The sequence below is a fragment of the Sceloporus occidentalis genome, unplaced genomic scaffold (assembly GCF_023333645.1).
Source record: "Sceloporus occidentalis isolate IW3139 unplaced genomic scaffold, rSceOcc1.0.p SCAF_49, whole genome shotgun sequence".
NCBI classification, from domain to species: domain Eukaryota; kingdom Metazoa; phylum Chordata; class Lepidosauria; order Squamata; family Phrynosomatidae; genus Sceloporus; species Sceloporus occidentalis.
Window position 1 is genome coordinate 1,424,202 of NW_028317029.1, and position 288,358 is coordinate 1,712,559.

Consider the following 288,358-nt stretch of genomic DNA (forward strand, 5'->3'; position numbering starts at 1 on the left):
CAGGCAGTACTGAAAGGGTACTTGTCTAGTAGAGAACACATAAACCTGGCTACTATGCCTGAAAGCATTACAGTATATTAGGCAAAAACTACAATCATTTTTCACCCTTTTGGTACAGTACATCCAACAAAAGCTGCGGCAAGATGCCCCTTGTGATATTTGCAGTGAAATCGCACTGCACGGGAGATCAATTGACAGTCTGGGCTCTCCCCAAGTCCAAATGTTCCCCAACATTACCCTAGCACTACATATATATATATATATATATATTTAAACTTCACTACCTCTTGATCCCCAAGCCAGTTGTATTAAAAATAGTACACTATAGAGTAATACCGGTATGTAAAGGGTTGACGTGGCCCTCTAGAGCATAACAAATAAAATGTGTTTTTTTTCATGTTAGTATAATTTTTGTTGTTATTGTTTCTAAATAAAGCACTACTTGTACTGTGAAAAAAGGATATCCAGATAACAGATGGTAAAAATGGCAAAAAAGTAGGATTTCACCTTAATTATTATTAAATACAGTACATGTCATCAACGGACAAGCTGACTATAAAAGTAAGGAAGACATGGGGACCATATGAACAAGATCTACTTTTTAATAGACAATTTATAACTTCGCTAATAATGATAATAATGCACACCTCATAGATGGATGGTCCAGTTGCAGTTGTATGCCACAGATAATTTCAAATTTTATCATAATTTTGGAGGGGTAGAATCTGTCCTGAATGTGTTAATATAATGAACAGCATTTTTATACACCTGTCTCGCCCTTTTAAATGAGTTTTCTCTTAACTTCTGGAGTTTTTTCAGCATTTGCACTCCATATTGACTTATTTGTATGCTGATGCTTTGAGTAGCTGCAAGCGCAGTGGCTAATATATAAATCAAACAATAATAATTGGTGCAGTAAATCTTAAACTACATATGGAGCAATTTATCATACATTTTGTTTCTTAATTGGATCTTGAACAGGGTAGAAAACACATGCATAATTCTTGAGAAATAAATAGCTCTCTTCATGCTCAACAAATCTGAGATGAATAACATCAAAATGGAAATAAATGTCTAATTCCAATATATGGCACAGTGAGATTGGAATAAAGAAGAATATCTTGTAGGGCTAAATAGCGAGCAGCGGTGAAAGAATTTTGGCTCAATTTAAAAATGTTAAATATGCGTTATGGAGGGCCGGTAGGGCTGGCATACAGGGATGCTGGAAAATTATCTGGTAGGCTGCCTGATCTGCCGTTGGTCTCAAAGCCAACTACTTCATGCTCCGCTACTTGAGAAGATGTGATGCCACAACACCTCCGTCAGCACAGATCCCTTCTCCAGCATCCAAAGAATCCAGTTTCCATTGCAGTCCCACAATTCCTGCATAAAAGCATCATATCTAGTCATTGGCTTAAAGAGTCTTTGTTTAAGTGTAAGATATATTTTTGTTACTTTATTTAGTTTTGTTATTTATTGTGGGGTCCTAAAAATAAGTAAAAGATTTTGATGGGGAAGCAATATTGGGAAAATTACTGGTGGTCATTAAGATGTTGGGAAGGAATACTGGTGGGGGAGCAGTGGTGGTGAGGTTTACAAGTTGATGGGAAATACTGGTGGTTGATGGGCAAAGAAGATGATGATGGTGCATGCAGGAGGGTATGAAGATGATGGGGAAATAATGCTGGGGATATTGGGGTATTAAGAGAAAGGGGAAATTATTATGGAGGTATGAGGGTGGGCATTGATGGAGACTGAGTTATGTGATGATCATAGTGAGGATGAGAATGATAATCATGGTAGGGACGGACAGTATATTGGTGATTGTCTACCACAAATATTTGCCGCTTGCACAATATAGCATTGTGAAATTTGTATCAGGTACTCAAGAAAAATTTCTGGCTTGACACAAAGTAATAGCCAGCACCAAACCATAAGAACCATCAATAAGTGAACACATGGTAGGTTTTAAAGAGCAGTCCCTCTGTCAGTCTCTGCTATCTGCACATACCCAGGGATGTCTCTTCCAGTTGCCTGCAGTGGAATGATTTTCACATGAACCGAATACTCATCACCAATCTAATTTATGACCTAGAACACAATAAAATTCTTGATAGTTTCTTTTTTTTTTTTTAATGTATATATACCTATTTAGGAAATTAGCAGTGCACACGTCTGAACGTTTGTATTCTCCTGTGAACCTGGTATACTTGCGTTCAAAAAAAGGACATCCGACGTCACTGAAGAAGGCCATATTTTCTACCATACCTTTCATGTTCTTTCTTCTGCACATTTGGAAGTAATGGGGCATGGAAAGTGGCAAACATACATCAACATTCTCTCGACGTAGCCTATTCTTGACAGGAGCAGCATGTCGAAAGGTTTCCGCTCAGACACAAAGGGTTATGGCTATTCTTAGCAAAGAAAATATAATGACTTTTCCAATAGAATGTAGCTGTTTTGTTGAAGTACAATCACGCAGATATACAAAATTGGAAGCAAATGATCAGAAATCGTGTTTCTAAAAAAAAAAACTAGTAACTAAACTAATAATCCAAAATTAAATGAATATATCTTGGGTTTATTTGCTTTGTTTATTTTATATTACGTTCTTTTTTTAGACATGCTTTTCATTTGAACAAATTTGTGCTGCGCAGAGGTTTTAGAGCCTTTTCATATACTGGTAGGTTTAATGAGTGTTTTCCGTGCATACGCTCTGGGGGTCTTTTAAGACCCTATAGAACTATCGCGCAAGCCAGTCCTGGCTTGATGTGGTGGCTAGCAGAGGGCTTGTGGTGACTAGGATTGTAACTAGACTTGGGCACCAGGGGGCTCTTCGTGTTCGTCTTCGGGGGGAAAAAAATCTTCGTATTCCTCGAATATTCGTCTGTTCCTGTCTTCTCTTCGGGCGAATATTCGTGGACATTCTTCGTGTTCGGTTTTTCTTCGTTTTTACGGTTAAGAGGTTAATACGGGGTTAACGCGTACCGCAGCAACTCTGGCGCCAGGAGTTTAAATGTCCGTATGAGCAACTCTATTGGTCGTCAGCAGGGGGCTCTTCTGCCAATGGTTGATGGCAGACGAGCCACCTGCTGGCGACCAATAGGGTCGCTCGTACAGACTGTTAAACTCCTGGTGCCGTAACTTGTCCGGCAGATCCCACTGGCCTCCCTGTTCTATAATTTATTAACTGATAGAACAGGGAGACCAGTGGGACCTGCAGGGTAAGTTGCAGCATAGAGGTTTTAAAAGTCTGTACGAGCGACTCTGTTGGTCGCTCGTACAGACTTTTAAAACCCCAATGCTGCAACTTACCCTGCAGATGCCCAGGAGTTTAACAGTCTGTACGAGCGACCCTATTGGTCGCCAGCAGGTGACCAATAAAGTCCGTACAAGCGACTTTATTGGTCGTTCGTACGGACATTAAACTGATAGAACAGGAAGACCAGTGGCATCTGCCGGGTAAGTTGCAGCATTGGGGTTAACTTTTTAACTTTCATTAGGGGTTAACTTTTAACTTTAGGCTCCTTAACCTTAAAGGGTTAAGGGGCCGTGAGAGTGAGCCTATTGGTCGCTTGCACGGCCCTTTAACCTACGGATTTCCGCTCCCGTTATCTAATGCAGCATCGAAGGGAAATACATAGGTTCGCTGTCGGGGGTTACAAAGGCCGTGCGAGTGAGCCTATTGGTCACCTGCAGGGTCTTCCTCTGGCATCAACCAATTCGCACTGCCCTGTAACCCGTGACGGCGAACCTGCGGATTTCCGCTTCCGTGAACTGCTGCAATGCCGCAAAGACAAGGTAAGTTAGAAGGGGAAGGGACCAGGGAGAGTGGTAGACGAAGACGATCACGAAGATCTTCGTGGTGTGAGTCTTCGTCTTCGCCTACGTTTTACCGCCGCTGTCTTCTCTTCCGCGTGTCTTCGGAACGAACGCGAAAACGCACTCTTTGTGTTCGTTTTCATGTCCGCCCGAAGACGAATGCACAAGTCTAATTGTAACTATGTAACACAGAGGGCTTTATTCAATAAAGGGAGAGCTTCAGGAGAGTTTTACTCCTTCACTTCACTATATATTATGAAGGTCCATCACCAAAGAGCTTCTGCTCCTGGAATAGATTACGTGGCCCTGCATAATGAATAGTTAAAGCAGTGAGATTGGTTCAGTCTACCTACACTTTGAATTATACATTATGCAGGGCCACCTCAGCTCTTCTTGCTGAAGAAACCTGCCAGCGTTGGCCCTTCTTAACTCTCCTTCCAGCTCTCCCTGCGGTGAATATATCTCATTGAATCAAAGATTTTAATTGGTTGTGTAACTTATTAACACAGCATTCTAGGTTGATCTCGAATAGATGATCTGTCTCTTCAGAATGATGTGACACGAGGAAATTAGATGTATGCTATAGAATGAAAATAAATAAAAATGTATATACAAATTCATAAAAAGTATATGGTTATTATTGAAAACACAGGTTTTTTTAGTAAAGTATTCATTTTGAGTGAAAAGGTATAGTGTAGCCAGAGGGACATCTCACTGAAGTGTTTCTTCACCTTAGGTGGTATCTTCTTTCTTGAGTGTCTCTCATTTTATCGCCGTTTTGGAGTTTTGTTTTGGTATTTTGTGTCTGTCTTGAGTTGTGTTTAGGCTGGACATGGAAGCTGAATGTGGTGGTTTAATTCTGAAATTTCTATGTACTGCAGAGCTTAAAATCACAAAGGTTTGTTGGGTATTTGGATATTAGATTACAAAGTGTAAGGAGTAGAAATTAGAACAAAGGACAGGCAAGGATCATTAGATTGAGTGGAGGAACTAGGTAAGTGTGTGTGTGTGTGTGTAGATAAACAGATGCTTTGTGGATAGGCTACATCAAGTCAAACGTTCAATGCATTTCCATTACAATATTACCGGTCCTCGTGTAAAGTATTTCGATACGCTTGCACTGTTGGCAGCCTTGTAGAAGAGAATCTGAATGCACTTAACGCATCTACTGCCTGCCCTGTAACTGATTAGACATTAATTTCATCAAAGTGTTAATGAAAGAGAGGGTAGAACATGTTTCTGAGATGGTATCTAACGAAGCTCCTTCAAATCTTGATTTATGATGATGGTCTCGGTTCCCTCATGACCAGGCCAGTGGGACATGGTTTAGATATAGCTTTGTGATTTAAAACCACGCCAGGCCATGTAGAGAATTGTAAGTCAATTCGGCTTTACAAAAGGTCCATTGATTTCTTTATGTTTTACTGTGAGCATAGTCCTGAGGGCAAAGTTCAGAATTTATATGGTTGAATTCTATTGAATCTTCATTCTGGAAGTTAATAATATATAGTTTGTTATCGATAGACAGGGTAACGTTTGTTGTACCATTTAAAGTCTTCTTTTAGCCAGCTTAAGAACCAAAAAAATAATATCTAATGACCTTTTATTAGTACAGCATCAAAATGAATAATACATTGATGAGAGATGTTGCTTCATAATATTTTCTACTTAAGTTGTAAATGTTTTAAATTGTCTACAAAGGTGAGACGAGTTTGAAAACTGGGGGGAAATCTGCAACACTGTGATCGTGACAATGTTTAAACTGTTTTTGGTCAAAATTTGTGACAGTGACTGCAAATAGAAAAGTGCTTAGTGTTTTATTTAGCATTGATGGTGCACAAGCACTTCTGGTAGCTTTGTGTTTTCTTTTTTTTATTAATATAATATAATATGTTGTGGTGGGGACAAGAAAGGTGATGAAAATCCCCTCCACTTAAAATTAAGAAATAATGAAGCATTGCCAAACAGTAACTTACACCAACTCTAATTTATATAGAGAGAGATTGTGAGCCGGGCCTTCTCGTCCAACATCAGTGCCGGACCTCACAGACGCTCTACTGGATGAATGGGCGAAAATTCCCACAGAAACTCCCCAAAATCTTGTGGAAAACCTTCCCAGAAAAGTGGAAGCTGTTACAGCTGCAAAGGGCAAACCAACTACATATTAATGTCTATGGATTTAGAATGTGATGTCATAAAAGTACCTGTTTGTGTAATGGTCAGGTGTCTCAATACCTTTGTCCACATAGTGTATATGTACACTATTTTATATTTGTTATATATACTTGTGTCATGTGTGGTAGTATAGCATGTCAATGCAATATGATTCTAGTGGCCCATAGAAGCTACTAATAGTGGTGGTAAAGTCTACCAAAGAACTAGAGAGATTTCCAGTGTGCCGATATCTTCCGTTATAGCAGGATTAACACTTTTAGCCAAACTCAGCTTGGCTCTTTGTCATGTTCCTTCTCATTTGGCTGCATCCACCTAATGGAGGATTATCCATTAGGTACTCTAAATCCATCCCTAGAGCTCTGGAGGGCCCAGTAGACTAATGGATAATCTCAGCTCCATCATCTGAATGGAAGCCAGGAGGCAGGCGCAGTGCAAAAAAGAAGCCATTGCTAACGCACCTAGGAGCACTGGAGGGTCTTAATCTGGCACGTCTAGTCCTGGTAAGCATTGCATACTTGCCCAAAGATAGACACAGCTACTTATAGAGCTGGGTTTACCCAACTCCCTTGGTATGATCCATTGCACCCATTGCATTACAAGAAAGGACATATGAACCCTATACCATGAAAATTGCTTAAACTGCTGTAACTAGTGTTCAGATGTAGAGAAGTGAAAGCAGTGCAGTCTTGATGAGTTGTTTCTATTAAAGATTCTCAGTGCGATATACAAGAATTGCAAAAATAATATACAGACATTTAACAGCACACTACTGTTCCAGTATATTTCAGCTCAAATATTTTCTATAGATCTACTTTTTTCTCTATGGCTGTTTTTATTTGTGAAGACAAAATTCAAATGACAGAATTATTTAATTTGTTGTCCATTAAACATACTGGGTTTTTTTTTTTTAAATAAAAAAAATCTTATTTTGAATAATGTTTACAAACATTGATTTTGTCTTCTGAAAGCGATGTTTGCTTTCCTTGAAATTGTTTACATTTTTTTTGCATTTGCTGTTTTTAATCTTCTGTCCTCTTTTACCTGTTTCAGTCGCAGACAGTTTTTGTCACTTATTATTCTCCCCTGAGATGTATTTTTTGGGGAAACATTGCTCTTTGAAGATTATGCTGTATTTCTGCTATTTCAGTCCGCTTGCTGATTGCGTCTGTTTGAATTTATGTTCTGTTTGTGTAGTGCAGCCGAAAAGAAACTTACTTGCGAAACGCTCTGATGCATTTTACCTGATTAATATAAAGGGGGTTTATTGGGATTCCAATCACAAGACTTACTACAAAAACAATGATTTGTTGTATGACATTGCTTTGGCTACGGTTGCTTTGCGTTTTTTTATTCGATGTATAAAAGGAAGAAAAGAAAGTAAAACAGCCTATGCTAAGTGTCAACAACAAGAACAGCCAGCATCTCCATGACTGAGGTAGACCCAATGTCAGCACCCTTTATCCCGCCAAACCTTTAAATAAGGAGACCACACAACAACTCAATAGGTCACTTCACATAAGCATCACTTGACAAATATTCAACATCATCAGCATGAATTGTCAACCGAGCCAACGCATTGCACTTTAAACCACAATCACCAATATGAAACTACCAATTTTAACAAAAAAAATATATACGCAAAGTGCTGTCTAGAATTCCGAGCCCACCATCAAAAACTGGGTTTATGAGATCATTTATTAAAAGGTAGCACAATATTGTAATCAGATGATAGTACTCAGCAATACATTATTTAACACTGAGACAAATCAATGTTGTATCTCTTTGTTAGATCTTTACGTGAAATTGCTGTTTTGACATTATATATCTCATTCATGTGGGTGAGAGATATCTGATCTGCCTCCGCTCTGCTCCGATCCCTTCTTACGGACAAAGATAAGCTGTTTCATGCCTACCCCGAATGGAACTTCTGAATGTAAGTCTTAATAACAGAAGTCTTGCGTGCAGCGCGGGCCCAAGACATTGTCCTGCCTGGGTCCAAGGATGAGATGTTGCCCTCTCTGCAACCGCACTCACCAAAACCACGTCCATCGTGTCATGATTAATAAATTCACTCTCTCATGCTTTCGCAGTCTCATTCACACTCTTTCAGTGTCTTCCTAGAAGGTCAACATTGTCAACGATGTGTCACATTGGCATTTTAATATGTGAATACTACCACCAGTGGCGCCAACGTCCATAAATACAGCCCCTTGCCCATTATTACAATTCTGGGGATGACTACGTCAAAAAAAAGCTGTTATCTCATTCTGGCTTTGAAATTTCTACCTGTTCATTCTGAGTGTCACTGCAAGCCAAGCTCGATACAATTGTAAATATATATTACAAAACTGGCATAATTTTAAATGTATCTCATGTAAGTATAAAAAATAAAGGCACTAAGGAACAACCCTTGAATCACCAAGCCCCACAGCGATACTTACCCTTTGTAGATTGACACTTAGGATCAGAACTTTGAAATTACTTTTCAAAGTGTAAACTTTTTCCAGTGCTCAATCTAATTCCAGATTAAGTCTCAGTTCAGGTACTTTCTCCTGCAGTAAAAGTAAGGGTTTATTAGCTATAATTTATAATAATAATAATAATAATAATAATTATTATTATTATTATTATTATCATTTTTATTAATTTTATTTAGAGCTCTGTCTCCTAAAGTCCCAGACTAAGGTCACAAATACAATACATATTGTTATATTCAGACTTTGTCCATAAAGCAAGAAAACAATAATTATCCAAGTATGTATTATAAGGTTAAAAAAAAAAGTAATCGCTAATTATATAGTTCATTGGCTTGATTGCAGTAGCTACTCATTTCGAGAAATAGGTTAATTTTCCCCTCTGTCTGGTTAAAAAACAAATTAACATGCATTCTGTTTTTTTATTCCATGTATAAAATTAAAAGCAATTTTAATTAGAACATATGAATACGCCAAGGGATCCTCATAAGGATAATTAGATTTGATAAAAAAAAATAATAATAATAACAGTTTTCAGCTTTTGAGACATTATATGCAAATAAAAAATAATTATAGTCCGGGCCTTTCCAAACAAATTTTATTAATTAGCAAATTGATGGGTTTTTTTCATCACAGATTTCATTTTGAAAAAGAAATGGATGTGTATATACATTTAAATATGTTCAATTAAAGATTTCACCTTGTCCAGGAAAACATTTAGATGATATAAAACAAATTACAAAGAGAAAAATGGATTATTTGGGGAAAAAATGGTTCAAAAGCAAAAATACTTTCTGCCTGGCCTCCAAAACACTATAAAATTGACTCAAAGATAAATCTAGAAATAAATTTCAAAGCCACTTGGAAAAAAAACTGATAATACAATATTTTTATTGCAACATAAAACTTGTGTGAACTTTATGGCGTTCAGTGAAAGTTACATAGATCATAAGTTTTAACTTTGGTTTTTGAGTATTGAGAGAATGGGATTCGGTTATTATGTTGCTCGACAGGATTTATCTAGTCGCTTGTATAATTATTTACATGTTTAGTGGACAGAATTATGTTTTAAACCAAGCTTAGTTTATTCCCAGAACCAGGGAGGAAATAAAAGAATAAGGGGATAAAAATGATGTTGACTCGTTCATAAGGACTGGCCTTTGTTGAGCACGATCAGCGCATATTGTGTGAACCCCGCCAAGGATCCAGCCCTGGGGCGCACCCCCAATAAGCTACGGTATGAGTGAGAACGCCGTGTGAGTTTCAGCACAGACTTCCTTCCATGTTTTCCTTTGTAGTCTTGGTACGTTGGGTGATTTCTGGGATAAATCGCCAGCTCCCTGGTGCTCGTTTGTTTTTTGGGGGGGTCTTCGTATTCAACGTACTTTGTCCGCCGCCGTCTTCGTATTCGGCAAAATTCGTCCAACATTTTCGTTTCCGCAAATCGCATTTTTCCGTCTGGGTTGCCATGGAAACAAGAAATACAAATAAAATGATGGCGACGAACGAAAGGGTGAAGATTGCCGGATTGCGCACTTTCGTCCAGTGTTGCAGTCATTCGCCGAAATGGCAAAATTCGGCATGAAAAGGCATTCGTAGAAAAACAAATGCGCAAGTCTAACAACAAGCAGACTAGATGGGCTGAATCCTTCTTATCTACCATCATATTCGATGTTTCTAAGAACGGAAAATTCATTTTCTTTGCTTTAATAAAAGTAAATTAAAGCACGCCTGGACCGGCGAGCTTAAAGTCGGATCCTGTCAGCAGAAATGAAAGCCTTTGCGGTCTGTAGACACCAGATTGGAGTTTTAAATACCTGTTTTATAATTGAAAGATGACGAATAACTGCGCCGTTATGATAAACAAGATCACAGTCCTCTTGTTAAAAATCTTTGGTTACATTACAATTAACTTCGATACCGGATAGAAATAAGTGTTTTGGAAACACTTTTTGCTGTAAATTGCTGTAAATTATTCGTTGTTGCTATGTACATTGGTAATTTCTGTTATTACGGCGAGATGGCGTTAAGAAAAGATTGCTTTTTGTCTACTAAAAGAGTTTTCATCCCATTATGTATCATTTATATTTAAAGTACTACTGTCCTCTCCGTTGATCCAAAGGGTTAGGAAAAAGCTCAAAGGTCACCAGAGGAAAAAGTCTTGTGGTTGATGAAGCTTATGATACATAAATTATCTTTTGTAAGAATTAGTCAGGAAAAAGTCAGATGTGCAGGTTTATGTATGTAATTATTATTAACTACATTGCACTTATTAATGCATTTACACTGCATAGCTGCCAACAGTCCTCAACTGCTGTCTTATTAGATGTACTGGGGATTGGGACCGCCAGAAGCTCTGCATGGACAATGCCCAAGCCCGACACTGCACACACATAAACTCCCTATTACAATACTGCCCACATATCAAGGTGGATCCAACAATAGCCCTGTTATTTAAAGCGCGTGGTTATGTGAGTACATACTATCTACTATCGCAAGGTAGGCTAAAGTCCAGTGGCACACATGGCCTTTGTCTTCTATATCCCATGGTCAGTCATGACTGAGATGTTGGAGAGTGTGCATTCAAGGGAGCGCAATACAAAGGGGTTAGTGGGGTTCCAATGTATGAGGTTGAAGGCATTACAGTTTGATTTCTCATGAAATGACATTATATGACCAAGCGTTAACATTACCCTTCACTGAAACTAAGGGGATTAAACCCTAAAAAACAGCCCCAGACCATTATTCCGTCCTCCACCACACATTACAGTAGGCACTATGCATTCCGCTATGTAGCGTTCTCCTGATTTGTTCATCAGACTTCTGGATAGTGAAGCGTCCTTCCGCTGCTCCAGAGTCTAGTGATTGTGGGCTTTACACCACTCCAGCTGACGCTTGGCATTGTGTACAGTGATCTTCGGCTTGTGTTTTGCCGCAGTAACGCTGTAGTGAGTGATGCTACAGAGGACAGGCGATTTTATGTGCTACCCACTTCAGCACTCTGTAAGTATACGTTGTCTACCGCTTTGTGGCTTAGCTGTTGTTCCTCCTAAATGCTTCCAACTTTATAATAATCGCACTTACACTGGACCCGGGCAGATCTAGCAGGGTGCATTGAAGAAGAGTTACTTACAGAGTGATTCCAAGGAAGACCCCATAAACACAAAAGGGTCAGTATGCATTCTGATTCTAATCATAGAAGTTTTTAGTAAAGTATTAGAAAAATAATACCTTGAAATTCCAAGCCTACTTTCTGCCAATGCTGTTTAATTCCATAGTTTACAATAAAAAAAAAACTCTACTCACGAATAGCACTAAAGTTTAATTTATAAATCCGGCATTGGTTCATACTGGCAAGTCTATGAAATGAATCCTGTCTTTGGAAGTCATCAGAATTTCTGTTTTGTAAAAATACAAGCGGGCATATTAAAAACAACATCAAAGTCACACTGTTCCCTGAGTATGCTTTGTCCAATTGTGACATTGTCATGTATTGTTCATTTATAATACCGAATTCAACAATGCAAGGAATTTTACTTATTTTTTTTAGCATGAAAATTATGGTTGTTTTTTTTAAGTATTAGGGAAGCAGCTAAGTGACCACGATCTTGTTTATCCCTGCTGTTAAAACTGTGATTTAAAAAAAAAAAAGAATGAATGTTTTGAGGTTTGAAAGAGTTCTGGGCATTTTACTGTCATGAATTTGATGTTGGCTGTGAAAATGGTTGCACGCTGTGCTGTCATTAATATTTCTTTTATATGAATGTCAATAAATAAAAAGCACAACTTACTAAGGATCATTATTGTGCATTGCATGTATTCAGTACAGGGACCCAGCCAAGCATAAAGATTGGTGTATTCTGGCATATGCTGACTAGTGCAGCAGTTACAGGCTCAATGGGGAGATGTCCCTTGTAACCGGCCCATATACACTATGGAGCTCTAACCAGCACAGCCTCCATGATGGCCTTGCTCCATGCACTGCGATGGCATATGATGTCATATAACATAGTATTTTATGTTAGAGGCATTTACCACCTGAGCTATCTCACCAGCACTGATTCCAGAGGTAAGCATTACGGGGGAAAATGGATCATTATTTAAAATCAGGCGCAATAACAAACTGGTACAAAAGATGAAGAGGGCACTTCTCTTCTGAGCTTACAATCTAGTCAAATACGTGTAAAGTATCCCATACTGATTACAAAGTAGCTACCAGGAATGTCTAAGCACAAGACTCTTTAGGTATGGAAAAAATATTGTAGCGCAGGGGTAGGTAACCTTTGGCACTCCAGCTGTTGTGGACTACATCTCCCATAATGCTCTTACAGTCATAATGCTGGCAAAGCATCAAGGGAAATGTAGTTCACAACATCTGGAGTGCCGAAGGTTCCCTACCCCTGCTGTAGAGGAAGGTTGTGCTAGTCCAGTGGCATGAATGCCCCACATTAACATTGCAGTTACCTTTTTTTAATTGGACTAATATTACAAGGCAGATGTTTTTGGCAGTGTATAGATCAAGAAAACAGACTGATTTAAGTACTGTTTTTGGGAGCACAGTTTTTTAGTATACCTGGCAAGGGGTGAGAGACTTCAACCTGTGTATAGGGTTCCAGGGACAATTTAGTTTTTTAGATTGGGCTGGGGTCAACCAGCAACTCATTCAATTTACCCCCCACCCCCTGAAACCCCAGGACATGTAATGGCAGGGACACGGAGAACTTGAACTGCCCAGTATATCTACATATCACTATAAAAAATGTGAGCTATGTCACAAAATAGTCCTTTTCTGTTCCTTTTAACCCCTTAATGACAAAGCCCGTACATGTACGGGCTCAAAATGCATTGTTTTCAATAGGTTTAGGGACCACCCATTGTCCTTAAGGGGTTAATGTATCTGTAGATAAGCTGGCTCTGTTGACAAGCTTCATAAAATAAATATCTTTTTGTTTCCGACTACCAGTTTGAAATTCATACAATATGCAGTCACAAAGAGTACCTAGTCGCAAGAACATTGTCATCTAATCATAATTGTGATGTGACTGTCTTTATATCCATTACAGAAAATTGAAACTTGGATACTTTAGGCTGTTTCAAGAGGCTTGGGATTTTATGAATGAAAGCACATGGCAACTTCATTTTATTTGCTTCAAAATCTTCTGCCAATTTGTAATTTGGAAAACGCAACCATCAAGATATCTCGAGGAAAAGACATGCAGTGTATTCCACGGAAACATATAAAGAAACACGTTAACATAAATTACAATATGCTTTTTGGTGAAATTGTAAAAACATTGCAAAAATAAATTAAAACATAAAAAATTATTTTTTTTAATATGTCAGCTTTAAAATAGAAGATTTAAAAAACATTTTTAAAACAGAAGAAAAACCCTTTTTTTGATATTATAACGAAATTATGAATCACAACAGAAATCTTACATTTGTGTTTAAGAAACCTCTATTAACAGTATCTGCATTTATAGCACATAATAGAAAAACTGCGACGATAGAAAAACCATTAAAATGCATGAAATAATGCAAAAGTAATCAAAAAAGGACCACATTCTTCAGACATAACATTCCAATTGTCTATACAGCCCGAAATGTATGTATTTTGACGAGAAAAGGAAAAAATACTTGATTTCTCGTGTAAGATTTACTTCCCACTGAGGCTTTTAATGTTCCAGGAAAAGTGGAAATAATAGCTGGGACATAGGAGTTTAAATCTAAATGGAGTGGAATATTAAAGGGGAGCTGTCACATCTTAAATAAAATAAATATTTTGTTTTTGTTTTGCAATCGATGAAATTTGTTCATGGAGCGGCTATTTTACGGCATGGAAAAGGTGGCAAACCTGGTGTATTAATAATCTTTCTGTTCTGATGTCATCTTCTATTCTTCTTGCTCAGACCCTACAAAGTCAGTAAGTACAATTTACCAGTCACCAAAACAAAGTAGGAAAATCAAAACGACAGAGAAATAACGCCGTGGGGAGGAATAATCACATAAATCCTCTAAACAGGAATTATAGATGGCTTCTTTCTTGGCAAACACAACATAAGTCTATGGAATGGTGAACCTGGCTCTCGATGGGGAGGAAAAGGTGAATTTCAACATTCTATTATTTTATATAATAGAATTATTTTTATTTGGGGGAAAAAACGTGCGGAATGGCAAAAAAAATTATTTGCTATTTTTCACTAGGCGCTCTTCTGTTACTAAGACAGAAAATCCGTGTTTACATGATCTTTGCCCATAGCAAGGTTTGTTTTCCTCTGCGTCACACATCATGTAAATTTGAGAATACATGCAAATGGCAAAACGCGTTGGCATGATGTCAAGACCTTGTCAGTTGATTGAGACAGTAGAGGGCTGGAAGTCACATCAGCCTGGATCGTACATATAATTACAAGTCATTTTCAAAGCCGTGCGACAGTATGTCCTCCTCTCACCTGTCTTTGTGTATAACATTGTATTCATATAGTATTGGAGGGCACATATAGAAAATGAGCATTCAATAATCATCAATATAATAAGGTGCAGAAGCAAAAATCTGATTACATCGGGTCCGTGAATGTCAATACATAGAAAAAGAATGCATATGTACTCTGTATAAAGGCGAAGATGAAGTGTATTCGGTAAAACATTGTGCAATGCAAAGTTATGAAGTTTACCTAAACACAATGCAAGTGCAAGAAAAGGGTATACTTTGTAGGACTGCATCATGTATATATATGTATATATATATGTAAATTTCATTACTTTGCATTATATTGCGATTTACTTATACACTAACGTCGCTTAGCTGTTTTCATGAAAAACAAGGAAACACAATATATTCTAGGAATATTCGTCTGTTCCCGTGTTCGTTTCGGGTGAATATTCGTATTCGTACTTCGTATTTGTTTTTTTCGTTTTCTGCCTGTTGCCATGGAAATGCCGTGAAACGGTGATGAAATCAATAAATGGCAGAAGAAGTTGAATTGGGAATTTGAGACCAGTTTATATATTTGCAATTTACCTACAATGACTCTTGGAAGGTAAGTGGGTCAAACATAAGTCAAAATAAGCTAAGACTTAGAGTTATAGGGTTAATGCAAGGTTAAAGATAGTAGTAGTGCACCGGTTTGGTTAACGATCTATTATTATTATCTACATTCAAGAAAAATCTCAAAACCCACTTCAAAGAAGCCGCACCATCTTAGTTGCTGGAACTTCCTTGTCATTGATACAACCCCACACGACCTCTCACCCTTTCTCTGTGCCTTATGTTTGTCACCCCATTCCCTTAAGATCGTAGGCCTGCAAGCCGGGCTCTCTCCACCTAATGTATTGGTTTGTCAGTTCTAGTCTTTGTCATACCCCTTGAATATATGTATTGTAAGAAGCGCTACGTAAACTGTTGCCGGTATATAAATAAAGTATATTAATAATAATAATACATGTGTGTGTTAGTGAGTATGAGTAAGTGTGTGTGATGACAGGCTGCATGTTTTTCTGCTCACTCATCAGATCCAGTGAGTATAGGACGCTCTCTGCAATTGGTCCGTCGGGCATTTGTCTGTTATGGCATATGGCCAATCCGGGCTTGGGCTAGCCACAGGTCCAAGGTAGGGGTAGCCATGGGACCCCCAAATAACTAATTGGGAGCTTATTGGGAGGATGGGGCAGAGAGTTGGTGAAGTCTAGTACTGCACAAAAATGGCCTTGGTAGCATAATAGCAATTTTCTTCAGATAATGGCTTTTATTGAATTTTTTTGTAGCAAAACCAGAAAAAAAAAATGTGTTCTCAGTAAATAACACTTGAAACGTGTAGTTTAAGAGCAAACAGGATAGACTATAAGCTAGATACTAATGGCTGTGCCCTATCCATCTCTTCAAATTTTGTAGTCTACAAAACTAGAACTAGAGACGTCAACACATCGGATAATATAACCTGATATTACAGCACAGTATTTCGAGATGACAGTGAAATAATAAAATATTACTTTCCCGGTTAATCAAAGCCAGTCCTTTTACCTGAGGATTTACACCGTCGGATACGGATACAATGTATTTTACCAAGTTATTTTGTGACAGAAAGCTTCTAAGGGAAGAGAAAAGTATAGGTTTGGTCTTTAAGGAGCACTCATCATAAAAGCGCAGCGTGTTTGGATAGATTGGGATCCTTCGGCCATTTCTTTCTCCCCCCATTTTATTTAGTCTGTAAACAACCTGTTCCTATATTTCTGTGCTACTAATGGGTTTTTAGAAATTTTGAGCAGAAAGATGAGAATAACAAAACTATACCCTATCTTTTCATGTCTTGTTTTATTCCAACTTGCGGAGAATTTGTATAGAAGTACTTGATATCATACTTGTGTAATCATAGCAATTAAAAGAAAAAAAAAAAGGGAACAAAAAAAGTCTACGATGAAAGAGCTACGCTGTCAAAACAAACAAGAAAAATAGTCATTATTGAAACATTCAGTATATAAAAAAAAATAAATCCATGTTTTGTATAGATTTCCCTTATGTCAAACACTTTGTTAAAATATCACATATTTTAGTATTAATATATTGTTTTTTTGGCTACTCTTTAAAATAAACGTTAAGGAAATATGTTTATATTTTAAAGGTTTGTTCATTTTCCTTTTTAAAAATCCTTAAAGCAGAACTCTCATTTAACCCCTTAAGGACAACGCATTGTGACAATGCATTTTGAGCCCGTACATGTACGGGCTTTGTCGTGAAGGGGTTAAAAAATTCTAGTGTTTGTATAGGGTTAATAGTTCGCAAAAGCTGCATATTAGCCGTTACTTTGTGCTGTAGTTCTATTATTTTAGCCTAAAATACTAGACAAACACCTTGATTCGTTATCATACTGCCTCAATCACGGATGATTTATCGCCCAGACACTGACAATCTAACTAATGAAGGTCTGTTGAGGAATGGACTTTATCAGACAAACTTGACTCATTAGCTTTGCCATAAAGAGCCCACTAGGTGTGGCAGGGGCGGGCTGGGCTGGGGGCAGGGGGGCAATTGCCCCCCCAGGCCGCCCTGAATCCGGGCCAGTGGGCCGGCCGGATGGGCGGCAGACGGTTATTCAACGCAGCCGCTTAGTTTGCGGCTGGATTGAATGCGACCGTCGTGCCGGTAGCGTACCTGGCGGGGGGTGGCCCGCCCCGGCTGCCGTTCATCTGAAGGGGTGCCGGCGCGACAACTGTGGCTGTGCGTCAGGACTTGTGCGCCGGGATTTGAGAAAAACACTGAAGCCACGCCCACCATCTTCCACACCGGAAGGACAGGACACAGAAGAAGAGGAAGAACGAAGAGGAGGAGGAAAAGTGACAGTGACAGAAGAAAGGTAGGACAAGATTCAGGGAGAGTGGATAGTGTGTGAGAGTGATGGGTGTTATGCTGAATGTTTGTGAATAAGGGTTTCAGATAGCATGGATGTGTAAGTGTTGGGTGATAGCATGGCATAGGGAGGCTGTAATCACATTTCTTTCGTGCCCAGATTCCAGCATATACTGGCTGCCTAGGCATGATAGGAGTGTGACTGCTGTTATCAATTTTTTTTTTGGTCCAACTTTGCTGTGTTAACAACACTTTTATTGGACAGAATAATTATATATATATATATATTGCAAACAGCAATCACACTCCTATCATGCTAAGTCAGCCAGCACATGCTAGAACCTGGGCATGATAGGATTGTGATTGCTGTTAATTATATATATAATATTGTTGTTGATTTTTTTTTAGTTTAATTTTGGTGAGTTACTTTTAATAAAGTATTTTTTTTTATTTTTTTTTTATTTTTTTTTTGGTTTTGGCCAAGTGAATGCTGAATTTTCAGTTTAGGTCCAGAATTTTCATTTCGGTGCATCCCTACTATATACTAAGCCAGTCACTGACGTGGTAGGCCTACACCACATCAATGTTTGGCTTAGTATATAGTAATAGGGGTTGTAGTGCAGTATTGTCAGTGTCTGGCTCAATGTATAGTGATAGGCACGCATTGACGTCAATGTGTGCCTCAGTATATAATAGTTATGCTGTACTCCTTTCAATGTTTGCCTAACCATAGAAACTATGCAGTTTTAAAGTGTGTGTGGGGGGGTGCTACATACAGTATATGCCACAGGTGCCAAATACTCTCGGTACGCCCCTGCATCATGCGGCAGTCAGACCCAATGGCTGTGCCTCAGCTCTTTGTCCCACGTCTTAAAAGACGCCGGCCGCTTTGATTTCATTAAGCGCCGGTGGAGTGACTGCCGCACGACAGCCGCTTTCAATGTCGCTCGCAGCTGCTTTGGTGGCGCAATAGGCTAGTTGACTAGACTTGCCCCCCAGGCCTTGGGCTGCCAGCCCTCCCCTGAGGTGTGGTGTTTGGGCAGGAAAAGTCACTCACCATATCACATGACTAACAACAATGGCCGCCTCCAGGTGTGCAAATAATGAAAGTTTATTGAGGCAATATAAGATGAAAAAGCCAAATTTTTGTCAACGGCGACCAACATTACTGTATACAGCGCTAGACTTTATAGTCAAGGAGAATTTTTTTTTTTTCTAAGAGAGAAAACCCAATATTTTAATATTATAGAAGTGTCATTGGTTGTGATATAGTCGCACCTTTAATTTTATGACTTCATTTTTTTATGTGAAATGTATTTAGCTTAAAAATCAATGGAATCTTCTTTTCTGCCCTTAGATAGTATGATATTTAATTTGAACATTCTATCATCTCAGTTTAAAGGCATTTACCATTCAGTCCTATACTTAACTTACTTCAATGCCCATTATTAGGCTGCTACAAACATCAAAAGCAAAACATGATTTAATTAGAAGTAATAAATATTAAAGTCTTGCATATTTACACGTATTAATAACAACCTACATGCACACATTTTTTGTTTGTGGAAAATTCTAGAACAGATCAAAGACATGATTTATCGTATAAAGATAAAAAAGATAAAAGTCCTATGTGATGCACTACTTGTTATGTTCTATTTACCCATTATATAATACCACTATATAAAGCAATAAATAATGAAATTATTAGAGGAAGGCTGGTAACTTTCAGGCCAGGGACAAGACCAATCAACTAACCGATTTTTTAAGCTCTGCAAAATGTTTTCATTGAGCTCTAGTTCTTCATAGTCACTTGTTTGGGTCCATTTTTCACTCTCTCTCTTTAAACAAACCAGGAAAAAAGTGAAGAAACCAGGATAAATCATTATTGTGCTTTACATTTACATTTACAATCATTACTATGCTCTTGACTGAAGAACCCTCAAGAACCACCCAATTTCCATTAATCCAGCCAATTTATTTATTAACCAAATCATTGCCACGCAACCTTAGGCCCAACTCCCTGTTGCGTTAACAGGGCAAAGACTACCAAACTAAACGCATAAATATAATAAATAACATCAATAAACATAAAGAATTAATGAAACCCATGAAGCCTGTCAAGTAAACTAAGAACCACCACACAGGGACAGACATACCAAGATGCCCAAACCTGATGCTCCCCGTACCACCTCCCGGGAACCTCAGACCAAATGCTCTCCACCAGAGCATTCACACACCCAAGATGCCTCATAAACAACCCACCCGGCTGTTATAGCATAAATACCCCAACATAACACAATAAAAAGAGAGGGAGGGGGGACAAACAACACGGGGTAAGGTAACAACAAAATGGCCTTCAGCCTTGTGACACAACCCCTTAAATAACTACCCAGCTAAACCCTACCTACCAATATTGTTGCCGAGGCCTAGCCCTATGCGGGATCCCAGTCAGGGCCCACTCTGGCCCCCGTGGACATCAGTATTTCTACCTTTATCTCAGTGTGAAGATGACTGATGTCACCTCTTGAACATCTGTATATGTTCCATGGAGATTACGTTCCATGAAGATCTATTAGATCGCAAATGTTTCTGCTTAATATTCTTTCATGAGGACAATGAATTTCTCCAACAGTAGTTACCTAGTACTGGTCTTCGTGGAGTCATTAAACTTAAGAAAGCCTCACTAAATTCATCGGAATTCTATCATTGACCTCAGTATTCATCAAACTCCAAAAGGAAATGGACAAAGTGGCTGATTCAATATCAACAGGGATATGCAAAGTGTTCGTACAAGGACACCAGTGTCCGAGGCAAGGTTTGTGAAGGTCCTTAGAACATCATTAAATTGCCCACCACAGACCCCAGTTAATGTCCATGAGAAATGTCCACAACAGAAAAATATTACCATGCTACTTTACTTTTTTTTTTTTCATAAATAGGTGATTTAAAATATTTTGGATCTTTTTTTATAAAAATATATAGTTTAGAATTATGTCTTGATACTGCAAAATCGAGTATTTTGGGGGAGGGGAGGGAAAGGTCTCTCTAATTGGAGTCATGACGAACTTTCAGATAGTAATGAACACACCGCAGAAGAAATTCTCAACATCAATATATGTTTTCTAAAAAATCAACAGTTCTATCCACAGCGCTTTGAAGAGTCGAGTGAAAGAAAGCAGTCCATCTGTAACCGTGAATCTTTGAAATTGTATCTCCTGTTGCAAATCTCTTCCGAATGCGATCAGGGAACCGTTTCATCTCTGTGCACCGTAGTAGGAGTGCGGAGTTTCAAAAAAAAAAAATACAATCCATTTGGCTGAGCAAAAATATAATCATTCGGCTCACTATTAAGACTTTGACCAAAAAATAAATAACATTTTGATACTATGCCAAAAAAATAATAATATTAAGAATTTTTTAAAATCTCATTCAAGCGCCATATTCCGATACTTGGTCATAAGCCATGTAAGCTTGCGATCTGGGCCCTCTTACCTAATGTATAGGTTTGTCTTAGTGTTTCAACTCTAGTTTTGTCATTCTCTTTGAATGTAGCGCTGTGTAAATTGTTAATTGGCGCTATATACATTAAAAATAATAATAATAACAAAAATAATAATAATAATAATAATAATATGCGTTACTCAATTAACCAATGTGTTACAACTGGCCAGAGCCATGCCTACGGAGGTCCACAGCAGAGCCTACATTACATTACATGATATTGAATAGGGTCGCAGGGCCATTGCTACTGGGTGGTCCAAGCAGACCCACCATTTTGCAGAACCACCGTGCTTTCCCACATCACACTCCTGCATCTTAAATCACGCCCTTATCTAACTTATTTTCTAAAATATTTTTTTTTGTGTGTGTTCTTTCTGAATTGCATACATGAGAAACGTGAAAGCTCTGATGGATTGGGGAGGAATATATTAGGGTGCGAGACATTGGAGAGTTTTCACTCAAGATAATTCTCTCTAGCTCTTGTCTCTTTGCAGAACCTAGTTGATTGAGCTTTGTAATTTCTTTACTAAACATTAGTCAGCACTGAGATTATATATATATATATATATATCTATATATATATAACCTCACTAGGATATCTATGAATAACGAAGATCCAACCTCAGAGATTCTCCTGCAAGAAGGACTGAGCTGGATCGGCATAATGTGCCGTTAATTAGGAGAATTGCCCATAACCTCATGCACACATAATTGATAAATAGTGAAACATATAGCCATAATTTAACATAATTTAATTGACTACTAGTATAATTTATTGGTATCTATGACACATTAGTATACATTATAGTTTTGTATGATTATAAAATCACAGGCAGGGTCGGGCAGTATTTTTGTTTATTTTCTGTAATTGTTACCCCCATATTTAAATTGTACTCTGCTATGGAATACGTGGTGCTTAATAGATAATAGTTATTAATACTAATAATAACATAAAACGCCGTCACTCACTTTTTGCAGTATGTTAAAGCTCAGTCTGAGAAAGTAATACGGAGGATTAACAACTAATGGGATCTGTTTTGAAAATCACCCTGTGGTTGGTTCAAAGATCACATTAAGAGAAGTGCGAATATATATTTAATTGTAATTCAGCGTGGGTGATTCAAGTTTTATTGTTCTTTTTACAGCAGATTGGCGGCTGCCATTAAATGATGTCCTCCTATGCATTTTCAGGTCAGCGACCACGATATGAATTCTGGTTGGGGGGAAAAAAACGATTCACATTGGGTTTGATACCTGGGAACTCTCTGGGTTTGACGTTTGACACGGAGATTGCCAGGTGAAGCACCGCTTGTCCAGTTCTCTGGGTCAAAACCCTGAATCCTCCAGGTCGCGGGAGCGGGGTCTGCTCCCTGTCCATTTTTCCTTGAATTAGGGGTGTTTCCAGCAGATGTCATTGGGAACGCCCTTGATGTCAGCGGGACCACCCACCGACATCAGCAGGACCGCCCACTGACATCAGCGGGACTGCCCACCGACATCAGTGGGCAGTCCTGGCCATGTCCCGCAAGGGGAGGCCAAAAGTTCCCAGGTGTATATATATATATATTTATAGATATATATTTATATATATATATATTTAAGCAAATATGACACAAGGCTGAAATGCAGAAGCAGCACAATCACACATTTCCCAAGAGGGGAAGACAAAATACAATGAGAGACAGGGGATTGACAGGTTGAATCAAAAAGGAATTTAGAATTATAAGGAAAATGAGAGCTAAAAAAAGCTAAACTTGACCAGAAGAAGATTGCAAAGCATACAGATTGAGAATGGCCATTTACACATAGTCCCTTTAATTTAGACCATATCACAAGGGGATGCACATCAATGGATCAACTCTCTGTACTTCTACTGAGCCAAAAATTACTTTTGAAATTTGGAAAGAATTCCACAAAGTCACTGATTTGATAAGTCATTTCTACAAACCTGATGCACGACTTAACTATTATATAAAAGAAAAAGGGTCATCATAAAGATGACCCCCCCCAGTAGTGCTCAAAACTGCACTTGTTATAAAAACAGTAGGTGATGCGCTGTAAAGAGCAAACAGATTACATCTATACATTACTCTGGGTAACTTCTTAGAACCTCGTCTTGTTTACATGTGTTTGCTGTAAATCGGTTTGCATATATATTTGTTTGCACCCATATGCATTATTCGGAGAACAAGCAACCTATTGCATGCTATATTGCTTTCTGGGAAAAAAAAATAATTAACAAGTAATAAAAATGTCTTCCGTTTAATGCATGTACCAGCAGTTTTCAAAAATGACCAAAGCATGAATAATAGACTTTAGATGTTAAAGTAAAAATCCTTTTTTTTGCATTGTTTTTTTATTGCAATTAGCCAGACAGTTTGTTATAAACAGCCGCCATCTAGTGGCAAAAAAGTGAACTGTACCAGAATAAGTAAACCTGTAGGTAATGAAATATAATACAAAATGCAAGTAAATCTAATGTGAATATGATAGGAATGTATACTGTAAAACCTAAGTACTCATATAATTCTGTATTTCCAGTTGTCAACATTGAATGAAATAAAGTTAAAACTTTATGTTTGATTTTAAATAGAACTTATTTCATAAAGCATAGAGAGTGGAAACCATAGAAAAACAAAGTCCTGGATAAACCTCTTTGTGATGCTCCAGGAAATGCTGGGCATCATGTTAGGGAGCGGGGGAAATGCACAGTTTTTGGAGAAGATACACAGGTTACTTGTGCGTCTGTGGATGCTCGGCTGACATGCAGGGGGGTGGTTGGGTTATTGAGTATTGAGGTATGTGAGGTATTAAGGTATGTGTCCACAGATTCCGTGGGAAAAAAGGGTGACTGACACTGGAGCACCAAAACTTTGAGCAGATTTTGTGCCTCATTTAAGATGTAATAGGTATCTTTTTCTAAGCCAGCTGCTGAAAGGTCGAATGTCATCACTCTCCTGGTTCTCCACTTCTGTCCCTTTTGGTCTTATCTCCTCCCCATTTGCTCTTCTATTCCCTCTTTTGTCTCATTTATTTTTTCTCATTTCTCTCCATTCTCTTCTTTCCCCTTTCCTCTGTCTCTTCTTTCAATTTTCTATTCTCTTCTACCTCCTCTCTTTTTTCGGTGTTGTCTCCCCTCTTCCCTTCTCCCCTATGATTTCTCCTATATCCTTTCTCTCATGTCCCCTCTCCTTTCTCTCTTGTTTATTCTCTTATCTCCTCTCTGTTATTATTCTCTCATCTCTCTTAAACCAACTATTCTTTCTTATCTGTTTTTGTACTGCTTTTTCCTTCTCTCCTTCCTATACTTTTTATTCTTGCTGTTCTCTTTCTCCTCTTTCTGACTCTTTTCCATTTTCTCTCATTCTTTCTATATCTACTCCCCTCCCTTTTTTATTTTTCTCCTCATTTCTTTCTATCTTTCTCTCCTCTATTTATTATATATTCTCACCTTTATCTATTGTCTCCCATTTTCTTTTTATTATTATCTCTGCTCTACATTCTTTCTACTAAACCAAATGTTTTTGCTGTCACCTATAAAACCAAAAGTCTACACACCCAACCATACCCTACCCACACCCTAAGGCACAACATCTCATATAATGTTCAGTAAATGGCTTGCGTGAAAGGTTGCAACCCTAGTCATGCGTTATGTGACCATTGGCCTTGTCAGGAGCCAGATTTCTCCGACTACTACATAAAATGAACCAGAATAAAGCATTATTCTAGGAATCATCAGCACTATTCTATCTAGATACATTGTCATCTACTCTACCATGAATTTTGACCATTTTATCACTTACAGTTTATACTGTTGTATACATTGCCTTATTTTCGAAAAGCATTATGTTTTGATGAAATAAGTTCTTATCTCAATCGTTTTTAGCTCCTTAAATAAAAAAAATATATGTTTAACTCCAAATCATCAGAACACGGATTTCAATTCCATTCTATTTTGGGGTAAGTCACACTTAGTTTTAGAGTAAGTGGTTTAGTAGATTTGCGAGGAACTGCTAGAAGAGTTTTGATTAAAATGTCATAGACATTCCACATTTCACCGATTCCCTTGATCCCTCAGTATAGGAGTCATAAATACACATAATCTTATGTTATTAAGATGCAGACCAGGAGTCTGCCTGGGTTTTAACAGTATTTCAGAATAGTAATCAATAGTAATTTATACAGTGCTCAATCCTTTTAAATATTTGATATGGTGTGACTTTGCTGAATGTATTTTCTTTTATAAAATAAAGTCAGCAAGCATAGATCGCAAGAAAGTTAAATAATTTGTTGTCCACCTAAGTCATTTAAGTCCTGGGTTTGTTTTTTTAAATTGCCAATTGCGATCTGTACCATTGTATTTTAATTTTATGTACTTCTAATGGATGTTTCAAATTGATTCTTCCTGTATCGTGCCAGGAATAAACCACACAACAGTTGTATATATTACATGCTGTGAAAGTAAAAGCCACTATACATAGGAACAATTCCATATGACTATTTAAAGTGATATACAAGTTTGATGTTTATGATTACGAATTTTATTTAATGGTCGTTGTAGATCACCTTGGAAAAGAAAAAAAAATTGTAATTGAAAAAATGAATATGAATAACCATATAAAAAAGAACTGTATACAGGAGATCAATGGGTAATAATTAGACTTGGGCACCAGGGGGCTCTTCGTGCTCGTCTTCGGCAAAAAAATAATCTTCGTATTCCGCGAATATTCGCCCGTTCCTGTCTTCTCTTCGGGCGAATATTCGTGGACATTCTTCGTGTTCGTTTCTTCTTAGTTTTTTCCGGTTTTGTATAAGGGGTTAATACGGGGTTAACATGTACCGCAGCAGCTCTGGCGCCAGGAGTTTAAATGTCCGTATGAGCAACCAATGGTTGATGGCAGACGAGCCCCCTGCTGGCAACCAATAACGTCGCTTGTACGGACTTTTAAAATCCTGGTGCCGTAACTTGGCCGGGAGAGACCACTGGTCTCCCTGCTGCAACAGTTAAAAGTCCGTACGGACTACCAATAAAGTCGTTTGTACGGACATTTAACTGATAGAGCAGGGAGACCAGTGGTCTCTCCAGGCCAAGTTACGGCACCAGGATTTTAAAAGTCTGTCACTCGTACAGACTTTTAAAACCCTAATGCAGCAACTTGGGATATGGGATATGATATATGGGAAAATGGGATATGATTAGGTCTGCACTTGGTTCCTACACGCAAGTTTTCAAGTAATTTTTCTTATCTGATTAAGACCCATAATGAAAACTATCCCTTCATTCACACACACACTCAGCATGTGTATGTATGAGAGTCACTCATAAGCAGCTGTTCTTTTTAGTGTACATGTTATTGTCATTCTACCATATCAATAAAATATTCCTCTCTTCAGTTGGCAGAATGCATTTAATTTGAAAGTAAAGGCGTCTACGCTTTCCGCAGAATATCATTGACAGCTTTGATTGTACTGAAGACAGCACAGCGAATGCCAAGTTCTATCCCCTGATTATTTCACTGGCTCTCTCTATGTTTACCTCTCCATCTCTGGGTAATTGTGCATATTAGCTCACAACAAATAATTCCTGGCGTCCTATGGAATACACAAATGTGCTGAACAATTAATGTTACTTCCAAGTAAAAACTGTTAAAATAGAATTACACAGAAAATGAAAACGCGTCTCACGCATCATTGGAAGTCTAAAAAAACGCGGAGCCGTTGCTACAGAAAGAATATCTCAGAACCAAGGCTGTCTGCAGGTGGTCTCCAAAAGTATTGTACAAAACCATAATAATTGATTCATAATTTAATCTATCCCTATAAAATGCTAAAGGCTATATATTTATTTGAAGAAATTGGAAAGAACACTGAATAAGTAACTGAAAACATTAACCCTTTAGATTTAGGGAACGAGAAATTAATATTTCCATATCATGAAAAATATGACAGAATGCAACGAGAGTAAAAGATCATTTTCCGATCTTTCTTGGATCAATGTGGCTTTTGACACATTTTTTTTTGAAAATAAAAACCAAATACATTTTACAAATAATTGAACTACTGATTTGATGATATTTTTTAAAATCTTTTTTTCTAGGGTCAGCATGCTTAAAATTATCTTTTAAGCTGTGGTCAAAAAAATAAAATAAAATTCAAAGAGTATTTTTTTCTTTTTTTTAATGGTTTATTTACCATTATTATATTTTTTATCCCTAAGTGAAGAGTACAAAACCAAACGTTATAAATCCTTGTTTCTTCCACATCTCCGTCATTTCTAATGCACACTGTTGCTGTTAAGTTCTTTAGCGATTTTAATTTTTCTCTAGAGAGGAGTATATCCTCAAGTCAAGGTCATTATCTTGTTTGTGGCCAACACTTACTTCTATGTTTGCAAGGGGACATTAAAACAATGAAAGTGCCTTGATACAGTAATGCAGGCAATTGAATACAATAAATGCTTTTTTTAAACCCATAGTTATAGGTCAGCAAGTGTATCTATGACTCTTCCAAAAAAATAGAAGGTCCCACTAATAGGTATTAGAGAAAACACCTGCTTGGATAATGATAGCCTCCGATATCCCTGAAAGGTTCAACTACTCGTGTAATAAGTCACAAAAAGACTATCTGAGCCTGTTCTACCCCGCAGGAAGAAAACTTTAACTTAATCCATTTTACCTGAAACATCTGAAAACCTCCCTTTCCTTTTTTTACACTTTGACGCACAGTTTCTCTGCTTCTTGCACTTATGAACCACTAATGGCTGAAAACATATGCCGGCGTTAGATTTTCTCATATTAGCTTAGACCGCTAGGCCTTTAACATATAGAATTAATATACTTTTTTTATTGTTGCACATTACAATGTATCTTGCAGAATATGCTCACCCCACACCTAGATGCCCACGAAAAAGTATTCGCAGAGCTTAATTGTTGTATGTTGTCACAACAGGAGTCTGAGAAATGATCCAGGGCGGACATCGTAATGCTCATTAACCTTTTCACTGAGTACTCAGATAACACTGTATCTAAGTAAGTAATTCCACCCATCCGGGGTGCAGTCCCCAAGAACATGAGCTCAACATTCCGGGTCTCCCCTTTAATGGCTGATACTTGTACACATGTTCTGCAGGGCTGCTTCATAATCAGTTCTTCCCAACAGGAAGATGTCACGAGCACATGTAACGTGTTGTATGCAGTACATTGGCTACATAAATTAGTCATGAATTAATTTCTCAAAGATATCCGCAGATCTGTCATTTTTTCCCCAAATCGGATACTTTACACCCTAAGTAATAGACTGTATGGATTAAAACAAGCAGTGTACAGGGTGTACTGTGCTTGCCATCGGGGAAAGGTATCTTAACGTCACCATTAAGTTATCTCTCTCGTATTGTTACGTTTGTTAATTGGCAATAACATCAGAGCTAGGAATTGATCAGATACAGCTGGCTCTGCCACCATGAGATAGAGCTTCCATGACTTGTAACTTTAAACTAAATATCCCAAAAGCAGTTAAACTGAATGAAAACCAAAAACCACAATCTATGGGTCATTTCAATAAATTAATTTACTTATGTGGGAAAAAAAGCTGTACCAGTTTCCTATGTATGCATTACACCGGGTGAGACGCTTATTACTTCTTTGCATTGAAGTTTACTGGTGTGAGCCCTTCATAATGTAAAGCGAAGTCAGGAGGTTCATGTTCATCCCCCACCTCCGCTCTTAAATTGTTGTATGGAGCACATTCAATGTTCAGATTTTCAGCTCATTACATACTCATCAGTGATCACATCAACTTCTTGATATTCCTTCTCATGTTACTTTTTCACCCGTCTGGTCATTTTATGTTTAAATAGATTTGATCTTCTCGTCTAATGGAAGAAGAAGCAGAGTAAATGATATAGGCAGCACCCAACAACACTCATCGAGTGGCTTAGAAATACATTGGCCATCAGAGGTAACCAATCTTGGTTGTGAAGCAGGGCCGCTGTAAGCCTCTTTATCACTGTTACAATGTTTCTCCTTGCAGGTCGCACACAGTATGGGCTGAAATATCCATTTCCACACAAAATATCTCCATTATACGCAAAGTCAGAATAAGCTCTGGGTTTCGCTGCATACCCTCCGGCAATAAAGAATTTCATTTTCTTAACCTAACAAATCCTATTCAGCTGGAACATCAGCCTCTCTGAATTGAGAGACACAGTTCGTCGGGCCATATGTTTAGCTAGATTACTGTTTATTATTTTGTTGCTTTGTCGGATTTTGAGTTACTCTATTAATATATCGTCCTAATTGCTCCTATTTTCCCACCAGAATCATTCTCTTAACCTTTTCAAAAATGATTTGCTTTCCTTTCATGACATCAATGAATAAAACATACAGCTGCATTAATATATCCAGATTTGAGGGGATTAAATTGGAGCGTTTGTTGCCAGGACAAGAAAGTCATTTATGTTTCCAAGTCACAATTACAAATATATTCATTTGGCGCTACGCATAGATATCCAGATCGTGTATCTTTTATTGCATGCCCCCTGCTTTCGGCGTGAACTTCGTTGGGTATATTAATGTGTTTCTCATAGCAAATTAAAGACTCCCCCAGTATTCATGCCAATAATGCTCTGAAAAAAAGTTCAAGCTCATACCTACCAGCTGTCCTGATTTTGTCAGGGCTGTTTGCGCAGAAGCATCTTAGATTTGCAAACCAACCATTCCTCCGCGCTTTAATTGCCTGCATTGCTGTTGCTTGCTTATTGATGATTGTCGGTGCGCAGTAACTGTCTAGTTACCAGAATAGATAGAAGAGGAAAGAGGTTTATTCGTTAGACAATAAGTTTAGACGGGAGATAAAACATTGCTTTCCATAAACTGTACTATGGAATATGACGGGCTGCCTAAAGTGGATTTCTCCTTTAAGAAGGCAGAGTTGACCCTGGATAGTCTATAGTTAAATTGTTGATGATTCCTAAATGGAAACTTCCATAGAAAAACTATATATATTTTTTTCTTTGAGCACAGTGCAGTGTAGTATTAAGAAATGGAGTTTAGCAATGAAGAAAATGTGGTTTTATTTCATTTTATTCCATTAAACATCCTTTATCTGTAGACCTAGAAGTGGCCATTGTTGTCAGTCATGCGATATTTTGGGTGAAATACCACTGAGCTAATGTTTTATTGCAAACCAAGTCTTGTGTTTAAATCCTTTCCTCCATAGACTTTTCTGTAGTCAGAGTGTTCAGCTGGGTGATTAGGACCAAGTCGTTCTATTGTTTACTACAGCAGTATGATAAAGAGTCAGGGTGTTGGCCTTGTAAATTGAGCTAAGGTCACAAAGCTAGAACGTATAATATGACTAAGACGCAGTGTCTGAAAACAATTACAGTCGTGTGAAGAAGAAAGTACACTCTCTTTGAATTCTATGAATTTCAGGACATAAGAATAATCCGTTCCTTAGCCGGTCCAATAATTAGGTAAATACAACACATAACATATTACACTGTGTCATGATTTATTCAATAGAGATAAAGCCAGGTACATCCTCAAAATGTGTGCCAAGATTACCTTTAGGACGTACCTGTAAGTCATGGGTTTTTTTATGCAGCAGGGACCTCCAGATTAGGCTGTCTATTGTGCAATCGGGCATTCCCTTCCGGAAGGTGTCACTGCTGTCGCCAACTTGAAAGTCACTGGAGGACAGTAGAGGCCCAGCTCGGATCTCAGATTGCTCCCCTTGCTGGCTGATCACACACATTGTGATCAGCAATGCAAATCTATGGAGCCTTGCTTGTTAATCACAGACTGATCAGTGTAGGGGAGATCAGATGGAAGAGAGCGAGAAACGTTTCTCCCTCTTCCCATAAAGGAAAAAGTAAAAAAGAAATTGTTTCAAACGAAAGCCCTTTTTTTCCTGAAAAAAGGGAGGTATAATTTGTACATCAAACCCGGAAAAGGGGAATCTTGATATGGTAAAATGGCAAAAAGGTACGGTACTTATGGCACTAAAAAGCCTTGGTAATGAAGTGGTTAAAGCACTTGTCATTAAAAAAAAACACAACTGCACGAACTTTCACAATTGTAAGTAGAAAATAGGCTATCAAAAAGTAATCTCTGTCTTATCAAAATCTTCTCTGCATGTCAGCTCACTCATAGTATTCTGTAATAAAACAGAGAGGGTTATGCACAAGCCTGCCCCCTGGGGGCCATATTTCAGCCCCTGAAGCTTCAAGGTTCTCGGCAGTGTCATTTTGATATAAAACATCTTCAACTAATTTTACTTGCACTATATATTTATATATATATATTGTATATATATATATATATTTATATTTATATATTTATATATATATATATATATATATATATATATACTGTATCTATATATAGTGCATGACTTTTTATAAATTTTAATATGAAAGATAACTTTTGGCTAAATGATTTACTTACAAGGGCAGAAAAGTTTTCTTTCTAGATATGTGCAGATAATGACATTTTTTGTTTAATTCTAAACCAATGATCATCACTCAATCTTCATTCCGGTTTTGTAGCTCAGACAATCTCGCTTCACACTCGGAGATACACAGCAGAAAAAATTATCCTTGTATAAAAAATATTTTGTTTTTTCAAATTATTTGCTTAATACCATTGTTTAGCCAAAAATGGTGTCTTGGATACCTATGTAAAGAAATGTATATATATATGCAAAGTGCAGATTTCACAGAAACATCGAATCTGTCGGCAGATAAGAACCAGTTGGCCCATCTAGCTCGCCATTTTTCCTGATGTACTGTCCATTTAAATGTTTAAGTATGTTTTGCACAAAAGATGGTTTTTTTAACACGTGTTTACATGTACCTATTGAAATAATATGAGAAATGTCACTTTAAGATCCACGGATGAATGTATTCAGTGGGATCTTTCATAAACTTAACACAAATTGCTTCTAATGGTACGGTAATAACTTGTCCTAATCCTCAAGCCTTGTCAAAATCCCATTACAGTACAGCGGACATGAAAATGTCCATATTTAAAGTCCGTTTGGACATGTTTATTTGCTCTAAATGACAGCTTAATGATGCCTTTTTCCCAAACACGAGGTCTGAGGTCTTATTTGTTCCTTTGAGAAGTAATTTTTTTAAGAAAAATAAAAGAATGCTTTTTTTTCCCTCTTTTAATTGTATTTTTTTATTTGACCTTCATCAATGTTAACATGTCTTGGAAGGATCTGGTATTTTTTGACCACTATGTGCGTTATAATTGCAATGTAATAAATAATTGAATAATGTATAGATCAAGATTTTTAAATGTTTGGCTTTACTTATTTCTGACATAACCAGGAAAATTAATTTATAAAAGGAGAAAGAACAAGACACTAACTCCCGATATGACTACTTATCATCCCAAAGAATTAACAACATCATGATTTCATTATGCAACGCATCAAAAGGTTTCAAACTATTAAAACTTTGCTATAATCCTCTTAAATAAATTATTAAATAAAAGCGAGAGGATGTGTTTAACTGGATCAAATTTAGCTTTTTTAATTGATAATTATATATCCTAAGGCAAAATAATATATATATTTAATAACGCTAGAAAATGTTTTATTAAGGGAATCCCATGTGTCTTTGTGTCAGTTTAACACAGACAAAGGAAGGTCTTGATTATGAAGTTATTTATAAGGGAGTTTGATTTTTAAATAGATTTTAACCAGAAGCTTGGGTTCTCATGCAACATGTTTATGTTAAAGGGTTAACAAGGCATATGCCATAAATGTTATTATAACATCAGTGGGGCAGGAACAGCACCTTAGAAGGGCATCTTCAAAGGATACCAGGTGTCCTGTCCTGGGTGCCACACGCTCAGGGCCGGCCGAAGACTTAACGCCGCCTGGGGCGAAGTTTAAAATGCCGCCCCCCGCCGACGCCGGGGGGGGGGGGCGGCATTATCTACCCCCCCCCGGTACTTACCCTTAAACAGTCCTTCCGGCGCTCTGCATTACAAGCCGGCACAGAGACCGAACAGGGAAACTCGCCGCAGAGGAGAGAGAGAGGGGCGCCGAGCGGGTAAGCGAAAACCACTCGGTGCCCCTCTCTCCTCCGCTTCAAAAAAAACAAAAAAAAAACCGCAAAGTGCCGCCCCTTCTGAAGTGCCGCCTGCCCTGCACACGCTCTTACAGGGAACAAGCATACCTGGGAACTTCTGGTCTCCGGCTACCCGGAGACTTCCCTTGCGGGACGTGGCCAGGACTGCATACTGACATCAGCGGGCAGTCCCGTGCCGTCGGTAGGATGTCACTGATGTCGGGGGCAGTCCCACTGAGGTTGGGGAGAAACATCCCCTTTTAAAGGGAAAATGCAGGGCCGGGAGCGGGGTCTTGACCCAGAGAACCGGAGAAGCGATGCTTCACCCGGCAATCAAACCCGGAGAGCTCCTAGATTTGGGAAAGAGGCACTGGGGTCACACAGGGGACACAGCACCGAGCACCTTCACAGTTATGATTTGAGAAATATGGTTACGTTTCCATAGTAGAATCGTGACATGAAGATGTTCCCTGTGTTGGCCGTGTGCCCTTCGATTTGACATCAAACATGGCATTGATATATACGTTCCACAAATGTCCAGTACACAAGGTACCAGCAATGTTTACAAACTTTGTCTGTTCCATTTCTTTCTAGGTTAGTATCAAGAAGATCAAGTTGCAAGGCAGAGAGAAGCTGCAAAGATGAAGGACATGTGGAGATAAGGCAAAAATATTTTCCAATTTTTCTATATAAAAAAACAGCAGATAATAAACAAAAAGCATAATAAAATGAACAAATAAAATGTTGAAAACCCTCGCAATTTCCCACACTCCCAAAAACAATGAAACAGACCAGCTCCCTCAGCAGCACATTTGAGCCTTGGGTTTGTCATAATTTACTAAAGGTCCCAACTTTTGGTTTGTCAATTTGTATACCTTTGTAGAGATCGTGTTTAAAAAGTTCCATTTATGGAAGCTGTGATCAGATTATCGGGGTGGAAGCATCAACTAATTCACTTCCTGACCTGAAGATCTCTACCTTGGAGAGGAACCATGTAGATCCAGAGAACAAGGTGCCAACATCTGTAGATATAAGGTGACTTTGTAATGTGTATTTGTTGCTTATTGTACCTAAACATTACATTATGTAATGCATAACTTGGTGGGTCATGGTATCTGCTTTCTCCTCAAAATACTAATTTTATTTCTCATGTGTTTTAATAAGCCTCCTTCATATTGAAAACAGATCTTAATTCTTTTGTGGTTTTTTTAGTAGTTTTAGTATGTTGTATCAGGTATTTTGTTTCTTCTATATTGGACACAATTTCTTCACAGTTCTATACTAGTAAGCCTCAACCATGTTTTATTTCAACATTGTTATCAACAATTCATCGTGTATTTTCTAGTTTGGGAACCTACTCAGACCTTTATTAGAAGTGAATTGCCCAGAATTGATCTCTTGGATGAGAAAATTACACAGCAGTTCATCTTAATAACCATGCTGGCAAGAAATATTGTAAGATGTTTACTAGCCAGAGAGCACCTTGCCCTTACCACATTTTATTGCTGATCACTTGTAATTTACGTGGAAAGACACAAAACTTGATAGGGACACAGCTGTACGTTTTTCAATAGAAGAAAAAATACATTTATTATGTTTTATATTATTATTGTTATTATTATTTATATAAATATTAATAAATACTCCATATAGATCCTATTCCAATTTCCCCTACATAATCCCACCATTCCACCTTTATTTTTAAGTTACTCATTTCAGCATAAAGATGTTGCTTAAAAGAAACCAACAATCTAAATGTTATTTTTTCTTAGGTCCCGATTCTTCTTCACTATCGGTAAACCTAAATCTGCAATGAATAAGTAAGTAAAGAAAGTTCTGTTGAAGCAAAAAGAGTTTGTTTTAATTCTATTAAAATTAGGCACGCTAAACCAAGCTATAAGGTATAATCTTCCTTTGGTTTCGAGTACCACCTATTTACAGATGACACCCTAATCTATAGCTCCTCTCGTGACCTTTCACCCTCTCTAACTCGCCTTGCTGACTGTCTCTCTGGAATTGCATCATGGATGGTGTTGTATTACTTGAAGCTCAACATCTCCAAGGCTGAGTTTATGGTAATCCCGCCATCCGCTCTGTCCGCAATTCCTGACATCTCTATCACTGTTGACAACTCCACTATTCAACTGAAAGGCCAAGTTCGCTGCCTTGGTGTCACACATGGCTCCGCTCTCTCCTTCATCCGTCACATCCAGTACTTACCAAATCTAGCCGCCTTCACCTCAAAAAACATCTCCCGAATCCTCACACAAGAAAAGACCAAAATACTAATCCATTCCCTGCCTGGATTATTGCAACTCCCTAGTAACTGTCACTCCTCTTTGCCATTCACTCCATTGGCTCCCCATACCCTTCACAGTCAAATTTAAACTTCTCACCCTGACCTATAGAGACCTTGACAACTCTATACCCCCTTTATATCTCTACCCTCCTATCCAAATACACTCCTAACCACCCTGAGAAACCTTTGTGTGGAAAGGGTTAATCTTCCAGGGGAAACATAATTGTCATGTGACACAAAAGCAGTCCTTACAAAAAAAAATACTGCAGTTTTTCTGAAGTAATACTGCCGTTTTTTGGACATGAAAAAACTGCAATACTGCACTTTTACTGCAGTATTACTGCACATTTACTGCAGTTTTACCGCATTTGTACTTCACTGTACTGCAGTTTTACTGCAGTTATTTTTGTACGGAAGTACAAATGCAATAAAGCTGCAGTACTTTGAAGTACAACTGTAGGTTTGCAATATAAAAAAAATGCAGTAAATGTGCAGTAATACTGCAGTAAAAGTGCAGTATTGCAGTTTTTTCATGTCCAAAAAACTGCAGTATTACTTCAGAAAAACTGCAGTAATTTTTGGTAAGGGCAGGTACTGATAGGATGTTGCCATAAAAAAATTAGTAAAGCAAAAAGTGTGAAAGGGGGGGTTGAAGCAACATGCACACTGGAGTCACTTTTGCATGAACCTCCGTTCATGAAATTTAGTGCAAATTGATTTGTGTGTTCATTTTTCAATATGAATTGGAAAATTAGTCTTCTGAAGTCAACTGGAGCATCTTTCTTACTTGTATGGTAATTGAACTTCCATGAACTTCAGAAGAAGCAGGAAGGGAGGGAGAAAAGTCTAATTTTACAACTGAAAAAAGGAAGATATGCATCAGAGTGCATGTATTAAAAATTACACAAATGTAAATTCAAATATAAATTTTGTGGCTGGAGTGTCAGTTTAACATCTAATCTCAGAGGCCAAAATGTTTTATCAGTTAACCATGGAAAACACAACTTAAAAATGGAGAAACAAAATGTGGTTCTGCCCACTAATCATATAGTAAATAATTAATAATATATATATTTTTTTTTAATCAATTACTTTATATAAGTTTGGAAAGTAAAATGCAGAATTTTTTATTAAAATCGACAAACCTAAAAAAGAAAAAAATTGGGAATTCTTTTTTTTGTAAAACAATAATGAGGTGAAAATAAATATATAACATTTTAAATGTATAGTTAGAGCTGTCAAAATCTTGACAATGTAGATTTTCTCGAATGCCCCTTATGCTAATGACTTGGACGGAATAGAACGGTCGACAGAAGGGAGAGCTGACGGGCACACATTGTTTTAATAATGTAGAATGAAGTGTGTTTTCTTAAAACTTTAAGGATCATGTCAACCCAGCTCTGAAAAGGGAAATGAAAACTGGCAAACTTTAGGGTGGGCTTGCCAAGGAATCCGTAGGGCAAGTTTCTCCGCCAATCTGCATTCTGCTAGGAGGTCCAGCCAACGATGACCACACTGGTCTGGCTCACCAGTGGCAGGAACTTCTTGTGACCGAGTGTAACATGATGTCACTTGGCCATGCACTAGTATCGAGGTAGGGGACATCTTATGCAAGCAAGAGTGGATGGGTCTTGTTGAGGATGGGTGGACAGGGGCCCCACTCACTCAGGCTTGCAAGGGACCCATTTTCAAAAAGATTACGATATCCACCCCGGGTTCTGATGGCCATTGTTTTTATAGGCTTATTAAGCTATTTTCCTGGTGGGGTATGAATTTATTTTTAATAAGTAAAAATGAAACCATTATATTTAAAACAAATAAACATTAAAAAGAAAAAAGTTAAAGACAAGAATTAGAATTATATTGTAATGTAAGTTATGGTTGAATCTCAGGCATAACCTTTAGCTACTCAATCGCTCTTTTTTTAATGTAATAAATATTATTTGATTATTTTACAGATGCGTGTGTTGGGAGAATATCACATTACATAATGTAAATAAATGAAAGATTCCTACGTATTACCCTTTTCGTTCTAATTTTGGAGATGCATTGAATGGCTCCTCCAAAGATTGATTACGCTTGTAACAAAGGTTATATAACAAATTCTGTTTTTATTACAAAACATTTCTAGCATTTCAGGTTTTTTTTTCAAAAGTGAAGCTTAGATTTCAACCCTACTATTTAGTCTCATTGGTCACTGACCCTAAAATTAATTAACCTTAATCAATTCCCTGTAATCTGCTGAGCACCGTTATTGATTCACCTTCTGATGGCTGTAGCATTTTGAAAAGGTTGGCTATTGACAGATGATAAATGCTTTGACTTTTTAAAGTGGTTTAATGTGCAAAGAGGTTTATTTATTCTCGCTAGGAAGGAGGAACTCACAAACACTAAACTTTTTTTAACTATTTATTCAATTTTGTAAAAAAATTTGTATATATATATATATATATATATATAATGTGTGTCACCAATGTCTATTTTACAAATAATGTGAAGAAGGTGTGATCATAAAAATCACTTTTTTGAATTCTTTACTTTTAACCATACCTGAGAAATGACTTGTCTATGGCACAACCAGGGCAAGGAAGTCAGAGCAGGGGATACCAAGGACTCTGTCTGTACCCCGTAATGCATGATCAATAACCAGAAGGCATAAACAGAACCATGGCGAGCATAGGCTGGATAGCCCTTGGACAGGGCATTGGGGTCAAGTAGCCTTCAAACAGGGCGCTGTCGCTGGGTAGCCCTCAGGCAGTTCGCTGTGTAGCCCTCGGACAGGGCGATGTGGCTGGGTAGCCCTCGGACAGGGCGATGTGGCTGGGTAGCCCTCAGACAGGGTGCTGGGTAGCCCTCAGACAGGGCGATGTGGCTGGGTAGCCCTCGGACAGGGCGATGTGGCTGGGTAGCCCTCAGACAGGGCGCTGGGTAGCTTAGATATTTCTGTCAGATGTTACTATAGTTTACTGAAGTATAATTACAAGCATTTCATACGTGTCAAAGGCTTTTATTGACAATTACATTAAGTTTACGCAAAGAGTCAATATTTGCCGTGTTGACCCTTCTTTTTGAAGACCTGTACCTGCACCTGTACAGATATGTTGCCTATATAATGTATTAAAAAGGTATAACTACTTTCCATACCATCAGCTTTCTCTCTCTACTAAAGTCTGTATCGCAAAATCATTCTTCTTGATCATTCATGAAATTTTGGTATACTAAGCAATTCTGTGCATGTGCTTTTCATAGCGACATGTCAGCTTATTTAAGTGGAAGTGGGATTGCTCTCGTGAAATTAAAATATTCTAAACGGTTATAGATAAACCAGAGAACATTCAGAGTTCAAATTAAAATTGCTCTAACGGCAACTTGTCTACAAATGAGGTCCCAGCTGACTTTCTCCATTTCTCCTGCCGGTTATAAAAGATACATATCAAAATATACCCGAAATCTCAATAAATCAGATTAAAAAAAAAAAAAAAATCCTATATTTTTGCCCCGCAGTTATATTTAGAGAAACGTACTGAATTGAGTGCTTCCCCTAAAGGTTATGGGTAGCGTTCTTGGCTTAATTTTGCTAAACAGCAAAAATACGCTTACTGCTCACACGGCAGAGGTGATCTAGAAGTTTTGACAATTTGCTTTCAAAGGTCATCCACCTATTATGTCAAACAACAATTTGAGTTTTTTGCCCAGCAGACAGGTATGATTTATCTGCAAGAGGGTAATTATGGAGGCTGGATGACAAAGGACTGTTGTGCAAAAGTACTGTGTACCTTTCTGACATTTAAGGTGTCCACAACTAGACATCGTTGTTGGGGGGGCAGAAGTGAGGAGAAGAAGGGCTGGAGGTGATGAAGGGTAGGACTGGGTCAGAACTGAGCATGAACCTTACCCAAAGAGTCACCTCCAAGTACTCAACATTAGAGCTTTACCAGGTAGCCATGTGAATGTCTGCTGTTGCTGTCTTACAGATACCCCGGAAAGAAGGTATCCCCAACTGGTCCATAATCTCCAGGTTGACAAAACAGAAACATAGCGCATGAGAATCGGGACAGCCCACAGAAAATGGGACTATTGGGAAGGATGGTACTGCTTGTCAGAGGATATGAGGAAAAGCCTTTCGATGGTAGTAGGGGAGGTTATAGGGGCAATAATAAGTCTTCATAAATTACATGAAAATAAAACAAACACATAATCATAGTGTAATACTGTGAGAAAAATGTACAGTGAAGGTAGTATTTCTCTATGCACTCACAAATTGTCAAGATCACAGAAGCTCATCAAAACCAATCCTTTTATTCCTCGGTTCTAAAAACAAATTCAAAAAATCCAGAATTGCAGAATCCCACGTGCCAACAGCGCACTGTTACACTGTGTTAGTATGTCACGGACCGGGTGAACAGGTCTGAAAGGAGCCCAGGTGCAGGGGATACAAGGGGCTCCGTCTGTACCCCACGATGGTTTGTGGTTGTTTCAGACAGGCACAGGAAATAAACCACAGACAGAATATGCAGTTAATAGCTGTATTGCAGATGATGGTACAATAACATAAATATATGGAAAGTCTCTTGGCTGGAAGCCTGCTGGTGGGGCGCACGGATAGTAGCACAAAGATGGGGCACACACGACAGGAAGCCCTCTGGATGGGGCACACATGGCAGGAAGCCCTCTGGATGGGGCACATACGACAGGAAGCCCTCTGGATGGGGCACACACGGCAGGAAGCCCTCTGGATGGGGCACACACGGCAGGTTGCCCACTTGCAGGGTACTCAGCTTGGGAGTCTGCTTGCAGGGCACTCGGCTTGGGAGTCCGCTTGTGGGGCGCTGGCCGCAACTCAGGAACAGGAACAGGAACAGTAACAGGTAGCCCAGAAACATTAATGTCAAGGCCCAGATTGAAGGTTTTATGAAGGCTGTGTAATCCAGGAAATAATGTGCACCTGCACATGGCAATCAGGTCTGAGTGCAGCTGGACATGGCAATCAGGTCTGAGTGCTTCAGAGTGGCAAGGGCAGGCACTAGTGGTTGGTAACGGAAAATGAGCAGCACAGAGTAAAAACTATTCCAGACAGCAAAGGGTGGAACGTTACATAGTATGTGTGTGTGTAAGCATGCTACCGGCTGTATGTGTGTGTAGGAGCATGAGGGCCCCCACCATACACCTTGCTGTGGGGTTGCTATTTTTTTTGTTACTCTTCTCTGACAGCAGAGAGGTCATGTAGCACATTTGGCTTAAATGTTCTGTATAACATTGCTAATTAAACTGTATATTTTTTCAGTAATTCAAAGACGCTTAAAAATAAGATTTCACATTGGGCAAAAAAACATGAAAAGGAGCCGGCGTAATCAGGAGATTAATCTTAGTACATTTAGATTGTCCCATGTGCACGCTTTTGTATTAATAGAAAATTGGCTAGGAAGATTAACAAAATAGATCAGTCTTATTTAAAAATAAATAAATAAATCAAAGGTTTGAGATTATGTGAAGTCAACAATAAGAATGTATTTCTTTTATAATTAGTAAGTAAAGGATCAATGGAAAGCAGCAGCCAAGCTGGATTAATGAAGACGTCCAGCAAAGCAAGAATGTTTCGGCTGTGGGGTAAACCCCCACAATGAAATAGGACCTAATTCGCAACAAAATTCCTACCATGGAAACATTAAGACGTTGGAATGGAAACAAAGCTGTGTTAAATATGTAGAGGATAATTATTAATTTCTTCGTTATAGGAAAGAAAAAAATGGACCCATCTAATCTTCCCTTATAGAAACCCTTATATAAAAGTTTTAAATTTTATAGGATCATCCCCCACTTCCTTATGTGTGCTTCTAGGGGAGATCCCATTGAGGTTCTTCTATTCATTACAAAGGAGGAGAAATGTTAGGACAAGAAGCTTCTAAAACTGGAGGATCAGGCTTATACTTAATGTCTGGAAGTTCTACGTTACTGAGATGGTCATAGATGGAAGGAATTTAAACCTGAATGAGATTGACATAATGCTATTTAGAATATAAGACAAGCCCAAGGGCCAAATACATTTTGGGCAGACCAGAAGGGTTGAAGATGGTTCTTATGTGCCAATAAAGGCAAAGATCTCTTACATAGTCCTTTCTATCGCCCAGAGGTCCTACTTTGAACCTGGACGTCCACTGTCTACAAACCACATTTGGCCATGAATAAGATTAATAATTCAGGTTGAGGTTTCACAAAAAAGTCCCGTGTTTCCATCTCCCATCAAAATGTAAATGTAATAAATTATTCAAATGACACTCAAACAATGTTTTATGTAAACCCGTGGGATCATTTCTATTTTAACCAAAGTGTATTTCAGCCCCAGAAATGTATCCTTGAATGAAGAGATGCTATCATGTTGAAAAATATTATTGTTGTAGGCATGAATATTGTCTTAATTTTCATAGTTATAACAAATTTTAAAATCCTTTAAAATATTACAAGCAATACAGATTATTTAATTTAAAGTAAATAACCGTTTCTAGAGAGGAAGACAAAATATCCAAGGCAAATAGAATTATAATTCATTTAATCAAGTGCATGTGTATAAATTATGTATAATGCGCTACCCAAAAATAAGCCAACAAAACGATTTGATGTCCCTCTGGCAATAAATCATTACAGGTGGTTTCCTGTGCTATTTAAGTAAACACACATTACATTTCTGCTACATTTTCACCAAAAACTGAAGATTTTTTCTTCTTCTTCTACCTACAGTAGGTGCAGATTGGAAGAGTTCTACGTACCTTGGTGCTCTTCTTCAGAAGGTTTCACAATCCACAAGGACTACGGAGGTCCGTGTCGGCCGAAGAACAGACCTCTATATAAATGACTTTGTCTTGTGTACTTATTGTTCATTATTATTCTAGCAGCAACTCGGAAATCTGCATTTTTATGCATTTTATGCTTTTTAGGTTGTGCGCTCTTGTATTTTTGTAGGTTCTGTCCAAACCTTAGGGTTGAGCATCCTCTCCTACCACACAGATTCCTTATTAACGGTGTCCTGAGAAGACTATAAATTGCTGGACAGTCTCATTTGGGTTATAAGGCAGTGCAGATCCGCTGATTCAGCTGCCTGGTAAGCAATAGAGCCATGAAAAATGAGATATGACTCCCCAAACTTGGGTACTTTGATGTAGAGAGGGGGCTAAGCAACACATGGCCATATGGTGTGATGAAATCCCCAATATTTACACCTTAAATAGGTGGGGTTTTTTCGCTGAATTCTTGCTTTTTTGTGTCTTTATATAAATAGGCTCACACAATCTCCTCAACTACCCCATTATTACACACTTACCAAAGAGATTTGGTAACAGTTGCCACCAGTTGTGTGAATTGGCAGAAGCAACATTAACAAGGATTAAGTTTCTGAAAAAGTGCATAACGGCCCCTTTTATTCCTGAGAACTATTTTAGTGCTCATTCTTATTTCTCAGGAGCCATGCATTTTTTGACCTTCTATTTCAACTCTTCCTTAGGCTTTTTGGCATGTTAGACACAGACACTTTTTTGTGTATTTTCCTAGATTAAGAGGAAAGCAGAGCCCTTGAGCAGTTGGCACACGCTAAAGAAACCATTTATAAGTGTATTGATTAGCTTGAGCCTGACAAGTTAGATTTTTAATGTACACTGATGTGGATACCGGTTATTTTTTTCAAATTTGGAAAAAAAAATTGAATTTTATTTCAGGATATATACTATCATGTGATAAAATTAGGAGTATCAATGAGAGGAGTAACGTATTTACTGGAAAATGTAGTGAGAAAGGGGGGCGAGAGGTAGATAGTGAGAAGGGGGAGAGATGGTGAGAAGGGGAGAGGTAGATAGTGGTGGTGAGAAGGGGGTAGTAAGAAAACTGAAATAAATAAAGTGAAAATATGAAGAGAGATAATGAGGAGAAGAAAGAAAAATGGCAGTTCTAAATGCGATCTGGGTGCTGGGCAAGTGGTTTGGATGTAACTTGTCTGCTGAGCAAGTCCTGTACATGCAACTGGGTGCCAGGACTGGACTTTGGGGTGTGCAACCTGTTATTTATGCCTGCTATGTGGGTCAATGAATACTAATGTGCATTTTTCACTTGATCAAACTTTGGTAGTTTTCTGGGGTTTTTTTTACTTTTTCTCTAACTTTGTTAACACCATAAATTGTAATTTGTTGATCTGTGATATATCAATGTTCATATTCTTAATTGTGCATTTTGATGGGCAAGCCTTTCATAGTTTCTTCTAGCTGGTCCTTTGATATAATCTGGCCATAATAACGTTTCATTATTGAACATGCTTACCTACAGCTACTTGGTGTAAAAACTAGGACAGCCTCCACCAATGGCGCAACACACATAATTAAAAAGTGATATTAATATACTGATGTGATATTGGAAGTTATGCTGTACCACCGTCAGTGTCTGGCTCAGTATATAGTGAAGGGGGTTAGGGTGTATAACCCTCAATGTATATAGTGATGGGAGATATGCCGTTCCAATGTCTGTGTCTATCTTGCTATAATGATAAGAGATACACTGTACCACCCTTAGTGTCTGGATCACTGTATAAAGATAGGAGTTATATTGCTGTGGTAGTGGTGATGGAAGTTGTGGTATACCACCATCAGGCTCAGTATGTGTATTGATGGGAGTTATACTGTACCACAGTCAGGCTCAGTATATAATGATGGGACTTGGCTTGGTTACATTTGTTGTGCTATTATAATTTTTTTTAACTTTGGAGTTCTAATAGCATGAATTTTATTTGTTGTTTATGTACTTTTCACACCTCTCTATAGATATAGTGGGGGGGCACTATTTTCTGTTCTTTCCTGGGGCACAAAAATAGCTAGCTACTGACAAGCTGTTTCGGGTGGGGGGGGAGATGGCACAGTGGGAAGTGAGTAACATGTTACATAGTGAAGTCAGGGGGCCCAAAGAGGTGGAGTAGAAAATGAATGTGGTTAGAGGGGGTTATGTTTGTTAACCCCTTGATGCCCAGACCTAGTTTTCTTAAATTGTTCCTCAAAGACCAGAGACATTTTTGCTCTGTTGTAATTGGAAATTGTCTTTTGTTAAATATTTTTATCATCCCCCGATGGAATCTGCTAGCACTACATAAATAAATGTAATGTATTGACTGAAGTTTCATCTAATGGCTGAAGTCATCTTCATTAGTAATGATTAAATCTCTAACCTCCCCAACTGACCCATCCTCCACAGTTTCCTTCCGCGCTGCACCTCCAAGAGTGGAGTGCCAGGATATGATGTCATATTTCGATGCTCACTAGAAAGGACAGTGGCAACAGGTGAGTTAAACCTAGGGCAGCACCAAAGGTAAATAAGCCACCGGCAGTTTAACCGCGTTCATTACACAAATCATGTAGACATGTTAGTTTATATGCAATGGTTGATGATTCGTTTGTATGTGGAGTAAGTCCAGGGTATGGCTAAAAACCAACAGAACATTAACCCCTTAAGGACAATGGGCGGTCCCTAAACTATTGAAAACAATGTATTTTGAGCCTGTCAAAATATTCTCAAATATCAGAATCACAAGACCAGAGCAACTCACCTGGACAAATCTAACAGGCAGCAGCAATTAAACAAACTTGAATTAGAAATCTAACAATATAGCCTAACTAAATCTTTATTGCTTTAATCAGAAGCTGATTGGAGAAATCACTAATTTAGATGGGCTAATCAATGCATTTAATGTGGAATGTGACATGTGAAAGGTAGGAAAGTGAAGAGGATGGTTTTTTTCTTCTTAATTTAATTAACAGTTGTGCCGAATGCGCTGAAAATAACTTAATTACATTTTTTGGCAGAGTAAATACGTTGATTGTGTTCCTTTGTATCGTAGTGTTCCAAACTTTTTAAGTGCGTTTGTGTGTGTTTAGTTTTATAAATGCAAGTAGAACAACATAACCACACAGTATTATTTTGATAATAGGGGCAGGCAAGGGCAGGGATTAGAAAATAGAAGAATCACGGTGTTTTAACACAGTCTTATGTGTGCAATCTGGGTGCCAGGGCTTGTGCTTGGGGTGTGTGTGACCTGTGATCTATGTCTGCCATTCATGCATTATTTATTTGATCTATACCTTCAGTGCTGAGTTTGCTTGTGATGTTTCAGTTCATCTTTACCTGCAAGGCTGAGTTATTTATCTATAACTGCAATGCTGTGTTTTCATGTGTTGTTTATTTGATCTATACCTGAACTATTGGAAAAGAGAGGTGTGGCGCAGTGAAGGAGGGGACAAAGGGACTCTGGGGGTGATGACGGGAGAGGGAGCATGACGCACCCGGGTGCCTGAACGCCTAAAGCCGGCTCTGATCACGACTCGTACTCTGTTTCAGGTCACTCGCTGGACCAGCACCATTCATTCATGACATGATGTCATGGGCCATAGTGATATTAGGAACTATTTGTTTTCATGTGTATCTTAGACTAATGTGTTTTTCAAATATACTTTAAAAATGCAGGTATTGTACTTACTCTGAACTAAAAATACTGGTACCATGAAACACGGGGCTGGTATTCAATTATTTCCAGAGTTTGTTTTAATTCCTAGGTGGGCCTTTGTTTTTTTTTAAAAAATTAGATGTTTGGAGTGCTGCTAAAATAAACCAGACAGGCTTAAGTGGAAGGAGACAGGACAGGGATCTGCGGAAAGTAAGTACATGAAGAACACGGGCAGCTGCACTAATAAAATCATTTGTCTTTGCTTCTTTTATAAATGAATCCCCAGTTGTTGGGACTGCGTGGCAAATTACCATACCTGGGAAGTGTCCATGGTTGATCCGGAGTCTCCATGTGGGCCAACCCCACTCCCTCTCCACATTCCACCCTTTTCCCAGAGTTTGATGCCCAAGTGTGGGTAGACGTATCGTGTACCCTTGGAACAGGGCACTTAACTGTTGGAAATAATGTATCTCTGCCTTTAGCCCTTAATGGCTGAGGGTACTGGGTACGGCAACAATAGAACAGGCAAAGAACACAATGATGCAAGAGAGCAGGTATTTGCTCCCTTGCAATTTAAAAACAAGAGTGTGTGTGCGTATATGTAGATATTTCTGAATGGCTTGTGTATGTATGTGGATGTGTACGTGTATGGGATAGATAGTATACACATAGAATGCTATAGAATGCTATAATGCCTTTATTATTTATATAAATACCAATAAAGATGATGAATAATTTAATTGATTTTGGAATTTATAAAAATTCTTTCAATAAACAGATGGAATTGGACAATGCCTCATACATCTATGACTCGGCTTGCTGTGAGCAGGTTTAAATTCTGTTTTAAATATTAAATTGCCATTCTGGCAATACTGTCCCGTGCTGAACAATAATCACGCACTTGGCTATTAATATAATGATAGATGTCTATGTTCATGTGCTTTTAGCTCGATGCCTCCATCCAACTAAAACGCAGGTTTCTGTTGTTTCTCACCATAGCGGTGCTGATAAAAATGAAATAAAGCAGCTAATTAAAGCCAAGAAGCTGATACTTTCCACCCCTGTTAAAGGACTTATTTGGCTCCCGTAAATTATGTTTCATAAAGTCATTGGATTCGTGTGACGCACCAGCAAGTTTCCTTCATCCAACCCTTAAAAAAAAAAAAAAACCCTTCCAGAACTTTATGGTTTTACTTGGCTCGCAATGCCAGGAAGTTTTTGAAATAAGAACGTCATTCATAACTGCAAACATGTGTGGATAATATGAAACGTAAACAAGCAGAAGCTTTTGAGATCTTTTTTTTTTTTTGTAAACACAGGATCCCACAAAATGAACAGTAAACATAGTTTGGGAAAAATGATAATCTCCTTCAATTTAGATGTCATGTAAAGAAGATTTACTTTACTGATAGGGTGGTAGATAAATGGGATAGCCTCCCAGCAGAAGTTGTAGAGGCTAATACGATGAGGGAATGGAAACGTCTATGGGATAGGCATAAAGCAATGATAATCGAAGGTCGAGGACTGATTAAGGTCTGAGTCTCATCAGGAAAAGAGGGCAGACTAGACGGGCCGAATGAATCTTATCTGCCGTCAAAACGGAGCTTTTTTGCAAAAAATGCACAGATGCTGTTAAAAATTACAAGAAAAGACTAAAGGATATTAACACGTATAACTAAGAAGATGGGATAGAAACATTTAAATACATAAAGGGGTTCAGCAAAGTACAAGAGCAAAAGTATAATTTCAAAGGAGTCACAACGAGAAGTCTAGAAATAGAGGGTCAATGGCTTCGATGGAGTGCGGGAATTACCACTGGCACATGGAGAGAATTATTGAAGGCCCTGGTGGGGCGAGGGGCCCTCAAAGGCTTCAGAGGCAGAGAAAAACAGTGTCCCTCACTCAGGAGGCCCGCAGACTTCATGGTTAACACCTCCGTGGCTATTAGTGCCACTGCATCGGTAATACCTAAAAAGGCCACTAGGGGGAGCCGGAGCAGCAGTGCAGTGGTCACATATTAATGTGAAGGAAATGCAATCACCCTAAAAGGAACTTCTTCCATGTGAGGTGGCAAGCACCTCTAAATATGTGTTTTAAATAGGGTTGTATATGTGAAAACACTGCATATTGCAGTAAAAATGACATTCCATTCCATTCAGCCATATTTAAGTATATAGTGGTGTTGTCTATAGTTGGTGTAATGGGTGCACAGTGCTTGTTAGGGAAGGGAAGTTCCCGCCAGGTTATGTTTGTGGAGATGCAGATGAAGAAAGGAGATAGAGGATTAAGTATTGAAGATTGAAGAGAACGAAGAATATAGAGGATGAAAAAGATGTTGAAGCGGAAGTGGTCGGCAGAGAAGGTAGGGAAACATTTAGAGAGTGTGAACGAGAGTGTGAGAGAGAGTGTGAGTGAGTGTGGGCAGTGGGCAACGAATAAAAAATGCTGAGTTTTTGGTTGAACCGAATGGACAGGGAACGATATTCTTTGCCGAAAATTAATGAACCAAAAAAGGAGTCTGATTTTTTTTGGCCAATTTGCACATAATTTTGCGCAATTATTTTTTTTCACTCCCCTCTAAATTAGTAACACAAGGTTAGGGGGTTTGTCCCCTATAAGGTGAAGTTTGGGTCTTACATATTGTTTTTAGATATATATAAAAACTTTTCTTAATTCATGTACTCCTTTTTTAACTTTCCTACTCTGTGTTTTTTGTAGAGCAATAATCTTATTAATTTTTAACTTCATTATATTTTAACTGTGTTGTGGAAAACATCAGGGCATGAAGCGAGGGAAGCCCTTTTTATATGACTGAAGCTCATTAATTTGCCTTTGCTTAGATGAAATGTAAGATGTACTGGGAGGGTGGTAGATAGGTGGAACAGCCTTCCAGTAGAAGTGGCAAAGCTAAGTAAATTGAGGGAATTTAATAAACCCAAGAGATAAGTATAAGGCTATACCGAATATAAGACAAGACCGGGACCTAATAATGTTTCATATTTTTACAGGAGGAAATACATGGCCAGACTAGATGGGCCAATTAGTCCTTATCTGCGGCAAATTCTATTTGTCTACATACATATAAAAAGCTTCATTATTCTGCTGTATAAAATTATATAGATGATAATGCTCACATCTGCTAGCACTTGGTTATTTGAACAGTCCAATTACCGGACTGGCCAGGGATGCCATAGTGTTGTGCAAATGAAATGAAATTATTCCATGCACAAAAATTGAAACATTTCTAGAATAATCGCTCAAACTAACCCATATGTGAAATTGGCAAGCATGAAACCCCGCATAAGGCTGTGTTTAAAAAGTGGGGGAAAAAAACTATATATACCGTTATTTTTTTATATATATGTATATATTTTTTATTTTTTATTTTTTTTATTTTAATGGTTAATCATTTTTGTTTAGTTTTGAAAATAATATTTTCTTTCGACCTTACTATAATTTTTATTCTCGATCTTATTTTTGTTCCTTTTTTTCGACAATCCAAAGTTTTCTTCTTTTGCATAACGTCTTTCTCAAGTAAGCCAGATGTGCCCGTCACATCCGTGTTAACTCTTAACTCCTTATATAGTGTCTAAGCTTTGCCTCGTCCTCTGTAAGTTTTCGATTTCCAGAACGCTCTCCCTAATAGATAAAATGAACCGGAGTTAATCATCTTCATCTATATCCTCAGTCTGTATAATATCCTGAAGCAACAATAAATCACTTTGTTATAGCAGGGAACTCGAAATAAACCTTCCAGTAGATCATATGGGAAAGTATAGCTCCAGCCATCTGGTCAAGCTACTATATAGGACCGAAAATACTTTAGTATTTCCTGTCTCTCCAATTCTATTCCCCGAGGACTAAATTCCCTCTGCATTCTTGGGAACAACTCATGGGGGGGGGTTGTACTTAAAAAACATTAGCTTAATTCACATCTGTGCGGTATGCAGCATGGACAGACTCAGGAAGAGTATATGTATATGCTATACCATATGTATAATGATATAGAACTAGCCGTGAGGCTAACTCAGTTCTGGGGAGTTATTTTTGAAAAGAAAATTTATTAAGTCATATCTTTTTTAAATTAATTATCATTATTATTTTTGTCAAAATGTCAAAATAAAAAAAAAAAAAAAGAGATGGCGATGAGATTAAAGGCGAGGATGGAAATTTCTGCTAATGTGGCTACTAAGACAATTGAGGAAAGGATTTAAAAATGTGGCTTTTATATACGTGTGACAGTATAACAGACACATTTGGCTTGTCAAGTCTGCCTGTTTTTTTGTTGTAAGGATTCCATTTTTCATTGGTCCATCATTCCATCATTGGTCTCGTCTTAGATTCCAGTTAGCTTTATGCCATGCATGTTTGAGATCCCTCACTGTTAAAGCTTCAACCATATCCGCTGAGAGGCTGTTCCACTTATTCACCGCTCTCAGTAAAGTAAAAAAAAAAATTGGATTGTAACATGCCCCCTTCTGATGGATAAAGCTTGTAACTTTGGTAATATTATTATTATTATTATTATTAATAGTAGTAGTATTTATGTCCCCCTAATAGTTCACAAAAACAGGGCCCTTGACGCTATACCGGTATTTCTTATGAAAATTTACGTTATTGCTAATTTTGAATATTGCTAAATTGTTAATTGTTGGCTAAAGAAGGAAAATAAAAGTAATATTATAATTCATATAATTATTATTCATATTATTATATGGAAGTGTAATAAATAACCAAGAATGCTTGAAAACTGTTGTAAAATGCGTCTCCTGTGCAGACTGATTTCCTCCTGGCCAGGTCTTTGAGTACATCCCCTAACAGAAAAGATTCCTTCTTTGACATTTGAATTGGGAGATTTGTTGGGAGATATGTTGGGAGACATGTTGGGAGATATGTTGGGAGATATGTTGGGAGACATGTTGGGAGACATGTTGGGAGACATGTTGGGAGATATGTTGGAAGATATGTTGGGAGATATATTGGGAGATATATTGGGAGATATATTGAGAGATGTGCTGGGAGATATGTTGGGAGATGTGCTGGGAGATATGTTGGGAGATGTGCTGGGAGATATGTTGGGAGATGTGCTGGGAGATATGTTGGGAGATGTGCTGGGAAATATGCTGGGAGATATGCTGGGAGATGTGCTGGGAGATGTGCTGGGAGAAATGTTGGGAGATATGTTGGGAGATATGTTGGGAGATATGTTGTGATATTTGCTGGGAGATGTGCTGGGAGATATGTTGTGATATATGCTGGGAGATCTGCTGGGAGAAATGTTGGGAGATATGTTGGGAGATATGTTGGGAGACATGTTGGGAGACATGTTGGGAGATATGTTGTGATATTTGCTGGGAGATGTGCTGGGAGATATGTTGTGATATATACTGGGAGATCTGCTGGGAGAAATGTTGGGAGATATGTTGGGAGATATGTTGGGAGACATGTTGGGAGATATGTTGGGAGATATGTTGTGATATTTGCTGGGAGATGTGCTGGGATATATGTTGTGATATATGCTGGGAGATCTGCTGGGAGAAATGTTGGGAGATATGTTGGGAGATGTGCTGGGAGATATGCTGGGAGATGTGCTGGGAAATATGTTGGGATATATACTGGGAGATGTGCTTGGAGATATGTTGGGAGATGTGCTGGGAGAAATGTTGGGAGATATGCTGGGAGATGTGCTGGGAAATATGCTGGGAGATATGTTGGGATATATACTGGGAGATGTGCTTGGAATATGTTGGGAGATGTGCTGGGAGAAATGTTGGGAGATATGCTGGGAGATATGGAGATATGTTGGGAGATGTGCTGGGAGAAATGTTGGGAGATATGCTGGGAGATGTGCTGGGAAATATGCTGGGAGAAATGTTGGGATATATACTGGGAGATGTGCTTGGAGATATGTTGGGAGATGTGCTGGGAGAAATGTTGGGAGATATGCTGGGAGATGTGCTGGGAGAAATGTTGGGAGATATGCTGGGAGATATGGAGATATGTTGGGAGATGTGCTGGGAGAAATGTTGGGATATGTGCTGGGAGATATGTTGGGAGATATGCTGGGAGATGTGCTGGGAAATATGCTGGGAGATATGTTGGGATATATACTGGGAGATGTGCTGGGAGATGTGCTGGGAGATATGTTGGGAGATATGCTGGGAGATGTGCTGGGAAATATGCTGGGAGATATGTTGGGATATATACTGGGAGATGTGCTTGGAGATATGTTGGGAGATGTGCTGGGAGATATGTTGGGAGATGTGCTGGGAGAAATGTTGGGAGATATGTTGGGAGATATGTTGGGAGATATGTTGTGATATGTGCTGGGAGAAGTGCTGGGAGAAATGTTGGAAGATATGCTGGGAGATATGTTGGGAGATGTGCTGGGAGATATGTTGGGAGATATGCTGTGAGATTTGCTGGGAAATATGCTGGAGATATGTTGGGAGATGTGCTGGGAGAAATGTTGGGAGATATGTTGGGAGATATGTTGGGAGATATGTTGTGATATGTGCTGGGAGAAATGTTGGGAGATGTGCTGGGAGAAATGTTGGGAGATATGCTGGGAGATATGTTGGGAGATGTGCTGGGAGAAATGTTGGGAGATGTGCTGGGAGATATGTTGGGAGATATGCTGGGAGATGTGCTGAGAAATATGCTGGGAGATATGTTGGGATATATACTGGGAGATGTGCTGGGAGAAATGTTGGGAGATGTGCTTGGAGATGTGCTGGGAGATATGTTGGGAGATATGCTGGGAGATGTGCTTGGAGATATGTTGGGAGATGTGCTGGGAGATATGCTGGGAGATGTGCTTGGAAATATGCTGGGAGATATGTTGGGATATATACTGGGAGATGTGCTTGGAGATATGTTGGGAGATGTGCTGGGAGATATGCTGGGAGATGTGCTTGGAAATATGCTGGGAGATATGTTGGGATATATACTGGGAGATGTGCTTGGAGATATGTTGGGAGATATGTTGGGAGATATGTTGGGAGATATGTTGTGATATGTGCTGGGAGAAATGTTGGTAGATATGTTGGGAGATATGCTGGGAGATATGTTGGGAGATGTGCTGGGAGATATTTTGGGAGATATGCTGGGAGATGTGCTGGGAAATATGCTGGGAGATATGTTGGGATATATACTGGGAGATGTGCTTGGAGATATGTTGGGAGATGTGCTGGGAGAAATGTTGGGAGATATGATGGGAGATATGTTGGGAGATGTGCTGGGAGAAATGTTGGGAGATATGTTGGGAGATGTGCTGGGAGAAATGTTGGGAGATGTGCTGGGAGAAATGTTGGGAGATGTGCTGGGAGAAATGTTGGGAGATATGTTGGGAGATGTGCTGGGAGAAATGTTGGGAGATGTGCTGGGAGAAATGTTGGGAGATGTGCTGGGAGAAATGTTGGGAGATATGTTGGGAGATATGCTGGGAGATATGTTGGGAGATGTGCTGGGAGAAATGTTGGGAGATATGTTGGGAGATATGTTGTGATATATGCTGGGAGATGTGCTGGGAGAAATGTTGGTAGATATGTTGGTAGATATGTTGGGAGATATGCTGGGATATATGTTGTGATATATGCTGGGAGATGTGCTGGGAGAAATGTTGGGAGATATGTTGGGAGAAATGCTGGGAGATATGTTGTGATATATGCTGGGAGATGTGCTGGAAGAAATGTTGGGAGATATGTTGGGAGAAATGCTGGGAGATATGTTGTGATATATGCTGGGAGATGTGCTGGGAGAAATGTTGGGAGATATGTTGGGAGAAATGCTGGGAGATATGTTGGGAGATATGCTGGGAGATGTGCTGGGAGATGTGCTGGGAGAAATATTGGGAGATATGTTGGGAGATATGCTGGGAGATATGCTGGGATATATGCTGGGAGATGTGCTGGGAGATATGTTGTTTTGCCAGACCAAACCATCTGACCTATGAATAGAAACATATGATGTGAGGGCAGATAAGGACCATTCAGTGTAGCTAAGGCTGCTGTAAAAACCGCAAGGATGGATTGAGGTTTGTCTTAAATTCCAGTTTTAACCCCTACCACTTTTGCTGGGAGGTTGTTTCACTTTTCTACCACCCTTTCGGTAAAGTAAAACGTATTTACATTGCATCTATGCTTCGGACAATCTAGTTTTAGGCTATAGTCTCTTTTCCTAACATTTCTCCTCCTTTGAAGTGTGTGAAAGTCAGAAGAACACAGACAGTTGATTAAAAAAATGATAGTTTCGAGAACAAACATTGTCAAAATATTTGTTTTAAATTTGTATATGAGAGAGGAAAGAAAAACACATGGACAGATTGATAGATGTACTGCCACAACCAACTCAACCGGAGCACATCTAAATAGCTCACTTAACTGGACTACATTCACTTAAATATTTTTATTCTAAGGTTTACAAATTTCAGTCTGATTATATTTTTATATATATATATTGTAACAATAATATTAATTAGTGTAAACAAATAAATATAACATTATTATTATTATTATTATTATTATACGGTTAATATAATATTAATATTCCTTTAGACACGCTCAATTATTATATTTATCACGCTGTGATATTCCTTGAGTTCCTTACCATGTAAACATTGCCTCCCTAAGAAATACCTGTTCCTTCCTGTAAGAAATAATTCAGATTGTGGTCGTTGACCAGAAAATGCACAAATGAGAAAAAATTAATACCTATCTATTATAAAAGGGCAATAAATATATATGTATTTACATTTTTGCAGTTTTTTTGTCTAATTGTAATATTATGCCAAACAATACTATGTTTTAACACAAATAAAATTTCATAAGTGTGCTCAAAATGTAATAAGGGTTGGCATACCATTAAATAAGGGGTTACTTATATATGTTTTGTCTAGGCATCCCAGTTTGCAAATCAAACAGGCAAAATTGGTGGATCGGTCTTCATTAGAGACGATGAAAGAGACCTCTAGAATTAGAAAAGGTTATTTATTCACATAGATGTTTGGCTCTCATTGGATTAAAAGGAAAGTATGAGTAAAACCATGCAAATGTTTTCTGGCGAACATCTCAGGACATAGGGACCTAACTCAATATGTTGCAATATGTACTGTATATAAAGATGTTTGAGGTCATCACTGCAAAATATATGTTAAAACCCACTTAAATATAGATAGACATACTCCTCTGGCCATGCAAATTGGGAAAAGTAATACATTGTTATTTTAATGACCGGTAAAAAAAGTTCTATCTCAATGACTACCTCTAAGCATAGGTTACGATATATATATTTGAACCAGGAGCAGACTGGTCGATGGGCACACTGACATAAAATGTGGAAATGTTATATTTTATATCAGGAAAGGTGGGCAGACGTGGGTGGACATATTGGTTCTTCTCTACCAATTCTAGAGGAGTGAAGGCATTGCTCTCTGTATGATCACTGATTAATATTGTATTTAACAACCAAGCACATGAATTATTTATTGTTAAACATTTTAATATTCTACTTTTGTGTAGAATGATTAAACACATTGATGCAAACACTGAATGATCCACAGGTTGTTGTTAATCCATCTCGAGATAGAGCAATCAGAAGTCCCATTGGTTTCCTGAGAAATATGAAGATGAGCTGTCTTTGTTGGACAGAATGCAAGAATCAGGGTGGTCTCGTTTCAGCGTTCAGAAGATGAATGCGTTCTACGATCTGTTGTTCTACGTTCTACGATCTGTCCCCAACTTGGCGTTGTCACAAGGCTGTTAAATGAGGATCAATCACAAAAATAAATCACAATAATAAAAGAAAACTATCAAGTGTAAATAAAAGCAAATGCCAATGAATGTTGGCAAAAGTATTGAAAGGATCTAAATTGCGTAAGAGTGCTTCAATAGATCTGTAGAATGCAGTGTTGACCAGCAGTGACCACCAACATGTATCGAAATAGGAGAAAATTCTCAAAGCTGGTACGATCCCTTCCAATACTAATGCCTCTGAATACAGCCACACTTGGTAGGACTTTGCCTCTGCTGAGCTTATGGCAAGTTCACAAAACGTTCATCCCCGTTGAAGTTAATTTGGCGGAATCAGGTAGTGATTTGATGGATCGGTATGGGATCTGCTTCCCGGCTGTTCAAAAGTTATCCATCTACTTCGGAAGCTAAAACTCTAGGTTTTATACATTGACGGTAAAATAGAATGACAATAAGTGTGACATTTTCATTAGTGTAAAATAAGGTACCAGAACCTATTTACTTGGTGTTCTAGCCTTACAGCATAACATTTCAAGTTTGTGGGGGCATCACTGGTGACCATACCGGAGAGCTCCCCAGGATTGATGTTGAGTCTTGGGGTGCAGCTCTGCTTCCCCATGTCCAGTCCATGCCAACTTCCCTTCCTACTCCCTGTCCACTTACCCATAACCCATGCACATCTATCCCCACCTCCACAGATGGAGCAGTATATCACAGAAAACATGGTGTCATCTTCTGAAATTCCATGTGTTCGCTTAGCTGGTAGGTTTCACATTTATACTTATGTAGCAGCTTTTACATGCTTGTGAATAAAATGTATCTGCCCCAAAGTTACCAGGGTATGTCTATTGCGCTATTTCATAGCTTAATCAAGTCAGACCTTGACAAATATTCAATGTGTTTCCTAAACACCAATTATTATCCCTTTTTTTTTTACTTCTTGAGGATTTTGAATCCTTGTTCATGATGGAGTGGGCTCTGAGTATCTGGCACACCAGGCAAACCTATGAAGCCGTCGGCTAGTTATGCCCAGCCACACTCTACGTGAGCAACAAAACATAAAGTGCAACCTGTCACATCCAGTCCATGGCCGTCCTCACAACATTAGTCGGCCACCAGCCTTAAGGTGCTAGGGCTGCATCGTTATCCCCAGTCCAGCCCTGGCTGTTAGATTAGATGGCGTTTTGTTGTGGTTGCGTTTCCAGTTGTTTATGCGCTTATCATTTCACTGTTAATCATGAAAGGGGAAATGTTAGTAGAAAGAAATGCATTTCTGAACACTACATATGGCATGGCCATACCTGGGAACTTGCTGGCCCCGGCTTACGGGTAGGAGATCCCGCTGATGTCAGTAGGCAATTCCACTGACATTGAGGGGCAATCCTGCTGATGTCGTGGGGCATGATCCTGTGATCATGTTTGCCCATAGTGACCCAGAGAAGTGATGCTTCACCCAGCGTCTCTGGGCATGACTTACAAAATACTTTGAGGCAGCTGAGCGTTTCAGCCAAACTTGCATTTTTAATCCATTCCTGAAGTTCTCTCCTATCTTCTCACCCAGCATTAGATACTAGCCAAACCAATCAACAAAAGTCAGCAACCTGACAATGGGAGGGAGATAATGAGGGGACTGGGGAGGATCATGGGGGAATAATCATGCAGGTCCTGAGAACAGCAAGTCAAGATGGCTGCCCCATAGCATACACATTAAGCGGGTTTCTAATGTATATATTGCTTATTTGAATTTGTAAACCTAATCATGCAGACTGATTTTGTGTATTGAACTGTGAAATACAAAATTTGAAAAAAGTAGCAGATCTGCTTAAAAATCCCTCCGTCAATTTCCCTTTTTCCTGTTTTCCAAAATCCCATTGATGTATAATATCTACTGAACTGTAAAATGTAATTGTTGGGAAAGTGACAGATCTGTTTTAATGGCAGCTAGAGTATTACCGGAAAGGGACTTACAGCAGATCTGTCACTTTTCCCAAATACTACATTTTGCAGTTCAGGACACCTCATAAACCTATAAAAACATACCTCGGAACTCCCTGGATCCGGCTACCAAGAGGCCCCCATTTGGGATGCGGGTTGGAGGTCCCACTGATGTCACCGGACACTCGCCATTTTTGAAGGGGCAGTGGGCTGGGAGTGAAGCATGACTAGAGTTTCCCCGGAGTGACCCAGAGAAGGAGCGTTTCACCCAGAGCCTCTGGGCCATATTTTAATGGCTTGCTATAATTAGAAAAAAAGGTCCGGGACAAGTGACCCATTGTGCGTTTGCCCAGTTTGCTCAAATATCAGTCCAGGCCTTGTAAGCAGGCCTGGGAGCAGCCTGTTTAACATTCTGTTATCGCGATTATTATGGTACTTCCTACTAAATAACTTATTAAAATATTATGTCTACTTTATACTCAGTCCTTGGCAGCAGCTCAGTGGTCCAAATTGCCTTTGTAGGGATGGCAGAGAAGGGACAGCATAGTTACATAGGTTGAAAAAAAGACCTAAAGTCTTAAGCTTTTCAAGTACCCTTATCCATACCCGAGACACCTCTAAATTAGCTTTTTAAATATTAACCCTTCAGAAGCCCATCGTGAAGAGTCTATGTAGTTGGTTACCAAATGGTTTTAATAGCCGTCTCCAAGGAAACCTTTACGTGTTATTATTTAAAGATACAGTTAATTGGGCCACCTGCATTCAAGCAGGGATGTCAACCACAACATAATGGTAGCAAAAAGCACCTATTAAACCAAGGCTGTCCCACGGCGTAAAAAAATCCTTCTTGACTCTAATGGCAATCATTTTTCCCCCCGGATGAACATTACCAATGCTAATATTAATTGCTATAAATCGGAATGCCTGTGTTTGGCAGAAAGCTAAGAAACTTTTATTATTTTCAATATTAATTTAATTGACCGTGAAATTATTATACTAACTCTGCCACGGTTTACCACTTTCATGGGGCCACATAGTCCCTTATTATTAAAACCAAATATTTCCAAAAGGATTACACTGAATAACAAATAACATAAGCTTTAACAACATCATAACCGGGAAGGAACTCTCTGGCTGACTTCCATCCCACTCCTCACACCCTAGAAAGTGGGGATTTAAGTGAAAGTGAATTTAGATCCCACGAGATATAAAAGCGGTGGGTGGCAAAATGATTTGGAAGACAACATGGCAGAATGTAATATCCATGGAGTGGTGTACAGTGCTGCGGAATATGACAGCGCTATATGAAACAATAAATAATAATAATAATAATTGTATCTATTCATGTTTACTCTTCATTCAATTACAAAATGTAACCTGAAAATGTCTGTCATCAGGTAGTGTGTATAAATTGCTGTTTTGGTGCAAATTAGTAAAAATCAGTAATTCCCATGGCTTCTAAGTTATAGATTTGGGTCGATTCATACTTGTAGAATTTGAGTGAGGGTGAAATGTCGCTTAGACGAAATATTGAATGCTGTAGCGTTAATAAACTTAAAGGGGGAGTCCTAATATTTTTTTTATTACTAGTATCAGATTAAAAATTATTTCAGAAATATTGTGCTGATTTCTTTTTTAAATCAGTTCTAGCTTTTGCATAATATAATATTCCAGACATTATTATTATTATTTTTATTGTTATTTATAGCGCCATCATACTCTGGAGCGCAAACTTACAATTTGACTGGGTACAGTTAGTGCTACTTACTTGTTTTCTACAATCTCTAAGCTGAAAATATAATTTGGATTCTCGGAGTATCCTTGCTTTAGTATTTTCTATATCTGAAAACTTAAATTTTGTTCATAACGAACGATGGAAAAATCAAATACTCTGTTTTTTTAAACTTATCAAGAAACATGTACATGGTAGTTAACTCCAAAAAATATATATCTCAGAAAAAAAGTATTTTTACCATATAACACGCAGTAATTGTACACAAAGTAACTGAAAATTAAAATCACACCTAAAAATGGCAATACTGTTATTTCCCTTAATTCCATATATTTTCTTGTCTGGCAATAAAAATTACAGAGGGAAAATATCCAAACTATGTTCCCTATAAAATAATAAAACACCCCACAGAGCAGCATTAACTTTTTTTTTAAAATTGAATTTAACAGAAGTGAAATTTGGATGAAATTTATTTTTTTGTTCTGTTCCTACTGAAACCTATAGATGGCAGCCTACATGCAATATTGTCTCAAATTTCTATCTCTTTAACTTTTCGAATTTATATTTTCTCCCCTCCCCCTAATTCTTTCTAACTTTCCCAGGCAGACAGTGGAAACTTTACAGATGAGGTAGATCCACGGTGTGATGTCATCATTCTAATACAAAGTCCACCAGTGGCTCTCTTTTTTTTTTCTGTAATTCTAGGAACATCAAGGGTTTTCTGGACTGGTTTATGGAGGATCTTTGCACAAAGGAAGGGATATAGTTTATTTCTCAATGGAGGGTTTATCTAGGAATGTAAGGTGACCTGTAGGTGACCTTGCTTGGGGATCTTGTAAGCAGGAGATCTTTTTGGCTCAGCTCACAGCTTGTGGTGGGACTTCTTGGTGGTGATCTAATCCAAAAGGCTGCAGCACAGATCAGAGGCTTTCAGGACAGCCAGAGCCCAGCTCAGTGTTGGAGGGAGGGGAAGGACAAGGAAAAAAAGCAGACAGCACTGCCGGAAATGTCTGCACCCAAGTGAGTTTCCTCTGTGCCTTCAGGAGTGGAGATCCTGGGGACAATGCTGCTGGGTGGCAGTGGCTGCAGCCAGACTCACTCGTTTGTTTGGATGGGAGAAGAACCCTGAGGATCTTTGGTGGTTCTGCTGGAGCTTCGGATTGTTTTGAGATCTTTGTTTTGGAAACTTTGGAAAGTCTTGTTACAAAGTATCACTTGGTCTTTCCTCCAAGTCATCTGCGATGGGTCTACCACCTCTGGAGTTCAGTGATTCCTACCTGGACAGTCCTGACTTCAGGGAAAGGCTGAAATGCCACGAAATCGAGTTGGATCGGACCAATAAGTTTATTAAGGAGCTGATCAAGGATGGGAACATGCTGATCGGAGCTCTGAGGAGTGAGTATACTGGCAGACATGTTTCAGCAGGTCAATGGGAATTGGTGTACTTCCAGCTATGCAGAAATAGGCTGCTTCCAAACACTGTGCAGGGTGAATTCTTTAAGTGTCCTCAACATTCTAATTTAAATGCTTAGGTATAAAGTAGTATTGAGTATCCATGGCAGTGATTTGGCTGTGGGGGGTGGGTATTCATCAAGTCCCTGGAATTCATAAGATCTGGCTTGGGATAACCCTCCCACATGGGTGCAAGCTGCTGCAGAACCCACTGGGAAGCTAACATACAAAGGACAAGATGGGTTCAGGAAGGGTCACATTTTTTTTCTGAGCTGAATCGCTAAATCAGTGCAAATTGTCCCAAATATTAGTATATATTAAAACATCACCAGCATGGCAGATTACGTCATCCCAAACCAGTAGGCATCATTTGTAATTAGTTCAATTTGGATATTTGCCCAATTTGATATGAATTGCAATGCAATTGTTAACATGAGGATGTATATGAATTTTTATTTTGGCAAGAGGTCAGTAACCCATTTTATCTGTATCTGATTTTTGGTTGTAAACTGATAATACTTATTATTGCACACTTAGGGCTATCTGAGCTTCCCATTCAAGTACTGGATAGTGATTTACTTTTTCTAATAATTGAGTTTCTTTCTGGCTTTTTCCTTGTGTATAATTATTTCAAACTTTGCAACGGTTAACCCATTGTGTGTTGTGTGCTCTCACAAACAAATCGTCTGCTCTCTGGATCATAGGAAATGTAGTCCTGCCACGAACCAGTGGGCCCCAGGATACCGAGCCCATTATTAGAAAAAAAAAATCAGTTTTTTTTTTTTCTTGTTTTAAAATTAAGGATAGGCATTTATTTTATTTTTATTTCAAATTGTTACCCGATTCTTGTTCTATGGATCGGGCCATACCCATTAAGCCTGAACATTAGGGGTTAAGTGTATCACAGGTACCCTGGCATGTTTTTCATTAAAATTTTTGGAGTTGGTCAAAGTCTTTTACATTCTCTTTAATCACATTCCTAGACCTGGTGCCCTTCTGCTAGTAATAAGGAAAGCCTATTCATTTTCCTTGATGCGATGTCGGTTTATGCTTATGTTATATACTCAAGGAAAAACATCTAACCTAACATGCTAAAACATACAAGGGTAACCATTCCCAGCTGGACACATCCCAGGATCTCACTGATAAGGAGTCATTTATTGGAGCAAGACATGGGATGAGATGTCTCAAACATTGTGCCTCTGCGTCTATTTAATCTATTTGATCTATTGATGTTTCTTATATACTTATATGCTGATTGATAAAGAGATCGATGTATTGATAGTGGGACACAAGTCAAAAGTAAAACATTTACAAATATACTGCACAGCAGAGATAACATGGTCTTTAGGTATTGTTTCTCTCCAGTAGGTCATTCCATAAAATCGTAATATTGGATTATTGAAGAATAATTATTTTTGTCTTGATTGTCTGTTTTTGAGAAAATGTTCAGTAACACATGCCTTTCACTTGATAGCAGATTGGACATGGTTCACTTTTCGTCTGGAATGTTTGTATTGCTTTAATTCTTTTTTCCCAACATGCACTCCTGCCATGTGTGATGGAATGCCGAATCGCTCACCGAGGGTTTAGGTCATATTAAAAGGACTCTTGAGCCATCATATGCACTTTAATGCTAAGAGGTCCCTTTAAATTTCTATGAAGCCCTCCTTGCAAATGCAAGAATCCCTCCACATGCTTTTGCTCCTCTCCCAACCCCCCAGCTATTTTCACACCGCCAGTCAGCTCCAGCTCTGCGGAACCCTGCAGGCGCGGGGCTATTAAAAGTCAAAGTTTGCCACAAAAATATTTTTTTTTCTTTGTGGACACTAGAGATGGTATTTTTTTTAATTGTCTGCAATTGGCCGATGGACCAGGCTAGAAATAATTTATAATATAATGCCCCAAATATAAGGCCACAATTATTGCGACACAAAGTTTGAAAAAAATCTTGATTGTGTCTGTTTTTTTGTTTTTAGTTCAATAGTTTGTGTAAAATAAAAATATTTAAAAGAAATTTCATTTTGAAACAAACAAACCAAAAAAAAAAGAAAAACAAACGTAATTGTTTGTCCTCCTGGCTGTCAGTCGCTGTACAAATGAATGTGGGAAAGTTCCCTCACATTCCAGGACCCCTGCTCCATGTCGTTGTGTTGTTTAGAAGGCCATTGGCCTTTGTAGAGTTTGCCATAATCTGAGTAAAAACATTGTAGCAATTAGTACAAGCTGAACTGTGTATTAGCGTACGTTGGCGTCCTCATTTTTTTTAATGATATACCATACATTATGCCAACAAAGATCCATAAATAGCACTTTAATGGGGAGAAAATTATAGTTGGAGAAGGAAACAATTGTATGTTTGTCTATTGTAGTTGTAATAAGTGTTATCCTTCTCGTAATAATGGTGGGTTCTTATAATCACTATGGTCTCGGTGTAGGTTTAGGAGCTGTGATTGCCCCTCAAGTAGCGGTGGCTGCTAAAGTTCTGCACCGACCTTGGTGAAGGACTCTTACTTAAGATGTATATCTTGATGCTTTGACCCAGAAGCACACATGGTGAAGAAATACTAGAGGCTATGCCAGCTAGGCACAGAACCATGTAAATGGGCCAAGTCCAAGGGAGATCAGGCCTTCCTAACCAGGCCAGTGAGCAGCTGAGCACCTGGGGCATGATATAGGACAATCTGCCCCAGATCTGCTGCCAGCTTATGGTGTCTCCTGGACCTGCTGCCCTAGACCTAATAAGGCTTGGTCATAGTTCCTTATAAAGTATGTATCTGGGTGTGCGTCAGTAAAAGAACATAAGGTTTATTACATTTATTGAAGATAGAAGGCCATCAAAATGCCAATGTTTTCACCTTAAGTGGAGAAGACACATAAAAGGAACGCAAGAAAGGCTACTAAGTGCTGTATAAAGTCCTTGAAAGTCTAGACGTTCTGTTGGTGCTGAATGTGGAACAGCATGTAAAACATACAGAAAACCTTCTGGCAGTGGTCGTAAAACTTTCAATCACAACAATTCCACCCTCCCCTTGCTAACTTTCCCCTGGACTGCAACCCTTGCCAGGTTGTCCTTAAAAGGAGGGGGCTGTAACCCTTCTTACAATCAGCAGTGGGTTCTGCACTACTTTTCATCCAGCTTTACAGCATATCTGGCTTATTTTAAAAGCAAGTGGGTCAGTTACATCAAATAACCAAGACCCATGAACAGGAATTAAAGATGGCTGCTCCTACAGTATACATACAGTATACATCAGGGGTGTCCAAGTTTTTTCTTCAGTGGGCCACTTCATCAGAATTGTATACGTGCGCGGGCCGCACTCATTTTTCACTGTGAGAAAATATGGCCTTTAATAAAATATGCAGATTAAAATAAAGTAAATGACACAAAACCTTTACTTTTCCTCTCACTGATTTCTGGGCCTACAAAAGTTTTGCGACTACAAATTCAGGATTCTGGATAAATAAAAATGAAATAGTTCTATTTATCCGAGGGATGCACTAAAATGAAAATTCTGGACCAAAAACGAAAATTCAGGCTTTACATAGCCGAAACTGAACCCCCCCCACCTTTAAAAATAATAAAAAAAATCCCACACTTTTAATAAAAGTAAGTTACACACCAAAATTGTTAAAAAAAATGTAATAACAATGTTAATATATATATATATCTATATATATATATTATGATGGCTAACAGCAATCACACTCCTTTTATACCCAGGCAACCAGTAAATGCTGGAACCTAGGCATGATGGGACTGTGATTGCTGTTAGTGGCAATATTGCTGCGGAATTCTTTGTTGAAAAAAGTGTCACGGTTTGTTTAAAAAAAAGAAGAAGAAGACTTTTTTTTGTATAATCTACATAACCGGCCATTTGTTTTGTATGTGTTCCCTTGCGTGAACGTTTTAGTTATGACTCAACTTGTCTTTGATTATCAGTCACCTGAAGCTCTTAGATGTTGGATGTAATTGTGCGAAATGTGAGTAATTAGATTAGTAACGGATTTTTAGCTCAAATATTTTTTTTTTCTTTTCTGTTCTGCAGCATAACAGATCCAGAAATATTTGGTTAATGTTACCGAATCCATTATTGGTTTACATTAGGATTTAGAATAACTACTTGGTTCATTACTCATCAATCCAGTAAGCTTTTGATCAGCTGTTAAAGGGGAAGAAATATTTTTCTCCTTGTGCGTAAAATCCAGCGCTGTATACAGTAATGCAGGTCGACATTAAGTCAATAAGCTGGTTTTGTCTAATTTTGTTCCAATAAACTTCCTTGATTTGCAGACCTGGAGGCGGCCATTGTTGTCGGTCATGTGATCTTTTGGATGACTTTCCCTGCACATTCACCACACTGAGCTGATTCTTTATGGCAGTGCAGATGAAGTCCGTTCCTCCATAGACTTTCATTGTAGTGTCTACATGTATGATTAACACTGAGCCATTCTATTATTTCTCACAGGTATGATAAAAAAACCAAGACTGTATTAAGAAATAAGTCAGGACAATATTTAATCTGATATTGGCTATAAAAAAAATATTTGTTGCTATTTACAGGCTCAATCAATCTTTTCTGTGGAATATCCATAGGCTGATGGTACGCCAGCGGCAGATTAGTTGTTTAGGATCATAAGCATCGCAGACAACTGAAAGGCCACTTACATGTTGGCATCTGAACAGAGAGTTTCCGGCCAACAGTAAAGGCATATCTGTGGTTTGGGTGATGGGACTTGTAGTCTAAAAGCGGCTGAGCTTCTACCTGCTCACACATGTTCCTTCTCATGGGGTTTTTTAAGGGGACTGTCATGAGCTATGCGCATATCTGAGTCCCGCATTGTAAATCACGTAACACTTGTTATTTTTACTAATGTTCCATTTTAAAGTGGCTCAGATTTTATATTTCCTAGCATTGACATCCACCAAAGGTCTAGCCAAGGCACTTCATGCTTTCCTTATCTCAACAACGAAGATTGCATTGGAATTCCGTCAAGTAGGAAGTTGTAGCACGCTTCCTGGAATTGGCCCGCATCGTGTAAGCAGACTCCCCATGGATAGACTTAACTGAGGTTTTAATTGGGATTTGCAGACATGGGCGGCCATCATAATATCCTTGCAGATGTGAAAGGATGCAACGTTTCAGACTTCTTGTGTTGCCTTAAAAGTGTTATTTTTTAAGCTGCGTTGTGGACATATCAGGGACATTCACAATCATAAATCCGAATAGTTATTCCAATGTTATGTACGTCTAGCACAATGAGGAAAAGTTATGCTCTGTGGTAGTTCTTGATGTAAAAAAAATATCTTTACCTTCTTTTGAAAGAAGCTTGGAATTTTGAGAAAGCAGCTTGTACAGCAGAAGTTGCAAGCTGCTTTCTTTGAGCCGCTAGCTTTGGCTGCGGGTTTAGTTGGCGGTCCAACAAAATGGACAAAACGTGTCAGAAACCACCACTATCATATTGAGATTTTTAATGTAATTTTACTTTATTATATTTAGGATTAAAAGTTAAGGATGGTCCTACTCGCTGCAGCCAAAATTTCCCAAGAGTCATATTAGCAGCATATTTTACAGTATAAGACACCACATTTTTGTGAAATGTTGGCGGCGTATTAAAAAATGGTGGCCTCTACCATCTAAATATTTTTTTAAACTATCAAACACTCCAAATTCTCGAGCTTTATATTTTTGAAATGCGACAATTAGCATATTGTTTCAGAAAAAAAATATAAAAAAATATTTAATAAAATAATTTAGAAAAAAATAGAAGTATTTAGAAGTACTAAAGTTACTTTATAATATATGTATATTTATATTTAAAATAAAAGACGTGCCAAATTACATCCAGATGGTTATGAAACGAAAATAATTATTTCTGTAGTTTATAAACCTCACATATCACAAGGACCATTGATTTTTTCACCTATCGTTCAAAATAAAACATTTCCAAGTAATGCCAAATTCTTCACGTAGAAATCAAGCAAAAAAAAAATGAAGCCCACGTGCTCAGAATGGGCCTTAGTGGGCCGTTGACTGTGTGCCGAGCAGGGATAGGTCCTGACGGCATTTTTTGAATGTGGGGGGAGGGGTTAACGGTGGGCTATTTAGGGGTTTGGCGCCAATGGAGCAGTCTCCATTTTGGCTCACCTGACACTCACTCTTTGTCCCACCCTCCCTCCCTATTCCTTTTGTGTGTGTGTTCTTCTGGTGTGTGTTTGTTGTCACGGTCGTGCGTTAGCTTACCAGGTATCTAGGGGGTTAATGCTGATGGGAGAGCATTGGTTTTGGGAGGTTTCCTGGTAGGTGGAACTGGGAACCTCAGGTTTGGGTTTGGGCATCTCGGTATGTCCTTCCCTGTGTGGTTCCTGGATAACCTGGTAAGCTTGGGATGGTTTACATTAAATGGTTAATGTTGAATTATGTTAATTTATGTTATTTATTGTTCTGTGTGTTGGTCATTGTCCTGTTAACGCACCTATTTTTGGTTTTAGGTCTGCGTGGCTATGGCCTGCATTTAAATAAATTTCGGCTGTGGCCTTTTTTACACCCAAAATCTATGGTTGTCGTGTCTTTATTGGGGGGATGGTTGGTTGGTTCTTGCAGGGGGCCTAGCCCGGGAGTCGAGGCTACTACAGTCATGTGTTTGATAAATTTGTCCCCGAACATTGCGTGAGTTATTTAGGTATGGAATTTAAATGTGTTGCATATGTTACACAAAGAGAATGTATACTTTAGGCAAAATCTAAAGCATAAAAGACCGCGGTTTAAGGTAATTGTTCAGGCTTTTGCCGTCTTTTCAAATAGCAGGATCGTGTTTCTGCAACTTGCTTGTGGCTTTCGTGAGTGGTAGGAAGCAGGCGCTGTTTAACAGTTGTTGAATTTAAATAAAAGAGTTTTGATTATTTTTGGAGTGTATGTTTTTATTCAGTGAATCAAAACCAGCCATGTTCCGTATAACCCTGATTTTATTCCAAAGAATCTACTTAGTACTTCTTACTTAGCAAAACTTAACAGAAGGTGGGAAAAGGGACCATGCTTAAAAAGAAATGCCTGTATCATGGACGCTTGGGTGATGACATATCGAGGGACCCTTGTTTTAAGGGGTGGTGTTGGTGGCTTGGCCAGGATGGGTCATGTATATGAAATTGATTAACCCAGAAGAAGAAGCATAAGCCATTTCACTTAGCACCCTAGAAGACACTTATTAGTACAACTAACTGCATGCACATGGCTGGAACATTTGAAGAACGTGACCGCGCATGAACAATCAAACCCAACCATGTGCATGTATGGTCAGATACTCATCAATCATCAGGAGGCAGCCGTCAGGTGACTAACCAAGCATTATTACATTTTTTTAGGCACGAATGAACCATGGTGTTTCACTGATCTGTAAAAAATGATATGCGTTACTGCTCTTAAAGTGGACATGACCCACTAAATATTTGGCCAACTATGTGGAAGACTTACTACCGGTGTATCATTATGTTTTATTGCAACCGGATTACAAAAACATTCATTATATTATTATATTTTATTTATATATATATATATTATATTATTATATTTTATTTATATATATTATATTATTATATTTTATTTATATATATTATATTATTATATTTTATTTATATATATTATATTATTATATTTTATTTATATATATTATATTATTATATTTTATTTATATATATATATATATATATATATATATGTGTGTGTGTGTGTGTGTGTACATTATCAAATATCCCTTTTTATGAAACCTACAGATACATAGCTACAACCCAGGGGTATAAAAACATAACTGAATCAGCCATCTCCGCGCATGTTGTGCTTTCCCACACTTGAATATATATTTAACTGTCTTCAGTGCTCCTTAGTTCTGTATACAATTAATTTAAAAGTGCGGGTCTTGTTATGATGTCCAGATATCAATAGTTTATCAGGGACATTACAGTTTGTATCTGTTTTTTATTAACTGTCTATTTTTTTTTCTTCTCCGATCACTTAAGGAAGTGCGAAACTCTTTTGTATCATATAGGAGTCTGTGAAGGAACTCATCAGTTGTGAAAGTACGAGGGAAAGTGCGAACGTCTAAAAGCACACAGTATATTTATAATAAAATGACAAACTATGCCACAAAGAAATTACCAGCAATAATGGTATGAAAGTGAACATTTGCAATATCTTTATGTCTTGTAAACAAAGGTTTAAAGAGTGTCTCGTTAACCAGTAATGAGTAATAGAGAATTTTATATTGCGGGAAAAATGGGTATATAAGATTGGCTACAAGGACACTAAAAGAAGACCACAGTGCCACTTAATAATAACGCCTACTGACGTCATTGGGCAATCATGGCCGCAGTCCGCAAGGGTAGGCCCCGGGTCGTCGGAGCCCAAATGTTCCCACAGGGCCGGCCCTACAATGGAGCCGACTGGGGCAATTGCCCCAGGCGGCACTTCAGAAGGGGCGGCACTTTGCCGCCCCAAGCGTTTTTTTTAAGCGGAGGAGAGAGAGAGGGGCACCGAGTGGTTTTCGCTTACCCGCCCGGCACCCCTCTCTCTCTCCTCTGCGGCGAGTTTCCCTGTTCGGTCTCGGTGCCGGCTTGGAATGCAGAGCGCCGGAAGTGACGTGAATTTCCGGCGCTCAGCATTACAAGCCGGCACCGTGGCAGCACAGGGAGACTCGCCGCAGGACTGTTTAAGGGTAAGTACCGGTGGGGGGGGTAGATAATGCCGCCCCCCCCGGCGTCGGCGGGGGGCGGCATTTTAAACTTCGCCCCAGGCAGCGTTAAGTCTTCGGCCGGCCCTGTGTTCCCAGGTATGCTCCTCACTGCTGTGGCGGCCAAATGGAGGCCATATTGTTTCTCTCATAGATGCCTTCTTAGTACCTTTTTGCTTAATACCTCCATTTCCATTTATTAAAATTAACCCCAATGGGCGGTCCCTAAACCCATTAAAACAATGCATTTTGAGCCCGTACGTGTACGGGCTTTGTCTTTAAGGGGTTAAGATTCAATGTTACAGGGAGGGTATTTTTCCATAATTGATGTTGCACACTGAGAACATTTGTTGGAAAATTACAACAATTATGATCGTATAATTGGCTTTGCTAATCAGAATCTCTATTATTTAGAATATCACTTTGTAATCTGTCATTCTTTGTCCAAATGCAAATAAGCTTTTAAAAAAGCATTTTGCGGCGTTTTGTTTACTAAACTATGGGTTGCAGGTTAATTGAGAAAAATGGAATACTTCTTCTCACGACTTTATAAAAGGTAAATCGGCGTTAGCTTTTCTTTTGCAAAAAAACGTCTGGTTGGCCATGCATAATACATAGTTCAATCAACGAGTGTTCTTCAGAAATGTAGCTATTTGTTCTGAAGGACCATCTCAGCTGCTGAAGCTTGCTGGGACCAGGGCCGGCCTTAGGGGTGTGCGACCTGTGTGGCCACACAGGGCGCCATGGCAGCAGGGGGCCTGCCTGGGACTTAAATTAAAACACTGTGGGTTTTTTTAACTTTATTTAACATCCTTCATGTTAAAATAAAGTAAAAAACAAACAAACAAAAAAACAATGCTTTAATTTAAGTCCTGGGAGGAGCGCCGAGTGGTCGCTCGTGAAGTTTTCAGCAACCGTTCGGCGCCCCTCACTCTCCGTGACTCCGTCGCGGTGCCGGCATTTCATGTTGAGCGCCGGAATATGACATCATATTCCAGGGGTTAATATGAAATGCAGGCACCGCAGCAGAGCGGGAAGACGGATGCCTCCCGCTCCCACCGCAACAAGGTAAGTGAGGATAATGAGAAGTAGGGAGAGGGATTAGATAGAAGGGGCAGAGATTTGAGAAGGGGCAGAGGGGGGATAGTGAGAAGGGGCAGAGGGGGGTAGTGAGAAGGTGCAGAGGGGGGTGTAGTGAGAAGGGGCAGAGGGGGGTGTAGTGAGAAGGGGGCGCCAGAGGAGTAGTCAGCACAGGGCGCCAGAACACTTAAGGCCGGCTCTGGCTGGGACCAACCCTTCTTAATGACCATTGTACAGAGGTGGGCAAAAATGTCTTCTCCTTGTCCACCATTGTACAGGCTGCCTAAACAAATCAACAACAATCAGCAACTTTGTAGGCAAGAGATAACTTCATTTGGAGAAATAATCCCGCATGTCATTAGAAAAGGAATTTAATATACATTTTCTCCAAAGTACACGTGTAGAAAAGGTGTTTATATAGTGACTTATTGCATCGGCGTATTTACTGGCCAAGTGGTCCCTTAGAGGAATGGTTGAAATATTTTCCTTTTACAAAAAAAACCTGGCCGTGCTGAAATCAAGAAGAGATGATAACCGATAAGCGCCGTTAGACATACATACATTTGCGTTTGAGAGTTCTATTCCCGGAGTTGCTCAGAATAATATGATACATTGTTTATTTAAGCAGTTCCTGGAGAGCTGAACCAACATCTTTGTATTCATGAGTTATATTTATGTGGTATTATCAGGGATTTACATTCAGAGCTGTGTGCCGAGGTGTCTATGCCTTATGATGGTCATGCACTTTTCATGGTTGCTTTTGCCTTTGTTTTTTGTTTTTAAGAGAGTTTCTTGGCACATTTGCACCGGTTCATTATATATTAGCTGACACTGAGAAATCTGAAGATACAGCAGAATAACCCATTGATCAGTCCTAATGTATTCACCAGACGTAGGATACACCTTGCTGGATAATGACTGGATGTGTGATATTACAAATGTGAGAAGGGCCTGCTTCAGAAAACGGAGTGCATTTTTTGCTAAATGTACTCATTAGGGCTGCAACTAACGATTATTTGCATAATCGATTAGTTGGCCGATTATTTTTTCGATTAATCGATTAATCGGATAAAAAAATGAATGTAAATTTTTCATTTATTTAAAATAATGTAATAAACAAATTATATTAAATACAAACAGCATAATAAAAAACTTTGATAAAATGCATTTCTTGCCTCTATTTTGCAACCAGCCCCCCCCCCCCAATTTATGCATGTTTGAGCCCAGGCTTGCCACGCTGCCTCCCAGACATGCCACGCTGCCTCCCACATATGCCACTCCACGCTGCCTCCCACATATGCCACTCCACGCTGCCTCCCACATATACCACTCCACTCTGCTCCCACATATGCCACTCCACGCTGCCCCCCACATATATCACTCCACTCTGCCTCCCACATATGCCACTCCACGCTGCCCCCAACATATACCACTCCACTCTGCCTCCCACATATGCCACTCCACGCTGCCTCCCACTATACCACTCCACGCTTGCCTCCCACATATGCCACTCCACTCTGCCTCCCACATATGCCACTCGACGCTGCCTCCCACATATGCCACTCCACTCTGCCTCCCACATATGCCACTCCACGCTGCCCCCCACATATACCACTCCACTCTGCCTCACACATATGCCCTCCACGCTGCCCCCCACATATACCACTCCACTCTGCCTCCCACATATGCCACTCCACGCTGCCTCCCCACATATACCACTCCACGCTGCCTCCACATATGCCACTCCACTCTGCCTCCCACATATGCCACTCGACGCTGCCTCCCACATATACCACTCCACTCTGCCTCCCACATATGCCACTCAACGCTGCCTCCCGCATATGCCACTCCACTCTGCCCCCCACATATACCACTCCACTCTGCCTCCCACATATGCCACTCCACTCTGCCTCCCACATATGCCACTCCACGCTGCCTCCCACATATGCCACTCCACGCTGCCTCCCGCATATGCCACTCCACTCTGCCTCCCACATATGCCACTCGACGCTGCTCCCACATATCCCAGATCTGCCTTATACACCCTGATACACCACTCTGTCCTCCCCAGACATGCCACACTGCCCTCCCCACATATGCCTTATATACCCTATATGCCTTATACCCCCAGATATGTCACTCCATCCTCCCCAGATATGCCTTATACCCCCCAGATATCTCATAGTCCCCTCATAGAGTCACAGACCATACTTTTATAAATAAGTACTGGGTTAATCTTCACTGCCCCCAGGATTTAGATTCCCTTAGTTTGCCCCCCTTTATCTCTAACTGCACCTTAAGTTAACTTTAATAAATTAATAAAATTAACCCTCAGTCCTCATCATTAAATTAACCCTAAACACCCAATTAACCATAACTGCCCCTAAATTAACCCTAAAGACCCCATGACCACAGCATCCCCTAAATTAACCCTAAAGACCCCATGAACCACAACAGCCCCTAAATTAACCCTAAACATACCATTAACCAAAACTGCCTCAAATTAACCAACCACAGCTGCTCCTAAATTAACCCTAAACACACCATTAACCATAGCTGCCCCTAAATTAACCCTAAACACCCCATTAACCATAACTGCCCCTAAATTAACCCTAAACACCCCATTAACCATAACTGCCCCTAAATTAACTCCCACCTCCCCTAACTTTCAGTAGCCCAAATATTAATTTTATACTTACAGTTAGATGAGTGTCACAGCCATGTGGTTCTGGCCTTCTGGGAGAAGGAAGGGGGCGGGGCCAGTTGTCACAGTGATTACAGGGAGGGGCTGGTAAGCAGGAGCTGCTGCTGTGAGTCAGACTAAACGGATTATATAATGAGGGGTATTTTTCAGAGCGTTTGCTCTGAAAAAACCCTCATTTAATAATCGATAAAAATCGATTCAACTAATCGATAATGAAATTCGTTGGCAACGATTTTCATTATCGATTATTATCGATTTTATCGATTAGTTGTTGCAGCCCTAGTACTCATTTTCTACCAATGTAAAATACTTTCTTTCTTTGGGGATAGATGGGCTCGCTGACATTCACACACTCTATGTATACTCCATGAGTGAGCGGGTTCTAAACAAAAAGTGTATGACCACTCGCCAAGCACACCCCAACTCCAGCGTCCTCACTTCTATCTGCCTCAATTTCTTTGCCTTCCACTCAACAACTGTCATGGGCCCTGTGGAGTGTTTGGCCCCTGGGCAGCTGGCTCGTTTGTCCTGCTTTAAAGATGGCTTGCTTGGCCTCAAATTCTTGGATTAACCATCTCTTGAGGACAGGAATCTCAGTTCTACCAATGTTCTATTTTTTTTTTTAAAATATTACTCCTTTTTTACACAAATTGTCATAACCTTTGAAAGAGTATAGTTCTCCTGCAGCCCCCCCCCCCCCAGTGGAGTACCCAGGGTGTAACTTTCAAATATCCCTGTTGAGGAAAGACAGTCCCTCTGATGGGCTCAGTAAGTTTTCTGAGTATGAGTGATGCTTACATAAATGAGTCAGTCACAGAGCCACTTAAGTCTCTGTAAAGCCTTCCCCCCTACCCATGTCCTTAAGACAAGTGTCTTCCTTTGGCTCCTTTAAATGCTGAAGGTATCCCCTGGGCATTTGCACTAAAGGGTTAAACAGAAAGTGTATAAGTTAATTTGAAGATTTCTTAAGGAAATGCCTTTGTTGCTTTATTAGACACAGGTGATAAGTGTGATGTAAGCACTGATTATAGGTCGATGAGCAAATACAGGAACTTTTCCTTGTGGGATGCGGGTAGGGGGTCCTGTGGACGTCACATGACAAACGCCATTGTTAGAGGGGAATTGGGCCAGGAGTGGGGCGCTCCCTGTACACTCCCTGTAGTGGCTAAAAGACCCAGAGAAGCAGCGCGTCACCCTGTTTCTCCGGGCGATGCCAAGTTATGCCATTGAGTTATCTATTGTTCCTCTGCCATCTTCTTATTCTTCCTGATGTAGAGACGCAGAACTTAATCAGTCGTTGGTCTCGTCTTAGATTCAGGAGCTGTATGTCTATCCCATGTTTATATTGCCTCACTGTCTTAGCCTCAACCATATCCACTGAGAAGCTGTTCCACTTATTTACCACTCTCTGGATGGTAATTGGATGGTAGCGTTTCCTTGGTAATGTAACGGTTAATTCTTATCTACTTCTACTAGCTTGTAACCTTGGTGATATCATTCCAGTCCCTAGCAAAATATTGTTATTAGTAGTAGTATTTATATCCGCCTAATAGACTGTAACAGGACCCTCGCCTTCTGATGCACCGGTACACATGTTTAATTAATTGTTAATTTTGTATATTGCTAAATCACGTTATACTTCATTTTATTAATTGTAATAGTGCCACAGAACAATAATAAAAGAATAATAATAATAATAATTATTATATGGAAGGGTTACTCAGACTGAATACATCAAAGGAGTTAGAATGCTTGAAAACATGTAAAATGTGTCCCCTGTCACAGGGTGTATTAGCCTCTACCACTTGTGCTTAGAGACTGTTCCACTTATCTACCACCCTCGCAATAAAGTGAAACTTTCTTTTCTTTTAATTTTGTCATCCGCAATTATACCAAAAAAAAGTTCCAATTGTGCTAATAATTCTTTATTCCAGAAAAACAATGTTTTCACACTTTTATTTTTATGCATTCTAATATACATTTAAATAAAAAAATAAATCAAGATTTTTTTTTTTTTAAAGGGTTTATTGCAGCATTAGAACCCAGCTTCTAGTCACAGCATCTTGGTCTGAATCCGATATCTTGAGTTTATTTTCTGAACCCAAGATGCTTAGCTTTAGGGCAATCCCTGCTTTGAAAGGATTTAAAAGAATGCATACCCGAGGCAAGTAACAGTATGTTTTCTAGTCCGGGGGAACTGGGAGAAAACATCCTATTGTCGGCTGTCGGTGAAACTCTTTTCTTTGGTAACTGGGTGTTAATGACGGATTCTGCAGATGCCTTGGGCTAACACAAATAGCGTGGATTCCGGACGAATTCCCCGCTTTACAATCGCAATCCACGCGGCTGCAGCTTTGCTATAGTATTTTGACACGCTCCATTATTTTTTGGGGGGTAGAAAATCATTAAAAAAAAAATTCAATTTTCCTGACAATTTTTACATCCAACATTTAAAATATATTATATATATATTTATTTTTTTTATGGATTTTTAACATCAATAAAAATGATAGATAATTAGCTCTTAACTATGAGATGTAAAGAATCTTATTAAGGTCTTTCAAATGTTTATGGAAAAATATAAAATTCTTATCAGATCCATTATGCACAAAATGTTTAACATTACAAGTTATTTGTAAAAAGGCACCAATTTGATCGTAATTCTTGTTGTAGAGTAGTTTCTCATTAGAAAGGGGGATTTAACCCATTTTATAATGCATAAAAAATCTTGCATTTATGAGATGTGCTGCGTTTTTATACCTAAATAAAATATGGTGTTTAATTAACTTTTATAACAAAAAAATAATATTCAGTGACCAACCATTATGTATTTATTATGTTTATTTATTTCCTTGGTATACCATAGATATATGGTTGTATCAGATCACCAGATCCAGCACAAATCCTGCCTACTCTATACGGTATAGATTACCGCCCCCCCCCCCCCTCGCAATGATCACTAGGGTTCTTTATTATACATATATTAACATGATCAAACGTTTATAAAAAATCATCATTACAACAAGAACCTTCTGACTGTCCAGCGAGGTCCTAACGATACATTACAACAAGAACCTTCTGACTGTCCAGCAAGGTCCTTACTATATATTACAACAAGAACCTTCTGGCTGTCTAGCAAGGTCCTTACTATACATTACAACAAGAACCATCTGACTGTCCAGAGAGGTCCTAACGATACATTACAACAAGAACCTTCTGACTCTCCATCGAGGACCTTACTATACATTACAACAAGAACCATCTGGCTGTCCAGAGAGGTCCTAACGATACATTACAACAAGAACCTTCTGACTGTCCAGCAAGGTCCTTACTATACATTACAACAAGAACCTTCTGACTGTCCAGCAAGGTCCTTACTATATATTACAACAAGAACCTTCTGGCTGTCCAGCGAGGTCCTTACTATACATTACAACAAGAACCTTCTGACTGTCCAGCGAGGTCCTTACTATACATTACAACAAGAACCTTCTGACTGTCCAGCGAGGTCCTTACTATACATTACAACAAGAACCTTCTGACTGTCCAGCGAGGACCTTACTATAGATTACAACAAGAACCTTCTGACTCTCCATCGAGGACCTTACTATACATTACAACAAGAACCATCTGGCTGTCCAGAGAGGTCCTAACGATACATTACAACAAGAACCTTCTGGCTGTCCAGCAAGGTCCTTACTATACATTACAACAAGAACCTTCTGACTGTCCAGCGAGGTCCTTACTATACATTACAACAAGAACCTTCTGACTGTCCAGTGAGGTCCTTACTATACATTACAACAAGAACCTTCTGACTGTCCAGCGAGGACCTTACTATAGATTACAACAAGAACCTTCTGACTCTCCATCGAGGACCTTACTATACATTACAACAAGAACCATCTGGCTGTCCAGCAAGGTCCTTACTATACATTACAAGAAGAACCTTCTGACTCTCCATCGAGGACCTTAGACTCCTTACTATACATTACAACAAGAACAAGATACCCCAAGCAGGAACAGCTTCTAAGAGGCTCCAGCGTTCAAATATCACATTCATGGCAACCCTGTTATTTGATCCAAAACTACCACATGGTAAAGTAACACCATTGTTAAGTGAATGGAGACCACACACATTACTTCATCCAGATGATTTGTTTGGGTATTTTTAAAACAAACAAAAGCCTTTTAATTTCCAGAAGCACACCCATTCCATATCTCCCTAGCCAACAAATACACATTATATGTACAGAGAGTACAGCAATGATTGCGGTGAACATTTTTTCCAAAATAACTAACAAAGTATTAGATGTTTATCTCGTAATATTCTAAATCTACTTGTTGGGTTATCATCTTGGAAATGATAATCCACAATTTGGCAAAGCCGAATCAAACACAGACCTATATATAATAAGTCAGAGAAGACTGGTCTAATTGTAATTAAATGGACACTCCAGCAATCAGATGCTCTTCGGCAAAATCCCCCATTTGCCCCCCTCCACCCCCGCGATTTTCCATGAAGGAGATCTTTTTGGCTGAACACATCTTCCTGTATGTGATAGACTCACCTCCTGTGAGCTACAGCGCTGGCTCAGAGAACACTGTGGGCAGGGGCCTGTTTAGAGCTCAATGTGACCGTATACCTGGCACTGATTGGCTGCTTATTGGACCGCAGGGGAGGAAGGCAGCTACAGGGCTGCAGCTTCAACTTCTAAAGGCTTTTTTTTTTAGATTTTTGAAGCATGAAAGGTACTCACAGAGGGTTGGAGGTACTCACGGAGTATTTAATATGCATTCTTTTTTTAGTGGGGCTGTCAGGGACATTAAACTGTCCCTTTAACAAATTTAATTGGGGATCGCCACATATAAACAGTGGGTTGTGTCACATATAGTATAAAGAGTATTTCTGATGCAAAGCAGTAATTCTGCTCTAGAATCACTGTTAATTATAGTTAATTATAGTTAACCCATATAATGTATCGTTAGAACCTCTCTGGACAGTCAGAAGGTTCTTGTTGTAATGTATCGTTAGGACCTCGCGTGACAGTCATAAGTTATTGTAAAACGAAGCTAGGTATCCGAGGGAAGAGGGACATTTGCATATGGAAGGTGTCTGTAGAATCCCCAAATTCATTTGCAAGGAGACACCATATAAATGTTTTTTAGAAGTTTGTAACAAAAATGAGATCGCAGCAATTCAGCGGTAGAGATTTCAGTGCTATCCGAGATCCGTATCATGAATGCTGTTGGACTGAGACTCTTTCGAGATATGTGCTAAGGATGGGGAGCAGCACTTAAAAAACTATTGGTGCTTTAGGAATACAGGATACTTATTGATATAACAATCATCACCTACTCATCGCCTACTTCATCTGAGCCGTTCTTCATTGGCACATATGCTCAAAAGGGTTTGAATGTGTTTTCCCAAATGCGTAACCTACTTCTGAGACTACGTTGACCCTGCAATCCATGCCATGGAAATGTCCAGATATGTTATTAATTCCCCACCACCGGGAATGTTATAAACCCTCCGGCACTCAGATTTTTGACTTGTCTGGACCTACACATCCACCTCTGACATAATCAATGCATTAACCCATTGAGGGCAGTGGTGTCATACTTTTCCATCCCTCTGGCTACTAGATTGCTGGTACATAGCTCCATTGATGTTGAACTAATCGTTATACTCATTTTCTTTCTGGATATTATGGCAGCTATAGTTCCCCCAAAGGGTTAATATTGCTAGCTGGTGCACTGAGAAGGAATGAGCTGTATTTTCAGCTCCCTGATGGTTTAGTTTAAGCCAATATTTATTTTATCTGCAGTCTTGTACATGCGCAAACACTATATTACCTGCTTAAAAGCTTTTTTAAAAGTGTAAAGCGCATTAATGGTACTGCAACAGTGCATCTCTCCCCCCCAAAAACAATATTTATGTTTAAAGCGTCCACCTAAATGAGCTAAAAACAGTTTTAATGTTGTTCAGTAAGTGGCTGAATGTAAATCCGAGGTGTGGGAATTAAAAAAGGTGTCCTGCAAAAAAATACTGCTGCAGAATATCATTCATTAGATGTGTAAGCAAACGGTTTCTAAATGAATGGAATTGGGAATGAAAAAAATCAGGCTTTAAATAACAATTAAAAAAATTGTGTGTATTAATGTTTGCGCCAGTAATCCTAATGCTAGACGTTCTCTATGGCGGCCTTCTTAAGAGAGCTCGTGGACAACTTGGTAGTAAATATTTCATATATTTTATTCACGGTAAGTGTTCTACATGAATAAATTTTTTTTTTATTTTCAAATAATTTAAGAAAGATGCCCCAAAGGCCATTTCATGTATTCTAATCTTCCCCATCCCACCAGCAGCAGGCTTGGTTTGAGGAGGAGGCTTGGGGTCTATTCCTCCCATAGGGTCTTTTTTTAAATACATTTTAACCTTTTCATCCCCTTAGAAAGGTACGGGGTGAAGAGAGTATACTCGAGGACTATAGTCTCCATGCTGATTTAATTAACTCCTGAGGCACCACGCATGGAGTGGGGGAGGGGCAATTGTTGCCCCCACTTGAATAATATGGGTTAATATATCTGCAAAATACTTGACTTTTTTCAACTTGCATCAATTCCTGCCGCCAAGTGTACCCGGCTTGTGAGTGATTTTTTTTTTGTAAATGTGTAACTACGTGCTGGTGAATTTGTGAGCTGCTTTTTTGGTGGCAATTGAAGCCAACTTGCATGCGCTTGCGGTTTCCTGCATAGACCCCTGTGTGTCCTGATCCACAGTAACCAATATAGTCTGCTCTGTATCTGTGTTTCTGGGACTTAGTTCTAGGTTTAAGCTCTGAATACAGTACTATGGAAGTTGATGGTGCTATATAAAACAATAAATAATAATAATATAAAAAAATAATGGTAATTATTGGATATTTGCTATAATAAAAGGCTCTACCGGGCGTCGGATTCAGTTTGCTACATTGTATCGCAGCCAATTTATTGACAGGTTGGAACAGGTAGGTTTAAGTACCGTATATTCCGGCGTATAAGATGACTGGGCGTATAAGACGACCCCCAACTTTTCCAGTTAAAATATAGAGTTTGGGCTATACTCGCCGTATAAGACTAGCCCTCTACCCAGCATACAACAACCAGCCAATCACGGCAAGCGATGTACCTTACTGGTGATTGGCTGGTTGTTATACAGACATATACATACATACACTGCCCTTACACACACACACACATATATATATTATATATATATCTACACATACTCACATACGCCTGTCCATACATACACATTTATACACTGTATATATATATACGGTATATATACATGTATATATATATATATATATATATACACACATGTATATATATGTATATATATATATATACACACCAGCTTACAAACACACAAATACCTACACTGCTCTTACACACACCTGACCATACACTGACCTTACACACACATATATATACATACACTGACCATCTCACGCCAACATATATACACTGCACTCACACCCCTTTCTCCCCATCTCTTACCTTTCTCATCTTCTTTCTTCCCTCCAGTCGTGGGAGCGCGAGGTCTGTCATTTCAGACCTCTGTTTACTGCTCGCTCATCACTACGCGCTGGCAGTTGATGCCGAGCGCCCAGACATGACGTCATCACCGCGCTCGGCATCAATAGCCGGCGCGTAGTGATTAGGGAGCAGGGAAGCCGAGGTCTGAAGTGCCAGACCTCGAGCTCCCTAATGTCAGGATAGTTAGAGGGAGGTCGTGATCTCCCCAACCAGCCCTGCTGATCAGGGCTAGTTGGGGAGATCACGATCTTGCACCTACCTCGGCGCGGCCCTGAAGACCGGCCCAGGGGAGGCGGCTTCTCCACTCGCCCCTCCCCTAGAGATTTGTGGCTTCGTGGGAATCTCCGGCTCAGTAAGTACCCGGTACTCGGTTAGTACCCGGCGTATAAGACGACCCCCGACTTTTGAGAAGATTTTCTGGGGTTAAAAAGTCATCTTATACGCCGGAATATACGGTAATCGAAAATCACTTGTTTGCACTTATTAGCCTCTTTTTAACAATGTACATCTATAACTGAATTCTTGAGACAGACAATTCACAAAATTGCTCATTTCCTTTAAACAGTGGACTCTTTCCTCTCAAGTCATTGTGTAAAGAATGGTACATGTGACTTAACTTCTGAACCAGTTTGAAAGGGTCAACACCAATACATGCATTCATAATCCTACTTCTACTACTTCCTACCGTATTTGCTCGATTATAAGACGACCCTGATTATCAGACGACCCCCCAAATCTGAATATTAATTTAGGAAAAAAAGAAAAACTTTACCAGTAAATGTTAATTCATGTAAATTATTTTTTTTTAATAAAAGCTATGATTGAGAAAAATATTTTGGTTTTATTTCCTTCTATTTTCCAACCTGCCCCCCCCAGTTATGCACATCTGCCCCAGAAACGCCTTATACCTCCTATATGCCACTGTGCCCCATGATATGCCTTTTAACCCTATATACCACTGTGCCCCATGATATACCTTTTAACCCTATATGCCACTGTGCCCCATGATATGCCTTTTAACCCCCTATGTGCCACTCTGCCTCCAGAAATGCCTTATACCCCTATATGCCACTCTGGCATTAAGGGGGTTAAAAGGCATATTATGGGGCAGAGTGGCATATAGGGAGGTTTAAGGCATTTCAGGAGGCAGAGTGGCATTAAGGGGGTTAAAAGGCATTTCATAGAACACTCTGCCTCCAGAAATGCCTTATGCCCCCTATTTAACACTCCCCCTCCCCAAACTTACCGGTGCTTCTGACTCCCCTGTCATGCAGCCGTGGCAGTGTGTAGATGTAGACATCTACACGCGGCCCCGGCTGCACACTGGGGACTCAGAAGTACCGGTAAGTGGGGCGGGGGGGGGGGAGAGTCTCATAATCAGACCTCTTTGAGGTCTGATTATAAGACGACCCCTATTATAAGACGAGGGGTATTTTTCAGAGCATTTGCTCTGAAAAAAACCTCGTCTTATAATCAAGCAAATACGGTATATTCTTCCTGATTCTTGAATACTCATTATTTTGCATGTTATACACAGGTACAAAATAATTTGAGCTGTCTGTAAACTTTTTATTGCAAAACGTTAACATTTAGTGGCAGCCTCAAATATTGTAAACATAGTTTACTGATTAATCTATACATCATAAATTATTATTTTTTATTTACTATGAATAATATTATTAAGTAATATGTTGCTATCTCTAACGTCAACTGGGGTTTTTTCTGTGTGAATAGCAACACACAGCAAATTCTGTAAACAAAATTGCATTATACTCGTTTGCACTTCATTCATGACCTGCTGCTGCTTAATTTGAGATCTGACTAATTGACAGTCTTATTTGAGCCTCAGGGCTTGGTTTAAATTATCTACGTAGACGAGTCGTACAGGTCTCACTGGGCATATCATCGCGCTTGAGGTTCGTTAGAGGTTGGATGTTCACCCGGAGAAAATGCTGCATCAGCAATTATTTTAACAAATGAACGGCATGAAAATGAAACCAAATATCACAAAAATCTACAAAAAATCATAATACACAGAATTACGATGAAGGCAAATCAATAGAACGTTTCAGAACAATGAACCGATTACGCAGACAGACCATATTGAATGCGGAATTTGGGTATTTATTAGACTTGGGCACCAGGGGGCTCTTCGTGTTCGTCTTCGTGCTCGTCTTCGGCAAAAAAAAAAACTTCGTATTCCGCGAATATTCGCCTGGTCCTGTCTTCTCTTCGGGCGAATATTCGCGGACATTCTTCGTGTTCGGGTTTTCTTCGTTTTCCCCGGTTAAGGGGTTAAAACGGGGTTAAAGCCGCTCTGGCGCCAGGAGTTTAAATGTCCGTATGAGCAACTCTATTGGTCGTCAGCAGGGGGCTCGTCTGCCATTGGTTGATGGCAGACGAGCCCCCTGCTGGCGACCAATAGGGTCGCTCGTTCAGACTGTTAAACTCCTGGTGCCGTAATTGTCCGGCAGATCCCGCTGGTCTCCCTGTTCTATCATTTATTAACTGATAGAACAGGGAGGCCAGTGGGATCTGCCGGGTAAGTTGCAGCATTGGGATTTTAAAAGTCTGCACGAGCCACTCTGTTGGTCGCTCGTGCAGACTTTTAAAACCCAAATGCTGCAACTTACCCGGCACATCCCACTGGTCTCCCTCCTTGTTCAATTAATTAAATGTCCGTACGAGCGAATAAAGTCGCTCGTTCGGACATTTAACTAATTGAACAGGGAGGGAGATCAGTGGCATCGGCAGGGTAAGTTGCAGTATTGGGGTTTTAAAACCTCAATGCTGCAACTTACCCGGCAGATCCCACTGGTCTCCCTCCCTGTTCAATTAGTTAGGGGTTAACTTTATTTTTTAAAGGGTTAAGGGGCCGTGCAAGTGAGCCTATTGGTCGCTTGCACGGCCCTTTAACCTATGGATTTCCGCTCCCGTTAACCCCTTCGATGCTGTGTTAGATAACGCAGCATCGAAGGGGTTAACGGGAGCGAAAATCCATAGGTTCACTGTCAGGGGTTACAAAGACCGTGCGAGTGAGCCTATTGGTCACCTGCAGGGTCTTCCTCTGGCATCAACCAATTGGTTGATGCCAGAGGAGGTCCCTGTAGGCGACCAATAAGCTCATTCGCACTGCCCTGTAACCCGTGACGGCGAACCTGCGGATTTCCACTTCTGGGAACTGCCGCGAAGCCGCGAAGACAAGGTAAGTTAGAAGAGGGGGGGAGAATGGTAGACGAAGACGATCACGAAGATCTTCGTGGTGTGTGTCTTCGTCTTCGCCTACGTTTTACCGCCGCCGTCTTCTCTTCGGCGTGTCTTCGGAACGAACACGAAAACGCACTCTTCGTGTTCGTTTCCATGTTCGCCCGAAGACGAATGCACAAGTCTAGTATTTATTTAGTTTCTGAGTAGTCAGTGGTTTGACTATTTCCCGGTGGGATAGGAGGTCAAAATAAAGAAATACCTTTTCTTTTCTTCTACCATAGCGAAGAAGGCAGATAAATAATACGGGCGGTAGTATCAAAGCAGAAATAGATAAAACCGGGTAATCCAGAATAAGGCTTGTTGTGCAAGGCAATAAGACAGGGAGCGGCCTTCTCTGAGCACCCGCTCAATGAGAACACTCTTATTTTCTTCCTGAGAATTCCAGATCTGGCCCAGCCGAAAGCACAGGGAACTCTAAACATCAATTACGGTTTGTTATGGCTGTTACTGGATGTGAGTCACCAGGAGCTAAGATCAACCTCACAAAAGCGGGGACAGCGTCTCACAAACAAAGTACATGCGTTCAAAGAGGAGAGAGTGGCCTGTAACCGGTCAACCGGCTGCACAATATAGTTTATGAAATGCGCGATAACTCTTCTTTTTAAGTTATAGAGAGCCTTTTCTCCTCTGCCCAATATCTATATACATAATATATATCTACATCTTTTTGACACCTTAAAACATATTATGTGTATGGGCTGATGCTCCATCTTTTGATGGACATTTTAAACCCCTGAATCCTCACAGCTAGGAAGATCGTGAAGGGCAGAGGTTGAGGTTGAGGAGTTCCATTCCGTTCTGTTCTGCTCTCAGGGCAAGAAGAAGACCTGAAGATCCCTGAGCCAAGTGTGCCATTACCTGGCTGGACCTGACTGTTTTGTCGGGCCGAGTTGGGGTTCCAAGGCCTGGCTTAGTTGGGTCTGGCAGAGTGGTTTAAGGTAGTGGGTGTTTGGCCTGGGCCAGCAAAGTATAACCGCAGAGAGGTCTCGTTTTGGGAGCCAGGCTTTACTTTTATGATTCTATTTTTTTTTTGTGTGTGCACCTGCAAAAAAAACTGTTTGCTTCTAAATCTGTGTTCCTGGGCCTTATTTCCCTAGAGGACCATGCCTAGGATCTCAAAAAGTGGCATTTATGACCCTCAGCTGAAAGGGTTTTGTGACTATATGTATATTATTATTTTATATGTATATATATATATATATATATATATATATAAAATTATACACTGCTAAGGTTGACATTTATAAAGAGAAATTCTGATGCAAAGTGGTAAAAGTGGAGACTATTCCAGCTGATTACTGCGCTCATATATATTTTCAGAACCACAATCATTCTGACGTGTTCTCCACAGCCGCCTTTTGCACATGAAACATATTTTGATAATAATGTGTTTTGGTGCATTTTCTATCAATTGGGCTATTTCGAGGGCTGGAGTTCTAGAAGTGTCATAGTTACATTTTAAGTATGTTTTATGGTTTATATTTAATCTAATATATAACTTTTTTTTGTTTTGCAAGGACTGAGTGGTTAACCCGGCAGTGGTTTTTAAGAGGCTCTTTCGCTTATACAGACAGAACAATGATTTGCTCTCTCCACCAAAGTAAATAAACCACAGCAGATCTGTCACCTTATTCATTGGATATTTAATCACGTAAAAACTGCATACTTTTGAAGGTTCTTTGGTTTCTATGGCAACAAGTTATCCGGGCCTATTTTGTGTCACATGACGGTTAAAGATTCCCTGAAAATAACGGTCTATTCTTTACATTGATCTTGGAGTGAGGAGGTAAGCCGTATTATATGAGCTGTGGGCTCTTATTTCTCCGAGCCCTGTTATAATATAATAAGAGCGTGGCAAATTCCAGGAAACGGGAGATTACGCTAATCCAAACCCTTCCACTCGCGCCTAAAGGTTTGAGTATATTGCCTCATGTGACGTTCCATGCGTAACGATGACACGTCTGTGACATAATGAAGCATTGTATGGGTGATTTATCAGAGCTTATCATATGATAGCTGTGCGCTCCCTTTACATTTTCATGGGGGGGGGGGATTCCATGTGTATTTGCCCCTTTTCCCCACCCCCGCCAGCTAAATGCCCTGCATGTGTTGAGTAAGCTGTCCCTTTAACATCGAACATGAAGCTTTTATGACAGAGTTGCTAGCTTTGACCACAAATATCAGCTCAAATGTTGCAAATATCTTTTAACAAAATGTTTCTAGAACGGTCACTCTGATTGACAAGAAAGGGGGGAAATCTGTGATGGAATCTAATGGGTTAATGTAGTAACCCGTCATTTTGATTGATTGATTTATTTATTTTTTTATCCTTTATTTTTAAATATCCAAATACGTGATTGTTCGAGACTTAATTTAATGATGACAGCCTTTGCGGGTCACAAAAAAAAAATATATATATTTTTGAAATAAAAAAAATAATCTATTAAATACACTAATTATTGAGATTTTGTGTTCTGATAGGAACCCCGCGCTCTATGCTTTCTTTCAGAAAGCAGGTTATTGGCAGGCGTCCCAGTTTCTGTATTGTCGGAACGTGGACGCTGGAAAAGACGCCGTGTTTACACAAGACTTTTGCAGAGTTGTAGAACCGGGGATTTAATTAGAACCAATCCCATGGTGAAGACACTGAGTATATTTCGGGGTAAATTAAGCATGACTTGTTCTCGCAGGAAAGTCTGAAATACTAGACTTTGTTAGAACGGGTAACTACTTGTCTCCCCGAGTCTCCAAAGACTGATAAAGCCAAAAAGAAAAATAGCACATTTCAGATTATAGCCAGTCCTGATTTTTAACGCCGTATACAACATATCAATCTTGTTTATTTTATTTAAAAAGAAATATGTTTTTTTTTCCTATTCTGCCCGATGTGGAACTGGTTATTGCATCACCTTTTAAAAGGCTGCCTCTATCTAAAATGTTTGACATCATAAAAGTTTCATGGAGAGGGTGGTGGATAAGTGGAGCAGCCTTTCAGCAGAAGCGGTAGAGGCTAGTGCAGCGAGAGAATGTAAACATGCCCAGGTGATTAAGGTCTTTAGAACGGGGAAAATGCTCACGCTATATCTGCCGTCAAATTCCACATTTCTATGAATGGTAGGCATATCTCCAGTGCTGGTTTGTGTAAGATTTGCAGGGGGTAATGAAGCCCCCCAAGCGCATGTTCAGAAAGCGTGATGCAATAACCAGTTCCACATCGGGCAGAATAGGAAAAAACCCAAAACATATTTATTTTTAAATAAAATAAACAAGATTGATATATTGATATATGGCTATAATCTGAAATTTGCTATTTTTCATTATTTAACCCCTTAAGGACAATGGGTTATCCTTAAACCCTTTAAGGACAGTGCATTGTGAGCCTGTACATATATGGGCTTTGTCGTGAAGGGGGTTAAATTATTATCCAGGTAAAATAATTGTTTTTTAACATTTGCGGGCATCTCTGAATTATTAATTATTATTTTTTATTGTGTTTATCTAGTGCCATCATATCCCGCGGCGCTGTACAATCTATGCAATGATGACTATATCATTTGTTTTAGTTAATGTAACGATAACCCAAACATACGGTTTTGGCCACTTATCCGTTTGGCAGATTCTTTTTAGAAGACGTCCGCTCGTTGCTGTCGTGGTCTGTTTATTTTTCTAGTTTATTAGGAAATATCTGTTTGTTTTTTACGTTTGAAGATTAATTTAGCAGCTGCAAGGCATGTGTTACTTCCGAGGAAAGACGGCCGTTAAACTGCTTAAAAACCTCTTAAAAATGATTAATATTAAGTATTATACAGAATGCGCTCTATGTACTATAAGAAGCACTGTGCATATTGTTGGTGCTGTATAAATAAGATAATAATAATAATAATAATTAGCAATATATTGAACCCCTCCATTTATTTACCACGGGAGCGCACATCCTAGACTCCTGTTTTTGGGGTTCTGTTTTATTTTTTCTCCCCATTAAGCTCTCTCTCTCTATTAGTGTGGTATTCTTTGTTTATTGGTCGGTTTGGATAATTAAGACAGAAATTGATCAGTTATTCCATCTTCACAGCGGATTTGTAAAAGTCTGACTTTCTTGAATGGGATAAGTTTGAAGTCCATGCGGAATGTAGACCTCGGCCCACCGCTAGAGCCCTGGGTTTAAGGAATGAAGTTGGTTAAGGCAGAAGGCAGATGTTGATGATTGCGGGGGGGGGGGCTTGGGTACGGCCATATCTTTTTAAAAGAAGGAAGGTGTTTATTTACGCTACCCCTGTCTCCGTAATACACAGACATAGTTTCACTAATAAAAACATATCGTTTATGTCGGCTGCCTCTAGATGGCTCGTAACTTGATAGCACCGTGTGTCTGCGCATGCATAGCAATGAACCCATTGGCCCTACTAGCTATGGGGCAGGTTAACATGTGCCGGCCGGCAGCGTGTTAATCGGTTTATCGGAGTCAGTTAGTTGAAAATGTGTCCAGTTTCTTCGCTGTAAAAGATTTATGCACAGAACGTTGTTAGCATAGTCACTGATGTAGGGTGGCAGGTCCAGGTGGGAGGCAGATCCAAATTTTTCTACCAACATCTAAACAAAAATGGCTCATCAATTTCACTGATAGCTTTAAAAAAAAAAAAAAAAAAGAAAGCCGAAGAATAATATTTCAGTGATAATTTCCCTTTTTTTATGTTTAACGTCTTCCTGCATTAGCAACGTTTCGCGTGAATTTTCATTACACAGGGGAAACAATATAATAATGAGCAATTCTGTTTAGAATAGAAGTTCTCCCTTCATCAAACAATTTGATGTTCTTGCCGATTGGACCATTCCATTGGTTGCTATGGTAATAAGACCACTTTTAGCACTTTGCACCAAAACCACTCTTTATAAATAACCCCCATGTCCTGGTTTGTCTTGGTAGATTATAAGCTTGCCATGTCCCACATACAGTGTACAGCACCATGAAAATTATTGGTGTAAAATAAATAAAAAAAACAACTAATAATATACAGTAAAAATAATTAATATAAAGCAAAAACAGAGGTCCCTCCCTATTTTGGGTAGACACACATGCTAGAGTCCTATGAAATTCATACTTGTTTTTGGTTAAAGATGCAGAATTGATGAATACAACAGGAGGCAGAGCCTTTCATATCATAGAATGACTCCACCAATAAATGCCATGCTGATATACAGGGCCAGCCACTTCGGACGAGTCCCACCTTTGCTTGTTTTACGGGTGTTTTGTTTGTATGTTAATTCAATAACACGTTATGTATCAATACTGTCCCCGGCAGAAATTTTATTCAGAACAAATGTACCGTATTGGCTGGATTCTAGGCGGCACCCTTATGGTTTGGTGCTATTTTAAAGAAAAAATGATTTTTAAAGAAAAAATACACGAGTGGAATGGTAAAACAGTATTTTAATAAACAGGAATACATTTTAACATTTTTGCTATCTATTATACAGCATAGTTAGCATATGTTATATACAAACAGACATTTGGAAAACCAATAAGCATTTTAAGTCCCCCCCCTAATTCATAATGCACCTTACTTATAGATATGCTACTCTGCCCCCCAGATATGCTTTTTCCCCCTAGATATGCTTTTTCCCCCTAGATATGCTTTATGCCCCCTAGATATGCTTTATGCTCCCCCTAGATATGCCACTGTGCCCCCAGATATTCCACTCAGCTCCCCTGATATGCCCCCAGGTATGCCACTCTTTCCTCCCCGACTTACCAATACATCCCCAGACTCCCTGATGTCTGGTGGGGCCAGCCAGTGCACATCTGCCGCTGCTCGCCACTTCCACCGGGCCACCTGTGCAGGTGCTCCGTCATAGAAGCCCCGGCGGAAGTGCCGGCAGCAGCAGAGGTTCTCTGAGCGCATCGTACAGACGTTTACCGGCTGCCAGAGAGGAGGATACCTGTCCCCAGCAGCGCTGCAGGGGATCTGGATCCTAACCCTGCTTGCCCGCAACAGGGCTAAATGAAAAACAAAAAACTTTCAGAACTGCATACGAACTGCGCATCCCCGTACTAAACCCCGAATATAGGCCGCGCCCCCACTTTAAAGACTTCAAATTTTGGGGGGAGTGCAGCCTATAATCGGCCCAATACGGTAAATAATGTTTCTAATTGAAGATTGTCTTTTGTTTCATTTAAAAAGCTAGAGTTCACTGTCAACAAAAACATGAATCTTTTTCATATTAAAAAATTGGACAGTGCTGTGATTGTAAAGAAATACAAAAATTGGGATCAATATAAAAATATTGTATTATTATTTAATAATATTATATATATATATATATATATATTATAATATTGTTATTATGGTTGTTTTTATTTGATTTTTTCTGGTATTTTTTTTATATTAATCCCTGATTATAAGAGTAGTATATAAATAAGCGTTATGTTACCCTGCATCAATACTGGGCTCAAAAGGAGAATACAGTCCTTTTACAAGCTCCACACTTTTCCGGGTGTTGCGACAAAGCATTTCTTTTATACTTTGACATTAGTTGATCTCCACTCCTTGTTGAATGCAGTCAGCATATCTGTCAATAACAAAATCTATACACCGTAGGATCTTAAGATTTCGCAAAGAAGTTACGGGAACCTATAAAATAAGGTTGGGGCACTAATTAAGTTACAGTTATATTTATTACATTTAATAAACAAACTGGCCTTTTGTGGTAATAGTTATTTTTCTGGCGTAGATAAGAACAAACCCGTGTATAGGCGTTTGCTTATAAACTATAGATAACTGAACGTATCTCACAGTAGCTGTATACATAGAATTACACAGTTATGCTGACCTATTTAATGTTTTTAAGGGCAATGTCTTTGCTTTTACTTAAGTCATACGTTTGAGGAGAGGTCATGCAGACAGCAGAGAAGAACCATTTGGCCCACTCAGTCTGCCCATTTTTCCTGCTGTAAAGACTCGGACCTTAACCAGTTCTTGGTGTAACCTTAGATTCAGGATAGCCATACGCCTATCCCATGCATGTTCAAGTTCCCACGTTGGTTAGCCTTTAACAATGTCTGCTGGGAGGCTGTTCTATTTATCCACCATACTCCCAGTAAAGCAACCGTGAAGGTGCTTATCTCGGAAAGCCATGGGGGTCGTAGACAGCAAATCTTAACAATACACATTCCATACCTGAGCGCCTGATCTGCCCAACACCTCCCGTAAACCCTTTAAGCTGGTAATTGTCTCTGTTGACAATGTTTATTGCTGATTTATATACTTCTGTTTTATATGATCCTCTTGCTCCTGTAAAAAAATGCACGTAATGGAGAAAGCATTTGTTTTGTTTCATTCTGTAGACTCATCCACCCTTGTTGTAATTTAATAGGGCAGCGGTTTGATATGTTTCACGCTAGACAGATGTCTTTTGCATTCATTCACGTGACAAACAGCATAATAGTTTATGCAGACTTTTGACTTGAGTTCTAAAAGATCTCGTTTGCAGCGAGAAAATGTTTGATTCACAGGGACTGGGTTTTAACAGGCTAAAAAAAGTTTTATACCATTTCATCTGCAGTAGATTACACATTGGTTACACTATAGAGAATAGGAACTTAAACTTGTTTCTTTAAATAATAATGATGATTGCCACCATCGTCCATACCTTAACTGGTTTCTATAGAGTCTTTAGTTGAAGGCGAAGATGGATTCCACCCGAAGAATCAACTTTGACTGAAGACTCCATGTGTTTTTGAATCAATCTAGATATATATATATATAAATATAAATCTAATATATATATATCAAACTTCTTCTCAGAATATTCATGATCATTACCTCTCATAAGCTATCTCTCCCTGTTGGTAAGTTGCTGATTGCTGTTGATTGTTTCAAACAGCCATTATAGTGGTTGGGTCAAGGAGGCAGGAGAGAACTTCTAGACAGGAATTGACTGCACATTTGGCTAAATTATACTAAAGATCTCATCTGCCTTGTGCCATACAAAATGCCTATGTTAAAGGGTTAACTAGGCCATATACTGCCATAAATGTGTCTGGAGTCATGACCAGACCCTATCATAAAAGCAATGGACCAGGAAGAGCATCTTCAAAGGATACCAGATGTCCTGTCCTGGGCGCCATACGCTCTTACAGGGGGCTTAGCACCTAGCATCTTCAGAGTTGTGATTTGAGAAATATGGTTCTATTAGAATGATGACATGAAGATGTTCTGTGTGCTGACAGTCTGCCCTTCAGAATTACATCAAACATGGCAGGAGGGAGTTAAACGGGGCCTGAGAAATAAGAATAGGTCCCCTAGCTGTCAGGTAGGTAGGGAGTGTTCGGTACCTGTACGCTTCTAATAATATGGTGCATGTGGTCACCACATAGTTATTAGCTTACACAGTACCATAACAGCAAAATATGATGTTTTCAGATATCAGGTAGGACCCGGCAGCAAAGTGCCTGCAGAGCGGGCAGCTGCTGAACAAGAAGTTGACCGAAAGTATCAGCTGGAACCTCTACTGTTGAAACAGTCTAGCCCATCTCTCCAAAACGGGGATGGATGTGCTAACAGACCCCACCTGGAACATTTTCCACTGCTGGAAAAAGACATTGACTTGGATGTATTTTTTTAGGTGTTTTCAGAAAGTGTGGAGGCAGTCCCAGCTGCCTAAGGAAGTATTTAACCCCGCGTCTGAAGGGCAAAGCCCTGGATGAGTTTGCTTCCCTAACGATGGAAATTGATCAGGGCTCTGAGTTAATTAAAAAGTTTTAACCTCATCCTTGAATTGTACAGGAAAAAAGGAGATGCAGCAAGCCACATCAGACAGTTGCACCGAATATGCTGGACAACTTCGGACTGCTTTCCGGCAATGGACTGGGGGCCTACCAGTTACTACATATGAGGCACTAGAGGATGATCCTGGAACAGAGAGTGGGTTCTAGATCGCAAGCTCAAGATGACATTCGATCGAGGCAGCAGAGCTTGCAGATGAGTACATCAACAATAGGGCACCTAGAGCCAAGCGTGGGTAAGTGCAAGCGAGTAACGGGACATGGAAGGAACCAGCGTACCAGTCATTCCACAATGGTGAAATTGGAAGATCTTATCCCTGGAAAGCCATCCAAGAAATTGGCGGGGTGCGCCGTGCAGTGCCAGTGGCACACGTGTATCTCGATTAGGGTGTGGGTAAGGGTTTGCAGGAGGCAGAGATATCCGAGGATACTCCTGTTAAGGTTTTGCTGTGCAAGGATCAGGGTGGACTTGTTTGCCAATATGCACCAGAGGAGGACACCTGCAAACCTGGAGTCCTGACCGTGACACCTTGACGCCAGATACCTCTAAAATGATTGCACGGAAACAGAAACAATGTTGCTGTGAAAGTGATAATTCTCCTTTAGCACTTTAAAAGCCATAGTTTTAGTGCATCTGCTATTATTGTGTTATTTCATAAGATCCTATTACTAATTTAAAATAGGTAGCACTCCAGGGCTCCCCAGCGACAAACATAATAAACTCTGTTTCAGCAGGAGCTCAGGCGTCCAGTGTTGCAGTGCGGTAGCGTCTGCTCTCCATAGACTAAACATTATATATAGTTGGCTAATTCAATCCCTGAGCTCTTCCGAGTTGTAGCAGTGCTCACCTTTGTTTATAAGAAACATAACTACTGAAATGTGGAGCTTAATAAATAGTCATTTCAGACACAAATGACCAAAGAATACCATTGTAACAACTCCTGTACATTCATTTAAAGATCGGACAACTTAATGGATTCTGTCATGTCAAAAATGAGTTTGCAGGGTTTCCTCATCTGCAAATGTCAAAATAATAATATCTCAGTATGTTTTATAGCGATGAATTCAATGGAACAAAGTACACAGGACACATTTTCATTTTAGTAACCGACTAGGACTTTGACATTGTCTTTTTTTCATATTTTTTTTTTTTTTTCGTTTTTACATTAGCTTTAAAGACTTTTTTCAATACAAGGAAAAATAATCAATATTTTTGTATTCAGCAGGAGCTCATCTGTTTCATTCTAGACATTTTCTTATAAATCTCTTTATTTTTTTCCAATCTTATTTAAAAATGGGAGCCTGTGGTTATCTCTGAGTTTATCTTATTCATTTTTCCTCTGGTTCCGTCAGGTAACAACATCAAAAATCAGATTTTTAACACAGGCTATTGTGACAAATAAATAACTGCATTACATTTTCATTTATTTCCTACTGGTCTTTCTGCCTGTAAATTATATATACGGAGAAGTAATAAAGGGAGATTTTAGAAGACTAAATTTAAATGAATCCAGGAGTCTTAATGATTCTCACTGTGGATTCCGGTGTGATACTCCTGAGATAAAGAGCTCAGCCTTTCAATCTGCCCATGATTGGTTCTTTATTCTATTGTGTGCTAGAAAGTTAAGAAGATCAGAATTTTCAAACTGTCTGCTTAACCTCTTCATTATATTGTTTTGGATGCTTTCCAATAAAGCCTTTCTTCAATTGTTGAACTGCTCCTAATTATATGAATATAAATGTACGTGCACGGAGAGAGAAATAAGACACACGACACACTCTGGGTCAGGTCCAAAATCACTCTGTTTTATTACGATACGGATATAGGTTATATAGTGTCCAAAAAGAAGGACGTCTCAACACGTAAATCACATCAATTGGTTATATTCTTAAAACTATGCGGATATAGGCAGAAAACCGTTATAAACAAACATCAGGCGATACTTAAGTAATTTCCTGGTATCTTAGAACAAATTGCGGTTAGTAAAGTATAGAGTACATGTTTACGTAACTTGTGCTAACCATCCTAAACTATTGCTCCTTGCGTCTCTCACATATTTGCGTGAGGTTTGACCCTTTACACTGGTCAGAGCCAGCTTATATTCATTACAACTTATAAGCGTTTCTTGCAGAGACATAGATATAACTTGGTTCCATAACAGTCCCCCCTTGAATATATGATGGCTGACTGTCCCTAAACCTGTCAGATCCTACCGGACATAATCCCGCATCCTCTTCACCTGCAGTGGCGACAAATTATCCCTATTGGATAAAATCCCGGTTTCAGGTCTTTTATGTCCCTCGGATCTATGTGTCCCTAAATGGTACGGGAATTACTGTTAGAGGTGACTGCTGGATTCATGGTTTCATAGAATGACGTGGAACTGCTTGGTTCAAGATCATCGTACATTAACATCAATGGGGTTGTCTTGTCTACAGCGAACATCTTATCACACAGACGTCGAAAACATGGAAGCACACACAAAAGAATAAAAGCAACAATTATCACAATAATCAACAATACAATTCCCAGCTGGACCAGGCCTTGTTTCCATCCTTTGAGCCATCCGAACCATTCAGCCCACGGATGGTCGATTCCGGAATTACGCTTCAATTCTTCCCCTAGATCAGTTAACTTTTTAATAGCCATGGTCACTTTCCCATCAGGGCCGGTGTTATCCGGGATAAAGGTGCAGCAAGTTTCTTTGATTATTTTACAGACCCCGCCCTTTTCCGCCAGGATCATGTCTAATGCCATACGATTCTGGAAAGTCATCTGGGTTGCAGCTTCCAATTGTTCCGATAGTCCTTGGAGCGCATCTCGGGTGTAATTGACAAATCTATTCTAGGCATTGCTGGCTGGTGGATCGTATCCTTTGACTCTCTTGCAATGCGAGGCGTGTATCCAGGTGGGCTTCCCTTCGACCTTTATTGAGGTAGGAGTTGTTAGCAGCACTTGGAATGGGCCCTCGAACCTTGGTTCCAGAGTAGATCGGACGTGTTTCTTCACGACCACCCACTCTCCAGGCAATAGAGAATGAGTACCTTCGAGGGTGTTGGGATCTGGAATAGAAGAGAAAACTTGGGCATGTATGTTAGACAACTGAGTAGTTAAAGCAATAACATATTTTGCCATTGTCTCATAATTCATTTGCAACTGTTGTGGGAAGTACTGTCCTAGCCTAGGGCTACTCCCAAAAAGTATCTCATGTGGGGTAAGTTTATGGGACGCCTTTGGCGTATGTCTGATAGCAAAAAGTACGATGGGTAGGCATTGTACCCAGTTAAGACCAGTCTCTTGTGTCATTTTCAACATCTTTGATTTAATTATGCCATTTAATCTTTCCACTTTCCCACTACTCTGGGGTCTGTAGGGAGTATGGAAAGCAAGATGTGAACCTATGATTTTCCATACTTCTTGGGTGATATTGGCAGTGAAAGCAGGTCCCTGGTCACTTTCTATAACCTCAGGGACCCCAAATCGACAAATGAGTTCTTGAATCAGTTTCTTTGCAGTAGTGGGTGCGGTTTGGTTCCGAACTGGATAGGCCTCTGGCCAGCCGGAAAATACATCTACCACTACCAGTACATACTGAAATGTCTGGCACATTGGCATTTGAATGTGATCAATTTGAACCCGTTGGAAAGGGTATTGAGCATTCGGTAAACATTTAGATGGGGTAGGTTCTGTCCTTCCGGTGTTGCACCGGGCACAGATTAGACACGATTCGGTGGTTCGCGCTAATATCGGGGTGATTCCTGGTGCGATCCAAATTTTGTCGATAATCTCTTTCATGATGGTTTTGGACTGATGTGTTGGTCCATGAGCTAAAGATGCGACTAAGGGATATAGAGTCCGGGGTAAACAAAGGTGTTGGCCTTTGGCCCAGGCTTCCCGTTCGTCCTTAGACGCTCCTTCTTGTATCCATTGACTCTGTTCCTTGATTGAAGCTTGTTGTTGCAATTGGATTAGAATATCCCAGTCTAATTCCATTGGTGCTTCCTTGGTCACCGTCATTAGAGAGACGGATGAGTCTTCTTGACGGGCTGCTTCTTTGGCTGCGCTGTCTGCTAAGGCGTTTCCTTTTGCCTCCATAGTCTCAGCCCGTGAATGTGCCTTGATTTTGATCACTGCAACCTGTTTGGGGAGTAGGGCCGCAGTCATTAAGGCTTCAACTGCTTTCCCATTCTTGATTGGAGTTCCTGCTGCGGTGATATAATCTCTTGCCTTCCAGATGACTCCAAAATCATGCACAACTCCGAAGGCATACCTGGAGTCCGTATAGATATTTGCGGTGGAGTCTTTAGCCATAATGCAGGCCTCAGTAAGGGCAGCTAGTTCAGCCTCCTGAGCCGACTGGTCCGGTCGTAGAGCTTTTGCACAAAGTACAGTGGTGTCAGTCGTAACCGCCATTCCCGTATGGAAGCGACCCTTGTCATCGGCGTATCGGCTAGGTCAATGAAATCCGTAGATGGGATATCAGTATACTCCCCCCTTGGAAGCGGAAGGAGGGCAGCCGGATTGAGAACATTGCATCGTTGAATAGAGACATTGTCGGGTAACAACAGACTCCCTTGGAGACGAAGATGGCGCTGAGCAGTGAGATGTCTGGGTTGAGTCTGTTGTAAAATGGCTGAGATATCATGTGGAGCTAGAATCGTCAGTGGGTGTCCAAGAACAATGTCTGAAGTAATGTCAAGAAGACAGCTGGCAGCATGAATGGCCCGTACACAGGAGGGTGCTGCGCGAGCAACAGGATCCAAACGTTTGGAGTAGAATCCGAGAGGACGATGTCGGCCACCGTGCATCTGAGTGAGAACACCTGTGGCATGGCCTTGCCGTTCCATGACATAGAGACGGAACGGGAGAGAATAGTTCGGAATTCCCAGAGCAGGAGATGAAGCAATCATCTGCTGCAGAGCATCGAATGAGTCCAACGCCTCTGGTGTTAGGTAGAAAATGGCTGGTAATTCTCGAGGAATACAGTCATATAGTGGCTGCATCAAAACAGAAGCATCAGGAATCCATGGGCGACAGTATGAGATGAGACCAAGAAAGGTCTGTAATTGATGTGGAGTCTCTGGCGGAGTCAACTCCAAAATGGCCTTTTTCCGTGTCATAGTAAAATGTTTACGGCCTTTGGTGATACAATGCCCTAGAAAAATCACTTTTTGAAAACATAACTGAAGTTTTGATTTGGAGACTTTGCATCCAGCTGTGGCTAGAAAATAGAGAAGATCCAGGGTAGCCTCTTGGCACGTAGATGGATCTGGAGCACAGAGAAGTAGGTCATCCACGTATTGCAGGAGTTCAACTTCCGGATGATCATCCTGCCATGAAGAGAGCACGGAAGACATAGCCTTGCTGAAACTGGATGGGCTGTTCTGAGCTCCTTGTGGCATCACCGTCCAGGTGTATTGCCGACCAGCATGGGTGAACGCAAAAAGATATTGACACGAAGGGTGTAAAGGAATGGAGAAAAAGGCATTTGCAAGATCAATTACAGTAAACCAGGCTGCTGCAGGCGGGATACTGGACAGAAGAGTATGTGGGTTTGGCACGATAGGGGCGTCCAGAACCGTGGCTTCGTTGACAGCACGTAGATCTTGTACCATCCTGTACACTGGAGGTTGGCCTTTGATCTGTTTCTTCTTAACTGGATACAGCGGTGTATTGCAAGGAGAGGAGGTAGGTATTATGGCACCGGATTCCAAGAGTGCAGCTACCTGAAGAGAGATTGCATCTAGCTGAGCCACTGACAAAGGATATTGGGCCTTGTACGGAAGAACATTAGGATTCTTGAGCACAACTTGTACTGGTGGGACTTTGAGACGTCCGATATCCATGGGTCCAGAAGCCCATAAAGTAGCTGGAAGATGGTCAAGCAGACCATCTAGAGAGTTGGATAGATCATCCCAGGTACCAGTATCATGATCATGGACTACGGCCATAAGCATACAGGCTTCTTCGGGGGCAAGAGCAGTGCTGAGGGTGACAGTTCCATGTTTGGTGAAGGAGATATTAGCTTGGATCTTGCTGAGAAAATCTGCTCCCAAAAGATTGAAAGGACAGGTGGCACTGACTACAAATTGTGCTAGAGTAGATGATGGCAGATGTAGCGAAGAGCTAGAGACAAGTAAAGGGCGAGTGAGTGGATTGTTTTGAACCACGCCCTCTAACCCTTTACAGGGAAGCTGTATATTGGACAGCCAAGACGGTAGTGCATCTGACTCACAGAGCACACTGCGAGCAGCGCCAGTGTCTACAAGAAATGAGCAGGGTTTTCCGGCTACATCGAGAGTGATCATAGGGGAGGGGCCGGAAGGAGGGGCAGAGACGGCCATGCAAATAGAGTCCCCCTCCTCCATTTGCTCGCCAATTTCCTATGGTCGAGAAGGAGGAGGTGGAGGAGGAAGCGCAGACTGGTTCTGGTTTCCTTGGTTCTGAGCCCACAAATGGCGACTGCGGCACGCCCTTTTAACGTGTCCCACCTTTCCGCATCCGTAGCATTTACGAGGAGGCCTCTGTCCATTATTTGCGGCATCAGCTTCTGCTATTACTGCAACGGTGGTGGGCTTTTTCTTGCCGCTCCCTGCATCCAAGCCTCTAGCGACTTGTATCAGGGCATCGAACTCCATTGTTCTCCATTCTGGGCGACTGGCGATGAAGGCTCTATTGATATCAGCGCGAAGTCCGTCCACAAAAGCACGACCTAACATACGAATGTGTGCCTTTTCTTTGATAGAAAATCCTAAATCACGAAAATATTGTTTGATTCGGAAAGCGTATTTCTCCACTGACTCTCCTTTTTCTTGAGTTATATCTTGCAGGGATACTGTTTGCTCGGACAACCGATTCTTTGCCCAGATTTCCAGTAATTTGATAAACTGTTGACCTGAGTCGGTGCATCTGGGATCGTCAGGCCTGTTGGATGAATCTGGAATAATCTGGTTAAGAATATGATCAGCATAATCACCCGTTTTAGCTTGGACAATACTGACGAGATCAGACCAGGTACAACCATAGGTGGTCCATGCTTGGGAAATTTGTCGATAAAATGGCATTGGGTGAGTATCAGGGTCAGGGAGACCTTTAATAATAGTAAACAATTGTTGCGGATTTAATGCTACATATTTAGAACGCGGTTCTGTAGAAGCAAGACCATCTCGCGCAATATTGTTTTCGGCAGCATCTCTAGTGGTTTGAACTATGGCCGCCATATTAGACATCAACTCAGAAAATTGTGTAATAACAGGATTACTGGGGTTGGTATCTTCCACTAGCGGGGGTGACACTGGTGTACGTATAGACTGCGCCATGCTAAAGTGTCGAGCGTGGCGCTGGTCAATAGGCTGACCGTACGGTGTAAACTGGTAGTCTAGGGATTTCTCGCCTATTTCGTCTTTGGTAAACATAGGCTGGCACGGTGAGCTGACACGGGCTTCCCACTGCTGCGCCTGTGTGATTTTGGGCCTAGTATCAGGCAACACTTTCCCAGTTTTAAGCACCATACCGGTCTTTACATCAGATTGGGTTGAGATAGCTGTCGCCCCTCCAGTACTGTCGTCTGGGCTCATCATCATAATTGGGGCAGTGGCACTGGGTGTAGGCTCCGGATTGGATGGGAGTGCTGGGAGTGCAGGCCTCTCTACCATATTAACCTGATCACGGAACGGGGTTATCTGGACATTACCTCGGACATTAAAAATTGTGTTCCCCTTCCCAGGTTTGGCGCTATCTCCCACCATCATAAGTGGAGTCACAGAGCTGGGGATCACTGCCGCATCAGGTAACACATATGTACCATCGGGGTTAATTACTGGGTACAATGATGTCGTAGGAGTAGTCGCAGGGGATGATGGGCCTGGAGATAGGCCCGGATCCTGAACAGAGGCCGGAGGTAGGCCTGAGCCTTGGGCGTTGTCTGGTTCTAAAGATGGCGCCGATGCCTGCACCGGAAGTTGTGTGATAGGCGGAGCAGGCAGTGGGCGGGGACTTTCTACCGGAAGAGACTGATAACTTTCTACCACCACCGGCTGACTAGGTGGGTCACAAGATGGCGCGGGCGCCTGTGGCTGACATGAAATGGAGGACAGATCAGGAAGGGGGCGGGGCGCCTGACAATACTGACAAAGAAGACCTAATGTCACTGAATCGCAGACTCGACAACTCCACCCCACTTCCGGCTCGACGCCATCATAGGGCGGTGGCGCATGCGACACTGGAATTTTACACAAGTATTTTGACTGTTTCTCATCATAGATTTCCCCACCACCCAGCGATCTAAATTCCTTGCTACAATCCAACCATATTCTGATAGTATCTTTCAGTCCCTCATCGCTCAATCTCCCAGCCTTATCATTCAAAAGCGTTTGCCAAACATCAACCGATAAAGTACCTCCTTTAGGTATTTGATATCGTTTTACCAACTTAGACAATTGCTTAATGTACTTTTTCCCTCGTCTGTCTGCAACTATTTGGGAGGGTGTACAATATCCAATCGGGACCCTACTATTAACGTTCCCCATTTTGCAATGGTATCGTTACCTTGTCCGCAACCATTCGAAACCTTCAGATATGAGGCTCACACACACTATAGTACTATTATGCACTGGGGGCAGGCGACTGGGCTACCCAAAATAACTGGGGACAGGCAAACGGGGCTGTCCAAAGTAAAGTTAGTCTTATGGCACCACCTGGGATCAAAATATCTAGATTGATCGGGTGCAGAAGTGTAACACTTTACCGATTTCTTCCCACTACAGTGTGTTGGCCAAAAAGAGGGAGGCACCACAGTTCAACAAGTGCTACAACAGTATATTTACATGGGGTTCTTTTATTGCCACTCGAGGGTGCGTTAACCACCTGAGTTCCCTCCTCCGAATACACACGTGAGTAACGAGTGACACACAAGGTAGATAAGAAACGATCTTACCTTGTAACTGGGCTGCAGTCCCAGGGTCCAATCGTCAGGTCACAGTGCGAACTCTCCCCGGGAGGGACCCCTGAAGGGTACGACTTCCTCGGGCGCCAACTGTTTTGGATGCTTTCCAATAAAGCCTTTCTTCAATTGTTGAACTGCTCCTAATTATATGAATATAAATGTACGTGCACGGAGAGAGAAATAAGACACACGACACACTCTGGGTCAGGTCCAAAATCCCTCTGTTTTATTACGATACGGATATAGGTTATATAGTGTCCAAAAAGAAGGACGTCTCAACACGTAAATCACATCAATTGGTTATATTCTTAAAACTATGCGGATATAGGCAGAAAACCGTTATAAACAAACATCAGGCGATACTTAAGTAATTTCCTGGTATCTTAGAACAAATTGCGGTTAGTAAAGTATAGAGTACATGTTTACGTAACTTGTGCTAACCATCCTAAACTATTGCTCCTTGCGTCTCTCACATATTTGCGTGAGGTTTGACCCTTTACACTGGTCAGAGCCAGCTTATATTCATTACAACTTATAAGCGTTTCTTGCAGAGACATAGATATAACTTGGTTCCATAACAATATAACAATCAGACGTGGTAAATACAATAGATTTACAAAATGTGTTCCATTCAAATGTCTTCATTTCCTACGATCTGTTCTTTGGAATCTTAAGTTCAGCCCAAGTAGAAAGTTGAAACAACGTTCCTGGACCTTATTACCTATTCCTTGTTTGGACACACTGTGCATGATCATTTATCAGTAGAATTTGGTAGTGGTGTAATTGACAAGACCAGCGCTTTAAATAGAATAACATTAATATTTTAGAGCTTCTTGATCCAAGGAGAAATCCAATTGCCTCTTGGAGTCAAGAAGGACATTTTTCCGCCTGATGGCAGAATCGAAGTAGCTTAATTAGGGGTTTTTTGCCTTATTTTGGATCAAGAATAGGAAAGTTAGGTAGAAGGGTTGAACTTGATGGACTTAGGTCTTTTTTCAACCTCATGAACTATGTAACTATCTAAATAAGAGAAGGAAAGATAGCCCCTATGGCCGTAAGGTCAAATAGGCTCATGAAGCACGGGATGTGATTTGAAAGCCCCTTGGTATGATGGCACCAGGGTAGCTCCTCATGTTTATGTGGTGTGTTGGGGCACATTTCACTTACTTGGGAGTCTAGGAGCTCTTGAATCAACCAGATTTTAAGCTTCAGCCTTGTTATTTTTCCCACTTAAATATGCCCTGGCCTATAGCTGGTGGTGTGAAAGAAGAAAACATTTTGTCCTGAAATGGCACAGTATCGCCTCACGTTTGGGGCACGCGTGGTTTTTGATTTTCATTGTAATGTTGAAAATGCCACAACGAAGCTGGGTCCCCGGAGACTCGTTTTTTTGGTGGTGGAGTTTATCCTTTTGGCCGCTAACCCCTTAATACTTAAGTGGACATCCTCTTCGTAGGCAACTCCAGAAGATCTGACCCTCCCTTGACATCAGTCAAGAATTGGGGACCTGGTATCCCTGAGGCTTTAACACACTGGAGCAAATAGTAACTTTTTTCAATAGGGCTTCATTAAAAAACTTGGTGTAATATATGTAATACCAGCCATGGGTTAGGGCCTTACAAGACTTAGTGATCCCTCCATGTAAGAATGGACCAAGAAAATCCAGTCCCTCTTTTGTTCTACCTTAGGGATATGTAAACCCCCAAAAAACCAAGATTTGGACTTCAAGCTTTGCAAAGTGGAAAATCATAGTCATTATATAGTCACGTTGTATAAAGCGAATTAAATTACTATGAATGTAAATCGTAGCCAAGCAAATATGCGACAGATCTTTATTCTTACATAATCTGTTAACTAGGTTGTGTCTGTTGCTTATTTTTCTTGGGAACACAGTTCAAAGTTCAAACACTAAGTTCAAGGCATTCAACTGCGAGGTTATTTGAAAGAATGTGGTCTCATTTGTGTTTACCTTAAATGTATTTGTTGATCTAGAACAAGGTAATAATAGTAATAATAATCATTATATCAAATAATTGTGAATTAAGTCTTTTCCGGCTAAAGCAACAAATATAGTTATTTTGACTAAGTCTAATGCCTAGCTTGGCCTGGCACAATATGGATGGATGGAGGAGTGTGAGCTGGAGATAAACCGGCTAGGTCTTCTCTCACTTGGTATACCGGACCTTGCAATTGTATGGATGCTTGGGAGGTCCTTCCTAATGTTGCAGTAGAGTCCAGCTCGGCTTGAGAAATCCTTGACAAGCCAAGCCCAATGTCGCCGCTGGCTTAGCTTATACCTTCCTACTTCACGATACCAACATTGTGCTCATATCCCAAAACTACGTTTGCCGTTTTGTAGTATGACAAAATCATCCCGATCTTCTCAGCTACTTTCTGATGTTGGCCACTATCGCCCACCCTAGCAAACCACGGAATCATTACGAAATATGCATGTGTGTTGTTATTCCTCAAATGCATAACTTTATTTTTCTATTTTCCCCCTAATTTTCTGGACCCACATATTGCATTACTAACTTACTGTGTTACCCCCTACTAGCGATAGCTCAAATTATATATAGTATAAACTCACTTATTATATTAAAGGGACACTCCTGCCATCATATGCACTTTAATACAGAGTATTACCTTCTATTTTACCTTTTTATATTTTGTGCCATGTTTCCATCAGAATCAAGTTTGTACATCTGCCCTGTTTCCTTGCCCCTCAGCTAATACCACCACCCCCCGCCCCGAAGATATATTTGATTATAAGCCTATGCGTCAATAGTCATATCCAGTCGGCTCCGGAGCTAACACATTAAAATGCATGTTAAAGTACTAAGCATTCATTGTTGGTGAGACTGTTTGATGTGTTAGACTGTCCCTTTATGGTCTTACTCTATTGGTCTGGCACTAATTCACGTATTATTTACAATTCTACACCTTTTTATATTTTTACAAGTGGTTCAATATATGTGCATTAGGAGGAGTACAGGTTGTGAATCAACATAACCAGAGGAAATAGTGTTTCTTTTATTCTTTCCAATTAAAGGACCATTTATATATATCATGTTAAATATCAACGAGTACAACAGTAGAAATGAATGAGTCTGATGGGTTTTTCTTGTCGGCTTCAAAAACCTACAGCTCCAAATAATAACCCAGGGAGCCACAGCAGAAATGGGATATACATTGTCCTGTGTCCTGTGGTATTGTGCATTTTTTTGTATCCGTAGTCGTTGGGCTACCTTAAAAGTAGATGGCTATTGAGGCTCCAAATTGAATTTCGATGGTACAAGCCCCTCTTACACTGCACAAAGAAATCATGTTGTCCTATGCGTTCTAAAGACAAGGAGACCGCTGATTGTGTACTCGGTAAGACTGATCTAAAAAAGATCAATTGGAAAAGTTGCCAACAATTACTTTAAAGAATAATCCAAGCACATTCGACTTGCTAAGTCTTGTTCTATCTTTTTGCAGTTGCAAGGTTAAAAAAAACAAACAAGAAAATTGTTGGCTGCTTTTTTGCAACCGTTGTCTTTGTTTATTACCCAGCCGCTCAGAAATAATTGTGTTCTGCAAACATTGGGGAAGGAAAGCAGTTTCATTTTCTTAGTACAAAACCAAGACAAAATAAAGTGTGTGCTATTGACCCCCACCGCTTTGGGGGGAAAAAATTGGAATTTAACTCAAATGTGGCATAAGTAGTTAAAATTGTATATTAACCCTATGGGGGCAGAGCAATCAATTGCAGTATCCAAGGGTCATACCCAATCTTTATTGTAGTTTTATATATATATATATATATATATATATAAATGTGTTACTGACACTTAAAAAAGAACTACTGATATATAATATTCAATAAATATATAAATTAATATTTTAATTTCATCTCAAGAACAGCTTTATTTTCTTCTCAGGATGTGTCGGTAGGAGCTCCTGGTAACGTTCCTATCTCCATAGAGCGCTTGTAAACAACTAAACTTTTTAGAAAATATCTCGATAATCTTACATCTGTCTGAATGTAGCTCAGTTCATCAAGGGGTTAAATTATACAAATGCGCTTATGCATATAATTACGATTACAATAAATGTCGGCTTTGAAATTTTTTACGGCCATTCCCGATTTTTCTTTTTAACCAGAAAACTGAAAAAAATAAAACCTTCCTATTTCCTAACTCTTAGGGAACTTTGCCAGAAGAAGAGTAAGTAAAGATTTTCCCATGACCCTTTACTCTAATGTTGTTCCAAGGAGTTCAGGGTTTGAAAAAAGATCATGATAACAAGTTCTCATTCCATGCATTCCCTCCCTGAGATGCTGCAACGCCAGTAATTTGATCCGCGCCCTGGAGGCTTCCTGGCAAACATACTGTCACCAGGGCACAATGTCACAAACATAACCGGGTCTTCACACACCATAACACCGCTACTGTCTGCATTTATCTCTAGTTTTATGTTAGCCGTATAAATTTAGATGTTGTGGGAATTACTTTCAAATGGCCCTCCAAGTGAATATTCAAAATTGTGTTACTTTATATGAACGGGGGCTATGTTCACGGCATTTGCTGTGCGCAGCTTGATACTAAAACAAGAGAGATTACTTATTATTAAGGAAGGATCTGTAATTATCTTCCTTCTTTTAAGATGAATGATGCATTGAAAACAATGATAGAAAGTTGCATAGAGCTTTAAGTGGTCTAACACAAAACAGAGAGAAAAGGACTGAATATATATATATTTATTTATTTATTTATTTATTTATTTATATATATATATATATATATATATATATATATATATATATATATATATATATATATACCGTATTTGCTTGATTGTAAGACAAGGTTTTTCCCAGAGCAAATTCTCTGAAAAATACCCCTCATCTTATAATCGGTGTCGTTTTATAATCAGACCTCAAATAGGTCTGACTATGAGACTAAGATCCAGATCCCCTGCAGCGATGCAGGGGACCTGGATCCTTCCACTGCAGCGGAAGCTGTGTACGCGAATCGCGTAGAGCTCTACACGCTGCCCGGACTAAGCACCGGGGACTTAGAAGCTCCAGTAAATTTGGAGGAGGGAGGGGGAGGGAGTGTTAAACGGGAGGGGGGGGGCATAAGGCACTTCTGGAGGCAGAGTGGCACATAGGGGATCAAAAGGCATATCATGGGGCACAGTGGCATATACAGGGTTAAAAGGCGTATCATGGGGCACAGTGGCATTTAGAGGGTTAAAAGGCATATCATGGGGCACAGTGGCATTTAGAGGGTTAAAAGGCATATCATGGGGCAAGCCTGGGGGCAAATGTACATAACGGGGGGGGCAGGTTGTAAAAAAGGGAAATAAAAACAATATATTTTTCACAATCATAGCTTTTATTAACAAGCAATTGTTCACATAGTTTACATGAATTAACATTTACTGGTAAAACTTTTTTCCTATAGGGTCATCTTATATTCAGGCTTTTTCTTTTTTTCCTAAATTAATATTCAGATTTTGAGGGGTCGTCTTATAATCAGGGTCGTCTTATAATCGAGCAAATACGGTGTATATATATATATATATACATATTTTCAGTATATTATATATTCAGTATATGAGATATAGATGTATATATATATTCAGTTTAAGATATATACATATATATATATATTCAGTATATTATATATATATATTTATTATAAAGAGAGAGATCCTGCACCGCTGTACAATGATTTTATTAATATTGCTTGATATTAATAATAATATTTTATAAATATTGTTTTAACCACACTGTTGCCAACCCGTAGGGAAATGCGTATTTAGAGTGTTCACTGTATTTATAGATTAGTTAAATAGTTACTATAGTCATGTGTGATACACTTACTAAAGTTTATCAGATGGGAAATGGAATAAATAAATAAAGTTAAAGAGATACAATTTCAAAAAAAAGATAATTTGAATAACCACAAAGTGTTATGGCATAGGACAGTGGTGTCCAAGTTTTTTCTGCAGTGGGCCACTTCCTCAGAATTGTATACGTGCGCGGGCCGCACTCATTTTTCACTGTGTGAAAATATGGCCTTTAATAAAATATGCAGATTAAAATAAACTAAATGACACAAAACCTTTACTTTTCCTCTCACTGATTTCTGGGCCTACAAAAGTTTTGTGACTACGAATTCAGGATTCTGGATAAATAAAAATGAAATAGTTCTATTTATCCGAGGGATACACCGAAATGAAAATTCTGGACCAAAACCGAAAATTCAGGGTTAAAAGTAAGTTACACACCAAAATTGTACAAAAAAATTATATATTATGATTGTTAACAGCAATCTCAGGCATACCCAGATTCCAGTATGTACTGGTTGGCTGGGCATTGTACCAGTAATTTTTGTCCAATTTTAGTGTGTAACCACACTTTTATTAAAAGTAACACACCACAATTGGACAAAAAAATCCACAATATGACTTGGCATGATAGGAGTGTGATTGCTAACAGCAAACACGCTCTTTACATACCCAGGCAACCAGTAAATGCTGGAAACTAGGCATGATGGGACTGTGATTGCTGTTAGCAGATTGCTGTTAGCTGTTAGCAATCACACTCCTATCATGCCAAGTCAGCCAGTACATGCTGGTACAGGGTGGCTGTAAGTGCAGACCCCATACTGATGGCAGCATCAATACACAAGGGGGGCCAGGTTTCAGCATGTACTGACTGACTTAGCATGATAGGAGTGTGATTGCTAGCAGCAATCACAGTCCCATCATGCCTAGGTTCCAGCAGTTACACATCCATGCTATCACACACACACTCATTCATTCATATACTCATTCATTCACACATTCATTCCCTCACAGGCATACTCATTCAAACAACCTCCCCCACCCCCTTACCTGCTCTACAGGTCTCGATGCCGCTCACAGACTTAAGCAGGGGGGCGCGGACCTCCCTCGTTCTCCACACAGAGGAGACAGGACTGGAGCAGAGAATAGACCCTCCCACAAGTAAGCGGCAGGGCTTGTGATCCTGTCTTCCAATCTCACGCGGGCCGCACCTCGAGGTCACGTGGGCCGCATGTTGGACGCCCCTAGCGTAGGAGGACTACTGGTCAATCAGAGTGTCAATCCAAAACACACTTCTAGACAGTCCGCTACGAATTAGATATGTATGTATATTTTGAATTAGAAAATCTAATAATCATGATCACAAAAAATCTGTAAAAAAAGTGACAATGTGCGCAAATACTTCTTGTCTGACTAGACTCAACTGATCTTGCATGCCCTCACATGCTAACATTAAAAAAACGGCCACCAGGTTTACGATCAGCAAAGCCATCAATCCTCTTTTTCAGCCCAGTGAAAGTGGCCATTCTTTAGATAATTAAAAAAAATATTACGTAAATTAAAAAAAACTATCTTTGCAAAAATAGATCTATTCTTGGCACTTGGTTAAACGAGTGTGAATATATTTACTCCAGTGGCGTCGCTACAGGGGGGCAAGGGGGGGGCAATTGCCCCCCCTAGGTTATTCCTTGCCCCCCCTGTTGCCCCCCCCCGCCGAATTTGTAACCACCCAGGACAGTCCTTGACTGCTAACGACGGCATGGTGCCGTCGCTAGCAGTCCCAGTCAGGTGCTAACGACGGCACCATGCCGTCACTAGCACTATCTTACCTTGATGGAGGTCTGTAGACCTCCATCACCACCTACCCCGGCGATCTGCCCCTCACACTGAAAGGCATCACCGGGGCCACCCGATCTGCCCGGTGACGTCTCGCGCAATGACGCGATGACGTCACCGCGCAACTTTATTAACAACTGACAATTGTCAGTTAAAGAGGTATGGGGGCATGCTGCTTAGATGCCTGTATCTCAGGCATCTAAGCAGCTACATACCCCCAACATATACCATTGGAAAGGTAATCGCCTCACCTTTCCAACGGTATATAGATTGTAAAAAAAGAATAAAAAATATTAAGTTAAAAAAAATAAAAATGTAAAAAAAATGATTTGGGGGTCTCTAAAGGCAGATAAAAAAAGATCAAAATTGCCTAGAGACCCCCAAATTAAATTATTTAAACATAAAGTAGTTTAACTTTAAAAAAAAAAAAAAAAGTTTAAGTATTCTAGCTAAATGATCACTGTGGTAGCCAATGTTACCACAGCGATCATATAGCTATAAAAAGTCACATTCCCTTTTTAAAAATGGCCAATACTAATTTTTAATCCTATGATCCCTTTGATCATGGGGTTAAATTTAGCCAACGGTAGAGGGAGGCAATTTTTGAAATCCTGATGAACTGCAAATATTATTAAAATCAGCCATTTAGCCTGTGCGGTACGTGAGTAACCATATCATCCCTGGAGCGCCTTGCATTTTTACTGCAAAACTTATTTTTGCTGTAAAAGTTATTTTTTCTTCTCCCTTTACCATAATTTCTTTGGGATTGTAAGGGGAAAGAATGGTGTGTGCTACTGTGAGTAAATGTATGGAAAGAATGGCGTGTGCTTCTGTGAGTGAATGGAGATATGAAAGGCGTGTGAACGATCAGTAATTAGGGTTGAAGCCTTGACGTGGCATTACTGCTCACGTAGGAAGTTAAATTATGGTACAAAAAGTACACATTTGCAAAAACGACATCCCTTGGCGCATCAAATGAGGGGCTGCATGTGTTTCTAGTACAAACCTGGAGTGCGCAAGACACAAATGAACATGTCGTTATGGTTAGAAAAAACATATTTTCTGGGGGGGCGTGGCTGATCGGCTACCAGCATGGCCGCTTGATTCTGGAGCTCCGGCGCACCTGGCCCATCTTTAGCTATTTTTAACGCTCCTTGGCCGCCATGGGCAAGCACGGCAGGGTTACTGGCACCCCAAAACCCTCGGGGTCTAAAGACAAGGGGTCGCTTACCTCGTTGCGCCCCTTCTTTCGTCCTCCGCCTGATCAGGACTCCCGCGACTCCTGTGCTAGGCCGCCATCTTCTACGGCCAGCGTGGAGAGTGATGTCGCAGATGAGGCTGCCTCGGTCGCTCGACGACCTTCTCCTGACCCCACTCCTCCCGCTTGGCAGGACAAGTTTGATCTGCTGCCTACTAAGCAAGATATTGCCGACATCGTGGATCGCGCTACCCAAGGCATTCGCTCCAGTTTAACCGCCATACAAGCGGACATCCGTCATGTAGGTGACAGGGTTGCGGCCCTGGAGGGGGATCAACCTCGTGTTTTCGCGACGGTGGACTCGTTATCTGCTCAACTTCGCGAGCAATCGATTGTCATACAACAGCTCACGAGGCGGATTGATGACCTCGACAACAGAAGCAGGCGCAATAATCTTAGGGTTCGCGGCCTGCCGGAATCGATCCTCCACGATGACCTACCTGCCACGCTTACGGCAATCTTCAATAAAGTTCTCAACAGAGAGGCTGACACTCCTGTTCGGTTCGACAGGGTCCATAGGGCCCTGCGTCAAAAGCCTTCCGGCTCTCTCCCTCCGAGGGATGTAATTTGCCGCATTCAAGATTACCCTCTCAAGGAAGACATTGTGCGGGCCTTTCGATCTCGACCTACCTTCACCTGGGATTCCTGTCCTGTTGCGGTATTTCAGGATTTGTCTCCAGCGACCCTTCAAAACCGTCGTTTGCTCCAGCCGATTACCCGGGCTCTCCGTGAGGCGAATATCCCATACCAATGGGGCTTTCCCTTTGCCCTCATTGTTCGGCGAGGTGGCAGTGCCCATATCATACGGCAACCGGAAGATGTACCCCATTTTACGGAATCGCTTGGCCTGCCATCGTGCGACATTCCTGCGTGGGATTACTCCTTCCACCAGCCGGCGAGTCTGTCGGATCCGTCTAGGGTTTGGTCTCCTCGCCCGCAGCGTAAGAAGAGACACCACGGCGGAGAGGTTGTGCGAGCTCGGGACACACACACTGACTAAACTCGTATGTTTGCCTTTATTTTCGCCTTTATTTCTTTTTTAATTTTTGTAATTTTTTTTTTTTTTTTTTTTATACCTTATTGTGGGACGCTCTACCCTCCTGGACTTTGCTTCACCAGCTGGAGTCGCTGACGCTCGCCTTCTGTGTCCTGGCCTCTCGTCTTCGGCGGTCCTGCTTGGGCAATGTTCATGCGGCAGATCTCCTGACTGGCCCTCAGTGCTTCCTCCTCCGCTGTCGTTTCCGGACTCTCGGCTTCATTCGACATCGCTACGACGCTCAGGTTCCGGGAGGGTGGGGATGGGGGTCCTTCGTTCTGACGGCACATTGTCATGGCTCCGCTAGCGTTTTGTTTTGGGGGTTTTTTTTTTTCGTTTTTTTTTTTTTTTTCTTTTTTTTTTTACTTTTATTATGCGCCGTTCTGTTGTTTTTATGTACCATATCGTATTGTGCTCTGGCCCCCTTCCCTCGCTTGTAGACCGGTGGTCCTTGTCCTCCTATTCCTTGCCGTTGATACGGGTGGCACGCCTCAGATCCCTGGCCTCGGGCGTCCGAGGGGGGTAGTGGTTTAAGTCTCTGCCCCATCGCCCACCACTTCCTCCCCCCCCCTTTTTTTTTTTTTTTTTTATTTTATTTTCATTTGTGATTTATTTTGTTTTTTGTCGTGTGTCCCTTCATGGGGGTACTTGTATAGGTGGCCCTTTCTATTGTCCAAAGGAGTCCCTGCCCGCACCCATGCGGTTCATATGGGCCGGGTGGCGCCACCAGACTCTTCCATGTTGGATGTTTTACTGGTTACCCTCTTGTTCCCCCCTCGGAGCCGACCTACTTCCCTCCCTTTGGGAGTTGGAGTATTGGTTTACGACCTACTGTTAGGTCTTTGGGCTCACTATTTGATGCCTAGGCATCCGGAGTCCTGGGTTGCTTTCCACGGGCATTCCTTGGGCTCTTACTGTTCTTGTTTGATTTTTTATGGTTTAGTTTGTTTTTTTCTTTTGGCTTTTCGCCGCCAGGTAGTCTTACATTGCATTATGTCTCTTTTAATGTCTAGTTCCGATGTCTATCCCTGATTGCATTAAAATCACCTCTCTTAATGTGAGGGGTCTTAATAAGCCGCAGCAAAGGTCCAAATTATTACACACACTACACTCCTTTCGCTCTCATATCGCATTCCTTCAAGAGACCCATTTTATAGCTTCTAGAGAATTTAAACTTACAGATCGGCGTTTTGCTCAGGTTTTCTTCTCTAGTTCGCCCGATTCTAAAACTAAGGGAGTGGCCATTGTTATTCACAAACTTCTCTCCTTCCAGCTTCTGGATGTGTGGAGGGATTCGGAGGGTAGGGCCCTTTTTGTAAAAGGTTTTATTGGTAATCAGAAGGTCACGTTAGCCAACATATATTCGCCGAATCGCAACCAACCAGCCTTCCTGTGTGGCATCTTAGCGAGATTTGGTGATTTTCAGGAGGGCCTGTCCCTGTTTGGGGGAGATTTTAATATGATTCTAGACCCCCTCCAGGACTCCTCTGCCCGTGTTTCTCACATCCCTTTTCGACATATCAAGAAGGTTAAACGCGCTCTCCACTTAAATCAGTTGGTAGATGTTTGGAGGTCCCAACATCCCTCTGATAGGGATTACACCTTTTTTTCGATCCCCACAACAGGTATACACGCATTGATATGTTGTTTCTCTCGCACCACCACCTTTTGCACCTTCGCTCGTCTTGCATTGACGTTAGCTCCTTTAGCGACCATGCGCCGATTCATGTCACGATCTCGCTGTCTCGGTCACGCCTTAAACCCTGGACCTGGAGACTGAATGAAAATCTCTTGGATAATCCCACTCACTTATCGGATCTCTCCGATCATCTCACACACTATTTTGCCGATAATGTTACGGATGACATTCCCTTTCCTACCATATGGGAGGCCCATAAGGCCGTTATGAGGGGTCACCTCATTCAGTTGGGGGCCACCCTTAAGAAGCTTCGGCGGGCTGAGGTTTTGTCGCTTACTACGCAGATTTACAGATTGGAGCAGGCCCATAAGGCCTCCCTGTCCTCTGTCCTTCTTCCCCAACTCCATACTCTTCGTTCTCAATTGGCCTCCCTCCTGGATGACAGAACTAAACGCTCCTTCCTGCTGACTAGGAAGCATTTTTACGAGTTGGGTGATAAGCCTGGGAAGCTGTTGGCTCGGGCTCTTCGAGCGCAGTCTTCTGCTTCCTATATTCCCAGGATTAGGAATGGTGGGGGCGACCTCTGCTTTGAGTCTTCCGAGATTGCTCACTGTTTTCATGAGTTTTATGCGGCTCTTTATAATTTACCCCACGCGGCTCCCTCCGATTCGCATTCTCGCCCTTCTATTCAGGATTACCTGGCCAAACATTTTCCCCAACGACTGGAGGACTCCGTCATTGAGTCCCTGAATGCTCCGATTTCTAGTGACGAGATCGGCCTTGCTCTGAAGTCCTCTTCAAAGGGCAAGAGTCCGGGCCCAGATGGCCTTACCACTGGTTATTATAGTCGTTTTTTTCCAGTGCTGGGCCCTCACATGACCAAATTCTTCAATTGCTTGGCGGAGGGTCAGTTGCTTGATCCTCAGTCGAATCTGGCTCACATAGTGGTTATCCCCAAGCCTGGGAGGGACGCGGATCATTGCTCCAATTATCGCCCCATATCCCTGATCAACACAGACCTTAAACTTTTGGCCAAAGTGATGGCGCTACGTTTGGGCCCATATATTCCTGCCCTGGTCCATAGGGACCAGGTTGGGTTCGTCCTGGGGAGGGAGGCCAGGGATAACACTATTAAGGTGCTTAATTTGATTGCGCACGCTACACATCACTCCACCCCGTTGGTCCTGTTGTCCCTGGACGCCGAGAAGGCGTTTGACAGGGTGGCCTGGCCCTTCCTGTTCCAGACGTTGTCCTCAATCGGGCTTCGGGGTCAATTCTTCAATCTAGTTGGCGCCCTGTATTCCAACCCCTCGGCTCAGGTCAAAGTGAATGGTATTCTGTCTTCCCGTTTCCGCATCCATAATGGTACCCGTCAGGGCTGCCCCCTCTCCCCGTTGCTTTTCGTCCTGGCAATGGAGCCCTTGGCTTCTGCACTTCGGGGTAACGCTAACATTTCCGGCCTCCGCATCGCTGATCATACGCATAAGCTTGCCATTTATGCCGATGACATGCTCTGCCTGGTTACGCAGCCCTCCACTTCCCTCCCGCACATCATTGAGGAGCTCCAGGTCTTCACGGGCCTCTCTAACTATGTTATTAATTTGCAAAAATCGGAGCTTTTAGGAATTAATTTGTCCCAGTCCCTTCGGGATTCCCTGGCCAGATCCTTCCCCTTTCGCTGGCAACATGAGGCCATAAAGTATTTGGGTCTCTGGATACCGGCTGATCTCTCTCAGCTTAAATCCTTAAATTTTGACCCCCTTCTTTCCTCTGTGCAAGGCGACCTTCGCAGGTGGGCTGTCCCTCATATCTCCTGGTTCGGCCGTATAGGGGTGATTAAAATGAATATCCTTCCCAGGTTCTTATACCTCTTGCAGTGTTTGCCCATTTTTCTTCCCAAAGCGTACTTCAAGGCCTGCCACAGGGTGTTCCGTAAATTCATTTGGGGGGACCGTTCTCCTCGCCTTTCCTTTCTACATATGGTCCGGCCTAAGCTCCGGGGAGGTTTGGGGGTCCCTAATGTGGAATGGTACTGGTTGGCGTCTCACCTTCGTCGTGTCGTGGAGTGGTCCTTGGAGGCTCCGAAGTTGTGGATACCTCTGGAGAACTCGTTTTTGGCCCATCACATTTCGGCGGTTCCATGGTTGCCAGACCGTTTCCGTCGCTTACTGGTGCACTCACATCCCACGGTTTTGGCCACGTTGCGAGTCATGGGTCGTCTCTCACGCCGTCGCCTCCTCACGTCTGTCCCATGTCCCCTCTTCCCTCTCACGCATAACCCAACTCTCCCTCCCGATCTCAGTGGCAGTCTGGCTGGTTCTTTCCCTCGACTAGCGACGGACCGTGTTAGATTTTACCATTTCCTTCAGGGCGCTGAGTTTAAACCTCTTTCAGCTTTGGTAGGCCTGGCTCCCCCCCCCTTTCGGTCCGCGTTTTTGTATCACCGTTTGAAACATTTTCTTACCTCTCTTCTCCCTAATCCCTTGCTCACCAGGGATCTCTCTGACTTTGAGCGGCTCTGCGTTCTCCCCAAAGAGCAACCGCACTTGCTCTCATACCTGTATGCTTTGGTTGTGGACGCGCATTGTACTTCGAAACCGTTCTACCTTAGTCTCTGGGAGAGGGACCTCTCCGTCCAGTTTGCTGACGATGATTGGGACAAAATTTTAATGCTTACCCATAAGGGCGTCCTCTCCTCTAAAGTTCAGGAGACCGCCTTCAAACTATTGTCTCGCTGGTATAAGGTGCCCCTGGAACTTCACCATTACTTACCTCAGGTTTCTCCATTGTGTTGGAGGTGTGCGGAGGCGGAGGGCTCCTTTCTTCACCTGTGGTGGGAGTGTAAGGATATTCGCCCGTTCTGGGAGACAGTAGTCAGGGTGATCACTGAGGTGTCCGACCCGGATTTTGTTGCGTCCCCTCAGTCCTTGTTACTCCTCCATACTCAGGTTTCCTTCGGGTCTTTCAAACGGTCTCTCACTATTCACCTGATTCAAGCGGCGAAATCTGTCATTCCTAGGTTTTGGAAGAGGCCGGGTCCCCCCCCTATCGCCGCTTGGATTTCTAGGGTCAATTTCGTGTGTCAGATGGAGGACCTTGTGGCGACTTCTCGGGGGAGGGGGTATAAGAACGGCCTTAAATGGTTCCCATGGTCATCCTATATGTCCTCGTCGCGTGGGATGGCCATTGGTTGTGCACAGCCTCCATGACCTCGCTGGTCTCGCCCTCCCTGGGGTCCTCCGTGAATCCCCGGGTTTCGCTTTCGATAGGGTTTGAGGTTGCTCCTATTTCTCCCCCCCCCCCCTTTTTTTTTTTGTTCTTTTTTTTCTTTCTTTTTCCGTGCTCGTTCTGGCTGCGCAATATGACAATAGACATTTTTCTGCGGATCTTTTTGTGCGGTGAGACCCTGGTTTCGTTTGTTTCTTGTTTGACGTTCGACGCTCCAGACAATGTAACGTCTTTATTGGGGCTATGTATTTTTCTTCTGTTATTCTCCTGTGCCTTTTGAGCAACTACTGATGTGTGCGTGACTCTGGATTGTAGTAAACTACTGATCCTTTCAGGTCTATACGTGTGTAACTTATATCTTGCATTATGTATCCGTGGATCATCCATTCTGACTTATATTACGTGCTTCTTGTGTGACTCTGCACATTGTACCATGCGTTTGTAACGCCTTTGTGTTTACTGCTGTGCATGTTTTTTAATAAACGGAGAATTGACAAAAAAAAAAGAAAAAACATATTTTCTAGCCAAAGCGACATATTCCATCATTATTTGTGCACTCAACTTTTGTCCTAGAAATACATGTAGCCCCTCATTTGAAGCTCCAAGGGATGTAGTTTCTTAAAATGGATGAATTGCCTGAATGAGGGAGAGCATGAGTTAATATGTGGATGAATTGTCTGAATGAGGGAGAGCATGAGTTAATGTGTGGATGATTTGTCTGAATGAGGGAGAGCATGAGTTAATGTGTTTGTGTGTATCATAGATGTATAATTGTGGAAGGGCAAAGATGGCACTAGCAGGATGTTTGAGCCTTGGGGAACAGGATGGCACAGGCAGGGTGTATATGGGACAAAGATGGCAAATCTTATGTGTGTTATCTGGGTGCTGGTCAGGTTCTATGTGGGCAGCGTGGTTGGGGTGTGCAACCTGTGATCTATCCCTGTAATTTAGGGGGTTTTAAATACACCTTTAATGCCGTGTTTTTATGTGAATTCCAATTGATCTGTACCTGCAAAGCTTGGTTTGTGTGTTCTTCTGTAGATCCATATCTGCTATGCTATGTTTCCATACATTATTTATGTATACCTTAAAATACAGGGTTTGTATGTCTTGTTCAGTTGATTAATACCTGCAATGCTGTTTCCATGTATTGATTTGATCTATACCTGCAATGCTACATTTTATATATTATTATTGTATACCTGCAAATACAGGATTTGTATGTCTGATTCTGTTTATTTGATATATACCTTCAGTGCTGAGATCACAAGTGAATTTCAATTGATCTATACATGCAAAGCTGGGTTTGTGTGTTAATGTGTTGATCTATACCTGCTATCGGCAGCAGGGTCTAATATTTATATATATATTTATATATATATATATATCGGCAGCAGGGACTAATATTAGGCCCTGAAATCATTTAGTGGAAAAGTTAAGGTATTGTGTTGTTTAAAGGATTTCAAGGATTAGTCGTACTAAATTGTGGCTTCAGGCTTCCCATGTTGAATGATCAAATATTGTATTGTCCAATAACAAAAGTATCATTCCATAGCACATTACTTTTGGCAATATATATATATATATATATATATATATGTGTGTGTGTGTGTGTGTTTTCAGTGGTATGATTTAATGGTGGAAATTATTAATGCCCCCCCAGTTTGACTGTGGTATCTTGTGTGCCCCCCCTATATATTGTTTCTAGAGTCGCCACTGATTTACTCCTATGACTCAGTGTCCCCAATAAGATTTTTTACAAAGCGCTGCCATTGGGCACTGAATGAATCATTATTTTTTGCAGTATGTTTTCTTTGTTAAGTTTCGCCATGTTTTTATTATTATAAAATTTTTGAAATGGCCACTTTCCATGGGCTGGACATGTGCTAATCATGGCTGGATGGCCAATAAAAAGTAAGTTATAGTTTTCCTCACACACATTTGCATGCCGAGGGGTAGCACAGTGATTTTCATGTATTAATTCAGGCATTTGTTCAACTTTGGCAAAGCTAAAATTATGGCAGTTGTCCCATGAGAGATCCATCGGCCAAATGTAAAGATCTTTTTCTTTTCTATAAGTTTGTGTATCGCAGACTTTCTGTGATCTAAGTGTCAATTCATGACCAATGCATGTACAATGTATATATAAATATAAATCACACGTTATGTTTTTGTGGATGACAGATCCTCTTTGGCCTACAGTTAGTAGATGATGCACACACCAACCTAATGTAACAACGCTAGAATTGCTGAAAGTGGTTCCTGTTGGGCCATTTTGCTGATATACTTCTGTTAGACCTGCTTTAGCAGCATCTGATGTCCAGCAGCTGAGGTCATGTCATAAGGCGGGGGCGTCCAACCTGCGGCCCTCCAGCTGCTGCAGGACTACATCTCCCATAATGCTCTTTCAGCTAAGGGGCTGGCTAAGGAGGATGGACGATGTAGTCCTGCAGCAGCTGGAGGGCCGCAGGTTGGACACCCCTGTCATAAGGCTTGACCCACCTCGGCAAGTTCTCTGGACAGGTACCAATAAAGTTCATTTGGATGGATTTGGTTTCAAATTTTTCCACCTCATCTGAGTACTTCAATTATCTTCATGGAATTGATTGAGCTCAGTGGAGTTTCTCTAGTGTTTGTGCTAAACCAAGATTTGATTATAAGTTGGTAATCGTGCACATATGTTTTGGGATATGATTGACCGTAATTCATTATGGCTACTCTACAAAAACATTGTATGCCATAAAAATTGAAACAAAAACCTAGAAAGTAAGTGTCATGCTTAACAGGATAGACTTTTGCGAAGTATAACGTCATTAAAACCTTTGGTGTTCTCCCCCAAATGTAATTTTATTTGTGGTCCAAAAGTACATTCTTAAACTTTAAAATACTACAACATGTCGATTGATTTCTATTTTGATATAATTTTGAAAGACAACAAAAATACCTGAAACTTAACTATACAGAAAGCCAAGTGTTTACTTTGAAATTGCGGCTAGTGTACATTTTAGACCTAAAAAAAACTCGGACCACTAGCTCATTAATGCTTTGGCTTAAAATTAAACCTTTATTTAATAGAATTTGGTGCAATTGTAACAAATGTTCCTTATCACATCTATGAGATATTATATATTTTTTAATAAAATGTATAAACTTTTTATGTGATTTTTATGAGAGTATATGTAATTAATAATTAATACAGAAAGCATAGAAAATAAGCCTGGATTGGGCAAATATATGTTGAATATATAATCCAGGGTTGGTGAAGTTTATGTAGAATTTTGGAACCAGCTTCGTATTTATACAATCTAAGTTAAAGGGATACTCCAACGTCTCGTGCATCTCCATCAACAATAGGTTGTTGCCATGGCAACTAAATAGGTACCTGATTAATTAATACATTCAATTGCTGACATTTTTTTGTTTATGTGTTACTTCCCAATTATAATACATGTAAAAGTCTCAAAACTCCTTTGGATGATAGAAAGGAAGCAGATATTTTTTTCCAGCACATCTGAGAATTACAGATGTGCTCGATTTTAATTTTTGTGGGTTGCCAGATGAAAGCAGCTTGGAATTTACAAAACATTTGCCTATTATTTATCCAATGGACATCTGCTATTTTAAAGTCATTTGCCTGATGTAGGTCTTTGACAATGTTATTGTTTTATCAGACAGGTCTTTTTTCTTGTGACTCAAGAAAGAACGTTTCTGGTTCGTTGCCAATGGAACATTGGTCGGAGTTCAGAATTTGATTTTTTAGCTCAAACAAGCATGTCTGTAGATTACATTTACTCCATTTACGACGGGTTAGGTTTTCATGATTTGCTTATAAAAAAAATACCAAATGGTTAAATAAGGGATAATTAAGTCTCCTCAAGAGGACAGCATTTCTGTTTTACCCCACAGACATTGTTTTTTAATAGAGGCCTGTAAGAATGACATTGATAAAGCTACCAGTGCTCCGGAGAGCCCTTGAATCCTCGGTATTCGAGGACTATTGTTGATAACTCTTAAGACATTATAACGTTTTAGAAGAGTCTATGGACCCCAATCAAGTTAATGACGCCCATTCAAGTCTGAGGCAGATGTAATGCACCCTCCGTCCACTGGGGGCTGCTGGTGCATGACAGTATACATAAATGCTTCCACACGACCAGTGGCTGTTTGATAATCCACTGCCAACAAGAATGAATGGATTCATGTTTTCTAAACAAAGGATGGTGATGAGTGGGTGGTAAACATGGACATTGTATGCTCCAAGGTTGTGTGCATGGTGGATACTGGGTACCCCCATCTGTTGTTTTTTGTATCGGGGAAGAGAATTCAACATCATGTAAGTTGATGCTGTAACCTTGCATTTTCTACCAACTTAAAAGCATTTATAGTTTAGTTACTAACCCCCAAGACTTTTTTAAAAAGCTTTTTCTGTTTCTAAGGCAACCACCTCATGTGACAATTAAGTGTCCCCAGCAAAAAATATAAATGAGGCAAAATTAAAGAATTAAAGATTAAATTATTTCTAGGAAGGATCTGGACATTCAACAGTGATAGGAATGATGTTACTAAAGGTGCTGAGTGGATGAAACGGCACCTTTAAAGAGGCCAAATGTACTCTTATTTTATAGATATATTAAAGTTTTTTGTTTTTCTATATAAACAGCAATTCTGGAACAAAGCGGAAAGAATCCAAACTTTTATTCTTGATGACTGCTGAAATGTTTTTATTTGAATAGAGCGCAGTAATTCATATGGTCACGTCTAAAGTGAGATTAACGGCCACTCAAAATGTAAATTAAATGTTGAAAAGGCATAGAAGATTTTCCTAAAATGTTATGTTAAGAAAAAAACGCACATTGTTTCCAACCTATTCCTCAAAATGATTAGCCGTCGTTGATGGAACTATTATTTTAAACATTTTGGATTGATGCTTAGTTATTATGATGTCTTAAAGAGATTATGAATTAATTCGGTAAGGGTACGGGAAGTCAAATGCAATGGTAATTATAGTTTTATTTAAATGAGACTTTCTTAAATTGATGCATTTAACAATTCTGTATACTTTGTAGTTGTTGTTTCTAATAAAATAGCCAATACCTGTAGTAGAATTCTAGATAATCATTATATCTGTCAGAGAATCTATTAAAGGCACCCTAACGCATAGGATAGCTGAGTGGTCCTTTTAAGTTTTCAGGTGGTTCTCTATTACAAATCCATGGAGGGGTTCTGCACGTTGGCACCATTCAGCTCCACTGCTTGATGGGTAAAGGTTCTGGTGGGAGCCGGGGGTAGAAGTTGGGCGGTATGCAGTGCCGCAAAGGAAGACTACAAGGGGCAGCTGGGCCACTGTTCAGGGTTTGGCCAACGACATCGTCCAACATAAAGACCTCGCTGCTAACACCACTTCCCTCCATCATCTATTCTTATTTCTGATTTTTTTTTAAATAATTTTTACAAAATACTATCACAGCACTGTTTTTTTTCACATACTTGTATCATGGAGACAGAAGAAAAATGCCATTCAGTGGTGATGTCGGTGGTGGACGTCCCGGCTGACGACATAAAAACTGAATAATATAAAAAGAAGACATAAAATAATAATAATAATAATAATAATAACGCAAGAGGTGGATGGTTTTCTGTGTTCCTGTTTGTTAATTTTGCACGTAATAGCTCCCCTTTCCTTCTAATTAAAAGAGGTAATGGTGTCCTATACGCCATAGTAGAAGAGGATAGGTTGTGGTTTTTCAAACATAGGTAGAATATCTAAAAATGCTAAAAATGTCTGTTTTAATCGTTTTTTGTTACCATTTTTACTGCGCCAGAAAATCAACTAAAATATAGTTTTTTTACCCATAAAAGGCTGGTTCTCTCTCTTTCTCTCAACTTTTATATACATTTAATGAAATATCTTGTTCAAAATAATACCATTTTCTCCTAGCACAGGCAATAGGATATCTGTGTATGGAATACGTATTCAGCATAGACGTCTTGGCACTCACTTTCTCATACCTGTGTTACTTTAGTTTTATTTTAAACCACAAAAAAAGTATGTTAAGGTCAACATAATTTTGATACTAACCCGGGGTTCCATGAAAACAAAATTTTCTGTTATATTTTTAGGACTATTCGATATCCAACATTAAACATATATATATATATCTCAAAACAAATGTACGATAAAAGAGACCCCATGTACCAAGCCAACATCTGGTTCAAATACCTCATTTTAATTGCTTATCTAGAAGACTTTCCTAAACTTATTCCGGACCATTTAGCCAAGTAAAACTAGATATGAAATTCAACCTGACAACTGCTAATAAAACATAATTCCACTAAATCTGCACTGAAATGTACATTATAAGATGCGTTTATTAGAATATATCATGTTTGCTATCCATCCTTTGGTTTAATACGCATAGACATTTCTCTGTATGTATATGTGATATAGGACGCTGGCACGCTTATACTGACTTTTCTCATTTTACATACAGGTTTAAGCTGTCAGAAGATGTTTTGCATGGTCTGACTGTGTTTTTACTGTATAATTTAATAAGACACAGGGCTAACGCTCTTTAATAACACAGAGGTCTGCTATTTAAACATAATTTAAACATTTCATGGAGCCATTTCAGCTGGAACCTAGTCCACAATGAAGTACGCCCATACGGTCCTATGAAAAATCCAAAAAATACTATACAGTTATACATCATTAAATAACTCAATTTAAACCAATACCTCGTGGTTCTGTGTAGTTTTTATGGAGCTGTTAGGTTGACAATTTGGGGTGTTTTACATCATCTGTTAGATCCCCCATCCCATTCTGGGTAATATAACCGATCATCGATTCTACTTCTAAGAATGCTGGACCAGCTTCCACCAAGGAGGATACTCTATTTAAACAAAGAATACATATTAAAATATTTTAAGTACTTTAACATTCATCTGGCTCAGTAAATAGGGTAACGAAAAAAGCTTGAAACGTAAGATATTGTACCTATGTTTCAAAAACCAAAACCTATCTACTATTGCGTATAGGAAACCATTACCTCTTTTTGTAGCCCAAGGAAAGGGGAACTATTACATGCAAAATTAACAAAGAGGATTTTTATTATTTTTTTTATTTTAAGTCTTCTTTTTGTATTATTTAGTTTTTATTTCACCAGCCGGGATGTCCACCACAGATATCACCACTGAATGGCATTTTTCTTCTGTCTCTTATGCTGTTCATTGGGAACGTTATGTTTTTATCCATTATTAGAGGCAATACACACGAAGACGGACAGTTGGGTACTGTAGTACTGTTCTCGCTGCATCGGTATGTGGCGGCATTTGTCATTTTATTTTTGTTTTAGTAAAACCACAAAACACATAAACTTAATAACACAAAGGATGTCTTAAGCTGCCATTTTGAAGTTACATATAAGCTTGGATGTCTCTGGAAGAACTCCCCACGTGGGTGATAATGGTGGATTTATTTTAATATTCTGTGTTTTTCCACAGTATGCACATAAATGATTAATCATAGACATGATCCAAAACTGAAAATAGGGAGCCTTATTTATAATACATATTGCCACAAGGATGTTTCTTATGTGTTGAGCCCTTCCATTCACTTGGGTTCACTGCTTTGTTTTAGCAGCTAATGGAATACATATTGTTATTTTACATAAAAAAATCAGCATCCAGAAACTGCAGTTCAGCAAGCAAGAGGTTAAAGTGTCACTGGAATAAAATACTTTAAAAATACTGTAACAATACAAGGGGAACAAAGAATGAAAAGAGACGAATGTGGTTCTGCACTTAAAGGGACCGTGAACCATTATAACATACATGTTATAATTTATAACATAGTTTATAATTCATATAAAACTTTACGATTCACCCAAGAGCCAGGTGACCTATATTTAGTCGTTTTATTGTCCTTTCAAGTATTGCAATAAATTATGTTGTTTTGTGATATTTTTTAATTTTAACAATTACCAAATATTATGACATCATAATTCAACATATGAGTATGATAGTCTTATAGTAAATAGGCCTTTCCTGTAACTCCCATGTAACTCCATATTCATAGTTCAAACACAGATAACAATATTGACTTCTGGCTCAGACAGAGCAGTTCTACCGCTTTCTTCACATGTTATCCGGTATATCCCAATATCTCACATACCGGTGGCCAGGATACACTCCAGTTGTGTTACTACAGGCACTAATAATAGTTTTGTGTTGGGGTTGTGGGCCGTATGCAACCCTTGGAAAAACACTGACATTTACGATAATGGGATCACAGAGGAGCAATTAACACTTGATTGCAAGATGCCGCAGATGCTCAGGCTCTGTGGTTCCTTGGTCTGCTAACTTTTATTGCCCATTGTAATGGATCCTACAGTGTAATCCCTTTACATGTGAAACACACTGTTATCTGTGATCTCTAACTTTTTTGTTGCTGAAAATAGTGAAAAAAACAGACCAACACGATTCCATTTCCTTTTTTCTAAGACCAGATCCATATGCCTTACGTATGTCTTATAAGATGCACGCGCACACACACACTCACACCAACGCAAGCCTACGTTATCTGCACAGTTGAGTGCACTAATGAGATAATTGGAGTTTTAATAATGTCCAAAGTTGTTATAAAAGCATACATATCCGCTGATGGACAGCTTCAGAAAAAAAAATATATGTCAAACAGCATTAAATGAGGTGTAAGACCCTAAAAACATTATTTAGGCCACATCACATGGGTGGACTTAGATGTGGGTTGCTGGATTCCACTAGTGTCTTCCACGAGCTTTATCACAAACATCGGTGTGGAAACACTTTGGAGTTTATTTACTAAAAAAGAGAATTGTGGTTTTAGCTTCCTCACTGTTTATTATGAAGGGCCAAAACCGGCAGCTTTCCCCGGTTGAGCTGGCCCCATATAATGCACGATTGAATGGATAAATAGACTTTATATTATATACTGTGCATTATACAGGGGCCAGAAGCTCACTGGTATTGGACCTTAGTAATGTCTAGGGAAATCAAGGACCTGAAGCGCAACTCTCCTATCAATCCTCCCGTTAGTAAACTTTGTCTCTCCCTCCTCCCTGGAGCTAGGGTGACCAGAGACTCTCTCTACAGGTTTGCATGTCTGTCCATCTATCTATCTATCTATCTATCTATCTATCATCTATTTCCACGTCTTATCTATCGACATGGAATATGGTTTATATATTTTTGTACATACTTACTCGTGTTTCACTGTTGCCTTCTTTTTGGCACAAAATCCAGACACCCTTTTATACATTGGATGTGCCTTTTTTTAATGGCCGATTACACACCTTTTCCTTGCTTTTTTTGGGTGACTGCAGAATCCCATAAATTGTTACAGTATCATTCATACGTTGGCACAATATCGCTTTTTTCATAGTTTTTTCCTCTTGCTTTTAAGCTTGCGACACTTTATAAATCACCGCCATTATGTATGAACTGTGTAGAGTTTTGTCGGCTGTGTGTGTGAGTTTTATCAAAGCCTCCTTTTTTTAAAGTGTGACATTAAAATCGTACACTACGGAGCCAGCATGGGATAAACCAATATAACCAGTTTTATCGGTCAATGGCAAATAAATTAAATCTGGGATTGACCATTATTTCTGGGCCATTGTATGCATTCTGGTGACTCCCAGGGTGAATAATACGAATGTGTAATGCCCCTATTTATTAAGGCTAGTGTAATAAACAAAATTAGACAGGGCAGCTGTTTTATCCAAGAAATCTTGTTGATAATAACAAAAATACAGTTTTACTGTTTTACATGTATAACCTAAGTTCATGGTTTTTGATGCTTATGGGGAACCACCACCAATTTTATTTTAAAATTAAAATGTTTTAATTTTTTAAACAGTTCTAGTTTTGACAGAATATAATGTTTTGATGGCGCTGCATAGTACCCATTCCTGTATTCCAGCTCTGTTATCTTAGTGTTATCTACTAAACAACCACCCTGACTCCTTATGATTCTGCCTGTGCACAATAGAATGGCTTAGCTTCAATCACCCTGCCAGACCCTCCGTCTAATGAAAGTCTGTGTGAGAACGAACTTGCCACAGCTTTGTCATACTATGTGTTTGTGTATGGTGTTTAAGCAGGGAACGTTACACAAAATATAACAAGACTGACAACAATGGCGGCCTCCAGGTCTGCAGATAAAGGGAGTTTATTGGAGCAAAAGTGATAAACCAGGTTTTTGTCAAAATCTATATCTCTGTCTACATTACTAATCTTTATTACTGTAGCAGTGCTGTATTTTACCCTGAAAGAAAATATTTTTTTCCGCAGGACTTCCCCTTTCAAACATCATATCTTGTAAAAATACTGCTTAGGATTTAAATCGGTAGATAAGTTAAGCACATATTATAGAAAACTATATAAAAAAATGTAATTTACAAGTATTTTGTAACATTTACAGCTGTCAATGAATGTTTTACACTATTTTGCTACTTTGCAGGGGGTTTAACTTCTTTGTCGCACCTGGTCTTAATAGCACTTCCTGCCCAACAAGTGATAACAGGAAGTAGGGTGTTCAAAGCCAAATTATTTCCCCTTTCCTGCAGCGTGAGAGCGCAAGATGTAAATTAAACCAAATAAATATCTGTCAAACAATAAACTATAACTCATCGCATGTTTTAAATGTTCAAGTATCTTAATCACCTAAACACACTTTTCTAGTTCAAGATGTGTTTTAACTTCTGGATTTTGTTATTTCAAGGAATCTCTTAGTCATAATTCATTTTATAGTATAAATGAATAGCGGTTTTAATCTTGGTCCTGTCTTGATTGCAGATTTATCTATGGCTGTACAGAAGTTTTCACACTCACTACAAGATTTCCAGTTTGAATGTATTGGAGATGCAGAAACAGATGATGAAATCAATATTGGTAAGTACGTTACTTAATGTTTATGCAATATCTAGAAATAATAATAGATCTGCATACATGGCAGCTTTCTGGCTCCAGCTACCCAGAGCCCATCTCTGCGGGATGTGGGTTGGAGGTCCTCCTGACGTTGGTGGGCGGTCCAACTAATGTTGGTGGATGGAGGATCCACCAACATCGGTTGGGCCGCCCAACAAAGTCAGAGCCACCTACACACTATTTTTAATGGGGAAGTGAGCAGGGAGTGGGTCATGCCGCAATGCCTCTTAGGGGCCGAGTTCCCAGTGTGACAGGGAGAGGGGCATGGTGGTGGCTGGCGTCTATGTTTCAAACTCCACTCCACAGTTTACTTCCAGCAGGTGGGAAGTCCAGTCCAGGTGTTCTGGATCTCCCAGGTGGGTCATCACCTGTTGGCAATGAGCAGCAGGAGGCAGCTACAAACTGCCCTGGATTCAGTGGTGGGGAATGCAAGCAGTGTCTAAGACTGTTTTTATCGCCACAAGCGTTGACAGGAATATTACTAGAGAAATATTTGGTTTGTCTGTCTGTCATTTCTCGTTTCTTGTCAGACCCATTGAATATATGTACTGTATTAAGCGCTGCATAAATTGTTGGCGCTATATAAATAAAAGATAATAATAATAATAGCGCTCAGAGAGCAGGGTTTTTCTTTTTATTGTTTTGCTTGACGAACCTTTTAATAAAAACTGTGTGGCTATATGATCCCAGCTCACACCATGTGGAATAAATGTCCATCATCCCCAATGATCAGGCCATCTGAATGTGGAAGAGCTCTTGGACGGAGTTTTGATCCAGAGATATGATGAAAGGGATTGAAAAGCACCAAATGGACACCTTTATGCAGACAAATAATAACCATGGAGATCCAGAGACATAATGGGAATCCCACACTAAAATAAGAATTCCAAATACATCCCTGATATATAATTAGCAAATAAGACCATTTTAAAATGTATTGGTAATTATGTATATGACAGTTAATTAAAATGTAAGAACATTGATTTTCAGTAGGATCTAAGTAAACTCTAAGCAAACATATTTATGTGTTTGGCACATTTACTGATATTTAAAAATATGTTGTGACTGTTTGTCAAATTGCGTAGCTTCCTGTTAGATCCAGTAGATGACCATGATCATAACACACTGACTTCTGCTAATGTAGTAGCTTCCTACTCAACATCACATTTCTGTCAGTACGTTGGGAGAGGTCAAACCTCTGGTTAAACCTCTGTGAAAAAAGAGATGATAGACGGGAACAAAACATTTAATATGACTGTATGCCTCTCATTAGTGTCCTTATCCAGAAGCTCTTACAGTTTGAGGGAAACTCCTACCAAGCTTTTTGAACCAAGATAGTGCAGTCGATTTTCTTCTGCAGAACAGTCTTCTTAAAGGTGAACTTTAACTACCAGTTTTACTTAAAAACAGCATTTTAAGCTACACTGTAATTTCTTGTTTCAAAACAATAGTTGGAGTGTTCCGGCATCTGTAAATCTGCCACATCTATGTGTTCTTCCGGTTGTGTCCTACAAGTAGCCTGGGTTAACATATGACATTCCTCATCATGTCTTAGTCTTAAAACTAAACACATGAATCAGATAAAAAAATTAATTTTACTTTATAGGATATTATGAAATAAAAATAAAAACATTTGCAAGTCTGTTATTTTTAATTGGGATTTAAGCAAATTAATAAAAAAAAACCCCAAGATTTTCTATGGCAATAACCTACCAGTGACTGGTTTTGTGTCACCTGACAGTTAAGTATCCCCAGGAAAAATATTAAATATTCATGAAATATTTTTGGTGGGAAGTTGTAAACATTTAATAGCAGACACATTACTTCTAATGCTATGTTTAGTTCCAAAGGCATTACGTTTAGCAGAGTGGGAAGAAATGCCCCCTAATCACTACTTAGGGGGACACTCTGACTAATGGAAGACTATGTAGGAAAGGACTTCATTAGATAAACAGGACTCAACTCTTTGGGCGGCTGTCTGAACCAATCAACAACCATCAGCAACTTAAAATGAGTAGATCCCGAGAACAGGAAGTTGCGTTGGGTCTTTAATATATATTTATATATATATATATATATATATATATTTATGTATATATATATATATATATATAACACTATTATTGTTTACATTAAATAAACATACTAGTGTTTACAGAATAAAGAAGTGTAAACATATAGGGTTTGGAAAAGAGACGGCTGTGCTTTAAGATCTGTGGCCCAAGATGTGGAAAAGGATCCAGCTGTGTAGTATTTTTGAAATAGCTATAAAACTATTCCTGTGGTTTACAGCGTTGGACTGAAGTGTCGTGAGTACATACGTCTCCAGCGCAGTTGTATGAGTGGGGCCGGAGATAACAGATGGCTGAATTTTAATTATTCTGATGTTTGGCCAACACTGCGCTGGTGACAGGCAGATGGGTCGCGTATGTAACACATATGGCTAACGAGACTCCAAAAATGTGCCGTAAAACGACAACAGTCATTATAAAGGCACGTTAAAAAAAAAACAAAAAAAAAACATCTAAAAATATTATGCTATGTCCTGCCAATCTGCATCATAAATTTGCCCCAGATGGAAAACATATTACCCTTAAAAAAAAAAAAAAAAAAAAAAAAAAAAAAGGAAAAAATGATTGTATAAAGTAGAGCTTTCTGGTTAAATGTATTAACAGTGTTTTTTAATTCATACATCTGCACAGCATGACGCCCCCTTGAGTCCTGCACCAGTTATACAACACATTTGCAAGATTTGAAAATCCACAAAATGAGCTTAAAGGGGGAAAAAAAGGCCAGGTGCTTGCTGTCAGTATTATGATATATATATGTTATTAAGCAAATGTGATGGAATATACCACAAAAATGATTTCAAGATCAAAAATGGTCCACCTACCATGCATTCCGAGTTCCACTTGATGCTTAGATCTCTTGCCAGAAATAATAATTTAATCGTGAAATGTTTTGCCTCCATTATTTGTTTTTGGGAACACTTTATTGTCATGTGACACAAAAGCACAAAAAGCAAAACGTCTCCTAAAAAAACCCTGATGTTTTTAAACCTGCAGTGTAAAGAATAAATTTACTGGTCAGGTTGGGTTTAGTTAAGTAGAATTTATATTATTATATTTATTTTAATATACTTAAAGTGCAAATCAATCTTATATTACGTTTCTGTTGCCTTTTAAAAATACATACTGTTTGCAATGTTCTTTGATTTATTAAAGTATAGGGGAGAAGGTAATTTCAAAGGAGGAGAACAAGAGGTCATAATCTATAACTAGAGGCTTAGATTTAATGAAAGGAAGCTTTACTTTGGGGGTAGATACGTGGAACAGCCACCAAATAAAGGCCATACAGTTAGGAAATTTAAACATGCATGGGGTAGGCATAAAACTATCCTGAATCTAAGGCAAGATTAAGGACTGATTCAGACCTGAGTCTTACATTACGAAAAAAGGGCAGGCTAGATGGGCAAAATGGGCAAGTTCTATGCTTCTTATTAGACTTGGGCACCAGGGGGCTCTTCGTGTTCGTCTTCGTGCTCGTCTTCGGGGAAAAAAAAATCTTCGTATTCCGCGAATATTCGCCTGTTCCTGTCTTCTCTTCGGGCGAATATTCGCGGACATTCTTCGTGTTCGGTTTTTCTTCGTTTTTTCCGGTTAAGGGGTTAATACGGGGTTAACACGTACCGCAGCAGCTCTGGCGCCAGGAGTTTAAATGTCCGTATGAGCAACTCTATTGGTCGTCAGCAGGGGGCTCGTCTGCCAATGGTTGATGGCAGACGAGCCCCCTGCTGGCGACCAATAGGGTCGCCCTTACAGACTGTTAAACTCCTGGTGCCGTAACTTGTCTGGCAGATGCCATTGGTCTCCCTGTTTTATCAGTTAAATGACCGTACGAACGACCAATAAAGTCGCTTGTACGGACATTTAACTGATAGAACAGGGAGACCAGTGGGATCTGCAGGGTAAGTTGCAGCATTGGGGTTTTAAAAGTCTGTACGAGCGACTCTGTTGGTCGCTCGTACAGACTTTTAGGCTCCTGGTGCCGTAACTTGTTGCACCTTAAGGGGTTAAGGGGCCGTGCGAGTGAGCCTATTGGTTGCTTGCACGGCCCTTTAACCTACGGATTTCCGCTCCCGTTATCTAAGGCAGCATCGAAGGGGTTAACGGGAGCGGAAATCCATAGGTTCGCTGTCAGGGGTTACAAAGACCGTGCGAGTGAGCCTATTGGTCACCTGCAGGGTCTTCCTCTGGCATCAACCATAGTTCATAAGGTTGAAAAAAGACCAAAGTCCATCAAGTTCAACCTATATACATATTGTGTCCCTACTGTGTTGATCCAGAGGAAGGCAAAAAAACCCTTATGAAGCAGATGCCAATTGCCCCATACCAGGGGGAAAATTCCTTCCCGACTCCAAATATGGCAATCAGAATAAATCCCTGGATCAACGTTCTGTCCCTATTAATCTAATATCCATAACTTGTAATATTATTGCTTTCAAGAAACACGTCCAGGCTCCTTTTGAACTCTTTTATTGAGTTTGCCATAACCACTTCCTCTGGCAGAGAGTTCCATAATCTCACCGCTCTTACTGTAAAGAACCCCCGTCTGTGCTGGTGTAGAAACCTTCTTTCCTCCAACCGTAGAGGATGTCCCCTTGTTATAGATACAGTCCTGGGTATAAATAGGTCCTGGGAGTGATCTCTCTACTGTCCCCTTATATATTTATACATAGTTATTAAGTCCCCCCTAAGCCGTCTTTTTTCCAAACTAAATAGCCCTAATTCTGATAATCTTTCTGGGTACTGTAGTCCTCCCATTCCCCTTATTACTCTGGTTGCCCGTCTTTGAACCCTCTCCAGCTCCACTATATCTTTCTTGTACACTGGTGCCCAGTACTGTACACAGTATTCCATGTGTGTTCTGACTAGTGACTTGTACAGTGGTAGAATTATTTCCTTGTCGTGGGCATCTATGCCCCTTTTGATGCACCCCATGATTTTATTTGCCTTAGCAGCAGCTGCCTGACACTGGTCGCTACAGGTAAATTTACTGTTAACTAAAACTCCTAAGTCCTTTTCCATGTCAGTCGTCCCCAGTGTTTTCCCATTTAATACATATTCCCAGCCTGGATTTTTCTTCCCCATGTGCATAACCTTACATTTATCTGTGTTGAACCTCATCTGCCACATCCCAGCCCAAGCCTCCAACCTATGCAGATCCATTTGTAATCGTGCACTGTCCTCTATTGTGTTAACCACGTTACAGAGCTTAGTATCGTCTGCAAAGATTGATACTTTACTATACAATCCCTCTACAAGGTCATTAATAAATATATTAAAAAGAATAGGACCCAAAACTGACCCCTGTGGTACCCCACTAGCAACAGTCACCCACTCAGAGTATGTACCATTAATAACCACCCTCTGTTTCCTATCACTGAGCCAGTTACTTACCCACATACACACATTCTCCCCCAGCCCAAGCATTCTCATTTTATGTACCAGCCTTTTATGTGGCACCGTATCAAATGCTTTGGAAAAATCAAGATATACGACATCCAGCGATTCACCCCGATCCAGTCTTGAGCTCACCTCCTCATAAAAGCTGATCAGGTTAGTTTGACAGGACCGATCCCTTGTAAACCCATGCTGATATGGAGTCATACACTTATTTTCATTGAGATACTCCAAAATAGCATCTCTTAGGAAACCCTCAAACAGTTTACACACAACAGAAGTTAAACTAACAGGCCTATAATTCCCCGGGTCACTTTTTGTCCCCTTTTTGAATATTGGCACAACATTTGCTATGCGCCAGTCCTGGGGAACAGACCCTGTCACTATAGAGTCCTTGAATATTAGAAATAGGGGTCTGTCTATTACATTACTTAACTCCCTTAGAACGCGGGGGTGAATGCCATCTGGACCTGGTGATTTGTCTATTTTGATTTTTTTTAGGCGGCACTGCACTTCTTCCTGGGTTAGACAGGCGACATGTACTGGGGCAGTTATCTCATCCTGCTGTATATTACCTGGCATTTCATTTTCCTCTGTGAATACAGCAGAGAAGAATATATTTAATAGATTAGCTTTTTCCTGATCCCCGTCTATAACTTCTCCCTCATTACTTTTTAAGGGGCCAACGCTTTCATTTTTAACCTTTTTACTATTTATATAGTTAAAGAACATTTTGGGGTTTGTCTTACTCTCTTTGGCAATGAGTCTTTCTGTCTCCACTTTTGCTGCTTTTATCTGATTTTTACATATTTTATTTTTTCCCCGCTTTTAGTGCTTCCTCACTGCCTTTTAGTAGCTTAAATGCCTTTTTTTTGCCATTTATTACCCCCTTTACATTTTTATTTATCCACATTGGTTTTCTCTTGTTCCTGACTCTTTTATTCCCATACGGTATGTACCTTTCACAGTGAGAATTTAAGATATCCTTAAAAATCTCCCATTGAGTGTCTGTACTCTTGTTTTTGAGGACATTTTCCCAATTTACAGTATTAAGGGCTTCTCTTAGTTGATCAAACTTTGCCTTCCTAAAGTTCATGGTTCTTGTGGCTCCTCTAAGAGTTCCCTTATTGAAGGACAAGTTATAATGCATCATATTGTGATCACTATTTCCTAGATGTCCCCTGACCTGCACATTAGTTACTCTGTCAGGTCTGTTGGTTAATATTAAGTCCAGTAGGGCGCCCCCTCTGGTCGGGTCCTGTACCATTTGGGACAGATAATTATCCTTACTTATAGTCAGAAACCGGTTTCCTTTATGAGATTCACAGGTCTCTGTTTCCCAGTTTATGTCGGGATAGTTAAAGTCCCCCATAATAACCACCTCATTGTGATTTGCTGCCTTGTTTATTTGCTTTAATAATTCTTCTGCTGTTTCCATTATATTTGGTGGCTTATAGCAAACCCCGATCAGTATTTTATTATTTTTCTTTCCATATATTTCTACCCATAATGACTCCACATTATCATTTCCCTCACATATATTCTCCCGCAGTGTGGCCTTTAGGCTGGACTTTACATAAAGGCAAACTCCTCCCCCTTTTTGTTTTTTTCGATCCTTCCTGAATAGACTATAACCCTGTATGTTAACCGCCCAGTCATAGCTATCATCCAACCATGTCTCTGTTATACCCACTATGTCATAGTTTTCTTCAGACATTATTAACTCCAGTTCGTCAGTTTTATTGGTCAGACTTCTGGCATTAGTAAGCATACAATTTAGAGGTGTATGGTTTTTTTCCCTATGAAGCCTATCCCTATTAACTATTCTAACCCCTCCCTCCGCTCCACACTCTACAAAGACCGTGCGAGTGAGCCTATTGGTCACCTGCAGGGTCTTCCTCTGGCATCAACCAATTGGTTCCGTGATGGCGAACCTGCGGATTTCCACTTCCGTGAACTGCCGTGATGCCGCGATGCCGCGAAGACAAGGTAAGTTAGAAGGTGGGGGAGAGAATGGTAGACGAAGACGATCACGAAGATCTTCGTGGTGTGTGTCTTCGTCTTCGCCTACGTTTTACCGCCGCCGTCTTCTCTTCGGCGCGTCTTCAGAACAAACACGAAAACGCACTCTTCGTGTTCGTTTTCATATTCGCCCGAAGACGAATGCACAAGTCTACTTCTTATGTTAATGAAAGATTTAGTGTGTTTTGCCTTTTTTCTTAGCATGTGACTCATTAACTTTTAATGTTTATTGTTTTTATGCTGATGAGTTACTGAATGTTCCATTTATAAAAGGTACGGAATAGATTGAATGCCACTTTTAGAAGTCCTCGTTACCTAATTGTATAAAGGTGTCCAAATTTGCACAAGTTTGGAGCTACGATGCCCAGATAACGCTCCTCCTGGAAGTTACGAAGGAACTGTTTTCTCCGCATGAGTATGGTTTTGATTCCTATTTTGGCTTAGAATGATGATGACAAGTAAAGAAGATGGAAGGATTTACTTTTTGTAATGATAGCTTTCACATTCAATCCCTGCGAATAACGCTATTAGACGCTGCTGACATCGCATTGTAAAGCAGTACAGTATCTCTTAATACTCTCCTGTCTGCCCTTGGACGTTGGGAACGTTTGCAGTTAGTGCCTGGCTGACATCTCCCGTCAGCTCAGGAAACGATTTACAGGATTTTGTCCGCAAAAGTCCCCTTCTACTGGAAGCCACAACATATTCAGAGAAAACAAGCCAGAAGGTTGTGGTTTTGACTCATTTCAAACAGGCATTAATACCGGATAAAATGACAGGCACCATACAGGCTTATCCTGTCTTCAGAAACCAAAGTTATTAAAGAAATGGGATAGCTTCGGGCTGTCTAGCTCAGGTTCTTCTACCACATAGACCTAGCACACAGCTCTGTATCCACTGATAAACTTCAACCAGCATTATTCTAGTGTTTTAGGGGCATAAACATGGGCCAGGGAATTCTGTATTCTAAATATTTGGTAGCCTTCACCTGTATTTGTCTTTCCCCACTTACTTCCATGCATAGAGAGATAGTGGTCTAAAGGAGGACAAGTAAGATCTTTTCTTCTGCACCATCTTAATCCCTGCCACGTTGTAATCAGACAGAACATATCTGATATTTACATATTGCTACCAAACACATGTGACCTGCATTATGGGTAAGGTATAAACCTAATTAAGTGATTTATTCTTTCTGTTTATATGTCCCACATACTGCAGGAAAGCCCTATAGGTGACGGTCAACAGCATCACCTTATTGGTCCAAGAGAAGATGAAGCATTTTGTTAAAGTTGACATATTTTATTGAGTCTACACAAAAAACGGAAGTGTCTGACTGCATCTTTTTCCATGTGGCCCAATAAAGGGTTTCACTTTGACCATAGACTTGGTCAACAACATGTCAAGCTGTGTAGGCGGTGATCATCAACATGTGAAAACATGGCGGCCAGAAAAAAAGTAATAGCGTACCGTCAGCTACTGTCGGACACTTCTGATATGTAGGGTCTAAGGACATGGATTCCACTAATATTAGATTCCATATTGATGTGTAGGATCCTAAGCCCAGGTTACCAGGAAAGAAATACTTATCTGTAGGGTGCCAGTGCAAGGATAAGAAAAGTAAAATTAGCTTGGATCGTTGGCCAGCGTAGATCCCAGCTTTCTGAGTTTTTGTTCTATCAATCGTGTCACCGTCCCACTGAACTGCTCGTCACACAGTTGCATCCAATGACTGCAAACCTTTGCATTTTCCATTTTTGGTTAAAACTGTGGCAGAATCCTCTTTTTTTTTAACCCCACACTAGTATTTGAAATGTTGCCACCGTCACGTTAGGCAAAGTGAATGAAAACAGAATATCGCATTTGCTTGATAGGATTTTTTTTAGCAATAAATATTCTATCTGAGAGATTTTTTATATGTAAAATGTATACTACTATTGGTTATTTTTATCTTGTTTTTTTTTCAATTATTCAAATTAACATGAATCCGCTTTGCCAATTGCAGACAGCCAATGCTAGCATTCATCAGAAGACATATTTCTGTCTTATTCAGGATAATCTTTGGGTCCAAATTTGAATACTCAAGTGAGTAGGACCCTGTTAGAATAAGAACAGAAATGCCTCCAACATGGTCTTCTTACAATATTGGAAACTTTGGGAGAAACCAGTGCTGGATTTTTTAAAGTTTGTATCTTTGATCTCAAGGAATACACTTTTAAAGACTTTAAGAAACATTTTAAAACGTCACAAAGTAACATTAAAGTTACATCTTAGTAGATCTAAGCCCTTGGCGGTACGTGATACATATTATATTGTGTGTTTCAAAACTAATGAATGAGAGGAAGGAGAAATGGGGTTATTTTTCTGGAAAGTCCATAAAAATGTACGCTAACATAGAGTAAATTCACCGGCCAGGCCCTTTATGTCAGGCATTGTGGCCAAACATAAGTATACCTGGGCTAATTTCCCTCGCTGACTGCAATTTGCTAGTAATGGCCGCATTATATATATACCCAGACTACGTACCTAGACACATATATGTGTAAAGTCCTACCGTGCGATGAACACCAGACTGTACGGCCTGGCATGATCACTAATTACATTTCAATTCATGAAACGCAAGCATCTGTTTCCCTGCTCAAAACAGAACTGTCATCCGATTTACTGAAATCCTACATTCTGCAATTCACAGATTAAATTAAGCAATATATGTATGGAAAACCATAGAAGCAGCCATCTTAACTTTCTGTTGTCAGGAATCAGTAACTTGATGGGGAGGAATAACCATGCAGATCCTTTTTTTGCGACGCTACTGGACCCCTTTGTTGGCGTCCTTTGGTCTCCTGTAACATTTTATGTCTCAATGATTTTTTTTTCTAACAGAGGTTTTTCTCGCTCTGTTTTTCAGATGTCCAGGGTATTGATATAATTACTCATTTAGGGGGGGGGGAAATAAATAAATAAATATATATATATATATATATATATATATATAATACATTGGGAAATAAATTCTGATTATTCACCAGAATCAGTTTAGGATTTTGGAAGCCGCTGTTTATTCGTCACAGTCATGTGGTTTTCTGTGGGTTCTTTTGGCCGTTTTCCTTTATTGACTTGTTTCCATGTGTGCTTTAGGATTAATATCTTCCGGATGTTTTCCTAGAGGAACCTAAAAAAATGCAAACCAACAAACAGAGCTAAGTATTGTATAACAAGCAGAAAGTGCATTAGGCTTGGGACAAATAAAAAACACATTTGTGGGATAAGCAAAGCATGAACAGGCAGGTAAATCCCAGTGAGACACCGTGTTACAGCCATGCCGGGGATATTAAGGTATTTCCCCTTCTTCTGCCCCCTGTGTAGATCATAGGTGGGCGAAGGGCAGGAAGGCATAGAATTTTGTGCAGTTGCATACGTCAGTGTCCAGATCTCATCGCCTCTGATGTCATGTGTCAACCAGCCAATGGAACTCGTCTTCTGCACCCATTTTCCTTATAAACAATTAATTTGGTCATTGGACCCTAGGAGGGGCGGCTGAGACATAAGTCTGCTTGCCGTGACTGCTTTGACCGATTAGGGACTGTAGGCAACTGAGTAGGTGGTAAGGTGGAGCTTCAGTGAATAAGAATAAACCTTTTTAAAATGTTTAGGAAGTGGGTTTAGCTGATTGCAAGTAGCTGTAGTTAAAGTTTATTCTGAACCCTACTTTAACTTAACACAAGCAAGAACAAGTGCAAGTGAGTGTGTGAATAAAGAAGCATGGGGATGGACATTGCCCCAGGCCATGGCTGCTGTTATAACAAGTTAGACCACCCACCATAGGGCTGGGGTAGTGAGAAATCAAAATAAAAAGTATACGAGGGGTCCATAAGTTCTGCTTGGTGCCACCATCATGAAACACAACAGCTTGTCAAGTGCAAGAATACCTTGGGCTTCATAGCTTTCCTGACCTCAACGCCTGAGGAACATGTGTTTCCCACCATTAATGCAGCTGACCTTCCCCGGGAAGCAAACAGATGATCTAGAAATCAGCCTTAAGAGCAGTCATCTTAACTTCTTGTTCTTAGGATCTCCATCCTTTCTTCTCCTTTCCCTTGTTCTTTGTTTGAAAGTTCCTGCTCCTCTTTAATGCTCCCTTACAAAGATGGGCCGAGGAACAACCAAAACACTCCAAAACATTATATGCCAATATAACTAACTTTAGCAATAGACCTGGCTTCTCCGAGGATAAACCGCCCCTCAATTTTAAACTGAATTTATCTGAAACGCTGACTGGCGAATAAAAACCACGAGCCACAGGTAGCCTTAATAAAAGGTTTTAGAGCTGCTAAAGGCTGCGAAGGTGAAAGTACCTCTTAAACTATTTAAAGACCTCTCTGTTTCTTTTCAACAGCGGTTTATGCCATCTTGGTTTTCAGCCAACATCAGTGATGGAGATGATTTAAGGCATGATATTCATGTCATTAACCCTTTAATAGCCTGCAATGCAGATTCTATGTAGTTAACTGAGTTAACTTAATGACTCCATTACTGGTCCTTATGGAAACCTTGACTCATTAGTTGATGATAGACTTAACTGAGTCACCAGTGTTCAAGCAGGGAGATCAACCGTTACATACTGGGATCATCTCATGGTGAAGGACCCTGATAATCTGTCCCTTTACCATGAGACCCTGAGATTGGGCTAAAACCCCAGAGACTCAGGGGCCAAACCGGAGAACTCCAGGGTACGATTATATTTTATTTAAAATGTATTCAGAAAAAAAGGTTTTACGACATAACAAAAAATGTAAGTGTTGAAGATGCTGATTTATATTTGTGTATTATAGATACGTCAATCCCCTATTAAGTGTTATTGAAGTGGATATTATACTTGGTATTCTACTGGAGATCTGCTGAGAATCATCTGGCTTTTGGCCGGAAATTGTGATAAAATTAGTTTGACATGAACATAAAATCCCTATCCACCAAGCCTCTATTTTCCTAAAACTACATTGTAATTTTCCTGTGATTTCAAGTGATTCAAACAGTAAAATAATGTCTGTTCAGCTGTTTTATTTCACCAAGTAATACTTTATTTAAATTGCTAGTTACTAATAACTAGGTTTGCATATATCAAAATGGCATCATTGTTGTTATGCTCTTATATGGAAGCACTGCTTAACCCCTTAAATGTCAACAGTATGCCCTATACATTATAAACTAAATTATGTACAGTAGCTGAGTTCGCTAAGGGTTAAAATAGCTGTCTGGGGCAAATATATAAGTAAAAGTACCATAATTGTGAAAAAACTGATTCTAGTGTAAAGTGGACTTATCACCATAGTAACCAATTAAATATTACAGTGAGCAGGAACGTTCCTGGCGATAACACCATAATGTTACACTATACCTCCACTGTAAATTTTTAAAGTTATGGTACTAAATAAATGTTTATAAAAGCAAAAAAAGGATGGGAAATGTTAGAACATGAGGTCATAATCTAAAACTAGAGCGTTAGAGGATTAGTTTTAATGCAATTAAGTTTTTCTTTACTAAGAGGGAGGTAGATAAAGGGAACAGCCTCCCAGCAGAAGTGTAAGAGGCTAATACAGCGAGGGAAATTAAACATTCATAGAATGGGCAGATGGCTCCTGAATCTAAAACGAGATTAAGGTCCGAGTCCGAGGTCAGAGAAAATGGGCAGACTAGGTGGGCCGAATGGGTCTTATCTGGCATTCAATTCCATGTTTCTAAATGCCTTGGCAGGTTTGTATGGTTAAAAAAGCAATGTATGTATGATTTCATAATCAGTGTTTCGTTCATTCTTCAGCTAAATGACACTGGGGGGTGGGGGGGGTCTATTTAAAGGGACTGAGCTTTGCTTATACTCAGCGTCAGTGTGAAGATTCGCCTCTTACAAAAACTAAACAATTTCTGGACAAAAGCTTCTAACCTATAAAACACAACAACTGAATCTGTAACTAATCTTTTAAACGGTGTAACCCAGTGTTCAGTTACCACTAAACTTCCTTGGGTTACAACTTTATTCTTCAAAAAGTTGCTCTCCTAAATATCTTTTTTTTTTTTTTAAACAAAGAAAAAAACAGGCAATATTATATCAACAAGACCAAGTTGAATAATGAGGGCATTACGGCCACACATTGTCCATTCAGAAGCCATATTTTTAGTTGTCGATTGCATACGGGAATAAGTGAACACTCGCAGAACATCTTCTTGTTTAAATTGATGGAAAATAGATTGCATAAACTGTTATTTTTAATGCTGTGTGTACTTTTCAGTAAGATTGAAAAGATACTCCAGCCATCTGAAAAAAAGAAAACGATACAAAAAGGGAAAAAAACATTGAGTTTGGGGTGTTGCTGAAATTACACAACAAAGCAAGAGATCAGCGCTATTGATCAGTACTATTTCAAAACACCTGTCTGAGGCATACATATTGGGGATTCCGTCACACTTTATGGCCGTATATTGCTTAGCCTGTCACTACGTCCAAGTACCCCAAGTTTGGTGAGTCCAATTTTACTTCGTCGAGGAGCTGAATCCACCTACTGAATCCCCCTACGCGTTTGCTGTCTTTCCCCACTCCTCAGCTACCTGGCTTGCAGAAAATGCATTTGGCCAACCTCTTCTCCAGCTTGCCGGCAGACTCGTGTGCCATACCCACCACCAGCCAGCTCCAGAGATTGGCCGTTCTAGAGTTCCAGGGGGGTCTAATGAGATCCCCTGCATTTATATGCAGAAAACACTTCTATTGATTACCAGATGATCATAGTGAGCGAGGATTTGATTACAGATTTGATTATTTACTCGCCAGGCTGTTGGCCAACTTCAATGTTCTGCGTCTCCTCCTCGGTCATGAAGGAAAGATATGCAGTAGAACAGGCTTTGGGTGCTCACCACAGCTTTCAGCAATAGCCAGTGTTTTAGTTTATTTTATCATTTCATCCCTGTAAGAGTTATGTTTCACTTACCTAGTCATCTCTTGACAGAAATGTACCCTTATTCTGTGAAAAATCTGGAAAGATTTATGTATTTTATAAACAAACCTTTAGCCATTATAGTTATATAGTATTTAACTCTGGTGGGTACAAGCCTGCCAAAATTCACCGTTACTATACATTCTACTTTAATCATTTTCACAGGGATTAGAACATTCTATCTATGTTACGGCTATAGTTTTAACAATATTTTAAGCTTTTTATCAGCATAGCATAACGTCATGACTCAGTCGTCTTTATCAGTGGTCTCCAAACCATGTGGATCCGGGACCACCTTTGAGGTTACTGATAAATGTAGCGTTCTGTATGTCATCAGCAGCCAGTTGCGGTATGATACTTTCCCAAATGTGTAGTGCTTTTAAGAGGATTCTTGTAAGGCTGGAGACATCTCCCCTACATGCTAGATTTAGAATGTCATATCTATGGATGTGGATGGACATGGTTTAGCAGGGTGGCTGCATGCTGGCGTGAGGGTCATGTGCATACCTGGGAACTCCCTCTTTGGGGAGTGGCTTAATGAGGGGTGGGGCTAACTAGATATATAAGGGTGGGGCTAGACGCAGATAGCTCAAAGCTGTATGGGAATGGGAGGAAAATAGGGCAGGGAGTGGGCAAGCCTAAGCAACGCTCCGGAGAACACGGAGAACGAGTATGATGACCCTGAGAGCAAGAGAAGCAGCGCATCGCCTGGAGACTCTGGGCAAAACACGAAGAGATCCAAAGTATGGTTAAGTGGAATTGACCAATAAGCAATCATTTGTTAATATGATGATTCCGCTACAGGTTTTCATATTTATATTCCATAACCATTAAAACATTTCTACACATATTCATGATAAAATGATCTTTTATGTAAAAGAAACCTTTTAATGGGTTATCCCATTCAGGCGCTACACCGGAATCTAATGAGATCATGTGCGGCACTGCGAAGGGCTAAAAGTATGAAGAACTAAAATGTTTTCATTGCATAAAATGCATACATGTTTTATTCATCTGTGAAATGTGCTTTCTCCGATGCGTCTTTTGTTGGAAGCCTTTTCATCAGCTAATGGACAAGTGCACTTATCGGCATTTCCTTTCATTTTAGCTCAGTCCTTGAAGGAGTTTGCCCGGCTACTGATTACTGTGGAAGAGGAAAGAAGGAGGCTGGTAAGACGAGAAATGTTGCCTAATTATTGAAGTTTGTTATGAGAATGCGATACAATTGTTTTCGGGGAAAAGAAACCATCAAAGCAGTGGGGTTATGGATACGATTTAGAGTTTTGTCTCCCACCGCTCAACGGAAACCTTAAATGAGAAGCTTTATCCTTGAAGGAGAAGTCATGTTTTTGTTTTTTCTTTCTTTTTATTTATATGATTGTAGAATTTCCCCCAGGTCTACGTGGACCATTCTTGATGCCTTGATACTTAGGAGGCTAACGTGCCATTGTACCAAAGTACAGTAATTGCTGCCAGTACATGCGCAGCTCTGGACCCTACCCCGATACCCTTTTTGAGTACATGGATGTTTAGCAATGCCAGACCGTCTTTGCATGTCCTACACAAAGTGAATTATTTATGACTTATATAAAACATGGGACCAGTTTTAGTGGCCTTAAAGCCTCATAACACTCGTAGTGGCTGATCATTTAATCCAGTTTTATAAAAAAAAATTTGCCTTTTTTTTTTTACATTCTGATATCACACAACGATTACGATTTTATTATGTAGAAAAAATGTCGGGTTGTGTGAGCTTCCATTATCTTATTTATCATCAATTATCTTTTTTTACATTTATTATATTATTTATTATCCATTATCTTTAAAATTATTTTTCGAATCTATTATTATTTATTTAAAAATCTCTTTACATCTGATTCAGAATAATGATTAACATGCGTAGAAATACCATCTTTTTTTTTTTTTTAACTCTTTCTCTTTACTCTTAATGTTTCTGTTCTTGTACTTAGTACTCTGCCCACTATTCTGCCAAACCTCATTTACCGTGTAAATTTTGCTCTGATATATCCAGTTTGTTACTTTCTGCGGTTAAATCTTCCCCTGTAGCTCTGAACGATGCTTCCTGTTTAGACGGACCTTACTGCTGGCTTCCAAAGATGATGTCTATTAAGACTCAGATTTCAAGATGTTTGAAGTCATCCAAAGTGCAACTTAAAGTGGCAGTAACCTTTTTCTCTCTTAAGAAAACAATTAAGCAAAGTTTTCTTATATTAACCTAAAAGCGAGGATCCATTGTTTGATTGACTAAGCAGTGAAGGAGAAATAATAAATGCCTTTTCACTTTTTCTGGTTGGCTGATTTATAACTTCATACCCCAGTCCTCAGGAAGAAACAAAGTAAAAAAACTTCTACTGTCAAGTAGCCCTTTAATCATGCATTTCACCTCTTTTCCTGTTGAAAAATGTTTAGGGATAAAAATTGAAAGTATATTTTATCATAGGAGTTACAGAAAAATAATTCCTAATGACCAAACCCTTCAGAAAATAATATTTTAATCTTGGCATTTTTTTCCAGGGAATGCTTAATTGTCATGTGATGAAAAAACGAGGTGCTAATAGGTTATTGCCATATAAACTGGAAAGGACTTATTTGTGCGTGATTAACCCTTAAGGGGAAATGACAGGTCTGCTAAAATGTATTTGCTTCACAACCTAGAGATCCCAGGTAATGCTTTGACTAAGTGGGACAGCACCCTAATCTTTTATATGTCTAATTATTTGTTAACTAGTAACTTCTGAGTTCGTGAGTTACCAGCTTAGCTTTGGAGTAGAACAGACACATTGGTCTTTATCTAAGGTTGAGAAGCTGAATGAATAGAAGGCTTTCTTATCCAGTCTAAGTGTTCCTTCCCCTCTGAAGACATGGGATATCTAGGTATAATTATGCTTAGAGGCATGCCGAGGAATGTAAGACACCAAAGGGAATGGTTCTGCGTTCTTATATTTAGGTTGGCTCCCGTCCAACATCCTATCCTGTCTATTAGTCAGCTTTCACTTCCTTGAAAAGTATTTGATGTGATCTAATATTTTTAAGATAAGCTCTCCTGGCACCCGAACATATCTTAAAAATACAAAAGACGTGCACCCACCGACTCTACTTATAACACAAGTAATCTGACACACGGCGTACAATCTAATGGAGAAGTCCCTCGGATGAAGCTATTTTCCTCCTTGAGCATTAAACCCCGTGCTGTATATAGAAATGTAGGTCGGCATTGACCAAAACCTGCTTTTACTTCATTTTGTTCCCGTAAACGTATTTTTTTTACAGACCTGGAGTCTGTCATGTGATATTTGGGGCGGCTTTCCCTGCTTAATCACCACACCGAGCTCATTCTTTATGGCAATGCTAATGAAGTCCGTCCCGCCATACTTTTTCATTAGAGGGTGTCAAGCTTAATGACTAAGACCTAGCCACTCTACTGTTCACCACGGACAGTATGATAAATAGTCAGGGTGTTTTTTTCTAGGATATTGGGTTAAATTAGCCAGCTAGAAAACATACAAATGGCTAATATGTTGCTGTCTGATTTAAAAAGAAAGAAAACAGCACATTTCTGAAATTTTCTTTTTACTCTGATACTAGTAAAGAGATGATTTAATTGTCAAATTGATTTACAAATCTCACAGTTTTGTGCATGAAAGGGTTAAGAAATGCATACAACTGAACATGTATATATTTTTTTAAAAAATCCTTTTTTAATACTATGTTAGTATATGGTAGCTCTTTGACAAAGAGAGAAACCACATGTTTTGTGCTTTTTGGTTGAATAGACATCTCCTGACTTTCTAAAAGCTGGCTGAGGGTGATGGTAGTACCTGTCCACATCAGCTTACAGTGCTGAAACCTTGGGACAGAATGCCTGGATTGAAATAAACTGTCGTCTTTTTTTTTTTAATAGATTATGGTTAAAGCAGACAGTCTCGCCATTACGGCAATAATAACACAAGTAAGAGACGGCAGATAAAAAAATATATATAATGCAGCGCTGCCACAGACAGAGGTGTCTATAGACTGCTGGCTAACATGGACTCGATCCTAACAGCTTGGGTAAGACCTGTGTTAACACTTTGATCATTGTTTCTACCAGGGTATAGCGAGAAACACCTTTGATCTGCAGCTCCAAATGATAATTGAGTGATTACGATCCCGCAGAGCAGACAAAGCTGGCCTTGAAGATAGCGAGGCACAGGCGTGAGGATATGGTGTTAGACGCATAACTTGTTCTTTATGGCGATTGTTCCAGGAGGACTCCTGCTGTTTTATCGCTTGTCACTGAGGGGCAGGCGACTTCTAACACTGCCGCTGTTAAGGGGCTTCCGGGCGACTGTGTTACATTTGGGTCCTTCGGTCAGATGTTGTCTAACCCTGACTGTTCCACAATGGGTGGATTATACTAAAGAACTTTTTCTTATCCCTGAGACTCTTTAAATAATTACCCCTATTACAAGTATCCTGTTGTAGCGAATCCGTAATTGTGACGACCTGTGGAAACGTTGACTTGTCTTCCCAGATATAGACATTTTTGGAAAAAAAGGTAACTTTTCTTTGATATAGCAATGTGGAAGTACCATTAGGAAAGCTCAGATATCCTTACATATCTGTACTTACATTGTAAATACTTTCATATGCATTATTCAAAGTAAAAAAAAAAGATTTTGAAAAAAGATTTTGCAAGATGGCGGCGCCCACTAAAAAATATACAAGTTCCCAGGAGGGTCTCCTGAGACCCTCCTGAGAATGCTGAGCTCCCCACACAGGTTGAATACAGGTACTGCATTCAACCATTCAAGTCAATGGATCCAAGCTTTCTAATCACACTGTGATCTGTTAAAAAGATTAAAAAATAAAAAAAATAGTTAATAAAATAAAAATGAGGTAAATAACTCCCCAGTAATGTCACCATCTGGGGGAACATCCAGTTCGAACAAAAAGTATAAAAATAAAAAAAGAAAATTCTTCTTATGAGCAAGTACTAAAATCAGTGCTGTATCTTCTCAAAAATCCTGGCATGGAAAAAGTCAAAATACTAGCATTTGATATACCCACAGGCTGTCTAGTAACCGATCATGAAAAACGTTGTCAACAATTTTCATTGTCAATTAGTTGAATCGATTTGTTCTCATATAAGGTGAAGTTTTTTTCAGTGCAAATAGAGGTCAGACTATAAGACTATGATCCAGATCCCCCGCAGAGCTGCAGGAGACCCGGATCCTCCTCTCTGGCAGACGGTGGGCGTCTGTGCGATGAACGCATACAACCTCTGCTGGTGCTTAGCACTTCCACTAGGGCTTCTATGAGGGAGTGCGTGACATGACCTTCCGGTGCTCTGTCATAGAAGCCCCTGTGAAAGTGGCGGGCAGAAGCGGAGGTTGTTATGCGCATCACACAGACCTCCAGGGGCTGCCTCCACCAGACACCAGGGAGTCTGGAGCACGGGGGGGGGGCAAGTCTGGGGATGCATTGGTAAGTCTGGGGGGAGGCAGAGTGGCATATCAGTGGGGGTATAAGGCATATCTGTGAGGCAGAGTGGCAAGCCTGGGGGCAGATGACAAATGAAAGGAAATAAAAACAGGACATTCATTTTTTCAATCGTAGCTTTTATTAAATATGAAAAAATATTTGACATGTGAATTAATATTTACTAGTAAAACTTTTTTAGGTATTAAAACCTGGTTTGAGAAATATTGTGTTTGGGTTCGTTATTATGTTGAAAAATTTGCATATTGTTTAATCGAAAAAAATTATCTAATTATGAAAATAATTGTTTGTTGCAGCAATATAGTTTGCTAATTATTTGAGAAACATCTATTACTATACGCTACATTTATGACTATAATTTTCAGTTGATTCAAGTATTTATAGCTTTTTATCTCCATTTTATTAGACTTCTGTATAAATTAAGATAAATAACCTTCAGATTCTTCAGCTTGTCAGTTCTAAGCACAGCCAGAAATGTATATAAAAAGCAAAGTCTTCTGAATTTTATTTATTTTTAAACCTCTCCAGTCACATAGTTTTAAATCTTTAACATGATGACAGATATAATGGAGATTATGTAAACAGAGGAAGTCTGGTGCAAAGTGGTAAAAGTGGATCAGTCGTCGGGAACATTGGTTTCCATGGTGACAGCACAACTTTTAACACTTTGCACCTCTTTTTACCACTTGGCCTTGGTGCATGACTCTCACTGTGTGCTAGATTTTTATTGTTATAAATACATTGCGCTGCAGTATAAAAATTATCAGGGAAGATTAAAGGATCTGAATCAATATATAGCCTGGAAAAAAGAAGAGAGAGGGGAAACATTTAAATGTCCCGATCATAGGGCTCTCCCCCATAGCTTGCTGCCATTTAAAATAAAAAATAATTAAAAAATAATATGTACACATTAGTAGAAGGGTAAAATGTTATGTTCTCACTCTCTCATGCTCTATCACACTTACTCGCGCTCTCTTCCTCAATCTCATACTCTCTCTCAACGTCTCCCTACCTTCTCCACCGACCAATTCTGTGTCTCCATCTCCTTTTTCAGCAGCTCCGCTTCTTCTCTTGACTTGTCTTGTTCTTGTGTCTTCTTTCTTCGCCCACTTCTCCTTGGTATCAGCTACGGGAACCAGGCCTCCGGGAGAGCTTCCGCAAAAGGGCACCCCCCCCAGTGGCGCACCCTTTCCGTGATTGGAGGAACGGGGGATAGGCTATCCACAGGGTGCATCGTTGTGGGTCCACCGTTTTGCGAAAGCACTCCAAGAAGCCAGAATAATGCGGACAGATTCACAGAGGAAGAGAGGTGCGTAAAAGAAGTATGCATCATCGCATTGGTTTCAAACAGAAGAGCTCACCCTGCGGCGAGAGGCGGCATGAGTTACTTGGTTGCAGGTACACGGTCCCCGTATCTCTATGCTTTATCGCATAGAGAGTGAGAGGAACAGGGAATAAATGATCATCCCCTTCACTGTGTTCTGCGGAAGCCTAGGCTTTATTAACTAGTATACAATATATATATATGTATATATAAATATATATATATATTAATGAAAACTTATGCCCACTTGAATGAATACTCTGTGTATTCACATGGTCTGCCATGCTTAACAAATCACTGCATCTGATCCAAGCCATTCACTGTGTGATTTATAATTGTGTGCAGTGGAATAAAGCAATGTTTAGCGTTTGGAGACTAGCGTGGGAACATTTGTGTTCAATGTTTAATATACATAAAACCTTTTAGGGAAGACATAGTGTATATTGCTAGCAAAAAAACAAAAACTGTCTGCGCTTCTCACCCTCATAAAGTTGGCAACAAATATATAAACATAATATAAATTAGGGCTGCAACTAACGATTACTTTCCTAATCGATTAGTTGGCCGAAATTTTTTTCGATTAATTGATTTATCGGATAAAAAACAATATGCAAATTTTTATTTAATATTTATTTAAAATAATTTAATGAACAAACTGGGTGTTAAAACAAACAGCAGAATAAAAAAAACTTAAAATGTACATTAACGTGTCATTGTACTTGATTATATTGTGTATATTATTCATTATTTTTTGTTTGTTGGATAGTTCTTTTTGGTGGCAGAGCCCCTTACAGTGTATAAGTCTCCCCGTAATAAATGACCACATAATTGCTAAGTATCTGGTTTATGAGTTATTATGATACATGATGGCACTCAGTAGACTCTTACATGCTCGCTTTCTCACTGAGTACCCGGACATCTGCACAGTGAAGACATTTGGCTTTAGAAGATTTTTTCCCTGGCCCTGGGTCTGGACAAAATGACTGTTACCAAGAGGAGCACCATATGGAACTTATTGTGGGTAATTTTGCGGCAATGATTTCTTTTTTTTTCATGGGAAATCTGACAAGAAGGAATTTATAAATCGTGCTTTTCTGATTGAATGCATTTTGTGAGAATCTGCTACAATTTAGCTGGTGGAGCATTAATAGAAAGATGAGAGGGATTGAGATGAATAGGGCACCAGTACGAGGGGCACCAGCAGTAATGCCAATGATGTACATACCTGGGAGTCTCCAAAAAAAGCTCTGCTCTTCCGGGTCTCAGGGTGACCTCTTTATTTCTCTGGGCTGAGGGTGGGGGAAGAGAGGTGTTTAGCCCCACCCATTCCCCGCCCACCATTTATAGTGTGTTTAGTGTTTGCATGTATTAAGTGTGTGTGTTTGTGGTTAGAGTAATACTTCTATGCTTCCTGTGTGTTCTTGCTCCCAGTCGTGTATGAAAATAAAAATACCTCAGCAATGTGTTTCCAGTAAATCTAATTATTATACAAGGGAGCGCACAACTTCAGTACAGGGGTGCAGAATTCAGAAACAGACCACAAATTTTGGAAATCCCAGCTCGGACAAAACTCATTAAACTACTTGATGGTTGGTTGGTCTGTGGCACTCAAAAGATTGGAGTTGGCCTTTAACGAACTTTAAGCTATCATAGTGGAATGCTTCTGGCATGGGTAAAAGGTGTACGTAAATTCTTTATAGCAAGACTGATCTGCTTTAGGTCACTTTTTTAACCAGGGAATTTAATATTACCCTGTTGTCCACCAGCTGGGGTTCTCATATATCATAAAACTGGTGTCACTCCAGACTGTGTGACCCAGAGAATCAGCTCATTCATACAGAGATTGGGGTAAAAACCCTGGTATGTACTCAAATTGAACTCTGCTGCGAGAGCTCAGCCTTTAATACTCTGATACACTAGATCATAACACACAGAAATTGTGGGTAAGGCGGCAGATACACAAAACCAGCACATAGCAACCACAAACAACCTGCCATCTGACTGGTGACCCCATCAGCTGGTTACACCACAAACATTACCGCGAGGTCTCTTTGCGGGCTCCACCAGCCTCCGCAAAAATGGTCTCCCCAAGCCTTGGGGAGACTCAATGAGGTTGGACCCTGCACTAAACATCCCAATTTGTAACACTGTTTCATTCACTTCCCTTCTCCAGCCCATATGAACTATTGGTCCAGTAAGGGCCAGCAGTCATGCTCCCCCTTCCTGATAGGTCCCGGGGGGCCCTTTCTTGATAGTACCTCAACTTACAAAAATAAATCTGCTGTCGCTAAAAGGGCCAAAAGAGAAGGAGTGCCCAGATGTCAAGGAATAATCATGCAGATCCTAAAAACAGGATGTAAAAAACGGCTGCTCCCATGGTGCTAATACGTACACACTGGTTTATGTGGTATGGGAAGAGTAACAGATCCAGTTAATCTGCTTTATGGCTTTAGCTTTTCTATAAAAAACTAAAATACTTTGGAAATTTCGTACTGTTTATTAAAAATGACATCTTGTTCTTGTTAAATGCTGTACTTCCCTTAAATATTATTCCCTCTTGTACTCTAAATGACATAAATGTTAGGTAGATCTGGAAAGGTCACAGGAACGTTGGAGCCCCATTTTTATAATTGTTGTTCTTGGCACCTGATTTATATGTGTCGAGGAGCAATGTCAAGGTAGCAGCCCTGATTCCTAAAAATGTTTTTGTAAATCCTAAACATGTCTGGTTGCCCTCATAATAATGAGTTTTTTACAGGAACGTTTTTTTCCAACCATCATGTTTTACTCCACAATCTTTTGATAAAGGTGTGAACCAATAAACACTTCCAATCAGCACCTTTCTGCCTAATGGGTTGTACTTAAATACCCTGTTAAGTGTGCCTGGTTTGCTGTACAGATTGTGTGTGAGCATGTATGTGTTTGTATGTCAGCATACATGTGTATGTATACATTTGTGAGCATGTATGTGTATGGATGTGTAAGTGTTTCAGGGTAGGTGTGTATCTGTATGGGTGTGTGAGCATGGATGTGTATGTGTATGGGTACATTGATGCGTACGTGTGTGAGCATGGGTATGTACCAAATATAGGATCCGCTCTGGGTGCCAAATACTCTAGGTACGTCCCTAAGAGGAATACTTTTTTATATATCACTGTTCTATTCTTGTACAATACTCTTTTAACAGTTTCTTCAAATTTAAATAGGATAGTGTGAATGTTATCCATTTAAGTAGCTTTATTCCCTTCTAATGATGCTTTATTGGTATGGGTAATGGCTATAAATGCAGCTCATGTTTACGGCGAAAAATATATAAATATTTCACATTATTTGTACATGTTAGATTTGTTTCAAGATTTCACATTTAACTTATTAACATGTCCTTGTGTTTAGTTCCATTGTAAACTAACATTTTTTTCTTTTGTAAAAGTACATACATGAGATTTCCTATGGCTAACACAATTAAAATGCATGGTTATTACTGTTTATTTAGAATCTGCCAACAAATTCTGTAAGGTAGCAATGAAAGCTGGTGATATACCGTAGTTCTCATGGAGGCAACGTATGACTTTTTATTCCCTTTGTATTTTTTATTTTGAAATTATTTCCAGCTGTGGTATATACAGGAATAGGTTGAGAAAAAACATTGTGCAATGACCCTGAGTAGCCTCCTTTAATGCCCGACTGTTGGAATGATGCTCTAAATGCCCCATGTGGCACTTGAGTAGTTAGAAACACATTGAACGGTGGAATATTTAATGTTTTATTGTGTTCTGATCTCCTTTAATCGTTAATATACCTGGGGTCTCACTAAGTGGTATATGCTACCTGGAGGCCATCATGAACATGAGGTTTCCTCCCATCGCCTCTTAAACACGCTGCAGATCAGATAGAGGCTGAGAGGGTAATATATCTTTAATGGAAATGCTCAAACCTGGAGCGTCCTCAATTATGCTCGTAGGAACAGTCCCCTTTAGGACTCAAATTCCTTCCTTTCTAGGAACTCAAATTACTTCCTTTCTAGGAATGTTAGTGGGTATGAGTGTTCCACAGTCCTAAACATCAGAATAACACGGATAGAAATAGCAGAAATATATTTGTAAATTAAACTGTATAAATCAAACATACATTTTCTTCTGCTGTCCTTGATTACAGAAATAACTACGAATATGTCACACGGCCACATAAAAAGTCTCAGTAAAGCCCCGTTCCTAGTCATGCTTCCAGCCAGACCCCATCTTTGGGCACTTGAGATATGTGGAGGTATATATCATGAGTAGACCACTGTCTCTTATGTGGGCCAGACCATTGTCTTCTGTAAGGGGAACACAGATGTCTCCTATCAGGGCCTGGTCATTGTCCCCCTGTTAGAGCCAGACTACAGTCTCCTATCTGGACCATACCATTGTCCCCTGTTTGAGACAGACCAGGGCATCCTATCTGAACAGGCCATTGTCCTCTGTCAGGGGCACACCACTGCCTCCTATCTGGACCAGGTCATTGCCCCCTGTAAGAGCCAGACCATTGTCCCCTATTAAAGGCAGACCACCATCTCCTATCTGGACCAGGTCATTGCCCCCTGTCAAAGCTAGACCACTATGCCCTGTGAGACCAGGCCATCAATCTCAGTTCATTATTTTCTATAAATACTGTACTTGCCTTTTCCCAGGATAGCATTTTGTTTAGTGTTCAAGAATGTACTTAAAAAAAAATACTTAGCTCTTTTTTAGATGTGCTATGTATAGATGCTAGTATTTTATTTATTTCTAAAAAAAAAAACAGCTGTGCGTCCAAGTAATAATGCAAGTAATTGATTATAAAAGCCTTAAAAATACAGTAAATTTTTCTTGCAAACATATTTTATTTCGTAGACAAAGCTGGTCTCTTGTAATTCTCATCGTTATTTTAAAATTCAGGAGTGAAAAGGAGAACACAATTGCAATAGGGTGCCCATCAGAACCAGAATTGAGTATTTTTTTCCAACACATTTCCATATCATCATAATTATTAAATGGTCAAAACAAGACATGGAGGTCTAGACGCTTTTTCCTTGGGACATTTTTTTTGGTTCAATGTAAGAAACTTATGAGCAGCTTACACTGACTGAGAGTCTTGATAGGTACATTTATTTTTTTTAATTCAATAGTTGTTCATGTTATTTTAATATTTTTTTAATTTCATCTTTCTTTAATTCATTTTCCTTGAATTGTTTCTTTAATATGCCTTAATAGAAAATTTGCTACTGCCTAAAAAAAAATTGTGTGTAAATTTGAACTATCTCACAGGTAACATAGATCCATATCTGGGAACTCTTCAGGTTTGACCCAGAGTCTCCAAGTGAAGCCCAGTTTCCCTGGGTCTTCGGGCCAGTGTCATCTTTTTCCTGGTTGGGAAGTGGTATTTGGCCTATTATCTGCCCACAATCCTCCCTGCCCATGTGAAGCCATCTGGGGCTTGTCCCACTCCTGTGTCGGTCTAGACTCACCTCGACCCTTGAAAAGGGAGAACTCTGTGTAGCCTACCCCGGGAAAACATATGGGTTTGCGGAACAGTATAAATAATGGCGTGACTTTAAATTAAAGAAAAATCAATGCTTTACATAATCTTGTCTGTCTACGTAACAACCACAAGTTGTGTTAATATACAACTTCAATCTTAAACAACTTGACTGTGGCCCCTCACATCTGAAAATCTTGCAATTAAACGCCTGTGGAATATAATTCAGTGAAGTATTTTAGGATTTCACTAGAAAATGAAGCAGGCTGGAAAAAAATTCCCCCTGCCATATAAAAGCATTCCTAGTAATGATCTGTGAATGATTTATGAGAAATCCCCCACGGCAGTTTATTAAAACCACTCGAAATATCAAAAGACTGGTGACAGGAAATGTACTATGGTGGAATATCGGGAGAACAGCACAATAGTAATGATCTGAAGGGATCGGCTAATTAAATGGTTTAATCTACTATGAACAGTATGACTGACTGTTTAAGTAGCAGTCTTAACCGAAGCTATAGCTCTTCTGTACGACTCCCAGGAGGGAAACCACCACCATGACGGTAAATAATCATACTTATGGATTTGTCACTTTCCCAAAATTTTACGTTTCGCAATTCAGCATACTGAATTAATCTATGAACTGGTGTTTACAGATTTAAATAGGGATAATTGAGTGGAAGTGTAACTCTACATAACTTTTTACCTATACAATTCCTAGCCAATTGGTTATAATATTGTATGGGTGAAAAGTCACCCTGCCCCCCCCCTACAAAATGACAAATAATCATTTTTCAATAACACATGCACTTTTGTTGCACCTGCACTTTAAGTTAAGGAGAGTTTAGATTTAGTTCCAATATTAATTAGTAGATTTAGTAAGAACCGCTTTTCAGGGTAAAATATGGACTATATCTTTTAAGATGATGGTGCTCAGGGGAATGCGACATGCAATGTCCTACTGAAATTGCGCTACTTTGTGTTATTGGCCAGGTGCTAACATTTCAAGTACTCCAGCTACGAAAACACAATTCGGATCCTCAATGGAAAGCATGTCTAGAGTCAAATCAATCTTTAATGTAATGTTTGCTGGCATTTGAGATAATGTGTGAACGCTCTCAGAAGTCTTAGAATAGACTGTGCTCTTCTGTACAATGACATAAATAATAAGGAAACGGGGCTGAGAGGTGTCTCGGTTGAGATGCCAGCTGCTATTATTATCTGCTTTTATCCTACCGTCCAACAGTAGACCTCTAAAGCAAGGCTATATTGCTGTGGCCCTCCTGCTGTGGCCCTCCAGTAGCTGATCTACAACTCCTCTGGTAGTTTCAGAGACTGTCCATGAGGACGAAGGGTTTAGTGCTCAACAATTGGGAGTCAATCAGTTTTCAATGGTCCAAAAATCACATTTCACTCCAATATTCATGAATACCACTTGATTTTTTTTCCGTGAAACCTCCTGCAGGGACATGGATGTCAGTAGAAGTTCTGCAAAAACTTTGAACATCCTTTTCCGGGCGTTGCTATATCTGTTACTTTGTGAAGTGTACTTCGGCCATTTTTAGTTTTCATAATTTGTAAGTTATTTATAAATTTCCCCTAAAGAAACTATCGTTAGTAGCTTTAATTACACCAAAGGAGAACTCAATTTCAGCATCTTATCTGAGAACTGATTTTTATCAGAACTTTGATTTTTATCCACATTTTCATAGAAACATTTGATTTGCATTTGATGACAGATAAGAACTATTCAGGCCATGAAGTCTGCCCGTTTTAGCCGATATATATATATATATATATATATATATATATATATACTACTACTGTTAAAATGATTAAAGATTACAGCAGAGTAGACAAGACTGTACCTTTAAGACGTATGAACAAGTGTTTTAAATGTATGTGCTTTTCATATCGGATTATTATAACTTCTATGTTTCTGGTGGTATTTAAATGTTAATTATGCAATCATTTACTAATACCATTAAATGCATAATAATGTTTTATAGCACATTGAGCTATAAGATGATTTCATGTTTAATGACATTATTGGTAGTTTAATATGGGTAGTTAAGATTTGTAAAGTCATTATGTTATTTGTTTGCACTTTACGTGAACCTTTTATCCTGGGAATTCACAAAATGCCTTAATAATGCAAGTTATGGTATAAAAAAATAATTTGATGGATTTTCGTATGTGTTTTTTTTGTTTATATGGTACTAAGGAGAGTACTAAATATTTTCATGTTGATATTAAGTAGTTATACATAATTACAGCAAATGCAATAAATGTCATAGGCTTACAGATGACTGTATAATAGATAAAAGAGGCCTGTAGACAATATAGAGCCCTTGCCCCAGAAGCTTACCATCTATAACAAAATAGACGTACAGTTTTAACCTATCACATGCCTGTCTTTCAGATCCAGAACGCCAATGATGTGCTAATATCTCCACTTGAAAAATTCCGCAAGGAACAGATAGGAGCTGCAAAGGTGAGTACTTTCAAATATTCTTTCAGAATAAAACGAAATGGGCCAATTTTCATTTAAATTTTCACACTTAGAGGCAGCGGCATATTTATTTTAGGCAGTACCTTAAACCTGACCCATGGCGGTACACCCAGCCATCCTCTCCAGGCCATCTTCTTGACTGCTGAGCTCCAGGGATATGACGTAATTTCCCAATACCCCCTGCATACTATGAAGGCTTTGACAATTCCATAGTGTGAATGGAGGAAGGTCACCATTGTTTGACCTTACCAACAAGTGTATAGTTTAGTGAATATACCTTTAAACTTTAGCATGGGGTGGCACGTGATTGGGGAGATCAGAGATCTCCCTTGCAACTGGCCCATTTAGCTGTGGAGCACCGGGGGGCCTGATCGACCAAGAGTCCCCTTGGACCTTCCACCCTAGGGCTAGGTGTAGTCAGCCAAACCCGGAAAATGCCGCAGTTTAGTAAGCTGTTACATTTGCTGGTAAGGTCAAAGCCCAGCAAGCTTCCTCTGTAAGAACGGCTGAACCGGTCCCAAATGATGCATAATTAAAGGTGAAATTACAGAAGAAATCTCCCTGCATTAAATAAACGTTATTTCAGGACCAGCTCAGATCTCGGTTCTAGGAGAAACCCGCTGGGGTCGTTGTCGCTGGCAGCTCATCAGCCATTATAAAAAGGCAGGGAAACCACCTGTGTGCTCTTATATCTTTCCATCATAGCTCTCCCCTTGGCCGTGTCACGGAGCTAATGCAGCAGAACAGATTATAAATTATCTTCACACCATCTAGAAATAATAAAAAGCCGTGCGGATTTTTCTAGTCTCTCCAAGAACCTCACCTTACGATCATTTAATGTTACCGTGATGACTATCATATTGCTGATCCATGCTGATCCATATTTTATCATGTATTAGACGTATCCTCAATCCAATCTCTAAAGCCCACAATGAGTATAAGTAAGTGTTTGGTAATGTGAGAGGTCCAACCAATAGAATGATTTGAAATACATTTTGTTTTTTAAACACATTCCATAAAATTTCAGATCTTCATTGTCTTTCATGGAAAGGAAATAAAATAACGCCTTGGAAAAACAAAGTGCTATAATCACACCTGGGGAATCCCCGGGTTTACACCTGAATTTTTACACCAGACTTAAGGTGAATGGGCAGATTTTCAGGAGCATACAGCGTGAAGATGATTGTACGCTCATTTCAGCCAGTATCTCCTTACCTTCATCAGATTCCGCAGAGCTGTACAAAGGGTAGACATGACATAATAATTAGTATATAATTTAACAAGATGACATACAGAAACAACAGGCGAGCAAATGAGCTTACAATCTAGAAGAGCCTTTTCTTTACCTCTGAATAATGTCTTCTCCTCCAACATTCTGTCTGAAATATGACTTCTATAGAATACCTTGTAAGCGAGCAAGAGCATGGCCAGCTTCTTCTTCATCAATATGTCTTATCGTCTGTTTAATGCTTTCACCTCCCCTTTTTGTAACAGCGCTATGGATCCTGCCGGCGCTATACCAATAAATGTAATGTTATTGAAATTAAAAAAAAAACAAAACATCATCAACCACACCATGACATACTTGTGACGTATTTCCTTTAAATGCCTCTATATGCGTCTGATTTATTGAGTGCAAGCAAGAGGAACGGCCAAAGTAATTACTGTTCGAATACCGGGAACCATTAAGTGGTTGAAAGATTTCAGCACAAAAAGATTTTACCTTATTTGGTAAACGTAGGCTCTGGTCAACAGCTGGTAGTGTGGATGAGCTCATTTCTGTGTGGGCTAAAAGCTTGTGTTTCTTTTTATCCATAGTCTGTAAAGCATTAGTTGTTTTCCCCCATATGCCCCTTGACCTTGGGAACCATTTACAGCAGATCAAAAGAAACAGAGGCAAATTTACACACAATTTAAACCACTGAAAGACGATTAGTTTTCTTCCGTTTTTGTTTTTTTTTGATGATGAACGTGGAAGATACTGGGATATGGGGCTTCTCAAATGGGCGGTTTAAGACCTTTAAATTAATCACCACCTCTCGTGGTGTCACCATGCATTCTACCGTCGCTCAATAGTTCTAAGTCTGAAAAATGAATTATTTCTATTTAGAAATGTTACTTAAAGGCTAAAATAGAAGATAATGTTAAAGCTGCAATACTAACAGGATTTTGATTGATGGTTTTCATTTAGTTAAATGTTTTATCAGTGTTTTGAGCTTCATGATGGGTAGGAAGCATATTGTAAACTACCAAGCATTGACGGTAAACATATCCAAGTTTGCTTCTCATTTGCTCGAGGGGGCTTAAATGGTACAAAGTAGATCAAAAGATGTAGGTATGGCAGCCCATCCTATTTCTACTTTTTTAAAAACGTATTATTTATTGTTTTATATAGCACCATCATATTCTGTAGCGCTGTACAATGGGTAGACAGGACATAGACTTACTGAAACCACAGGTAAGGAGGGCCCTGCTCAAAGGGGTTTACAATCTAGTGGATTGTATATTTATTACATTAAATAGTTTATTTGTACAGGCCTGGAAATTTCCACTTATCCACATTTTACGGACAAGCTGATGATCTCATTTTTCAATTATAACTAACTGACACAGACACTGTGGACTTTTAACTTTTCCTTTGAGCCATTGTTTTCCAACCCTTTTATAAGTCTATATATAATTAATCTAATGACAATGGACTGCCTGTGTGTTATCTAGTACTGTGGCAGTAGTAATCATTAAAACATGTCATTTTGGGGGCTTGTGTAACTCACTTCCTGTTTCCTGTAACAAAGGTATTATTATTATTATTATTATTATTACTATTATTATAACCATTATTATTATAATTTATTTTTAGAGCTCACTTTTACAATGCGGGAGAATACAGAATAAACAAAATGATTGCGAGCCGGGCTCTCTCCACCAAATGTATCGATTTGTATTAGTCTGTCAATTCTTGTCTTGTCATACCCCTTAAATTTATGTATTGTATTAAGTGCTGCGTAAGCTGTTGGTGCTATATGAATAAAAGATAATAATAATAATAATAAAACTGACAGTATACAAAATTAACAATACCATGACTATGCACAAGACATGGCGGTACAGAAGAGTGCCCTACTCTTGGTAGCTTACAATCCCAGATGACTTGAGCGAAGATTCTAGAGGCTGAGGGCAGGGGAAGTTTGGAACTATGGTCTAAGCGCAAGAGTCCTTTATGAAAGAGGAAATATGCCTATTGTTCTAGTTCATGTACTTAAGTTTACTCACCTTTACACTATTAAAGTGGATGTGTCACATTCTAAAATCGTTGCCCACAAATATTTGTGTATTGAAAATTCATCTTCGATATATGCTAAGCCTTTCCAACACTTGTAATGTCCATGATAATTTATCCGCTTTTGTTATATCACTGTTCCCTTTGGCAGAAGCCATTATAATAAGGAAGGAAAATGCTAGATTTGTCACAAATCCCAGCTTCCCTGTGATATAGGGCTGGGCTTCCATACACGCCAGGGTATATTTCTACTCCATCATTTAAAGAATACATAGGCATCTACAGCTTATTGTCCAGTAATGTGGGGGCTTTGAAGTCTCTACCCACCCCTCTTTTATAATGGTTTGGCCCAGACAAGTCCCAGTAGCTACTGAAACATTGGTTGACCATAGGGCCCGTATCATTGCCTCTGACAAAAACTCCAGGAGAACGACGGCTCCTTCTAGCTCTTCCCTCCCATCGAAACAATATAAACATTGTATCTTTGAGATGTCAGCCTAGACTTGTTTAACTTTTTGTTGTTTTATTCTAACTAATCTGCTTCATTGAACTCCACATGACCCGCTTTAATAATCCCTATCTAGAAGACGTATCTTGTAACAGTAAGACTAAGATTGAAGGACGATAGTAATATTCAGTTGTGATTATTCATTAAACTGGGATATTGTTGCCTGGCAGGACTCTGGATTAAAGTAAATCTGTAACATATTGGATGTAATAAAGTTACTATTTTCTGTTATCAACCTTTACACAGAATCACATTTACAACCATTGAGCTGGCAGGTTCTGTAAATTGAGGTAATTTAATAGGTTTGCAACTATAGATTTGAAAGGCCTAAAACAATTGTCGATAATAATTAGTACAAAATACACAATACACGCTCCTTTTTAAGTGCTGGTAATGGCTTCTAATTTAAACTAGTTCAACAAAGTGCGGTCTTTATTAACCTTGGTCTGGCTGGAAAATGACCAGAATTTAAATTTTCCAAATTAAAATGGATCTGTAACTTTCCTGTATTTAACAATTCAGGGAACTATGTAATGGATTTTACAGATTATAATACAATATATATATATATATATCTATATCTATATCTATAGATAGATATAGATATATCTATATATCTATATCTTTCTATAGATATAGATAGAGATATATATATATATCGGTATATATATATAGATATATACTGTAGATATATATATATAAAAGGTAGGGTTCCAATGTATATATATGTGTGTGTGTATATATATATTTATTTACACACAGACAACGTATATATTGGAACCCTACCTTATATGTATAACAATGGAGCAACAATATTCATTTCTTTTTCCCAGGATTGGCATGATTCCTCCCCATTGCGTTATCTCTGCACTGTTACATTGCTGTTTGTTGTTGATTGGTTCAAGAGTAAGCATCCATGAGCCAAACTTTAAATTATATATATACAAGACTACTGCATTTAATCTTTTTTTTCTATGATGGTCACGTTGATTAAAGACTCAGTTTGATCTTCAGTCAATATGGTTATGTACACTTTTCTTATTCTGATTTGACATGTTATTAAAGTATTAAGGGTTCAGCTGCACCACAGAGAGCCTTTCTTCACTAGACTGTCAATTCCCATTTCTACTACTGAGTAGGATTTGGCGAGGTGGCACCAGGGAGAGGAACCAGGTGCTGAAAGGGACTGAAAATGATCTGCTAGCAAACTTATTGGGACTATACCTTCACAAAACTTCCTGGAGAAGCAATGTGGATGGAGGCACAGGGACCACATCGAGTGATTACATACCCAGATCTGTTGCAGCCAAGTGAACTGAGGATGCCTCTTATGGTAGAAACAGTGCCATATAAATTGTATGTTGCTCCTATGGTGCTTATTAAGCAAGTTTTTTGACAAAATCTGGACTGGTGACATTTATTAAGTCTCAGCGGTACTGTCCACCATTGCATGTATTTTGGGTTTGACGAAAGGGTGTGTAGGGAAAATTGACGTTGGGTAGAACCTACTGCATAATCAAATGCAGAAATAAGCATGTCCTTGTAAATTCATTATTAAATTAACAACCATTTATAGAACAGTTGAATGATGGCTAAGGACCTAACCTGGTTAGTGGTGTGGTTTAGAACACATAGGACAATCAATAAAAGAGTAACGTATCTGACAAGGAAGCCCCTGAGAACCTTTTAGAATTCTCCCCCTTCAAGCACTGATCCCAGTGGCTTCCACACCTAGGGTGAAGATGAGATTATGTATATATATATATGTTTAAATTCAGACCTATATGTGTTGTCTTCATGGATAAATGGCGTACCATCTCTCTTTTTACAGAAAAGTAAATAACTTTAAATGGTTCACTCCATGCTCTGTCGTGATGATTAATATCTGACACCAAGAGTCCCAGACGTTTTGAAGCAAAAGATTGGATTTCATCTCAGAAGGAAAAAATGTCCGTTTCGACATGAGTAAAATAACAGAATGTATTTGTGGTAAAAGTGCCGTCCAATCCCTTTGTAACTGGAATGTGCTAAAGACCATAGCTTGCCTTTTTCTCCCCCCAAATAAACAGGTTTTATGGTTGAAATTGAAACAGCAGGTGCCGAAATCTGGCTATAACTTTTCATTGTTTTGAAATACTAGGAAATCAAATATATTTTTTCAATCAATTTAAAGTTCTCTCTTCTCTGCCATCTCTGTTGAGTGCTCAGAACTTAAGTAAACAAAACACCTGAAAATAAGTGGCATTTTGTAAAAAAAAAGGGGGTAGGTAGTAAGGGGTGGCTGGGGTGATGCCCTGGGTCAGGTCTAGTGGGCAGCCATCACCAAGACCTTTACATGACTTTTTGGCCTATCTATACCTAATGGTGTCGTTAATAGATTTTTTTTATTTTTATAATGAAATGCAACATTAGCCACATCATTACTAGTAGTTTTGAATGCCAAAACTTTTACCAAAAATACCATTTATATTTTTAGCGGAGGAACATGTCAAGTGACACAAAAGCAGGAACTGTATATTATATATTATAGAATTGCAGATTTGCTAATGTTTTACTTAAGATATTACAGAGTATGATAAGTAGTTTGTGTAAGTGGAACAGCACCTTGAATGTCTCTTTTAGGTCCAGGTGTTTTTTGCAGGGATGGTAGGAATTTCCAGACATTGTCCAGCTGCCCTACTGTCACTCCTTTGCCAAAGGCTCCTCGTTATCCTTTCCCCCGTTGTTGATTTGCTGATTGTTGTTGATTGGTTCAGACGGTGTATGTAATGGGGGAGTGAAGAGAAGGAAGCGAACATCAGGACAGCTCTGCGGAGTTAAATAGCAGCTTACTTTAAAGTTGGGGGTCATTGGCCAGTTGGGGAGATCCTCCAATGTGGACACCTGAAATGTTGTGTGAGATGAAGGACATCCCGGGGCAAGCAGTGGATGGGTTAGGTCCCTTGCAAGAGGGAGGGCAAGATGGACCTTATTGCCCCAGGGCTCCAAGTGCCTGAATCTGAACTTGGAAAGAAAGATTTCAGCAGAATTTGTTGGCAGGGAAATTCATAAGGTTCCTTTAAACTGTTAAAAATGGTGAATTCTGCTATGAATTGAAAAAAAATGTTTGAAAGCTTAAAGGTGCGTGCTTTCTTAATCAAATCATTTTCCTTAGTAGGCCTTTAGAAAGAGCATTTGGAACCCCCTGGCATCCAGTAATTATACTTTCCATCAGCAGGAAAGGACTCAGGAATGTGCTGCATGATGACATCTCTTACCCATAAGCGGTTCTGCGAGCTGCGGAGATCGGCTTCCTATTCTGTATTGCACAAAGCAGACACTATTCCAGTCCAATGTGTTTCCCAGATGTCCCTGTGCTATGCATTATATAATTTGCTTTTTCAAGATTAGCTAAGAATTGAGTTATGTCCAAGTCAACAGCCCAGCTGGGACACTTCTTACTGTAAAGTGTTTTAGAAGCAGCATTCATATGGAATCAAATTGGGGAACTTGTCACCCGCTTAATGCTGGTTCTGAGTTTCAACTCCCAAATGCCGTTCCTATTAGCAGGAGGGGACTCGGGTCAGTAAAACCCAGGGGTCCTAAAGAAAATTAGTGGATTTGCTGAGCCATTGGAAACAAATCGTAACCAAACACATTTAATATGAGATCATTTATATTATCACAGTGTGATCCACAAATCTGTTAATGCTAAGTTCCCCAAAACACCTGAGAGATTTATTCACTAAATGGAGAGTTGTGGTTTCAGCTGCCTCACTTCACTATTTATTATAAAAGTTTCAACCGTAGGAATGGCTGAGCTGGCCCTGTAAAAGGCTTAATTCAATGGGTAAGGAGACTTTGAAGGACTCTGATTTAACAATACTTTATACAGGGGCCAGCAAAGCTCTTCCTGCAGCAGAAGATTACTGGGGTTGGACCTTCATAATGCTCAATGAAGTTGAAACCACAACTCTTCTGTCAATTCTCCTTTTAGTGAATAGACAAAACATTAATTAAGCTTTCTTGTGTGCTAATAAACCTGATGTCAGGGTATGGGTTGCGGAGGCACAGTGTGTGTGTGGGGGGGTACTGTTGAAAGACCGTGCTGGCTGATCACACTATCACAAAGCAGGAGTACAACGGACCAAGTGGTGGCAATAAAAGTGACACAAACTGTCCTTATGGTCAAGGCAGGCGGCTAAGGTTCAGTAGTCTCAGTGCTCAGATCCGTCATTCAATTTTTCCTCTGAAAGTTTTATCACATAAAAGTAAACTATTTAAAGCATTTTTTTTTTTTTTTTTTTTTTTTTTAAAGCAGTTTTTTTCAGTATCTATAGCAACAGCCCATTGCTGGGTGCTTTTGTGTGACGTGATAAGTTTTGCTTAAAAAATTTTTTACACAATTAAAAAATCAGCTCTTGGATGGGTTCGAATATCGAAGAGTTTTAGGAATGATGCTTCTATTTACTTACAAAAGTTTCACATTTAGCAGAGTAGGTGGAACAGCATCTTTAAGCTGAAGCAGCTCATGAAAAAACTTGATAGTCTGGTCAATACAGTGTTGTGTCACTTAAGTATATGTGATTGTGGAAAATATGTTATTTTCCTTGAATAATTATTATTTATTTTTAATATAGCACCATCATATTTGCAGACATAAAAAGTAGTGCATGTCATAATTTGAGTTACAGAAATAAGAGGAAACATTATTGAAAAAGGGTGTTTTAACGATCAGTTAGCCTTTTAAACTTAAGCATGGATTCGCGAACACAACGTGCCATTGGAACACAGGAGTGATGGGAGTGATAAAGGGCCGTTGGATCACAGGAGTGATGGGAGTGATAAAGGGCCATTGGAACACAGGAGTGATGGGAGTGATAAAGGGCCATTGGAACACAGGAGTGATGGGAGTGATAAAGGGCCATTGGAACACAGGAGTGATGGGAGTGATAAAGGGCAACTGGAACACAGGAGTGATGGGAGTGATAAAGGCCCATTGTAACACAGGATTGATGGGAGTGATAAAGGCCCATTGGAACACAGGAGTGATGGGAGTGATAAAGGGCCATTGGAAAACAGGAGTGATGGGAGTGATAAAGGGCCATTGGAACACAGGAGTGATGGGAGTGATAAAGGGCAACTGGAACACAGGAGTGATGGGAGTGATAAAGGCCCATTGGAACACAGGAGTGATGGGAGTGATAAAGGGCCATTGGGACACAGGAGTGATGGGAGTGATAAAGGGCCATTGGAACCCAGGAGTGATGGGAGTGATAAAAGGGCCATTGGAACACAGGAGTGATGGGAGTGATAAAGGCCCATTGTAACACAGGATTGATGGGAGTGATAAAGGCCCATTGGAACACAGGAGTGATGGGAGTGATAAAGGGCCATTGGAACCCAGGAGTGATGGGAGTGATAAAGGGCCATTGGAACCCAGGAGTGATGGGAGTGATAAAGGGCCATTGGAACCCAGGAGTGATGGGAGTGATAAAGGGCCATTGGAACACAGGAGTGATGGGAGTGATAAAAGGGCCATTGGAACACAGGAGTGATGGGAGTTATAAAGGGCCTCTGTACACCTATAAAGGGATTCCATTAAAAATCATCTGTTTCCAGCTACAATATTCATTTACAACATTAATATTTATAATATGTGATGATGTAGAACAATATATGTTATTTTACTATCCTGCTTATCTTTTATACAAATCAAGAAAAAAAATGTCAAACGTACAATTTCCTCACCATACTGAAATTTAATAGCCTTTATTTTTTTTAGGATGGAAAAAAGAAGTTTGACAAAGAGAGCGAGAAATATTACTCTGTCTTAGAGAAACACTTGAATTTGTCTTCAAAAAAGAAAGAATCCCATCTGCAAGAGGTACTGTGTTTCCCGCCTACCCGTTCCCTCCCTATTTATATTAAAAATGTTCCAAAAATACCAACAACTAAAATAACTTTTTATATAGAGAATGGCTTATTAACAGGAAAAACTAGATGGGCCATCAAACTCTGTGTTTCTAGAACTGTTTACATTCATGGGCGATGAATACAATGAGATTGTGGAGCTCCTTTCCTCCCCTCATTGTTGTGTGGGGTACAAGGGGGAGCTCCCCATGATTAATTTGGGTTTCCACAGTGAGATACCAGGACGAAGTCCACAGTGAATCCCCCCAACATTTCAGGTGTGCAAATCGGGGCACCTGGATCTGGCAACAGATGGGCACGGGTTGGTAGCCATGGCCTCTTATCTGAAAGTGGGAGCTTCAATTCCTTTTCATGTTTCCCTCTGTCCAAAACGGCAGGACAGTGGGGCAGCTACCTGGGGCAGTGGCCAAAAACCAGGACTGTCCCGAGGGACTGTTGGGAGGTATGAGTATTTTCCAACAGAATAGGGCACAATGACCATGAATCCAGGAGCTAGTCTTTTCTGTAACTTCTACAGTCATGTTTTTTTTTTTGCCATCAAATTAAGGATTTCAGTGCATCCCAATGGTAATTTTTCCCTCTTTTAATAAATTAAGATAAATGGTCATCATATCACGCATGTCCAAACATCTGCTCAGCTATTAACTGGATCGGGGCATATTTTTATGTGCTTAATCCCAGCTATCATTCTAAGTGTCATAACAAAAGTTGCATTTAATAGTTTATCAAAAGTAGTGTTCTCATAATAGATCTGCGCATGCCGTTGTGTAGTCTGGATCTCTTTAGCCAAATATATTTCCCTAATATGGAGATCTTCAAAGGACAAGGGCAACCAGACGGGCCATCCATATATTAAACGTATAAAGGTTCAATAGCATTACAGCGAGAACAGTACAGAACAGTAAAACCCCACCACAAAGCAGAGTTAAGGGAGGCTTAATTAACGAAAATTAATTTTATTAATTGAACTTATGGGTCTACGCTTAAAGGAGAGCTGCCACCATCACAGCCTTTAGCATAACCAAAGTAATTAATAAAAAAATGAATTATTAAAAATAAGATTTGTCGTTGTAAATGTTTTGGAAATATTTAGTTTAAATGTTAACCTCATGGAAGCTAAGATCGGCAGCAGCTTGTGGCAGAGCCAGCATTAAGGAATCAATTTCCTGTCCTGAGGTTCTTTCTCTTCTCCCTCCCTTAAGATAAACCCAACTGGGTTCCCCTGCAGACATGGCTGGGTGGGCCCTTCAAAAAATTTAGGAAATAACCCCAGATCAACATTTTCACTGTACTAAATTAAATGGGAAAAATATTTGAATTAAATCAAACCCGAATCTAAACAGCCAATCAGAAAAAAAAGCCAGAAACAAATGAAAAAACACAAGGAAAATGTAAAAAAGTAAATGCGTTAAAATGCTATCTATTAATTTGAAGGAAAAAAATTAAATCTGAATCATGACATCAGAAACAGCTTTCATCCTGGCCTCCATCCCAATAATAAAATACTGCCACCCACCCAGTGCCACCCTCCCCCCCCGAGGCAATAAGGGTTAGGTAGGGCACCTTGCCCCCTTGCATATATGGCTGTGGCGCGTGATCTAGCCCCATCCAGAGCTGCCTCCTGTGTCTCTTGGGGCTTCCGGAGCTCAGTGGCATCATCAGCATGGCCACAAGTACCAGCATCAGGCTGGGCAACCAAAAGTGCGGAAATGGGAACAGAGCTATTCTTACCTGCATCAAGTTAACCAATGGTGGAGGAAACTTTCCTAAAGTTAGTTTAGAGGAAGAATCATAGAAACATAGAATTTGACAGCAGATAAGAATAATTCGCCATTTCATAGTCTGCCCATTTTCCTGTTGGGAAAGACTGAAACCTTCAGATGAGACCTCAAGGTGCTTTACATTGTTTTCCGTGTTGGCCCTATAAAAAGTATCAACTTCAACCTGGAGAGGAGAAAGAGGAGAGGAGAAAGCTGAAAGAAGTGGAGGAGTCTCCTGTGAACTGCGTCAGCTATTTAGCTCAGAATCTGTGTATTTCTACCCTTTTTCTATCCTATTCTTACATGTTTCTTTCTAATTACATACCATATTATGTACTGTTTACATTCACCAGTAAACAATGTGGCCCATATGTTTGGCCCGGAGTGCATGCCTTTCATAGCAAACTGATAGAACATACTCAGCAATGTAAACGACATATGACCTCCTGTGTATCTTCTCATTCGTGGGAGCTGGCAGTGGTTTCAAGTCACCCAAGCTCAATCATTAGCGTGCAGGAATTCTCATTGATTTAATCATACAGTATACAGGGCCGGCCACCCTCTTCTTGCTGTGGGAGCTTCACTGGGCTTGGCCCTTCACAATTTGTAGTGAATTTGGTGTCATGAACCTGCATCTCTCCTACTCTCTTGGTAACGCTTTAAGGAATACTCAAAGTGCTCATGATATCAAGTATTACTGGCACACATCTGTCACCAAAGGGACTGCAGACAACAACTATTAGAAAGAACCCAGCGATGGTGATAATGCTGGGTGTTCATTCTACAATTTAACAGTAAAATACAATCATAAAAGAATGCCTGATAGGACCCCAAATCTTCACACCAGGGCACCTCGGGGACAACTGACAACTCTCTTGTGGTCCACATGATCAAAGTGATCACTTATCAGATTAGCTGTTGATGGTCCTTGTGGGGCCAAAGCCCCAAGATTTTGAGAGGAAGCCAAGTCTTAATGAGAAAATAAGGAAAAAGGTTCCCAGATTTAAAGACTCGGTTATTACAGGGGCCACGTAATCCTCTGGCTGAGTTAACACAAGTGAAGACCCCTCATTTTTTAAAATAAATTAGTGTACAGAAGAACATGTTTGGCCATAATATCCTTTCTTGATATCAAAATGCTTTCTTGAAGCTGACGCAGCCTTTTCTATTGCTTTCAAATTCTGAATACTTCCCTGCGTGAATAAAGTTGCTGAGTCTGATTTTGTCGAATTGATTAAACTGTTAAAACAATCCCAAATGAACCAAGTCGATACTACCTTTGTGTCAAATACACACGCAATTCCACTGGTTTTTTTTAATATCAGCAGAAAAAGAAGGTGCTATAGGGAAGAAGAATTGATTGTCTTTCCAAAGAGCACACCTTGTATTCATCATATTCTCCGTTATATAGATATATATATATATATATATATAATGTTGGTCTTACGATAAATGGCATGTGTTTTGTCTTCTACAGGCTGACGGCCTTATTGACAGGGAACATCAGAACTTCTCGGACGCATCTTTGGAGTACATATTTAAAGTACAAGAGGTTCAAGAAAAAAAGAAGTTTGAATTTGTGGAACCTGTAAGTAGAATTATTATGTCATTTTATTTTAATGTGCAATTTTAATGTGTGGCTACTGGTTTACTTGTTGCTGATAAGAGCTGGCGTGCCTGTGGACTACGTTTTAATACACCAATGAGCATGCAGACCTGTTCGGTGCTTGCACACAGTTATGAACATGGGCAAGCCAAGCCTGGTGTGGCACTAGCCAAGCTGTGGCCTGCCAGACTGCAGCTCCACTCACAAGCCATGCACGCTTGCTGAATACCAGTGGTTTTGCATGGTGTCCACCCATGCTTGGCTGCGACTTACATGGCTTAAATTAAGCCATGCGTTGGGCGTTAGTCCATCTTAAAAGTTCTTTAGCTGTCATTTTAACAAAATGCCCATGAATACTGACATTGAAGAGTACAAACACATCCACGTGAGTTCCCGAAAGTAACGAAGCTACATGGCGGTGACAGGAAAAGCACAAACCTGCTAACCTGGACTACTGCCTGTAACGTTGCGTATTAAAGATACTAAAACACTGACCCATCGTTTGTACCTTATAGACCTTCTTAATGTATTAATTTATATTTAATGTGACACCCAGAATGACACCCAGACTGACACCCAGAATGACACAATGTTACTTTCATTGTTGGCTGTGTGTGAATTTTTTGATGTCTTTATGATACTCCCCACCTGGCTCCCATAAGGATATATAGACAAAGAGTTAAATAATACATATCTATCTATCTATCTATCTATCTATCTATCTATCTATCTATCTATCTATCTATCTATCTATCTATCTATCTACCTATCTATCTACCTATCTATCTATCTATCTACCTATCTATCTATCTATCTATCTATCTATCTATCTATCTATCTATCTATCTATCTATCTATCTATCAACACCTAGGAACAGTATAAACACTTAATATACTGATCATGTACGCAGATACATTATACGACTAATCTCTTCCATTGACTAGTTGGGCTCTAATATAAGTCTCTATTTGACCTTGTGTGAGCCCATCGTCTTGTCTGCTTGTTCTAACGCTCCCAAATTGACAACTGTGGAAATTATTAAAAATAGAGCTGACATTTTTATAGCGTTTGCATATGTTATTCGGCAGCACTGAGCCCTGATGTGTTATTTTATGAGACAGGTGAACACTTTCAAAAGGCATTCGCTATACCTGGAAAGACATTTATGAATTCTTTGGATTTAAGCTGATTCTGTAATCGTATGACTCTTTGAATATTGTAATGGAAGTAAATAATTTGTCTTTGTAATTTATCTGAGAATTCCACTTTCGTTTGCATATTGTAACTCCGTGTAATTTAGTCGCACGACATTGGTTTTCGATGAGTGTTTCTAAGTGAACGTAGACAAATTGGAACATGGTTTGTCGTGTTATTAAAAGACCTTTATGTAGGCATATATGAACATAACCTGATACTTTACTCACATGTATTTTACATTTGGGAAATTGTTCTTGCTGTTTTTGGGGAAAAGGGTGGACTTTATTTATAAAAGGCAAACATAGCATAATAAAAGTGACTCAGACCTCCACGCGTTCCAACCATTCATAGATACAGCAGAAGACAACCAGTTATCTTATTTGGTTCTTTGGATAACTCTTGCTTGATTAAAGCTTACAGAGATATCTTTCCACCTCTGTGTTTCTCTGATAGCTCCAGGGACAGTCTTAGCCCCAGGAATCCCAGGCAGATGCCTAGGGGTACTGGGCAGTGGTGTATTCTTTCTAGGTCAGACGTGGTGGCAGCCCTTGGACCGCTTTGCCAATGGATGTCCCGATTTAGAAGAGCTCAGAATGTTTGGTGGATATGAGTGTATCACAATGTTCTACCGCCCTGAAAGCCACAATAATGTTTAGTCAAATCAGAGGCAAAGGAGATAATGTGGTTATAAATTAAATTGTGTGAACATACAATAATGTACAAACATAATGCTATCTAAAACGGAAAGATTGGCCCTGGATATCTCTGTTGTCGATGCCCGCTACTGCCAGCAACACATCTAAATGCAGGACTGTTGCTAGAGTGCTTCCCGGTGTCTTAACCCGACCATGTAACAGTAGCCAGTAGAAGAATGAGTATTGACTCTTACTAATGATGCTACTGATCAAATTGTATTGGCAAATATTAATCCTAACCAAGCTTCCAAGTGATTTCTCCACTACCGACTCACAGGGCTGTAGTTACCTGGCTGAGATTTTGAGCCATTTTGGTACCACTTCTGCTTTGTGCCAGTCTTCTGGCACCATGCTTGTCAAGAGAGGATCTTGAAGATCCAACGCAGTGGTCTGGTTATTTTTTGGCTACGTTCTGTCCGAACAATGGATCATAAGTTTAACCCCTTCCGTACCGGTGACGTACCTGGTACTTCCTGGTTGGGTGTCAACCAAAGGCCAGGACGTACCATGTACGTCATCGTTGATGCGCGATCCAGCGTCACTATGGACGCTGGGATCGCGAGGGGCGGCTGCTACCGCTGGGTGTCCCCAGCGATCCGTAGCAGCCACTCCCCCTCAATTCCGTGCACGTGATCGGTTTGAAGCGAATCACGACCACGGAATTAAAATATTTAAATAAAACTGCGGTCTTCAAGGGAAGATGCAGTACGAGAACGCCGGTATGGACGGGGTTAAAGATATTCCACTTACCTTCTTCCTGCAAATGAGTCGTCCCAGTCAATTAGCTCAAGGGTTCCACTTAACCTGTTGAAGCTGACTTTCCTAAAAGTCTGTGTTTTGGTGTTTGCCGGCATTGCTGAAAAAATACGATTTCAAATATAAAACCTTTTGGGCACAAAAGTTCAACCATTTAAAGCCATTTAAAGATTAATAACAAAAACAGAAGAAAAAACTAAATGCTATAAATCATCCAATTTATAACTCCGTGTTTAGCTCAACATCTTATCTGTTGAATATTAATTTGAAAAAAAAATCAAACGTCTTCAGATTCAAAAAAACTAAAAGTGAATTCCATATTTTTAAAATATTTATATTTGAATGCTGTTTTAACCCCGTTACGAGGTTATACACACGGTAGATCGGAAATGTAAGAAAATAAACAAATTAGACAATAGTAAATGGTTTCATTTTTCGCTTTTACCCACAAGATGTTTCTGCTTGAAAGTCGCGTGTACTTTCTGTCAAACGCACCGTGAAGTCCAGCCTGACAGGCGTAAGATCATTGTTCAATATTAAAGCTCGTAAACATTCGTTCTTGCCGGTGGCAGTGCTATGCTGTTATCTCAAAGGATGTTATATGCTGGCACACATCTAAAGCGGGCTTCTCACTTTCTTATTCATTTATGAGGATTTTTTATGGAGGGATTCCCATATTAATTCTGGCTACAGGGATGCCCGGTATGCTGACATAATTTAAGATTCCACTTGACCGAATGTCTCTACCAAGCACTGGTCCATGCTGTTCTCTCTAGCGCGATTTACACCTCTGTTAGTATCTGCCTATTTTAAAGGTCAACGCTGAAGTGGAGATCCATAGTCTTTTGCGATTCATCTTCTGAATGCTCCTTTTATTTCTCATTAAAGAGAAAGTTTTTTGCCCCACCAACGATGAATGCATAAAGTACTTCAATATTATTATTATTTATTGTTTTATATAGCGCCATGAAATTCCGTAGCGCTGTACAGTGGGTGGACAGGACACAACAAGTAGTATATAACATAACAATTTGACTTACAGATACAACAGGTGAGGATGGCCCTGCTCAAAGGAGCTTACAATCTAGAGGATGCCTTATTTTACCTAAAGGGGTATACCAGTGCTGTATACAGTAATAACCCCCCCAGCGCTGTATATAATAACAAAACCCCCAGCGCTGCATACAGTAATAAAATCCAGTGCTGTATACAGTAATAACCCCCCCAGCACTGTATACAGTAACCCCCCAGTGCTGTGTACAGTAATGTCAGTGGGCAAAAACCTGGTTTAATCTCCTTTTGTTTCAATAAACTCCCTTTATCTGCAGACATGGAGGCGGCCATTGTTGTCAGTCATGTGATATGTTGGGTGATTTTCATGCTCAAACACCACACTGAGCTGATGCTTTATGCCAGTCTACAAACATTATATTATGTAAGAACATATATATATAATAAAGAAAACAGCACAATGTCTTTAAAGAAACATATTTCAATTACTTCATTTTTAGTCCCCTTTAAAAAAAATCACAATCTGGTGGTTTGCAAAATAAATAAACTTGAAAAAAAAACATTAACGTCTTCTATTTTAAATGCTGATAGTCAGCCACTTCTTCAATCTATCCTTACCATACCAGAAGGAAATTCTATAGAAAAGCTTCCACGGTCCAAATGCATCAAAGTTTTCTGGTTCACCCTTCTACATTTTTATGTAGCCGGTGCCTTGGACAATGATGTGACGTTCACTGGGCATTAGAAATAAAAGTAAAAAAATTAAAATTGCCCTGGTTTTTCTTTAATAAAATCATTAAACTGTGTTTTTTGCTGTTCTTCTGGCTCGATACCAACTTGGTGGTAACCCAAGTCTTTGACACTGGATACGGCTTATCACAGGCTGTAATTCTTCTTAACATCTACATTTGAATGCCGAACTGGATACATTTCTAGACTAAGAAAGCTGTAGACAATAGCTGAATGGCAATCGGCAGGTGCGGTATGTTATTGATGGCACCGTAAACGGTGTAAATTCTATGCAATTTACCTTGTGCTTCATTCCCAAGAACTTAATTTATGTGTTTTAGTGAAATATTCAGAGGTATAATATAGTATGAATAAGTCTCCTGAGTAGCACCTTTATAAATCCCGGATATACAGATAACAAAATCAAAATAATTTCTCTTTATAGGGGCAGTAATCTGTATATGATAATATTTCAGTGGGTTTTTTTGTTATATTTAATTGTGCCACTAGTTTTCTGTGCCTTTGTGGTCAGTGATTTGAATCCTGGATGTATCTGTTTTTATTGGCTTTTGTTTCAAATAAATCATTTAGTTTCTCTCTGTAACTCTTCTTATTACGCGTTTCTTCTAAAATCGAGAACATCTTGAGACAATAGAAGGTGAATCAGAGAGAAAAAAAAAGAATATATATATATATATATATATATATATATTTATATACTTAAACTTCTGTGTGTGTTATTTGTGTAAAGGTTTTTTTATTTGAAGACATTAAATATCTCGACATTACCAGAGCCTCGGAAGTTAATAAAACTTTAAACAGTAAAATATGGCCCACAAATCTTCGAGCTGTGTTTGGACTCGACGTTCAATGTTATCTGTCAGCCAAGCTGCCTTTTTTCTTTCACCTGAATAAGGCATCTTAACGAAAAAGTTCCTGAAAAGTGAAGGATAAACAAGCCATGTTTCATATCACCTGGACCTATATTTTTTTTTTACTCCTGTCAATGCTGCATTGTGGTAGAACTAAAGTTGTCTAGGTCTGAAAACCGTCACCATGAATGAGAAATTGATTTTCCGCTGGGCCTTTTTAAGTTACGGTAATCAAAGGGGGGGGGGGTTGATTTCATTGTTGGTGTTTGGAGAGAATTAGAAGACAAGTCCTGTCTGGCCACCAGTGAGCGATAACAACTCACGCTTACCTTTACCGGCACTCGCACGAGAGGATAAGAGCACGTTATGTGGCCAAACACACGTCATTTATCAGCCGCTGGTCATTTTTATTTTCAGTATGTGGTTAGAGGTGTTAACTCTTTACCAAGACTTAAGTGAAGCACAGATGAGAATGAGAGTATGTTTCAATTACACAATTTAATGTCTAAATCCCCTTTTTTCAGTTGCTAAAAGCATTCATACCTCCCAACAGCCTCGGCAGCTGCCCCACTGGCCCGTTAATGCAGGCAGTGAGAATAGCCCAGGGAGCTCCAAAATCCAGCACAGACCTTCATCGCAGCTCTCATCTGTCCTCCATGTAACGTTCTAGAAATGAGTGTCGCAAGGGGGCTTTTCTGGTAAGGTGAGCGAGTGGTGCAGCTCTATCCCTGCTGACTTCTAGCGTCAGCCTTTCCTCTCCCTGTCTCTTGCACATTACTATTTTAGGGCCGTAGAAAACCGCGATACTCTCAGCCAACAATCCAAGCTCTTAGTCTTTCTTCCTCTGGTGTCCCTCTTTTCTAACAGCTGTGAGTTGGGCGCCAAAGAGGACTGTCCCTTCTATGTAGAAGGTACATTGGCTGGATCCGTGTTTGATTATAGTAGATGAACGATTGGTTTATGATGCAGGCATTGGGCGATCGGACGAGAGTATTTGGTCTTTTATTAAATCGGGATGCTTGTCGTTTGGTAGGGTAAGGCATGCAAAGGCATAAACCTGGCCATCCGCAGGCAGTGGACTGATGTATCTGTAAGTTAAAATGAAATAAGACTGATCTCTTTGCGTGGGAGACATTTATACTGCAGCTGTTTGCACAAAAGTTCACCTTTTACAAAATGTTTATGCATTCAAACGTAAAAAGTCTGATTTAAAAAGAATAAAAAAAATGGACATGTTGATGATCCTACGATTTTTTTTGTAACGCTGCTTGCAATTTAGAATAAGAAATATGAATGTATGAGAAACTCATTTCTAGACCAGCTGAAGCTGAGATCTCTACTTCCTGTTCCCCTGATCTGCATAATTATTCCTCCCCGTTAAGTTATTCCGCCCTCCTATTGGAAGCTGGTTCAGGAAACCTCTCTAAGGTCTAGATAAGGACAAGGGAGAGAACTTCATGATAAGAAGTTTGATTAGTTATAAAGACTTTGCCACAATTTACCAATTAACTGCCTCAGTAAGTGGCAATTGCCCCTTATAACCATATGCCTTCGGATCCATTACACTGATTTAATAAAGAGGTTGTTTGAATAAATGAATATATGTGTAATAAAAGCTCTGTAGGTGAAAGATCTAAAAATAAAACCACAACATGGTGTAGATGTGGAGTGACTATGTCTCCGGCGCTCCCTGCTGCAAAATCTTGTTTGCTGACATCAGCACTCTTTGTAAATATGGTTGGAGTCGGCCCTGGTAGGTTATAACATTTTTTAAAAAGTTTTGTGGTATCCAAGTGGATTAGACATAGTATTAACTAGGGCTGCAACTAACGATTATTTTAATAATCGATTAGTTGGCCGATTATTTTTTCGATTAATCGATTAATCGGATAAAAAAATTAATTTTTTTTTTCATTTAAAATAATGTAATAAAAAACGTACAATTTACACTTTCATCCCTTTATCACAACGGCCTCTCTCTATTCACCTTCTTATTTTACTGATATAATAATAAAAGCTACAAGAACCCAAACACAGTGTTTCTCAAACTAGGTTTTAATACAAAGTTATTAGTAAATATTAATTCATATGTTAACTATTTTTCATATTTAATAAAAACTATGAGAAAAAAGCCTTGTTTATATTTTTTTTATTTACCAAACTGCCCCCGGTTATGCACATCTGACCCCCAGCTTGCCACTCTGCCCCCATATATGCCTTATACCTCTTATATGCCAGTGATATGCAACTGAGCCCCCTGATATACCTTTTACCCCCAGATATGTTTTATGCCCCCCCTGATATGCCTAATATCGATATGCCTTATACCCCCTATTTGCCCTGAAATTCATAATACCCCCATACACCACTATAACTCACCCATACACCACTCTGGCTCCTCCCCCTCCCATACACCACTCTGGCTCCTCCCCCTCCCATACACCACTCTGGCTCCTGCCCCTCCCATACACCACTCAGGCTCCTCCCCCTCCCATACACCACTCTGCCTCCTCCGCCTCCCATACATCACTTTGGCTCCTCCCCCTCCCATACTACACTCTGCCTCCTCCCCCTCCCATACTCCACTCTGTCTCCTCCCCCCTCCCATACACCACTCTGCCTCCTCTCCCTCCCATACATCACTTTGCCTCCTCCCCCTCCCATACACCACTCTGGCTCCTCCCCCTCCCATATACCACTCTGGCTCCTCCCCCCTCCCATACACCACTCTGGCTCCTGCCCCTCCCATATACCACTGGCTCCTCCCCCTCCCATACACCACTCTGCCTCCTCTCCCTCCCATACATCACTTTGCCTCCTCCCCTCCCATACACCACTCTGGCTCCTCCCCCTCCCATATACCACTCTGGCTCCTCCCCCTCCCATACACCACTCTGGCTCCTGCCCCTCCCATATACCACTGGCTCCTCCCCCTCCCATACACCACTCTGCCTCCTCCCCCTCCCATACATCACTTTGGCTCCTCCCCCTCCCATACTACACTCTGCCTCCTCCCCCTCCCATACTCCACTCTGCCTCCTCCCCCCTCCCATACACCACTCTGCCTCCTCCCCCCTCCCATACACCACTCTGCCTCCTCCCCCCTCCCATACACCACTCTGCCTCCTCCCCCTCCCATACATCACTCTGCCTCCTCCCCCTCCCATATACTACTTTGCCCCCTCCCATACTCCACTCTGGCTCCTCCCCCTCCCATACTCCACTCTGGCCCCTCCCCCTCCCATACACCACTCTGCCTCCTCCCCCTCCCATACATCACTTTGGCTCCTCCCCCTCCCATACATCACTTTGCCTCCTCCCCCCTCCCATACTCCACTCTGCCTCCTGTCAGCCACGGAGGTTCACAAGACACCAGGGAGCCGGGTAGAGAAGCAGAGTGCCGTATGGGAGGGGGAGGAGCCAGAGTGGTGTATGGGAGGGTGGATCCCATACACCCCTCTGACTCCTACCCCTCTGCCTCTCTACCTCTCTGGCTCCGTTACTGACAGGAACTTTCACTGCAGCTTCATAGAAGCCTCAGCGTAAGTGAAGGTGAGTAACGGAGGCTGTCTGTGCGATGCAGACCCCCACCGGCTGACAGAGAGGATGATCCTCTGTCAGCCGGTGGGGGTCTAAACGATGCGCACGGACAGCCTCCGTTCCTGCCCTTCACTTACGCTGAGGCTTCTATGAAGTCAGTAACGGAGCCGGGTAGAGAGGCAGAGTGATGTATGGGAGGGGGGAGGAGTCAGAGGGGTGTATGGGAGGGGGAGAGAGACGGAAGTGAGAGACCTGCCGACAGTGAGGGGAATCCAGGTCCCCTGCAGCGTTGCGGGGGATCTGGATTCTAGTGTTATAATCCGATCTCTGAGGTCGGATTATAATTTTTATAATCGATAAAAATCGATTCGATTAATCGATAATGAAAATCGTTGACAACGATTTTCATTATCGATTATTATCGATTTTATCGATTAGTTGTTTCAGCCCTAGTATTAACTACCACCAGGAGAGTATAACCATGAACCATGTATGGGGCCCGGGCAAGCAGGAAAGCCTGTCCTCCCTGTTCCTTCTTGGGTCCTCTTATTGGCCCTTGTGGCCCATTACCTGGGACCGGGTCCTCCCGAGTGTTTGTGATCGATGGCCCCCTTTGTAGACTATGGGATCCGATGGCCTCATTGCAAGCTTTAGGGCTTGTTAGTCCTATTGCAATCATGGGGGTCATGGGGAAGGATGGTGGGAGGAGCATGGGGCGGGGCAGTAGGAGGAGAATGGGGCAGGGTAGTGGGAGGGTCATGGGAAGGGGTGGGGGGGAGAAGCATGGGGTGGGACGGGGTAAAGTGCCCCTTTCTTTAGGTTTGTACTGGGACCCATGATTGATGGTGACCCAATACCTACTCACAGAGTTACTGGGATAAAGTTCCTGTAGATTGGACCTTATATGCTTCAGATCCCCTGTGTCTTCTGTATGATGGAAACACCCCTGTACATACAGGTTTACGTATATCCCCTAAAAGTAGGAGACCTTTCCCGCTTAATGCTGTGGCTGGTATGTTTCATCTCATCAAAGCTCCACCAGAAATGGGAGTAGAAGAATAAGTGAGAATCTCAAGGTTTATTTCTTCTGAATGAAATAGAATTGAGCCCCCCCCATCTACTCACACTACTCTCATCAAGTAGAATTACTATAGCTCAAATTGCTAAAATTCTGATTTAAATCAAGTGTTCTCATAAAAAAAGGAACATTAAAAACTTTCCACGTTAAACACAAATTAACCGTCCTTTTCCACGTTGATTTCTATCGTAAAGCTGTTGATTCACGCCTCATCCTATGCAAACGTGTTACCAATCATACTTGCTAAACTTGACACGTTCCCTTGACTAGGCAGTTTAACGCGACCCCGGGATACGTTGGATCAATATAAAGGAGAGCACATCAGTTTTCGGCAGTGACTTTATAACACGTATCATTCCTAACAGTTCTGTGAGACATATTGATTCGCCAGCTTTGATAATCTTAAGTAGTAGTTAAAAGTTAAAAACAAGTAGAGGTCCTCTCCAAAACTCCGCTTCTCAAATTGCACATCTGTTAGAATATTATAGAATTCTAAAAACATCTGTGCAAGATCTAATTGTAACGTGTTACGTCAAAAGGCAAGTTTGGCTTAATACAAACTATTAAATTAAGGAAACCTTAGAAGGGGAAAATTAATAAAATCCCATATGGTTATAGGTGCTTCAAACCCACGATTTTCACATTAACCTTTGTTATCCAGACACTATGCAACACAGTTCTTAGATCTTCTCACAAAGCTGTTCCAAGATTGCTTTTTTCCCCGGCTGAAATAATTTTGTCCAACAGCGATGGGCAGTAGGAGAACGGTACATCTCTGATGTGGATGGCTATGTATCAAGGTGGTCCTGTTTGGGCACAAACCTGGCTGTGTACATCATTACTGGTATTAGCTGGGCCCATCCAGATAAAAGGTCATCTCCCTTTTTGATACGTTGGTCCTCAGAAGACTTTTCATATGAATAGGATGAGCATGGAGCAGAGATCCAAAATCTTTGGCATGTATAGGCATTGTGTCTATGGATGAGAACATCAGCATTGTACAAGAGAGATCTGAACCATCTGTTGCCTTATATATACATCGTCGAGGCTTCTTTTGCCCCCCTCTCGGGTACCAGGTTGACTTTGATACGTTTAGGGCATTTTCTTTGGATCCCTTGGTCCAAGCAGCTGGCTGATTCCCCTGGCACTAAGACAAGGTAACAATGTCACCAGAACTTGTTAACAAATAATGAAGACTTTTTTCCATACACCCCATCGTCTTCAGTGAATTGGCATTTTTCTTTTATGTGAAAAGATTTACTTTCACCCGAAATCTCCACTTTATTCAAGTCCTCTTGAGAGAGAGAGAGAGGACAAGAGAAATTGCAGCTTGCCCTGACTTTATCACCTTGCATAATTTAATGTCATCAGCAGAAATAAAGTCTTTGCGTTCATCGCCTACCTCAAGGTCAATAATAAACATGTTAAAAAGCACCGGTATTAAATCTTGAGGTTCTCTACTTAAATCTGTATGTTGGCTATTTATGGCCTATTATTTAACCAGTTCTCAATCTCGGTGCAGATATTGGCATCCAAGAAAATTCCATTTTAAAGCTTCACTTAATTAATGCCACAAAATATAATACAACAGTTCAGCCATTTCTTTTTGTCTTGAACATAAATACATGTTTTTGTAAACTACAAAAAAGAGAGCGATATTCCAGTATCTTAACTCACCATCATTCAGATGAAAGCTCACACAGATGAAAAATATCCGGTGGTCCTTCATATTATTATTATATAAATATGTATTTAAATCTGATAATGTGGCTATGATGTCAACTGTGGTGGCATGACATCACAGCACTCTCTACCCAAATAAGGTCATGAAAGCATTTTTACTCTCATTACCTGTCCATTTTCCTTGAGAACATATATTCCACCATGCATTTGATGTCCTAGCTGCAAAAGCCAGTGGGGGATTGGGCAGGTAGTGGGTGTGGCTTCACATCACTCCCCTTCCCTGGAGAATGAGGCGAGTGACCCGGAGACCCGGGAGCAGCTTCACCAGGAGACTCCAGGTCAAACCACGAGAGTTCCCAGGTATGGCAAAGAGGGGCAGTTTAGTTTTAAGTTGCGAGTTCAGAGGCACAATGAGTATCCGGATTTTACAAATACTTTTTTGTGACCTATTGATAGGTAACTGAAGGAAGTTAATTAAAAAAATCCAGAAAGTGGTAAAATTGGTTTGTAATGATAGGAATATGCAATTTAAGATTATTAGCTATGTAATTACAAACTTGAAGCATTTAATACCAAAAGCTTGGTTTCTAGCTTGCCCTGCGTCAGACCTACTCCATACCTCCCAAGTGTCCCTCTTTACGAGAGTCAGACCCTCCTTACGACTTAAATGCCCCCTTGATATCCCTCTTTTTAAGTAGCAGGTTATATTATAACCGGCCGTGCTGTATGTATAATTTTCTTCTACCATATGTTATGTTATAACAGGTTAATGAATTTTATATGAGATCGGGGTTTCATGTAAAAAGTGATACTGGTGCAATGGGTTAAGAATAGTCTTATCACCGTAGCAACCAACTGGTCCAACCAGCTAGAACTGATTCCAGTTCTTTTTAGATTTTTTTTATACATTCTTCAACATTAAAATTGCTTTGTGTACATAATCCCTGTTGTGTGCACAGTACAATTGTAATACTTGTGCACATATTTGTGTTTCTTCCGCGCACATTCTTTTCATATTTTTAGCTTTTTCCCTTTTCATTGCACAATTCTTGCATATGCTTCGAGCCAAAAAAACCCTTAAAAAGTCATTTGCCACAAGCATGTTCTCACCTATTTTGTCTTCAAAGCCCTTTTCTGCTTAATATGCATGAGGAGCTTTCAATTGCAATAGTTTTATTTTCTTTGGTTTCTGCTCCGTTTGGCCTTTTGTGTCCCTCTCTGCACTCCCGTTACTTCTGAATGAAGTTCTGTTCTGTCTGGAACAGAGAAAAAAAAATACAATGAAATGCTTTAGACCGTGTTTCAATTTCTTGCTGTGACCCTGTATCAAGTTCTATCTTTTTGTTTTTTTTATTTATTTATGACCTCAAAATATACACCAGTAAATACACTCCTGTAGGAAGCCTTCCTTATCCCTACTTTGTGTTACGGGCTTTACAAAGACAGATAGATACAATATCTACACTTGTAAGCAGATAGATCGTTAGTTAATAATAATAATAATGCCCCTTATGCACGATAGCTGCCAACAGTCCTGAATTGGAGGCACAGTTTGTCCCGGCTGAAAGCTCCTCAAGCAAGTATGCCATTTATTGTCACCTTCATTCGATAAAGAGGAGGATAAAATGTATTTGAACACTCGAAAAATAAAAATGGGCAAGCCATTAAAGAGCAAGTGGTGGTTTAGTTGGGAATGAGAGGGGATCTATGCATTATTTGGTGGTTTTGAGGGTAACTGTGCACTATGAACGCCTACAATGGCCATAACGCATAGCTTCATGGACAAGAAGGACATTTGCCCCATTTGAATTTTCTGGTCAATGTAAAGCATGTTATTGATCTCGGAGGCTCAGGCGTTCACAGCTGTTTCCAGAGACTCCAGGGCAAGCTTTGATCTTCAGGTAGGAGTCCAAGTTTATCTTTGGCTCCACCAACTTACCCCCCAATTCTGCCCATTCTTCAGCCCGTGAAGTGCACACGGTGATAAAATTAAATAAGGGAAAGAAATGAAGGAACTAAATGATGAACAATCAGAATACAGTAGAAGCTTCAATCTTTAAACCAAAAACACTCAAGACTAAAGCCAAGATGAGGACACAAGCTGATGCTTTTTCTGGGACATTTGTGCTTTTATATTCAAATTAAAAATGACTGGTTATCAATAAGTGGTAAGTATTAAGTCTATCTGAAAGTAATATTTATTATTCTATATAGTGCCGTCAGATTCCGCAGCGCTCCCAGTTTTTTCATAATTCATTTTGTTTGGTGGCAAGTAGGACCTTTGGTTTCTGGTCCAGTAGGTGATCTCTGTGTCCATCTACTATTTTAACATAGCAAAGTTCCTCATGGCAATGCCCTGTAGCAGGTCAGCATCCTAGGCAGCTACTTAGTACAGGACCATAAATAATTACCTACCTTGCCCAGACCTAACCCCACGTCCCTTTATTCTTTATCAGCTGCCAGCGCCCTTCACCTCCCACCAAGGAGGATAAGAAGCTTAATAGAGAAATTATAAAAATCAAGTATAAATAAATGATATGTTCATGTAGTTTAAGTAGTTTTGATGGCCGGGTGGAATGGATAGTTCTGTCTTTAGACGGAATTACGTTGGTTTATCACATGTTTGTTTATTTAGTGTGTGTAATATTACAGAGATAACGGAGTGCTGCTGGTGTCATTAGCCCCGGGGCTGTATTCTCACTGCGTCCAGGGGCAGAAAGACACACGGAGAAGCTGAGTCGGAATCTTAGATCTTAAGCTGTGTTTACAAACATATTCTATATTCTATTCTATATTATATATATATTTAAAGCACATGCTATAACATGAAGTCGGCGTCCTTTTAAACATTGCACCACCTGTTGCACTCTTGCAGTGTAAAATGTGAACTATGAAACCTGTGTTGAAATGATGTTTAGTAGAGCAGGCAGGGAAAAATGGTCAGTGTGTTACGGATCAAAATGTAACACGGAAACTGACGGCGGATAAGACCCATTCGGCCCGTCTAGTCTGCCCATTGTTCCTGATGTAGAGACTCAGACCTTAATCAGTCCTTGGTGTTTAGATTCATGATAGTTATACAGCTATCCTGTGCGTGTTTAAATGCCCTCACTATATTAGCCTCTACCACGTCTGCAGGGAGACTGTACCACCTATCTACCACCCACTTAGTAAAGTAAAAAACAAAGTGACCAACTGCTTAATAAGGGATTTTACAGCAGCTGCTGCCAAAAACTCTCAGATTATTATTATTATTATTATTTTTATCATTGATAGGATAGTGTATATGTAGTTATTCATACCGGGTTGATCCTCTCTGACTGCAACCTTTACTTCTGTGCAAACTGCCATTGCAATACTAACTGTATTCCATAATTAATTCAGTGCTGTAAATATCAGAGAGTATCCCGGCATTTTTCCTTTAAGTTATTCCTTGTATCACTTCAAAAGTATGACTTGTTGCTCAAAATTCTAATTGTCTCCCTGACATTTATAGCACTTTTACCAGAACACTTTCTTGTGCTGTGCCGTAGTAATGATTGGGGAGCCTGTCCTAAACTGGAATACTAGTGACTCCTAGTGGGCATGTAAAGCATTGCAGACATAGATATGAAGCACTTCAGACGATGTGAACTGGATCTCGCTGTCTGAATATATAGCTCACACTCTGTTAACATGAATATTATTGGGTCTATTCACTCAGCAAAGAATTAGTGAGAATTTCAAGGGACGCACAAGAGAATTTCAAAACTGAGGCCAAAATAGTTGGAATTGTTGAAAAACAGCTGAATTGGAGATTTTTGGAAACTGTTTTGGCCCCTACTAACATGCTTTCATACACACACATACACACTAACATACTTTCACACACTAATGTACTTACACACACTAACATACGCAAACACACATGCACTAACATACTTAGACACGTGTACTTCCACGTACATACTAACATACTTCCACACACTAACATACTTCCACACACATACTGACATACATAGATGACAACCATATGAAGAGTTTATACTTCATTTAGGATGTATATATATATATATATATATATATATATATATATATATATATATATATACATATATATATATACATATATATACACACACACACACACACACACACACATACTATATATATTTCCCCAACATGTTTTTTTGCACATGCTCAGTAGGACTCACATTGAAATCACTAGGAAGAACCAGCATTTAATCACACGTATGTTGTGTGAGAGCGCTACAAGAGGTATACTTACCAAATTCAACATTAAACAGAGATCTCGCTGTCTAACTCCAATAACTAAACTATGGATGCTCCACTTTGCATGCAGTAAAGTCAACACAAAATAAACAATGCATTAAAAATAATAATTTTAATGGGTGAGTGCTCAAAGCATGACAATGGCCTGAACTAATGTATGTGTCAATGGTTATGATTGTTTGTCCTTATAAAGTGGGCAAGCCCTACTCCACCTACTACACCAGCAACCCAGGCGAGTAGGAGAAGTCTGCCAAAACTGTGTAATCCCAAATGTTGGCAACCAAGCGCATAGGGAACGCCAAGACACAGTTCACTTAGAGTGCTGCGCTGCTTCTGCGCATGTTCCTTAGAGGCTGGGTTAAGAATGTCACCAAGTTCTAGACCATCTGTGGTTCTGGCTCACAGCATGGCACGTTATAGCACTGAATACAGTCAGGAGAAGCAGTGATCAAACACTCCATGGCACATTGAGGCTGTGTGGCCACCTTTTAGATCTCAAACATGTGACACTTTGCGTAACCCGGAAGTCGCTCGGAAAAGTTGATCATTTACAGGTGAACCTGGACATGGAGATTAATGTTGAAACATTATTTATTTAGCGATTGCATAAAAGCAGCTAGCGGATGCGCTATTTTCTTTCCATGGATAGAATGACTCCTGAAGCGCGAGAGACTCTGACCCCCTCCGTCCCGATATATTCTGCTGTCAGCTTACACACCGTTTTGACAAGTGGGGCATGTGCATCTAGCGAAAAAAAAAAAGATAAACAGATTCGCCTTAGGAGATCACGTCTGTCCCAGTAGCCAATTCTTTTAATAAACTAGACAGAGAACCCTAGTAAGAGGTTAAACAAACTCCCCCGTAATCCTCCCTATTGGGAAATTGCACAGGATAATAGCATTTGTTTTATTTGATAGATTTCGGTGCATTTTTATAGTCTCAAAAGACCAAGACGTAGCTGTCAAAATTTCCCCGAACGTCGTTCTGCTGCCATCTCGTGGATTTGGCTGAGTTTATTATTTAATTAATAAATTCAATTTAATTCATATGAGACATTACATTTTTCTCTCTTTTATATTTTTCTCTCTTTGTATTAAATAATCATTAAGTGAATAAGAAACAAAAATGAAAACATATTAAACTATTAAATTAAAATTGTACATTGTATGGAAAACCAGTGTACATCTAAACGAATATCATTTGTAAAAATATGCATTTTATTCTTAAAAGCTCAAAACCAACACGTCTTGTAAAATAATTCTTTAATTTTAATAAGTAATATTTTTCCTAATTTGTGATTCTGTCTTTAAATGGAAGTGGACCTTTCAAATATTTGAAATTCCAAAAACAAATTTGCTTACGGCCAACTAATCTGAATCTGCCATCAGAAACAGGTTCAGCCAGTGCCCGTTTATCACGAGTTCTGTAATAAAAGTACATTGGACGCTGTCCCGAGCAGCTGCATGGGGAAGGGACCTCTCTCCTGCGGAGCGGGGTCACCAGCGAAGTGAAGTCTTGGGAATATTGTACTCACAGCAGAGAACAGCACATGCTGACCAGATGTCAAAACCAGTTCCCGTTTTACTTTATCTTCTAAATAATAATCATGCCAGCTTTCTGTTATGTAGATGAAATGTACTTTCTACCTAGTCCAAGCGAACTTTACTTGGCTAAAGTAGTGGCTAAAAGCGTCCCGCCTTAATTGGTTAACTGTCATGGTAGAGGGAGTGGGGTGTAGTGCAGGGTCATTTTTGGGGATAGAGCTGTGGTCGCTTGCATCTTCCGATATTGTTTTAAGATAAAGTATGGAAGCCGATAATTTATAGCACAAAAGGGAAAGGGGTTACAGTGTGGTAATAGAATTCAAACATACTCTATATGATATGTAGACACCTGACCATCACACCTATATGAGCTTGTTGGGCATCCCATTCCAAAACCATGAGCATTAATATGACGTTGACCCCCCTTTGTGGCTACAACAGCCTCCACTCTTCTGGGAAGGCTTTCCGCCATACTTTGTAGTGTTTCTGTGGGAATTTGTGCCCATTCACCCCAAAGACAAAGAGCTTTGTGTGCGGGGGCCACAATCATGCTGAAACGGTGAAGGGCCTTCCCCAAACGAGTGTTGCAAAGTTGGAAGCAAACGATTGTATAAAATGTCTCTGTATGCCGTTCACTGGAACTAAGGGGCCTAAACCCAGAACATCAGCCCCAGACCGTTATCCCTCCTCCACGTTACAGCAGTCACTATGTAGGTTGTGTTCTCCTGACATCCACCAAACCCAGATTAGTCCATCAGACTTCCAGATAGACTTCACTCCATAGAACCCATTGACGTGTACTTAAAAGAAGGAGAAATGTTAGTACAAGAGGTCCTAATCAAAAACTAGAAGGTCAGAAGCTTGGATTAAATGCAATGACGTTTTACTTTACTCAGAGGATGGTAGGTGGAGCAACCTCCCAGCAGAAGAGATAGAGGCTAATACAGTGAGGGAATTTAAACATGCATGGGATGGGCATATGGCTATCCTGAATATAAGACATAGACCAAGGACTGATTTACATCAGTAAAAATAGGCAAACTAGATGGGCTGAAGGAGCAAGAATGGAGGTCAAAACATAGAGGTCAAAACCCCTTAGGTTCTGAGCCTTATGGCCATGAAGTCATTGAAGTATTTGGTCTATCAGCCCAAATGAAAACCATTGCACACCTCTATAGCAAACAGCAAAAACTCCCTTAATGGTAGCACACGGTAACCCTTCACATTAGCGTTCGCTTCAATTTCATGGACGCGCAACTTCTTCTCTAGCATTGTTTGGTTCTTTATTTGGACCTGCATGAAGATAAGGACCTATCTATTCAGAACTTTCCCAATGCCAAGTGTTGGGTTATTGGTCCGTTCTGTTGTTAGAACAATCATAATGTCCATTAATCTAGACATATGGGCACTTGATACGCCACCTACATTCACCAGAAGCTGAAGACATTTTCAAGATGCTGAAGTGGATTAGAGATGACTGTTAATTAAATATTCGAGGTCCTCTACAACACGTATATTTGGGGGTTTTCTCCAGGAGACTGGGAACTTTCTCTTTCCCCGTCTACCACAATTTGTTCTTGTTTTCTTAAGCAGAACACCGTAAAGCTCTAATGTACGTTCTACGCTAGAGGACTCTATTCTCCGGCTATGGAATATTTATCATCTACAATTACAGGTTTCACGCAATCTTGTAATCTAACCACGGAACTCTTCAAATAATTTATTCCCGAGGTGAAACGTTTAATTATAATAACTGTTTTTCTTTTCGATTGGATTTAAGGATTAAAGACAGCTTTCCTTAAGGGATGAATAGCCCACAGCTTCTCCTCATGTTCCAGCCATATATATAACCCAACCTCGCAGAGCGTCTCCTTAGAAATAAATTCCATGCTATTAATTGCACTGTATGCTTATCAGTGATAAATACGTTTGCGGTGTGTGCTGCTTCCATTTTATATTATTCACGGCTTTCTTTATTTCGCCTTACAGCTCTTGGCCTTTCTCCAGGGTCTCTTTACCTTCTACCATGAGGGATACGAGTTGGCGCAGGAATTCACGCCGTACAAAGAGCAGCTGCAGTTTAATTTACAGAATGTAAGTCATTGCCTACCTTATTACTTCAGCCACATGAATCATTGAATCTTAGTATAAGAAACGCGAGCTTGAAATGTGTTTTGGATCCAAAATCAATGATTGGATACGATACGGAAAGAAAAAAAAAATCAAAATACACATGAAATCCTTTATTTAATCCTCCCAAAGGTAAGAGGGGCTCGCCACGTCAGAACGTAATACTTTTAGTAGCGGCAAAAATAAATATTTTACCCACAGCAAATAAAAATAATTCTAGACAGAAGCATGTGGGGTTTTTTTGTAAATATATATTTTTTTTTATATAAATTACTGTTGCGCTGAAGCTAAATTTCCACATTTGTTTTGTTTGAAAAAATGCAGGGGTGTAAAAAAAACAAAAAAAAAACAAGCAGACGCAACTTTTTCACCATCACAATAACAGAAATAGCCATGTCATCAAACTGTACTTAATGTACCAAACTTGAGGGTTTGTCATTAATATATATAAGAACCCCCCCCCCCGCTATATAACTATAGAATGATATGTACGGAACCGGCATCCTTTATAGATAATTGCAGCTGGAACGCCACCAATTCGGATGTAGCTGTAAATTTTGTTGCGTTTTTTTTTTATGCTAAAACCACTGAAATATTTATTTATATATTTATAATGTGATTGCACCTGATTGTCCTTCTACATGTGACTGCCCAAAACAATCATGTATTGGTGAGATTCGGAAAAAGGCTTCTTAATCCCACCAATATATGCTCTCCAAAAAACAATCAGTCAGAGCTGCAGCTTCCCACCCCCTCGACGGTCTCACATTTTGCGCCACTTATTTGTTGCTCGAAGAAGCCAGTTAGCGGTAGGAAAGCACTTCCATCGAAACCAGATGATCGCTGGAGTGTCCCTTTATTGTTATTTTTTATTAAGCGCCAATAAATTACGCAGCGCTGTACACTTTAAATTAGGTAGTTAACACACTTAACAAATATACATTAACACACACAGACACATCAAGAGTTGAGAACCCGGCTTGTGAGCTGCCATCTAGCCTTATGGCCATCTAGCCTTATGGTACTTGTATAGGCCCCGCTAGAGAGCTTACAATCTAATGGAATAGTATGTGCAATTAAAACAAAAGAAGGGGTAAAAAGAGGGAGAAGTAGCTCTTGTAGCAGTAATTAGGGGTAAGTGGTTTCAGGGTGCAGAAGGATGTAGCAATAAAACGAAGAGAGGTGTGGGTTAGTGCTTGGCTTCAGGTGGTGGCTAGCAGAGGGCCTGGGATGTCACAGGAAAGTTGCAGGTCTGGCAAAGAATCTCCAAATGAGATTCTTGGAAGGGCCTCTCTCTTCATACGGTGACTAGCAGAGGGCTTGTGGTGTTACCTTTAATCCCAATAGAAGCTGAAAAAAGTAAAGACACAAAATAAACAATGCATTGATAAATTAGGCGGAAAAAAAAACACATTTTCTCAAAGAACAGTAAATATAACAGTAACATGTAAAGGAAAAAACAAACCCAGTCATAAATTACACAACTTAGAAATTGCTCCTTAGATTTAAGCACCTATATTTCTATTAAACTATTATGTGGGTACCTTAAAACTTATCTGGCAATTTATTAATTGTGGTTAAGACCTTAAAAAGATCTCCATTGATCGTACACACCAACTATTATCCCAATCTGGCTTTGCCCCTGATGATGTCCTTTATACAGGTGTCATAAAGGCTTTATAGGCAACATCTAAAGAGATATCAGTCGGATTCTGTGGATTTATTATGTATTGTTCTTCTATGCAAACATAATCCTCTCCAGGTATGGCCACCTCGTGTGAAAAGCATTGATATGTTTCTGAATGCTCAGCGTGAATGAACACAGAGTTCTGCCGTGACTAGATAAGCTCCTTTTTCATTCCTAGACACGGAATAACTTTGAAAGCACCCGCCTGGAAATGGAGAAGTTAATGCAAAGGATGAAGTCTGCAGACCAAGATTATCGACCCCCAAGTCAGTGGACGATGGAAGGCTACCTCTACGTTCAGGAAAAAAGTGAGTCGCACGCACCTGAGCAGGCCTTTCATTTTCTTGCCTTTTTAGCTTTATGGAACAATGTCCACTTTTGATCTTTCCATATGAGATAGACTATTGTCTCCATGCACAAAAGGGACAATCCTGAACACCAGCCGCCCCTTCTTCTCATTGTGCTGACTTTGACGTTTTATCGCTGTGACGGAGGGGACGGTTAAAAAAAAAAGAACTAATTTTCCATCCCTATTATACTAATTCTCAGTCTGTGGTACATGTAATCCCTGGGGGTACTTCTTGTGGTTCCAGGAGGTATTTGTTTATTAGGGGTAATTAGCAAAATCAGATACTAGGGGTACAACACAACAAAGCAAGAACTGATCTTATGCCCAGTGAGTAGCATACAGAAAACATCGATCTGCGGCATAACTATTGGGGATTCCGTCACACTATACAAGTCCTATTTTTCATGGCTATATTGCTTACCAAGGAGCTGAATCAGTGGGACTGCACCGCATTGTAACCCAAATGAGACTATTATCTGTTTTTTCGCTCTTCAGCTAATAAAATGTAAACACACAACACAAATATGATTATTGAATAAGATAACAGTATTCATATGTTCGGATCTATTACTGAGCCGCAGCGCTGCCTTGTTAATTTGCTCAGCTTGTGATACCAGGCATTATCTGCCTGCTGTACAGCTGACCTTTGTAGCGTAAGCATAATTATCTCACTTCCAAAATGTAAGAAGTAGCTCTAATCATTCCTCAGCGTTCCTCTTACCCCCTCAGTTGTCAGTCTGTTTTATAATGTGCATGGTGATGATGTGTGGACTCTTTGCATATTTCTGGGATCTCAGGGGTCTGGGATACTTCTGGGGTCTATACTAAGGCCTGTGGGACCTCTCAGTGGAAGTGGTAACACAGTGAAGGAAATTAAACATGCAAGAGATGGACAAATGGCTCCTGAATCAAAGACAAGACCATTGACTGATTAAGGTCTGAGTCTCTACATTGGGGAAAATGGGCAAGTAGATGTAGATGGGGCGAATAGTCCTTATCTGCAACCAAATCTGTGTTTCTATGATTTTACTATCTATCCAGCAATGTTTGGTCCTTCATCTTTTGTGATGATGAAGGAGAGTACAGTAGCATGAGCCGCATGTACCCAGCAGGTGACCAAACGGATGTCATTTATCAGCTACTGTCCTTCAAACACTAGGGTCCACTTAAATCCCTAGTCCAGCCCTGTGTTTTTTTTGTCTGCTTTGTTTTTTGGGGGAATTTCGCCAAGGATGGTGCTGGATGGCCTAATACTGGCCATGTTTGATGTCTGTATGTCTGTTGTCATCATACATTTATTCAAAGGAAACGAGTAGAGTCAGGGTGATAGCTTCGTTGTTAAACGTAGTAGAATTGGAGTGCAGCCTTTCAAGACAACTTAGGTCTGTAATTGAGATAGGTTTCTAGGGCTAACATGGTACCACCCTCTACTTTATATAAATGATATGTTAGTGTCAGAGTACGTTAGTGTTTGTTTGTGTTAGTATGAATATCTGGGTTTGTTAGTGTCTTGGTGCGCTTGTGTTACTACATGTTAGTGTTGTGTTAGTGTCTTGATGTTGGTTGTGTTTGTAAGTGTTAGTGTCTGGACCTGTGTGTCTAGGTGTGTGTGTTAGTGCCCCTCTCTAAGCCAGGCGATGGATCTGCCCCTGGTCTAAGTATGTGTGTATGTGAAAATGTGTGTCACTGCATATGTGAGTTACCCAGGAGAATGCAAGGGACCGATGGGACACTGCCTTGTCATTAAAAGAGTTAACATCATACATACCAACATACTAACGTTGAAACATGGCAGCGCAAGCCTTCACCCTCAATGAGCAGTGTCATGACATCACATTGTCCTCTGCCCTCATTATGTGAGACATGGCATATTGTTCTAACCATGGAACACTTCATTTCATCTTCCTTTCCTGCATATAGATGACATTTCCCATCTTAATTCAGCATAAGTACACCTGTTCTTGCAAATTTGAGACAGTTGTCAGCTATGTATTAGATTTGTTAAATGTCATCACAGTAAATAGGACATATAACAAGCAATGTAATAGTTCAACAAGTAAAACATGTAGTAATGAAAATGGTTCTGAGATATACAAGCATGACGATGGAGGTCATTTAAAACAGAAGATAAAAAGATTATAAAGAAGATATGTTTAGTTATAGAGTTTAGTTGTAACGTTTTCCATGTTAAAGTAGTGTATTTGAAAGCTTTATAGGTTCCTGACATGTGAAGGCCAAGACACCCCAACCTATTAGAGCCTGTCTGACATTATCAATAACAATTTCCAATGACCGCTTTCACGAAAAACAGAGATATTAACAGCTTGACCCTTGAAATTTAGCTTTTCCGAGTAATCGGTGTAATTGTGAGAAATTAGACAAAGCTCGGTCAAAATGTGTGGATCATCGGTGGGAGCGGGCAGAGCTTTTACCTGCTGCTGAACGTTTCTTTAGCGGGAAGCTCCCATTAGAGGAGTTAATGCTGCTTGGGACATACTTATGGCGGCTGGACAGAGTGGCCTGAGTGCCTCTAGACCGCTGATTATTACGGTTCCTAGCACACTTTACGAAAACATTTTAAAAAAAGGATTTACTTTCATTTAGATTTAAGATTTCTGACCCTGAGTAAGTGCTGGCTGACGATTATAAGAGTTATCCTCCCCGTCAGGTGGATTGCTAGATTGTCGCCGACTTTTTTTGTTTTGTTTTTTAAGTTATTTTTATCTCCATTTTCTTCCATTAAAGCGTCAGTTTATTAATTATTTTATTAATTATTTTTTTTAAATTATTATTTAAATTATTATTTATTTGGCTGCACGGTACCATGGAAGTAAGACAGGATCTATCATCCAGGCGAAGGGGCGACGAGAGATTTCACTGCCCTGATTGCTAGGATTACGTAACTTTAGATCATTTTATACAGTTTCTTCCGTGATAACGAAATGCTTCTCGCAATCAAGAAAGACGTGACTATTATAGTTTTCCTTGAAAATCTTCACTAAATTGCATTTAGGCTTTGGTATATTCAGATGTGTTCAGCTTTATCTCATTTGCGTTGTTTCAGTGTTATAATTACTGTATTCTTCTCTTGACTTAATTGCTTGCGCGGTGCTTGCGACTGAATGCATTGCTGCTTGTTAAACCACCCAGTGCAGATTTTCCAATTAAAAATGTGAAAACTATAACATTTCTGTGAACCACATCATCACATAAAAAAAAAAAAAAATAAGATAAGATGGGGCCACTAATCTCATTTATCTCAATTATGAGTGTTGTCCTGGACCAAAAGTCTATGGACCTGATTTTGTAAGAAAATATTTATATTTTGGTTGTGTCAGCTTTACATTAGAATTTCTCTATAAAAATTATTTTATTGGTATGTTATATTATATTATAATATTAATATTATATTGTATTTTTTATAACTAATTGCCAATGGCTACAAATCGTGGTTGGTTGTGCCAATGTGGACACAGACAAGGATTGCCTGAGTGTCCGTATCTGCTGGAACGTACTTTTAAGAATTTTCTGCTTTGTATATTATTATTTGTATATTATTTTAGGGCCCCTTGGATTTGCATGGACGCGGCATTACTGTACGTACGATAAAAGCAGCAAGACCTTTACAATGAGCTTGTCGGAAACCAAATCAAGTGGAAAAGTGGTAAGATTCCACCAGTACATAAAATAATACATGAACTGGTATACATTATGAAACTATCCATGGAGATATATAGTAAAAAAAATAAATAAATATATATATATATATGTCTGAAATAAGATGAAATATTAAGGAAAAGTTCCTACAAATTCGGTATTACTATACAGTGATCTACTTATGTATAATACACATGATCTGATCGGCACGTTAAATGATGTCATATTTTTCACCCTCTGCATGTCAATGGCAGTGACTAAAAACATCTGTTTATATTGGTTTTAACCCCATGAGAGCCGGGAAGGAGTGTGACACATCGTCTTTGGCGTAAAAATCTGTCATTAGCTTCCCCCGTATCCAGTCTTGATACATTAGTCCTACAACAATGCCAGAAAGCCCATTTGGCACGACCGTACATTACAACACAACTTATTTACAGGGTGACGCCTCTTATCAAGTACTGGCTTCTATTTCTGTTGTGAAAAGGACATTATTTTGGAATAGAATTGCATATTTTTGTAATTATGTGTTGCGCTGATGCATAAAATGGCTGCAGCTAAAATGTCTCTGTCTCTCTTCTGCCAAAACAGCAGACAAAACTTTGCTGTGGTGGAAAATATATAGTAAGATGTTACAGAACGTGCTGGATCTTCATTGACGACATTCCTGTCTGTATTCTAGATACATAGCTCCTGTGTCCTCCTCCAATACAGTTGTGCTGTTGCCATGTCTCCTGATTTCTACAACCTGTCTCTATTTCCTCCCCACTCAACATCTGTTTCTGTTAAAAAAGTGACCGCGTACCTTATCTACGTCTGGGTTTTTTATTTATGCTCGTCGGCAGCCTATTTATCTATATCCTTGCTCATATGTTCCTGGCTGTGGTTGTCTCCAGGTCTCTCTGTCCTTCTCCTCACTCCTAATTCTTTAACATGTCCCTCCTCAACTGTTGTATCTCTCATTGCTTCCCTGACAGTTCCATCCTCCGTACAACATAACTCATGCATTTCTCCTCCTGCACTTCATATCTAAGCTTCGTCATGTTAAATAATTCTATGATATTTAATCGGCCTTGGTATTACCAACATTTTTAGCAGTGTGCATCAGAAGGCCTAACAGTGACAGCTCTGGACCAAGCTGCTCCATAGTGTTCATTCAAAATAATTCCATTTCAGTTTGATAAGTGTGCGCCATGATTTAGGCCCAGTATGTCTTTAATAGTCCCTTTAAATTAAACATCTAGCCCAGGGGTAGGCAATCTTCGGCTCTCCAGATGTTGTGAACTACATTTCCCTTGATGCTTTGCCAGTATTATGAGTAAGACTGTAAGAGCATTATGGGAGATGTTGTCCACAACATCAGGAGAGCCGAAGATTGCCTACCCCTGATCTAGGCAATTATGATGAGCAGCGTCTGATGGACCTAAATTTCCACTGGTGTCAGGCCAAGTTGGTCGCCAAGTTCATTGCAGAGACACGCGATCAAGAGTTAAAAATGAAGGACATCACTGTCTTTCTCTGTAAGCCAACTTGGGCTTCACGTGTACTCATCATCATGCATCCCACTTTGCATACAGATGGAATAGATCCAACTCCTAGCCAACACTGTGTGATGACCCCCAACTAGGTGACCGGTTTCATGTACTCATTCAAACACATTGGTTAATAAGAGAAAAAATAAAACAAAGTGATTGGTGCGCACAGTGTATAAAACAAAATTAGGTTGCTAAATTGTTGAGCTGCAAGTCAACCAGAGAAACAAAACCCCACAATTGTTCCAATAAACATAAAAGCATACAATTAACACCAGGTGACTGCGCTAAATTAAATCCAATCAGTGAAAAAAGTATTTTATAAATAAATGGATACTACCTAATAGGTGTGTTGAGCGATGTGTGGATCTCACATGAAAAATATTAAAACAGAAACAAAAAATAGTGCAATATGTAGTTATTCAAAAATAATTTTTTAAAGAATCAGTGGACTCTTACATTTGATGGGGCTTCCCCAAACCCATATAATGCGCCTATTCCGGAGTGAAGGTGCTGCCTTTCATCCGGACTTTATCTCATCAGAATCAGGAGATAATGATAAAGATTGGTGGTCTTAAACAAGGTGTTGTGGTTCAGCTTCTTTATAAATACAATCCGCAATGTGGGATTGTATTGCGGATTGTATTTATAAATTATAAACCCATTATATGGGTTTGGGGAAGCCCCATCAAATGTAAGAGTCCACTGATCCTTTAAAAAATTATTTTTGAATAACTACATATTGCACTATTTTTTGTTTCAGGGGGCCCCCTGGACCTATAGGAAAGGGGGATCATGGCTGCTGGCCCATGCATGGTGGTTAGTAAGCTTCTTTTCATTGGTGGGTAGCTGCAACAATGTTGCAGCTATCAGGGTTTATAGGAAGGTGAAGAGGTCACTCTTACCTCTTTTTCCTGTACCAACAGCAGTTTCCAGACGTTCCCCTCCCGCCCGCCCCCTTTTCTGGTCGTGTATAATTTTGTTGTATTCTGTATATTGTTTTGTTTTTTCTTTCCTGTTTGTTCTCTTCATTGTCACAGCAGCGGTCTGGGTCCCCTGGCCAGCGCGGTAATTTCAGGCAACCTGGATCATTTGCCCATAGCGGGCTTGGGGAGGCGAGTCCTGCGGGCGGCTCATGGCACCCACAGGGCTGGGACTCTTGGTACAATCGGTGGTAATTTAACTGCCTGTTGGGCCTAGCGCTCAGCAGCTGGCAGGTTGTAATGTTTGGTTTCCGCTGGCCTGGGGAATGGTTTAATAAAGCTGTGGCCAAATGCCCTATCCCACTCAATGGTGTCTAGTGTCTTTATTTCTGGGGTTTGGGTGGGGTATTTGGTTCTTCTTGTTTGTTCACCTTGCTATGGGTTTAAGCAGTCATGTTTTTATATTTTTCATGTGAGATCCACACATCGCTCAACACACCTATTAGGTAGTATCCATTTATTTATAAAATGCTTTTTTCACTGATTGGATTTAATTTAGCCTGGTATTAATCTGGTTATGGAAAGTGACGATAGCTGGGCGATTGACACTTTTTCCAGTATCTTTTCATTTTAGGAGTCACGCTTATTTTTAGACTTTGTTCTGACCTGTTGACTATGGCAGCACCTTGAAGGTTACCTAATCATTAGAATGTTATCTTTATGTTTTATAGAACGGGCTGATCTCAAATGCACCGGAGATGTTTAAGCTGAAAACATGCATACGGCGGAAGACGGATTCTATAGACAAGCGCTTCTGTTTTGACATAGAAGTTACTGAGAGGTTTGTCCACCAACACTTCTTCTCCAACATTTCTCTTCTCCTTAAATACGCATCTATCGGGCACGAGAAAACCTTTCCCCGTCTGATCGCTGTCATTGAATATTCTTGTTTCGCAGACAAGGAATGATTACGCTCCAAGCTTTGTCTGAAGTTAACCGGAAGCAATGGCTGGAAGCGATGGATGGAAAGGAACCAGTAAGAAAGCCGAACTTCAATTTTATTTAAACAGATATCATTTTCGCACCTCAAATCGGTCATTCAGTAATGCATGTTGGTTTTGCTACCGTTTTACATTAATTCGTGACTCGTTCATCACTCTTGCTGTCCAAATGGACACCCGGAAAAAAACCATCAGTAGGAGTCATTGGAAACGATATTGTGCTTGTCCCAGTAGATACAAATCCCTATAAATTGCTTTATTACAAATTAAAACAAACAAAAAATCATTTTAGGTACGGGGGGGGGCATGAGGTATACGGTAAATTCGGTGTGAAGGGAGAACAGACAGGGTTGTATCTTGTTAACCCTTTTAGTGCAAATTCACATCCAATAAGCCCATTTTTATTATTTGTTGATTTTCTGCAGCACTTTAGTAAAGGGGTAAACAGGGCTTGTAACAAGTAGCACATCACCTAAAAATTAGGACTTACGGAAACAAAAGGCGACGAGGGTATTTCTCAACAACGTCAACATGCAAAATATATTATTAAATAAAAAAATAAATGGAATTATTTTATAGTTTCAGGCTCCAGTCTACATGCAAAGATATGGTTTGCTCTGATCAATAAACATAATTACGCTCTTTATTTTCCTTCTAGATCTACACACTTCCGGCAATTATCAGCAAAAAAGAAGAAAGTATGTTTTTTCTTTTTAATAATAAAATGAGAAGTTTTTTCAGAACATTGCATGATAGTTGCGCAACATAGAATCATAGAACTCGGCCCATCTAGTCTGCCCATTTTTTCTGATATAATGACTCGGGTCATCAGGTCATGTCTCAGGTTCAGGATAGCTTTATGCCTCTCCCATGCATGTTTACATTCTCTCACTGTATTAGCCTTTACCACCTCTGCTGACAGACCATTTCATTTATCTACCACCCTCCACAAGTCATCTAATTAATATAAGTAATTTTATAAATATATTTTTTAAACTAAACCCTACAGCGCAAGACAAATGTGTGGCTGTCCATTTCTGATATGTTAAGCGTGTAAGATAATTGTAAAATATTATTAATAATGATATTAAAAAAGATCGGCCTTTTCAGGACTAACGGCGGTCTTCTTTTGCAGTGTTCTTAAATGATGCCGGTTTCAACTTTGTGAAAAAATGTATAGATTCTGTGGAGAATCGAGGTAAATGTATTATTATATATTATATTATTATTTAGTCACTAAAGAACAAGGTAATGGTGTTTACGGAGTAAGATAAGCGCTATATATGTAATATTAACCCACCGTATGTTAATAACATGAGAGCATGAATCTTCCCGCTTTAGGAATCTGTTTGTTTATTGATTATTCCTCCCCATTACATTATTTCTTCCACTTTAAGTTACTGCTTAACTTTGGTTAGTGGGAGTAAGGATTACAGAAAGGAAGCTGTTTATTGTGTTGGTTTTGCCATCTTTTGCCCCAAATTCTAGATTTCCCAATGTAAAGCACGATTCCTTTTAAGACAGATATCTAAAAGATGATTGCACATAATAATTGAAAAAATAAAAACCAAAGTTATATATAATTCGAGTAGGAGAATTTGGCAATGCAAGCATTACTGGGTAAAGACAAGTTAATGAGAACATGCAGATTGTTAAACTTTATCTCATAAAAAGAATGCTCCCAGTATGTTATGGTAAATATCCCTGCTTGAATGCAGGTGACTCAGATGTATCTTTAAATGTCAAGCTTTCAATGAGGATCGGTATTAGAGCTGTGTGGTTTACACATCAGGCGAGTCACTACATAGAATCTTCATGATGAGTTATTAAAAGGTTAATATTTAACCTCTTAATGACAAAGCCCGTACATGAACGGGCTCAAAATGCATTGTTTTCAATGGGTTCAGGGACCGCCCATTGACCTTAAGGGGTTAAAGAGCCTCAGGTTCCGCTCATTTAGAAAGTTCCCGGGTTTGACAATAACCTCAAAGAATAAATAACCATTTTTGGGGTTAACTGAAAGATTTGAGCGTTCTTCAGAAGACCATTAGTTCGCTAAAATGTATCACGACTTCTTAAGGTCGTCTCCGTGACCAATACGGCGATATCCATTTTTGTCCATTAAAAAAATGGAAAAGACTATTTTTTAATAGAATGCATAAACTGTGTTTACAATGTAATTTAAGAGTAAAGAAATCTGTTATTCTATAAAAAGAAAATACATCATTATGTTATATTTTATTATAGGCATCACCATTTTGGGTCTTTACAGAATTGGAGGGGTTAATTCCAAAGTCCAGAAGCTGATGAACACGGTATTCTGTAAGAGTTGTTTTTTGTTTTTTTTCAATTATCCTTTGTCTAAAAAAGAAATTAGATACTTCTAGAAGAATTTTTCTTTTTAATTTGCTTAGTTAAAAACAATTAACCCCTTCACGCCAAAGCCCGTACTGGCGTTGTCATTAATGGAGTTTTTTTTTTTGTGTTTTTTTTAGTGAACTTTAATAAAAAAATATTTTAATGCTCGGACGTTTTTTTTTTCTATCTTATCTGTCGATTCCGCATATGTTTAGCATCCTAACCCCCCCCCCCCCCATTGCGTCTGTAGTGACAGAAGCCCAATCTCCCATAAAAATGCTTACTGACTGCGATGCCTCCTCCCTGTTCGGGGACCGTGGGAGATAATCATGACATTATGGAAACTGGTCAATGATTGATGGCCAGAAGGAGGGGAAAATACCCCAAAAATTATAGTGTTTTTCACGATAATGTATAGATCTGCTTTCAAATAATGTTTGTTTCTTTAACCATATAAATTCCAGTTTCTAAAAATGCATCATTCAACTTTAAGAGATATTATTAGAAAAAATTGCTTTAAGGTTACCCAACAATGTTCTTCAAGAATAGTGGTGTTACCATGGAAATTGATTAAGCTGCTTCTTAGGACCCTGCAGAAGTATAAAGGTTCCCTTTTCTTTAAATTAAATGTGGAATTATAAATATCGGGATTCTTTTTTCTGCATAATTGTTCTCTTTTTCTTGAATTAAAGAAGTTCTTATAAAAGATAGAAACCTACAATTTGACGGCAGATAAAAAACATTCGGATGATGTAGCCTGTCCATGTTTTTCAGTGTAGAGACTCAGATCTTAACCAGTCCTTGGTCTCGTCCATATATACGGATCCCATACATATTTAAACTCCCTCACTGTATTAACCCCCACCACTTCTGATGGGAGGCTGCTCCATTTATCCACCACCCTCTGAGTAAAGTAAAACATCCTTATATTACAACTAAACCTCGGGCCCTCTAGTTTTAGATAATGACCTCTTGTTCTACCATTTCTCCTCCCTCCTGTACTCGTCTTTATTGCATCTGTTTCCTCCAAACTATAACTATCCCTTAGTCTGTCCTAAAACAGATTACATGCCGTGCATTTTTAAGCAAAAAACACAAAACAAGATGTCCTGCGGGTTATCAGTAAATTGTATTTATTGCTGAGTGAAAATGTGATCTTCCCTGCTGAAACCGCGTCCAGAAGCAGTTCTATGTTTAAGTCACATTTTTTAGGGACTTCCTTTAATCACCTGACACGCAGAGAGGGTGCTGATTGGTTGGTTGTCTTTGGAATTTCTGTATTGTGGCGTATAGTATATGTGCGGTTAACATACAGTATGATATTTCTGTTTATTCATTAGCGCCTAAAGCCCCCCCCGATATGGACATAGATCTGGAACTGTGGGATAATAAGACAATAACAAGCGCACTTAAAAACTACCTCAGGTAACAAAAATGTTTGTCCAAAAGAAATTCCTTTTATCTATTTTTTTTACTGAATATTTGACATTTTGATCGCTAATAAATATAATTCAAATGTATTGGCTAAAATCCTGATATTTGCATTGTTTAAATCATGCTGTTTAATTTTTTTTTACGTTAGAGAACACATTTTTTATACTGTTTACCGGAAACTATTATTAGTTATTATTATTTTTATTTTATAGACCTGTTCTAGGAAGCTTATAGGCACAATCTGAAATAAAATCGATTTTATTACGTGCTACACAACGTTAATATACATATATATATATATATATAAAACCCTGTAATTATTGTTCAAAGAATGTAGAAAAAAATATTTATGATTATTTGTACATTATTATTTTTTTTTATTTATAGAATTTTTTTTTAAAGTAACATGAAAACGCACCCATGTTTCTCTTTTCTGTTCATGTACCAAACCTTTATGTAAATACTAAACGTATTATCTTTTTTTTCAGATGCCTTTCTGAACCTTTGATGACTTATAAACTGCACAAAGATTTTATACTTGCTGTCAGTGAGTACATTTTACATACGTGAAACACGCAGTTTGAGTACACGGGTAACATGCCTGCCTCTTTGATTTTGACATTTTCCCATTATGAGAAAATCCGGGCGACATTTTTATCCACTATTAGAATTGTGTTCGTTTTAAAATTAGTATTAACTGTACAGATCCCGCGACTTCAGGGGTCCGCCTGCAACGTCGGCGTGACCACCCGCTGACGTGGATCTAGTGTTATTTTTATACTGGGGGGATATCGGTAACACAGATAATAGCAGGTATTGCTAGAATACATTGTTTTCCTTTATTTGCTATGGACTACTATGCAAAATAGACTGATTATTATTCTGTAATCGTAGGTATTTAAAAGATGGATCAAAAAGGTTATTTTATCTGTTTTTCATTTTTTTCATTTTACTTTATCGCTCTACGATATATTTACAAGCATGTATTACCTACAGAACCTGTTCTGATGAAATGATTATGAATTTTATAGTTTTAAAGCAGTTACTTGTAAATTGTAAACACATATAATAAATATATATGGCAGAATTTTATTATATCAATATATATATATATATATATATATACATATTTTATATATTTATTTTATACATATATATTATTATATAATGGCTTTTACTGTACATTTTTCTCCCTTTACCGCATTTGACTGAATAGAGCTTTGTTGAGCGCCGGGGTCTTATGGAGTATTTCATAAATGCTTGTTTGGTTTTTTTTGTACATATTTTTTTATTATTATTATTTTTTATTATTTGCCTTATTTTTTAAAAATTATGTATATTTTTCCACACAGAATCAGATGACCAGAACTACAGAGTTGAAGCGGTCCATGCCTTGGTTCACAAGCTACCAGAGAAAAATCGCGAGATGCTGGACATCTTAATCAAGCACCTAGTCAAGTAAGGGTTAATACCCCACATGATCTGATCAAGCAGAGAGGGGGGCATTGATGTCAAGCACAGTACGAAATCTTTCAGTTACAATAAGTAATTGACACAATTTAAAAGTGCTGTAAAGTTTGGAGTACTGGAGGCAGAATTGGTAACCAGTGGGGTAGTTATGCGGCTTGTTGCCCCAGTCCTGGCCCAGGGCAGCTTCCTTTCTGGACCTGGCTCAAGCCGTGGATCCTCAGTCCTGAGCGTCGAAGTGTATGGAAACTTTTTAAGAACCGTTTTTATGTCAACAGCCTATCAGCACCTTCTTTTTTGTCACATGACAATTAAATACTCCGGCCAAAAATGACGAATGAAGCCAATTTTACGTGGTTAAAAAACGTTTATGGGAAGGATTTGCTTCAAATGCTACATTTAGTTAGAAGTTTGTTAAATCCCCCCAGGTCATGGCTCACATAAACGTAACATACCAGTATAATCAATGTATTTGCATGTATTTTTTATTATTTTCACCCATTTTGCAGGGTATCAATGCACAGCCAACAGAATCTTATGACTGTTTCGAATCTTGGCGTCATTTTCGGGCCGACTCTTATGAGAGCTCAGGAAGAAACGGTAGCAGCAATGATGAACATAAAGTTCCAGAACATAGTGGTAGAAATTTTAATAGAACATTATGAAAAGGTAGTTATTGCTTCATTCTTTAAATTATTTGTGTAATTAGATAAAGGGGGATAGAGAGATGTTCTTTATTTAAAAATGGAAGACTTCATATATATATATATTTGATTCTTTATATATATATATATATTTATAGATAGATTTTTATTTTGTAATGTATTGTCTCTTTTATTTTTTATTTTTTTGTATTAAATATAGGTATTTTAGAAGTATTTTCCTTTTTCTGTATTTTTGGCTTATAGATATTTCATACTGCTCCAGATCCTAATGTGCCTCTTCCTCAAGCTCAACCTCGTTCTAGTTCCCGAAGAACGAGAGCAATTTGTCTTTCAACAGGACCCAGGAAACCTAAAGGGAGATATACTCCATGCCTGGCTGATCCAGACAGTATGTATTAAAAAAAACCCAACCTCAATTCACTGGTTATTGTGTTTTATTGTTTGTTGCAGGGGAAAAGGGCATTACATGATTTAGGCATCCTAAGATAAAAAATAAATAAAAAAAAAAACCTTTACTGTTTTAAATCTGTCCCACAGTTCTACCTTTGCCCCAAACAGCTTGTGAGTGTCTTCTCCCCAGCTTGTCAGTGCCCCCAAACAGCTTATCTGTGCCATCATTGCCCCACACAGCTAGTCTGTGCCATCATTGCCCCCAAACATCCTGTCTGTGCCTTCTTTGGCCCTTGCCCCCCCTTCCAACATACACTCTGGCACACATATGTAAACACACACAAATTACACACACTTACTCATACTCACTAACACACTCGTACACATTCATTTTACCACACACTCCATCTCACCCAACTTACACATCCATGCTCACACACAAATAATTACACATCCATGCTCACACACACAATTACACATCCATGCTCACATACACCATTACACATCCAGGCTCACACACACACACACAATTACACATCCATGCTCACACACACAATTACACATCCAGGCTCACACACACACACACGCACACAATTACACATCCATGCTCATACACACAATTACACATCCAGGCTCACACACACACACACACGCAATTACACATCCATGCTCACACACACAATTACACATCTATGCTCACATACATACATATATACATACATACAAACAAAAATACATACATACTCACCCGCCCCCACTTATCTCTCACCGCCCCAGCTGCTTTCTGTCTGTGTGCAAGCAGTCTCGGTTTCAGAGCAGAGTCAAGGTGACCCTGATACGTTCCTGTCTCCCTATCATAGTTCAAAGTAGTTTAGAAAGGGCCCTTATGACCTGGACCAGTGCAGTGCCGGTCAGAAAGGTTCTTTCTTAACTATTTTTAACCGGTACGAGGAGATAGGAACAAGGGATCGCCCCGGGACCCCTTAGAGGCACTTGCCCCATCACAGCTATGCCATTGTATTCATATAAATGAAATTAGTGTTTTAGAAACTCTATATGTATAGAAACCCAAAAAATAAGTTTTACCTATTTTTTTTTTAGGCGACTCATATAGCAGTAGCCCGACAAGCACCCCAATGGGAAGCATTGAGTCACTTTCTTCACATTCCTCGGAACAAAATAGCACATCCAAATCTGCCTCTTCCCCACAAAGGGAGAAGAAAGGAGGCGGAGTTCCTTGGATGACCTCTACACCCTCTTCTAATGGCCAGAAAAGCTCAAGCCTGTGGACGGCAAGCCCCGAATCCAGCTCAAAAGAAGATGCTACAAAGACCGACGTCGAATCGGATTGTCAGAGCGTATCATCTGTCACTAGTCCTGGGAACTCATCGCCTCCCATTGACCTGGCCAAGAAGGGTCCTTATGAATTCTGTGGACTAAAACGCTCTGCTGCATCTTCTCTTCGCTCTTTACCCTCCTCAGAAGGTAACAATATTTTTTTTTTTTTTAAAACAACCAAGGCATAATTTGTCAGAAGGAAGGGAATTTGTTTAAGGTTCTCATTGTCTAAGCTAGAATATGTTGACGAACTGATTGAAATTTTGGTTAGAATTCTTTCACTTTTTGGGCTAGGATGCTTTCAACATCAATAACCATTCACGTATTACTGGTAATTGTAAAATAATACTGAACAATGTCATGATTTATGTATCCATGCATACTAAGGGGCTAACCCATTTGATCTTACCTTGAAATAAGGGTTAATCTTTCCACATTAACTGCGCGATAGCCACATACTTTTAAAAGTCGTACAGGGCAGATCTCCACTGCTGATAATTCTATAAATCCTCTAACTGACCCCGTGGCTTTAAAGGACTTCTCCATTGACAAATATTTTTAGTCTATTGAAAAAGAAAATACCGAATACTTGAAAGTCATTTTTCTTGATATATGATTTATTACAGGTATGAAAAGCCGGAGTACTTCTTCTCAAAGCTTGACGCCTCTTGACCTTAAAGACATTACAAAGGTTTATCCTGATTTACCTCCCAAAATAAGGCACAGACTGGATACGGGTTCCAGTAATGGCTACCAGAGACCGGGATCAGTGTAAGAGTTACACACTATTCCTTTTATTGAACCTAACACACTATATATTTAAGATAAATAATAAGAATTATTATTAATAATAATATCTGGGTTCATTTTCTTCAGGGTTGCAGCCAAAGCTCAGCTTTTTGAAAATGCCGGATCATTGAAACAGTCACCTTCCGGGCGGTAAGTGTGAAACACAATTATGTAGAGGCGTTGCGTTGGCCCCTGCGGCCCTAAGTACTGCTGCTCATAAATCTGTGATCGGTTATCACAAGCTCCATGCCTGGACTGGCAAACGGGACAACCTGCCGGGTGGGCTGGTGGCCAATGGTGCCACAGTTAAGGTTAGTTAGATCCAGTCCTTTAGTGTGCCGCCTCTGGCTGTACTGCTGTACGACCGCTTGCCTGAAAGGGACAGTTTAATGTTCTGAACAGACCTTTGTCTGCAGCGTCCCCCGAGCCAGCACTGGAGCTGACTGGCGGTAAGTATATCACGTGCGGAAGGGATGTGTTTGGCCATACAGGGCAAATAGCTGGAGGGTGAGAAAAGAAGCAAATGCATATGGAGGAGATTCTGCAAACCCCCCCCCCCTAATATTTTACATGACGTTTAAAGACACTTCTCAGCTATCGTTTGCATTAGAGTGCCGGAGTGGGCCTTTAAAGTGCCAGGTAGATAATGATCCACAGTCCAGCCCTGGAATCTAGTACGGATGAAGAATGAATTGTGAATGAATGAATTGCAAAGGTAACTGAGTGCATTTGGCACACTTGGATGCATTTAGTAAAATGAGCGATGCAGGCTTTTTTGTTTTTTGTGTACTTTGGGCAAAACACATCTGTATAGCTGGAGGGTAAAGGTTACATTTTTTTAACAGGAAGTTACAGCCACCAAACAAAATCTTGAATATTACTAACAGCAATAAGTCAAAAGTCATGGGAAAATATTTTTAAAGAGAGCGAATATTCCACAATGTCTCAATAATGTTTGTTTTTCCCCGTAAGTAATGGTTATTTACAATAAATCATTTTAATCTCAAGTGAAATAGGAAACAAATTGAGAACATCTTTACAAATATATTTGGCTATTTTATATTGTGTGTGTCTGTGTCCGTTGGGGGCTGGGTAACTAGTAGCCCCCTACTCCTATGACGCTAGCCGGCTGTTTGCTCTTTGTATACGGGCGCCAGCCTCTGCTTGCAAATCTCCCTGTAAAAAACTTATGGTAAAGCTTGTTAAGTTTTGTTGGCTGAGTGTTGGCTGAGTTTCATGGGAGTTGTAGAGGGTTTAGCTACATAGAGGTAGAGGTTATTTGGACCTTGTAGCCAAATATGCCTACCAGTTACAACCCTTATTACGTATTGTGGAAACGTGTATTGGTGCCTTCCCAATGTAGAATGCAGTCCCTGTAATAACTGGATCCTTTGCAGGATCTCTCTGATTCCTTTTACCCGGGACTTTTCACTAAATTGTGAGCACATGCAAGTTAAAGTTCCCAGATATCCTCTATATAAAACTAATCGATTGCTTAAGATGATGTTTTATGGCACACGATAATAACCTTTTTTCGTTCCTTTCAGCTACGCTAAAGCAATGTATTCCTGTAAAGCCGAGCACAGCCACGAACTATCCTTCCCCCAGGGGGCGATATTTACCAACGGTATGCTTTATTTTATGTTATGAGCTCACGCGTACGAGGTCACAGAGCTTCTAGGCACTTCAATAATGGCGATCTAGAATTTAACCCATACTTTGCTGTTTCTAAAGAAATATTCTGTTTTATGCAGTGTACCGATCTGTGGAACCAGGCTGGCTCAAGGCAACATATGAAGGCAAAACGGGATTAGTTCCAGAAAATTACGTTGCCTTCCTTTGATGGTGTTCAAGGACAGCTGTATCTTCATGGTATCCATGGTGACAAATGGCAGATCACATACGGGGGTCCCGCCAGCCCGTTGAATGACCGACGTTCCTTTTGTGAGGCACGTTCTAGCGCGACAGTCGTTGTGCAGGACTGGGCGTCCGGTCATTCATGGCTTTAGCGTAAGCTCAAGGCTTCTTATGAAGGACGTTTGCATAGCACATGATGGACGCTGTATATAGTATGGAAGTTTACTTTGTGGTGCTATTTGCACAGGTAGCGCGTACGATTATAACCCGTGCAGTAAGAAAGTTGGTACTGTTCCTATGCAAGATGCACTAAACTCGGACAACTAGTGTAGCAACCCAACTCCGTCCAGTCGTACCCAGCCATCGCATAGATCCTTGGTTGACATGAGCGCCATCGATATGTTAAGGTGTCCTTGATGGCGGTCTTCATGTTTCATGTGCTCCTCATCTTAGGATCTTGGTGGATCCTCATCACCCATATATGATCATGTTTTTTTTATCGTAGAATTTAAGATTTACAGTTCTATGGATTTATGAAGCTTCACACACATCTTAAAAATATAATTTTTTAACTTCTAGATGGAGTGTTATCACCAGATTCGTAAATAACAAAGACAGATAAGCCCTTTATGTGTTTTTTTTATTGGAAATGTGGTCCTGATTGATAACTGTTATAAGATGATTAACCCCTTAATGACAGGAACCGCCCATTGTCCTTAAGGGGTTAATGTCCCAGCTGCCCAATGGGATTATTTTCAGTTCCAAAATCCACTTCTATTGCGCTCTATAAAGGCGCTATGTGTTTTTTTAAGGAAAGAATGGGGATTTTTTTTTTAACGACAAAGTGTGTGCCGGGCTGGCCGGATGACTTCTACAAAATTAATGGCAACCTGTTTTTTGTTTTTTTTTTTACTTAAAGAAAAATATATTCCTTTCCGTAGATGTTCAGGATCCATCAGACAGCAAACTCATGAGAATTCTGATTGTTTTAGTTTGAAAAGTCATCAGAAAGTTACATTTCTTCAATTTGCTTTTTCACAACTTTTGCAAAAATCCTTCAAGCTGTATAGAAAAAAACAGAAATTAAATATTTTAATTTAATCAAAATATATGTTTCGTGGTTAGTTTTTTTTTCTATTGTTCCTTTAAGGAATCGTGTATTTCATTGGAAATATTGATATAGATGTACTCTCAATTAAGCATCGATTGCTATTCAGATTCCTGCATGAGACATGGTTGCCAGTACTATTGTACAGCGCTGCGGATTATGATGGCGCTATATAAAGCAATAATTATTAATAACCGTCACTTTCTCAATTCATATGTCTTACACTTCTGAACACTACCCTATATAATGATTGATGTTCACAGATTAAAATAAGTCATATGTACATATTACGTGTGTGATTTTAAAGTTAATATACATATAATTAAAGCTCATAGCTTCAGTTATCCATTTTGAAATAAGTCCATCTGCAAAAAGGGGGTTATACGTTTCCCCAAAAAAGAATTAAGAATTGGGCTCATGCTGAACCAAAGGAATATGGAAGGATCGATTTAAATTGGCGTTTATAAAGGTTCAGTGTTTCAAAGTTATCTCTTACAGGGAGAAATGCGCCCGTCTCCTATCCATATAGTGTTACATTTAATTAAAGAACCAAAAAAAACCTCAACGGTCTTTTCCTTGCCATGCCTTTACAAACTGTGATTCTTTCTACATGTTTTGCTTTAGCTTTGTCAGACCTATGGGTGCTAAAATATTGTAAGTTAGGGAACCCAGGTGTCCTGGTCTAATTTAGTTATTAGTTAGACCCATGTGGTCAAGGTCATCATCTGTTGCCTATTACAGCCTATTTAGATCGGATTAAAACGATCCCATATTATTGAAATAAACACTATATATATATATATATATAAATTCCACAGATGGATGCAAGACAATCCCTCATTGTTACCTAAATTCCCGATTTTAATCACAAATCACTTTGCTATTTAGTATAAAACCTATATTTTTCCCTATTTTAGGACACTTGGAATGTAGTGTGAAATTAAATTGTATCTAAATTACATCTATGGATTTTACCCGTGTGTGTTATACTTGAAAATGTACTATGATTGTAACTGTATAATTATTTCCTGCATTAACAGAAGTAATTTATCGCAACAAAAATGATATATTTTCTGTATTTATTGGGGTGTGTCAATTAAGGAGTTAATAGCAAGAAATGTGTAAAGTATAGACAGAATATATTTTGAACTGTAATCTAATTTATAAAATACAGCACATCAAAGACATCGTTTGGCTTTATTGTGATTAAATCAGGTCAGAGTTAAGTGATACCAATTGTGCAGCGCTGCAGAATATGTTGGCGCTATATAAATCAAAAATATATACTTGATAATCAGCTATGTAGCTAGCCCATGCTATTGGTGATAGATAAAAGAAGGAATATCCATCTTTGTCAGGTATATCGATCAGTATTTCACTTTATGATGTGTATAACTATGGTACTGAAAAAGATTAAAAGGTATCAATATAAAAAATATACATAAAACATAACGAATGCAACATCTTTACTAAAACGAGTCTCATTTCTTCAAAATACGCTTCCCTCTTGTAATTTGTTTAATGCTTATTCTGTCTGAATAATAAAAAAAAACTTTTAACTTTTAACTTTTTAAAGTACAAAAATGTAAGGGACATTGTCCGGCATATTGGCAGATTTTCCACTAGGTGGCGCTCTCAATCAAATCATATTTTTATGTAAAAATAAAAAATGCTTAGACTGTAACATACATTGCAATAAAATTGGACAACAGAATAACTATTTATACAAATGGCTCTCAAAGTTTATTTAATTAAGGAACCCCTTTCAAAAGGCATTGGACCACCCGAGGACCACATCCCACCGGAATAAAACTGACAGCAGCTTAACTGTTATATAATGCAGAACAATCTAATTAAGAATGTAAAATCTAATTTATAATATATGGTAATACTCGTAGTGTCCCCTTTTTAGGATGCTTAGATAGAATGCGCATTATAGAGGGCGAAATAATGTGAGCGTGATATGACATTTTCCTAAAAACTTTGTTCTAAATAAAATATTATACACAAGTGCATATTATGCCGAGGATATTACGGTAGTTATTCTGTCATTTTCTAACTTTACTTTTAAAAAAAAAGAATTGCAATTCATAGTGTCACCTATTGGTGTCGAGAAACCAAAACCCAGCTAAAGGGCTTGAGAATTTTGTTATTAGCAGAAATAGACGTTGATTGGTCAAGTGTAATAGGCTGGATCTATAGGCCTATCTTATAAATCCCAGGTCTGTAAACTATACATTCATATTTCTGGTTTTTTCACCTAAAAATTCCCCTAATTTTCCATTATTTCCCACAATCCCTCCGCTTGCATTAGAATCCCACCATCAGCCCATAATTGAAGAAAAAAAAAATCAGTGATAAAACTTGTGTCCTAAAACATTGTGTTGTTTTATTGACATTGAGCTTCAGAGGAAAGAATAAAACAAAAGTTAGTTTCTTCAGGCTAAAATTATTTTGAGTGTACCTGTCACTTACCTGGGTCCTACATGCACCTCTCTGGTAAACAGAGAGTTAAATACACTAAAAATAGGTCACTGGCTGCTTCTGGTTCAATCTAAGTTTACCTGTAAAAATAAAACCCGCAAGCTATTTGAAATAAATCAAATTCAGGACAAGGTCAATCTGACCTGGCCGTAGCACTTAAATAAATTGGGATTTTCCTAAGAAAATTTAAATAACTTATTTAAACTTAAATAACCGGCATTTATGCGACTGTGTCATTCCGAGAGAAATATTATAACTCTTTTTGGCTGGAAAATTGTCCACAAAGCAATATTTATAGTCAGTGAGTATAATTTTCCTTTTTTTAGTGAAATGCCTTCAGGCATCTAACCAGCTGGACTTTAGTTATTCAAAAAAAGACATCATCATTAATGAATTATTACCTAATTTTCCTTGAAAAAACCCCCATAAATAGTATAAAGTAATTTTCCATTCAATTTTAATGCCATTTTTTAAGAATTCTCACAGTGTTGACAACCCATGTCTTCGCTACGATGTAATAAGAGGGCTATTTGGGCAATTCAGGGCAATTTGGAATAGAACTGACATGATTACTAAGATACACCACGTTCCTTTTTGAGGTTGAATTGTTTTTCATCGTTCAGCTGACCCTACAGTTCCCCATAAGATGCCAAATTCTACAGGATCTACGGCCCTGGACTTTATTTTATGTTACGTTGCCAAGTCCAGAACAGTTAGAGCTCATGGCTAAGTAATGTTAGCATAAAATTGCACTTTTTGGTAAATCACAATTATGGTAACTTATTGCAGATATTCAGTAACCATGCCCTAAAAAGGAAATAAAAGAAAATAATTATTTGTTGAAACTACTTTAATGCATATGATAGCCGTGTGGCCCTTCTACATTGTTATGGTTTTCATTTTGCTAATTCTTGGGGGATTTCTGCCGAATCCCCCCCAAATGCATTTCCCCCTTTGCCTGCCACTCACTTATTTTCCATACAGGAGATATGTTCAGCCAAACACACGTGATGTGCCTGTGGTGGCTTAGCATGTGCTCTCCTGCCACTGATCAGTGGTGAGAAGCTGCAGCTCTGCAGCTTCTCCCTAGGGTAACTACCCTTAGCATGAACTACATGTATATAAAAGTACTTGAAACTGGAGGGTCCCTTTAAACTTTGTGTGTAAGAGGAAGCAAGCCATTAAAAAGCAGTGTCGGGGCTGGTAGAGGGTGCCGGGGCTGGTAGAGAGTGCCGGAGCTGGTAGAGGGTGCCGGAGCTGGTAGAGGGTGCCGGGCCTGGTAGAGGGTGCCGCTCCATTTTTATTCTATACTAGTAAGTAAATGAATGCAGGAGGAAGGCTGGAGATATAGTTAACCTAGGGTGCTTGAAACCTTACGAGTGGCCCCATCTCTGGCAATTGGAGGGTTAAGGCAAAGTTTATTGAAAGAATAACTTATTTAACTTTTCTGTGTTTTATACATGTAGCCACCAGGTTATAAAGATCAAGAACAACTTTAGATGGCATTACAGAGATGATCAAATCCATACATTCTCTTTCTGTAAATGTAACTCGGACAGGACTGGATACTGCACATGGAACATTTGGGCCACAGTGTTTTGGGCCACTTACTGGGTTGTTCAGCTGGACTTGCCCCAGGGTATGTATGTTGCCAGCCCACCCTTGTGTTTGGCATTGTTTGGTATCTATGAACATGCCTATAAGGTCTACATAAGGTCTGTTTAAAAGCACCAGAACTGAGTACAAAGCCTGCTGTTAAAGAACAATTTTTGATAATAATAAAAAAAATATTTAAAAAAATTATAAAAAATAGAATGGTCCGTTTAAATGTTAAGTAATTTGTTTAATGCTATATGACAAACAAGCTATATTTGTACGTTTTATAAGCAGTTAATGTACTAAGCCAATGTTGTTGTTTCATGAATATTCTTGAATATTCATATGATATGAAATGTCGGTCGAAAACATTGTACTTTTTCATTCTAAAATACTCTAACCAGACCATTGGAAAGTAAAAGCTGAAGTATAAAGATTAAAAGCCACATCTGAGCAATTTTGTCCTGATTAATCTATAAGCGGCTCCTACATTTAATTTTTTAAAAATGTACATAATACTATGAGAACTTAAAACAATACCATAATATGGTTGTTTAATGTAACGCCATTAGCAATAATTAATAATTAATCTTTACGTGTACATTTTACATATATGAAATATGTTTGTAATTTGCATGTGTGATATATATATATATATATATGAACCTGTATTTATGTAGGTGTGGAAATGACCATGTATGGAGTGGGGCTACTCCTGACCGCTTTTTGTGGGTGGGGAGCAGGGAAAAGTGGGCGGAGAGTAGGCGTGGCTCATCGGCCAGCAGAAAGATGAAATTGCCCGGAAACTCGAGGAAGCAGTGCTTCGCCTGGAGACTCCGGGTCAAACCCGAAGAGTTCCTAGGTGTAGACTTTTATAAATAATATTTTTCTTGTTTTCATGACTGAGTTCACAGTGAATGTGCCCGGATGTTATCTCTCGCAGCAGTTAATAAGAATAAATGAATAATATGCTTCTTTTACTGTATAATTTAAACGTGGAAAACCTTAGGGCTTTTGTAGGACATAAATAAATCCATTATAAATAGAAGGAATTGAATATCAACGTTCTTAGGTTATATATTATGTTAAATTCATCAGATATTATTTCCCAAAATCTATTTTATTTTGTACTGCAACACTCTGCGGACAAATGAAGTCACCTATTGGTACTAATTGCCTTCATGTGTACAGGATCATTTTTTTTAATATGTATAATTTTTAGTTCAATGTGATTTAATGTATTGTGTGCAAATTTGTATTTTTCTAATATTTATACGCACTCTGTACATATATGCAGATATACCTGTAAATTACGGATTCATTTATCATAGACTGTTTATTACAGCATACTCGCTGTTATTTACACTGTATGTCATGACCATTGAAGGAATTTACCTATTATAATAAAGTGACAAAGAGAAATGTTTGTTTATTTTACTTCTTATCGTGTTATTTTATGTGTTAATAAAAGAATGCAATTAGTTGGCGGAGCGCATGAGACCTAATTTGTGCAAAAACTCAGTTGGAAACTTTAAAGATTAAAATCTTTTGGTTGTAGTCAAATATATACATTTATTTTTGCTTTCTACCCCACTTAAATTGTAGAAAAATGCATTTTCTCCACTAAAATCATTAAAATAATTTAATGGAAGACATTTAGTTGAAAATCAGATAAGATAGAAAATGTCATTTAACTAAGTTACATGCAAAGTTAAGTTTGGGTAAATCTGAGTCTTATCGATTGTTCATTGTTATTAGACAATCCGCATACATAAAGAAGTCAAACAAACAGGAAAAATAATTACATTTTGTAAAATTTCCAATGTAACTGATTTGCAGGTGAAAAAGGTTTTTGGAACAACTTAATTTAAACCCGGGTTGAAAGAAGAGTACAATGAGTGTTCGCTAATACCCAAGTAGACCTACTACTCCGCAACTTCACCCGCCCAATATTCTGTGGTTAAATTATCCAGTCTTGGGACATGGCCAGTATAGAGCATCACTTCCCTCACACAATGTATAGTGAAATTTGGGGGCATTATGGTTTAAAGTAAATCAATAAATACCCCAGTCTCCCTCTTGCTGGGTCATGATAAAAATATCCAACACTGGGATATGTCAAGGGCACCTCACATGTTTTCCCACCCCAATTATGATGAAACCATATTCTGTCATCTGCAACTCAAAGGGTTAAAGGGATACTCCGTATGATAGCTCAGTGGTGCCTTTAACTTTCCATGTGGTCCTCATAGCAAACTTACAGAGAATTCTGTAGACTCCCCTTACATGCATTTGCCCCCACTCGCTCAGTAAGTTTTCCCAGAGGGGGTACAACGAGACCCCTGTTCCTGCCACTGGTTGGCTGCTGTCCATCATTATTGACCAGTGCCCTTGGAATCCTCATTTTCAGCAAAGGTACCAAGGTCTTAATTACAAACTCAATAAAACATTACATTCGGCATGCATGCCAAGGCTAAGACACGACTTTAATCTATGCATTGAAGAGGAACATTGTCCTAAAATGCAGTATATTTAATGGAATAATTGGAACAGCTCCTCAAACCAGGCACCCCGCTTCAATGAAGATCACGTCTCCCTAATGGCGAACCTAAAACACACAAAGCACATGCTTCATTGAGAAATCAGGTTATTTTGAAAATGTAGAAACGTACCTTCATTTAGCATCTTCCATATTTGTTTCCTGGATATTTGGGTTCACAGCCCCATATGTATTGGAGAAGAGTTTGTTTGCTTCGCTCTAACCTTAATTTATTATTATGATGAATTAGCTTTTAGCTGAATACATGCGATTTCAATACACTTCACTATTTTGTAAGGGACCCAAACTTGTCTTTTTATCCTTAAATTAATGTGTGGTAATGTGTAAATTCTCTTGCGTTTGGTAGAGGAGGTCACAATGTAGTTTGGTATGATTGTTTTTTTCAAAACGCATTTAGATATGTTCTCGATTTTGTTGGTAGGAAAACATAATTCCAGTTCAAGAAAACCTACGTTGTGTATGTTTCATGAGTGCTTTTTATACACAATACAGACAGCATTCGCCGGGATGACCACGAGCATTCGTTTAGAACTACATTCTACATGCAACTTCTGCCGACTGCTACGTTTTGATGTGTGACTCTGGGCAAAAGCATCTTGGAAACAATAGAGAAATTAAAATGTGTATAAATGGCATTTTCATGGTGAATACGTTCAAAAAGGTGTAAAATGATGAGGCTATTAATGTAGATGAACAAAGGGTTAAATGGGAAAGAAATATCTGCAGTTCTGTCCCAAAAGTATGTTTTGTACTTTATCATTTAAAATCTTAAGACTGTATGATCTTTTAATGGCCAAAGTCCTGGAATTCAAAAAAGGAAGGTGTTTCCTTGTAAGGACTGTTTCCTGAAAATCAAGCCTGGTATCCTTTTCGTAGCATTGATGTCGGTAATAAAATAAGATATAGGCAAAAGAACGCAAGCAGAACTTGAGTGTGATTGTTCTTGGGTGTCTCCCATTAATGTGCGATTTATATGCCAGATTATTATACCCGACGGCTCAGCTTTATGAACATCATCATGGAAAAAGGCATAATAGTTGATTTTTATTACAAACAAAGCAAGGCAAGAAGACTATAAAAATTGTGGTTTTTGGCAGTAAATACATTTTTGTTATATCTATCTCTGGTTTTTATACTATATCATATTTTTTCGGCTCCTCCAAAAACTACACATTCACCGACACAGCGTAAAAACTGCCTAGATGTCGTATTAACTTATTATATGGAAGCGGCAGTTTCTCTCCAAACTTCCCAGGGCTGCCTTAGCCTGGAGCTCTCCTGCTCCATATGGATGGAAGAGTTGATGTGTGCCGAGTGCGTAGTTAATACCGTATTTCCCCAAGTATAGGACGCTCCCTTGTATAAGACGCACCCCTATTTTTGGGGGACAAAATAAAAAAAAAAATATATACCATATTGGCTCGAATATAGGCCGCACTCCCCCCCACTTTAAGTCTTTAAAGTGGGGGTGCGGCCTATATTCGGGGTCTAGCGCCCGACGCCCGGGACATACAGTTCCGGGCGCCGGGCAGGCAGCAGGGTTAGGATACAGATCCCCCGCAGCGGTGCAGGGGACCCGTATCCTACTCTCTGATACGCTCAGACAGCCTCCCCTGCCAGCACTTCCTATGGGGGGAGTGCTGGCACGGGAGATTGTCTAAGCACATTGTGCAGACGTTCACCATGCGTTTTACCTCTGCCCCCAAGACTCCCGGGTGTCTTGCGGGGCCGGCGGGGGACACCTACGCAATACGCGTATACAACTTCCGGTGCCGGCACATCCGCTGAGTCCCGGGGGGGACAGAGTGGCAGCATATGTCGGGGGGGACAGAGTGGCAGCATATCTCGGGTGGGATTTTTTAAAATTCTTTAAAAAAGCACCAAACTTTTAGGGTACGGCCTATACACGGGGGCAGCCTATATCCGAGCCAATACGGTATATTACATAAATTATTGGACTGGCTGCCTGGGCATGATATGAGTGTGATTGATGTTGGCTGCTAGCAACTGTTAGCAATCGCACTCCTATCATGCTCAGGCAGCCGGTACATGCACATCACTTTCAGCCTCCCTGTTCCCCCTCTATGTGCCCCCTACACACGGATCCATGCTAACATACATACATACATACAAACATTTACTCCCCAACCTTACCTGAACTGCAGATCTTCTGCTGCAGCTCGCCGACTTCCGTGGGGGCAGCTGTTTCCCCTCTGCCTTGCTCGGCTGCACAGGAACAGGAACTGAGCGGAGTCATGTGATGCAATGTACATTTACGTGACTCCACTGGGTTCCTGTGCAGCTGCGGCAGATGAAGGTAAGCAGCAGTTAGTTAAAAAAAAATAAAGAAAAAAAATATATCTACCAACACTGTAGAAGACGCACCCAATTTTTAGACCCAAATTTTTTCTAAAAAAGGTGCGTCTTCTACATGGGGAAATACGGTACTTAAATTACGGGTATTCCTTACTTTGAGATCAAAGTTACATTTTACAGCTTTTTCGATATTCGTGGCTTGTGTAAGGAAATTGGGCGCCATTTTTAACATCTTTATTTACGCAAATACAGTGTTGCAAATACAATATGTTTTTGTCAATAGGCTTCCATGTCTCATGAACTAGGAGAGCAGCTTGGTGAGTATTTGAAACATTAGGCAACTAGGTTATTAGGTATGGAGGTTTTACACGATGTAGTAATGATGGCAAAGTTACTAAATTACTACTAGACTTGGGCACCAGGGGGCTCTTCGTGTTCGTCTTCTTGCTCGTCTTCGTCAAAAAAAAAATCTTCGTATTCCGCGAATATTCGCCCGTTCCTGTCTTCTCTTCGGGCGAATATTCGTTTTTTCTTTGTTTTTTCCGGTTAAGGGGTTAATACGGGGTTAACGCGTACCGCAGCAGCTCTGGCGCCAGTAGTTTAAATGTGCGTATCAGCAACTCTACCATTACACGAAAGGATCATGGGAATATATTTTATTTGAATAAATGCAAATGAGCACACTACCACATATGGCTAATATATGTTCGGACAGAATGCTGCCCTCTGTTGGTTTTACATTAAGTAGCATAATAACTGGATTTCTTTCAAGCATATGGAACAATGCTACTTAATGTAAAACCAACAGAGGGCAGCATTCTGTCCGAACATATATTAGCCATATGTCTTCGGACAGAATGCTGCCCTCTGTTGGTTTTACATTAAGTAGCATTGTTTCATATGCTTGAAATCCAGTTATTTATTATGCTACTTAATGTAAAACCAACAAAGGGCAGCATTCTGTCCGAAGACATATGGCTAATATATGTTCGGACAGAATGCTGCCCTCTGTTGGTTTTACATTAAGTAGCATTGTTCCATATGCTTGAACGAAATCCAACGTTATTATGCAACTTAATGTAAAACCAACAGAGGGCAGCATTTTGTCCGAACATATATTAGCCATATGTGGCAGTGTGCTCATTTGCATTTATTCAAATAAAATATATTCCCATGATCCTTTCGTGTAATGGTTTAATACAAAAAAACCCCAAAATAAATAGAAAAAAAGAGTTTGCAAGTTCGACAGAATTAATGTCTGCGAGTGCGGACATTTAACTGTTGCAGCAGGGAGACCAGCGGATCATGGGGATATATTTTATTTAAATAATTAATAGATGAAAATGAACACACTGCCACATATGGCTAATATATCTTCGGACAGAATGCTGCCCTCTGTTGGTTTTACACTGAGTAGCATAATAACTTTGGATTTCAAGCATATGCTACTTAATGTAAAACCAACAGAGGGCAGCATTGTGTCCAAAGTTATAGTAAGTTATTTATGCTAAGTTAAATGTCCGTACCGGCGACTTTGTTGGTCGCTGGCACTGACATTTAACTGACACAGCGGGGAGACCACTGGTGTCCCTGCTGTGTCAGTTAAATGTCCATACCAGCGACTTTGTTGGTCGCTGGCACGGACTTTTAACTGTTGCAGCAGGGTCCCAGGTTGATTTTTTTTTTCTGCCTAGCAACTAGTGGTAAGGGGCCGTGCGAGTGAGCCTATTGGTCGCTTGCACAGCCCTTTACCCTACGGATTTCTGCTCCCGTTATCCAACGCAGCATCGCAGGGGTTAACGGGAGCGGAAATCAGGAGTTAAAAAGGCCGTGCGAGTGAGCCCTATTGGTCACCTGCAGGGTCTTCCTCTGGCATCAACCAATTGGTTGATGCCAGAGGAAGACCCTGCAGGTGACCAATAGGCTCACTCACACAGCCCTGTAACCCCTGTCGACGAACCTGCGGATTTCCACTTCAGTCAACTCCCGCGATGCTGTGAAGATAAGGTAAGTTAGATGGGGAAGGGACCAGGGAGAATAGTAGACGAAGGCGAAGATTCTTCGTGTGTGAGTCTTCGTCTTCGCCTACGTTTTACCGGCACTGTCTTCTCTTCTTCATGTCTTCGGAACGAACACGAAAACGCACTCTTCGTGTTCGTTTTCATGTTCGCCCGAAGACGAATGCACAAGTCTAATTACTACCACAATATGTAAGAAACATCCTGACCACAACAAATATCTTCACCAATCCAGCTTGCTCCAAGAACAATACGTTATATACAGGACATTTGATGAAGCACCTGTCATATCATACAGCCTTCCAATATTCCTAGACTTCCGTCTGCCGTACCATCGCTTACTGGCACCTCAACCCCAAAACAGAAGAAACGGGCAACCTGCCAGCACATCTCTGTGCAAACCACTCTTTAAAACGCACGACTGTTCATGGAACATTCACTTGCCAAACAACAAAACAGTATATCTCATACAATATATGTATTTCATATATATTTCAGTAGCAAGAATTTTTTTAAACGTCGCACCGGAATCACTTTTCATACGTAGCCCCAAACTGCAATAATTTTTGGTAACACGAAAATAATCCACTGAAATGATGATTAAAACAATGGGAAAATAAAAGTCCTATCCTGCAGAGGTTGGACAGAAAATGTCTGCATGTGAGGCACAGATTGAAAGTTTGGACCATCGCATGGACCAGTTCACCCAGGTCCTGCAGACTTTTCGGTCTAGTACATGCCCTGGCGTCCATTGCCACCGTTCCTCCAGTACAGCCAAGTCCAGTCTATATGTCTACCTCCTTCTCCCCGGTATGAAAGGGATCTGATCGGGTGCCGAGGATCGCCTGAACCAGTGCTCCAAACCATTTGAAAAGTCTCCTCACCTTTTTCCATCAGACCTTTTGTCTCTTTCGCAGTGTAACATTGTCCACCAAGGTTAATCCCCTGTGTTTGGAGGCCATTGATGGACGACCTCTGCATCTGGCCACCATTACTTAAGAGACTTTGCCCTTGCGCACCCACGTGAGGGCACTTCATATGAAACTACTAACATTAAATGTGATTCTGTACATCATGGAAAATTAATCCACCATTCCACCTCTCCTGCTGTGACCAAATAGGATAGCACCTTGAGACCTAGCATTGACAATCAAGGCCTTAATCTTATTACCATAAAAAATACCCTATTCCGTTAATTCCAGAGTTGTTTGACAAACTCTGAGGTTCCCACATCTTCGCTAGGGAGACGAATGGAAAACAGCACTTAACATGCGGTCAGGACATTGCGAGTATACTGTGATGCCGTTTGGACTCTGCAATGGCCTGCTGTTTTCCAGGAGTTTGTAAATAAGTGCTTTAGAGACTAGTTTGTAAAAAAGTGATTTCGAGACAAATTCTTATTCACGCCCCCCAACATTCTGAGGGGTTTAGTTGAGAACATATATAAACTAGCAATAAATACTCACATAGAAGTAACTTAAATATAACTTTGTATTGCGCAATAAAACAGTACTATTACCATGAGCATGTTTAAGTTGTTTTGCAATGCCTAAAAGAGAACAGACTGTACGCCAAGCTAGAAAAGTGTGAATCTGAGACTACACTCGGCCACTTCCCCAGGATACGTTATAACCACTACCGGCATTGAAATAGACCCCAAAGAGCTAAAAGCAAATCTTCAGTGGCCTCATCCCAAGGGACTCAAACCCTTACAAAGATTTTTGGGTCTTGCTGTTACTGAAGACTAATTGGGACTTTTCCGAAGTAGTCGCTCCCTTTATGACTAAGAAGGGAATGACCCACCTGGGACCTGAGTCGAATATGTCACCGTCTTTTATCCCTCTGATTCAGGCCCCTGGGACGCCTGGCGCTAACAGCGATCCTGATGAGAAGCGTTTAATATTTTTGAGTCCTGATGTGTGTGTATGTGTGATTACTTAACCTCTTAACCTCTAGAGTGCAAAAGTTCCCCTGCCCATAAGTTAATCTTTGTCAATATCTATGCAACTGTTACAACATATGATATAACAAATGCATACAACACCTGCTGCATTATGTGTATATAGAATAGATTGCAAGCTCATATGGCCTGGATCTACTTTTTAGATGTCTAGTCAGGAAGTGACAAGCGTCCTTAAAACCATTACTGTCCGATAAGCATTTGGATTAGAAAGGCCTACTAGGTGGTTTGGGGTGCAATGGCAGGGGGGGGTATTTATTAAGGAGGACTGAACATTAAGACAAGAATAGGCGCTGCACAACAATGGCACTATGGCATTTGGGGCTGGTCTTTAATATTGTCCAGTTCTGTAGCTCTACAGGAAAAGTCAGCATTTTGTGAACAGATCCCCTGCTGCTAAAAAGCAAAAATGTCCATTATTCACATTCTACAAGAAACTAATGGAGAATTTGTATTCAGCAGCACAGGGGTGATAGTGACATTTATAACATGATTATCATTTACTTTCCGTTCTGTTAATATCTCTTCACATGATTATCAAGCGAATAAAACAAACAGACTGTAAGAACAATGACGGCAAAGAAAGCTGCTTTTTATTTGTTTCGTTTCTACAGTTTACATGGCACTGGTTTAGTACAAGATTTGTGTGTGAATTTTCAGAAGAATGAGCGATGCTTGCTGATTTTTGGATGGCGTTACCCTTTGTCTGCAGGCAGACCATCTCCAGATCTGGAAAAAGAAAAAGCAAATCAATTTTTAGCTCACTTACAATGATCAGAGTTTACATTATTGTCTTGATAATTGTATATATTTTTTTTTTATTAAAACAATAATAAATATATATATATATATATATATATAAATAAACACTGTATATACTATATATATATATATATTTATATATATATATATAAACTAGGGTCTTTATAAATTGCATATTAGGGAAAACATTATTCAAAAAAAAATACTTTGATGGTTTAGGAAATGAAATGTGGATTTGAAATTGAAAGACATTCCATTAAAACACAGCTCCAAAGTTTGCAGGTAATTGAAAGGTTATATTTCAAATTTATATTTCTATAAGAAAGAAAGAACAAAGGAATAAACCCAAAGCACAAATTCTTAGTTCAGTAATCGGATCATGAGTCGTTTAAATAAAAAATGGATAAAAGTTTAAATAAAAATGAATTCTGAGAAAGGCAAATTGATTCCTTGAATATTTCTCATTAAATTCTATCTCTGCTCTAGTACTGAATCAACACTTCAAAATTAATAAGAAAACGTAGCATAAACACTGATGTTAATCCAGACTTAAAACAAGAAACAGTAATTCAGGCACAATCACTGGTTGGGTGTTCATGTGCAATGCAAATATTATCGACTAAATATACATTTTATATGTTTGATATAAAGGTGGTTTGGTTATTCTAATCGATTTTACGATGGACATGGAGTGAATGAGAGGGTAAGGGAAGGACGAGTATGAATGTATGTATGTTACAGTGAGAGTATGTTACAGTCAGAGTATGTATTTGAAGATTTCGATTTTTATAGTAAATTACTATTTTACCTCTAGAAGACTGTGATTTGTAGTAGCAAAACTAGCATATGGGTTAATTGCCTCTCTTGAAACGATGACCTTCACCTTATCTTATGTAAGACAACAGTGAGTGCACCAGTAAAATTGTGTCCAAAACATTATTTTTAGAGACAATAAAAAGCACAATACATTTAGTAGCTTAGAAAGAATCCAGTCAGGGGGCAATTGCTGCCTCTAGTCCATGTAACACTAGCCCTGGTGGCTGTATGTGGAATTGCAGTGACCTCAAATCCTCAACCAAAGGGTTCAACTCCCATCCTCCCTCCCCCTTGGCAGCTCTCTCCTGTGAGTTTCTGGTACATGCATTGATTTAATTAAAGTTGTGCCACAGAAGAGGAGGGCATTAATATGTATTTTTTTGCTATTATCCAAAATGTTTGATAAAACAAAAGAGGTTTATGGCATATAACAGTATCTTTAATGAGCAGTAGGGATGTGAAGTTATGTTTCTGTGTGAGTACAGGACTTAGCACCAAGCCAATCGGAAATAATGGAACACGCTAAGATACTTATTAATAATAGCTTTATTGTATAAATCCCTAATTTCAATATGAGAGAATCCCTGGAAACCTTTGGATGAAGTGCTGCTTCCCTGTGTCTCTGGGTCACTTTCCTCTTTTTATGAGAGCAAAACTGTGTTTGGTCACACCCTACTTCCTGCCTACTGCCATCTTACTTCCTGCCTACTTCAGGGTGTCTCAGGCAGGCACCACTCTACTGTAGCTAGACCTGTCCCTATGCGTGACTATGCCTGCACCCTGCCCAGGAGGGCTCATGGTATGGGGCTGTTTTTCAGGGGTTGGGCCCCTTACTTCCAGTGAAGGGAAATCTTAATGCTTCAGGACACCAAGTCATATTAGAGAACTCTGTGCTTCTGTTGTGGGAACAGTTTGGGGAAGACCCTTTTCTATTCCAGTATGACTGTGCCGCAGCGCACAGAGCAAGGTCCATAAAGACATGGTTGGATGGGTTTGGTGTGGAAGAACTTGACCAGCCGCACGGAACCCTGACCTCCACCCCTTTGGAATTGGAACCAAGATTGCAAGCCGGGCGTCTCGTCCAACATCAGCGCCTGACCTCACAAATGCTCTACTGGATGAATTGGCAAAAATTCCCACAGAAACTCTTCAAAATCTTCGCAGAAGAGTGGAAGCTGTTATAGCTGCAATGGGGAGGGGCAACTACATATTAATGTCTATGTATTTGGAATGCAATGTCATCAAAGTCCCTGTTGATGTAATGGTCAGGTGTCCATATAGTGTGAGTATGTGGGTGATATCTGTGCCTCATAAAACAGACAATGAGTTGAGGTGGACTGTGTGGTGGAATGACAACCAATTATCCTAGCTATAGTCGAATTTTAAGAAAGATCTGCATGTTATTAAGGTGACATGAAGTTGCAAAAATTGTGCAATAAATATCTGCTCAAACATTGTTATCCGACAAATAAAAATAATGGATTTTGGGCAAAATTAAAAAAAAAAAAAAAAGACATTCACTTTTTGTGGAACACAAGTGGCTTCACCATCCCGGCCAGGATTTTGGGTAACTGCGCAGATATCACTTCAGACATCATTTCTGGAAATTCCACACTGAGGGCTCGAGACTGAAGGAACGTATTCAGACAGTAAAGGTGGAGCTGCTTCACTAGCTGTGAAATAAATACACAACATAGACATCAAACATGCATTCACAAAATGAAAATTACTCTTCACAGCAACTGGATTCTGTGTGTGTTTATATATAATCTTACAATATTGTAATTGTAGCTTCATTCAGGAAGTATTATAATCAAGCTTTGACTGATGATCGGGAAAACTGGGCACATTGCCGGTGGTCCGGTCTCATGTACCTTTATTGCTGCCCACACAACAGATCCTGTCCTTTAGACTGCTGGTTTAACACACACGTCCACAAGCTGCAAACGTCTATGAGCGTACAACTTTAATGCCCATTCCTACCTTTCCAGTTGAAGAAGAGACTTCTGAAGTCTCAAAAGCTTATTCCATAACTTTCTGGCCCAACATCAACTTCCTCTAAAGGCTTTAGCTGTACAGATATCAAAGTAGACAGACATGTACTTACTTCATGCATGGAGTCCATTACTTTAGTAAGGTGATAGAATCTCTGTGAACTTGCAACTACTCCTTTATGTCTTAAGCCAATAGCTTTCGCCAATTCTCTTATGTAATTTGACCTCATCTCATCAAAATGACTTTGACTTTTAAGACCTTCCAAAGGAACTGAAATAACAAGCAGTTATTTATGACATAAATGCAAGAGCCTAACTGCTAACATTCCATAAACCTTTTTTTAGATTATTTCTGAAGGATCTTGCACGCAGTTAAAATTAAGAGGCGCATTACGTACACACATTTTTTTAATTCATATTGTAAACTATTCCTTCCATCAATAAAATAATAGTCTACTACAAAATAACTGCGGAGGAACCAAGGAATGGAAAAAAAGTACAGTAGTGAGCATAAAGAAGAAAAATCCAAATCAAATCAATATTTGATGTGGCCACCCGTTGCCTTCAAAACAGCATCAGTTCTTTTAGGTACACTTAGACAAAGTCAGGGATTTTGTAAGCATATAGTTAGGTGCATGTTTAAATAATGATACCAAACAGGTGCTAGTGATCATGAATTTAATATGTAGGTTGAAACAGAAACAGCTGTGTATGAGGAATAAACCTGAAAACTGCTGCAGGACTCAGGACAAAGGGTAGCTCTAGCATGGGCAAGGGCTACAAGGAGAGTGAGGCATTGGCGTAGGAACCCCTAAAAATCTGGGGGGGATAGCTTTTTTACTGGTAGGGTATACCTGACCATTTCACCAACAGGGACTTTTATGACATTGCATTCTAAATACATAGACATTAATATGTAGTTGGTCCCCCTTTGCAGCTATAACGGCTTCCACTCTTCTGGGAACGACTTCCACAAGATTTTGGCGTGTTTCTGTGGGGAATTTTTGCAAACCATGCCTTTATGGACCTTGTTTTGTACACTGGGGCACAGTCATGATGGAATAGAAAAGGACCTTCCCCAAAACTGTTCTCACAAAGTTAAAAGCATAGTGTTGTCTAAAATGTCTTGGTATATCACCTTCAGCTCATAAAACGTTGTACTAGATGAATGGGAGAAAATTCCCACAGAAACAGAAAAATCTTACAACCACAGATGGACCCCACTGGACACGGCCACAGAGACTACTATGATGTACTGAAGGAACAATCTAAGACTCCTAACACGTCATGCACACAGGAACATATCCACACGCTTAAACACTTGAATAACATACACACACTAACATACACACACACAATGGGTTAAACGTGTTACAGGGAATCATTATCTTCCCTTTAAGTATGACATGCCTGCTCATACACACATATGCACTGCTCTTACGCATGCCTGCCCACAAAAACACACATATACGCTGCAATTGCCTGCAGATACACACTTGCCAGTACTCACACAAATGCACTACCCTTATACACGCCTGCCCAAACATACATAAACTGCTCACACACACACGCCTCCCCATAAATATACACTGCCCTTGCACATACTTACACAGACGTATACACTATAAGACAAATACACTCCTTATATACACACATATACACTGCCCATACAGACGTACACGTATACAATGCCCATACAGACGTACACGTATACACTGCCCATACAGACGTACACGTATACACTGCCCATACAGACGTACACGTATGCACTGCCCATACAGACGTACACGTATACACTGCCCATACAGACGTACACGTATGCACTGCCCATACAGACGTACACGTATACACTGCCCATACAGACGTACACATATACACTGCCCATACAGATGTACACATATACACTGCCCATACAGACGTACACGTATGCACTGCCCATACAGACGTACACGTATACACTGCCCATACAGACGTACATATATACACTGCCCATACAGATGTACACATATACACTGCCCATACAGATGTACACATATACACTGCCCATACAGACGTACACATATACACTGCCCATACAGACGTACACATATACACTGCCCATACAGACGTACACATATACACTGCCCATACAGATGTACACATATACACTGCCCATACACGCGTATGCACATACATGCACATATACACAGCTGCCCTATACACAAACACATATGCCTGCCCAAGTACCCATACACATGCCTCACCATATGTATATGCACACACAAATCTACCATCAGACCCCCCACCTTCGTTCTCCCATCAGACCCCCCCAAACCTTTGTTCTCCACATCAGACCCCCCCAAACCTTTGTTCTCCACATCAGACCCCCCTCCACAACTTTTGTTCTCCACATCAGACCCCCCACTCGTTTTCCACATCATACCCCCCCACCCACCTTCGTTTTCCACATCATACCCTCCCACCCACCTTCGTTTTCCACATCATTATCCCCCACCCACCCACCTTCGTTCTCCCATCAGACCCCCCCAAACCTTTGTTCTCCACATCAGACCCCCCCAAACCTTTGTTCTCCACATCAGACCCCCCTCCACAACTTTTGTTCTCCACATCAGACCCCCCACTCGTTTTCCACATCATACCCCCCCCACCCACCTTCGTTTTCCACATCATACCCCCCCACCCACCTTCGTTTTCCACATCATTATCCCCCACCCACCCACCTTCGTTTTCCACATCATACCCCCCCACCCACCCACCTTCGTTTTCCACATCATACGCCCGTGGAGTGAGGGCATATATAGGCACAGTATAAGGGGAATGAAGTGTACACCCAGCAAATATAACTGGGGCCATATTTACCTTTGAAAATATAGGGCAGGCGTTACCCTTCTTTTCTTATATTTGCTGAGAAGTGAGCGCATTTATACTACAAGGTCACTTGACTGCTGCAGAATGAGAATTCCCCACCATGTATCAGTTGTATAGCGAGGCAAGGTAAGAAGAACCGGCAGGTTAGTACCCCAGTGAGTAGGATCAGAGTGCCGGGGACTCAGGGACAGGTGTGACATAATGTTTACTTTCCTTGGCAAACTTAAGACGTCCAGCAGTGCCATCAGCTCAGCATTGGCAGAAGACAGTGGCACCCCGGTACACCCATCTCCTATCGAGATAAGTCTGGTCAGAAGTGGTCTTCATGGAAGACTTGCGACCAAAAAGCCATTCTTCTGATGTGGAAACATGGCTAGGTGACTATTCACCAAAACACAGAAACTGGGTTGTAGAAAAATGGCAGCAGGTGCTCTGGACAGATGAGTGAAAAATTTTAATATTTAGCTGTAGCTGAAGGAAGTTTGCTGGAAAGCGTTACAAGAATGAGTGTTTGCAGGTTCACGGTGAAACATGGTGGAGGTTCCTTTCATGTTTCTGGAAATTAAGTTGGACATTTGGTCAGAATGAATGGTCTCCTCAATGCTGAGAAGTCCATGCAGATACTTATCCATCATGCAGGACCATCAGCTAGGCTTCTGACTTGCCCCTAATTTTTTCTGCGGCATGACAGCAACACTAAACATACAGCCAAAGTCACTAAAAATTATCTTCGATATAAAGAAGAACAATAACTCCTGGAAGTCATGGTATGGCCCTCACATGGCAATGATCTCAACATGATTGAGTCTGCCTCGGATTACGTGAAGAGAGAGAAGTAACTGAGGAGCCTAAATCCACACAAGAACTTTGGTTAGTTCTCCAAGATATTTAGAACAACCTACCTGCTGAGTTCCTTTAAGGGCGGTCACGCTAAATAATGATTTGATTTAGATTTTTCTTCTGTTCACTCACTTTGCATTTTTTTAAATGACAAAAATAAACCATTAACCTGTATTTTTGAAAACATTCTTACTTTACAGCTGCTTAAAGCTTTTGCATTAAACCGTAAGGAACGTGGGTAGCTGTATATTTCTTTAATCAAATCGTTCTTAATAATTATTCTTAAAGTTTTGAAACGGAACCAGTTTCATCGTCAAAATGTGATCTGATCTATTTCCTATGACAGAAAATCAAGGCTCTTTAACGGCCTCTATGGTTATTCTTACAGCTGCTGTGATGAATGAATCCTGCTAATCTCAGAAACGGTCTTTATCGACTATTCTTCAAATTAGCAAAAAAAAGGACTAAGTGTGTCAAATGAAGATTAATGCATCAACGGTTCACTAATTTCAAGGCAGTCATTTAATGATGTTTTATAACTTAATAAAAACATTTTGCTGATTTTAGGAAGGTCATTTCAACGTTCTATTCCTATTCTTTTGCATTTTAAAATATTTTATTCTTTTGAATGACTCTGTCATAAAGAAAAATTGGGTAGCCTTTTTTAATATAAACAGTTTAGGAAAAATCTTCAATAATTAGAAACATGTTTCGTGCTTTCGTAAATTACGAGCTGACGTAAGCTTCCAAAACAAAACAAAAATAATTGCTCTTGTGGCTCTTGTGGCTGTCAACCCAGCCAAGGGAATATCTAAAGGATCCAAAATTAAACATACAAAGCATAATATGTGCTTAAAAAGAGAATAAAAAATAGTTAATATTGAAAAGGTTAATTTCATTGAACACATCACCTGCTCACATACCTGGGAACTCTGCCTACCCTGGTGGGACGCGGCCAGGACCACCAACTAACGTCGGGGGTGGTCCCATATATACTGTATGTATAGGCATCACTTATGTTTAAGATGAGAATCCTACATTTTTACAAAAAACTAAATCCATCCATGCTTATACTGTAACATCAGTTGTTAACGAGGATACGTTGTTTCACTTACTTGTATTCAAGAGTAACAGAGCTTTCATGCAAAGAAATTCTTCATGGGTAACTTGTAATTTTACAAACTCCTGCGGCAGCTGCCACATGGAGAGGCAAAGGGTATAGAACGACGAATCTTTCATTCTTTGTCTAAGAAGAACAGCAGAAAATAAAATAACGTTGGGCTAGGCCTATCAAGAAAGTTCAATTGCACTCCACCTGCTGCAGTCTGACGGGACCTTCATCGTAGGCCCCACTTTTACAAAATCCGTGAGACTGTGAGGGAGACTGTGACCTATTGTGGTTATTTTATTTTTTCATTTGAGCTTAGATCTATGGTAAAAGGTCCAAGAATTATTATTATTATTATTATTAGATACACCATCATGACCAGCTTATTGGCATTTGCTATGTGTTTGTTGTATATTAATTTAATTAGCCCATCATTTAGCCAGAATAAAATATATTTTCCACATATAATAATCTGCATACAGCTACATCAGCTGAAGAAAATTAACCTCAATTTATTAATTTATTATATATTTTATTTAAAAAATAACCCCACAGGATTTTGATCTATTTTACAAATAACCGAGCAAAAATTACAAGGTGCACATCACCTTTTCCAATCTCTTGCCTTAAAAGCTTGCACTCTAATACTACTCAGCCACTAAAAGTATCACATCGACCAGGCTCCACTTATCTTCTCACAGTGAATGTCAGAGAATATAGGGCAAACCAGAGAGCCTGTGAACTCGCGACCCTCGTTTCCATTAAAACCTTGACTTTTTTATTGCATTTCAGCATTTGTGTGATATAACATCTTAAGGTTACCACAGGAAGAGGCAGAAGATAAATGCAGGGACATGACAAAGGCTTTTACAGATGTTGATGATGTGGTTTTCAGTAGTAATGCATCATTTAGACTACTTACTCGTTCAGTATTAAATCCGGTGCAAAGTAGAGCATCTGTCCGCTGACATGTTTGTATGACCTCCATCCCATGGCAAAGACCATCAGGCTCATCCACGAGTATTGCAAAAGAGTAATCTGATCATCAATGTGTAACGTTCTGAACCCTAAAGAAAAAAGACGAATCTCAGAAGAACAGAGAAGAAAAGGAGTTTATTTGGAAGTTCCGCAAAACCACAAAGGGTCACGTTACCAACATTAGGAACTAACTTACTGGTGCAGCAAACATAACCAATGTGGTTCCTACATGTGATCTGCTTATGTTAGAATACAAGGAAGAAATGAGGAGTCCTCAAAATTCCATAAGTCTTACTGTTATATCGGCCTTAAAACAGGGATGGTGGTTTCAATCTATAAGTCTGTATTTGACTATATCCACCATAAAATATTACACTGGAGTGAAAATTCCCATAATGCGGTTGATACATCTTGTACTCCAGATATCGGCTTATACATGGCGTATCACATCCAAATTTAAACTTAGACGTGGCTCTTTGTTTCCAAGCTGGAAAAGGTGCTACTTTTCACTCATTTTCTGAGACGGAAAAATGTTTTCGCTCATCTCTATCACTATTACCATAGGGAGCAATGGAACGGCCCAACAAGCAGGATCATTACAATGGTTCCTATGCTGATAAGATATGGTGATAAGATTTTCTTTCTATACAACCTAAATTGTTTCACACCTTTAAATGATTCTGCAGACTGTTCAAAAAGTAAGGGGGTTATTCAACACAAAAGGGCTATTAGTTGTGTGCTAATTGGGTGTTCCAGTCATTGATGCTCCCATTGTGTCCCTTTGCCTCAGTCCTCATCTTTTGAGTGGCGTCTTAACTGCAGTCCAGGCATCATACGATTACATACGCACACACTCTGGAGTTTATTCAGGTAACTAGCAGTTATCAGGAAAGTTTGTAGGTGATAACTCATTGACTTCACTAGACATTATGAAGGTCCAGCTCCTTTGAACTTCTCCATTAATCAGAGCTTGGGTGGCCTTGTGCAATTTATAGTTAAATAGCGAGTAACTGGAGAATGTTCGGGTCAGCCTAGTCTTCTCTGGGTGCGATCTGCTTCGTTAGCCTTAAACCTCCGCGTAGCTCCTTATTGGTTCCATACATTTTGCTACATAGATTGCAGACAGCTTCAGCACCCAAATGCTATATCGATGCAGTATCAGATACACCGGGACATTTCTCTGTCTCAAGCTTACAAAAGACCCTGCACATCAGCCGTACCCAAGAGTTTATCTATCTGTCTTATATTTAATATTGTTTTTCTCCCGCACCATTATGCTTTAATAGCCATTCCAAGTATTTATATACCTAGTGTACCTTATTTCAAAAGGATATCCTTACCTGGGAGAGATTTGGACCATTTAACAACACATAAAAGTTGTCGTTCACATAGCTGGTTGAGTCTACTCAGTAATGTGCTTGGGGTTTCTGGTTGTGTATTATCATAACCAGCATACACAACCTCGGGTTCTATGCTCTGTAGGATCTGGAGTAGCTCTGGAACATACTGAATTTCTTGAGCTGATATTCTCCTTGCCAGAATTTGTTGACATTCCACCGGAATAACCATTGGTTGTTGAAGGACAACAGCATCTGTCTCTCTCCCAGTTTTCATTTTGCTAAACTTTTTAAACTTTCGACCTACAAAAAAAGTGGAGAAAACATTGTTTTAACAGATGAATCTTTTATAAATTGCTCTAAGTGATGGCAAGGAAGACAAGACGCTGATGCAATTGGCCTCATCTCTTTTTTCACTTTTTTAGTCTTAAAAATAATAACAAATAATAAGAAAAAAATACTAGCACCATAAAATAAAACCAAACACCAAATAAGCCGAAATAAACTAAGCCTATGTTTTAAGGTCTCTAATTTTAAATCCCAGTTGGATCCAACAAATATCCATCGGATGACTTTGGAATGTTTTGGGCAGGTACCACGTGTGTCCTGACTCCCATCACATTTCCACGTGCACATATTCCAGTGAATGAAAAGATGGTCGCGTTATACAGTTTCTGGTGATTTACTTATTCTGCTCCACCGATGTGGTTCAGTGTGTCCACTAGTGACCAAAAGATCCCAAATTTGATATCCCACCCATGTACCTAAATTCAAAGGGACTAATGCCCAGAAATATGGTTTACAAAGATTTTCAGAGGCAAGGGGGCATTGGAATGGCTACTTGTCACAGCTGAATCCCCCATTCCCATTACTCCATTCCAACAATGGTATCCACAATAGGGGGGGTGCTTTGGTGTAAGATATGGATTAGCAAACCCTCTTCTGAGGTCATACATGTCTCCGAAGTATAGAAGAACCAAGTCTATTTCCTAAAACCAACTAAAATTGTAACGGGTCCACTAAGTCCATACCTCTGTTCCCTTGGTCAGGCTCATAATCCACCAACTCAACGTAAAATGTAACCCTTTTAAAACTAAATGCACATTAGAAACAACAATCCTAGTAATGTTGAATGCCTCATTCATTTATAATTTTATAATTTTTTTTGGAATACGTAAAAGCTGGAACTGATAGAACGTCTCTTAAACATGTTTGCGATGTGAGTAAACCTTCAAAAGGTTTGTTTAGAATACTAGAGACCGTAGTTAATGTTTTGTCGAAGAACACCTTTAAAGGACATGCTGCTTCTTATTGGAAAACGTAAAAATAGTTTAGAACTAGATTAATAAACTGAAAAAGGGGAATATGGTACCCACACAGTACACGGAAGGTGATGGTTGGAGTAGAATAGTCCAAAACATATATAATTCAACATGCAGAAGAAACTAATAACACAGTTTGAAAAGATTTACAGCAGCGTACATATAATTGTTTTGCTTTACAGTAAGTAAAGTTTTACCCTGTTAACATGCTCTAGAAGGAAATTTTATGAGAGCCACAGCATCAGCAGAGCTCAGTGAATGACATTACAAGATTTCTAATAGTTATCGGTACATCACATATTCCGCCCTCAGCAGATTGTAAGGACAAAAAGTATCAGGTAATCGGAAGAAGACAAACGCTTAAAGTATAAACACACAGTGCAAAAACCTGTAACATAACTACTACACAGCTGTTCAAAGAAAAACTCTATTACTGATTTTAGGAGTCCCAATTAAAGCGACACTCTAGCCATCATACGCAATATTATAGTTAAATGTCCCTTTATTTTTATAAGGTGCCTCCCTTACAAATGCATGGGGGGGGGGTCTTACCGCTAGTCAGCTCCAATATAGAAATCAATCATGTTGATTTTAATGGGAGTTTTTTTCTGGCACTGATTGGCTGCTTCAAGCATGGAGGAGAAGGGAAGCCGGGTCTCATTATTCGTTTTTTTTTAAATTCATAATAAAGTACGTTAACGTACATTATTTTCGCAAACGTCATATTGCCCCTTTAAATGTTTGGATACTATATATATACTGTGTGACAAACCCTGTAGCATGAGGGCCATACATGTCACATTTAGGGGTCATAAGCACAGTCCTTTAGGGCAATCAGAGTCAAGAACACCAGCTTTTAACAAAACAGCGCTTTATTTTAACTCAAACCCCAAAACCAAATCATATCAAGCCAGAGCATCCACTTTTGCTATCGACATAGCTAAATCCATCGGTCACGATGTACCGCAACAAGATAATCCAGTCATACAGCTTTGTTTTGTTTTTGTCTTCCCTTCGGTAATTGCTGCAAATGTTTCAGACCCAGCTGTGTCTAATGATTAACTTGAACATAATGACACTCTAATTCATATTAATGTTTTAGGCTTTTAGCTTCACCCAGATTAACCTATTAATAATTCTGAGTGGAGTGTATCAATGCTGATTTTTGGAGGTAGGTAACTTTTTTTCTCTTTGTATAACCTTTGAATATATTTGATTCAGGCCTCTGATGAGTCTCTACATCAGGATACATGGGCAGACTAGATGGGCCAAATAGTTATTATCCGATGTATAATTTTAGGTTTTTAACTCCCATTTGCACTACAGAGGTCTATGCCTTTGTAGCGCTCTTCTCATGTGTGCCACCCATAACCGGGCACCGCTTCTCCAGTTAGACACATTGCTTCTCTGGTCCTGACACGCCCCACTCCCCGCCCATTTCTCCCCTAAATGGAGACGTGTCCCATGACAACGGCGGGAACACCCACTGACATCAGCGGGACTGCCCGGGATGTCAGCGGAAATACCCACCGATGTCAGTGTGATGTCATCAGGAAGTGCTGGCTGCGTCCCCAGTGCTGGCTGCAACACCCAGTTTCCCCTAGGTGGTAGCGCATGGGGTAAAGCAAGGGGTCAGGCCTAGGGCAATGACCCCAATAAATACACCACTGTCATTTCCGTTTCAAACAGAATAATATCACACAAAAGCATTCCTTCAAACCAAACCAACCTTCCCAACAAATTCAAGCCAATCTAGCTAATATATTAATATATTGTGTGTTAAATTTTGCCAGGGGGTAAGGTTTCAATTTTTTAAAATAAATCATGGGTTTCTTTATATAATAGTGACACACGCAGGACACGGTTGTTATCGTTCTTGTTTTTTTTCTCGAAACCAAAGACTTCTTTTTTAACATTCCTTCCTTCAAAATCCTTGTGAAAGAGTAAACAAATAATGCAGCCAGGATATGAAGGTCACCCTGCCCCGTTACATTGCTTCTGTTAGGCAGAAGTCGTAAACTCCCTTCATTGTAATGGAAAAAAACATTTCAAATCCCGAAATAAAAGCTTTTTGGTAACTTTCACCCAGATGGGTGGAATTTAAAAACAAACCAAAAAAAAACCCCCGAAGATTCCTCTATACTTAATGTAATTGAAGGATCTGTGAACTAAGGCACATGGAATGACTAAGAATCCATGTACTTTACCAATACGCAGAGTCTTTACAGGTCTGATTCACTAACCTCCAAGTTGAACAAAAGCAAGATTTAGAATGAGATTCAACTTTAGGGATGGATTGGTGACATTTAGTCATTCTATATAATAGTTTTAAAGAATACAGATATATAATCATACCCAGCAAGGGAAGAAGGACAGAGATTTGGATAAAAAAGGCACTAAAAAAAGAGACCTGGTAACTATATATATATATATATATATATATATATATATATATATATAAAACACTATTTAAACCTCCGAAACATGGAATTTACATTATAACCCGTACCCTCTATCTGATCTGTTTTCTCATAACCCCAGACCAGCTCTTAACTCAAGCCAAGGGTTTATTTTGCCTTAGCCAACCACTTGTAATGTCCGGGCATATATCCAGCAGTTGGCATTTAATAAAAACAATGAGTATACGTATTAATTTAAAGTGTGGCCCTGCATAAATGTGTGTGTTAGCAAACATCCCTATGTAAGAACCACAATATAAAGTGTTGTAAAAGCAGACGTATGAAAGCGATCTATGCTCAGCTTTTAGTATAATGCCAGCTGTTGTCTCCTTTATCAGCAAAATATTTATTGGAAAATGAATGTGTAAATCCAAGTGAATTGCAATAAAAATGTCCTGAAAAATGCCTTCGATGTTTGCCAAGAACCCCTGCCATACATTCAGTGCACGGTTCAATGCAGCAGAACAATCAGCTTTCGTACAGTGAAGAATAGCGCAGGTAAGAACTTCACAGCCCAAACTTGTAGCAAGACATGTATCATATAACCATCCGGGCAGGAGCAAAGTGTGAAACATTCACTAAATGATTACTTATACAAAGTCTCGTTCTCAAGAAATCAGTTACACCCTGAGAAATAACCAAACAGTCCCAAATCAAAACAGTTCTACTGCTAATTATTCCCCCTAAATGAACACAGACACTCACACTAACACAACCAGAAACTCACATGTACACACAGTAACATACACAGACACAAACATACCAGAACACATAAAGACTAACATACCCAAACACACACAAAACTCACCTGCCCTGGTGAAGCCTCAGCCTACCACCCTGAGGTCACGTAACACAATGTCAGGTGACCCCAGGCCCCCGGACGCCCGGTTTGCCCGGTGGGCCGGGCCGGATTGACTTAGAGGCTGATGGAGCTGCAGCTCCAGGCCCCTACCTTAAAATACCTTAAAAGTCGGGAAGCCCCCACCAGGGCCGGCCTTACGGGTGTGCAGCCGCACAGGGTTTAAATTAAAACATCTGGTTTTTTAGTTTTTTTTACTTTATTTAACATCCTCCATGTTAAATAAAGTTAAAAAAAACAAACCCTGATGTTTTAATGTAAGCCCTGTGCGGCCGCAGACCCCTAAGGCCGGCCCTGGTGGGGGCTTCCCGGCCCCTTAGAGTGGCGGACCCGGTCGCAGTTGCGGTGGGCTTAAGGGGCAGGTGCTCCTTATGCCCTGCGTTAATGCGGCCGTAGAGGCCGCATAGGCCCAGTCAGTCCGGTCCTGCCGCGGGCCCGGCCGCAGTTGCTGCTTGCTCCGGCAACAAGGTAAGTAGGGTGAGGGAGGGGGGTGCAGTGAGAAGGGGCAGAGGGGGGTTAGATAGTGAGAAATGGGGAGAGGGGATAGATAGTGAGAGGGGGTACATAGTGAGAGGGGGTACATAGTGAGAAGGGGCATATAAGATGGAGAGAGGGGGTAGTGTGAATGCGTATGAGAATGAATGAATAAATGTGTGGATGAATTGTGTGGATGCGTATGACAATTAATGAATTCATGTGTGGATGAATTGCTTGAATGATTTGTGAGACTGCATTAATGAATGTGTTAATGATTTGTGTGAATGAGTAAATGCAAAGATGGTACATGAAGGGTGGGCTTTAACAATAAATAAATAAATAAATATGGGCTGCTCGGGCTTAAATGCCCGGGCCTATTTTTTGTCCCAGTCCGGGCCTGGGTGACCCCCCTGTCTTCTTCTGGAAATTAGGGACATAAAGAGTTACATTTAGGACTTACCCCTTTATCCCTACCCTGGAACATGCTGTTGTCTTCTTTGGGAGGGGGGGTCATTTTTGCTTCATTGCCTTCCCCTGTATCTGCCCATGATTTTACCCGATACACCCTCTTTCCCACAAGTTTAGTAAGATGTGGGGGTTTTGCTGTCTCTGGAAAGTATAGGATAATCAGAGACGTATAATGGATAGATGGATAGAGAGCCCAAGATAATTCATTTTGGTGTTTTAGCGCAATTTATGGTTTCTCGGAAAATGTCTTTATCACAAGGATATTAACTGGGATAGTCATTTATTTAAACTGTCTATAACGTGTTTTTTTTAAATAAGTTCAAATGTTTGGAAAAATTAGGTTTAAAAGTATGGGCCACGGGAGGGCTGGCACCATTAAGCCAAAGGGGCAAATCCAGCCAAGTGGCCCAGTAATAAACAGCAGAATACATTTGTCAGACAACATGCTCAATGTGCACTGTCCAGTCACGCCTAAAACATATTTACAGAAAGAGAATGCATTGAAAGCCCATAAAACAAGCACAGAACTGATCCAGTCAAGATGTAAAGGCTGTCTAAGGATGATTCAAAAGTTTGGGGTCACATAGAAATGTCCTTATTCTGGAAAGAAAAGCACATTTTGTCCATTAAAATAACATGACATGGATCAGAAATCCAGCGCAGACGGGGTTAATGTTGTAAATTACTATTGTAGCTTGAAACGGCTGATTTTTATTGGAATATCTTCATAGGCGTACAGAGACCCTTTATCACTCCCATCACTCCTGTGTTCCAATGGCCCTTTATCACTCCCATCACTCCTGTGTTCCAATGGCCCTTTATCACTCCCATCACTCCTGTGTTCCAATGGCTCTTTATCACTCCCATCACTCCTGTGTTCCAATGGCCCTTTATCACTCCCATCACTCCTGTGTTCCAATGGCTCTTTATCACTCCCATGACTCCTGTGTTCCAATGGCACGTTGCGTTCGCTGATCCAAGTTTAAGTTTAAAAGGCGAATTGATGGTTAGAAAACCCTTTTGCAAATTATGTTACAGACAGAAATTTCATTATTTCCCCAAACTTTTGAATGGTGGTGTATGTGGAACTGCAGGTAAAAGGATATGTTTCCGGTAGTGGCCCAGAATTCTTGGGCAATTGCGCTGTCCTGAGCAAGAAGTTATGATAGATTTAAAATCCACAAATAACACGGGCTTCTAATATATTTAGATTTCAAATGTGATGTCATAATGCTGACAGTTTAATTAAGTGTAAGGAACTGTACAAAGCAAGGTTTGGTAAAATGAAAGCCCCTTTTATCTTACTTTGTAGTTACAGTTTATCATAATTTGAGAAAAGCATCGAAAACACCAAATTCCCAAGTTATCAAGTCTATTTCCTTGAGCCAAATGCAAGGAACTTTGTGCCGTGTAAAAAATGCTTTAATATGAAAACTCATTCGAGTGTTTTATGTCTATATTCTGTTTTTATTCACTACTTTGGATCTGAACCAAAAGCCAGTAAATGTTAAAGGTTAATGATGCACTGAGCTAATAAGGCACAGATATCAGAGAATCCAAATTAGTACAAAATCAAAAGCAATTTTCTTTAACATTTGCATTAAATAAGTATATTCCTTAAAATGCTATTTATTCCATGCCGCTGAAAGCTGTTTAAGGCTGTAGTGCCCTGTCTCCTGAAAATAAAGAGCATTTCTACTGCTTCAAACAATGCATGACCAATACATAAAGAAGATAATGGCATCCTCAGCCGACCAGATTTTTTTGTTAAAATAACTTTTGTTAGATATAATGTTACTGATTTGTGTGTTTTGCTTTGTCATTCTGTTTAATAAACACTTTGGCCTATTTACTTCTCCTATGCCTCCATTTTGTTGGGAAGCATCCAAATATGGGTGCTTCCCCAATTATGTATTATAGAACACATGAGTTACACATTTTGTTTATGTAGCATAATTCAAAGGTGATAACATTGTTTTGACTTTGTATGGCCAATTCTGCAGAAATATTTCTCAGTACAAGCTGACATATTTGTATAGCAGAGTGAGCGATGTTAACCTGTGACCAAGGGAACAAAACAAACAATACAAGATTCTACTTCTTAAGTGTTACTTTCTGCTGTTGGCTCCACAAAAGAGCGGACAATAACTGGCAGCTTTTGACGCTATGGGATGCAATTATATTGTAAATATTAAGGCTCCAACAGCTAATCGATAAAATCGATAATAATCGATAATGAAAACCGTTGTCAACGATTTTCATTATCGATTAGTCTAATCGATTTTATAAAATATAAAATGAGGTTTTTTTCCAGCGCAAATGCTCTGAAAAATACCCCTCGTTTTATAATCCGACCTCAAATAGAGGTCAGACTATAACACTAAGATCCAGATCCTCCGCAGCGCTGCAGGGGACCCGGATCCTGCTCTCTGGAAGCCGGTGAACATCTGCGCAATCCGCACACACAATGCTAGTTTTTATTAAATATGAAAAAAATATGAAAAATTACTTTTTACTAGTTAAGCTTTATTAGGTATTAAAACCTAGTTTGAGAATTGTTCTGTTTGGGTTCTTGTACCTTTAAAATATAGCTTTTATTATTATGTCATAGTAAAATAAGAAGGCGATTAGACAAATGACACGTTAATGTAAATTTTAAGTTTCTTATTCCGCTGTTTAACACCCAGTTTGTTCATTAAATTATTTTAAGTAAACCTAAAATTTGCATATTGTTTTTTTATCCGATTAATCGAAAAAATAATCAGCCAACTAATCGATTTTGTAAATAATAGCTAGTTGCAGCCCTAGTAAATATATATGTTTTATGTAGTGCTTGTAGAGAAACTGCCCACATGTGCACATTTTTACACTGTATTGAAAAAAGTATTGGGACATCTGCCCATTACATCACCTTTGACTTTTATGACATCACATTCTAAATACATAGACATTAAGATGTAGTCCACTGTCCAGGTCACCTAGGTACTGCCAATGATTAAGTTATGTTTAAGGTTAGTTTTGCACTCCATCATTGAAGAGGTTAAACAGCCACACACATACCCCTTTTCTCCTAAAATAACGTTCTGCAAACCTTCTCTTAGGATAGTAAGTCTCCAGACCTACAGGGTCACATTATGTTATGGCCACCCATAGCAGTGTGACGTAGGCTTTTAGTCTTGCCCTGGGGTTGGCAGCCCACCGAGATTTTTCCAGTATCCAGTCCCGCCCTGCTGACCAATTTCATTGAAGAAGCCATTATAGACTATGAAGACTATGAAGCGAACATATTCTTTGGAAATTAAAAAGCATATGTGCTTCTGCTGGTGCTCAGATACAATTTGCTCTTCCTGGTTTTATTTCATAAACCCTGGCACAAAACGCGCTAATAACATATAATCAGCAAGCAGGCAGAATTTCATTTTCTTGGACTCTGGGAGGCTTTCCTTTGTGTGTTTATAATTGATTGATACTAAATCATGCAAAATAATTTGTTTCTTTCACATTTTATGTAGTGGTGCACATTTGGGAAAAAATGGGAACATTGTCTATTCTCCAAATGCCAACGCTGCCAGATTTTTGATATAATTTACAGCACTAACGTTTGAGTGCTTTCAAGTTGACTAGAAATGTAAGAACTGTATCCCTGTCTCCCATAATGCACCTGTGGTAATACTTGCCAACTACCAGGGGTTAGCTTTAGGTTAGTGGCGCTTGGGTGCAGTATTTCTTTGTTGCTTTGTTGCACAAGGGGGGCAGCTAGCTAGGTTTCAGTATGTACTGGCTGACTTGGCATGATAGGAGTGTGATTGCTAACAGCAATCACAGTCCCATCATGCCTAGTTTCCAGCACTTACACATCCAACCAGTAAATGCTGGAACCTAGGCATGATGGGACTGTGATTGCTGTTAGCAATCACACTCCTATCATGCCAAGTCAGCCAGTACATGCTGGTACAGGGTGGCTGTAAGTGATGTGCAGACCCCATACTGCTGGCAGCATCAATACACAAGGGGGGCAGCTAGCTAGGTTTCAGCATGTACTGGTTGACTTGGCACGATAGTAGTGTGATTGCTAACAGCAATCACAGTCCCATCATGCCTAGATTCCAGCACTTACACATCCATGCTATAACACACACACTCATTCATATACTCATTCATTCACAGATTCATTCCCTCAATCACGCATACTCATTCAAACACCCTCCCCACCCCCTTACCTGCACTGCAGCTCCTCGATGCCGCTCACAGACTGCAGAAGGCGCGGCCTCCCTCTGCGTTGTCTGGTACTGCACAGAGGAAGCAGGATGTGATGTGATGTCACGTGAACTCTGCTGGGTTCTGCTTCCTCTGTGCAGTACAGAAGACCCTCCCACAGGTAAGTAGCAGGGCTCAAGGTGCGGACCGCGTAAGATCGGTTGCCCTGGCTGCCGATCTTATGCGGGCCGCACCTCGAGGTCTCGCGGGCCGCATTTGCGGCGTTTCTATTGGGGGGGGGTTCCTACGGCCCTGGGGGGTATTTCTTCATTATCGGTCCCCCCCGCATGAGTTACTGGGGCAGACCCCCTGTCCCCCCCGGTTCCTACGCCCATGACACTAACACCATACTCTACCCTCATACGGCAACACACACTCATTCTAACACCCTATGCTGGAAGGAACTCGGCTTGGTGTGCAAAATGTACCTGGCTATAAAATATCCTAAATACAAGGACACTGCTTTTTAATATTCATTCTGTGAACATAAGGATTAAAACAAACACACAATTAAAATGAACTATTACAACATGCTAATAAGGCCTGGATTTATACATAAATATGAGGATCTTCTAAATGTTGGCGTCAGTTTCCTTTTCAAGGATAGGAACAGAGAGTGCTTGAAGTATGTGGAGTGCAGGGGAGTAAAGCCGATAAGGAGAATGATGAAAAGCTTTTCTCCTAAGAGAAAATAGCAGCAGAATGCAAAAACGGAGCCAGATACTTGCAGTGTATGGAATGACTAACCAGATGAATGGGAACGTAAAGCACACGGGTAAAGCTATATGGAGTGTAATAGCATCTACAATGGTCAATAAAGATAAATGGAAATTGCACTTGCAGGCCGATATCAGTATAGAATTGTTGAGAACAAAATTATGTCTTTTCTTGTTTCTTCTAGCCAGTACAATAAGTCTTAAACATTTTCAATAAGCCACACATTACTATTACACATTACTATATTATTATTATTATTTTTTATTTTTTTTTTTATTTTTTTTTTTAAAGTCAAGACTTAAAACTCATTACAAAGTATGAACCTAGGGCCCAGGCCCCCACCCTATATCAAGTTCATCCTCTATATTAAAATAACCTACCCCCTTTACGCTCAGTACCTCATGTTAACCCTTTAAGGCTGACAGAGACAAAAGTCCTGCTTGGGGGCTTGGGCCCTATGTTCATAAAATGGCCCCAAAATTGTGATGATGGCCCGTTGCAGTTTTAACTCATCAACAATCACATGCACAGATACAGACATATTTACAAAGGCAATGATAAGGCTTTGTTACAGCAGTGCTTCTCATTAGGGATCATATAAATGATTCCATTGGAGGTGATCTAAGACCCCTTAATACCATGTGAGTTTCTCCTCATTTAAAAGTAAATATAAAAATATAAAAAAAAAAAAAAAATTAATAGAAATAAAAAGTAGCAAAATAAATAAAATAATGGCACCTCAGTAATGTCATAATGGCAAAAGCAGGGCCCTCTTTAGAAATGTATCAGTTTTTCTCAGTCTGACAGTTCTAGTTTTGTCATAACCCTTGAATATATGTTTTGTAAGACACGCTATATAAATAAAAGATAATAATATTAATAATAAAAATAATAATAATATGCAAAGACCGCAAGGAGATCTCTAGTCTGCTCCCTGGCAGACCAGCACAGAATGGTTTTAAAATGCTTTACTTTGCAAGAAAAAAAAAGAGGAAAATAAAATACAAAAAAATATTTAAAAAAGCAATAAAATACTCCCCAAAACCACTCAAACCACCTCAGTAAAAATATAAACGTTAAAAAACCCTGCATTACCGATCCACCCAAACATACTGAATAAAGTAAAATATACAGCAGGTTATGGGAGTGCTTTCACCCTTTATTCCCTTCTAAATCATAAAAAACTATGCACGCCGGCTATTATTGTACTCTGGGAATGTTGCTGAGTATAAATTAGGGTTGCTTTTGGCACAAACCCTGTAGATGCCTTGATTAATTTTGCATCACACCACTTATCATAAAATAATTATTACTCAGGCCTGGACTGGCCATCTAGACCATTGACCATTGACCAAAGACACAATACACAGCTGTCGGTCACACTTCATTATCAGGGGTCCACTGGTCTTAAAGCGCCAGGGCTGCCTTGTTATTACCTGTACGGCCCTTTTATTACCGATTATAAACTATTGAAAATATTCAATAGCCCTGAGATGTGACATAAAGGAAAATTTACTAAATCTGCAAATTTTCTAAAAAAAACCCAAAACAAACAAAATTGGAATTACAAAAACCTGAATATTTTCCCATGGATGTATTTAAATAAATAGTAAAACTAAAGAGGCGCTACATTGTTTTAGTATTAATACAACAATTTATTACACTTTACATACAAATATTTATATGCGTTTATAGTTGCAACCACCATACAAACATACTTTTGCCATGCACTGGATAGAGGGGGCCGACTTTTTGGACCCCCCTGCCTATATGTAAGGATTGAATATAAAATGTTTTATTAATTGTAAACGTATACATAAATTCCTTGAAAAATGGACACAAAATGTTTCTGTACATATAAGCCATGGCAAAGGATGCAAAGAAAAATTTACACATATTAGATGTCCTTTCATTGAACAACTTCAAGACAACAAAAAGCAAAAAAAAAATCCAGGTGTACCTAAAAAAGTATATAAAATGCTTCTTACCTCCAAGGACCATACCTGCCTGACAACATTTCCCCAGACGGCAGGAAGGACAGTTCTTTCTCCGGATTTTATCGATAATGCAGTCATTTCTTCCCGCACATAAATAATTGTGCTGTCCTGAAACAAGCAAGAAACAATATTTAAAATACTTTACGCTTGCCTATTATGTATAAAGTTTTTTCAAAATTAGTCAGAACACAATTCATCACATTAAAGGACCATTAAAAATGTCTATGCACTGCTGGGTTTTTCCAAGAATATGAGATATTTGTGTTATTTGAAAGAATTTGTAGGCCCTTCTTCAGGGTCACTGCGTGAGACTCGAACGGAGACATTGGAACTAAAACATGCTTTAGCCGCTAAAGAATATTTTAGCCCCAGACTCTCCATTTGGTGCTATGAAGTTGAGATTTGGGGCTTCAGTCCTAGTAGCCCCCCCCCCCCAACACCACTTGACTATACTCTAACAAGATTTTGAAATCAGCAGGCTTAATTTGTAATATTTGTCAACTTGTCAACTTTTCCTATTATATTTATCAAGGGAGGGGTCTAATACACAGTTAGCCAATGCAATGTACCTAGCTTTACCTTTTAAGATTTTGTTGTTATACATCTAATCGGTGATTGATTCAGGGCATACCCCAGTGTGAACAGTTTATTGTTTGACTCGCAAACAATTATTATATATCTGCCTTCAGGATCTAGGACTTCAATATCTAATTTTTAATGAATGGTTCTTTGAGAACATTATCGATACTCCTCTGTTTTGTATTCTTTATAGACGCACGTATCAATACAGGAAAACTATTTGAATTTAAAGATGATTGTCTGTCTCCAATGCGTCTCTTGTAATCTGCAAAAATGTTCTTTTCCTAAAAAATCCAATAGCATGTGAATTGACCTTGAGCATTTGTTGTAGCCACTCTAATTCTTAATTAAATTCTGTCATATAAAAACAGATTAACCCCCGTTCCTCTTGGTCCACATATACAAAAAAAAACCACATAAAAACATCCAATGTCCCTCTTATTGGGGGTAACTAAACAATTCCATTTATGTGTAACACATAAATATGATGATAGTCCTTTCTAAGGTCTTAAATTTATATGTAAAGGTTATACTTGTATCTATTTCATTTCCTATCAAGGGGATCAGGACACAGTGTTACATATAGTTTGCTCTACTTGAATGTAACTACTTTGATCTTGTGTGACAGCCCAGAGGTTGATCTGCTTAATTGACAACAGTGTTCTCTACAAGGCCATTGACATCGGAGGAGACCAAGAGACATCAGTACATGAGTCTGAGCAGTTATTGTTCATTACTTGCCTATAAGAGTTGCCTTGCACTGGCAGTTGAATTACAAAAGCTTGGATCTTAGGTGGCTCGTTAAATTCAGCCTCTTATGTCTATATACGCAACCTACCCAAATTTCCTTAAAAAAGTATTCATTAGCAATCAGCAACTTGCATTTTACAGAAGACAGTTTAGTTACCTATCTGCAGTACTATTCTAGCTGCTTTGTTATAGTTTTTTAAAACAAAAAAAATTTATTAATTTTGAATGCGCCATACTTTCCTATGATTGGGTATGTTTTAATATGAATAGTGCGATTCATGGCTTTTCAACGTATTTGTCATGTATGTATTCCAAATTCTGAAATTCCCAAAAGCTTGTTTTGTTCACAATTATGATAAAAGATTTAAAATAAAATAAAATCACACAATAATTAAACTCAATATACAATTTTTATGGGATATGTTGTGTTTGGTAGCACAAGGTTATGTTATTGAGAATAATGTGTCCAATTGTATAAATGCAAAAGGTGAGTATCGCTGTTTGTGTTATTAAATTATTTTGCTGGCAACATTTTTGATATTCTAGGTCTAGCACAAGAATACAAATATTGACTTTACGGAATGGTCGGAATCTCTCTGTGATATCTTATGACTGCCTTATAGAATTCCAGTGAAACCATATTCTTTTTTAATAATTTCACATGTAATGTTTGGAGTGATAAGTGATAATCCAGGATATTTTCAGGTATATTCCTCTATTGACTTCAGTGAGAGTGTTTTCTAAGACTGGGTCACTGCATTAGACTCGAACGGAGACATTGGAACTAAAAGATGCTTTAGCCGCTAAAGAATATTTTAGCCCCAGACTCTCCTTTTGGTGCTATGAAGTTGAGATTTGGGGCTTCAGTCCTAGTAGCCCCCCCCCAACACCACTTGACTATACTCTAACAAGATTTTGAAATTAAATACTTAATAATCTCAATATGTAGAGCTTGGAGAAGAGAAGAGGGGAGATGTGATAGAAATATTAAAATACAGAAAGGAGTTTAGCAAAGTACCGGAGGGAAGTTTATTTTAAAGGAGGAAAAATGTTAGGACAGGGCCATAAGGTAAAACTCAGGGGCAGATCCAGAACCCGATCTCGGAAGGGGCACTCACACTAACACACACTAATACAACTAGACACTCACACCACACTTTACAGGTATACTTTGAAGAATAGGTGGGGCCCAATATTAAAACCTTTGCAAATATCCTATAGCTTTCACATAAATAAATGTCCGATAAGTTGTTCCTACTACTGCATTTAAAGTTTTCTTTTTTTATTTAATAAAGAATGAATTAAAAAAAAAAAGTTTTCTTTTTTCAAAAATCCATAAAAAAAGTTGAATAGTTGTTTTTTTTGTGTTTATATACCTTCCTAAATAATCATTCACATTTAGATCAACAGGAACATTCACAAATAACAATATCCAACAAGTGATCATGGCATTCCCCAAATCATTATAATTCCTTGCCAAGCCACTCAAGAGAATCCAAAATAGTTCCCACGAACATCTATATGAGACAAAAGACAGCCTATATAGCACACTATCAATGCACTTACCACATGAACATAGGGGTCATTTATTTTTCCAAATGTAGGATTTGGAGTAATTTGTCTTGTTGATATTGAAGTTTAATAGATTTTGGATAGGTGTTTATTAAAAGTGGCAGACGGAGTCCAGAAGCAAGCAGAAACCCCCAATAACACAATGTGGGTTATCCTCTAAATATAAGGATAATCCTGAAGCAAAGTTTCAAAGGAGGTCTTATCAACTGGACCAGGTTCAGAGTTTCAAGGTCCATTAACAAACTATGTCTTCGGCTCCCCTGGTCTTTTCTGTGCTGCTTTTATGTTGTCCATTTGACAAAAAAATGTATTAGACAGGACTGACTTGTGCACATTGAGTATTGTTGTTCTGTCCTTTGTTTTCAGACACTATATTCTAGGGACTTTCGCTTGGGATTGCCTCCCTGGGCTGCAGGCCCGGACTGGGACAAAAAATAGGCCCGGGCATTTCAGACTGAGCAGCCCATTTTTATGAAAAAACATATATGTACATAATACTTGGTCATTCAACATGGGAAGCCTGAAGCCACAATTTAGTGCGACTAATTCTTGAAATAAATATTATAGAGTAAATAACACAATACCTTATCTTTTCCACTAAATGATTTCAGGGTCTTGAATGTTTTGTCCCCTGAAGTCACTACAAATTCAGGAGGGCGTTTTATCTCTGGATAAGTAAAAATGAAATAGTTCCTACTGTAAATTAAGGAAACAGATAACCAAACACACTCACACCAGGACAGGCTTTTCCACACCGACACCCAAACACACACCAGGACAGGCTCTGCCACACCGACATCCAAACACACACACCAGCACAGTTAAAAAAGAAGAAATGGTTCAGCACTCAATCCCTGGAAGCTAGGTGCTAGCAGGTAAAAAGGGCAAAACAAAAAAAGAAAGCATAACAAAAATAGCAACGTTTTGGCCAAACAGGGCCTTTTGAGCTTGACAAAGGCCCTGTTAGGCCGAAATGTTGCTTTTTTGTTTTGCTTTCTTTGAATAAAGTAACCTAAGGATTGGAAGCTGATTGCAGTGCTGGGGTTCTTTTCTGTGTTCGTACACACACCAGGACAGGCTCTGCCACACCAACACCCAAACACACGCACACACACTAGGACAGGCTCTGCCACACTGACACCCGAACACACACATCAGGACAGGCTCTGCTACACTGACACCCACACACACCAGGACAGGATCTGCCAAACCGACACCCACACACACACACCAGGACAGGATCTGCCACACCGACACCCAAACACACACACACACACACACACACACACACACACACCAGGACAGACCCTGCCACACCAACACCCAAACAGACACACAACAGGACAGGCTCTGCCACACTGACACCCAATCACAAACACCAGTACAGGCTTTGCCACACTGACACCCGCATCTGGAGGGTTTCCACGGATGGTTTCACTCAGCCTGCCTGTGGCATCTTTGCGCCCAAAACAGCTTGCCTGTGGCAACTTTGCCACCAAAACAGTCTGCCTGTGGCAACTTTGCCACCAAAACAGCCTGCCAGTGGCATCTTTGCCACCAAAACAGCATGCCTGTGGCATCTTTGCCACCAAAACAGCCTGCCTGTGGCATCTTTGCCCCCCTTACACATCCATGCTATCACACACACATATTCATTCACTCGTTATATTTATTCACTAATTCACAGATAATCATTCACTCATTCAGATATTCATTCATACATTGATACTCATTAATTCCCTCATTCAGATACTCATTTACATATACTGATTCACAAACATTTATTCACTCACTCCTTCACAGATACACATTAATTCACTCTTTCATTCAATCTCACATACTCCATACAGCCTCCCTCACCCCCTTACCTGAACTGATGATGTACGCGCCGCTCGCAGACTTCCGCGGATCTGGACAGGGGAAGCAGACGCGCAGCAGGGTCATGTGACGTACGTGACGTACGTCACATGACTCCGTTGGATTACTGCGTCCCCCTGGCGGTAGAAGAGACGCTGCTCATGCACGTCTGCCAGGAGTGGCGGGCACGGTCGCAGTTGCTGTGAGCTTAAGGGGAAAGTGCCCCTTTTGCCCTGCGTTACGAACGGCCGCATAGGCCTGAAGCTAGGGGCCTGGAGCTGCAGCTCCATCAGCCCCTAAGTCAATCCAGCCCTGCCGCGTTCCGTGCCCGATGGCCAGTCCGGGCCTGCTGGGCTGAATGGTGCCAGTCTTCCACTGTAGAGCCTGTGATGTTCCTCCATAATGCATTGTGATATGAGAGAGATGAAAGATTCAGCTCTCCCTCAAACTCATGGGTTTGTGAGTATATTGTGATCCTGCACCCACACAGGGTACCAAACAGCACGGTCCTCTAGGGTATTAACGCCACATCTCAGTTAGGTAATCACCATCGATTTATTTGTAGTCCACGTATGCAGATATTTACAGGATTACATAGAACACAAATTCGCTACAAACAAAAGCCTAGCTCGTCTGAGCGCTTACTAACATATAACTCCCTCACTACTAAGGGTCTAAACTAACACAAAACATAATCCCACCAACCTCTTTGATGGTCTCTTTTGTGCATAGCAAGCTCTGCTGCTTCCAAACAAACTCTCTTCTCTCCCTCTGTCCAACAGGTCAGGTTATATTGCAGTCAGTGCAGCTAATTACTTGCAGCTGACCAGCGCATTGGAGTCAGCTTAAACTCCCGGCCTGGAACCCTTGTCAGTCCAGGTGCATGTAAACTGCGGGGTGGAGAACCAGCCTGCCCTATATGTCGTATAAAACCCTGCAAAATCGAGGGGGAATGTATACCCCTTCCACGACATCACCCCGCACCTTGTTACAATATATATATTCATAGTGTTGTTCTTCCCCTGGGGAAGAGTTTTCCAGCTAGCATCATGACTCTGGAATTGATGACATGGCTGAAAGACTTCTAGCCAAGAAATGCTTGCCTGGATTCTCCTGTTTGGTAAAGGGGAAGGATAATAAACGTATTAAAATGTATTAAAACATTCTTGCTGAATAGAATCAAATGTACACCTAAAAGGTGTAAGGAAACATAAGAACACAGATAATTTCTCTTTTATATTTTCTAAAGTTTCTACCTTCCATATTAGGAAAAAACACATGTGGCTCCATTAAACCTTTATGAATTTTCTACTTACTCCTCTACTGAATAATAGCAGCATGGATGGTGTATATCACATACTAGTTCTAGGGCCGAATCTACAGATTATAGTTTAAAAGGGTACATTCTGCAAATGGGGTTCCATGAACAGCATACAAGATCTAAGGTGGCGCATTCATTTCCATATAGAGAACAGTAATACAAAATAATTATAAAAAAAGAGCGAGCTTGTGTCAAATATCACAATGTGCTGCTAGAAATTCATTACCGGCATCACCTGCCTAGTAATAATTAGACAAAACTAGATAAGAACCAGTGCACTCTTATGAATAATGAAAGTAAATATGTAAATATGAAATTGAAAAAAGTGTTATAATAAACCAAACCCTTGATATATGTGTTGATAGTAAATATGTGAAATGTGTGTTAATGATACTTCAAATAATATCTGTGATTAAAATGTGATAAATTAGTGAAAATGAAGTAAAAATAACTCTAATACCATCAAAGAATTATATAATAGAATCCAAAAAATTATTAATATTGAAGTTGGGTAATTATAGAATTACAAATAACTAACCCCCCCCACCAAAAAAAATATACAAAACATAAAAAGAAGAAAAAAAGAAAATACACCAAAAAAACTGTTTTTTTTCAGAAGCTGTAATCTGGTCCTGATACTGGATTCTTGTTGGGTTTACTACATCATACTGCTTGTTGTTTTTTTATCTACGAAGTAATTACAATACTTGTCATTGTAGATTACCTACGTGAGTTTTAAATGGGAAGCACCATGTATAAAAGTATAAAAAACCACAGCATATCGGCCGTGAATAATGCAAATCGCAATGTTGTTCTGGACATTTAAAACGTCCGGCGCTAGCCAAAGAGTATCTGCTTTTTTTATTTTCAAAGGAATTTGTTTTTCTAATAGTCCATCCTTGAACATTACAAGTAGTTCTTTTTCTGCAGGACTGGAAGTGCAGATTGCAGTAAATAAATGTTTAAGTTCCACAAACTGACCCGCAAAACAGAGAATTGAGTTAATAAAGTCAAGGACGCGCATACTTAGTCATGAATGCCTACATTTTAATCTCACATATTTTTGCATGTTAAAACCAATTTGGTAAGGGATAACATGATGGGAATATATAATTTTTAGGGCAACAGAAATAAGGGAAGAGAAACAATCAGGATCACCATGTCCAAATTTTGACTTCATTTTTATTATAGGGATATACAAAAAAAAGATAGATCATACTGTGCTTTAAAGAGGGTCTTATCTTAAATATGATGATAATATATATATATATATATACATACATTCATGCATACATATATACATTCATGCACACACACATACAGAATAGCTTGATGTCCTTTTAGGACACACCAGATAATGTTGTATAATACTTACACGGATAGTCTCTGCATTGTTATAACATCATAGCTCTTTATCTGCTGTTCAAGGTACTCTGCTGGCTCCATGTAATATAATTCTATAAACAACTTTTGACACAGTGATGTAACTGTTCTGTGTCAAAGTCTTCTTGGAAACGATTAGTAACTGTTGCCAAATTTGTAATAGATTAATTCATGGGCAAAATCCCAGAGCCCCATGTATTTAGTGGGTTCTGCTCTAGCACATAGCTCAACAGAAAGCACAATGGCGTAACGAAAAAAGCAACTAATGTTTGGGGGGCCCCGAGCGTCTCCTTTAAAGTGCTGCTTTACAAGCCTCTTGAATAAAAAGCACATATGGGGGAAACGGGTCACCGGAAAAGTTTGAACGTTTGCCTCCACCCTGCTGCACTTTGAAAAACTGATCTAAAATGCAAAGTATCCTGGTGGCCGGCGGTAAACTGCCAGGAATGAAGGGCTGAGGAGGGATGGGTTTGGCAGGGCTGGCTTTGGGGGCCGTCAATGGACATGGCAGGGGTTGCTAGTGCCCAATGATGCCAGTGAGTACCACAAAGCCACCAGGGAGGGCAATAGTTATGGGGTAAGCAGACCAAGTGAGTCACATGCATTTATTCCTATGCGACTACAGCTCACAGGCCAGCAAGCTGGTCGACTAGAGGTGGGTGAGCCACCAGCACCTAAACATAAGGAAAGACCAGGTAAATGTCCATATGGGCCAACATACTAGTCAATAAGGAGGCGTTTAAGCTGGCTCAGTTCCAGCGTGTGCATCTTCATTTTTGTGAAGCCAGGCCAAGCCAAATGATGGGCTCTAGACAGAAGACGATTATTAAAACTTAGTAGCTTTTTGGCAAGACAGAAAGAGGTGTCCTGTAAGGCAGTGATGTAAATAATTCTCTCCCAGGTACAGTTAAGTCAGTTAAAGGGACATTTAAAAAAAAATCTAGCTTCAACATAAATCTACCTCTGACAATCTTTTGGTCCGAAGGGCAAGTAAGACCAAGTGGCACCTCAGCCTCTCCTCCATACAAACACGCACACTCACCTTTACCTACAGCCAGACTACAGCCCTGCTCGCAAACTGTGCAAGCTGCCAGGATACTACAGCCGGGTCATATAATATAGTGCTATGTGGCCCCACTGAGTTTCCACCTCCCAAAGCCTGCCGGCCCAAGTTTGACCAGTCCTAGCTCCAGGGGCCAGCTCACTCCTGTTCCCAAACCCACAGTTAGGAATGTATTTAAATCCTACGGTCAGCCCAAGCAGGGTGTTAGAACGTGACCCCTGGGCCATACTTGAATTGCATTAACATTCGGTTAATTAAGTATCTGCAGGACGATACCTCAAAATCTCTCCCAACAGACACACACGGCACATGTATTTTTTATAATACTAAGGTGAAAAGAAAACATGATTTTACATACATTCATATATGTATTGGATATAGGTGTAATAATTAGAATTGGGGGTAAACTGTAATAATATGGCAGTGTCCCTTTAAAAGGGACAGTGATAAGGAACTACCTGGAGATGAAAATCGGTCCTGGGCCTTTAAGGCCAGAGGCTGATAAATGGCATGAGTGCGGAACACATGCTGCACACTTTGACACTTTTCTGCCCTTTTTTCCCCCACAAAAGTTAAACGAAAGAATAGTTTATTGCAAATCACAACAATAAGTTTATGACACTTTTAAGTGGAACATCTATTTGGATGGGCGGATGGATTATTATGTAGGAATAACATATAACGCTGGAAAGGGTTTGGGGCAGGTTTTCCCTTACAAAACAATTACTGCAGTTTTTCTGAAGTAATACTGCAGTTTTTTGGACATGAAAAAACTGCAATACTGCACTTTTACTGCAGTATTACTGCACATTTACTGCACTTTTTTTTTATATTGCAAACCTACAGTTGTACTTCAATGTACTGCAGCTTTATTGCATTTGTACTTCCGTACAAAAATAACTGCAGTAAAACTGCAGTACAGTGAAGTACAAATGCAGTAAAACTGCAGTAAATGTGCAGTAATACTGCAGTAAAAGTGCAGTATTGCAGTTTTTTCATGTCCAAAAAACTGCAGTATTACTTCAGAAAATATGCAGTAATTTTTTCTTAAGGGATTAAAAAAAAGCCAAAGGGAGAGTTGTTACCCCTGCTAGGATTTTAATTGAGCCATATATATATATATATATATATATATATATATATATATATATATATATAGTGAAAAGCTCCATCAGGTGGGGTTTTATTCATATAGCTCTATGAAAATCAATTAAAGAAATCCAAGGCTTTTCCTTAAGATTGCACAATAGAATTAAAATATTTAAGGCTGTGATTATACGCCGCACATGTGAAGCCATTTTCCAACGTTACAATTACTCCTAAAAATAATAGTAAGCTTTGTACTAAAAATCCAAGAACAGTGGAGAATAGAGCTTGGGTTTGTGCGCGGTATACAAAGTAAGTAAAGAAAAGAGTTTATTCAAAGAACAGACTTCTTGGTTTTGAGTTCCGTGGAATACCTTTGTTGGGAGATGTTTGGATGTCACTCAGACAGTTCTGGGTAGCATATATTTTAAGAAATATTTAAATTAAAATTATTTATTATTATGATATCATGCATAATGATCACAAAGGAAGGACCTTTATACACGTTGCCAGGTGTTTTTTTTACAAGCATATGTAGATATTTAAAACTCTTCAGACCATCATGGAACTTGTAGTTGTAGCTTAGGAGAAGATCCAGCGTTGGTGGTCGGTCGTGAAGAAGGTGCTTTAATGTATTGCTGATTTTTTTATTCATTTATTAATTAACATAATAATTTTGGATGACTTTCTCTCCTTATACGCCACATTTAGCTTATTCTTTACGCCAATGCTAATTAAGTCCTTTCCTCCATAGACTTTCATCAGTCAGAGGGTCTGTCTAGGTGATTAAGACTGGGCCATTCTATTGCTTACCACAGGCAGTACGATAGGGAGTCAGGGTGTTTGTCCAGTAGATTGGGCTAAGATAACAAAACTAAAACGCATACAAATGCCGTTTATAAACTTATTTTTAACCCATACTAGGGAAAAAAAGCTGCTAATATGCTAATAGACTGAATAAGCGTACAAGAGCAAATTAACAATGCAGTCAAAACTGGCAATATACAATTTGTAATAAGATTGTACAGAAGGAGAAGAGAGCCCTGGTCTTGTGAGCTTACAATCGAAAAAATGTTTAATAAACATTTCAGAAATGACTTTCCTTTTTAAACCAATTATGAACGTTGTGGTTACTGAAAGGAGAAAACCGGAGACCGAAATAATTATCTAACCCCACTAGATTCTTCGACATAAATATTTTTTTTCGGGGAATGCTTAATTTTGTGCTGCAGTCATGTGACACCAAACGAATGCAGCGATTTGCACCATTGTGAATGAACCTCTCACCTTCTACAGCTCGTTTGAAGAACACTTTGCAGCTTCCGCATGTGACCACGCCGTAGTGACATCCTGATGCCTCATCTCCACAGATCAAACAGATCTTCTGCGGTAGCGACTCAAAGCTGTATGGGGAACAGAGCTCCGGATCACTATCGGCCCTGCGGATAAAAGAGATCAAACAACAAATAATGTATTTTAAAGCAGATCTGTCACTTTGCCCAAAAATTACAGCTCTGCGGTACAGTGGGGCATCTACATGGGACAATGCCCAAAGATCAGGACTGTTTCATGACAATCGGGACTGTTGGGAAGTATGTAAAGCAGTAAATATGTGTTAGAAACATCTTAACATCCCTTTTACTTCATCTACACTGATTTTCCTCCCCATCGAGTTATTTCTCCCCAATGTTTTGTTACTCTCCCTCTTTACTGTAAGGATTACAACAGATTTTTCCTTTAGTATTTTTTTGTCATGTTTTTATGGGTTTTTTTTCTAAGTAAACATGTAGATGTAAACATGTTTAGATTGTAAGCTCACAAGACCAGGGCCCTCCTCACCTGTTTCTTTAAGTCAAATTATTATGTTATATACTACTTGTTATGTCCTTTGTACCCATTGTACAGCGCTACGGAATATGATAGTGCTTTATAAACTATAAATTATAATAATTAATGATAATTACCGTAATACAAATTTAATTGAGTGATAATCATGTCTGTCTTTGTTAACCCTTTATGTGCTATACTTCTATACACTACTAGCAAAGAAAGTTTTTAACGTTTTAGTTTCTGTTTTGCTGTTTTATGCCATTCACCTTTCTTGGTCACCCCCTCTTAATAAAATTGAATTTAGGATATTAGGTAAATATATCATACCCTCTTTGTTATACAGAAAATGTACTTCACTGAGAGGGAGGTAGATAGGTGGGACAGTCTTCCAGCAGAAGTGGTAGAGGTTAATAAATGGAAGGAATTTAAACACGCATGGGGCAGGCATACGATTATCCCAAATCTAAGACAAGAACAAGGACTGATTAAGGATTGGGGATTTTACTGCAGAAAAAATTAGGCAGACTGGATGGGCCAATTTGTTCTGATATGCGGACATTTTGGCTTGTGTTAGAGAATTTTATTTTAGATCTCATGATGAAATTTGAAAAAAATTCTATGTATTTCCTTTAATAGTCCAATCAATTGTTCTGAGCTTTCCGCTCAGCGATTGTTATCTTACACTAGAACTCCTAATGCGTACTTGGAATCAATGCTGCCAGGGGTAGAGTGACCCAAGGGCGCTTTATGCAAAGAATAAGACTTCTGATATAATTCAATGTAAGGAGACTGGGTCATTTAAACACTGGGTACAAAAAATGTATCGTTCGATAGATATATATCTATATAGATAGATTTTTTTATTCTATTATGATATTTTATAATTATTAATAGTATCATAGTCATTATTATTATTATATAGTTATATACTTTCAAATATTCATTCTATTATTATATTTTATAATTATAAATAGTATCATAGTCATTATTATTATATAGTTATAGACTTTCAAATATTCATTCTATTATTATATTTTATAATTATAAATAGTATCATAGCCATTATTATTATATAGTTATATACTTTCAAATATTCATTCTATTATGATATTTTTGTAAATGTTACCCAGCACAGATATATTACAGTAAAACTTTCAAAAGAATCATTATTTTCAAGAAATATAGGAACTGAATTCAATACCAAGGGCATGTAAAATCAATAAAGGATTTTAAATTAAATGTATATTCAAGGTATTTAATTTCTTTTTATGCCCCAAATGGAAATTGTTACAGTTCTGAACATGGCTGCAAAGCTTTGATAATACAACCTTGTGTCTCTCAATGAAATTTACGGATTGTAAGTTGCAAATAAGTTAATTATATTTTGTATGATCATTAAATACTTATTAATACACCTCTGTACTAGGTCCCTGACCTTAGTATAATTCACTTTAGTGATCACATTACCTGATAAACTGAAGGTATGGTAGATGCATCTGGGAAAGGCAATTTTCCTTCAGGATTGTTGTCTGGTAGTCAAGATGCTGATGGTCATTTAGGCAAAATGTTTGGTATGGATTCTGGGGTGCAATTGAAGTGGATGGTAGAACATGAGTTGGGGATTGAGCTGCACTCCCTGGGGTTGATCTATAAGAGTCATACACAGTATCAGAGGTACTTTTATACAGAATGAAATCCAAGGGTTGTTCAGAATCACTAGTATTTGCTTGCTTGGGTGGTAACCCATAATCCTGACACATCGCATTTCCTGATGGGGACTTTAATGGAGGTACCCCATCTCCTTCTTTTTTAACTTTGCATTCAGGCTGAATTTCATGATGAAAATAAGAACCTTGTTTGGTGCTAGACTGGGGACTGGTGGATCCAGCCAAATGCTGACTTGTGTTTGGAGATAAAGACTTTTGGTTGTCTCCTTCCAATTCCAAGATCTGTCGTGCCTGTGCTGCTGAATACACAGGATTTAGTGGCAATACTGACATGTTAATTGTCTTTAGCTCTTGTGTAAGTGATGGACAGTTAGTGGTCGAAGCTTCGTAGAGATCCGTTTCTACACTGGTTTTGGTCGTTCCTTTAGGGGGTGCTGCATCTTGGGTGGCTCCTACCTCTCCCTGGCCCGACGGTGTCCTAACTTTAGGAGAGGATCCAAAGATAGAGGTTATTTCAGAGCCCATGAAATCGGACCATGGCTGGAGGTGACCTGAAGAAGATTCCAGGATGGAATCCAGGACACTTTGGAACTCATTGTTATCAGAATTCCCTGGTCCTTCCCCTTTCTGATAGGAGTATTCATCCTCGGATCTCTGATAAAGCAGACTGTCCAATGAAATGGCTGAGCTCTCTGCGACATGTTCAAAGAGGTCCATCTGGTTCCCAGGAGAAGATGGGTATCTGCTGGTTTCTGCTCCTGGGCAGGGCTGTGGTGAACTGGAGCTTGTTCCTTTTTTATTTTCCATGGTTTGTGTCTCAGGGCAGGCTACATCCAACTGGTATCATTGGGGACAGTGGTAATAAGACTCTCCCAGCCAGTTCTTCTCTATACAAGAGAGCAACAAGTGTGAGCTCCAGATTGTGCTGCTCCTGTAGTACAAGCAAGCCTCTTACACTGGGTACAGGATCTTCATGCAAACCTCATTTTCTCTCCTGTTATCCACACGATACAAATCCAGCTTTCTTCCTATGAAGCCAGGGCTATATTCCTATGCGGGTAACCTGTGTCCATTAGGTGGATTGGCACAGCCTCCCTGTCTCCGTGATGATGCCAGGCTAACTGGCACAGCTCTTGTGTCCCACTGGTAGGTGATGCCAAGCGCAGTGCCAGGGACCTCCTCACCCAGTGCTGGGGGGGGCAGGCGATACTCCTGTCGGTTTAGAGGCGAGGTTACTGGGTGGGCACAGTAGGCAGTGCCCCTCTTAAGATGCTTACTACTTGGCTCTTTAAAGCTGTAGTGTCACTGATGAGTCTTAGCTGCTTCTTCTGTCTTTCATATCTTGGTGGGGGTTTTCTAGCTCTTATTTTTGTGTATTTTTCCTTTTTTGTATTTTATTTTATCTACAGGATTATAGTGTAGCGGGGTCCTCCCTGTTGCAGAAACCGATCTGCATGCCCATTGCTGGGCAAGGAGTTGTATTGCCCCCTTTAGAAGCCCTCTCCTAATATCTAACCTCACTCTGTTCAGTTCACTGCGCTCTGGATTAAGACGGGATGTATCCTCTATTGCCCCCTAGTGGCAGCAGCTGCAGCTTGCATGGAAAGTGTTTATTAAAGAGAGATGACCATTATGCCAATGTACAGCTTTACACTTGGCGCAGAGAACACTTTCCATATCTGATTATATTAAAGGGGTGTTCAGTTATCCCACTACTACACAGACATGTAATTATAGGGGTGTAGATTGTGGCAGCAACCTCAATGGAACTCTATAAGATTTACATTCATTGTTAAATAAAACAATAAATAAAATAATATTATCAAAAACAACAATAATTATTATATGCACTTGTTTGCAACTGGAACTCAGAGGCTTAACCATTTGGATTCAGAAGTATACATAATGCATTTTCTTTTCTCTGCACTAAGAGCTGAACCTGTAAATCAGAACAGGGTAGTTTTATTTGTATTTTAAATTGATTAACCCTTTGAATGTCGGAGGATTAAGCAATACACGCACTGCCAGTTCTTTATGAGCTAATTTAGTCTATGAGGGCTATGTGAAAGAGTGTTGCTACAGCACAGTAGACACAATACCTAAAATCAAGTATTTTTGTATAATGGTATCTATAAACAAAATTTATGGACACAATTCCATCGCTTAGCATGTTGTACATGAAATATGATATCTATGCAGATGATTCAGCTCCTTGGTGTTTATTCACTAAAACGAGAGTTGAGAGGAGAGTTTTTATTTTAAAACCTCCAGAAAGTCCACCAGGCTCGGGGGTGAGATAATTATTTTATCAGCAAACAATATAGTATACAAAAAAATGCCATAAATAAATTCTCTTGTATTTAGGTCTTGAGTCTTCCGTGTTTACATAGGGTTAACTACGTTATACATATAAAATTGTCCAAAAGCATCCAGTTTTTTCTATATATAAAGACGAAAATAAAATATAAGGTTGAAAATATCTCACAACCCTGTAACCCTATGTAAACACGGAAGACTCAAGACATAAATGTTAGAGTATTTATTTAACCCCTTAATGACAAAGCCTGTACATGTACGGGCTCAAAATGCATTGTTTTCAATGGGTTTTGGGACCGCCCATTGTCCTTAAGGGGTTAAAAATATTTTTATACTATATTGTTTGCAGATCAAATAATTTTCTTACCCCTGAGACTGGTGGACTTTCCGGAGGTTTGGGGGGAAAAAAGAGTCCCAAGAGATGATGTAGACGTGTCAGTGGCACTCCAACTAAAAAATCCCAATGTACAAAATATCACAATATCACTTCTTACTTTCTTTTTTTGTATTTATTGGTTGTGTGATTGATATTCAGTGCTGCTGGTGTATGGTAGAGGCGTTGGATAACTGATATTGTTGCCTTTGCTTTAAAAATAGTTTAATACTTTGGCATCTCTATATGGACAGTTGGAAATAAATGTAACTTTGTTAAAAATCTGCATTTGTCACTAATGTAAAATGTTGCCAAAATCCTTTAAATATTTAAATAATGTTCTAACAGTTGAGACAGTCTAACTTGGCTTCCAGAACTAACTCTTTAATTATCTACATATCTCCAATTGGCAAATTATTAGACTGTTCATATAAAAAGAAATCTGAACACTTGGATCTCACGGGTACCCAGAAAATGGGGGACTTTTCTTGGTAGTACTTGGAAATAACATTTTTCTTCATTTTCTAGTAATTGTCACTTAAAATGGTCCATGACTCATACCCAGAGCTGATTATAGAGTTATAGCAGATTTTTAGAGTTTTGACCCCTCTAGTCTGCACATTTTTGTCAAGACTCTGGCCTTAATCAGTCCTGTTTTATTTTTAGATTTAGGAGCCATATGCCTACCCCATGTATGTTTAAATCCCCTTGCTGTGTTAGCCTCTAACACCTCTGCTGGAAGACTGTTCCACTTATCAACCACATCCTAGGCCTCTGACCCTATGATCTAGACAAAGGCCTTCTATCCTGACATTTGTCCTTCTTTGAAATAAATTCATTCCATGTTATTTGTTTGCTGAAAGTTTAATTTTATGTTTGGTCTTCCAAACAGCTCTTGGAGATGTCCTGTAACAATATGTGCAGTGAAAAGGACAGTGTGACATCACTCTGTAAACCACACAAGTCATAAAACTGCCATGAAAACCCGCAAAAACACTTTTAAGTATTTGGATAAAGTAACTATGTTTGAAACAAATGTCATCCATCTGTTTTATTAATGTCTTAAATTAAGTGTTTTCTTAGAATTTGAATTACTGGATTACCAAATGATGTGAAAATGTAAGAGGTCGAACTGTTTGGTGAACGGAAACATTTTAAGCAGTAGAGTTGTGTTTATATGGCACTGCCTTTCAGTAGAGCTGCTAGGGAGTAACAGTTGGGGAGTATGAGAAACAAAATCCCAGTTTAATCCCAAGTAATAACGAAATAGCTGCTGTCTGTCTGCCGCATCACAATATTTAAATGTTTGCCCCCCACCAACATAATACTGTTATGGAGGAACCATGAGCAATGTTCTATGTTCTAGGCTCATGCAACCAGGAAAGTCACATTGGCCGTGTCTCCCAGAGCGTTCGCGCATGCTCATGAATATTCATGTTGCTTCTTAAATTGACATTTATCTTTTTTCCTCCTCCCCTAATTAGGTGAGTAGGAGGATCTAGTAGTGTGGAGGGATATTTAAACCCTCAGTTGGCATTACACCTCTGCTTGTGATAGTGCCTTATTGCCTACACTAGCGGTTTGACCTACTTACATCTATTGGTTCTTTGAATTCGGCTTGTTCCTGACCACCGTTGTTTGCCGCCTGCCCTGAGCTTTGCTTGCGACCCCGACTACTCTTTTTCCTGACCCTTGGAATTTATTATTTTTGTTCCTGTACTAACTGAACCCTTCTATGTTGCGGATTCTGCTGTTCTCTGCCAACCTCTCCATTGCACTGGTAGCTGAGCCCTCCATCTCCACTAGGGGGCGCCTTTTCCAATTTCTGCAGAGAGGATCCACAGCCGGTACCGCTGCAGTGACACTCAGAGGGTTAACATTCCACCCTCATGTGCTTGCACTGATATTAAACACTATTTGTAGAGTGTGTGTATTAATTATTAAATTACTTTATATAAATGGTTTTCTTTTGCTGCCCGCTGCTGCAGACACATTGTAGGTAATCTCATTCTGACCTAATCGCATTGGAATACAGATCCTCAGGGAATGTCTTAATGTTGATCTATAGAGCAATAGCTAATCTTCCTTCGGGGGCAATTAAATGTAGATTTACTACAGATGCTTGTAGTTTATTTCATCTTTGTTTGGAATCTGCTATTTGAAATCTGCCATTTATAAATGCCAAAAATAGTTTTCAGATAGAATTATCTCTGTAGATACACAATACTGGTTTTTTTCCTTTATAACTTTATAACTTGCTTTTCATACTTTTACTGAAAAAAAATACTTTATAGTTACATATTATTCCCGTCATCTCTGTCCTGGTCATTTTCTCTAGCTGGTTCCAGGTGCAGCCCATCGCTTGGAGTCAGCCTTGAGGTTGCGTGAACAGCATCTTTTACGCTTGTTCCATCCCCAGTGCCTGCCTGGAGATGTTGGTTGACTGCTTGCATTAAATGTGCCTTATGTTCTCCCTCAAAGATTGGTGTTGCTGATGGTGCCTGGCAAGCGGATCTGGAGAATCCTTCTAAGGCAGCTATTGATGAAGGTCTGGAACTTCCTGATGGTTGTTTTGGTTGTCCTCCAGGTTCAGCTCCATACAGTAGGACAGACATCACATTGGAGTTGAACAGCTGAATCTATGATGGCTTTCTTGATCTCTGGTTGGCTTGTCTCAGTTGATTAGGAGGTCCTCGTAGGCTGGGACGATGTCTGGTAGATTTGGTGGTGCTGATCTGTTTACGAGTTCCTCAAAGGGCTCAACCCATCTGTTCATCTGTTGTTCTATTCCTGTTGTTTTTCCTGGCTTGTTTTTGTTTGCTGAGCATTCCAGACAGTCGCTTGGTGGTGTTGTACAGTTGTTTCACATTGCCGGTCAGGCTAGTACGTGACTCGGTCACTATACTCCTCCACGGCTCCACGACAAGGAGACTGGCAGCACCTCCACCTAGCTGGCTGTCTAATGGGGATGTAATACAGAGTGCCGGGCTTTACATTTACATACAGTGATCCGCCTCGCTACAGATACTCAGCTATGAACTGAATGACGACATCACATGGATATGAATGTAGAACAAGCGGCTTTATCTCCTTGTGAAAAGATATTATAATAAATGTAATGCAATCGTAAATATCAACAACATAACAAAAACTCAAATTCTAATTATAACCACCTAAACCAGATATATTTCCCACCATAAAGGAATGCCCAAAAGTCCCTGAGGAAAAAGCTGGTGTACTTTATGGAGTCCAGAGTGCTGGGAAGTAGCGCTACCCCTTTTGTGGGTTCTATATGGAAATATGTGCTCCTGAAATCTGTGACCTTTCAAGGAGCAGCTGGCCCTGAATCTCCTCTTTGCTGGAAGGCAGTCTGTTGTCACTTTGCTTAGGCTGAGACTGGATCCTGTCTCTTCTGCGAGCCTCACACTCCTTCCGAGCGGATAATATGGGACTGCTGTCTCACACAGGGACAGTCTCTGCTTCTTCTGAGTTCTCTCCACACCCTGCAAACCCTTATCTGGGAAGGGGATTCAGTCAGGCTCTGGTGAAGACTTCACCAAAACAGAACTGCATGGCATCTCGTCACACTCCACAGCTCTCCCCCAGCTCTCCCTTCTCCTCCAGTTCATATGCTAAACAGTCTTATTGGCATATCTGGGAACTCTCCGGGTTTGACCCGGAAATTGCCGGGTGAGCGCTGCCTGAGCCCAGAAGTTCCCATTTATGCTTATTGGCATCACTAGAACGAATCATGGAAATCAATCAAGGTCATCAATGACCTAATGTGACAGAAACCCTAGGGCCAGCCCTACGCATACACTTTATACAGCCAGAGGAGACTGGGGGTTGTTGATTCTCAATCTGTCTGCTGAGTGTGATCTCAAGTCCCACTCCTCACTACCATTCCTAGCAATCCTCAATCCTCACTACCATTCCTAGCAATCCTCAATCCTCACTACCATTCCTAGCAATCCTCAATCCTCACTACCATTCCTAGCAATCCTCAATCCTCACTTCCATTGCTGCTCGTCAAGGACATTAGATTTGTGCCTGCAGATTCTGTATGCTATTAAAATAGGGGGACAGTGAAAATAGTATTAATAAAATTGGCAATATACAATTTGACAGTATAATTAATGCATGTTAACACATACTGGTACAGAATAACTAGTCTTTACAGTCTATTAGGAGTTTGAGATAGAAAAGAGAGATTGTTTACTGCTGTAAAAGGCAGGGAAAGGTACTACTGAATTCTGCTCAAATTTGTCAAGGCTTGTAGTTCCGTCTTTTACGCATCAGTGGTGTAAAAAAATGACTTGGCTTCCCTGGGAGACATACGGTCTGTTTCCCCAAGCTTATCCTACACACACAAACACACACTGACACTGACTGTCCACATTGAGATGCTGCACAAAAAGTGCAATAAACTATTTTGATAATGAATTGTGTTTGATGTGGAAAGATAGGTGCACATTAAAAAAGGGATCTTTTTGTAAAAGTGTTACAGGCTCCTTAATCTGGCCTTGAAAATACCGAAGGAAGAAATTAATTTTGTTGATTTTTTTTTTTTACAAAACATAAAAAAAGATGTTAATTTCCATAATTTTTTGCAATGGTCTTACCCTTATTAGGGAAAATCTTCTATAAAAATAATCTCAGATTATTTACATTTTCTTAGCTAAAAGACATGATTTCAGTAATGTTTCACTTATTTCGAATCTGAAAAATGTTAAGCGCCATGTTTGCCCTTGTATATACTTAAGCAGTGTGTTCAGGGATCACTCGATATAAGACGCTGCAGTCTTGTGAGCACCTCTGTACCATAATGAACATGTGTTTTATTCATGAGTGAATCTTCTGTCTCTTAAAATTATGTTTTCTAGCCATAATGCCAAATATTTTTTTATCCATTTTTTTCTTGTAATCCTTCTGGAGAGTTGTATAATAGCTTGGTAACACTTAGAGTCATATAGCTTACAAAATTAATGACAGAGTATATATATATTTTAAAAAAACCAAAAAACAAACAAACAACAATTTTATAAAGTCATAAACTAGCACTTCCGTCATCCATTTTAACAAATATGTCTATCCAAACTGCCATCTTCACAGCTTTAAGCATGAATAAATGCATCAATTAAAAGTACCTACAGCCTGTGCTTTTGTTTGACAGTCAGTATAATTGTTTCATATGTAGTTTAAACTTTAACCTCATTGAACCTAAGATCTATGTCTCAGTATAGCATTATCTGATTGACTTTCTGTCCTAAAGTTCCCCCCCATCCTCTCATTCCATCCTTATGAGGGTTTCCTGAAAGAATCAGAAACTACTCGGTGAGTTCATCCAACTTTTTTCTATGGTATTTTGCCCTTCGAGGATCTAGTCAAAAGTTTAGTCTAGACATGGACCTCCTTGTTCTCTTTTGCCTAGATGGATACCAACTGGACTCCACTGACCAGGCCCATGAAGGCCAAAACCTACATCTAGGGTTATTGGTTTCCTCGTGGCAGGATCAGACTGATATGTCGAAGGAGATTTTGTGCAGGCTAGGAAGGTCATGACATATTAAGGATGTGGTTCTTTTTGGGTACAGCATTGTATAGGTAACTTAACTTCTTGAAGGACATCATTTTTCCATGAGTTCTATTTTTTATCAAAGAATGCATTGGACATCATTGGAGTTACATACTGTATGTTGTAAGGCAAATAAGTTTACTACTGGTTGAAGCATTTTCTATGCACTTGCAACACACAAAGACTACTGCCTCCACATCAAATTCATTTTAATATTTTTTTTTTGGTTGGTCCATGTCTGGAAGTAAGCAAGACAAGCCTGAGGAGCTTGTTGTTAAGCCTTTCCCCTTTCCCCTACAACTACCATCATATAGTATTTTTGTAAGCACATGTCTACTGTACCCAGGGCCGGCCCTACAATGGAGCCGACTGGGGCAGTTTTTTTTTGTTTTTTTTGAAGCGGAGGAGAGAGAGAGGGGCACCGAGTGGTTTTCGCTTACCCGCTCGGCGCCCCTCTCTCTCTCCTCTGCGGCGAGTTTCCCTGTTCGGTCTTGGTGCCGGCTTGTAATGCAGAGCGCCGGAAGTGACGTGAATTTCCGGCGCTCAGCATTACAAGCCGGCACCGTGGCAGCACAGGGAGACTCGCCGCAGGACTGTTTAAGGGTAAGTACCGGGGGGGGGGTAGATAATGCCGCCCCCCCCCGGCGTCGGCGGGGGGCGGCATTTTAAACTTCGCCCCAGGCGGCGTTAAGTCTTCGGCCGGCCCTGACTGTACCTTAAAAGGAATCCTATATTCACATCTCAACTCGCTATTTAAAAGTCTTATGTCTTTATGTGTTAAATTGTCAAGAACCATTTATTTTTTTAAAAGCAATGGTTTATTTCAAATACCTTTCTGTTTGCTGGCTGCAAGTCTTATTATGTTCCGCAAATAGAGGCTGGGCTAAAATGATCTGGTTGTCTATATCAGCTCTAGTCATCTTCGTGATTTCATTTTGAAACTGTGAATGTTCTGTTAAATGACCTTCAAATAAAAAATCAGAGAATGGAATTTCAAAAACATTCAAGAAGTTAAACATTTGAACTCTAGGTGATAATGCTCTTTAATGAAACAAATAAAACTTCAAAGGGGATTTGGTAAAGAGACAGCTCTTAAAAAGATGATTTCACAAGAATAAGTTTAATTGTCTTAATTTTTAATGCCAAGTGATCTATGACTGATGTGTTGCTTGCATATATACTCACTGGCCCCTTTATTAGGTTCACCTTGCTAGTACTGGGTTGGACCCCCTTTCGCCTTCAGAACTGCCATCATTCTTCGTGGCATACTTTCTACAAGGTGCTGGAAATATTCCTCAGAGATTTTGGTCCATATGGACATGATGGCATCACGCAGTTGCCTCAGATTTGTCGGCTGCACGCCTATGATGCAAATCTCCTTTTCCACCACATCCCAAAGGTGCTCTATTGGATTGTGACATGGAGCATTATCCTGCTTGAAGTACCATCATAAGATGGGTACACTGTGGTCATAAATGGTTGGACATGGTCAGCAACAATAATCAGGTAGGCTGTTGGGTTTAAACAATGGTCAATTGGTACTAAGGGGGCCAAAGTGTGCCAAGAAAATGTCCCCCACACCATTACACCAGCACCACCAGCCTGAACTATGGATACAAGGCAGGATGGATCCATGCTTTCATGTTGTTTACGCCAATGTCTGGCCCTGCCATCTGAATGTCACAGCTGGAATCGAAACTCATCAGACCGGGCAATGTTCTTCCAGTCTTCCTGACAGGAGTGGCACCTGTTGTGGTCTTCTGCTGCTGTAGTACATCTGCTTCAAGGTTCGAAGTGTTGTGCATTCAGAGATTGTATTCTGCATACCTTGGTTGTAACACGTGGTTATTTGAGTTACTGTTAACTTTCTTTCATCTCAAACCAGTCTGCCCATTCTCCTGTGACATAAACAAGGCTTTTTCGTCCATACAACTGCCGCTCACCCAACAATAACCACGCAACAACTTTCTTGGATATAAAACAGGCCTATAACTTAAAATATATAAAAACCCTTTATCAAACAACAATACATGAATAATACATAACAAATATAAACAATATAAATACAATATAAAGCACATACCAAGTAATAACAACTTGCCTAACACAGTACAAACTAGCATCTTCCTTGCCGGCCTCTTCTAACTCTGGTTACCACCAACACAAGAAGAGGGAACTCACCTTCCCCCTCATCCAACAATACAGACAAGTCCCTCCACTTCCCCAAATCATGCTAACCACCAGCCAACCTTAAGCTTGGTGGGCACGTCCAAGGTCATTGACCATACCATACCAGAGGCCATCCCAGTTTGTTGCGTATTGGGCCGCATATCCAGGGTGCCCATGCTGACCCATGTCCACTGCGAAAGGTGCCTACAATGGGCACGTGAGCATAAGAACTGGACCACGGAGCAATGGAAAAAGGTGGACGGTCTGATGAATCACGTTTTCTTTAACATCACGTGGATGGCTGGGTGAGTCGCTTACCTGGAGAACACACGGCACCAGGATGCATCCATGGAGGCCGCACCTCGCAACTTACAGGACTTAAAGGATCAGCCGCTAACGTCTTGGTGCAGATACCACAGCACACCTTCAGAGGTCTAGTGGAGTCCATGCCTCGAGGGGTCAGGGCTGTTTTGGTGGCAAAAGGGGGAACTACACAATATTAGACAGGGGGCCGATAATGTTACATTTATATACTAGTTACTAGAATCCTGTCTGTCTTCATTGGTTAGATGCATATGTTTCATTAAAAATGGCAGCTGCTTCTGCTTCTTCTGATGGAATAGGGTAGGGAATTCCAGAGGGTACAGCAGGGGTGAAATCCTGAATACTGGAATGGGAAGAGGTGATAATAGAAGAGACACAAGTCATTGGATGAATATAGAAGATGGTTAGGAACATACTCCCATATGAGAGCAGATATATAGGGGGTGCAGAGCTGTCAAGGGCTTTATAGGTCAGAAGTTTGATTTTACTTCTTGAGTGTATCGGGATCCAATCAAGTGATTGAGCGGGGCAGTAGATGAATGATGGGTAAGGAAAATTAGTCTGGTAGGATGGATTGGATCAGCAAAAGGCAGGAGAGGGGTAAACTAGCTAGTAGGTAGTTGCAACAGGGGCGTACCTAGAGTATTTGGCACCTGGGGCGGATCCTGTATGTGGCACCCCCCCACACTTTAAAACTGCATAGCTTCTACCGTTATATACTGGCGCAGACACTGAAGGTGGTACAGCATAACACTTACTGTTATCATTATATACTGAGGCAGACATTGACGGTGGTACAGCATAACACTTATCACTATATACTGAGGCAGAAATTGACGGTGGTACAGCATAACACCTATCACTATATACTGAGGCAGACATTGATGGTTGTACAGCATAACACCTACCACTATATACTGAGGCAGACAATGACGGTGGTACAACATAACACCTATCACTATATACTGAGGCACACATTGACGGTGGTACAGCGTAATCCCTATCACTATACATTGAGCCAGACATTGACAATAGTGCAGCATAACTCCTATCACTATATACTAAGCCAAACATTGATGTGGTGTAGGCCTATCACTTCATTAGTAGTAGGGATGCACCGAAACGAATTCTGGACTGAAACCGAAAATGCAGCATTTACCTGGCCGAAACCGAATATGACCCCCCCCCACACCATAAAAAAAAATCTAACACTTCTATTTCAAGTAAGTAACACACCAAAATAGGACAAAACAATTAAATAACAATATTAATATATATATATATATATATATATGATTGTTAACAGCAATCACATTTCTATCATGCCCAGGCATACCCAGATTCCAGGATGTACTCGCAGACTTGGTATGATAGGAGTATGATTGCCCTATCTACCCCTTCTCACTCCCTTTTGTCCTACCTACCCCTTCTCACTCCCTTCTCCCTATCTACCCCCTATCCCCCCGTCTCACTCCCTTCTCCCTATCTACCCCCTCCTAACTATCTACCCTCTCCCACTTTGAAGTTCACTTACCTTTCAGGAGTCCTGCGGTGGGGGTGCAAGGCCTCTGTCTCCCAGCTCTGCCACTGTATGGAACAGTATAGCGTGATGGGAGTTATGATGTACTAGAGCATAATTATATAATGAAAAATACATTGGAAATGGTACAGCATAACACCCATCACTCTCACACACTTACCAATCCGCACATATACCAATCCACACACATACCAATCAACACACACCAATCCACACACACACCAATCCATACACACACCAATCCACACATATACCAATCCACACATATACCAATCCACATATATACCAATCCACACATACTAATCCACACATACTAATCCACACATACCAATTCACACACATACCAATCCACACACATAACAACCCACACACATACCAATTCACACACATACCGATCCACACACATACCAATCCACACATACACGAATCCAGACATATACCAATCCAGACATATACTAATCCACACATATACCAATCCACACATACCAATCCACACATACCAATCCACACATATACTAATCCACACATACACCAATCCACACATATACCAATCCACACATACTAATCCACACACACCAATCCACACATATACTAATCCACACATACCAATTCACACATACCAATCCACACATACCAATCCACACATATACCAATCAACTCTCACTCATTGAATGCTTTCCTACCTTTCCTCTTTTCTCCTTACAGCTTCTTTTCCTCCTCTTCTCTTCTTCAGTTCTTCTGTCTTCTTCCGGGTCAGAGGGCACGGACGGCAGTAGGCGCGGCTTCAGTGTTGTGCGCCGGGATCTGACAACAAATCCCGGCGCACAGCAGCTGTTGCCGCGTGGATCGCAAGGGAGCGATATCGGAGGTCTTTAACAGACCTCCGGCTCCCTTGAGTTGTTTTCAGCCGGGTTCAAGGGTTGAACCCGGCTTAAAATCACTCAAGGGAGCCGGAGGTCTGCTAAAGACCTCCGATACCGCTCCCTTGCGAGTCTGCTCCTCCAGCGGCGGACATTACTGTCCGTCTCTGGAGGGGTGCCGGGTGCCGGCAAGTTGGCACCCCCCTGATGAGCGGTACCCGGTGCGGACCGCCCCCCCCACCCTCCGCTAGGTACGCTACTGAGTTGCAATAATCCAGATGGGAGTATATTCGTATTTTGGTTGTTTCTTGTGCGAGGAAAGAAGAGATTTAGTTGATATTTCTCAAGTAAAGGCTGCGGGATTAGTGACTGAATGTAAGGGGTGAAGGAGAGAGCAGGGTCCAGTGTGACACCTAGACAGTGAACTTGGTCTGGGTTATGGAATTGTCAACACTCATATTATTATTATTATTATCTTTTATTTATATAGCGCCAACAGTTTACGCAGCGCTTATCATAGGAATGTCAGGAACTGTGAACGAAGTGGATGGCGGAATAACCATAAGCTCTTGGAGATGTTGAGCTTCAGGTAATGAGACCTTGCTGATGCAATACCAAAGAGACAGAATACAGTGTTATCCACATACAGGTGATGCTGGAAACCAAAGAAAGATAATAGTTATCTTTATAGATGGAGAAGAATAGAGGCCCTTCTGTAAATGTTGGGTTCTCTGTGTTTTCCGAACGTTTGTATAACCAAAACCTGTTTATTAATGTTTATCCTCTCTGGAGATCACTGTTCCCACTTGATCATTAGTCTGTACATCTATATTTTGAAGAATGAGTGCTTCAGTGCAACTTGACCTGGAAGATATTTAATATCAGGAACGTATGTGCTACATTTTAATTGCTTCCCTAACTAAAAAAAGTCTCCCAAATTTTGAATGAAAACCCTAACATTTTATTTATATCCTACGAGCAAATACCAATATGAATTTATTTAATCCTGCTGTGTCTTAGAGATTTAGAGGTGAAACTAAATGAATGCATCATCATGTAGCATGTGATGAGAGCAGTAGAGACAATAATGCCTCATTAGCCAATAACCATGTGGTTTGCAAACACAGGGATTGGATTTATTTGGTCCAAGATGATCCATAAGCAGCTGCATCATTTAAATGTTCTTTCTAAATCATTAACAATTTTTTTGTGTAATATCAACTGACATCCCTGGCATTGTATAATAGTTCTGCTTCTTGCAGAATGTAAAAACAACCAACAAAGGCTGAACTGCACATGTATTAGGGTGAGATAATACCGTATTTGCTTGATTATAATCGGGGTCGTCTTATAATCAGACCACAAATAGGTCTGACTATGACACGACTAAGATCCAGATCCCCCGCAGCTGCAGGGGACCTGGATCCTCCTGACTACTCCCCCCCCGCCCCACTTACCGGTGCTTCTGAGTCCCCGGTGTGTAGCCGGGGCAGCGTGTAGATGTCTACGCAAAACTTACGCTGCAGCCGGAAGGAGGTGTGGCTTGTCTGCTTCCATCGCGCAGACCTTCCCCGGCTGTCAGAGATCAGAGTTCCCGGGGAATTCTCTCTGACAGTCGGGGAAGGTCTGCGCGATGGACGCAGACAACCCCCGCTGCTAGCCACACCTCCTTCCGGCTGCAGCATAAGTTGTCTACGCGAATTGCGTAGACATCTACACGCTGCCCTGGCTGCATGACAGGGGAGTCAGAAGCACCGGTAAGTTTGGGGGGGGGCGGGGGAGTGTTAAATGGGGGGCCTAAGGCATTTCTGTAGGCAGAGTGTCTATGAAATGCCTTTTAATCCCCTTAATGCCACTCTGCCTCCAGAAATGCCTTTTTAACTCTCTATACGCCACTCTGCCTCCTGAAGTGCCTTAAACCTCCCTATATGCCACTCTGCCCCATAATACGCCTTTTAACCCCCTTAATGCCAGAGTGACATATAGGGGTATAAGGCATTTCTGGAGGCAGAGTGGTACATAGGGGGTCAAAAGGCATATCATGGGGCACAGTGGCATATAGGGGGTATAAGGCATTTCTGGGGCAGATGTGCATAACTGGGGGGCAGGTTGGAAAATAGAAGGAAATAAAACCAAAATATTTTTCTCAATCATAGCTTTTATTAAAATAAATTGTTTACATGAATTAACATTTACTGGTAAAACTTTTTTCCTATAGGGTCATCTTATATTCAGGATTTTTCTTTTTTTCCTAAATTAATATTCAGATTTGGGGGGGTCGTCTTATAATCAGGGTCATCTTATAATCGAGCAAATACGGTAGATATATACAGTGGCATATGGCCTAGGGTGTCAGATACCAGGGAAGGCAATAACCCCGCAATACTTCATTAGGGGCGAATCACCCAGTTGGGCAACTGGCCACATAAGAGTTCTACAGTTCTCAATGGGCCAGTTTGGGAGATCAGAGATCCCCATGAAACTGGTTAAGTTGTCCTAAGGAGGTCTGTAAAGATTTCCATAGTATTGTTTCTGTGTAATAGTCTTGGGAAAGGACAACACAAGATGATGGCAGCGGAGGGGGACCCAGGTCTCGGGCAGCTCGGGTTCCTACCCTGGATCAGACCTACATCACTGAATACAGATATGTATAAGAGCGAGGCCCTGTTCTTCTGTACCATTGTTCCCACCATATAGAGTGTACTGGTGCTCCATCAAAACGTAATAATAATAGAACTGTATTCCCAGCATCCTATTTCTGATGTGAAAGCCTACATCAGCATGGCTGCTTGTGCAACATTGTATCATGGGAGCAGCCTGAAAGAGTCAGTGGCGGAACTACCGGGGTCGCAGGGGTCGCGACTGTGACCGGGCCCCGGCGGCAGGGGGGCCCAAGCCAAGGGGCCGCCTGAAATCAGGCCCCGGCGGCAGGGGGGCCCAAGCCAAGGGGCCGCCCGAAATATTTTTTCCGGGTTTTTTTTGTTTTTTTTTTTAAAATAAGGCAAGCCGGGCCACGGAGCTGGCGACGGCCACCTAGTCATTCACACAGACTGCAGGAGCAGTGAATCGTGCCACGAGAGCTGCATGAGGGGTGAAAGCTCCGCCCCCTCACACAGACTGCAGGAGCAGTGGATCGTGCCACGAGAGCTGCATGAGGGGTGAAAGCTCCGCCCCATCACACAGCTGGAGCTGGAGCACCGGATGTCGTGTCACTCACTGACATCCTGTTTGAAAATAAAACAGCAGTCTTCATCTATCAGGGCCCCAAAGTGGAAGGAATAGTACAATAATGTATTTAAAAAAAAAATTGTATGTGTGTATATGGCATTAAATTATTATTTAATTATTATTTAAATTATAAACATAAAAATAAATCTATGTGTGTGTCTGTGGAGGGGGACAAAACGCATAAAGTTGTTTTTTTTTAATTCTTTAAAAAAATGGAGATTCCTAGATTTATTTTTATATAGATATAATTGTCTAGACACATATATAAACACTTATATATAGATTAGACACACAAGTTCAGCTCCCCAGTGTCACCTTTTTCCCCATCCAGCCAGGCACAGGATGGGCTGTTTGGGGACAAAGATGGCAAACTGTGCTGGTCAGGTTCTATGTGGGCAGTGTGGAGACCAGGGCTGGTTTTGCGGTGTGCAACCTGTGATCTATGCTTATAATTTAGGGGGTTTTATCTATAACTTTAATGCAGAGTTTTTATGTGAATTCTATTTGATCTATATCTGCAATGCTGGGTTTGTGTGTTATTCTGTTGATCTATATCCGCTATGCTATGTTTCCATACATTATTTATGTATTCAAAGAAAAAGGGGCGCATGTAGAAAAGGGGCCCTTTGTACATGCACCCCTTTTTCTTTGATTTTTTTACAGATATGATTCAATATGTAAATTGAAATTGAAAAATTGTTGGGTAAAAATCATGGTTTTTTGGGGGGGCCCTTAACAGATTCTCGCACCCGGGCCCTGAGGCGTCTAGTTATGCCCCTGGGAAGAGTATTAATGTCCACCCACAGAGGGTAAAAAAACTCTAAACAACACAGTCATAGCTACATGCGCCATGATTTAATAACTGTTTTAATACCGCGAAACCATATAATACAGCACTGCCCATAGGATAACACATTATGACTATAAAGCTGAATTTGAATATCCTTTAGAAGCTGATTCTAGGTGTACCACTGACTTTCAAAAGTGGCATGAAGTAATATAACCCCTTCTGTGCCATCTAATACTCACCTAATACACTGATAGGTACAGTGACCGGGTATGCTTACCCCTCTCCTGGCGCTGTCAGCCATCGGTGTCTCAGCCGTATAACTTCACAAATAAACAGTTGGATGAAGGTAGACAGCGAAGTCACAGAAAACAAAAAACGGTCCAGAAAACAACAAAGTCCCACAACCAGGGTCCTGTGACCCCACCGCCTGCCTGCATCCAACTGTTTCCTCATAAAAAAAAATTACATCGTAAGAAATGTATAAGAGCTCATTAAAATTCTCCAAGCTTTTCAAAGTACGAATAATCTTTAATATGCTGTCAACACAACTAATTACATCTGCTTTATATATTTTTCCTCGCCGCAGTGTGAATTGAAGGTTTATATACATAGTTTACTTTAATGAATAGAAGAAGCCTAACAGCAAAGATAGTTTACCCAAATTGCCATCATAAACTTACAAATTCAGATATGCATTTCAGCCATGCTGCAAAATGGTAATTTACTGTAATTATTCAAAATAATCTGTTTTTGAATGGGACTAGATGTTTAATTAAGCAACAACCAAATCCATTTTTGTACTTAACTTTAATTATTAAAGATGGAGTCATCTGTAAGTTTAATATTAAATATGCATTGCCGTGCAACGGGCTTTAGCATCATTCACAAAACTTATTAAAACTATCTATAAATGTAATGAGACATTTGAGAGAACGGACTGTTTATGTCTGTGAGGCTGAAATTTGTTTTTAAAAAAGGTTACAAAACTCAAAATCAATTTCTTGTACTGTAGTTCTTGTGCTTTTTGCTGTTCCCCTGTTGCCTGAACCAATCAACAACAAACAGCAACTTAACAATAGCAGAGAGATAATGTAATGGGTGGAATAATGCGATTCTGAACACAGGAAGATAAGATACTTTTCCTTATAGTATACGCATTAGGTGGGTTTTACATACTGTATATATTGTTTTTTTAAACCTGTAAACTTAGTTTTATTCAGTGTATGGAACTCCAAAATGCAGGATTTGGAAAGTGGCAGATCTGCTTTTATAAAGGGTCAACCCCGGCGTACTTCACCTGCAAGTATGGTTGAGCTGAAGCCATATAAAAACATGGTAACAACTCATGAAAGTCAACTCACAGATTTACATATGTCTGATGTAGAGCCAGCTCAGTCCTTCTTGTAGGGAAAGCACATTGGGATCTCATAATGTTTGCCTCTCCTACAAGCTACTGGGTTAATGAATAAACCCTAAAGTCTTTTCTCTTCTGTATTTATCTTCAGTGGTGCCCTCTGTACCAGCTTCCATATTGCTGAGTGCCGGGATATGACATCATATCGCACCACTGTGCCAGGCAGACGTAAACTATGGAAGGCTGTGAGAGCTTGGCACAGTCCATTATAATGTTAATGCGCCAGTTATGGAGATCAATGGTCTCCAAATTACTGGAGTAGGGATGCTACAGCTAGCCTGATCTCCGGATAGAGTTACTGGTCCCCTGTTATGCTGCAGAGGGGATGCTGCCCCCCCCCGGGAGCTGTCAGCCAACACAGAATATCCCACTAGACCTATTGCCTTGTGGCGGTAAGCTGTCAAGGTCATCACAACCCACCATATTATTTTGTCTCTGTCTAGTTATTGAGTACTTAAACATTCTATATTTACTGCAGAGTATGGTGATGATATCCAAAGAAAGTAATGTAAGATAACACATCATAGTGTTGACTTTGGACCAGAACCAGCTTCACTTTAATTGGTTTCCAGACTTTTAGAAACAAGATTACTTTTGTACAGTATTGATTCACACTGTAGTCGAAATACAATAATACTTCTTCAAAAATGACATTTTCAAAAAGCGAAGATGGTTCTTAAGGTAATTTTGAATCACCCATACATTATTACTGGGAAAATCTATCTTAAGACTAATGAATCTAAATTACTGTTTTGGTCGTAAAATGAAAAGAATCAGTATGGTTAAAATAAAAATAATTTTAGGTAATAACTGAGTAAATAAGTCTTATTTAGAAGGCTACAATTTTTTTTGAATGGTCCATTGAGTGTTATAACCCTATCAAGAACGAGGCTTTTTATGTCAAAAAGGACGTAGCACTACACCTCTGCATTTTTGACAAAGGTTGCCATGGCAACTAGAGCCGGGGCAGCATGACACCATAAGTCAGGAGCGCTCAGATATCTTTCGCTTGTTCATTTACTTGAGATTGAAGCTACAAGGATTATTCGGGCAGAAAATAAATATAACACATTTACAAAGCCGCTAGACTTGCAAAAACACCACTCAAGACGTTCCAGGAGAAAAAAATCTGAAAACATATTACATAAATCAATTAAAAATAACAAGGGTTAATACAATCTTATTATTAGCGGATGTAAACAAGATTTGCTAGATAAAGTTAATAGGGAAAACGGGGAAGACCGCAGAGGCTGGAAAGTAAATCATATATTAAAAAGGTGTGTGATTATATCTGATTGTTTCAGACACAGAGTCTCACATCTTATATAAAAACATATTTTTGTTCTAAGATTAAACAGAATAAACAATACCAAAAAAAACTACAACTATAATTTCACACTAACTTTTCCTATTGACGTTAAGGCAAACTTGACAAGAGTTCACGTTACAGAACATACATTTGATCTATACACGTTGTTGGAAAATTACAAACAGGTGTAAGGCACAAAATGTATTTATGAAAAAAAAATGTGTTATAATCAACAATGTACAAAATGCCCAATCTGGATAAAATGTTCTAGGTGATGGCAGATGGCAGCAGCAACAATATATGTGTTTGTAGAAAAATAAAGATTTAATTGTATAGGATAAGAGAAAAGTATTAAGAATATGTAGTTTAACTCAAATCAAATTAGAGAGAAATACAAAAAACAAATCCATTAAAGATTGAATAAGTTAAACCATAGTTATTAACACAATAACTATCTAGCATCCTCTAACGGTTTTATTTTTATAGTTTAAAAACATTAAATTAAATAAAATAGTTAACTAGCTTATTAAATGAATTGTTCATCACTGTAGCCGGACATGCAAGCTGAAGATGAGCCAAATGGTTCAGTTTGTTGAGTTGAGAACAACCCACGGCCGCTGTCAGAAATCTTGGGGTTCAGTACATGCTTACCGCCTGGGCCCCCATGCCCCCCCATCAGCCCACCACATGTCCACCTTACCCATTGCTCCACCCATCACTCGGCATTAAGATCCTCCCATAAGCACATCTTATGAGAACAGGGGTATGCCTAGAGTAAGTGGCATCTGGGTGCAGTATTTCTTCAAGGCCCTCCTGTAACTGACACACATACGTGATTACACACAAACTCGCTTTAACACCCTCTCACTCTACCACCGTACACTTACACACACATACATTTTTTCCTCACCTACATTCTAACATATACAGTACACATACAGGCTCTGATTTTTAATTAAATATCTTCATAGGCGTACAGAAGACCTTTATCACTGCCATCACTCCTGTGTTCCAATGGCCCTTTATCACTCCCATCACTCCTGTGTTCCAATGGCCCTTTATCACTCCCATCACTCCTGTGTTCCAATGGCCCTTTATCACTCCCATCACTCCTGTGTTCCAATGGCCCTTTATCACTCCCATCACTCCTGTGTTCCAATGGCCCTTTATCACTCCCATCACTCCTGAGTTCCAATGGCCCTTTATCACTCCCATCACTCCTGAGTTCCAATGGCCCTTTATCACTCCCATCACTCCTGTGTTCCAATGGCCCTTTATCACTCCCATCACTCCTGTGTTTCAATGGCCCTTTATCACTCCCATCATTCCATTAATAAAAACACTGTTATGCATTTGGATAATGTTGCTACTGTTAAGCACTAGAAGGAACAGGGTGCTGCAATATACAAGATATGTAGTTGGCCGACTGAGTCCACTTTGCCTGTTATGTAGATCCTTAATATATTGGTTAAAAGTAATAGATACCAGGTATAAAAATAAATTTGCTGTTTTTAAATATTAAATATAATTAAAATACATGACAAAATTAAAACAATGTGTGCCAGGGAAGTATAATAAAAGAGAGGTATGTCCCTGTCTTTCTGTCTCACCCCCCCCCAAACTCCTTATAGATTGTAAGCTCACAGGAGCAGGGCTGTCTTCTCTTTCTGTACCAGTATGTCTTAGCCTGTGATAATGTTATTGTCAGATTGTATATTAGGCATTTGGCTATCCCGATTATAAGATAAGACCAAGTAACAAATAGGTTTCCTTTTTTATGGAAGACTAAATGGGCTGAAGGGATCTTATCTGCTGTCAAAAAAAACCCCACACATTTTTTACTATATTTCAACTTTAATAAAATCAACATTTCTTGTTTTTTCCACAGAAATGTGGCTTCACGTTTTTTGGAGAGACGGGCAATTTAGTTAGAGAAAATCTTAAAAGAAACTAAGGACCTGCTGCCCCATTGTGGCTTTAACAAAAATATCAAGTCGACATTCACTATGATTACTGATTTATCTATGAAGGAAGAAAACGTGTGCACGTATCTCTCTCTATATATATTTATACTGTATATATTAATATATACAGTATATATATACATATATATATATACATCTGTGTGAATATTTATCGCTTCATAACTGAAGAGGTTAATTCATCCAGCTTCATAGAGAAGTCTACCCATGGGGGTCACATAAATCCAGCAGTACCAGAAAGAACAGTCATAATCAAATGAATAGGTAAAATATCAATTTATTGAAAAAGAAACTATATTTCTGTATATACACTTTTAACGCGTTTGAAGGAGACCAACAGAAAGACACACAAGGAGTTTTAGAGTACAGATGCTACAATAAACAGTTTTAATACAGCTCAAACAGACTGCTTTATTGCAGTGTCCTTGCTATTATGTGAATAAAAAAAAAAAAAGAAGAAATAAATGTTTTCTGAAGTTAAAAATAATTCCTTTAATAAATGGTAGAAAGGAATATATATGTGTATATATATATATATATATATATATATATTTGCTATAAATATATAAATGGCTAGAATCCAATGAAATGAAGTACGTAATAATATGTATACTCCAATACATTATACATAGTGGAGGCAGTGGTTAAGTAGATCTGATCATTTATGTGATGTCTCTCTCCCTCTCTATATATATATTGTATATGTATATATAAATAGCTATGTATTTACTATGTTATGATTCTCCCCTCTCTTACAGAATTCCCCATTGTTCTATTTAGCTTCTTTTTCAACTTAAATAGAGAAGAGTAGGATATAGTGGAAAGCATAACACAGGGAATGGACCATTCTCTCTAGCTGAAGAGTTATATGGTGGATCTGTCTATCTCTGTCTATATCTGATTGCAGTCTATTACAGCTATTTACTAATTTGAACGCGGCACATCGCGTCCCATCAACCAGGCTTTAAAACTTGGCAACTCGCCTTTGAAGAATCTGGCAGTCAACCAAGGCCAATTCTCGACACGATAAAGTTAGGTCACATTAGGTTGACAACTAAATAATGAATTAACCTTAGAGAATACCTGGCAAGGCTGGCAGTTAGAGGATATCAATGTCTTTGTCCCAAAGAAAATAAGTGTATATATCAATTTATAATAATTTACCAGGCCAGGAAGGGATAAAACATTCAGATTTACAAACACTCGTCCCTACTCAACTTGTCCTAGAGATGGATGACTGCCAAAATCATGATCGATACATCGTGGTATATATTACTCTATATTCATCAGCCATATGTTCTAAATGATTTCATATTTAACTTTAAGTAGCCAACATGCAACTCAAAATAGTATAATTTTATAGGAAAAGCATGAACATTTTTAATGGGGGGGGGGGCTGAGTGAGAACCATTGAATCAAGCCAGGTTTGCTTCACCGTCCACTGCATGGTCAGTCCTCAACTGCCTCGTCATGTCAGCCATTGCTGGCTAACTGCGCACGCTTGTACCTTCTGGTTATTTATTTTACATCATAGAAACCCTATGTAGTGACGCAAAAAATTAAAAGGGGACTTTAATATATTTATTTTAAAAAAAAAGAAAAAATACCCATCATTGTTCTTTTAATTCAAAATATGGCTTATCTAGGAGAACTAAATCTGTATGCACAAGCGCGTTAAGATACGAATCATAACCTTGTCCACCAGCTGAGATTAAAGAAAAACCCAGAGAAATCGTACACAGATGTAATACAAGCCAAACATTGATAAGTCTCCAGCATTTTACTGAAAGCCCCCACCAGTTATTAGAAAGACATTATGGTCCTCAAAAAGGAAAAAACTAATAACGCTCTCATTTCATGACAATTATCTATAGTAAATTGGAAAGGGATTGCTAGACACTGTCTAAAAAGACTTAATTCCGCATTGATTCACATGTTTTTCTCTTTAGGGTATTATAATAAAAATAGCCCTATTACGAGCGGTATAAGAACCATTATTATAATGTACAGAGAAAGCTGGGTAATACATCAAAACTGCCTATTCAAAATCAGAGCTTTTAGGTTATCTGTATTATTTTCGAATAATAATATCATTTTGCATTAATACATTTAAAACGTGTTTAAAAAATCATTTAAAATAAACAGTCATCCTGCTGCATATTGATGACTATTATTATTATTATATTATATTATTATATATTATTGAAACATATTTAGGTTTGCGGTTCTGTCTGGTACGGTAATCAGTGGTGTTAAGGTGCTTCTCTTATACTCCGGGGATCCATTCTATTATAATGATAATTGTTCCATAACAAAGAATATAAATCAAAAATAATATGCGTGGAACACGTTAAAATGCTCGCACAGTTAAAGGGATGGCCTCATTACAAATATTTGAAGTATTTCATAAAATAAACATTTATATAGAAATAATAATCATACTTTCTAACTTTCTAAATGAGCTGACCCTGAGACTTTTGAAATATTAACCCTTAAACAGTCGTCAAGATTCTATGCAGTGACTCGCCAAAAAACTATATGGCTCTAATACCGGCCCTCGTGGAAGCCTTGGCTTGTCATTATTGAAAGATAGACTTAATCGAGTCACCTGAATTCAAGCAGGGATATCGACCATAACATACTGGTAGCGCCATTTGGAAGTATTATAGATGATCACATTATACAGAATAATAAATACTATAATAGAGTAGAAGAGGAAGTCAACTCCAGACCCTGAGAATCTGCCCCTTTGCCCTGAGATTGGGGCAAAAACCCTGAGACTCAGGATCAAACCCTGGGAACTGTTTTTTGGGGGAAAAAATCCAATTCAATATTTTAAATGAAATGTTTTGTAAGAATTTCTTTTAACTTCAAATTGAATGCTCATTATTTAGCGGTAGAATGGGAAATAATTACTTTACAATCTAAGGGGACTGTAGGCAGAGTCTCTAGAAACTGGGAACGAGGAACATTGGAATTTGTCTTTTTTTCCACTGAATATTCTCCTATAATAGGAAAACAATGCATGCAAATTTCTTTGCCAGTTGTGACCGCGGGAAGGCGGTTAGTATTTCTCGCCAATCCATTCTATTGAAGGGACCCTATTGCTTTAGGGCAGAGAATTATATGAGAAGACATCATTTTCCACTTGTTTTTGGAAATTATGCTTTTATGACCACAATCAATTTGGGAATGGACAAAATCTAGATTCCACCCATCACTAGATGTAAAGAATAAGTGGACATCTAGATAATTGCACAAAAATGTTAATTATAGTGACAGCAAAGAAGTAGTAGCTACAAAAATTTGGATTTAACACCAATAATATGGTTAACCCCGGAGCTCGTTTTTGAATAACATATTTAAAATTTTCCTATTTTTCTCATTTAAAATTATAAAAAAATTAAAACATTCTGTATGGGAGACAACACATGCCGAAGTCTATTAGTATATGTAGTCCTGTCTTCTAAGACAAAGGAAGCCTATATCACGAACAAACAAGATCATTCCAGGCTAGCCTTGGCTTTACCCGAAGAAGATATCATGATAGACTACTACCTCCAAAAAAATAACTTAGATGACCTCATTTTTTTTTATTCTACTTTGTCTTTCTAAAAATAAAACGTTGAACATCTGATCTATTCATTCAGTTGTATCGCATTCTCTCTGAGATTGTCCCTTAGGAAGGTTTTCACTGAATAGCAAATGTTCAGCCACTTTGTTAGTGCTCTGCTGCCTTTAAACGTAAGGATCTGAAAATTGAGTCCGTTTCCAGAAGATTTTGAGCTATATTGGATTTTTATTTTTGTTTTACACGCCCTATCAGAGCTATCATTTCGGAGGGACCAGATTCTTTGGTGGTCTTTTCATTGTATAAGGCATGTTGATGATTAGTACAGTATCATTACAGCTAACAGAACCAATATTGACCCTAACAATGTTACCAAATTGGGGCAATTGGGTAATCAAAGCACAATTCCAAAAAATACAGTAAAACCTAAAACATATCTTTTTTCCCCCAATATACTTTCGATTTATCTAGGGATATCCCCAGATCTAGGGATCTGTCCACAATTTTTTTTCACAAAAAGCTAAAGCTACCATTAGCCACTCCATGATATCTTCAAAAGTGTCTCACCGGGAACATGTCTAATCTGCGTTATGGTGAATGTGGCCCAGTCTGAGGTGTGCGACTACAGAGAGGCAAAAACGCAGTTATCCCCAGGGCCACATCATATTGCTCTACACAGGCGTCAGACGAGGCCACAGCCAGCCAAAAAATAAAGGTTGGTGGTACTTGGACATTGGGGGCAAAGGTATTTAGCTGGGAGCTCCAGACATATCACCTCCAGCCAGACATGAAAGGACATCCTAGAGTTTGGGTAATCGCGGGAGCATCTACGTTAAAACGGGGGAGTTCTCAGGTATGCAATTTAATTTAATTCAGGTGTTTGACATCATTTCATTTACACATCGTTTTCAAACATCATGATTTATAGGGGCTCCTATCACCAGCCACTTCTTTGTATTTTTATATAATAATTAAAATAAAGCCAGGTTTAAGACCCCTTATCTTCTTGTTTTCCGTGTTGAGTCTGAACTTATTACCTTGCCTTTAATGGCCTTTTGTTTTGTGTCTTGTTCAAGGATAGAACAATTTAGGCATTTGTGAGAATATTTTACACTTAAATAGGTAGCTTTTCCCAAACCTTACATTTTACGCAATGGTGTTTACCACCGTATACACATACCATGGGAGCAGCCACCTTCTCTGAATATGAATAACTATATCCCCCCAATTTAACTATTTTCCCTCTTTTGTCATAGAGGGAGCACATTTTGGATTCTTCATGGAGTCACGGCACGGAGTTACTAAGCCTCAGGACCAACATTTGTCCTTGAAAGTAGTATAATTTGGATCTACTCATTCCTTGCTCCTTGGGCATGTACGGTGGGGGGGCTAGCCTTACCTGGTCGAGACAGATAAATATTGTTAGTATTGCCATCTGATTCCATACATCTGTTTCCATGAGGTAAACTATTAAACTAAACATCTAAAAATACACTGCAAAGCAAACAGAAAAAGTCAAAAGGTAGTCTGGATAAATAAATTATACTGAAAGCTAAGATCATTGAGAAATAAACTCGATAAACAAAGTAAAACTTTCCATTGTAAACATATAAAACGCTGTACAGCAAATGAACAAATATAAAATGAACATAAAGAAAATAAAACAAATGAAAGAAAGTAGCTAGATGGGCAGATATGTTTGGGGAAAATATCTGTTAAGGTCCTGGACGCTGCGTAATTTGAAATCACATTCGGCTCCCATTTTATGAAGCTCAAGTTATTAATAAATATTAGTAAATATCACTATTTCAGGAAATGCGCTTTAAGCCGGAGCTGAATGCTGATGGGCTTTTTTAGCATTTTTAGCCAGTAAGTGGGCTACTAGATTTCAGCTCACGGCTCACTGATTCGAAAGTCCCCAGATGCGCATTATGCTAATAGCGCCGCCGCGTCTACTGTGAATCAGCGTGATAAGATGCAAAACGCACAGCTGCTGCATACACATCGAAATATCTCTAAACATGAGCTTTCGGAAAGCGAACCGTAAGATAAAGCATTATTGTGTCTTTAATTGGACTCCAGTAACTGATACTTATTCACATCTTGCAGTACGATGCAATTATAACCTATCTACGGTTTTCAGGCAGATGATAAACATATTTGCCATAACCTTAACTTATTGAGTAAAGCCTTAATCACGGGCAAATCCACTAACCCACTACATAAATAGTCAGTGAAATATGCATTCTATAGCATCTCCCAGCTTCAGTGGGAACTGCCCTTAATACTGTTTGGTGGACCCAATGCTAACGCCTTACACCAGCAAAGCACCTAAAAGGAGTATCTGTCACCAGAACCTTATTGTACCTTATTCTAGACCATTCTGACCTAACAAACTGTTTGGCGTATAAAGAAAAATACTCCCAAGCGTAATTGCCACCCTGCCACCGTTAAGTGGGATATTTTGAGTGTCCACAAGTGTCTTCAAGAACAAGGCCTAAAATATGATGAAGTATTAACCTTGCTTTTTTTCTTCCACATACCCATGAGGAGTATTACAATGAAGCCGCATTTCCCTGTATTAAATATGGATATCGATACTTTGAACAGTTTTCATTTTGGTAGAAATAATGTTTATGTGACAGCGCATAGTACTACTTATTAAACGGAGCTGAAAGTACATAAACCGGTAGCTATTGATAAGTTTGTGCTGCAATGCAAGCCATTTGTTGCTTTATTAAAGTTTAGGGTCGATTGCCAGTCTTTCTCCAAGTTTTCGAATAAGTTCAGCCAGGTCTTCGGTGTTGTGAGACTTTTCTTCGAGAAGCTCGTAACGCAGGCTCGAAATATCTTGTTTGATTTCCTTTAACTCCCCTAAAGGAGAAAAAAACAAAATGTCTATTAAAAGATGCTTACATAGAAGCTTACATCATGTGGTGCGTATGTTTAGCCGGGAAGAGTTTGCATAGAAGCAGGCCCGTACTGGTCATCTGGCACACGGGCAAATGCCAATTGGGCCACTGGCCGACAACGCTCCATACATACCCTGCAGTGTGAGGCCACCAGCTGGATGTGCCCAGCCACAAGCGGCCATATTCAGCCGTCGGCCGCACTTAGGTAGTTTGGTGGCCACTGTTCTTAAAGTGCCAGGGCCATCTTTTCACCCACAGTGTGGCCCTGACTCACAGCGAAATATATTGTACTCTATACCGAGTTTCTCATCTTTTCCGAAGTCCCCCCAGAATACACCTCCTGATTCAAAC

At 39.6% G+C, this 288,358-nt stretch overlaps 3 protein-coding genes across 3 annotated transcripts in view; 1 reads left to right on the forward strand and 2 right to left on the reverse strand.

Moving 5' to 3' along the window:
- Window positions 1-60,821: 60,821 nt before the first annotated feature.
- Window positions 60,822-209,221, forward strand: LOC149288809 (rho GTPase-activating protein 42-like). Its single transcript, XM_089491143.1, has 24 exons — window positions 60,822-60,975; window positions 127,784-127,879; window positions 143,488-143,549; window positions 157,124-157,195; window positions 166,766-166,867; window positions 170,152-170,262; window positions 189,648-189,752; window positions 191,654-191,783; window positions 195,388-195,488; window positions 198,668-198,777; window positions 198,894-198,972; window positions 199,596-199,635; window positions 200,073-200,135; window positions 201,185-201,259; window positions 202,636-202,720; window positions 203,218-203,276; window positions 204,082-204,187; window positions 204,706-204,865; window positions 205,105-205,249; window positions 206,353-206,736; window positions 207,216-207,360; window positions 207,466-207,528; window positions 208,926-209,005; window positions 209,133-209,221. The coding sequence occupies exons 1-24, from the start codon at window positions 60,822-60,824 to the stop codon at window positions 209,219-209,221; spliced, it is 2,616 nt and encodes an 871-aa protein (XP_089347269.1).
- A 17,151-nt stretch (window positions 209,222-226,372) lies between these two features.
- Window positions 226,373-260,451, reverse strand: LOC149288810 (progesterone receptor-like). The gene is made up of 8 exons (XM_089491160.1): window positions 259,445-260,451; window positions 257,435-257,586; window positions 246,528-246,644; window positions 233,984-234,283; window positions 232,588-232,732; window positions 231,673-231,803; window positions 226,963-227,120; window positions 226,373-226,528 (listed from the first exon to the last, which is right to left on the reverse strand). Exons 1-8 carry the CDS (start codon window positions 260,449-260,451, stop codon window positions 226,373-226,375), a joined length of 2,166 nt encoding a protein of 721 aa, XP_089347286.1.
- Window positions 260,452-287,832: 27,381 nt separating this feature from the next.
- Window positions 287,833-288,358, reverse strand: part of LOC149288811 (short transient receptor potential channel 6-like) — a 25,235-nt gene continuing 24,709 nt past the window's right edge. Inside the window, exon 11 of the mRNA XM_089491144.1 lies at window positions 287,833-287,969. Coding sequence (XP_089347270.1) covers window positions 287,833-287,969 — 137 coding nt within the window. The remainder of the gene's footprint in view (window positions 287,970-288,358) is intronic.

Bases quoted from the DNA above. Each gene is read 5' to 3' on its own strand.
- LOC149288809 (XM_089491143.1), top strand. From the start codon at position 60,822: ATGGGTCTACCACCTCTGGAGTTCAGTGATTCCTACCTGGACAGTCCT. The intron at 200,136-201,184 runs GTAAATGTATTA...ATTTTATTATAG, and splicing joins AGATTCTGTGGAGAATCGAG to GCATCACCATTTTGGGTCTT. The intron at 201,260-202,635 runs GTAAGAGTTGTT...TTTATTCATTAG, and splicing joins GCTGATGAACACGGTATTCT to CGCCTAAAGCCCCCCCCGAT.
- LOC149288810 (XM_089491160.1), bottom strand. From the start codon at position 260,451: ATGGAAAATAAAAAAGGAACAAGCTCCAGTTCACCACAGCCCTGCCCA. The intron at 257,587-259,444 runs GTAATGTGATCA...TTTTATCCGCAG, and splicing joins CCATACCTTCAGTTTATCAG to GGCCGATAGTGATCCGGAGC. The intron at 227,121-231,672 runs GTAAGTGAAACA...TTGTTATTTCAG, and splicing joins TCTGTTACTCTTGAATACAA to TTCCTTTGGAAGGTCTTAAA.